The following is a 248,658-nucleotide window of genomic DNA, read 5'->3' as shown; positions in this document are numbered from 1 at the left end:
ATTTCAAACAAATTCTCAAGCAACGAAACTGTATTTTTTCAAGTTTGACAAAACATGTACTTACAGCGCTCCCAAATGTGAAACAACCATATTCCATTACTGAAAGAATAGTAGTTTTGTACAGTGTAATTAAATCAGAAGGATTAGCACCCCACCATGTACCTGTAATTATACGAAGAAAGTTTATTCTTTTTGAACAAACTTTTTGAATAAATTTAATATGAGCATTCCAGTTCAATTTAGAATCAAACCATATACCAAGATATTTATATTCATCAACTTGTTCAATTTCAATACCATTTAAATATAAATTAATCATAGAAGAAGGGGCCCAGATAGCCGTAGCGGTAAACGCGCAGCTATTCAGCAAGACCAAGCTGAGGGTCGTGGGTTCGAATCCCACCGGTCGAGAATCTTTTCGGGTTGGAAATTTTCTCGACCTCCCAGGGCATAGAGTATAATCGTACCTGCCACACGATATACACATGCAAAAATGGTCATTGGCATAGTAAGCTCTCAGTTAATAACTGTGGAAGTGCTCATAAGAACACTAAGCTGAGAAGCAGGCTCTGTCCCAGTGAGGACGTAACGCCAGAAAGAAGAAGAAGAAGAAGAAGTCGAATATTTTCTCGAAAATATTATATATTTTGTTTTTTGAACTGAAAAAGAAAATCCATTTTCATGAGCCCATAAACCAATATTGTTAAGGGCACATTGCATAAAGTGTCTTATAATTTCTCTATTTTTACCACTGATAGATAATACGTTATCATCAGCAAATTGTAATAGAAAACATCCATTAGGAATAATCGAAGCAATGTCACTTGTGAATAAATTATACAAGAAAGGGCTTAAACAAGATCCCTGTGGAAGACCAAAATAACTATGACGAATTATTTTGGATTTTCCATTATGATAAAAATTCATGATTTTGAAAGAAAATAAATTGCATACAAAATTTGAAATTAAATTAGGAATTTTCAAATTATGCATTTTATTGTATAATAAATCAATCAAAACAGAATCATAAGCTCCAGAAACATCCAGGAATGTTGACACAACATCCTGCTTTTTATTGAATGAAAGCTGAATTTGTGAAGCTAAAAGGGCAATACAATCACGAGTACCTCGACCTCTTCTAAATCCAAATTGAGAAGATGAAAAAATGTTATTGTCCTCAGCCCATAAGTCAAAGCGATTCAAAATCATACGTTCTAACAATTTCCGCAAACATGACAATAAACTAATGGGTCTTCTACTATCAGCGCCTGCAGGATCTCTACCAGGTTTGACAATATTGATAACTTTGATGAAACGCCATTCAAAAGGAATAATATTTTGACAAAATAAAGCATTATATATCGAAAGTAAATGAAGTTTTCCTTCATAAGATAGATTATTAAGAACAATAAATTTAATGTTGTCAATACCTGGAGCAGTATTTTTGGTTATTGATAAAGCCATGTCAAATTCAGCTAATGAAAATGGATTACAGAGTTCGGGATAGTAATTGATTGAATTAGTTTTGTAATTAATGGACGGAGGAACAAAATCAGGACAAATTTTCGAAGAAAAATCATCCATCCATTTTTCTGAATATTCTAAAATAGTAGGAGGAGAAGAGTTGTAATTTCTCAAATTACGTGCTACGGACCATAAAGTTGACAATGAAGTCTCTCTGTCCAAATTTTCAACAAAATTTTTCCAATAATTTCTCTTTTTTAGTAAGTCTGGTAAACTGTGCTTCAGCTTTGCAATATAAAAAGTAATCATTTCTGGAGCCTGATCTGCGAAATAGTTTAAAGGCTTCCGATTTGTTTCTTAAAGAAATGAAACACTCATTATCCCACCAGAACGAAGGTCGATTTTTTTTTAAGTTTTTGAAGTTGATTTATTATATTGAGATTTTTGTAAACAATCAATTAATAATTTTGAAAAAATGTTGTAATTAACAATTGGAATATCTGAATTGACAATATTGATCAATGAAATAGAAACAAGATCAGAAAATTTAACCCAATTAACATTTTTACAAAGATCAGGAGTAGAAGCTTCATAAAATATTTCAGTGTCTTCAGAAGTTTGCATTACAATCAAAATTGGTAAATGATCACTACCATTTGGCTGATCAATAGTTCTCCAAGATGATTGCATTGATAAATTATTTGAACATAAAGATAAATCAACGCAGGAATGATTATTAGGAGGCACAGCAATCCTAGTAATCGATCCATCATTAAGAATATTTAAATTCAAATCATCAATCAAATCCATAATTAAAGAACCTCTACTATCAGCTCTTTCACTACCCCAAGCAAAATTATGCGCATTGAAATCACCTAATATATAAAATGGTGGTGGAATTTCATTTAGAATACTTTTAATTTCTGATAAACTAAAACTTGTATTTGGAGGGATATAAAAACATATAATTGAAAACTCATGTATTTCCTTTCTAATAGTAACGGCAACATACTCTATTTGCGTTTGAAAGGATACATTTATATATATATATATTTAAATTCAATATTTTCGCGAATTCCAATTAAAACTCCGCCAAAAGATGTATCTCTATCTTTTCGAATAATATTATATTTAGGGATACGAAAAAATTTAGCTGTACCTAACCACGTTTCATTCAAACAAAATACATCTATATCGAAATTAGTCAATAAAACTTTCAATCTATCAATTTTTGGAATAATACTACGACAATTCCATTGTAAAATGTGTAATTTTTTGGAATTGAACGAAGCCATTAGGACGAAAATAGAGAAGAAATAAGGGGAACAAATGTATTCAATTTATCTAAAAGGGAAGCCAATAATGGTAAAATCAATTTGATTATTTTTTTTCCAAAAATCACTCAATCCCAAAAAATCAACAATTTCTTCCAAAATATTCAAAATTGATTGATTAGAACTTTCATTGTTTTTGTCACTGTCAATATTGTTCGAATTTTGATCATTTTTGTTAGTTGAATGGGTAGAATCAACTCTTTGAAATCCAGGAATATTATTAGAAGGACCAAGAGGAGGGAAATTCGTTCCAAATGAAGTAGATGGTGGAGGTTCAAAAAACAAATTATGGTTACTTAAAGATTTATTAGAAATTCTTTTCCTCTTACTAGGAGGTTTGTAAACAAAATTATTTAAATTTTGTGATGATTCAATTCCAACATCATCATTCAAAATATCATATAAATTGGAAGATGAAAAATTTTCAGTGGATTTTGTTATTTCAGCGTAGGACAATATATTTTTATTCCTAATTTTTTGATTGAATTTGGATTGATGGTCAATGTAAACAACACATTCTTTCAAAGAATTGTGTTTTTGTTTACAATAAAAACATAGATCCGAGGTTTTATTACACTCGGATGACTGATGAGCTTCTCCACATTTCGAACACTTCTGTTTGTTTGAACAAAAATTTGAAGTGTGTCCGAATAGAAGACATTTATCACAATGCATGAGCTTTGGATAATAAAGTCTCACGCGAAATTTTACATTATCAATCATAAAGTAATCCGGAAGAACTGAACCGGAGAACGTTATTTTAATACAATTTGAATGAAGGTATTTTGAATCATTTTCAACAAAAAGTAATTTCGATAAACGAACACAATCCAGAACCTTAACAGGAGAAATAGATTTGTTCTTGAAAACGCCTGAACCATGGATTTTGATATCTTCACAATCCGAAGATTCATCGTAAATAATTCCATTTATTTCGCAAGCATCCGAAGGAGCATAAACGCGATAGGAATCAAAAAATAATTTGGATTCAAGAAGAGCGTTAGCATCATCTCTTGATCCAAAAATTACTCGTAATTTGTCGAGCGACATTTTTATGATTTCTTTAACCGAAGTGTATAATTTATATAACTCAGAAGAGATCAATAGAACATTGATAGGTTTCTCTTTTTTACGAAAGTAAACTACGTAAGGTCCAGGAAAACTTGATGGATAAACCTTTATTCGAAAGGGTTTATTCGATGAAGAGGAATCATTAGAAAGAACGTTTTCTTTTGATCCCTCTCCATCATCAGTTTCCATAATAGAAACTCAACAATTAGAAATAATATGTAACAATTAAAAGAATAGAAAAATATAGAATAAAGTAAAAACAAATACTTAACAAACTTCAGGTGAACCAAACTGCAACCAATACCAAGGTGGCTTCAAGCTTAAAAACTGATCCAAAGCGAATAACGTCCTCTTGACAATATACTCCTTCCGCGCCACACAGGAAATCCTAACTTCTTCCGCACCACACAGGAATTATGTTCTCCAACGAAGAGTCCTTTCAGAGGCCACACAAATGCTTAAAATTCCAAAAAGGTCTCAACGCGCAGAACATTCAATAAACAACGTCCTCGAATAAGTACTCCTACCGCACCACACAGGGAATCGTCTACTTCCGCACCACACAGGCAAAACACTCCAAATCTTCTTCCGCGCCACACAGGAACACAAACGCAACACAAGATCCGTGAAGTTTTCTTCAAACTCGCCGTTCAGGCAATCTTGTTCTTCTTCCGCAACACACAGGAGTCGTATTTCCAAATTCTTGAAAAAATTTCTCTGAAAAGAGAAAAAATGTCAGATGGAAAAAACAACGTCTTACCCGTTCAAGGCCTGCTACAACAATGAAGCGCATAACTGATTAAAACACATTTTCGCATTTCATCAAAAGTGACAAAAATTGAATGAAAATCAATTCATGCACACAATGCAAGTAATGTCACGTGAGCACCTTTCAATCGGATTGAATATAAAGCATTGAAAAACGCATCGTTTTACTTTTCCCAATAAAAATTAATATTTAGTGCATAGAAAACTGTGGCCCTTTTTCCATGTTTGTCAGGAAAAATCGAAAGTACACAACAAAAGAAAACTAGCGATTTTCCCCAAGCCTGCCTTGATTGTTGTTGGCAAGCTGGAGTTATCTTGCAGTTCGAACAAACATTGTTCTATATTTCGTGTGTAGTATCGGTGCCTCCCTCCCAGGTCGTAGGTACTTCAACTATTTAAAGAAGAGCTTCTTTATACCGTACAAATCGCTCCCCGTCACTCCCCGCAAAGATACTTGCACAAACGCGCGGTTGAGACTAAGGAATCGATTGAAGAAGAATCTCCTTGCCTAAGTTTGCCTAAACGATAGTTGTTTGAAAAAGTTGAGAGCCAAAAAACGTATGAAAAAGAGCATTTTTGTTAGAATTTTGCCCTATGACAACCAAAAAAATGTGACTTTGCCCAAAATAGAATCTTCCACCCTAAATCATATTCCAAAACACTTGTAATGGCTAAACAAATTTCTGCCATGTTTTTTTTTCAAAACTGGACTAATGTGCGTCGGCCAACTATCGAATATTAGAATTGGGCGCTATTCTGTTGTGCGATGAAAATAATCAGAGTGTTACGTCTGTTTGTCTGTGCTAATTTGAGCTGAAACTGCATCTAGATTGTATGTGCAGCGCACATATATTTTTGCAATCAAGCTTCGCATTTGCACTTTATTAATTCTGCACACAAAAGTTACGACTCAGTAAGGGGCGGTCCATTTATTACGTAAGACAATTTTTGGGATTTTTCAACCCCCCCTCCCCCCATGGTAAGACTTTTTGTATGAAAATAAAAAATAAATTGTATGGCGTGTAAGAAATCTCATTTTTGCATTTTTTCACTTCAGGACGTTAGGCAGCGATGCAATCTTGCGTCCTGATGTGAAAAAAAGCTAATAAGCCTGCGTCTTGTCACCTTTATTAACAGAAGAGAGGATCGATGAAGAGAAATCGATCATGTGACTTACGCCCTTATTCTAGCACACGCTTGAAATGTCTCTGGTTGTAACTTTTTTACGTCGAATGTATTGTTGTGACCCTGAAAAGGGCGGTTTTGTTTGAAATTGTGCTGCAATTAAATTTAAGCGCGTTCTCCACGGATACGACGAGTCAGCTGGATGTCCTTCGATGCTGACACGCTTGGCGTGGATCGCGCACAGGTTGGTATCCTCAAACAAACCGATCAGTTAGGCCACTCGCTTCCTGCAGGACCATGACGGCCGAGCTCTGGAATCGCAGATTTGCCTCTACATTTACCCGGATACCACGACGAAGCAGAAGAAGTTCTTCATGGTGCAGAACTTCTTCGAGTATCAAAAGGAGATCATGTCAATAATCATGACTGGCGCAACATCGACAACAATCATAACATCGATATGAGCAAAGAAGAGAACATGGAGTTCGCGGACTTCATGGAGAAGTACCTCAACCTCAAACTGGCTTCGGAACCCACTAAAGCAATCAATCTTAGTGGATCATGCGTGGACCTAAAGTTCAACCGAAATATTTGTTTGGGGAGCAAGAGTTACTGCTCATGCTTCTTCTTCCATCGGCCGATTCTATCGGTGTTGAAGTGTTAACCGAACCAACCAAATAATAACACACTATGTCCATAATAGGTCAGAATTGACATGCAACAAATAGTATGAAAATTGATTGGATTTTTATAAGCAATCTTTCATAAGTTCGTGACGGAAATAGAAGAATCTAACGTTATCCAACGTCAACTTGGCGGTTGTATCTCGGAAACAACCTGTCATTTTTTCACATTTCAACTTTTTTTCTACAAAAACAAATGGTTTATCTTGCGTCCCAAAAAGCCCAAAAAGTTATGAAAAATATCGAACGACTGATTTTTGACAGGATTAAAAAGTTGAAATGCTGTTAAATTAGCGGCGAATGGCGTCCACACGGTACATACTTATTTTTTATCATCATTTGGGCAACTCATTAAGGCGCAAGAAAAAATGGCACACAAGTCAGAATTGAAAAAGCAGTTTTCTCCTTTTAAAACAACAAATTGATGAAAATAAAAACATAGCCTTTTTATTTGGCAAATAAAAGAGCTGTGTGTTTTTATTTTATTTTATTTTACTATTTAAAACGTGAAAACTGCTTTTTCAGTTTTGACTTATGCATCATTTTTACTTGGGCCTTAATATTAGGGATGGTACACAAATTATGTCACGCTGTCCTTGATTGATCTTTTATTGACAAGTGATACTGATTTCATCGTTAATTTTAATCAAGTAGCTGCTCCAGGATTTTCTTATCACGATATAATATTTTCTTCTTTGAATATTCGACGCACTGAGCCAAAGTCTGTTTCGTACTTCAGAGATTACTCTCGTTTGGATAGAGCTAGTTTAGAAAACACCTTAAATTGTACTGATTGGTCACTGTTTTACGCTATCAATGACTCTGATTTGGCATTAAATATTTTGAATCAATACGTTTCCCAGTTATATGATACTTTTATTCCTCTTCGCAGACATAAACCTAAGAGATGTAACCCGTGGTTCAATAATGCGATTTCATTGGCTATGATAGAGCGTGATATTGCTTATCGGTCTTGGGTCAGAAGTAAAAATCATCTTGATCATGAACAATATAAGAGAATTCGAAACCATGTTACGAACATGATTAAGGAAGCAAAATGCAATTATGTTACTAATGTTGTGGATTCTCATATCACCAACACAACTCTTTGGAAAAAAACTTAAGGATATCAATGTCACTACTGATACTTGTGCAATTCCGTTAGAAAATACCTGTGATGAGATTAATGAATATTTTTGCTCAAATTTCAATGTAGATCAAAATTTACCACCACTCGCAGTACCTAATGAACATGGTTTCAAATTTACATTAACCGACGAATATTCTGTTTCAAACGCAATCAATGCTATAAAATCTAATGCGTTGGGATTAGATGGAATTCCTCTTAAATTTGTTAAACTAATCTTACCTTTCATTATTACTCCTATAACTCATGGGGGCCCAGATAGCCGTTGCGGTAAACGCGCAGCTATTCAGCAAGACCAAGCTGAGGGTCGTGGGTTCGAATCCCACCAGTCGAGGATCTTTTCGGGTTGGAAATTTTCTCGACTTCCCAGGGCATAGAGTATCTTCGTACTTGCCACACAATATACGCATGCAAAAATGGTCATTGGCATAGTAAGCTCTCAGTTAATAACTGTGGAAGTGCTCATAAGAACGCTAAGCTGAGAAGCAGGCTTTGTCCCAGTGGGGACGTAACGCCAAAAAGAAGAAGAACTCATGTGTTTAACACTATTATCAAAAGTTGTAAATTTCCTACTGTTTGGAAGCTTTCAAAAGTAATTCCTATAAGAAAAAAAAACCAAGGAAGAGTGATATACATAACTTAGACCGATAAGTATATTGTGCGCTTTATCAAAAGCACTAGAAAAAATTTTGAAAAATCAAATTCAGGAATTTCTTACCGATTTTAGCCTTTTACACCCACTGCAATCTGGTTTCAGATCAGGACACAATACTTCTAGTGCTCTTTTGAAAGTACATGACGATATTCACAAAACTATTGATCAGAGGGGAAAAGCGCTTTTACTTCTCATTGATTTTTCGAAAGCTTTCGATAGGGCTTCACATAGGGTTTCACATTATCATTTATTAAGAAAGCTTTCAACTCAATTTTACTTCTCCAGAGATGCTGTGAACCTTATACGCTCGTATCTAACCGACCGTTTTCAGGTAGTTGATGTGGATGGAAAAATGTCTAGAAAAGCTGGCATAACATCTGGAGTCCCCCAAGGATCAGTTTTAGGTCCACTCTTGTTTTCATTGTTTATCAATGATTTACCTTCTATCTTGAGATATTGTAGCATACATATATTTGCTGATGATGTTCGAATCTATATTTGCTCTACCAATCTTTCTGAATTAGAATTAGCGCGTCTAATTAACTATGATCTTTCAAATATTATGGCTTGGTCGATTCTCAATCTTCTTCCTATAAATTTATCGAAAACAAAAATAATGTTTATTTCACGGTCACGCAGCGCACCTAGCATTTTACCTGAAATTAGAATTGGCAATGACATAATTAGTTATGTTAATAAAGCATCCAGCCTCGGTATTATTTTCCAAAACGACCTTGAGTGGGACTCACACATTGATTCCCAGTTTGGAAAATTTTTTGGAGGTTTGAGACACTTAAAACAAACAGGAAGCATGTTACCAACTCATGACAAGCTTCGACTCTTTAAGGCCTTACTTTTACCTCATTTTACATACGGTCTCGAGTTAACTCTCAACGCCTCAGCAAGAGCTATCGACAGATTACGGATAGCTTTAAACTGTTGCGTTCGTTGGGTCTTCAATCTATCGTTCTACTCCAGAGTCACACACCTGCAACCAGAGTTACTCGGATGCAGTTTTTATGAATTCTTCAAAATCAGAACAGTTATAGCTATTTTCAAAATAATTATCACTAAAACGCCACGTTTCTTATCAGACAAATTTCAACCATTTCAAAGTATTCGAGTAAATAATTTTGTAATACCGCAATATAACACCTCACATTATGGAGCATCGTTTTTTGTTCGTGGTATTGTATACTGGAATCAGCTATCGTCCGAAACAAAATCATGTTCTAATATATCAGAGTTCCGTAGGAAAAACACACAACACTTTTCAGGAAGGAATTAAAGTTAATGTTTAAGAATAGATGTAGTATAACCATAATGTTAATAACATAATAATTTGAAAGTTGAATTCCGATTGCTAAATTTTAAAAGAATTGTCCTTACTTAGCAAGTATTTGTAATAAATAAAAATAAAAAATTAACCCTCTAATACCCAACCCCGCCTTTAGACGGGGTACACTTTGGAATTTTGTGTATTTTTTCGTAGCTCGGAAATCAAAATGATTTTATTTTTGGCTTAATCCTTGACTCATAACACGCATATGAGAAAAGTTTTTTATGACTTTTGAAACTTTTTTGTATTTTTGAAAATTGTTTGAAAAATTGTATTCTTATATAACCTACAAATGCCTAGGGTTTATTTAACGTGTATTATTAAAAGTCGTGCCTTTTATATTTTTCTACTATTAATCTATAACAGAAGAAGGGCTTGGTGGTATTAAAATAATTCCAAACCTGTGTTTCCGTTAATTACACGGAAAATAAAAATATTTTCAGAAAAATATTTGAAATTTATTATTTTTAAAAGTACCGTGAAAACTTGAATTTTTATTGTTGTCAAAAATCAGTAACTAGAAGAGGCTTCAAGAAAAAATGAAAAAGGATAGGGATGTTCGAAAATAAAAATTATAAAAATCAAAAACCAAAATTCATAGATTAGCGAATAAAAATAAATCATTGCCCAAAACGTGTTTAGAACGATTTTAGATAACTAAAAATGATATTTAGATCGAAAATAAAAATTTGGGTATTAGAGGGTTAAATAAAATAAATTTCCACTTTTTCGACCCCCTCCCCCCCTTTGTCACACTTTTTGTATGAGTTCTCCGAAAATTTTGTAAGGCTTGTCCCGCTTGGCTCGACCCCATCCCCCCCTTGGAGCGTGACGTAATTTGTGCATGACCCCTTATATGTTCTTTATTATTATATTAATTTATGATGAAATAGGCATTCAAGTTTGGGTTCTTGTAAAGATTTTGGTTATATATTTACGACACCTTTGTAACAAAACCAGACACTTTACACAATACCTGTAACATGTTACAAAGTTGATTCTTATTTTGCGTTTACTTGTAGTTGGTATCACCACGCTCGCGTTGTGCGTAACAAGCGAGCTATTCTAATTATACGCATTGGAAGTAATAATGTGGCAAATTCAGGTAAATCATATAAGGTACCGCGGGGCAAGTGGGTAAATGGGGTAAGTGAAAACAATTGATATATTTCACTGAATATGTGAAATAACGTTTTGAATTCATGCGTAAACCTTTGAGGCCATTGAGAACATTACGATAGGTAAGATATTTCTGAGATTTTTCAGCCATTATTGCATAATAGAGTGAAAAATTGTTAGCCTGCCAACTATTACTCCGTAACAAGTTGGCAGCGTACAATCTTATTTTAATATTTTCAGTGGAAAAAAGTTGCGGAAAACAATTTTCTGTACCACTTCTTAGTTGTCCTCTGTGACAGTTTCAAACTGCAATAAAAAAAGTTTTAAAATTAATTCGACGTAGACCTAAAAATAACTAAATTTAAATACCGTAAATTTTCTTATCAGATGGGGCAAGTGAAAAGTTTATCATTAAAGATTGAATTTGTGTTTTCTCTTTAAGAAGCCATAAGTAACCATGGTTCGCAATTATCTTAGAAAAAACATAACGTGCTGATAGTTCAAGAAACACTATACTCAAGCGTTAAAAGCTATTAGAAATCATGGAAATTCTCTAAAAGATGTTACCAAACATTAAAATATCAATATGTCTACTTCGGGCAGCCAATTAAAAGGAAGACGTTGACTGAAAAGTTGCAATATTAGAGAACACACGGAAATCTCGTGGAATGTCTATGTAAAGCTAGTTCAAAACATAAAAATGGGATATAGGTCTATCCACATAAAAAAAGATTCTAAATACGTTATTGAGGGATTCCGTTTGATTTCTCCCGAAGGGTTATCCGACGTCATATCCGACTTTCTCAAAAACAAATAACGAGCGGTGGGAATTATACAGAGCAGAAATGCAATTGCTGTCCTATAATGTAAGAACTAACATTGGAAATGTTGCAGTTATAATGTTGTCGAATCATTTCAACTAACATAACTGAACAGAAGAAAATTCAAGTGAAAAGAATAACATTTTCTTTGTTTACATATTATTTATGTTATTGTTCATTGGGAAGCCTTAACAAATGTTAAAGCTTATAGAAATCGTGGATATAACTGTTTATTTTTGAATTGATTATTCAAAACAGTAAACTTTTCACTTGCCCCACTTTTGGGGCAAGTGAAAAGTAAAGAGACATATTTCAAAAACTTTTTCTGTATTTTAATAAAAATCAATTTCAGCATGCTGCTTATATTTGGTGGGAGTCAAGCTAAAAAAAATACACGACCTCATTTGTTTTAATTTAAAGTCTCTAGAATTTGAAGAATCTCAACTATGCGAATTCCATTACCCACTTGCCCCACGGTACCTTACATTTCTATAAACTTTTCATTAGGTACAGGAGAACTTTTGTAGAAAGGGGCTGTGAGATGCTTGTAATATTTGTACATATATGAAAAGAGATAGGTATAAAAGCTGGACATATTGTGGTAATAAAGGTTTTTATTATTTAACTAAGAAACACAATGGAACGAATTCATAGCAGCTATGGCTGGACATATTTTACCTTAACTAATCTTAGGCTTTTGGTAAGACTCACTTCTGCCAGTTTAAGTAACTAATACATTTGATTCTATGTGTTTAAGGCAGAATTATTGTCATGTTTTGAATACTCGAGTTCAACCCGTTTAATCTCAATCGCTAGAGTCACGTTTCGACTACTTACTGATACGTTGCAATATTGCTAGTTGATTGTCCTTTTTGGTGCGAGGTTTTCTCTGCCTGCCCTTCTTCTTTGGGGGCCCTTCGGAAGCTGTTTGCAACTGTGTCCCGACTGTCACCTCGGTTGGTTGCATTTTACGATAGATATTGAAAAATATGTTCTCCGGATTTGGAATCTCACTCTGGCTGCTCGAAAAATCTCTCAATAGGGTTTCGATATACTTTTCGTTCCGTAGGAAGCTGCTATCCACACCATGAGCTCTAGATATGTTCTCTACCGTATTGTACATCCACAAGATGACTATTTCCAGATGCGGTGGCGAAAGTTTCTGCAGTATTTCAGTCAGATCCAGCAGTGCTTCATAGAACAGCACTACGCAACGTTCGTAAACACATCGAAAACCAATTTTGCTTCGATAATTGATTTGCGGGTCTATGTCGGGAGTTACGGAGATCAATTTTCTGTGCAAGTCTGCCTCAGTAATTTTGTTGAACGCATAGATAACTAAATGGTTTATTAGCTTTATAGCGCACTCATTGTTGACTAGTTCAGTGATTTCGGTAGGTATTGTGCCAACAATATCCTGAGGCTGAGTTTCCAATGCAGGCGTCCGTACAAAGGAACTTTCTATGCATGGCATTTTAGAGCTTGGTGGAATAGTAGCATTCTGTTCACTGACCCACTGTTCGGTATATTCTCTTTTACTAGGAAAATCGGCACTGCAAATTGTATTTTCCTCGGTTTCTGGAAGACGCGCATCAGCATTTGAATTTGCTTCGAATGGAATGGTGGTGGATGTGTCATCGGATTTCTCGGATTTAACACATAAATCGATTACCTCGCAGCTTTTATCCATTTAAAACCTAAAAGTACAGAGCAAAGCGTTTAAATAATTTACTTTTCGATAAATTTAAAAGCAAACTACAGTCAACCCACAGTTTGATTCTTCATAGAATCGGAGCAGACAATTATCTAAGATTTTGGACGTTGTTGGGAAATGTCAAGGAAAATTTTTATTTTAGGAGAAATTTTCGAAACAAGTCCATGAGGTACCGTGATGCTACCATATTTTGCGCACACTCCTAATTTCGCTCACTGTCATTTTATTCATACTTGTTTATGCATATTGGACTATATAATTGCATATTATGCAGTCATTACTGAAGTAGAATTATTCAAAATAGTAGCTGGAAAAAAATTCTTTCGCAGAACATGTTTAAAATGTCAGTGAGCGAAATTAGGAACGCGCGCGAAATATGGGTACTTTACGGTATTTTGAAACAAAATTCAAAACTACATTAGACGAAATTTGGGTATGTTTAAAGTCATCCTTAACCCATTCTTTCCAACGACTTGAGTGCTTAAACAAATAATGTTACAATTAGGCTACATTTTTCAAAATTGTTAAAAAAAAGTTTAGTTAATTTTTAATAGTAGCTTGCTTTGAAAAACAATCAAGTTTTACTATTGAAACCATTAGTTGACTGTTGGATTGCATTGATGGATATGGAGTCATATCCTAGTAGCTATTGCATAGTATTCATCTAATTCAGTTTGTATCATGCTCTTCGAAAAAAATGGACCTCTGGAGAATGGGAAAAGAGGTTAATAATAAAAAAAGGATCTCTAAATTCCTTCGAAGATTTTTTTTTTCCATTGCTCAAAATTTTATTTTCTTCGAAGAAAATATGCGCTGTAATTCGTCTACTGGAGTATTAAGAAAGTTTAATCCACACGACTGTTTAAGGGAATTTCTAAAAAAAACATCGGACGGTATCCATAAAGAAATTTATGTAGGAATTATCGGAGTAATAACGGGAAAATTACTGTAGTGTAGACTGCTGAGGAATCTTAAATCTTTGAAGATTTCGTGTGGTTTGTTGAGAAATTCCTTGAGAAAGAGTACTGCAGTAGTGTTTGGATGAATTGCTGCAAAAAATCATAAAAAAAGAACTAAGAGAGCTTTACGAAGAATACCAGGTCGAATTTATTGAAGAATTCATAGAAGAGTTCTTAACAGATTTCCTCTAAAACCCCTTAAGGATTTTATGTAGCAATCTATGGTAGATAAATCTAGAAGGAATCTACATGAATAGGTGGAAAAATTCTTGGTATCGAAATCTCAGGAATAAACCATTGTGTATTTTCTCGGAGAAATTCTGGAAGACCTTCTAGAGTAACAACTAGAGAATTCAGTTGAAGGATTAGAGGAAAAATATCCGGAGAAAATCCTAGGATAGTCTTTGGAAAAAACAATGTAATCCCTGAGAAAATTACCGGAAGTAGTAGCGTTGGAGAGATCAAGGATTTCCTGAAGCAAATTCACGAGAAATTTCTCTGAACATCTTTTAAAAAATCGCTAGAAAAAAAAATCTGGGACAATTGGTAGATAGATCTCTAGAAGAATTTCTAAAAAACAAGAGTCCCAAATGAAATATCTGGTGAAATCAATAGGATAATCCTTGGAGCTTTTTTAAGGAATCTAAGCCTTTTTTTAATAACTTGTAGAATAGTCGCGTAATAGTTTCTGAAAGTTTCTTTAGAGCATTTAAATTTTGCCACAGGATTCATTGCAAGCAAAATAAGGAAAAAAAAAAACTTTAGAGACCACTTTGGTTGAAATGGAGACTTAAGAGACATTCCATCAAAAATAGAGACTCAGTTGTTTCGTTTGATATGTTGTGGGTCCCGCACTTTCAAAGATCCTCCGTTTTACGGTACCGTAATCATCGATCGGCATGACCCTCTTAATGTCTAACATGAGGTCTGCAAACAATATAAGCATGAAAAATGCGATTGTTACTAAAAAAAGGCGTTGTCGAAAACGATTCCGTTGTCAATACTTTAGTAAGTATGTTCAATTAAGCGAATTTAACAAATTACTTTAGAGAATGCAGAACTTCCTAAGGAAATTGCAGACCATCTGAATCTTTCAGCAAACAAATTCAAGTATACAGTTACGAGCAATGGGTGCCAGTACTTGTTTTTTTTTGCACAATTTGAATTTTTATGTGAATCATTTAATATCTTAAAAAAAAAAAAAAATGATCGATGTTACCCCGGAATACGGTACTCAAACTTATTGTAAATCTCAATGCCACATCAATCCATATCGATTGTGTAATTATTTCTTAGCGTGTAATGGCCTCCGGTTGGTCCTTAAAACAAGAATGATTAATATATTTATTGAACTTACCTTATCAGCGTTAGTTGAACACTATTTTAGTTACAGTTTCTCCAAGCACATCGAAAATTCGTCGCGCTAGTTACTATCGAGTGTTAAATTTGAATTATTAGGTATTAATTTAGCGGTGATAAAAAAAAACTAAAGCGACCACGAATGATCATGAGCGAGTGCGTGAAATTGTTTGATAAACAGTTTCGATCTGTCAAAACCGCCGGGGACACGACCATCACACTCTAGGGAAAAGTAACACATCAGCTGTTGCATTGCAACTAGAAATCCTTTATAAGATAAAGGATCACTAATTGGGTCCTAAAATTTTTAATGAAATCTTGTTTTTATGTAAGAACACGAAAGAGCATGTTACTGTAACAACTTTGACAATTTTTCCGGCTCAAATAATGGCTATATCATGTTTTAACTTTAATTTTTAAAATTTGGTCCATAAATGAACCTTGACACTTTTGATCATGTTTGACGTTCGCTTAGTCGACAAAAACACCACAGGGGTTTGAGTTCGACCACTGGGGTTGTTCCTATCTGACATTTCGTAAGGGGCACGGAAAACAAAATACACACAAAATTTGAGTTTAAGCCAAAGGATGTGACAAAATCTCAAAAAATGTTTTTTGGGCTCAAACCAACGGAAAACATTAGAAAATTGAGTAAACATGTGTTCTTGGCTTAAACTTAAGCGTTTGGCACTAAAATTGGGACAGGGCTTTAGGACCCTATTGCAACTAGAGTGCCTGTAAATAGCATTATTATATTTGTCCACTCTGGTTGCAACGATTCAATCTTATATGAAACAAGTGCACGGAGACGGAATTCAACTCAATTTTGGGTTGTTTCGACGCAATTCCGTAGTTGAGCCCAATAACTCAATTTTGGCTAAATTTCCAAGGTAGTTTGGCTTTAATTCCATTAGAAAAATATACTCAATTTTGGGTTGATTTAACGCAAAATTGGGTTCTTTCGACCCAACCGTAAGAAAAGTTGCATTTACCCAAATTTGGCTTATTGGGCCAAGGTAAACCCCCCCCCTCCCCCCCCCCCCCCTCCCCATGGACTTATCCACGGTCTTCTTTTGTCCTCGACTTTCTTTTTCTTTTCTGCTCTAAATGCGGGCAATGTTTACATTAAATGACATCCGGACCAACATCCGGACAACGAATGTTCGCCGGATGAACACGAAGTGGATGAATGCACAACGAAATCGTTCATTTTTTGTAAACATGGCCCGCAATAAAAGGTTTTCTTCCCGCTGGAAGTTGCAGCGTGACGTCATCGTAGATTAGTTCATTGGGTAGATGCAGCTCTCTCTATTTTTGACAACATTCGTGTGGGAGAAGAAGAAAACCGAGATATTTTGAGTCTAATAATCGATATACTTAATTTTGGGTAAAGTAAACTCAAAAATTAGGTAAAAATATTTCTCCGTGTGGACTTTTAAAGCTGATTCAATCAGTTATTCAATCGTTATTTTTGTGATGGCTAACCATGTCGAATAAGATTTTATTGGGTCGAGATTTGTGAAGAGACAAAATAGTTATTTGTTGAAAATTATTAAATAATGTATAAATTATATTTTAAAAATAATAAATAATTAATAAAATAATTTTTATTCATTCACAGGGGAAATTTACAGCCACTTGCTGTGTTAAACTGATTTTGAGTGGAAGGAACGTGTTCCAAGACTGACACCACAAAATGGATCACGTTCACGGTGTGTATTAGGGTAAGTTTACCAAAATCGGACAAGGGATTCGACAGAAATTTGCAACACACTGAGAAAAATCTACACGCCAAGGTCGTGTGTTTTACTTATAGATTTGCGCAATGAGGAAAACCACGACTTGAGTGTGGTAGCTATATGGATTTCGTCATTGACTTCACGGTTAATAACATGTGTATTAACATTAAGTTGTCATGAGAAACAAACATGAATGTTTAAATATTAAAACATGAAAACCAACTGATTTGCTTATTGAATTCGAAATGTAGTGGCTTTAGATAGTCATGTGTGATAAAACATGAATGTCATGAGACTGAAAGAAGAAATTTGATAGAAGAAATCTTGCTCCCCAAAATATGGATTCGAGGCTCCCCTGCTTGTCGCAAGCTCACTTGAATGTTTTTTTTATTCATACAAGTGAGTCAGCAACAAGCGGGGCGCCGCAAATCCATAATTTGGGAAGCCCCGGATTAGCATATTTCATTTTATTGGAAGCTGAAAGCTAGGAAAATCTGTTAGTGGAATCCGATTTTTCTCTAACACCATACATTACATCTGTGGCGGATACACCCCTGACTACGCCTGTGGAACGCGATCGGTAGAAGTAGAAGTCGAACGACAGAATGTTATGCTGGATAATCATAACATTCAGCCGTTGTAGAACAGTTCATCGCTTACACATTGCTTACACAGCAGAAAGTATGAGTCACGCCACTCAGTAGGTAGGCTAGCGTAAGGAAATGATTTTTGAATAAAGAAGATATATACGAACCACCGACTGGACAACATCATTCTATCCAAACTAATCCAGTCAATGCATGGCGATCCTAAGCCAGTATTAAGACCATAAATTAGTGTTTAGCACTAAGTGAAAGTATTCTACACTCAAGTGTAATGAAAAGTTTTGAAAAAAGAAGTGTTTGAGGCCGATATCACCGTAACAGTTGTGTACCAGAAAGAACATTACGCGTGACATTAATTGCAAATTAAATCGCATGGGAAAAACTTACTGAAACGATGGGTTGGTTTTCGGCTGACGAAATCGTCGCCCCAACCATCACCGCGTCAGCACCGAATGGTCACCACGTAGCACAAACCATTGCACTTTGCGTAATGGCTGGCGTAGCCGTGGGCTACATATTGGCAAAGAGTATTATCAGGTGCCACCGCCAGCAAACTGAGCGGGTTGCCGAACGTACGGCACGGCTGGCGACGCTCCCAGCTTAATAAGTGAAAACGAAAAACCAACGTAACAAGTGAAACATGAAAAAGACTAGTTTTCTGGTGCTCCGTTAATTTTATTTTTCGTGTCAAATGTCAAAAAACTAAAATTTTAAGAGATTTTTACGATTACGCGGTACACAGTGACTCGTTGCATCGAGAAACAGTAAAGTGCTCGTCAGAGAAAAACAATCGGCTTGATAAACCAATCGAAAAGAAGAAGTTCTCGTTTCGGAATAACCCCGCAAAGAGATGAACAATGGCAGAGAAACGGACGCTGCACGAGGAAACTGATATTGATTAGCTACGAGGAAGTCCAGGCCAAACAGCAAATAGGTGAGGCCGTATTTGGAGTTGCAGCAGCAGCATTGGCGAAAATCGAGCCACAAAGCACCCGGACGGGATGGCGCGAGACGCTGTTGTTTGAATATCGAGAACTCAACCAGACAATGGAAAATTATTAACAACAACAGAGCAGGGGGAGTAACCAAATAAACTGGTAAATTTAAAAAAAAAAAACATATTTACACAAAAAAAAATTATTTTAGGTAACAAGGATAACGAAATCAAAACAACCAAAAACATGAAAAACTAAGGAAAAAGAAGAAGATTAACGATAAACAAAAGAGAGAAAAACAGAAATGTGTGAGTAAACCAAAATTTTTTAAAAAATTGATATCTTTTGAATGGATAGATTTTTTATAATCCAAGATGCAATTTTAAGATTACATACTAGCTTGAAAAAATGTAATTTCGGACTAGAGAAAAAAAAATAGCAAGATTGAAGAATTACTAAAACTCAAAGATAGATTGAGAATCATAGTAAAAGATAAAAAAGTAAGAGTAAATCTATCAAAACAATATAGAGATCTGAGAGTGATCATAAATGATTGTATCAAATTATTAAAAAGTTCAAACAAAAAGGACCTATCCATTCAAAAGATTATTAGTGAAGAATCAGACTCAGAGGAGGACCACTCGGAATCATCAGACGGGGAAGAAACCTTACCCAAGATGGCTCCAAAACTAGATTTGGGCACTGCCCTAAAGCTGGTAGATAAATTCAACGGGGAAGCTGAAAAGCTTTCCAGTTTTTTTGAAACTCTGGACCTCCTTAAAGATTATAACGATGGAGTTCCAGAAATCGAAATTTTGAAATTTGTAAAAACTCGATTGACTGGTCCCGCGCACGGTGTAATAAACACGGCGGTGACCATGGCCGAAGCCAAAAGGCTTCTAAAAATTAAATTTTCTGTAAAATTTAGTCCGCAGGCCATTGAGTCAGAAATGGCCACGATCAAACAAAACAAGAAAACTTTAACGGACTACGGGAAGGAGATTGGTGAGCTAGCAGCAAAGCTTGCAGCTGCTCACGTCTCCAACGGAACATTCGCAGATGAGGCGGTGGCTGAGGCCATCGTACAACCCATCGCGATCCGAAACTTCATGCAGGGTTTGAAGGACTCTAGGACGCAATTTTTCCTCAAGGCAAGGAATCCAGGCACACTTACCAGAGCGATAAGTGATGCTCTGGAGGTGCACACCAATGAGGAGGAAACGGCTATGTGGATGCATGCCGGCCCCTCAGGGTTTTACAGAGGAAACTATCGGGGAAGAAGTTCTAATTTTCGGACAAGAAGAGGAAGCAGAGCAAGAGGTTTCGGTTATGGCAGAGGCCGAGGTAGAGGCTTCCACCAAAACCAGCAACCTCCCGGAAATAGACAACAACCCAACAATAATAACAACTATCCACAACAAAACCGTGGTAACAACAACAGAGGTAGACACGGACATGCCAATGTAGCTGTCCAAGAACCTCAACAGCGACCAAATCAACAACAGGAAGAAGATGTTGCGAATATTATCGAGCTTTTTCGTGAGTAATGTAGGGAAAAGGCTACCATCGATAACATTCAACATCAAAAATGAACAGGTACCATTTATTTTAGACAGTGGAGCAAGTTGTTCTATTATTTCAGCACATCTTGTTCCCCGTGAAACAGCAATTGACAAAAATGACAAAATTAAAATTAGAGGAATAAATGGTTCAACTTTGTCGTCAGGAAGTATTAATATTTGTCTTTGCTATGGACAAACAGTTTTTGGAATCAAGGCTTATGTTGTCAAGGGATTACCCCCTAGCATACCTGCCTTGCTTGGAAAAAATTTCTTGTACAAGTATGAAACAATATTAAACTTCAAGGAACAAACACTAATTGCATACGTAAACAATTGCAAAATTAAAATACCATTCAACACACCAAATATGTCATTTATATGTGTACCCGCTAGAACGGAGAGCACAGCATTTGTAGAGGTAAATGTAAACGAACCTCAGGTGTTATTAAGTGAGGAAGTCAAACCATACGTTTTTATAGCTAATTCAATTGTAAAACCTAACAATGGGAAGATCCCAGTAAAAATTTTAAATGTATCAAGAAAAACAGTTCTTTTGCATGAACTGCAACCAAAAATGGAAAAGCTTGATCAATATAATATAATTCAACTTGATGATGTCAAAACTGACTCGAATAGAGCTGAAAAATTGTTAAAGGAATTAAAAATTAATCATTTATCTCGTGAGGAAAAAGCCACGATTCGAAAAATTTGTCTGAAGTACAACGATAAATTTTGTCTATCAGACGATAAGCTATCGGTAACCAAAATTTTATCACCATCGATTGCCGTTAAGCAAAATACGCAACCAGTATACACAAAACCATATCGGTTGCCACAATCACAAAAAGAAGAAATTGCCAAACAAATTAAAAATATGACTGACAGTGGTATAATAGAGGAAGCCCGTTCCGAATGGAATAGCCCGGTGCTCCTCGTACCCAAAAAGTCATGCGATGACAAAAAAAAAATGGAGGACGGTAATTGATTACCGAAAGGTAAACAATTCCCTTCAAGATGATAGGTTTGAATTAGGAAATATCGAAGACATTATAGATTCTCTGGCAGGGGCCAAGTACTTCACGCACTTGGATCTCTCGCAGGGATACTATCAATGTGAGATAGATCCTAAAAGTAGACCTATAACAGCTTTTTCAACAGCCACTGGTCAATTTCAAATGACCAGGCTGCCAATGGGATTAAAAATTAGTCCCTCAACTTTTTCAAGATTAATGACAGTCGCGATGTCGGGACTGAATATGGAAAAATGTTTAGTTTATCTAGACGATATAATAGTTTTTGGCAAGACACTAGAAGAACACAATAAGAACCTTATTGCAATTTTTGAAAGACTTAGGGGAGTTAATCTTAAATTAAATCCCGCTAAGTGCAATTTTTTGCTGCAAGAGTTGCTTTATTTGGCCTGTACCTAAAACAGCCGATGAAGTTAAACGTTTTGTTGCTTTCGCCAACTACTATCGAAAGCACATAAAAGATTTTTCAAGGATTTGTATTCCATTGAATCAGTTGACAAGGAAAGGTGTAGTATTTAAATGGATACCAGAATGTCAACAAAGCTTCGAAATATTGAAAACCAATTTTGTTAACCCACCAATTTTGGATTACCCGGATTTTGAAAATTCTTTTAAATTGCAAACTGATGCGTCAGGGTATGCTTTGGGAGCAGTGCTGTCTAACCGAAAAAAACGGAAGACCAGTAGCATATGCATCCAGAGCACTGAACAAATCAGAATTAAATTATGGAACTATTGAAAAGGAACTATTGGCTGTAGTTTGGGCGATCAAGCATTCCAGACCATATCTGTATGGAAGAAAGTTTGATTTGGAAACAGACCACAGACCATTAGTCTATTTGTTTTCAATGAAGGAACCTTCTAGTAGGCTAACTAAATTCAGGTTAGCACTGGAAGAGTATGATTTTAGTATAACGTATATTCCAGGAAAAGACAACGTATTGGCAGACGCCTTATCTAGGATGACAAGCGACAATTTAAAAGAAATAAACAAGAAAGTTGACCAAGATGTTCTAGTGACCACGCGAAGTAAATCAGCAAAAGAGAATTCTGATGGGGATCCAAATAATGAAATGGCTGGCCAGCATTCATTATCAGGATTGTCAATCGAAGTAATCTTTAATGAAAACAAAGTAATACCTGAAGTAAGATTTGATGCTCCAAAACATCAAATTAAAATTAATCCAGCTAAGACTCTAATCCAGCTACGGCGGATAGTAGTAATGCTGAAAGAAATGTGCAAAATAAACAAAATAAACGAGCTCGTAATAAAGAATACTGATCCAGGAAAACAATTTTACAACATGATACATACCAACAACTTAAATAAGGGCATGCCACCATTGAGAATAATGGATCAGAAGATAAAGCACATTGAAAGTAAAATGGAGAAAGATCTCATAATAAATGATTTTCATTTACTGCCTACGGCAGGCCATGCAGGTATCGCGAAACACTAAAGAACATACAAAGGCGATATTTTTGGTCGACTATGAAAAAGGATATTTCCAATTTCATAAAGTCTTGCGAATCTTGCCAGAAAAATAAACACATAAAACCCAAAAATGTACCACAGATCGTAACAACAACGGCAAATAGTGCATTCAGCAAAATCTATTTAGATTTGGTTGGACCACTTGTGCCTAGTTATGAAGGTCATTCATACATACTAACAACACAGTGTGAATTGACAAAATTCATCACTGCGACACCAATATTAAACAAATCAACCAAAATTGTTGCTAAAGCTTTTGTAGAGAATGTTATATTAAATTATGGAGTTCCCGATGAAATTGCTACTGATCGAGGAACAGAATTTATGTCAGAGTTATTTACAAAAATTTGTGAACTTTTAAAAATTTCTAAATTAAATTCAACTGCTTATCACCATCAGTCGATAGGCGCATTGGAAAACTCGCATAAGAGTTTAGGAAATTTTTTGAGAATCTATGCAGCAGGAAATCCTGGAGAATGGTCATCATGGACCAAGTTTTATCAATTTGCGTATAATACCACAACTCATCTGGAGACTGAAAAAACTCCATTTGAGTTAGTGTTTGGAAAACATTGTAAACTGCCATCAAGTTTAAGCGATCCTCCTCCGATTCTGACACCCATTTACAATTTGGACGATTATTCAAAGTTACTAAAAATAAAAATTCAAGCAACACAACAAGCAGCACACAAATCATTAACTGAAGCAAAAACAAGAAGAACTCTAAAATTAAATACAAACACAAAAGAATTACACTATGTCACTGGACAGTTATTGTTAATAAAAAATGAAACAGGGAACAAGTTTAGTACAGTATATGAGGGACCGTACCCTGTAGTAGAAGACAGAGGACCGAATGTAGCGATTCGAATAAAAGATAAGGTAGATTTAATTCATAAAAGTAGGACAAAATCTTTTATAACAAATCCATCAATTTTATAACCAATATAATACAGTAAAATATTTTTAGGACGTGTGGCGGATGAGCTCGCTACCACTTACGTTTTTAATAATACCAAACAAATATCATTCCATTTTATATAAATGAGTATCTCTAATGTTAGTTCTGTAGAGTCTTGAGAAGACTGAGCTGGAGATATGAGATATCAAAGGCGATCTACAATGGATCACATTAGTTAAACACATTTACATTTCAAATTATTAGAATTAAAAATAAACTTGTATTTCAAACTAAATGTTTTACGTTTCAACCATTATAAACTAAATGTTTTAAATTTTCAACTATAAGATAAAAATTTAAAAATAAATAAATAGGGCGTGTGGCGGATACACCCCTGACTACGCCTGTGGAACGCGATCGGTAGAAGTGGAAGTCGAACGACAGAATGTTATGCTGGATAATCATAACATTCAGCCGTTGTAGAACGATGAACTACCAAATGCTTACACAGCAAAAAGTATGTGTCACGCCACTCAGTAGGTAGGCTAGCGTAAGGAAATGATTTTTGAATAAAGAAGATATATACGAACCACCGACTGGACAACATCATTCTATCCAAACTAATCCAGTCAATGCACATCCAAAGCTGGAAGTAATGCTTTTATTAATAGAAAATTAGAATGAACTCCTCATATTCACTCGGACATCTACACTAATAGAAGAAAAAAAGAATCCGCAAATTTTCCTCTATCACTTTCAGCTTCAGAATTTGCTTCTTCTCTTTGGAACATGATAATGACTGTCGTTCGACACGAGGTCCGACCGCAATTTAGTTCGCAATGGGTTGATCACTAATAATTTAGAAATTTGGAACACAGAAATCGACAGCAAGCTCATCGATTTCAAATCGACCTACTTGAATATGATGATCATGACACAAGATAACCATAAGTTAAACACACTGAATCCGTGTTGGGGGATCTCAACAAACATTAGTAGCTAAATAACAGTTTATTCAGCTGAAATATGATTGAGAGTATTTGGTTCAACTCTTATTCCGTGAAAATGTTTGTTGGGATGATCTATGCACCCATAGGTTGACGCACACGAATTTAAAATGGAAAGCTTTAGGAAGATTTGTTGAAAATTTTGCGTACTTTCATAAAATCGGGTCGAAAAGCATTCAAAAAGTTTATTAAGACCATATTGAAAAATCAACCTTTTTTTAAAAAATCATAACTTTTTTGTCCATGATTTCTCCATCTTGACCCACTGTGCAAAAGACTTCATTTTTTGTCTACTTTAACATAAAAAAAAAAAAATCAAAAATACGATTTTTGAGAAAATTGATTTTTAAGCTTTATTTTCGATATATAAAAAATTACAACATTATTTTTTACAGTGTATATTTTTTTCCAGATAGTCCCAACAATAACCTAAAACTTTGCGGAAGACTCCAAACTGATCGGACAAACCGTTTCTAAGTTACCGTCGTTGGGGGTGACAATGGGTCAAAAAGGGATATGTATAATTTATTTATTGAATAACTATCGCAATTGAACTCCAATAAACTTCAAATTTGGTGTGTATGTACTTTGATGGTACATTAACAACTGTTCAAAAAATTAAAGAAAAATATTTATTCACAGCGGCACCACAAGTGAATGAAAAATTACCCAATCTCACCCCATAGAGGGGGTGACATTGGGTCACTGTAATTAAAATAACTTGTTTTTGAAAAAATGATTTCAAAATCATTCACAGCTTAAATATATTGATGAAATACGATGCAAACAAGACGAAAAGATATCTAAGATGTTTCACAAGTATGATAAACCTACTTAAATGAACGATTATACCAAAAAGTTGAAGAGCTATGAGAATACCCAAGTATTATTGATAGCTGAATAACAGCTTACTCAGCTAAAATACTGTTTATAAAGCTTCTTTTCAGTCGAATAAACTGTTATTCAGCTATCAATGTTACCTGGGTAAATATGTAAACCCAACATTAATCGTTAAGTTGACATAAATTTTCTTGTTTTTTTTCCATCAAATTGTTTTCAAAGTCTCATCCCCATTGCCATAAAGCCTATTCAGGTTTCCCAAAGGTGTACTGAAACAGTGATTATTTTAAACCTTCGCAAATAGTTAAATTTCGGTGCGACATTCCATGATCAATACGTTTCAGCAGATGTTGACGTCATAATCCCCGGTATTTCAGCGATCCAACTCATTTGTACTTCCGTGAGATGTTTCTATAATATGAAAACACTAATGAAATATTGAATTTGAAATTGAAATGAAGAAAAAAATTATTTACTATAATTTTACGATGTTGCTGCGCACGAAAAACAGTTGCTGGTTTGAGAAGTTGTCAGGATGCGTTAAATTGTTATTCAATGCACGGAATACTCAAGTAGACTTGTTTGATGTTTCAGAGATGCTGTATTTAGAAAAAAATAAACAAATCTTAATGAAAAAAGAGAACACCCGACAACGTAAAATGTCAAAAAAGTGGACTTGTGATTTCATCTACTATCGTTCTTACTTGACCCAATCTCACCCCCATCTTAATGTTTTAGACACCGTACCGAAAAAAAAAATATTGTAAAATTTGTAAAAAAATCAAATAGATCCGGAAAAAACATGTGAAGTGTAATGAAAAGACTTTCAACTTTCTACTAATATAACTATTGACGTAAAAGTACATGCGTGATACTTTGCACAGGCGAAATTTAATGTTGTAAAATTTTATCTAGTTTCAACATAAAACTTTATCGATATAGTAAACAAAAACTACTATTCCTAAAAATGTATATTGTGATGAATTACGTGTAATTATATGTTCCCTAACATATGAATTACAAATTTTAATAATATCAGCGTTATTGGCTGAAATATTTCATATATCATATTTTTCCGTTTTGACCCAATCTCACCCCCTAGACCCATTGTCACCCCCATCGACGGTATATTATAATGACCGAAAATTGAAAATTATATCACAGACAAACAGTCGTAACACTTAGAACAAATCTCGATCCAAAGCATAGTCACGAGGTTATGTACGCCCAATGCTATAATTAGTGTGTTTAGCCGACGGGCCAACAGATGGCGGTAGTGTGTAAACGTCAAACGCGAACAAAAACGATGCGAGCGCTGCGGGTGGTGGATTGGCCACCTACCATATTTTTGAATCGACCGTTAAAAAGGTGATCGATGGACAATGATGAGAGTGTGACGTCTGTTTGTCTGTGATTATATCATAATTTTGTATTTAAATCGCTGTATCTTTAAAACGGTAAAAGTTAGCCTGATTTTTCCGTATACCTTTTTTGTTGTAAATTTTGCGTACTTTCATAAAATCGAGTTTAAAAATATTTAAAAAGTTTATTATGACCATTTTCAAAAATTCACCTAGTTTCAAAAAATCTTTAAAAAAGCTTTATTTTTGATATATAAAAAATTACAACATTATTTTTTACAGTGTATATTTTTTTCCTGATAGTCCCAACAATAACCTTAAACTTTGCGGAAGGCACCAAACTGATCGGACAAACCATTTCTAAGTTATAATTTTTGGAAAATCATTGAGGATTTTTTTCTTAGGACCTTCTCAAAAGTAAGGCTAGAGTCAAAATGGCGAGCCGATGATGCAAAAAGCATTTTTGGGCATAAAGAAAGCATGTGCAAAATTTCATCCAAATCAAAAAATATAAAAATGAAATTTGGGAAAAAAGTCGTCATTTTCTGTGGAACCGCTCAGTAGCATCCACTACAAAGCATTGTATTTTAATCCGTGACACCCACCGTACAATACAGTGTGGTCAAAAGTATGATGCTAAACTTCTCAAATCAAGAATGTTTCTAGTCAACTACAACTACTACAACTCTGGTTAAATCAACAGAAGAAATTTTCTTGTGTACTGATTGTTGACTATGTTTTGGTAGAGTTAACAGATTAATGTAGTCGGTTGAAAATCGTTGGTGCAGTTCTTAATTTTACCATGGATTCAGTAGTTTCTACAATAAAATTTATTTCAGTGTAGCTGATACAATAACTAGGTGTAATCTTGCAGCAACGAAAATGTGTGGGCCTCTGTTTCGCCATTTAATCCATGGCCCCATGTGTTGGTAAGATGAGGCGTTATTAAAAATCACGTTGGATTTTATCTAAAAAAAAAAAAATCCCAGGTCTCCTATCAATTGACGCCATTGCGAAGATCAGCTGTTCCGAAACGTCTCGTAAATGACTTATTAGGAATAAAATTCCTAATAACGAATCCGTGCATTGCACCGCAATCTCAACAGCTGAACAATTCGGTAAAATATTTAGAACACCGCAATCCCGTCGAAATTCAACGAATTCCGGTGATTTTATTTTTCTTTGTTTATTTGTTTATTATCAACAGACCTTATGGTAGTCACAATGATAAAACTTAATCTAGGTTTACATAAATCGTTTAAATGTCGTGACAATTAAATTGAAAACGGAAGCTACGCAGTTGAAAATTCTCAGCAGACCGGTGATTCCACAATTTGCACTGTAGTTTGTGCGGCGGAACTGAATCCTAAAAAGCGAATTATTTCGCAAATTTCAGATTCTCGCTTGAAACGGTAGATATCTCAGAAAAGCAGGACAATCTAAACGCGCCGACAATACACTAGAAATACACAGAGCACACGTAACGCTTCTTCGGCAGCTTAAAGTGTCCAATCCAACTAACTGGCAGCGATCTTCGTAGGGTTTTTTTTTGGTTTGTTTATTTTTCAAGGGGGAAATCTGCAAACAGATCCCCTGAGAAGGTAACTCAGGGAATGCGGGGATGACGCACCAACGACGACCCACTTAAACCAGCCTGTGCTTGAACAATTTTTTTAGAATTGCTCAAATGGTGAACAGTGCATCGACATGACCCTTGGACTCAGACTCTCCTCGGAACCACCTTACGGTATTTTTTCGGGGAGGGACCAGCATATATAGCACAACACGTGTAGCAGAAGTAGCCTAGGCAAACTGCTTCTCCTAGCCGACTCAAACAATGTTACAAGGGACCAGCCTCGGCAGGGCTAATCCTCTGCAGCCAATTCTGGGTCGGCGCGCCATAGGCGCTGCAATTCTAACATAATGTGAGTGACAGCCGTAGTTACTGCATTCCAGCACTCGACGTCCGCACACATTCTCTCTATTATATTGTCGGGAGTCGTGTCCCCACCGTATGTATTGAACATGCGACCTCTCACAACAATGAAACGGGTGCAATCGAACACGACATGCACCGCTGTTTCCTCCACACCAGCACAATTGGGGCACGCAGGAGATTCTGAGTGCCCGAACCTATGCAGGTACTGTCTATAGCAACCATGTCCTGACAGAAACTGCGCCAGGTGGAAGTTCACTTCACAATGGTTTCTGCTACACCAATATGACACATTCGGTACTAGCCGATGGGTCCATCTACCCTTAGTGGAGTTATCCCATTCCTGCTGCCAGCTTCTAAGCGTTTCCTCTTTTTTTCCTTCTAAGCAATGGGGGGATAATCTGCTCAACAGACTCTGGACCGAGGTCCGGGAGTGTGGGGTCGGGGACCATTTACTACATACAAGCAGTAAACAGGACTACACCCCCGACCCACTAAACCATTTCCATTGCCGCCAAACTGTTCGTCTCTCCGGGACCACCAAGAAGGCATTGCTTCGGAGAGGGGCTATTGCACATCGCATCCTCCAGGTTAGCTGCGTAGCCATGCAGCAACGAACATCGATGACACGCTTAGGGGGGTCCACCAAGGTAGCATGCTGGCGCATTGCCAGCTTCCCGGGTGGTCCTCACCTCCCGTTGTCCGCTGAGAGAGGGTAGGGTCGACCACTAAGCCCGCGCCCAGCTGCACCGCAGGTATCAAGAACTGATACTGCGGGCTTCGCAATTTGACCTACTGAAGGCTCAGGCCCTATCAGCTAGCACCAGCTGGGATTGCTGACGAAGGGGCCTCCACCTGCTTCGAACAACCAGAGGCTCGTGTCCACCCAGTAGGCCGGCGCCACGACAGCAGCGCTACCAGGATGTTCTCCCCGCGGCCACTTTATCGCTGTAAGGGTCGATTTCGACCGTAGGGCACCGGTATGACCTACGTAGCCGACCTTGGACCACCTGTTGATTAGCGTCTGCACTAGTCACTCCTCGAGTCCACACGCCACCTCCTTTGGAGTTCCGAGACGATGTGGGTGATAGCCGATGAAACGGCATTCCAGCCAAACTCGTCTGCACACATCCTCTGGACCAAATTGTCCGGAGTCGTGTCCCGACCGCATGTGGCAAACATGCGGTCACGCATTGTGCGGAATCGCGGGCACACGAACAAAACGTGTTCCGCCGTTTCCTCTAAACCTGCACAAACTGGACATTCGGGAGAACCCGCATGACCGAAACGGTGTAGATACTGTCTAAAGCATCCATGGCCCGAAAGGACCTGTGTTAGGTGGAATGTTAATTCCCCATGGCGCCTATTGACCCAGATATCTAACCTCGGAATCAACCTGTGAGTCCACACTCCCTTGGTGGAACTGTCCCACGCACGCTGCCATTTGACCATGGAGGCCACCCAGACAATCAAAATGTACGTATAACGAAATCACTTGGAGGCTTTGTATGTGCAACATTTCAATTATAAGATGTCGCGAAAAGGCCTTCTACGTACAAAAGTGGAGGCGATATGCGTGCATATATTATGTGATGAATAATAACATACAATGCGAGTGTATAAATATTCCACCGAACTAACCTGTGATCTTATGCGACTTAACTTATGATAACAAATGTCGATTTGACAGCTGCTACGGATTGATTCGACTTACTTTGTACGAATGTACGGGACGAAACAAAATGTACAAATGAACTCAGAAAAGAAGTGTTTTATGCGAGGAAGCTCATCAATCTGACGAGTTTATCAACGGTGTTTTGCGAGTTTTATGTAATTAGTATGAATAAACGAGTTGTAGCATGAACTTTCATGCGATTTCTGGTTGTCTGAGCAGTCTGGCAGTCCTGCGTATGCCTCTTGTGCCGCGCCTTTCGAATCACTCTATGTCTTCCATGATAAGGATACCAATAGGCATCATACCGGTGATGACACATAGTGCATTGTGTGACACGGTACGGTACGCGCTCGCAACCCTCAGGCACATTAGCCTATAAGTACTTTCTAGCTTGCTACGGTAGCTATCGGTACTCAAAGCCGTGCCCCATGCCGGGCCAGCATACCTCAGTATGGACGAGGCGACACTGGCCAGAAGCTTACGCTTACTGGCGTACACCGCAGAGCTATTGGACATCATCCGGGACAGTGCCACAATAGCTGTGGAGGCTCTCTTGCAGGCATAATCGACATGGCTACCGAAGGTAAGCTTGTCGTCGATCATCACCCCCAAGTGTTTGACGGAGCGCTTCGAAGTGATTGTGCAGTCGCCTACACTGATCACCGCTTGCTGCACCGACTTTCGGTTGATGACAACAACAGCCTCAGTTTTGTGGTGAACCAATTCCAGTTTCCTGGAGCTCATCCACTCCTCCACAATTGCGATCGAGTGGGCTGCAGTCAATTCCACTTCTTCGATCGATTCACCGTAGACCTCCAGCGTAATATCGTCGGCAAAGCCAACGATGACCACACCTGCCGGGAATTTTAATCTCAACACCTCGTCGTACATGACATTCCATAACACCGGACCCAGGATGGAACCTTGCGGGACTCCTGAGGTTATGTGAAAGCACTTCCGACCCACCTCTGTGTCATAGACTAATACCCGAATCTGGAAGTAACTTCCGAGAATCTTGTACAGGTACTCGGGTATCCCCAGACGCAGCACAGTGGTTCCATTTGTTCTACGAAGCGGTCATAAACCATTTTACTCAATATCCGATTGCAAATACATCAGAAATTGCCAAATTAATTATTTTTGACTGTTAAAACTCCATCGAGGTTGATATCGTTATTGATATCAATTCAAAAATTTTGATTAGGATGCGTATTAATATTGCGAATGCTCTGTTATATGAATTATTATATGTGCATAATACCGACTTTGGAATTATCTCTCTTTCCGTGTCCAAGATTGACAATAGTGTTTAATATTGTATTGATAAGTACCATGAAGTCTATACATTGCAAGCAATATATCAGGATTATTATTGTCCAACTTGAAAAGATTCCCTGCATAGAGTAAGCCTGTGAATGAATTATTTGTTAACATTTTGTTGCTTCCTAATATTTTTTGTAATTCTCACCGTTTTATTTTTTCAGTGCTGGATCAATAGATACTGGAATAGGCCTTTTCATGTGACAGGTCCGTCTATGCATTTGTTTACATCGGTGTAGGACCGGTGCATACACGAGGCTGTCATTTTCATAGAAGAACTGTCAAAGAGCTTCCCGATCAGCTGTTTTGGAACGTCATGTGAATAGGCTTATGTTGTTGAATATCTTGTTTTGATGTTCAAAATAAATACAAGTACGATTTCATATCGTTCCTTCCATACTTTGGAAGTCATAACATATATTAGAATGGCTGTTGTACCAATACTAATTTAATAGGATTTTATTGTCTCAGCGCTCTCACTAAAACTACTTACTTAATCAATATACAATGTTGCGAGTGCATTCATATCGAATTGAAGTATGAATAGTGAAAACTTCATTATTTTGTATACTCATTCCAGTAAGCTATGAATATACTGATGTGTAATAAATACTATGAATATTTTTCCCCTTGCCTTTCTTGGTAAAAACTAACAACTTTGAAGGCACGCTGCTAACTTATTTGCAAATATTTGCAGCTAGAATCTTCACAAGTACATTTTACTACTTAAACATGATCATTTGGTAGCAGAAATTTGATTAAATGTGATTAAGAACATATTAAAAAACGTAATTTAAATAAAGTGATGTAGTTACGAAGTGAGCATATTTCTATCCTCATTACTCATATCAATACTGACTCCTATATGTCAAATAACACTCTAAAACAGTGATTCCCAAAGTGGGCGAATTCGCCCCCCTGGGGGCGATTTTCAGGTCCAGGGGGGCGAAAATTTGTTAAGCTTAATTTTGTGGGCGAAAACGCTAGGAAGGGGGCGAAAGTGGGATCAAATAAAAAACAAGAATAGATTCAAACATTGAAAGAGACAAACATATTTTAATGATAGCATATACATCCGAGGACGAATTTATTTATCACAACTATTTCATCGATTCTTTTCCTCTAAATACGCTCGTTTTTGAATTATGATAGACAAATTTGACGATTGTCATTGTGATCTGAACGGTTTCTGCCAAAAAATAATATTGAATGCATATTGAAAGCAAAAACTATGTGAGAACTTTTGGTGATGTTTGAAATTAGTTAGAGGTCTTTAGAATAAGCCACCTTAAGTTTCTATTATTTCTCACGCATTTGTTAAACTACTCATTTTAATATTTTGTGGACACGCATACTAATCAGTGTTTATAGTACAAATCATTTTATAAATAAATTTATGCGACTTTGGTGAACAAAAATCGGATTTCAATGATAAAATTACCCAATAAAATCACCCAATTAAAAATAAGCCAGAACGACATAAAATTGGATCGAAGCTTAAAAAAAAAAACAATTAATTGAACGTTACATTCAATGAATGAAGAGTTGACTAAAATCTGGATTTACTGATATTTTTTTAATTTAAAATCTATATTAGACTATTTCCAGAACAGTCGAAAATGTACCCACAATTTCGTATATTTATTTCAACAACTTAAGAAACATTAAAAAAAAAAGAAAAATCAGAACGTGAGCTGAAACTTTTTTAATGATCGCACATTAGCCAGGATAATACATTCGTTGTTACAAAAACAATTGATGCATATGATAGATGACTCTTTTATGGATATACAAGTAGAAGACACACTTTTTGAGATATTTTTATTGAAGCATTAAGATTGACTGCTACACCCTTTAAATTTGATCAATTTTCGGTATACTTATGTTCAGATATTTATCCATACTTCAACATAAGTTTAACGTGTAATATAAAACGACACTGTTACTTCAATAGGGACTAACTGACATGAGCGATTTCCCTTCATCGATCCTCTCTTTCAGTAATAACTTCATTAAATTAGATAAATCTGTAATATTTCTTGTTAATGAAGCAAGATATAATGATTCTTCATCCTACAGCACATAGTATGCTACGAAAAGAGAATCAATTTTCTGCAATAACACAAAAAAGCAAAGTTGAAGAGAAATCGATGAATGCAGATAAGTCCATATAAAAAAATGCTGAAATGTTTAAATTTGATATCAGGGGGGCGATTCCAAAAAATATTGGTCTCAAGGGGGCGAAAGTCAAAAAAGTTTGGGAAACACTGCTCTAAAATGTATCTGAAGTGATAGATATACAACTGTACTAATGTTCTGTAAACTAAACTTATTGAAAACTCATTTGATTCTTGTTTGCGAAGGCAATAAACAAAGTGCTGAAATCGCTTAATTTTTAACGTATTTTTAAAACATGAAAAATACACTAAATCATTCATAGCCCTACTATGTATATTATACAAGAACGTCTATAATGTTTGTTTTATTACATTCTTGAGATCATAATTGATCCATGAAAAGGTAAAGGAATGACAACCAAGACATTTTATTTTTCGATTTTTGGCCTATGAGCGGTACCACTGTGCGCAGGAGCGCATCAGCAAAAGCCGCCCAACTGGCACTATTAAATGCGTTCCTCACATCCAGAGTCACTACCGCGCTTAGCGAATACCCCTCCTCTTACGCTGGAGTGCTATCTCAGCGGTTTTCTTAACAGTCAGAATAGCGTCTACGGTGGACCTCCCTTTCCGGAAGCCGAACTGGTTGCTTGAGAGACCATTTACACCCTCGGTGTACTTCGACAGTCTATTGAGGATGATCTTCTGGAGCACTTTCCCCACCGTGTCAATCAAGCATATTGGTCTATACGCCGACGGGTCACCGGGTGGTTTCCCCGCCTTTGGCAATAGTACCAGGCTCTGCCTCTTCCACGCATTTGGAAATAGTCCCTCGTCCAGGCATATCTGCATAGCAGATCTGAACATACCGGGAGCCTCCAAGATTGCGACTTTGAGGGCCAGGTTTGGAACTCCGTCCGGACCTGGTGCCTTCCCCATGCTTAGGGATTTTGCAATCCCTACAAGTTCCTCATCGGTTACTCTATCCTCATCGCCAGCCCCAATCCCCGGCTGTCCTACAAAAGGAGGCCATGGGCTAGGGTTGTGGCGCGGAAAGAGCCCCTCGATGATCCCCTCCAGCATTTGTGGAGATTGCTCCGTAGGAGCAATTGCACCTCTTGTCTTCGCCATAATGATCCTGTAGGCATCACCCCACGGGTTCGTCTGACAGAGTCCCTCGAAGCAGGCCTTTTTGCTTGCCCTTATCTCGGACTTCAGCGCGACTTTGGCAGCGGTGAACACCGCCCGTCGTTCTTCACGCTCCTGTTCGGTACGTACTCGCTGCATCCGTCTCCTGGCCCGTAGGCAGGCACGGCGCAGGTTCGCAATAGCTTGAGTCCACCAGTACGTCGGTGGTCTCCCATTCCTAGGGTGGACTTTTCTAGGCATGGTCGCATCGCATGCACGCGTAAGCACCGCTACCAGTTCGTCCCCGCTTAGGCCGAGTAGGTTACGCTCACGGCGGAGCGCTTCCCTAAGTACTTCATCATTGAAGTACGATATCTTCCACCTACGAGGGCTTGGCCTTGACCTAGCCGCTTCCTCAACCCGCTGCCTGCTGTTGTTGTAGTCGATACTGTAGCGAATTGCCAGGTGGTCGCTGTGAGTGTAGGCATTGTCTACCCTCCAGTTCGAACTACTCGTTAGGCCAGGACTACAAAAAGTAACGTCGATAATCGACTCCACTCCGTTACGGCTGAAGGTACTTTTGGTACCAACATTAGCCAGATCGACATCTAGCACGGCCAGTGCCTCTAGCAGGATTTGACCTCGCTGGTTCATGTTACGGCTTCCCCATTCCACGGCCCAGGCATTGAAGTCACCCGCTATTACTACTGGCCTTCGCCCTGTCAGCGCGGTCGTCATACAGTCCAGCATCTGCGTGAACCGCTCGGTCGACCAACTCGAAGGCGCATAGCAGCTACAGAAGAGGACCCCGTTTACCTTGGCGATCACGAAGCTCTCGTAGGTAGTAGACACCAACTGCTGGACAGGGTATTTACCCGTTGTCCATATCGCCGCCATTTTTCCGGATCCATCCACGACCCAGTTGCCGGCGGGTACTCGGTATGGGTCCAATATGATGGCGATGTCCGTCCCCCACTCAGCAACTGACTGATACAGCAGTTGCTGAGCTGCGTCACAGTGGTTCAGGTTCAGCTGCGTTACCTGCACTGTGACTTTTCGTTAATGGCTCGTTTGAAGGTCGGGCACCTTGAGCCTCCCGTTGGGTGATTGTTGTTCACGGACTTGCCGGAACAAATCAAGCACTTGGGAGGGTTCTTGCAGCCTAGTGCCTTATGACCTTCCTCACCACAACGCCTGCACAACTTGGTCCTATCAGGGCCTTTACAGCCCCAGGACTTGTGTCCAGGTTCCCTACTCCTAAAGCAGATCACCGGCTGCTCATGTATGTTCAGTGAACATACTGACCAACCAACCTTGATCTTACCTACCTTAGCGGACTTATTTGCGTCCGCCACAGGTAGGTGTACTAAGGCCACCTGAGTACCTGCCGGACCTTTCCGTAGCTGAACGGCGGCGGTGAGCACCTGAACTTCGCACTGTTGCCGCAGTGCCGTGACGAGCTCTTCCGCGTTGGTGATCTCGTCAAGGTTCATCACCTGGTATCCCTGCGCTCCTGAACCTGCTGAAGAACCTCCTGCTTCTTCTTCTTCCTTTTCACTACGGTTGTCCACGGGGCGTCCCTCCCCTGATCCGCCCTAACCTGTGGTGATTGAGGGCCTCTCAAAGATCGCAACCCCCTGTTCCCAGCACTCCGTGAGGGGCCGGCCTTTTCGGGCCCACTCTTCTCGGCTTTCCGGGACGCCTGGCTGGGGTCTGATTTTCCGGCACTTCTGCCGGTTTTCGGGGTCAATATCCGCCTGGCCTTGCGAGCGCCACCGGGTAGCTCCTCCCCTGACGGCTGCCTCGCGCGCTTCTGCGATTGCTTGTTGTAAGCATTCGCTTCCGCGCTTTTGGGGCTACCCGCGAAGACGAAGGGCTCCGTCTGGGTAGACTTCGGCACCTTCAATTCCACGGGCTCTGCGACAGCCACAGTCGCCATGGGTTCAGCATGGTTCTGCTTGGCCACCAACATTGACTTACGAAGTCTAAACAGGGCCTGCTTGAGGTCCTTGCTGATGTTAGACTTCGAGGACGCAAAGTCAATTATGGAGTCGAGCTGCTGTGCAGCCACTTCCATCGCATAGAGCCCATCTCTACTTTTATTGATGGCCCTCATCAACCACGCTCCATCCATAACTTCACCCGATGCGTTAGCCGGGGATGTAATATGGGTTCCAGCACTGGCACTACGTGCACTGCTGCTTCCTCCTGCTTCTACTCTCCTCAACGGAGATCTAGCTAGCCCACTTCTTGCGAAGGGGTTCGCTTCCCTACTACTGCTACTACCTGCACTACCACTACTAATCTGATTATTATTTGAATTTGTACTCATTTTGGATCCCACGAGTAGCACGGGAAAAGAGGTCCACCACGCCAGAGCCCTGCATTAACCTGGTAAGGGACAAAATACTGTGAGGGGTGCCCAAGTGCCCCACAGGCTCCGTTAATGGCCGAACATCTTTTTCACCCCTTCGACCATTCATTCCTCAGCACGGTTTTTCGCATCACACCTTGAATTGGGGTTACCCTGTTTGGTGGACTCTTACCACCGGAACCGGTCATCCGTAGTTCTATTCTATATGCCGGAAACTACACAGCACGTGTCGCGGACTCCTCTGGTACCCCTTTGGTTTAAGCATTGAACATCTTCCTTGATGATGAGCCCGATGGGTGTCATACTATAACCCCCTCGGCTATGCTCAGTGGAAGGGGATCTACAGGGTCGGAAGAACGGGAATCGGTACACACTCACTCAAACGTCACTCGAAGAATCCATCTCCACCGGGAACTGAAACTAAGAGCACATCCACTGACGTAACTAGGGTTGGGTAAACTCACTAACAACTACTTATGATTGTATGCAAGCTCAAAGGCCACACTACAAATAATATTCCAATCAGAACAAGAAGGGAGGGAGGCATGGAGATCCCTTTGTTGACCCGGAATCAAACGGAGAAAAAAAAGGGAACAATAGTGAGATTTTAAACACACTGAAATGACTTAAACGATCAAATTCACATGCAGTGCGCATCGTACCTTCGTGCTGTGCGTACACGAATTCTCTCTGCTCTTGGAAGTTTTCTTAAAAACTATCTAAAGCAATAAAACAGTACTTTTCAGTGCTACACAAACAGTACTTTTCAGTGCTAAAATTAAAAACGGTACTTTTCAGTGCTACTTAAACAGTACTTTTCAGTACTATTTTTTCTACTATTGATCCCTTTACGATCCTTGTTTGGACCCGTGCCTTCGATTTTTCGTTGGACCCGTTGGCGAAAGCTAGCGGTGGTAATCCTTCTTGGACACCATCTAGGGAAAAAACCTCTCGAAGGTCACGTCTTTCTCGTTTATTAACTAAACATGGTATCAACAACTAACAAAAGGAAAGGTGAATCTCTGAATTCACTACTTCCTTCCAAAAAAGTGGGTTTTAAAACTGTCACTACACGTGGCAAGAATGGAAGAAAGGACGCTTCCCCGGAATGCGAAGTTTCTTCCAAGGGTGAAATGAATAATTGTATTGAAATGAGCAATCAGTTCGATGCTCTAGACAAATTTTCCGAACACCAAATCGAAGCAGCCTCTAGCCCAGGCTCTTTGATTCAAGTGAGGAAGCAAAGAGTGCCGCCTATCGTGGTCAGTTGTTCCGAATTTGGGGGATTTAGGCAGGAGATCTTGAACTCCATTAGGGGAATCAAGGTTTCCTTCCAAATCGCAAAGAAAGGAGACTGTCGCGTTTTGCCGGAAACTCTTAAAGATCGCGAACTTCTTCTCAGATATCTTGAAGAGAAGAAGCACAATTTTTTTACTTATGACGACAAAACTGAACGTTTGTTCAAAGTCGTCTTGAAAGGTCTCTCAAGTGACTATAAGTCACCTGAAGAGATCAAAAATGGAATAAATGATTTACTTGGATTTTCCCCAGTCCAAGTAATCATTATGAAAAAGAGAACCCAATCTGGCATTGTTCGGAAAGGGCTTTCTCAAGAATATTATTTAGTTCACTTTAACAAAAAAGAACTAAATAATATTAAAGCTTTAGAAAAAGCTAAACTTATGTTCGATGTCCGTGTGACGTGGGAACATTTCCAGAAACCTGGAGGAAATTACCAGAACCCCACTCAGTGCCGTCGGTGCCAAAAGTGGGGTCATGGTACAAAAAATTGTCGCATGGATGCTAAATGCATGATTTGCGGAGGTTCTTCTCACGCTAAGGACGACTGTCCTGTGAAAGAAGATACCAGAAAATTTCAATGCGCCAATTGCAAGGGCCCTCACAAAGCTAACTTTTGGGAATGCATTTCACGCAAAAGAGTCGTTGAGGCTCGTGCCAAGCAGATGAAGGATAATATCCGTTACGATAACGGTCGTTTCCGGAATTTGCCTGGTAGAGTATCGAACAATGCTCATTTTTCAGTTAACGATCGCTTGATTAGGAATCATACCCACCAGGAAGATCATAATCATGCTCATTCACAAACAAATTTTAATCCGTCGGGTAGCCGTTCGAATCTTTCAATTTCGAATGTATCTACCCACGGTAAATCCTTTGCCGATATCGTAGCAGGTAATTTGAACTCTTCCCCTGTTCGTTCCATGAGTACCCATTCTACTTGTTTCAAATCAAATGGAAAAAACCCTACCGCCACAGGTAACTCCTACCCCGCTTCTTCGTCTACCGAAAATTCCAATGGGAAATCATCAGATGATTTGTCTGCCTCTGATTTTAATTTTCTAACTGAACAATTGAATCTTATGATTGATGCAATGTTCAAAGCCACCACTATGACTGAAGCAGTCCAAGTAGGTGTAAAATTTACAAATAAAATTGTTATTGGATTACGTTTTTCTAATGGATCCAAATAATAATTTAAATATTTTAAATTGGAATGCTCGTTCTCTGAATGGTAAAGAGGACGAGCTGTTTAATTTTCTTACAGCTAATAACGTGCATATAGCAGTTATTACCGAAACTTATTTAAAACCTGGATCCAAATTTAAAAAAGATCCTAACTTTTTTGTTTATCGTAATGATCGACTTGATGGGGCATGTGGGGGAGTTGCAATCATCATTCATAGGCGTATAAAACATCAACTGTTTTCGTCATTTGAAACTAAAGTTTTTGAAACTTTAGGTGTTTCTGTTGAAACACAGTTTGGTAAATATACTTTCATAGCTGCCTATTTGCCTTTTCAATGCTCTGGACAGCAAGTTAATTGGCTTCAAACTGACTTGCGAAAATTAACTCGCAATAAGTCAAAAAATTTTGTCATTGGTGACTTTAATGCCAAACATCGGTCATGGAATAATTCTCAAAGTAATTCCAACGGCAGAATTTTATTTGATGAGTGCTCTTCAGGATATTTTTCAATTCAATACCCTGATAGCCCTACATGTTTTTCCTCTTCTAGAAATCCATCTACGATTGACTTGGTCTTAACCGACTCTAGTCATCTTTGTAGCCAATTAGTTACTCATGCTGATTTTGATTCTGATCATGTCCCTGTTACATTTCAAATATCGCATGAAGCGATTCTCAATCCTATCAGCTCCACTTTCAATTATTTACGAGCCGACTGGAATATATATGAAACGTATGTTGACTCTAATCTTGATGTTAACATTTCTTTAGAAACTAAAATTGATATTGACAATGCTCTTGAAACTTTAACAAATTCCATTGTTGAAGCCAGAAACATTGCAATTCCAAAATGTGAAGTAAAATTTGAATCCGTGATTATAGACGATGATCTTAAACTCTTGATCCGTCTTAAAAACGTGAGGAGAAGGCAATTTCAACGCACTCGTGATCCTGCTATGAAAATTATATGGCAGGATTTGCAGAAAGAAATCAAGAAACGTTTTGCAGATTTAAGAAACAAAAATTTTGAAAATAAAATTTCTCAATTGGACCCCGGCTCTAAGCCCTTTTGGAAATTATCTAAAATCTTGAAAAAACCTCAGAAGCCTATACCGGCATTGAAAGAGGAAAACAAATTATTACTAACTAATTGCGAAAAAGCTCAAAAACTTGCTATGCAGTTTGAAAGTGCGCACAATTTTAATTTAGGACTTACTAGTCCAATTGAAAATGAAGTTACTCAGGAGTTCGAAAATATTCTCAATCAAGAGAACGTTTTCGAAAATGCCTGGGAGACTGATTTGGAAGAAGTGAGAACTATTATTAAAAAATTCAAAAATATGAAAGCTCCTGACGATATTGGAATTTTCTACATCCTCATCAAGAAACTTCCAGAAAGTAGCTTATCATTTTTAGTTGATATATTTAACAAATGTTTTCAATTAACATATTTTCCTGACAGATGGAAAAATGCTAAGGTTGTTCCAATTTTAAAACCAGACAAAAATCCTGCAGAAGCTTCTAGCTATCGTCCAATCAGTTTGCTTTCCTCCATCAGTAAACTTTTTGAAAAGGTTATTTTGAACAGAATGATGGCCCACATCAACGAGAATTCAATTTTTGCCAATGAACAGTTCGGATTCCGCCATGGACATTCGACCACTCATCAACTTTTACGTGTAACAAATTTGATCCGTTCCAACAAATCTGAAGGCTACTCTACTGGTCTTGCTCTTCTAGACATAGAAAAAGCATTCGACAGTGTTTGGCATGAAGGTTTGATTGTAAAATTGAAAAATTTTAATTTTCCAACATACATTGTTAGAATAGTTCAAAGTTATCTGTCAAATCGTACACTTCAGGTTATTTATCAGAACTCCAGATCTGAAAGACTTCCTGTAAGAGCTGGTGTTCCCCAAGGCAGCATTTTGGGACCAATATTATACAATATTTTCACATCTGACTTACCTGAGTTACCTCAGGGATGTCAAAAATCTTTGTTTGCGGATGACACAGGCCTCTCCGCCAAAGGACGAAGCCTGCGTGTCATCTGTAGTCGATTGCAAAAAAGTTTGGATATTTTTTCTTCATACTTGCAAAAATGGAAGATTTCTCCTAATGCTTCCAAAACTCAACTAATAATATTCCCACATAAACCAAAAGCTCTTTATTTGAAACCTTCAAGTAGACATGTTGTCACGATGAGAGGGGTTCCAATAAATTGGTCAGATGAAGTTAAGTATCTAGGACTCATGCTAGATAAGAATTTAACTTTCAAAAATCACATTGAGGGCATTCAAGCCAAATGTAACAAATATGTAAAATGTCTCTATCCCCTTATTAATAGAAAATCAAAACTTTGTCTTAAGAACAAGCTTTTGATATTCAAACAAATTTTCAGGCCAGCCATGTTGTATGCTGTACCAATATGGACTAGCTGTTGTAATACCAGGAAGAAAGCTCTGCAGAGAATTCAAAATAAAATTTTGAAAATGATTCTGAGGCTTCCTCCCTGGTATAGTACCAATGAGTTACATAGGATATCCAATGTTGAAACATTGGAACAAATGTCAAATAAAATAATCAATAATTTCAGGCAAAAATCGTTACAATCTTCTATTGCCACGATTAATGCGTTATATGTTTAGGTTAAGTTAGGTTAAGTATATTCAAAGCGTTTTTTTTTCTCTTATAAGCAGGTGAAATCAACTCACCTGTAAAAAATCTGAACTGCTACGGCAAATGAAATGTAATATGTTGTTAACAAAATGTTAATAAAATCTTAGATTTGTTTTACCAAATTAGGATGATAGTGTTGTCTAATAACACAGAACACCTAGATATAAGAAATAATGAATGTAATGTTTGGAATGATACTAATAAAGAAATTAAAAAAAAAAAAAAAATCAAATTCACATGCACAAAGTTATATTAGGCTAATTTTACAAATATCTTTTTGAGCTCATATCTATATTGTGACGTCACATTTGCTACTTGCGGTTAGGTCTAGGTTTGGCTTGGTGTTGTTGCGTGGTCTATCTTTGCATACCCAGACAATGGGTTGCTGTACTGGGTGCCTAGCTGAACAACTAGGGTAGCATCGGCGAATATTGCCCTCCGGGGTTGGTGGTAAAGCATCAGCCACGGATCGTGCGCAGTATAGCCGGAAAACTGCTAGATCTTGGCTTTAGGATGACAGCTTGGCCGGATATGGTTTAGAACCGTTGAACAATTCCGGCAATTGGAAGATCCAAAATGGCGCCTTCCTAGCGCGGTTTTGGCTTGCTCGCTTCTCAAGCTCGATCCTTTTGTTCAGTATTGTCCTGTTCCGTCCTTTGTCCTAGCGAGATGACGGCGCAGACAATGACTTGTCCAAAATACAAAAGAAAAAGGCCCTGGTATGGACCTACACACCATATTAGGATATTGTCACGTAATATATATGAACTCCCATGAAAAACCGTAATTTTGCATGTACATAACTAATATACAATAGTTTTCATAGATTTTAAGAAATTGTGCATGGATAATTTACCTTTTTCTCTGTGATCGTACGATTGTGATAGTAACACTTTTAGTATAGGCGATTATGTGTCACACTACCCTAGTTTTAAGCAGACAATAGATTTTAGATATTCTGCATGAAGTATTCACATTTAACATAACTAACCACTACTAACAATACTAATAATGATTTTTGATTACTTTTGGACACTAGACCTAATAAAAAGTACAAAACAGAAATGTTAAAAATCACTATATGTTCACTATCGCACTTTTGCGAACCTTGAGCTATTAACACGTCGCGTACTTGCTGCTCTCTAGCGTGTTCGGAACGGACTAAATTTTGTAGTGCTAGCATGCCGAGCATCTACCGTTTCTTCAAATTCATAAGAATCCGAACAAACCCGAGTTTGTCGGATATTTTTCATAATCGTGCCTTATGAGTTACGCCACTCCTTGCCTTGCCTATGGATAGTGCTAAGGAACTCGGGGCTGAGTGCACGCCGATGTTCAAACCGCTGTGAACAAATCTCTCGTGGCGAGAGTGTGTGATACCGCAGGGAGATATTGGAAGTGGGAGAGTGAGAGTTGAGCCCTTTCCCGTGAGCATAATATACAGGGCCGCATTCAGGTAAACAAAATCATTTCTTGTGATGGAGTCACAAGCCCAAATTTGGAACCATCGGTTACAATACCGGCTATGGTGTACACGGCCTCTTTAGATACCGGCCGGTATGCACTTGCTACTTTTAAGCAAATTATCCTGTACGTGCTTTCCAACCGCTTTAGGGCTCATTCATTTATTTTATAACGCTAAAATTGACCATTATGGACAACCACCCCCCCCCCCCTCTTGTACCGCTTTTTGTATGAACATCATTCAGTTTTTGTATGGGTCGATCCATTCTTAGGACACCCACCCACCCCCTCTAGCGTTATGAAATTTGTGAATGGGCCCTTAGGTTTCTGCTTCTGTTCTAAGCGCTTTTGACCAGATTGGTCCTCCATACCTTAGTATGTATAGCGCCACGCTTGCCACTAGCTTGCGTTTGCTGGCAATGAATTACCTGCTTTGCTCTTGTTCACAGTTGATCAGCAGGAGTTTTTTCATTTTATTTTGTATGGGGAAAGGCATCTTACTTCAAATATCTTGTGAATGAAAGCTTTAATTGAAAAATATTTGGTAGGCGTGATAGCCATCATCATCACGCACAACCGGTATTAAATATTTTTCGGAAATAGTTCCCAATTTTGAGAAATAATTCGTTAGATGTATTTCGCCATACAAATATTTTTCGGGTTACTTTTAGCGATTTTTCGTACATAGACACTAGTGCATGTGCGTTACGGTGTGGGTGTGGCGAGTAGCGAATCAGGGCATGCATGTAACCCATTTCTGCAAAGCTGTTAGACATCATCCTCGAAAGCGCCGCTATAGCCGTAGATGCCCTTTACAGGCATATTCAATGTTACTAGCGAAGCTGAGCTTGTCATCGATCACTACCCCAAGATGCCTAAGGGATCGCTTGGACTCTATGGTGCAATCACCTACTGAGATAAGCGCCCGTTGCTCGGACTTGCGGTTGTTGACCACCACCACCTCAGTCTTGTGACGGGCCAGTCCTAATTTCCTAGACTTCATCCATTCATCAACTACGGAAATAGAGTGCGCTGCTGTCAACTCTACTTCCTCCATCGATTCGCCATAGACCACTAGGGTGATATCGTCGGCGAAGCCAATAATCTTAACACCCGTCGGAAGGGACAGCCTCAATACGTCATCGTACATCGCATTCCATAACAGTGGACCCAGGATTGAACCTTGAGGTACTCCCGCGGTAATTCGAACGCTTTTCAGTCCCTCCTCTGTGTCATACAGTAGAATCCTACCATCAAAATAGCTTTCTAGAAGCTTACACAACTGCACCGGTATATTGAGGCGGGGAAGCGCGTGTGCTATTGCTTCCCAGCTTGCCCTGTTGAACGCATTCTTCACATCCAGAGTGACAACCGCGCAGTAACGGATGCTGCTCCTTTTATGCTCGATTGCCACCTCAGCTGCCTGAACGACCGACTGGATGGCGTCCAGAGTAGATTTACCTTTTCTGGATCTAAACTGGTTGTAGGACAGTCCGTCCGTGTTCTCTGTATACGGTACTAGCCTGTTGAGAATCAACCTCTCCAATAACTTGCCCGTCGTATCTAGTAGACAGATAGGTCTACACGCCGACTGGTCACCTGGTGGTTTCCCCGCCTTTGGTAGTAGCACCAATTTCTGTCGCTTCCATACATTCGGAAATATTCTTTGATCAATGCAGCGTTGCATCGTGGCTCTGAACATGTCTGGATCCGCTTTCACTGCCGGCAACATTCGGGATACCATCGGGTCCCGGTGCCCTGTTTGACGCGAATGATTTCACGACTTCTGCCAGCTCTTCATTCGTCACTCTCGCCACTTCTTCTGGATGGTGGCGGGACGAGTACCGTTTTGACTCATATTCCGAACACTTAAGGCCAACAGTGACTTCAAATGCATCTGATTGGCATAAATTGGCTGATATTTGTGTAAATTTTAATTTTTGTGCAAAGTCTAACTGTTAGCTGTTGGGTGTACCAATAATAATATTGATTTAATTAGTTTTAGTATTGTTTTAACGTAAGAGTATGGAGCAACATTTTGCTTCAAATGCCGAACACTGTGTTCATTCTGTCTCATATTCCGAACACCTTGATTCAAATTCCGAACAGCACGAATAAATCGTATTCAAATGAATAATTTCACAAATAAATTTATCTGAGCTTGTTCTACTGGTCTCAAACTAGAGAATCATCACTACTCCCGCCGTATAAATCATATTGGAGACGTTAAAATTGAATTGCAATTGACTGCCATTTCCTTTGTTATTTGGTGGCATATTTCAGCGAAACATTTCAACCAAATCGCCATACAAAAACCGAGTGTTCGGAATATGAGTCTGTTCGGAATTTGAGACAAAACGGTACATCGATTATCGATCGCAGCAACTCGGGCGACTTCTCTTGGGGCGCTATGGCACCTTTACTCTTAGCCATTACCACTCTGTAGGCGTCACCCCATGGACTAGAATTGACACTTTCGCATAGACTATTAAGGTGAAACAGTTTGGAATCAATTTCTAAGATTGCACTGAAACTTCAAAGGCACAAATCACGAGAAGGAAGCATCCAACAACGATGAACTTTTTATTTTGGCTTTTTGCACTAACAGAAAGCTTAAAATATGAAGATCAAAAACGTTTACCAACTATTTCTCCAGTTTTGTGCCTTTGAAAACGTGAGTAGGGGCACAAGTCGGCCATTGTGACGGCCATTTTTGGATTCCGAGATGTTTCACCTTAAAGCATGCCCGTTTTAGACTCTTGATTTCCTTTTTGAGAGCCAACTTTGCCTCTCTGAATGCTGCACCGCGTTCCTCTCTTTGTGCTTCTGTGCGTGCGCGTTGCATTCTTCGTCTATCCTGAAGGCAGATTGCTCGAAGATTTGCAATTTATTCGTCATTACCGTAACCGTAATTACCTTTTTCTCTTAGTACTAAAGCGCACTATTGTTTCTTCTATTAATTATTAACAAAAGATTTCTATTCAATGCAATACAAACAAAGAATCGCATTAACACACAATAGATTTTTGATTTTTCTTCCACCCACCGTACTATTAATTGTGATACTAGTCTATAAGAGTATTTCAATCCTAATATTAAGTTTTAACCTATATAATGAAACAAAAATTTAAGAAATTTACACCAATAATTTTACAACTCAGACAAACACTATAACTTTATGGAACACGTCGCGCACTTCTAATTCCTTGAAAAAACTCGGACAGAAAGACAGATTCTGATTTTGGCCAAGCCATCGAAGGTTAAAATTTTGAGAATCGGACCCGAATATTGCCCAAAATTTGATAAACGGGTCCTCCGTGGGTTACTTTTCATGCCGTTAAACATTGTTTCTTGCATGCAAGTTAATAGATTCAAACCGTTACAAACAAACAAGACGGAATGGGTGAGTGACGAACTGACAACATGAGCGGGTGAGTTCTTTAACAAGGACAGGGTCAAAATCAAGGGGCCCATATAGCCGTAGTGGTAAACGCGCAGCTATTCAGCAAGACCAAGCTGAGGGTCGTGAGTTCGAATCCCACTGGTCGAGGATCTTTTCGGGTTGGGAATTTTCTCGACTTTCCAGGGCATAGAGTATCTTCGTACCTGCCACACGATATACACATGCAAAAATGGTCATTGGCATAGTAAGCTCTCAGTTAATAACTGTGGAAGTGCTCATAACAACACTAAACTGAGATGCAGGCTCTGTCCCAGTGGGGACGTAATGCCGAAAAGAGGAAGGGTCAAACTCTAAACAACGGAGAACTTACAATTGAAGGATTAGGAATTGCTTGTGGTGGAGCTACAAGCCACATTATGGGACCAACGATTACAGATTGGAGGGTGGAGTCCCAAAATTCCGGAATTCTCCGAAATCGATTTTCAAATATTTCGAAAACTTCTATGTTTCTATGCGCTGAAATGCGCCCTACTTCTGAAGTAGGGTATTTTGCATAGATTCCGAGAAAAATCGAACTTTGGCGAAATGCATTTGCTAACAATTGGCCGAACATACAATAATGTGTGTGACAGCCTTTTTACTGCATTTCAGCACTCGGCACACATACCCTCTATTATTGTCAGCACGGTAAAAACTTAGAAACGGTTCTTCACTGAAACTTGTAGGCCGTGTTACTCCCAGCCTAGATGAGACCCCCGTCTACAAGCCTCAGGGTCGGCGCTACGCTGGTGACACTCCGCGTAAAAGAAAACGCTTACAGATTGACTCAAGTAAAGCTCCCTCTATTCGGTCTCTGTGTACGCTTTCACTTTATTCCTTGACGTCCTGCTTCCTGACTACTAATCTTTCTCTTGTCCGTCCTCAACACCGGACTGTAGGATTTGTCCATTTACACTTCCGCCTAGCCTTCACGGAACTTCACGGAATCTCCAAATAATTTGTTTCACGGAACCAAAAGCGCACCGAACTAGTCTCAATCACATTTGTCTCAAAACTGATCATTTTCTCTTCTTCAACACCCCTTCCACTTTTCACATCGTACAAGCTTTTTCTTCCACTCGAGCAAGCTTTTAGTCTCGTTCTCTTTTGTTTCCTTTTTTTTAACTTTAGAGACTCCGCAGGTACTGCGCTTTCGCATGGTTTGTTTATATTCTCCTATTCAACACGCTTATTGAAAATAAATCATTAAAGTTTGTCTCATTAAATTTTATTATTGTTAAATATGAATTCTAATTCTATACACCTAAATCTCGTTAATTCAATAGTACTAATCATTTCATTCATTCATAATAACATAATAATCTATACCCGATACCTACACGGACGACGCCTCCCACTTTCTTACAACTGCTCCTATCTTACTCTTTGCTCTTCTTCGGGGCCCGCGCACTGCAGCACCTCCCCACTCCTTTACCGACCACTGGAACAACTCCTGCTATCCGGGCCAAGGAGTGAACGACTCCTTTCTTCTCCTTTCTCCTCTTCTATGTTCGGCTGCAGCCTCTCGTGGACCTCCTGCCTGTCCCGTGCGCTCCCCGAGTATGTTGACGGAACCGAGGCTTCAGTTATCCGTGGAATTACTGGAAAGCCTGGGTTTCCACGCACACTCGGTTATCGTATTGGGCACAGGGATTTTTCGGACTCACTACTTAATTGCCGAGTAATGCAGGTAGGTTACGGTTTTAACAAACCAAACCGCGATGGCGATTGCAAATAAAAAACCGCGAAGTCCTGTGGCGTGGATTACAGCGTACAAGATGGCGAGTGTTAGACACTGCGCGATTGGGCTTGGTTTGGGGTTTACTTGGAACGACGGAATTTACCTGGAAGCCCAGAAATCCTTCACAGTTTCCTCTTCTCCTTCTAATTGTATTTCTTAGCTTAAACTAAATGATGGTAAATTACTGGACAATGCGTACCATTGGTACTTCGCGTGCCTGCAGGTATAAAATAGAACCCATTTGTGGTCCTTAGCCTCTTGTCCAGTAGCTCCTATCCCTACCTCCCCGTGGTGCCGCCTGGGATGCGAGTGAGTTACTTTAGGGAAGATCGGGTAGCCAACCCCGGTGGGACCTTGGTTGATGCTGACATGGAAGGGGGGCTCCTTTCTTTTGAGGGTGTAGCTTATCAGAGCGTCTGTTCTCCATGTTGGGGGCGGCTCAAAAAAGCGTCTGTTCTCCATGTTAGGAGCGGACGATGATCATCCTAGTGCAAGCGTGGGACTCTAAACATTGCTGTGCACGATGGTTCTCCGACGAGACAGGGGGTTGGTGCAGGCCTTACAAACCAGCCGTAATCAGTACAGGAAGCATACACTGTAAATTCGCACCGGAACAATCGGCATAGACCCAGGCATCGAAAACGGACTAACGATTGGAAACTCGGATCATGGAACTGTAAGTCTCTCAATTTCTTGGGAAATACCCACGTTCTTTCCGAATTATTGAGGGCCCGCAAGTTCGACATCGTAGCGCTGCAGGAGGTTTGCTGGGAAGGGTCGACGGTACATACGTATAGGGATGATTATACCATCTATCAGAGCTGCGGCAACAGACATGAGCTGGGCACAGCTTTTATCGTGATGAGCGAAATGCAGAGGCGGGTGATTGGGTGGTGGCCAATCGGCAACAGAATGTGCAAGTTGAGGATCAAAGGCCGTTTCTTCAATATCAGCATAATCAACGTGCACAGTGCTCACCTAGCAAGTGACGATGACGATAAGGACGCTTTCTACGCGCAGCTGGAACGTGAATACGACAGCTGCCCAAGCCATGATGTCAAAATCGTTATCGGAGATCTCAACGCTCAGGTTGGCCAGGAGGAGGAATTCAGACCGATTATAGGGAAGTTCAGCGCTCACCAGCTTACGAACGAAAACGGCCTTAGACTGATTGATTTCGCCGCCTCCAACAACATGGCCATACGTAGTAACGACTTCCAGCACAGTCTTCCGTATCGGTACACCTGGAGATCACCCCAACAGACTGAATCGCAAATCGACCACGTTTTGATTGCTGGAAGACACTTCTCGGACATTATCGACGTCAGAACCTATCGCGGCGCAAACATCTATTTGGACCACTACATTGTGGCGGTTAAAGTGCGCCAAAGACTTTTTGTTGTGACCAACATTCGGTACCGACGCCCTCCACGGTACAATCTAGATCGACTCAAGCTACCCGAAGTCGCAACTGACTATGCGCAAATCCTTGAAGCAGCGTTGCCGGAAGAGGGAGAGCTCACCAAAGCGGAAGGTGCCATTGGATTCGTGGAAGGAAATCAATGGAACGCTTGGTTCGACGAAGAGTGTCAGAAGGTTTTGGAAGAGAAGAATGCAGCGCGGGCGATTATGTTGTAGCAAGGCACCCGCAAAACGTGGAACGATACAAACAGAAGCGAAGACAGCAAACCCATCTATTCCGGGATAAAAAGCGCTGCCTGGAAGAGTTGGAGTGCGAAGAGATGGAGCAGCTGTTTCGTTCTCAAGAAACGCGTAAGTTCTACAAGAAACTCAATGCATCCCGCAAAGGCTTTGTGGCGCGAGCGGAAATGTGCCGGGATAAGAATGGAGGTATCTTGACGGACGAACGTAAGGTGATTGAAAGGTGGAAGCAGCACTACGATGAACATCATAATGGCGCAGAGGAGGAAGACCAAGGCAACAAGGCCAACTCCCACAATAGGTGTAGTTAAGGATGCTATCAAACAGCTCAAGAAAAACAAAGCAGCTGGAAAGGATGATATTTGAGCGAAACTTATTAAAATGAGCCCGGACAGGTTGGCCACTTGTCAGCACCGATTGATAGCCAGGATCTGGGATACAGAACAGCTACCGGAGGAGTGGAAGGAGGGAGTAATATACCCAATATACAAAAAGGGTGACAAGTTAGAATGTGAGAACTATCGAGCGATCACCATTCTTAACGCAGCCTATAAAGTACTTTCCCAGATCATCTTCCACCGTCTATCGCCACTGGCAAGCAGGTTTGTGGGAAGTTATCAAGCTGGTTTTGTGGATGGGCGATCGTCGACAGACTAAATATTTTTGTAGCGGCAGATCCTCCAAAAGTGTCGCGAATATCAAGTCCTTACACACCACCCATTCATCGATTTCAAAGCGACCTGTGATACCATCGACCGCGAAGAGCTATGGAAGATTATGGACGAGAATTGTTTTCCCGGGAAACTGACTAGACTGATCAAGGCAACGCTATCCATCGTTGCTGTGAATGTATCGGTGCTGTGTGAATGTATCGGGTACATAGTCCATTTTCACACGTTACGAAAATTTCATTTATAAAACAAGCGATCAGCTGTTCAAAAACGTCTCGTAAAATGGACTATTATCGGACCCATTTGAAACACGCAAAGGTCTTCGACAAGGCGATGGACATGGTCGGAAGAACGTTATAGGTGGTTTTTGAACAGTATACCAGACTGAAACATGAAGCAGACCAGGTAGGATTGAAGGTAAATGCGTCGAAGACGAAATATTTGCTAGCTGGAGGAACCGAGTGCGATAGAGCTCGCATTGGCAGACGCGTTATGATCGACGGGGATGAGTTCGAGGTGGTGGTCGAATTTGTCTACCTCGGATCATTGATAACGTCGGATAACAACTGCAGCAGAGAAATTCGAAGACGTATCATTGCCGGAAGTCGTGCTTACTACGGACTCCACAAGACCTTGCCGTCTGGTATATTTCACTTCCGTACCAAGTACAAGACGGACGCTGATAAAACCGGTATTACTTTACGGGCATGAGACGTGGACAATGCTTCAAGAGGACCTGCAATCGCTAGGAGTTTTTGAACCACGTGTGCGTAGGACGATCTTTGGCGGAGTATGTGAGAACGGCGTATGGAGGAAAAGAATGAACCACGAGCTTGCGCAACTCTACGGTGAACCCAGTATCCAGAAAGTCACCAAAGCTGGAAGCGTATGATGAGCGGAACACGGTGTGAGAATGCCGGACAACAATCCCGCAAAAATGGAGTTTCCCTCGAATCCGGCCGGTACAAGACGAAGAGGAGCGCAATGAGCTAGATGGTTTGACCACAGACAAACAGACGTAACACTTAGAACAAATCTCGATCAAAATCATAGTCACGAGGACATGTACGCCCAATGCTAAAATTGGTGCGTTTGGCCGACAGGCCAACAGATGGCGGTAGTGTGTAAACGTCAAACACGAACAAAAACGATGCGAGCGCTGCGGGTGGCGGATTGGCCACCTACCATATTTTTGAATCGACCGTTAAAAAGGTGGTCGATGGACAATGATGAGAGTGTGACGTCTGTTTGTCTGTGGTTTGACCAAGTGGAGCGGGATCTTGAACGTGTGGAACGATCGAGAAACTGGAGGTTAGCAGCCATGGATCGAGTTAGTTGGCGTAACATTGTGACACAGGTCATTGAAGGACGTAGTGCCATCAAAAGTAAAGTAAAGTAAGCCTAAACTTAATCTCTCACAGCACTTGCTCTTAATTCTCAGCTCAACGACTTTCTTCTCCAAAGATCACCAGGCTAATGAAGGGTCGTTCTGGTGATCATTGACCTCGAACCTTTGGCCGTTGACCCACGTCCTCGTTCATGACGTAATTCGTCTCATCATGGCCACCCATTTCGCCACCCCCATGGTCCGTCGTCCTGATATGGGTTGGCTGCGTTCGTGGTATCTTTCGGGACATCTTGCTCTAACCTATCTATAGACGTTCTCTTTTTACTACCTATATATATTATTTTCGACACTACACACGACAAATCTCATCAACACTAGACACTGACACTGGTTACATCACCGAAGTTGGATTTTTCTCAGAATCTATGCGAGATACCTAACTTTGGAAGTAGTACATTCGTTTCGCATCTGGATACGCTCTAATGCGCTTTACTTCTGAAGTGGGGTATCATGCATGGATACCGAGAAAAATCCATTTTCGGCGAGTTGCATTTTCCAATGATTGACGATATTAAACCCCTGGACTTCCATCCCTGCTGCCCTAGTAGGTCTTACCTCGTAACGCATCACGTAAAAGTGACCTATCTGCGTTATGCGACATAAAGCGTGGGTAAGTGACCCATATTTGAGGACTCAGTGTAAATACCAAAGGTATGTGAATGCGTAAAAGTTGACTCGATTACTTCTCCATTGTAGATTAGAATTATCGGCAAAAAATGGCATTGATTCATCAATTGGCCTAATACGACACGCGTTTATGATTATAAGGTTATCAAGAAATGCCGATTTCGAAGATCAAAGCTTATCAGAGTGTGCGGCTTTGATACTAACATCTGCGAAGAAAAATGCCTCGAATGTTCAAAGTATTCCGTGGAATAGATTATTAAATTAGGTTTGGTATTTGCTATGAACTTAACAACGTCAGGTTGCCATGGGGAGGATAGTTTTAAAGTTTTATGATATATCCTCCTAGAAATGGTTAGCAAGTATGTCACCACAGATACCCATATCTTTGTACAGTGTTCGTTCATAGGTTTCCTCTGTTCATCAGTAATAGTTGTCTGTTTGTTCAGAACTTCTGACCACTTATTCGAAAATGATGTCCTACTTTTAGCGTATGTTTGATGAAGTTAAGCATGAGATGGAAATGTGGTCTTATCGTTGAGAGGAAGTGAAAATCACGATTTGATTTTTTTTTTGTTGCATCGAAATGCTCATCCAAACCTTATCACCATTGATAACTTTCCTACATGCAGATGAACGCATGAGGGTAACGTTGTTTTCGCATTTTTGTTGAACAGTCATAGGATATATGGTTTTATAGCAGCAATTCTGTTATCTAAATGGCGTGTCGCGCTTTTCTTTAAAAGATACTGAAGGTCGGAAGAAGCTTCAGTCGACATTGAAGAATAGACTTGATCATTTAAAAAATTTCCGCTATAGATTTCACCTGCGCGTTGTAACATTCACGATGAAGAAAATTTTAATACTGTTAGTATATTTTGTGTGCATATGCTGTTTAGTTCGTGCCCAATCGGGGCAGCTCAAATGTGAGAAAGAGGGTTTCGCAATAGTTCAGTCCACGAATTGTGGTTCATATTACTACTGCTTCAAAAGTGCTAACAATGAATTTTACCCAATCGAATTCAAATGCCCCTCAGATGAAGAGTTTTCTTTGCTTATACTCAAGTGCATACCGAAAGAAGAGAATGAGTGTGGAAAGCTTCCAGAAACACCTGTTGGACCTGAAGATCCTACATTTTCGGAAGAATTTGTGTGCCCATCACAAGGACGTTTCCCAGACGTGGAATCACTTGATTGTAAATCCTACTATAGCTGCACTGCGGATCTGATCCCCACGCCAAACAAATGCCCATCAGTATCCATTTTCTCATGGACTCTTATGAAGTGTGTGATGCCGGAAACATTCACTTGTCCAAATGAGATCGTAACGACAACAGAAGTAATGACAACTGAAGCAGCGACAACTGAAACAGTGACGACTGAAATGGCGACAACTACAAGCAATCCGGAAAGCTTCGTGTGTGTTGCCGAGGGCCGTTTTCCTGATCCACAAACCGTTGATTGCAAAAGTTACTATCTTTGTGCGAAAACACCCAGTGGTAGTGTTGCGGCAACGCTTAATCAATGCCCTTCAACGGCTCTTTTTTCGCCCATATCTAGTAAGTGTGTTACGTCAGAAAACTACGTGTGTCCTCAAACCGTATCGCCAACAAGTACCATGGAACCATCTACGACTGAGGCAATCACGACTGATTTGTCTACTCATGAGCCAACAGCTGTTGAAACAACGGAGATTGTTGATTCGACCACATCATCTTTTGTAACAGACGAAATGGAGCAACCGAGCACTATTACTATCGATACAACTATCGAAACCGAGCAACCTAGTGAAGAAATAACACACTCAGTTTCCGTAACAGAAACTGAAGAGCGATCTACAACAGCATATGTTACTACCACTGAGACAACGACTGAGGTTGTCGTAACGACCGAGGAACCTTCTGTTGAGGAAACAACTCTTTCTTCAACGATTTCGGCAGAAACAACTAGCACTGCGGACATAACCAGTAGCGAAGAAACAACCCATTCAGTTTCCGTAACCGATACTGAACAAGAGCAATCCACAACAGCAAACACCATGAGCACTGAGGCAACGACTAAAATTATTGTGACTACCGAAGAACCTGTAGTTGAGGAAACAACTTCTACGGAATCTAATGTAGAAGAGTCCACTACTGATGGGATCACTACGAAAGATCCATCTGTAGAATCTTTTACTTGCACTGCACGTGGACGTTTTCCGAATCCGGCCGCGAGCGACTGTAATAGTTACTATCTATGTGCGGAAAATGCAGAAGGAATCCTTGAGGCAACTCTCAATAAATGTCCTTCAGTAACTGTATTTGATCCCTTAAAGGGAAAATGTGTACATTCAAATGAGTACCAGTGTATACAGGGTGAAGGTACAACTACGCATGCTACAGGGGAGCCCGGCACAAATGAAGTGACCACACAGGAACCTCCAACTTCTGAACCATTTGCATGCCCGAGCGCTGGCCGCTTTCCTGATCCCACTTCAACGGATTGCAAACGATACTACCTCTGCACCGGAACCGCTGAAGGAACCTACGAAGCAGTGTTAACCCAATGTCCGACAACCACCCTTTTCTCTGTGGAGAATAAACGATGTGTTTTATCTAGCCAGTATCAATGTCCTATCAATATACCTAGTACAGAACCAATTGACCTCACGACAACGGAGGCAGCTATTTCTACAACCGTACCATCAACAACTACGGAAAAATTTGTTTGTAGAGGCGTTGGACGCCATCCCGACACGAGTCAAACTGACTGCAGCAAGTACAAATACTGTCTACTAACAGCGACGAATGAGTTCCTGGAATACACCTTCTACTGCCCTGCAGGCACTTATTTTGATCCAACAGACCTCCGATGCTCGATGAGCTATAGCTGTCCACCTAAAGTAATCACAATTTTAGCAGAACCCACAACACCAAAGCCATTCACTTGTGCTACCGGTGGACGCTTCTCTGATTCATCATCCGCAGGTTGCGAAGCTTATGTAATGTGCTTGGTTACGGCTACGGGTGATATTCTGCAATACAACTTCAAATGCCCATCCGGATCCAGGTTCGATCCAAAACAAGCCAAATGCGTAACCAACTATAAATGCTTTTAGTAGGTAAATGAATAGCAAACAATCAGTATTAGGGAAATTCCGAATCATGAATCGAATATGCATTTGATGTGCGATGATGAAATAGTAGATCGAATATAATAACTTCTTATTTTAACTGTTTTTGTTTTTTAAATAAATAATAAGTATAAAAACTGAAAATACGTATGAACTTGATTATTTTTTGTAAGAAACAAAGAGAATGCCAGTGCCCTAACACTAGTGTGACGAGGTTAAGAGGTGTTAAGGGTCAACTTGGCGTACTGGCTACACGTTCGCTTCATAAGCGAATAGTCGTGGGTTTGATTTCTAGTGACCCTATACAAAAACTCTTCGTATGTTCGCTTGAAAATGATACGAGCTCACCTGTTTAACACCATTTATTTTATTTTATTTTTTTAATAAGGGGGGAATCGACAATCAGAACCATGAGAAGGTATCTCAGGGAATGTGAAGATGCCGCGCTACCGACGACCCACTAAAACAAGCCCATGCACTGTACTTGAGCATGTAACCAGTGTAAGGTCTAGTATTTATGAGATTTGTCGTGTGTAGTGTCGTAGATAATATGTATAACAAAAAGAAAACGCTTGTAGAAAGGTTTGAGTAAGATGTCCCGAAAGATCCCACGAACGCAGCCAATATTGCTCCACCCTATATCAGGACGACGGCAGATCCGCTAGTCATCACCAGGGCGGCGCTAAACCAGACGAATGGGCGGCCATGGGGGTGTCGAAATGGGTGGCCATGATGAGGTGGATGACGTCATCGATGGACATGGGTCAACGGCCAAAGGTTCGGGGTCAACGTTAGTGTTCCTAATACCGACCCCTTTTGACGAGTACCGGTAGTACCGGTAAAATACCGGTAGGGTCAGTGTTCCCTTAGTGGACAGTCCCCTATAGTCGCACTAGTGGCTTTTTACGGCCGTTTTGATATGAATCTTTTCAAAATATTTTTTGACATGAAGGTCAGGAGCTATTTATCTAAGTACCATTGATACACAGCTTGATTTTGTTCAAAAAATGATCGAAATAATTGATTTTGCTTAAAATTTGAGCTCCCTTGCGCCTATAGTTAACCTATTGTTCCTATAGTAGCACTACTGAGAGAAACTATTTTTTATTATACGAAATAATAAATGAATTAAGTACTTTTTTTACATCAAACGAAGGCTTTTGATCCACACTTTCAAGGACAAATATAAAAGCTTTGTAAAAATACGGTTTTGATTAGTATTTTGCCAACGCCGTGATGCTAGTGCTACTATAGGAACAGAAATTAGAAATAGTGCTACTATAGGCACATGTATTCCTATAGTAGCACAAGCGATAATAAATGCAAACATATGAATTTTCTCAGTTTTCATATTTTTCCCACAAAACCAAGATGATATAAAAATAATGACGCTAGCGTTATTTTTCGATTTTATACGAATATTTGTTCTTAGCTATGCGGCTATTGGTACATCGACCCTACTGGAAGATTTTTCTAGAATTTATATAATGCATACATTATTGCATTTTATGAATTATAACACTAACAAAATATGGTCTCAAAATAATAATGATCTTTCTATCTATCTTTATAATTCATGAAATGCTCAAAAATATGTGTTGAAATTCTTGTATTGTTTTCAAATCTGCCCTTTAACCATCCACCATTGATCGTTTTATAAGAGAGTTGCAGATGGGTTCATCTGGATGTTGCTCGGAAAGTTGCCCATGCATCGTGAAGTTTCATCAAGTATGTCACTTTGAACTTGGTAGACTCGTAATACACGTATTATTCCAAACAAATTCTATCGATCTTTGGGCCATAATTGGAGCAACTTGAATTGCTTCAATATCCTGAAATTTTTCTTTATATTTGTACCTTGATGTCTGAAAAGCACTATCTACTATAGATATGTTACTATCAGCAGCTTCACTTGTATTCGATAATTCGAAAATTCTGTTGGTAACCAACCATAACATCTGCTGAATCATTTCCGTTTGACCTTATATTTTTAAACGTTCTAAAACATTTTTTTAGCAGGAACAAAATGCAAACAATGAGTGCTTCTAACGTTTTAAGGGAGATAAACCATGCTTAGTTCTGAAAAGATTATAATTAAAATGAGCCATTATGTAATATGTTCAGCCTGACAAGTTCGCCATCTACGAACTTTACCAAACTTGCATACCATTTATTGTGAATCCAGCTTTTTACGCTTCGCCGCTATAAAATATGAATCACCCCCAGTTGACGGATCTTGGCAACATATTAGCTATCATTATAGCATCAATCATAGTATGCCAATGAAAAAAACTTGTAACCAAGGAACGTTAGTTTGTTGTTATCAACAATTTTAGTTTTCAAATCGATTACAAAATGCCTATAAAATGCTGTATTAATGGCTGTGGTGCAAAGCGGGGCAAGGATAAAGTGAGTTTTCATCGTTTTCCGGCTATACAAACTGCTCGTGATGCTATTCGGAGAGAATTGTGGGTTGAGGCTGCTGGAATGTGCGGAAAAAATGTCACAAGACAATATATCTGTGGACACCATTTTGAAACTATTATTCCACACATCGATGATGCCAATTATGTTATTGAGACTATTACATTGCAAGTGAGAATTTAGTTATTGTGTGAGGTTATTGTAAGTTCTCTAAGAAATAAACTATTCGAAAAATTGTTTTTAATGTTTTGATTTGTAGCTGTTTGAGAGTAAGCCCACCCAGTCTGGCTGCTCCACTGGTAATTTATTCGAACCTCTCTTCAGAAAATTTCTCCCCTCTCATAAGGTAAAACATGTCGCAATCCAAACATGGCTATCGCAAAGGCCGGCTTATGCCCCTATTCACTAAGCTAGGAAGCACAGTCCAGCACACTGCCAATGTTCGCATAGTCAACGTAAGCGCCAATATGACCAATCCAATCCAACTCTACTTATGACTGAACAATAAATTCGATGTTAGGAAGGCCAACAGTAGTTGTATGTATTAAAAAAAACTCTTTTCAAATCATAAATTCTATTGTAAAAGACCGGACTAGGTCATATTTTGGCCTTGTAAACGTAAGTCAAGTACTCTGTCAATTTCGATTTTTCCGATGCTATTTTAATACAGATATTTCATCAAACAGTTAGTTCCATTATTACAGTAAATAATGCAAATATTTTCCTATTCCGTACACTTGGGGTACGTTTTCCTTAAATCATAAAAAAAGACTTAGTTCAGGCTGTCTGAACACCGACCCAAATAATGTATAGATAGCAATTTAATAAGCATGTCAAACGAATCTTTATTGAACAATAATTGAAGGACACAAATTGAATAACGCGCTACAAACAACAACAATCATATTCAAAACAGCTTCTCCGTTATGACTATGGTTCAAAACAGATATTGGTAATCGATGGGATAATATTTCGTATTTTTGTCTCAGACTTCCAATTGACCTTTCAACCTCATTTCTCACTGATGCCAATGCTCTAGTACGTTCTATTGCAACAGAACTCATTTGATACCGCTTACTTGATGAATCTGGTACTTTGAGTACAGCACCCCGGTCATTTATGGCTTTCTTCACGGTGAACCCACGGTCAGCAAGAACAATGTCTCCTGGACTAAGTTTGTCTAAGAATCCACAGTTTTCGGTGATATACTTATCTGATGAACGACCAGAGTATGGTTTAGAAATGAACGATATTGTTTCGAAAGGTGTTATGCCAATCATTTCTTTAACAGTGTAGTGGTGCTTGTAATTACTGTACATTTTAATTATGGCATCTTTCATTCCAGGTTTTTCAGTAAAAATTTCAAAGCAATCCACTATAACTGATATATTGCTTGAAAATATTTCTTTGTACTTCTGTGGACAATTACTTTTCAAGATGTCAGGTGATGGCCATTTAACCAATCCTTTGAGCTGCTTATACAATGAGTAAAGTGTCGAATAGAAGTTTTTTGTTACTGTTGCCGGACATACATCAAAAACATATGCCAAGGTATTGAAACTCAAACCAAGCCTCAAATACATCAGAACCATAATGAAAGATTGTTGTTTGTTGAGCGATGTGGAAAATTGTCCTTAAAGCAGTCTAGATCGTATTTGAAAAGCTTCAAAAGTTTTTTTTGATCTTCAATTGTTTTTACTAAATCTTCAATTTGGCGATTCTTTTGATCTAACTCAGTTTCATATTTCAGAATAAGCGCGTCACGATCCGTACTGGTCGCGTCAGTTAAAATGTTCTCCAGCCAATCTTCATTCAAATGCATCTCATATTCGTCATTTGCACAGTAGTTTAAATTATCCTAAAAGTTGTAATTTTGGTTATTATTTCAATGTTCCATGATAAGTATATTAAAAAGATCCCTATAACAAGAAGACTGGGAGCTCTTCCATTTTCCTATATCCGTCGATCGTCACTGATGCCAGCGCCAATGTTTTGCTAAAGTGATAATTTTTCAGTCGGATAATTGGGGTTATTCTACGAGTGGCGTGAAGTGAGAATTGTCGGTCTCGTGTAGCGAGGTGACCATCCTCGACTCGAGTGAAGTGACTATCCATTTGGTCTCGTATAGCAGACCGACCATTCTCACCTCATACCACTGGTAGAATAGAACTGCTGATTTTTGTCAGAGCTCCCAGTCTTCTTGTTCTTCATTGTTGATGTAGATACTAAAATGATTGAAAGTTGTAGTATTTCAGGTCTGAGTATGACTCCCTGTCGAGAGGCAAAAGAGACAAGTACAAAACTATGCTCACATACCGTACTCATATTTCTATCCTCTGTGTCCAAAATGTCCTGAACTTCCTCATCTTCCAGTATTATGTCCATGGGTAAATCTTCTCTTATATCTTCAGTACTCGTATCGTCATTTGATTCTGTAACGTTACACCCAAACTTCATTTCCTTTAGTGAACCTGTATCATCACAACTTTCATCATGAAGGTGAGAATAAATGCCTAAGCGAAGAGTTGGAATCCAGTTTCCGGCACTTGTATCGTTAGAAGCTGCGGATTTATCTACGATTGTAGACCATTCATTAAAGGTCATTATTAGGTTTTTGACATCAAGTTATTGAGAAAACCTACCGGTTTCAAAATGGTGTCAACAGATATATTGTCTTGTGACATTTTTTCCGCACATTCCAGCAGCCTCAACCCACAATTCTCTCCGAATAGCATCACGAGCAGTTTGTATAGCCGGAAAACGATGAAAACTCACTTTATACTTGCCCTGCTTTGCACCACAGCCATTAATACAGCATTTTTAGGTATTTTGTAATCGATTTGAAAACTAAAATTGTTGATAACAACAAACCAACGTTCCTTGGTTACAAGTTTTTTTCATTGGCATACTATGATTGATGCTATAATGATAGCTATAATGTTGCCAAGATCCGTCAACTGGGGGTGATTCATATTTTATAGCGGCGAAGCGTAAAAAGCTGGATACATTCATTGATTCAAACGATAATTAGATTATTCATCAGTACTGAAAATACCGGCACTCAATGCTTTCCAGTACCGGTATTTCGGTACCAAAAATTGGTCGGTATTACCGATACTTTCGGTACCAAAAGGGTTTGTTCACAAATATCATAACGCCAAAAATGGCAATTTTTGACACCCACCCACCCCTTCGTAACGCTTTTTGTATCAAAATTTTGTATGGGCCGTAACATTACGAGGACACCCACCCACCTCCTTCAGCGTTATGAAATTTGTGAATGGGCCCAAAAAATCCTAGTCAACGTTCACCAGCAAGCCACTTCATAAGCCTGGTGATCGTTGAAGACGGCAGTAGTGCTATCCCAAAAGTTAAAGTTATAAAGATAGTTTGAAGAAAGGAGAAAGGAAGTGATAGTGAAACTGGACATCCAGGTAAATTTCCGGCCTCAAATAACCCCGAACCTATCCCGACCGTACCGCTTCTAATTTCCACCATTTTACATCCTCGTCATGTCCACATGACTCGTGATTTTTATTCAAATCGCCATTGAAGATTGCGATCTACGTTGAACCTACTCGCCAGTAGTGTGTCCCTGAAGACCTGTACCCCAGAACGACAACCGAGTGCGCTTGGAAACCCAGGCTTTCCAGTGAATCCACGGATCACTGAAGCCTCGAGTCCGTCTCCACACTCGAGGGGCGCACAAGACAGGCAGGAGGTCCACGAGAGGCTGCAGACGAAGGAGGAGAAAGGAGAAGGAAGGAGTCAACCGCCCCCTGGCCCGGATAGCGGAAGTAGTTCTAGCGAAGCTGAGCTTGTCGTCGATCATTTGGGTTTATTCTACGAGTGGCATGAGGTGACAATTGTCGGTGTCGTATAGCAAGGTAACAATTCTCGACTCGACTGAAGTGACTCTCCATTTGATTTGCATGGTGACTCACTTCACTCACTTCACTTCACAATTCTCACCTCACGCCACTCGTAAAATAAAGCCATTTGCCCCAAGATGCCTTAGGGATCGGTTAGAATCTATCTATCACCTACCGAGATGAGCGCCCTTTACTCGGACCTGCGATTGCTGACCACCACCACTTCAGTCTTGTGACGGGCCAGTCCTAGCTTCCAAGACTTCATCCATTCCTCAACTAACGAGATAGAGTGCGCTGCTGTCAACTCTACTTCCTCCATCGAATCGCCACACTGAAACAAATGTTATAGTAATTATAATCATGACAATGTTGTTAACGCAACTATTTCGAAATATTTTTATTTTGAATGAAATTATGTCACTAATAACAACAATGTTTTTGAAATTACTATGCTGCTGAACTGTGATGCCGTGTAGTTTTAACCATGTTAGTGTTGTTAAAAGCTATTCCTTATATAGTTACATTGACTACTACTTCAGTAATGGCTAACGAAAAATGTTCTCGATTTTACCATGTCCATGGTAAAAATAAGAACCTCAAGTGAGTTATTTTTAGCGTGCGCTTACATTTCGATCTCACTTATTTACTTTAGGACGCCATTTGCCGTGCACCGGTCAAGTTGTTTTGTTTGTTTATTTTTTAATATGTTATTGATGTTAATTAAAATATAAAATTAAGCAGGAAAGTGATAATAACAAGCTTAAAGTTATCGTTGATAAAATTCTTGAAGATACGGAGTTAATTGATGGTATGTATGATTGTAATTGGAGATGTAAATCAGATATTATTTCTTCGATTTTACAGCCCGTGATGAAAATCCAGCGCTCCGCGAATTGATAGTTGACCAGTGGTACCTTGCGGTCATCGACGAAGCGGCGCTAGCGGACATTTTTTCAGTTTTGAAATGCACGGGTCATAAGCACGCCCTGCGAGCAAAACTGCAACACTGGTAGGAAAGTGCTCTATACAAGCCGGAACAAACGAGTAGCTGCTCCCATTCCCCAGGCTTTTCGACGAGTTCAATACGAGGTCCAACACATCCTCTTCTATCGACATCGGTCACATTAAGTCTCCTAGAGGACATTCTTGAAAGAAATGAGAAGGGGAAGATTGTGACTCAGTTCTACGGTTCTACCGAATGCAACAACAGTTGGATGCTTAACATAGAAAACATTTGGCACACACAGTAGTGGTTCATTATATCGCAAATGAAACCTACTTCCGAATACCAGACATGGCTCGGTTCGCGTAATGTATTACAGAGAAACTTTCACCAGAGCTCCCAGTAATTTCTCGAATTGTAAATAACGGTAAATTCTAATTTTATATTAATCTAATTAATTCACAGGAAGTGTACTTCAACCCACGGGACGCAACGATCGATAACAGGAAAATCTTTAAAGAAAAAGCTATGATACTGCCGAAGGAAGGTAATGACAATCACTAAAGGTATGATACAGTAGAGTGAAAGTGGTTATATTATCGAATTTCTAAATGATTATAGGTTAAGGAACTATCTTGCAGTTTTTATTTTGATAAAGGGCTGGTAGCGACTGAGTGTCTTAAAAATAGGAACTTTCTAAACCTCTTGCCTGATAAAAGAGACCAAAGAGGAATCAAGCACACAAAGAAGTGGAATCATCTCAAGCATTTTTCTAAGGAATTTCTCCTATAAATTTATTTCAGAAAACTCAACAATACGGTTACTCGGAAATTCCATCAGTAATGCCTCCAAAGATTGATTTAGATATTTCCTTCGGGTCCTTTGAGGTTTATCTGGTGATTCTTCCATCAATTTCCTTGTAACATTCTCCAAGACTAACCATACAGAACATCTTCAAAAATCCAACCACAGAGATGCATTCCGAAATTTCTTACGAGTATCTTCGAATCCTCCAGGGTTTGTTTAAGATTGGACTAGAAATTTCTTTAAGGATACCTTCAGGAATTAATCCAGAGATTCCTACTAAGAGTCTCCAGTATTTTTTATTTCAAATAATTCGTTCAAAAACATTTCCAAAATTCTAAGTCTTTGAAAAAAAAAACAAAATAATTCCTTAGAAAATTACTGGAGGTAAGTTGGAGTGCTCAAGGATTTGATGGAGCAAATTATTAAAAACTTCCCATAAGCATCTTTTTAAAAACCACTGGAAGCATTTCTAGAAGGTAGAGGAATCTCTAAAACAATTTCTAGAGATCCCTGAAAAAAATCTTAAAGAATCAGTTAACAGCATAACAGTCTTTAAAGGTTTTTTTGGAGCCTGTAGGATTTTGTACCAGAATTCATTGTAAGCTATTGTTGCTAAAACAATAAGCTGAAGTAAAAGTAAAGTGCCAAGAATATGATTTGCTCCTATGTGTACACTAGCCATAAAACAGTATTTTTTATTGTATTGCAATATTGAAAATGGGTGTTGCATTAAATATTTCTCTTCTTCTTTCTGGCATTACGTCCCCACAGGGGCAGAGCCTGCTTCTCAGCTTAGTGTTCTTATGAGCACTTCCACAGTTATTAACTGAGAGCTTACTGTGCCAATGACCATTTTTGCATGTGTATATCGTGTGGCAGGTACGAAGATACTCTATGCCCTAGGAAGTCGAGAAAATTTCCAACCCGAAAAGATCCTCGACCGGTGGGATTCGAACCCATGACCCTCAGCTTGGTCTTGCTGAATAGCTGCGCGTTTACCGCTACGGCTATCTGGGCCCCGCATTAAATATGTATGTACATTGATAATGTACCACTTTTTACGTCCACTACTGTACCTTATCATTTGAGATTGTGTGATAATAATTTAAATATATATTATGTATTTCAGAAATCAAAAGGCAAAGTTCCATTAAAACATGGCTCCGAAATAACAAGCATCCAGCAGAAAAAGTCACGAACCTCTGGTGAGAATCATTTTTACTACGCATGCGGGAAATTGTGGAGGAGACAGACGTGAATAAGGCTCACGTAGTGGCTGAGTGGCCAAGACTAACTGATGAAGACGGCTACTATATAACGTATGGAATTTTGTACTATCGTTAGTTGAGCTCACTGCTTTGGTTTTGTTATCTAAATTCATTTACTCAATGTCCTAGAAAAAACAAATAGAATATCATCATTTTCATTATAGAAAGCTTTTTGCTGAACCACTCAAACACAAATATCATGTTTTGCTTCACTATGTTCGAAACATTAGAAAAATAGGGCCTCCACGATGCATGTGGAGCTTCCGCTTTGAGGCATTCCATCTGATTTTCAAAAGATATTGTGGAAATATAACCTCCAGAAGAAACATTTGCTTCACGTTATGTACAAAGGCAAAAATGATATTTATTCATGCTTTGCGATGCTAGATACAAATTTCATCCTTTGCGATGCTAGATACAAATTTCATCCTTTGCGATGCTAGATACAAAGGAACTATTAACATTAAATTTATAAGCAGTTTCGACAGTGACGCACAAAGGCACTGAGTACAAGGCTGGTCTGTTCTTGACAGGTTCCGTGCACAATATGAGACAAGTTAAATTGTATGAAATTAAAGATATATTAGTTACTAACGACACAGTAAACGGTGCCTGTCACCAGTAGAGCGTAGAAGAATATTCTCATCATTTTGCGTCATTTAAAGTTAGCAAACCTTTGGAAGTGTATTGTACACTGCACGTGGATACGTTTGATGGGCCACCAATTATTGTATATAACGTTAAAGGAAACAATTATATAAGACTGAAGAAATATTTTGTATGAGTAGTTAAGACAATCTGTTTCAAACCATGTTAAAGACAAAATTTCGAACGAAAATAAATTTTTTTGTAATGTTATAACTTTATTTATTCAGATCAAGGTATACGCATTATACATTCAGATTTGAGTTTTTGCAGAATACCAATAAATAATTCATATCCACTATATATTTTGCATAAATTATCAAATCTGAATGCATTATGCGTGAACCTTGAAGTCAAATACAATAATTTCAGGTATTAAAGCATGTAGTCAATTTTACTACACGGGTATCTTAATTTTAAATGCAATCTGTTGTTCAAATTTTAACTTCGATTTGTATTTATGATTACCATGTTCTCAAAGTTGAATTTACTACACAAACATTGTTACTGCAAATGCAAGAGATGGTTGAAAAAATAACTTTATTTGGTCATCAACCTAACTATGAAACATGGTAATTTTGACAGTTTACCTCATGAGCCGTCGCCATGGTAAAAAAAACACACATTGGGCCGTATGAATAAAATGTAGTAAAGTTGAGTTTACTACATTCTCGGTAGTAAACGCTATATGTGGAACACTAGTGGAACATGTTTGTGTCATTTTCCTTTCTACAGCTTTCGAACATACTACAAACAACGCATTGCTATGAATAAAGGTAGCATTTACTACAAAGCTACTGGTAGTTAGCTTCATAGGTTGCTACACATGCTTTGAGATTGCGGAATTGAATGGAGTAATTTACTTTTGAGTAAAAATCATAGGAAAACGATATGAGTTTTGATATTTCGGAAGGTATTTTGAGTTTTGCTTAGGAATTCTGAGGTTACGAAAACATTCGTCCCACCAATTCTGAGATTCCGGTAAGATTACCGGCAGTAGCAATTAGTAATAACCGTGTGAATTATGGCATCACGATAATTATCTTATTTTCTAGGCATTTTAGGATGTCGGTAGGAATTCAGATATTTATAACGTAATTCTGAATTTTGCGAGTGAATTCTGACATCTCAGATTCTCAGATTTCCTTTGGAATTCCGGAATTCCTGTAGGAACTTTAGGATTTCGATAGGGATGTCGGTTTTTTATGATAATTCTGGAAGTTTAAATATAATTCTAGGAATATTGCGGAAATATTAGAAATCTGGTAAAAACTCTAGAATTGAGTTGGGAATTGGATTCCGGATGTTAATCTCTTAGAATTCTGTGGGTATCTTTGAGACGGTATTTATGTAAGAATCTATGAGATTGCGGTGGGATTCCTGCGAATTATTGTGTGAATATTTGTAATTCTGAAAATCAATCTTTGTAATTATTGTAAAAACCTTTAAAATTCCGTTGATCTCTAGTTCCGTTGAAATTTCAAAGCAAAGCTTTAATATAAACCTTTTGAATGTCGGTATATATATTATAGATTTCAATGGGATTTTTTGTGAAATCGATAAGAATTTTAATAATTTCAACGGGAACCCTGGTGTTTTAGGAGAAATCCTCATTGAATTCTAACGACTACCAATGGAATCACTACAATTCTCATAAAAATCTCTACATTCTAAGTTCTAGAAATTCCAAGGATACTATCAGAAACCCCACCTATATAACGAGAATATCACAGAAACACTTAGAACTTCCAGAATTCAACATGCTGTTAAGAAACCGAACGGGGAGCATCAAAATTCTACCGCAATTTCACCAGAATCTCAGTACTGGTGCTAGAAAATATGTGGTTCCTAATTTGATAGTTGTAGCCTCAAGATCATAGATGTTAAGCTACAATCAAAAAATATCATCAATCACTGGCGTTAGCGAAGACTGAAAACCACTCAGAAAATTCTTTGATGTACCATAAAATCATAGACATAAAGAGAATATCAGATTAATCGCAAAATTACACTACAAATCTTGTCAAATTACAGCACCCTCATGATTTTGTGCAAATTGTCGCGTAATCGATTAGATTCCATGCATTTCCTTCATATGCATGATTATATTAACTTTAAGCGTCACTCTGAATAGATTGTTCCTTACGTGCAAAATCACCCTGCACTCTGAATTGAAATTTCTTACCGTGCAGCTTCAGTCACTGCTCATGTTCGAAAGTAGTAGGTTCTACATGTTCGAAAAGTTTTTTATTCATACCAAAAGTGTAGTAAACTTTGTGGATTTTGTTTTTGAGTAGATGCTACATGTAGTAAAGTTCAAAGTTTTTTATTCATATCACCCATTGTGTTTGAAATGAACGCAATGGGTAGTCTGCACAAAAAAAGTGGTGCTGTGCATTTAATTCAAACCATCAACATGGTATTTTTTACTACAACGCTGTTTTCAGTGCATAGACCACTAGGGTACTGTTGTCTGCGATGTCAACAATCTTAACACCCGTCAAATGGGGCAGCCTAGATATGTCATCGTACAGCGCATTCCATAACATCGGGCTGCTCCCGCGGTAATCTGAACGCTTTTCTGCCTCTCCTCTGTGTCAAACAGTAGAGAAGTAGGTAGAAGCTTAAACAACTGCACCAGTACCTTGAGGCGATGAAGTGCGTGAGACATCGCTTCCCAGCTTGCGCTGTTGAACGCATTCTTCACATCCAGAGTGACAACCGCGCAGTAACGGATGCCACTCTTTTTATGCTCGATTGTCACCTTAGTTGTCTGAATGAGCGACTCGATAGCGTCCAGAGTAGATTTACCTCTCCTGAATCTAAACTGGTTGTTGGACAGGTGTGATTACTTTCGTCATTACGTCACATCCAAACACTTTTGTAGTTAGTTTTCGACTGTCCCGTTTATTCATTTTCAACTTAAAATCTAGCTTCTTTCTACAATCCTACAAACTTAGTATATAAGGATGGGAGGAGCCTGGATTATTCGTTCGTTGTCTTTTGGTGATCGATGTATAAAACGGAATCGAACTGCAACATGTGCATAAACAGTAGAAGCATTAGCCGTAGAACGCTAATGTCGCGACTGTTCGTGTGACCAACATCTAGTTTGCCACGCTCTGACAGCTTGAGTACCTGGTCTATAAGTGTCAAATCAATTTTTTCGACCAAAATAAAACATTCTCTACAACATGGCACTAAACAAGCAATCAAAAACTTCAACAGTAAGTAATAATTAATTAAGTATATTTTATGATTACAGCGCCACTAGCGTTCTACTACTTATAATTCTATTGCATAAACTGTCGTTCTCACAACGAGCTAGTCTGGTGGTCTGTAAGTTGACCTTCATACCATGCTGAGTTGCTTTGGGTACGATGCACTCAGTATGGTGTGTTAATTTAGGCACTAAATGTGCATGGGAAACAGATGTGGCAAAATATGTTGAACTCGGAATATGGAATGTGGGAGCGCGATTGTCCGACATTTCTCCGAAAACCATTTCCCCGAATGCAATTTCCTCGAATGATGTTTTCCCGAATGAACTATTTCCCCGAAAATTATTTTCCCGAATGTACAATTTCCCCGAAAAAATCGTAATGTAAATGACATACTGAAAGCTATCCATGTTCCTGCTACCAAAAAGTATTTAACGTGTTAGCTGATGTAAGATAAGACAAAAATTGATTATTTTGTTATAAAAATCCATGTATTTAAAGTTACAGATGTTCAAAATAATGTGCCACGAGCATTTGGCTCAAAACAACTTAGATCAATTTGTGTGATACCCTGATGAAAAGCGAGCACATGATAGGCAGTTTCATTTGAAGCGGTATCTTTGGAGTATAGATATTTGGCTTATGAACATGTGGACTGTAAGGAAGTAATGAAGAAGAAATCCTAGTAATTTTTTTTATTATATTCTAAGCAGGCGTAGAAAATTACGAGATAGAAACCAAGTTACAAACATACTGTCAGTTATTGGATTAATCTTGGCTTGAAAAGACGCTTATAATTTACTACTATGGCACAGTCGGTAGAATACAGGTGAGAAATTTGAAGTTATCTAGCAATGAATGATGCTTTCGATTAGCAAAAGCAATAATCATATGGAATTACTAATATAGTTGTCTCCGACGGACATGGGCGGAGATGACAATTATGAATGGATTTCTGATGGAAATAGGCAGAAATCCATAGAAAAAGGTCTCTGATGGACAAAGGCAGAGAACCTAAAGCTAGATTCTGACGGAAATGGGCAGATATCTAGAATAAAACTGGCCTCTGATGAGACAGAATCTAATTCTGTGTAAAAAATAAATAGAAATTTTGCTTTGTGCAATAAAAGAAAAAGTCCAGAATAGAATAAAATACTGAGAGGGAATAAAAGTATTTCGAGTATCATGAGTTTCAATTCCCGGTGTATCAATGGAACTAACAAACTTTTCCATGTTTGTTGATTATGCATGACTGTAAGATAATGGTGGCGAAAAATAAACACAGCTTGGCGAGTAAAAACAAACAAACCCAACTTGGCTTGGTGGCCGTGCTGTAATGGTCGTCAGTCTCTAAACCGCATCTTGTCATGGAGCGTGGTTTCAATCTCTGCTTCAGCTTTCAAAACTTTTAGTGAGAAATGTTCCCAAACGATGTCGATGTGTAGCTGGAACGGCTTAAATGGAGTCTGGGGTTTAAAAATAAAATATGATTTACAATCTTCTACCTAAAACATGCAAGTTTGTTTGTAGTGGATGATCATCAATTGCTGATGGAGTTCTTCTGCAAGTAGGTGAAAACAGAGATTGTAAATTGTTGTTCCCTAGAAGGCTACAATGTAAAAATTCTGCTCCACAAAGCCATATAGGAATAATTTCTGTAGATCAGATTCCGCATATACAAAAAAAAGTTTTGAATATTAACAGAAGCGTAATTTGACCAATCGTGCAATGTTGCGACGTGTTATCTTGATTTTAATGTCAATTTGTTCTATGCGTATGCATCGTATCGTATGAACGAAATAAAATCTGACTTGCCGCATTACTATTTAAACACAAATAATACAATTTTACACGTTATGCACTGAATGAGGTTGACGCAACTTGGGCAGTATCAGTTGGAAACAGTAGTCTCCGCCATATTGACTGCTAGACGACTCTACAATCTGTGTTAAAATAGAAATTGGTATGAAAATAATTCAAACTACAGTGCTGATATAACTGCAATTTGTGTGATTTTTGCAGCCTTATATCATTCGACAGAAGCCACATTTTGGTGACACATTTTCTCGTTGCTGTTTGCACAGCTGATGATTTGATACAGCACTGTTTGATGTTCTACGTTTCTCTTGAAGGAACTATCAGGTATCAGGTATCAGAAGGCCGGCTCCAGAGGCACGTTCCCCGCCGTTTGGGAGATTTGTGCCATCGCCATATTTGAGCCTATTTCATCATCTACCCGATGGGAAAGGAAAGGGAAGAGAAAGATGGGAGGAAATAGGAGTGGGGTCCCTTGAAGAGGGAAAATCGCATAAGCGAATTAAGAGCATGTAGCTCCATACCACAATGGGTTCGAACAGCGCCCTAAAAAATTTGGGGTGGGTAATGTCTATTACATTACCGCGGGGTTGACGTAGAACTACGATGATTAATAATTTGATTTGTCAAGTGTATGAATTTGAAAGTGTACTAGTTTTGTGTTGTTATTGATCGGATGAAGTTTTCAGAAGTTAACTCTTTTTGGACTCATTTTGGTATTCCTGAAAAGAACCATTTGTCGTTCTGTGGTTCCGAGAACCAGTGTTTGGTGTTCCAGGAATAATGCCAGATGATTGAATTTGTTTGTTTGGTCGTTGCTTCCTTGTGTTGCTTGGTTGGGTGATCGGTTTCTGGCTCCAGCTGTAGTTCGCCATACTCCTCCAGTAGATTAGATGTTTGATAGCTCGGGTGCTTCGATCGTGATAATCGATTGAATCGGTCCAGTGCTTTGGTCTGTAGCAATATCCATTGCATGAGCATTTAGGCTCTGTACATTGATACTCATCAATATGCAGGCTTGGCCGCTATGATCCAGTATTTCACGCAGTTCGTCTCAAAGCGTCACTAATCGATGATTGCCTAAGCGCTGCAGCTCATTCCTCAAGTCAACCCTCTTGGGAGAATTGCTGCCTTTGGCGTGATGGAACTTAAAAAGTAAGAGGTTGTTTCCGAGATACGACCGCCAAAGTGACGTTGGATAACATTAGCATCTTCTATTTCCTGGCTTGAGACCGTCACGAACTTATGAAAGATTTCTGAGAGAACAGCACCAATTTTCGACCCAACACTAACTTTCGACCGATTTTCGATACGGTTTTGGCCTACTTTGTATGAAAATCCGAAAATTGGCACAGAATTCTTGTAGGTCGAAAATAAGTGCTCTTCTAATCAATTTTCACACTATTTGTTGCATGCCATTGTTGACCTATTATGAACATTTTGTGTTATTATTTGGTTGGTTCGATTAACTCTTCAACCGGTCGATGGAAGAAGAAGCATGAGCGATAACTTTTGCTCAACAAACAAATATTCCGCTTGAAGGTCCACGCATGATCCACTAAGATTGATTGCTTAAGTGGGTTCCGAAGCCTTTCGATACTCGTCGTATCCGTGGCGAACGTGCTGAAATTGCATTGAAGCACAATTTCAAACAACTGCCCTTTTCAGGGCCAAAATTGATTAAATAATTTATTTAGTTATCAATTAATGTTTCGGATGATTAGTTTTCAACGGAGATAAATGGCAAACAAAGTTTAACATAGGTTCCCGTCGTTCTGGTCGGGCGGCGGTAGCATTTTCGCAGTCTTTTCTGTGTGCGTATTTCCATTCGATCGACAATGTCTTACCAAATCGAAACGTCAACAAAGCTGTTGCTTATTAGTTTTAGCTCTGTGTTCGACGAGTTGATACTGATCGCTCTAGTATCATTTAGGTAGCGACGGCGACAACGGCATTATGCGATCATCTCTAAATGCGAAACAAACCGGGAGGGATTCTTCATTCAAGTGCCGTTCGCAATTTATCCGACTCATGCACACACTGTCGAGGATCGCCTCGCGCGCGCAATGGGAAATTTATTTCCCATTTATGGTTGCGTGCAAATGACTGACCAAAATCTGAATCAATCACAACCAATCATCAGTAATGTCGCTCTTCACGGTGGAAAATTCTCACAACTCTTTTAAAATGAAATTGTCGTCCTGAAAAGGACGGTTGGTGGTAGTCACCGTCGATCAAACTGGGTTTTCATTCCATTGTTAGACAGAAACACACCAAAAGATCACCGAAAACGATTAAATTAAAATGCGGTCGGTAATTTTGTGCTTTCTTGTCCATCCTTGTATTCGATGGTTTGCTCACTCCTCCGACGGTAATTATCAAGGTTTCTGGACGCATTCTCCACGAGTTCGATGGGCTAGCTGGATGCCAAGGGCCATGATGAGCGATTACACGGAACCCGCAGCTTTTAGCTTGGGAATAAACAGCAGCAGCAGCGACGAACGTGTAAATTTTATTCCGATATGAGTCCTTCTCCGGTTGCTGGTCAACGATTGATTGATGCGCGCGTGAAGTCGAGTTTGGTTGGCTTCGACTGAACACGAGATAATAAAGAGAAGTAAGAAGAAGACCGAAAGGGGCGTTTCCCTTTGAATGACGAAAGTGGCTAAGATATCGCGCAATGATGTCTGTGTCAGGAATACACAAGAAAAATGTGCTTTTCTATGAAAAATAAGACATGCTTCGATATTTCCCAATTTTTCAATAGTTTAGTCATGATAATCAATAGTTTTCATTGTTGGAGTAGATTCGAAAGATTTCCAATCGATTGGTGCAAGAATCTTGAAAATCTATCCGGGCGTTAGTAAGTTATTAACAGTCAAAATCTAACCACTTTTCGTGACGCGAGCGATTTTTCGTTTTTCGAAATTGTACCCCAGTATGTAGCCGTAAGACGTTATCCAACGTCAAAAAAATGGAAGAGTTTGTCAAAAATAGCCCTTGCAGTGAAGTAACCCGCGACAAACCAACATATACCAATTGCTCATCCTGGCTTTTGTCATAGTCGTACACGACCTCGGGGAAAGTTCCACCTTGCGACTTACAGTGCTGTTCTGAATAATAGCAGCGCATGTCGATTTTCATACAAAATGCTCAACTTTGACATGCTGTAGTTTTGTTCCATTTCAAGCAATCGAGTTGAAATTTTCTCCACAGAACTACAAATATGCCTAATTTTGTAAACACAAAATTTCAAACTTTTCTAAGCCCCTGCCGGAAAGTGAGATACTAGGTGAAAATGTTCGAAAAAATAGCAGTTTTAAAAATTTGAATTTCGGCTTGACATTATAGTTTAAAATTGTATATCACTTACCATTGGAACAATCTCCTCCTACTTATCAAACCTACACCTAAACCGAAAATGTTTAAAATATTTTTAGAAGAAAAATTTTAAAATGAAAAACTGCTATTTTTTCGAAAAATTTCACCTAGTGTCTCACTTTTCGGCAGGAACTCAGAAAAAACTGAAATTTTGTGTTTACAAAATTGATCATATTTGTAGTTCTGTGGAGAAAATTTCAGCTCGATTGCTTGAAAGGGAACAAAACTACTGCATGTCAAAGTTGAGCATTTTGTATGGAAATCGACATGCGCTGCTATTATTCAGAACAGCACTGTATGAACAGTAAAAGCACAGGCACTAACCATCGGGAACTGAATGCTTTTGCATTTGATTATGCCGCACAGTTTGAAAGTAAAATAAAAATTCTCTATACAGGAGTAAAATTGGAGTTTCAAACCCAAGAGCCTTACGTTGGCATGAAATATTTTGAACTCTTATAACTGTTTTCTGGTTCAACGAAATTCCTTGAATGGCACCTCAATTGAAAGACAAGACATCAAAGGGTCATGTCGTTTACTTACTGAATCCCACATAACTGTCCAAATAGTTTAATAACTGTTTTAGAAGAGAACGTTGATTTCAAGCAAATTTATAAATAAATTTATAAATAGGGGTGCTAGAGAAATTTTGACGTCATTTGCTTTCCATTTTCCGCTTGGATCGCATCTCAGCAGGCGACATATCGTCTTGCTCTGACCGGGCGTGCTTCTCAGGCACAGACATCAATAGCGAAGGACCTCTCCGTTTGTCTTGCTTCGCTCAAATCAAACTGTCGAGCGAGCGAGAGAAGATGCCGTCCGAAGCCAAAGTCATCACCGCTGCCGCCGCCAAGAAGAAGAAGAAGAAGAAGAAGAAGAGGAAGCAGTCCTCAGGAAAATTTGCGGTCGAACTGTGAACACGGTCGGGCGGGCAAGTCATTCTCGCTTTGTGCGTCACCGCTTGTTTGCGTTCACCCAGCCATCGTCATCGCTGCCATCATCAGATTTCGACTTAAGCCCGGTGATACTACCTGTTACTGTTGTGCGTCATCCACGCCACGAATCTTTCGGTTCGTCGTATAAGCAAATAACTTGCTCAAATTTATACATTTGAGTTGAGGATTCCCCGTTTGACCATGACAATCAACTGATAACATCCCGCAGTGTTATTTATCTGTAAGAACATCAAAGCTAACAAAGCCATCGGCCCTTTTCAGGGCCATCAAATTAGTGGAAAAGAGTTAAAAAAGAAATATTTCCGACTTTATATATGACTTCTAATATTCCTAAATCAATTTCACAGCTTCATACAAAATTTCATTTGTCATGAATAATTTATGACTCAACCATTTTGAGACTGTAATCGCGGACGCTGCTGCAGTGCCGTCGGGGTGAGTGCTCTACATTCCACAACAATTGTAAAATAGAGTGGCATTTCCAACAGCGTCTTTGATGTTCCATATTTTGTGGGAACACTTTGATTAGCAAAATTATCACATGTAACAAAATTGCGACATTTTAAGAATGCATTTGAATAGACATTTTCATTGAACAATAGGGTCCTAAAGCCCTGTCCCGATTTTAGTGCCAAACGCTGAGGTTTAAGCCAAAAACACATGTTTACTCAATTTTCTAATGTTTTCCGTTGGTTTAAGTCGAAAAAAAAACATTTTTTTAGATTTTGTCACACCCCTTGGCTTAAACTCAAATTTTGGGTGTTTTTTGTTTTCCGTGTCCCTTCCGAAATGTCAGATAGGAACAACCCCAGTGTTGAAACTAAAACCCCTGTGGTGTTTTTGTCGACTAAGCGCACGTCAAACATGATCTCAAGTGTCAAGGTTAATTTATGGACCCAATTTTTAAATTAAAGTTTACATATGATATAGCCGTTATTTGAGCGGGAAAAAAGGCTAAAGCATTTGAAGTAACATGCTCTTTTGGGTTGTTAAATAAAAACAAGATTTTATTAAAAATTTTAGGACCCTATTGTAATAATTTTGGCACCCATGGATCATAAATTTACCGTCATAATAAAGAAAACTATTGAATATCATGCGTGATTTTAATTTATTGTAAGCTATTAAAATAATGTTGATATTTTTACTGTTCATACGAAAGCGCATGTGAATTTTCCAAGATATGTAAATCCCTAACCAAGACATCAACTTCATGTACCTTATCCTAGATTGGTCAATCAGAAGAAGGCGAAGAATACGAAAGGGAGGAGCATCGTCTGCAATTCAAATTATGTAAAATATGCTATCTTCGACAGCTTCGGTTCATTTAAGGGACGAATGTCCTTCGGATTAAAATCCCTCTGTAACAACAACAGGATTCGGTTCATTTCATTTACACTTTCGAGCTAGTAAGAACTTCTCGTGGTAAACACAGTATAGCTAGTAATATTTCTCAATGTGCTTACCACAAACTTGCTATAATCTCTTAATTCATCTCGTAGCATCATACAATATCTGATTTATCACGAATAATCGACAATACGATAATTTGAGGATGTTTCCGAGGACGCTGCTGCAGTGCCGTCGGGATGCAATAACAGCATAATGCTCATCTTGTACGTCCCTTGCCAAGACATCAATTTCATATAGCCTATTTCTCAGATTAACGCAATAGACAACATGTAGAAAAATCAATTCAGATCAATAGTTGCTCATTACAATTGGTCAAGAAACAATTTATTGATTTTAATGTCGCAATTTTAATACGTTTTCCAATTTCCGTTCTCGAGAATTTTGGAAGCGGGGGCCGTGATGCTCTGGATGGATTGTCCTCCATGACTGGTCCTGGCTGGAAATATTCGTGGGGAGAAACTCGACCCTTTGCTGCAGGAATTTCATTAACAACTCTTTGGTAAAGCAGAAATTTTCCGAGGAAAATTCTGATAAAAGTGAACTTTTTCAAAACAACTCTTATTGATTGGAATATTTATCAACAACTCTTTGTTAAGTAAAATCATCCTTAATAACTCTTTGCTCCATCGCCAAACCAAACCATTTCATTGAATTCATCATGTACAAGAATATGAATGGTAAGGAGAGGCAGATGGTGTATATTTCGCTGGCGTTACTTTCCAACAGGTCGCCGGTTGGCGCTGACTACTAATCCGTCCACTGAATGATTTTCAGTTGTTGCTTTCGCTTCGTTGCTCTCTGGTCCCGTTCGCTACTCGCACACTGCTGTGGCTTTCACGCGCTCTTCTTTGCTGCTCCGCTGCTTGATCCGTTCGTTATGCCGTTCGATTTGTGAATGAGCTGGGAGCAGAACAACCAGTGGTTTTATTTGCTCGAGCTCCATTCACCGATGGCGAGTGGTGGGGTTCTCGCTTGGTTGTTTCGTCACTCCGTTCACTACTCGCACGCGATTGGTTATTGCTTTCGCGCTATTTTCGTTGATGGTGTAATTCTTCGCTGAGAAAAAAAAACTGCAACTTTTTTGATTTTTCATGCAAATTGACCGACTTTGATAAACTATATCTCAGTTATTTATGGACCGATTTGAATGAAATTTTCACAAAATATCAGACATAACTTAAATTTTAACATATGTTTTTGAGTGATTTTTCCAATCACACGTTGAAAAGCAGTTACGGTTTGACGATTTTTTATGATTGACATAACTAAACATATTGAAGGAATAGCTTCATGGTATCTTCAGCAAAGTTGTAGATTTTGACGAGATGAATAAGTTTGCTGAAGACAGTTTTCGTGTAAGGCTATCAAATTTTAAGATAAAAAGTTTTGAATTTTTCGTCGAAAATTACAGTTTAGTCAAACCGTTATTACTTATAAACTTGTGATTGGAAAAATTATTCAAAAATATATGTTAAAATTCAAGTTACATCTGATGTTCTGTGAAAGTTTCATTCGAAAATTTTTCCATAAATAACTGAGATCTAACTTACCAAAGTTGGTCATTTTGTATGGAAAATCGAAAAAGTTGCAAATGCATGCGAATAAGTTGGGGCCTTCCTTAGCCGAGTGGTTAGTGTCCGCGGCTACAAAGCAAAGCCATGCTGAAGGTGTCTTGGTTCGATTCCGGTCGGTCCAGGATCTTTTCTTAATGGAAATTTTCTTGACTTCCCTTGGCATAGAGTATAATCGTGCCTGTCACACGATATACGAATGCAAAAATGGAAACTTTGGCAAAGAAAGCTCTCAGTTAATAACTGTGGAAGTGTCATAAGAACACTAAGCTGAGAAGCAGGCTCTGTCCCAGTGAGGACGTTATGCCAAGAAGAAGAAGATGTGAATAAGTTCTCTGTTTATTCGACAAACCAGCTAAATATTTCATGGGTGCACAACAGCAACAGGGTAGCGGATCACAGGGATTTAGTTGAAATCTGGAAACGTAGCTCAATTTTGAAATCTTGAGCGATTTCACAAACCAGATTCTGGATTAACAGCTCAGCAGGCTTCTAGCAGCGAGGTACTTCTCGCTAAGCAAGTTCGGAGGAGCTCTTACCAGCTCGAAAGCGGAAATGGAATGAAACTGAATCCAACGAAGGCAGCATGTTTTATAACCTTGGAATAGCAGATGATGCTCCTCCCTTTTGTGCTCTTCGCTTTCTGATCGACCAATCTGGGAAATGGGTATGTGTCAATAATGTGTTGGGCTTGGAATTACTTGAAAATTGCGGCGAATACTAATACGTGAGAAATTGGTCGAACATGAATTGTTGGAATGATTGGCATTCCCTAAATATTCAATACGAGCTATTGATAATTAATAGTTTTCTTTATTATGACGGTAAATTTCTGATCCATGGGTGCCAAAATTATTACAATTGTTCAATGAGAATGTCTTATCAAAAGCATTCTAAATATGTCGCAATTTTGTCACATGGGATAATTTTCCTAATCAAAGTGTTCCCATAAAATATGGAACATAAAAGGCGCTGTTGGAAAAGCCACTCTATTTTGCAATCGTTGTGAAATGTTGAGCACTCATCCCGACGGCACTGCAGCAGCGTCCGCGAGTACAATCTCAAATGGTTGAGTCATAAATTATTCGTGACAAATGAAATTTTGTATGAAGCCGTGAAATTGATTTAGGAATATTAGAAGTTATAAATAAAATCGGAAATATTTCTCTTTTAACTCTTTTCCACAAATTTGATGGCTCTGAAAAGAACCGATGGCTTTGTTAGCTTCGATGTTGTTACGGATAACTAACACTGCTCGGACCAGCAAAACTCAGGGGGCTTCTGGTATTTGCTCCTAACGGGATTGCTTCTTGACCACCAATGATGATTTCATCACGAGTCGAAATTTTGAAGCGCGGGTCAACAGCTTCTCGGACGATGCACAAAGCGAGAATGACTCGCCCGACCGTGTTCACAGTTCGACCGCAATTTCTACTGTGGACTGCTTCCTCTTCTTCTTCTAGGCGGCGGCAACGGTGATGGCTTTAGCTTCGGACGGCATCTTCTCTCGCTCGCTCGACAGTTTGATTTGAGCGAAGCAAGACAAACGGGGGCGTCCTTCGCTATCGATGTCTGTGCCTGAAAAGCACGTCCGGTCAGAGCAAGCCGATCTGTCGCCTGCTGAGATGCGAGCCAATCGGAGAGTGAAAAGCAAATGACGTCAAATTTTCTCTAGCCACCCCTATTTATAGATTTGCTTGAAATCAACGTTCTCTTTTAAAACAGTTATTTAACTATTTGGACAGGTATGTGGGATTCAGTAAGTAAACGACATGAAGCTTTGATGTCTTGGCTTTCGATTGAGGTGCTAATCAAGAAATTTCGTTAAGCCAGCGCAAAGTTATAAACGTTTAAAATATTTCATGCCAACGTAACGCTCTTGGTTTTGAAATTCCAATTTCACTCCTGTATAGAGAAGAAAGACGTACTTCTACGTCAAAAGGGCACTGCAAAACGCATGAGCGTAAAGAGAGCCTATAGCTCATTACCACAGAAGGTCCTGAAGATTCAGGTTTCTGAAATCAGTTTCACTTAATAAGTGTTTACCAAGTAATTGGAATCGCAATTACGCGAGTACTTGACAGTTACATATCAGGTGATTAGAAGTTCCATAATCGGAATCACAATTATCACACACAAATGTATCAACCCACTGAATATTTGCCATGTGATAGTTGAGTCGGCAGTGGCCAGTCAAGGTTGTAACCAAGCGACTGCAATTCTGCTTTGACAGATTTGTTGAATACTTAGCCACCTTTGGGATGGCTCAGCAATGTACAGACGTTCACTCGTCTATCGAAGGGAGTTGTGAGGAACATTTCCTATAAGCAAAGTGACAAGCAATTTTGAGATCACTCGAAGCAAGGACAATTGTGTCCCGATTCACCGGAAGTGGAAACATCCAAATCACTAGGATTTCCAATGGACGGAGAAAATCCATGGAATTTGGTCACAACCAATTCCCAGTTTGTGGAGTATAACAAATGCAAAGTCTGCGAATTTACATTCTTATGTTCATATAGAGATGTAGGCTATTTCCTACAATAAGTAATCCAAGATTTGAACTATTTAAGCATTCCATCAGACTGGAGCTTCTAAAATTGATATCTGAGCTGCTCCAGATGATGTGATGAATATCAGCATCACTGCCCACAATCAACAGAAGGCCTTTTCATGGGCAGTGAACGACAACTCGTTTGAAATCATCCATTGGGGATGGTTCATCATGTGGTAAATACACCACAAAACGAAAAACGTATTTCCTATTGAGGTCACATACAGAAATATCAATTGTGACAGCGCATACATCTCTGGTTGTTAACTCAGAAATTAGTGTAGCGATGTCAGCGCTATTTACGAGCACGCATGCACGAGGCATGTCACGCGAGTATGCCATTTCATGTTTCTGAAAGTATCAAAAACTTGGTCCACTAGGTTACCCAGATAAAAGTTCACAAAAGTAAGGTTTTTGAACTAGGGAAAGTGTACCAGTTATGGTCATAGTGGTTCCTTATTTGGCCATATGTGTAATTTCAAAAACTTTTTCATTTTTAATATTTTTGAATGTTTTAACATCATGATACATCCTTTATCTTACTCCTTATATACACAAAAATTTTCAAAATGTGAATAAATTCAAGTTATCATGTATGGCGAAATAGGGAACCACTATGGCCATAACTGGTACACCTACCCTAGCGCCAATTGAGCTGTAGCATTTACATGAGTCTACAAAGATTAATCGTTGCTGACATTTTATGCAGGATTTAGATTTTGTTCGGAAAAACAATTCAAAAAAAAAAAATCTCCCAAAGACTTATTATGAATAGTTCCAAGAAAAAAAATGCAAGGCTTCTTCTAATGCTTACTAAAATTTAGCTATCATTTATCTATAAACACATATAAAAATCATCTGCAAATTACACTTTACACTTTGATTCAAATAACACGGATACTCAAGTAACCACCAGCATTGAATCATCACTATAATTATACTGAGAATTAACATATCTAATGTGAAATAGTCTCTTATCGACGATTGTTAAGCCATGACACATTGACACACCATATGCATGCTTCAAGGCTTTATGTAAAATGAACTCATGTTGGATGATTTGGGTTTAGTAGTTAAATACAAATCCAAATATGTACGAAAGAATACAAAACAAATTTAAATCCGAAATTCATTTTGTTACGTGAGCAAGTTCATACAAATGATTATGCTATTTCTCCCTGAATGTCATTTCCTCGAATCGAATCCCTTGAAAAGTGTAGCTGTTCAAATAGGTGCTATAATAGTTTTCAGTGGCAAGATGGTGAACTAGAAATAACGATAGGCAAACAAAAGAAGGAGGTGTTTAGTCATTCTCGATTATAACACAGGTTGCCAAAAATGCTGAGCACGATTTGTCTCAAAAAACGAAATTCATTATTAAGCCCGACGTTTCGACGCAGGTATGACGTCTACTTCAGGGGAAAATGATGTATTCGTTTTGTTTAAAGATATAGTCCGAAACGGCAACACTGATGATATTGCTGTTACTTTCACACGTTACGACACCGCCTCCTGTCAAATTTTCATTCATAAAAGCTGTGATGTTAAAGTCACCAAAATAGCTTTGGTGAGCGAATTTGACGGATAGCGCCGACAATTTTTGTCGCATAGGATTCATCGAATGTAGCGCGGTTGTTGCACCATGGCCAGATTCATTTCCCGAGCGCGTGCACGAAAAGAAATAACAATTGTGATTTAAAAAAAAAACAGTAGCGGAAAATCAGCTGATGATCATTGTCGTTCTACTATTATCAAACATTTTAATAAAAATAAAATGCTTTTAGAAGTGCGCAGCAATGCTAAATCGGTCTGATGTATTCTGCGCAGTTCATATGTATTTTCCACACGTTCTCCTATAATTGTTTTTAATCCACTTCGATACCGTCAATCCGCCCCCAAACTGGATGGCGTACACTCAGCTTAAGGTGATTATAAAACGAAGCAAAACAAGGGCACAAGACTGGAGAATCTGACAACAGTTTGCGTTGAAAACCAATCAATCTGCTTGCTTGCTGGTGGTGACTAATGGGATAAATTTTCAACGGTGAGAGCTGTTTGGTTCTCAAGTCTTGTGCTTTTGAAAATTTGAGGTGTGGCTTTGTTCTATAATCACCTTAACGCAATTTATAATTAAGTATTGAGTTGTAAATATTAGTATATATTAGTTGTGTTGCTAGAGGACATCTTGAAAATTCACTGAGATTCTTTCAGAAACCCTTCTGAAATTATTATATGTAGTTATTTCTTTGATCGCTCTGATTTTTCCAATAACCTCCTTGGGACTTCCTATTGGACTATCCCAGAAACCCATCTTGGGTTATTATGGAAATCCTTTCAGGATTCTGCTGTAAAATTCTGGAATTCTGCCGAAAATGATTTAATGATTGCTTTCCAGTGCACAATGGTCGGAAAACAGTGAAGTTTGGTCAAAACTATTTTTATCGCCCTAATCGATGAAATATGTAATCTGAATATGTTATTTGGCGTTATTGTTGTTTCAGAAGGGGATATTCACAAATTACGTAACTCCAAAAAAAAAAGATTTTTTTTAAATTAAAATTGTTATCAAACTGGGCTTGAAGCACAAATTTTGTTATATTTGATCAAGTTTGATCAAAATGTATATGAATAGTGGTTAAATATATTTTAAATAAACTTTGTATGAAAAATATCGTCAAAATATATGTAAAATATTGAATTATTCAAATAGCTCTAACTTGCAAATCAGCAAATTTCTGCAAAAAATTTAAGGGTTTTTTGTAAGATCTAAGGATGCTTTTTGATGTGCAATATTCGAAATGGCGGCGACATGACGCGACAAAAGTTGTATTTCATGTTCAAATTCATCAAAATTACTAAAGTGTAAAATTGAATACTATTAAAACTTCAACCAAATATTTTTTTTATCCTCATGCTCGATAAAAGTGTTGAACCATAAGCTTTCAGATAGTGGATAACTTTGGGGAAATATTGCATTTTTAAATTATAAATTTTGTGCTTTATTTTATTGTTATATTTTTCATTTTTTTGACTTCGACCGGTTTGCCGTCATAAAAGTCATAGAAATTTAAATTTTAGTTCAATTTCAATTAGAGACCATAATAATATAACACATGAGGTATATTTTAAAATTAAAAAAATCATAAAAATCTCATAAAAGTGTTTGGTAGTTTTGGCCGCCCCTTTATATGGAGCCCGACCATTGTGCAGTGTAATGGAATCTATTTTAAAAATCTGGGTTCGGGGATTCTCACAAAATTTCTCGGGATTTCTTCTGGAAATCCAATCGAAATTATTATTTAAATTCTGATATTTTCCTCGTAATTCTTCAGTATTTCTTCCGTGAAACTCTTTGAAAGTTCTTCAAAATCCCTTTGAGATTCTTTCCGAAAAATGTCTTAGATTATACCTATTATTCTAGAATACTCTCGGAAAGACGCCTGAGACTATAATCAAAAAAATCTATTATTTCACTTCACTTTCTTCCGTGCAAATTCTTGGGATTCTTTCGGAAATTCCTCTGGAATTCTTTTGTAAATCCCAATGGAATTCTCCCAGAAATCCCTGTGGAATACTTCCGAAAATCCTGCTAAGAATCTTCCAGATGACGGGGATTTTTTTAAATATTTATTTATGGAAATCATCCGAAAATTCCTCTGTAATTGTTTGTAAATCCTCCTTATATTCTTACAGAAATCCTTCTTATATTCTTACAGATTTATTGCTATTGATTTTATTGTTTCTGCCTGAGATAATTTTGTATATCCAGAATTATTCCGAAAATTCCTTCGTGATTCTTTAGAATTTTTTTCTAAGATATTTTGAGAAAAAAAAAAACTCTGTGATTCTTCTGGAAATTCATAAGGAAGTGTTTTTGATTTTTTTCGTGATTTATCATTGATTTTCCTTGAAAATTTTCTTAAATCCTTGGCAGAATTTTCTGAAAATCCCTCTTGACTTCAAATGGAAATCCTCCAAGAAAACTACCGGACAGTCACTGGGACTTTAAAAAAATACCTATGAGATTCTTTGATTACTGATTTCTTTTTCTGAGCATCTTTTGGAAGTGACTTTTAAATGGTTCTGGAAATTCAATTTGAAATTATTCCGTAAATCTTTCTGGAGCTCTTCTGGACATCGTAATTATTCTGGAAAATATTCATGAAATCGTCTGGATGTCTGTGACTTTTCATTGAATCTTCAGGGGTTCTTGCGAAATAACTTCTGGGATTCTTTTGGATATCACTGTAAAAAACATTCAAAATCCATTCGAAATTCTCCTGAGATTGTTTCAGGAATTCACGAGAATCCTTAAAATAATTCCTTTAGAAATCTCCCTGATAATATTTTAGTGATTTCTCTGTGGTTCTTCTGTAAATCGACCTGGGATTCTTCCGGAAATCCTCCTTTAATTCCAAAGCAATTTCCAGAAGAATTTTCAGAAGGATATTTTTAAGAATCCTGTATATTTTTCCCTAAGAATCTCAATGTATTTAAACAAAATACCAGGACAATTTACGGTTCAATCCCACAAAAACTTCCGGTGGAATTCTTGAATGCTTATCATTCAAGCAGAATTCCAGTCGTATTTCCGGATGAATTTCGGCAGGTTTTACGGAAGAATCCCAGCAGAATTTCTTGAAAAATTCCAGTAAAATTTCTGGAAGAATCTTTGAAAGATGTTTTGAAGTCCTCCAGTAGGATAACAGAAAGAAATCTGGGGGTATTGTAGAAGAATTTCCGAAAGAATCCTAGAGAGATAGTCGAAATAATAACAGTTTTCTTGAAAAATTCAGGAAACTCCCAGAGTCTAGAGGTAGAAGAATTTCTGCAAGAATCCTTAACAGAAGGATTCGAAGGATCCTCAGAAAGATTTTCGAAAGTATCCCAGAAGGCTTCCCGAAAGAATGCTAGAAAGATATCTGGAAGATTTCCTACAGGATTTTTGGAAGAGTCCCAGACAAATTTCAAGAATATGGACGTAAAAATCTCAGTGGCATTTCTAGAATAATTTCAGAAAGATTTTCGGAAGCATCCTCGAAAGTATTCTAAAGGGATTCCGAAAGCATCTCAGGTGATTTCCGGAAGAATACCAGAGGTATTCTCATAATAATCCCAGAAGTATTTCCGGAAAAAGGCCAGAGTTATTTTCGGAGGAATTCTCGACGAATTTGTAGTAGAGTCGTAGTACATTTTTTGGCAAAATCCTCTAAAAATATCCAGAAGAATTGCATCAGGGTTTTTGTTAGAATCTTCCATTGAATTTCCGAAAGAATCTTCGAGAATTTCGATTCGAATTTGATTTCCATTATTTGAATCACAAAGGATATCCGAAAGAATCTCAGATATAGTACCGGAATGCTAACGATTTTTTTAGATGAGTTCAAAAGCGATATCTGTAAGTATTCTGTGATTTCCAGAAGAACTTAGAGAAAAATCAGAAATAATCTTTAGATTTCCAGAACAATCCCAGAGAGGTTTTAAAGGATTCATAAGTGATTTAAGGAAGAATCCCAGGAGGGAAATTCCATAGAATTCTGGAGTAATTTCTGGACCAATGTCTTTTTATATGCTGTATCAATATTTACAAGTAATTATAATAAACAAGTATTTATGGAACAATAACAATTTTAATTTATCGCCATAATTGAACGACAATTTTAATTAGAATGTGCATCCACCACATCATCCCTCTCAGAAGGATTATGATTCTATTTTTTTTTTTTGCGGTGATTCAGAATTGTAATCACATACTAGTTTAATTGTATGTGGTGTCATTCAATATTTAAAATAAGATTCGTTAAGCCGAACATGTTGATCCTTCGACATGAACCAACGAGCATTGCTTGAAATAATGAGATTTTTTCGATTACTTTGATTACTGATTTCTTTTTCTGAGGATCTTCTAAAAGTTACTTTCAAATGATTCCGAAAATCCCGTTTGAAATTATTCCATGAATCTTTCTGCAGTTCATCTGGACATCGGAATTATTCTGGAAAATATTCATGAAATTTTCTGGATGTCTGTGAATATCCTTTAAATCTTTCAGGGATTCTAGCGAAATAACTTCTGTGATTCTTTTGAATATCACTGTAATTTGGATTTAGAATTCTCATGGGATTATTTCAGATATTAACGATAATCCTTCATACAGAAGTGATGTTTCTGTGAATCGCCTTGGAATTCTTCTGGAAATCCTTCTATAATCCCAAAACAATTCTCAGAAATTTTTTCAGAAGGATATTTTTAAGAATCTCAATGGAATTTCTGAAAAATACCAGAACGATTTACGGTTGAATCTCACGAAAACTTCCGGTGGAATTCTTGAATGATATCCGGAAGAATGACAGTCGTATTTTTGGATGAATCTTAGCAGGTTTTACAGCACAATCCCAGCAAAATTTATTGAAAAATTTAGAATAGAAAGATATCCGAAAAAAAACTCCAACAGGATTTTTGTAAGAGTCCCAGGAGTATTTCAAAGATATTGGCGTAAAAATCTCAGTGGAATTTCTTGAAGAATTTCAGAAAGATTTCCGAAAGCATCTCAAGTCATTTTTGGAAGAATACCAGAGGCATTCTCATAAGAATACCAGAAGTATTTCCGGATAAAAATCTAGAGTTATTTTCGGAGGAATTCTCGAAGAATTTCTAGTAGAGTCGTACATTTTTTGATAAAATCCTCTTTAAATATCCAAATGGATTGCATCAGGATTTATGGTAAAATCTTCCATAGTATTTCGAAAACAATTTTCAAAAATTTCAAAGAATTTAATTTCCTGGATTTCAAAGGAGATAAACGCAAAATCACATACAGAGTTCTGCAAAAAAAATCCAAAAAGATGTCCAGAATAATCGCAATGGGATATCCGAAAGAATCTCAGAAGTAATACCGGAATGGTAACGTTTTTTTTGGATGAATCCCAAAGCGATATCTGGAAGAAAATTCAGAAATAATCTCAAGATTTTCAGCAGAACAATCCCAGAGAGGATTTGAAGGATTCATGAATGATTTAAGGAAGAATCCCGGGAGACGCTCCCAAAGAATTCTAGAGTACTTTCTGGAACATTTTTTTTCATATGATTTATATATAAAAATAATTTGATTCAAATATATTTCTTGTGTAGCATTAAGTTTAACTACAGACATAGCTCGTAACATCAATAATAAATTAAATTTATAAATCTTTTAAACACATCCAAATTAAGTAACAGTTCAAAGAGTAAAATACCATTCTCATGAGTTTTTGAGAATCATATGGTCGGTGTTTAGACAGACCAGACTAGATGAATTTTGGAGCTCTAAGGATACGTAAAGAACTCCATCAATTTTAAATCTTCCATGTTATTTTGATACCAATGTATCATCAAATAGATAAGTTCCATTATTACAGTAAATATCTATAATATTTTGATGTTTCACATGTTTGGGGTACATTTTTCTTACTCGATTGAAAAAAAAACACTTGGTTCAGTCTGTCTGAACACCGACCATATCTATGTTTGCTATTTGATATTTAAATACTTGAATTGGGTCCTAAAGCCCTGTCCCAATTTTAGTGCCAAACGCTTAAGTTTAGGCCAAAAACACATGTTTACTCCATTTTTTAATGTTTTCCGTTGGTTTAAGCCCAAAAAATTTTTTATTAGATTTTGTCACATCCTTTGGCTTAAACTCAAATTTTGAGTGTATTTTGTTTTCCGTGTCCCTTACGAAATGTCAGATAGGAACAACCCCAGTGGTCGAACTAAAACCCCTGTGGTGTTTTTGTCGACTAAGCGAACGTCAAACATGATCAAAAGTGTCAAGGTTCATTTATGGACCAAATTTTTAAATTAAAGTTTAAACATGATATAGCCATTATTTGAGCGGGAAAAATTGCTCAAGTAATTACAGTAACATGCTTTTTCGTGTAATTAAATAAAAACAAGATTTCATTACAAATTTTAGGACCCAATTGTGCTGTATCAATATTTACAGGTAATTATAATAAATAAGTATGTATAGAACAATAACAATTTTAATTTATCCCCATAATTGAACGACAATATTAATTAGAATGAGCCTCCCCCACATCATCCCTCTCAGGAGAATTTTGATTCCCAATATTTTTTTTTGCGGTGGTTCAGAATTGAAAATATCAAAAGTCTATTGTAATCACATCCTTTTTATTCAATTGCATGTGGTGTTATTCGATATTTAAAATAAGATTCGTTAAGCCGAACATGTTGATCCTTCCACAAGAACCAACAACAAGCATTGCTTATGTTAAGAGATTTTATCGTAATGCACAACCAGCCTAAACGTTCTTCTCCTTTTGTATATGTACTAATTATAATTTCAAATTTTTTTAATTAAATTAGTTGTGTTGTCTACTATTGTACACGGCAATATGTTTCAAAATAAGTGGAGCTGCTTTTAAAACAAACTTTAACATCGATCAACCAAACCATAGAATATCCAATAGCGAAAAAATAATAATAATAACCGATCATTGCAAATCGAGCCGAACTGGCGCTCTTTCCGTGCGCACGCGCTCTTTCCGTGCGCACGCGATCTGTCCGTGCGCACGCGCTTTCTGCAGAGCTGTCAAACAGACTTTTGTGCCTTCCTTCTTTCGCTCTCCTTCAACTCAACAACTCAGCACGATCCACCTCGCGGTGGATTGGTGAGCTGTCTGGTTGTTGCAGATGAACACTTATCGTGTAGCGTGACATCATCATTGACAGTAAGCGTGCAACTCACCAGACAAACGATAGGTGTAATTAACAACTGCGCTAAAATGAGCGATTAGCTGTTCAAAAACGTCTCGTAAAATGGACTATAGAAGTCGGGCTCAGAATGAGTACCGTAAAACGGGATATCTTTGATAATGCGGGTAACTTTGATAGGGCGTTACCCACCACATACTAAACGAAATAACATAATTTCTGTTAATCGGTTAAGCAAAACGAATGCAAAACTAAAGAATATTAGTATCACACTCCATGTAAGTGCTATTTTTTTTTGAATCAAGAACATTTGATTGTAGTACAGCACTGTTTGATGTTCTACGTTTCTCTTGAAGGAACTATGTAAAACAATTAAGAAATAAAAGAATCTTCTGTGATTCTGTGGTGTTATTTCTGCATCTGAAAATATAACTTCATTTTGGTGGCCAAAACAACCAAAATCTTACGCGTTGTTTGAATTTACATAGATATAAAAAAGTCTGTAAATGATTTTTTTTAACATCGTGTAAATTTACGTATTATCTTCGTGTGTTTTAGAATAGGCGCAAAATAACATGAAATTTTTAAACCGTGTATATTCTTAGTGGTCAGTGTTAACCAAGTAAGCAGACTAGTTCGTCAGAGACTATGACACATGCCTTTTATTAAAATTAAAATCATTGTCAATGCTACAAATTTTGCTTCAGGTTGAGTTACGGTCATACCAATTGCCGTTCAAAGTGAGAAAGGTTAATTGGAAGACAAAATCGTAGGTTGTGCAAATCTAAAAAAAAAAAAACACACACAGAATCGATTATAGTATAATTTATAAATTTATTATCTTGAATAAATTTATTCCATATATTATTCAAAACAAGAGCAACCAAATACTTTTACAAGAATAGAAAGAGAAACAAGAGCAATACAAATACTTGTGAAAGGATAGAAAAAGGGAGTAATGTAAGGAAGTAATGAAGAGTATTCAAGTTATCTATTCAAGCAACTACGCATTCTAAGCAGGCGTAGAAAATTACGAGATAGAAACCAAGTTACAAACATACTGTCAGTTATTGGATTAATCTTGGCTTGAAAAGACGCTTATAATTTACTACATGGACGAATGAACATTCGGCTTAGTTCTGCCTTCTTGGAATAATAGGCTGTTCTTTATATTTATACTGTTCCAATATTTAGTAACACTTAGCTGATAATCTTAAATTTCCCTTCTTTTAATAATAGACTGTTCTTTCACATTGTTTCGCATTATTACACAAAGATGCCTTATTTGGCCAAACGTCTTCGTGCCATATGTTCACTAGGTTAAACGTAATTTCATTACACTTAGTGACTAGCTACAGTGAAACCATTGATCTTTATAATCTACATAATTAAACCTTCAGTCTTTCTTCTAGTCTTTCTTTTCCCCCTGACAATCAATATTAGTTTTCCAGATAAAAATCTTTTTTATGTCTTGAATAGAAACAATTCTCCCGAACGTCAATTTTTACAAATCGTTCCTAAATGGGTCATCTAGTCGAAAACGTTAAATACAGAGAATATGTTAGTATTGAATACTAAAAATGCTAATAATCACTAATTAAACAGAAAAAATCGAACTGCCTTGATTGTTGTTGGCAAGCTGGAGTTATCTTCCAGTTCAAAATAACATTGTCTTATATTTCGTGTGTAGTATCGGTGCCTCCCTCCCAGACCCAAACTATCGCACATCGTTTGGAAATGTTTGGAATTTGTGATATAAGAAGGTAAATTATTCACAATATGTTGCATAGAGCATAAATAATGATCATACATATTCTAAAAATTTTAATACAACTTGTTTCTGCAAGCTATATTCATGATTATTAGACTATTTTAAAATTTATTTCAATATAAAAACACGTTGAAAAAATTTAAAACAAAAATTCCTCTCCAAAAATATTTCATTGTACATTTGGCCCCATAATCCCCTAAATTTCCATTTTTTTTATAACGTTATCAGTGAAACATTGTTGAATGGACTAGAAATGATGGATTTCATGGGAAATAATCTCCACAATAAAATAGTTTTACTCAAAACAACATAAAAATCAAAAATTTTCAAGGAATTGGGGCAAAACGGGCACCACAGCTTATCCCAGAGTGGCCCCACATGCATGAAACCATCACCAATCGATTCCTGAGAAAATTTCCTTTCGAATGAGCTATAAAACTTATTTTTTATCTCTCTATTGTGGAATTTATCAATTTTTTCCACCTTTGGGTTCGGAATTCCCCAATGTGCGTTGGTTTGTTTATATGTTGATCACTGACCCAGTTCCTAAAAACGAAAACGACATTAGTGACTCATTCATTCTGTCTAAGTTTTCATGCAGTGTAGGTCTCATTAGGGTCACGTCTTTTGATTCTGCAAACTGTTTTCACCCAGTCAAACTTTATTTCATTATTCTGCCTTTGCCCGTTCAGCTAGATGTCATTAAGATGAATTATGTTCGAACAAACAACACTAAGTGTCACATTTATTCATCTCTTGAATGTTCTTTCGAAATATTTTATATACTTTTATTACGATTCTTAGCATAATAAAATTTGAATACCGAACTTAACTTTTTTACCATATTTTTAAAAGCTGACCTGCCAGTAAAAACTGTCATCGATTTTCACTCCAAATATCTCATCTTTCGTTTTTTGCTTCAAATCAGAGATGCCACATACACAGATTTATCTGTAATTACACAGATTTTTTCCTGATCTGACATACAGATATCTGTGATCACAGATCACAGATTTTTGAGATTAGAAAGATTTTTAAGATTTTTGGACTTAACACGAATTATGGGCACGATAAAAAAGCAAAACCCATGCTTCTGTTTATTTTCCTCAAACACTTATAAAACTATTTCAAAATTACTGAAACAATCAGTTATCATCTTGTTTTGGTTTTAATGGTTACGTTCTGAGTTAAAAAAAAAATCTTACATTAATTATCATTAACATTCTTAAAACAGAGTGGATATGTTTGCAAAAGCTCTTTTAAACCTAATTTGTTGAAACTTGAATTTTTACGCAACACAGATTTTTACCAAGATTTTTGGAGGTTGACTAAAGATAAAAAAGATTTTTTCAACCTAAAACACAGATGAAAGTTGGAAAAAATGTGGCAACACTGCTTCAAATCATTCATGAGAGAATCATCGAATGAGCTATAAAACTTATTTTTTATCTCTCTATTGTGGAATTTATCAATTTTTTCCACCTTTGGGTTCGGAATTCCCCAATGTGCGTTGGTTTGTTTATATGTTGATCACTGACCCAGTTCCTAAAAACGAAAACGACATTAGTGACTCATTCATTCTGTCTAAGTTTTCATGCAGTGTAGGTCTCATTAGGGTCACGTCTTTTGATTCTGCAAACTGTTTTCACCCAGTCAAACTTTATTTCATTATTCTGCCTTTGCCCGTTCAGCTAGATGTCATTAAGATGAATTATGTTCGAACAAACAACACTAAGTGTCACATTTATTCATCTCTTGAATGTTCTTTCGAAATATTTTATATACTTTTATTACGATTCTTAGCATAATAAAATTTGAATACCGAACTTAACTTTTTTACCATATTTTTAAAAGCTGACCTGCCAGTAAAAACTGTCATCGATTTTCACTCCAAATATCTCATCTTTCGTTTTTTGCTTCAAATCAGAGATGCCACATACACAGATTTATCTGTAATTACACAGATTTTTTCCTGATCTGACATACAGATATCTGTGATCACAGATCACAGATTTTTGAGATTAGAAAGATTTTTAAGATTTTTGGACTTAACACGAATTATGGGCACGATAAAAAAGCAAAACCCATGCTTCTGTTTATTTTCCTCAAACACTTATAAAACTATTTCAAAATTACTGAAACAATCAGTTATCATCTTGTTTTGGTTTTAATGGTTACGTTCTGAGTTAAAAAAAAATCTTGCATTAATTATCATTAACATTCTTAAAACAGAGTGGATATGTTTGCAAAAGCTCTTTTAAACCTAATTTGTTGAAACTTGAATTTTTACGCAACACAGATTTTTACCAAGATTTTTGGAGGTTGACTAAAGATAAAAAAGATTTTTTCAACCTAAAACACAGATGAAAGTTGGAAAAAATGTGGCAACACTGCTTCAAATCATTCATGAGAGAATCATTCGTTTGCAGCGATTATCAAGCTTGCTGAATATAGTATAAGGCAGCGTCCATTTATTAAGTAACCCCTAAATTGGAAATTTGTGACCCCCTCCCCCCATCCGTAACGCTTTTTGTATGAAAAATTTCAAATTTTTGTGTTAGCCGTAACGTTTGAGCCTACTCCTCCCTCCCCTAGAGCGTTACGTAATTTATGGATGCTACCTTCACCGATATTTTTTTACATAAATAAAAAATGTATTTGGAAAAAGATTTCGGGGAAACGGTACATTCGGGGAACAGTTCATTCGGGAAAATGGTTTTCGGGAGAAAATCCTTCGGGAAGAAATCATTCGGGGAAATGGTTTTCGAGGAAATGTCGGACAATCGGGAGCGCTGCTGTGATTGATTCATCATACAGGCCGTCCGCACCTTCCGTATGATCAACCTCTCCAACAACCCATTGTATCTAGTAGATAGATAGGTCTAGCGGACTTTGGGGCAAGTGTGCCATAGGGGCAAGTGTGCCACCCCTGCTTTTTATAAAAACTACAATATATATTTTTTCTTTGAGCTTAACAATATGTTCCCTTATAGTTCATAATACAATGATTAAAATATGATGAAAATTGCTCTATTTTTCACGTATTTACATCGACTTGTGCAAAAACAACCAAATTTGAGTGGATTTTTATAAGATTTCGTTGTTTCTAAATAGCATGGTGAAAGGTAAATTATTAACAGATTTTTCTAACGTACTGTACATCGTGGAACTATTTAAATGTGTAAGTTATTGTGGCATTTGAACCAAAAAAGTATTTCGTTTTACATACGAAATCCAGTTCGGATGAAATGTATACTTATTGGGGCAAGAGTGCCACCTATTTAGTAAACAAAAATTGTTGGAGTGAAATTTATAAAAATGTAAACATCATCAACGAAATCATAATAATAAACCAAAATGAGGTACCAGTAGTAGTTTCTGAAGTATAGTAGGGGAATAACTGACATTTTTGACCCCCAAAATGTTTTTTTCTCAAAATATTCAATAATAACATATTTTTCGGCTTCTTAAGTACCGTTTTACATATCTTCATCAATATTTTACCGTTAGTTAATGCTGCTCTAGTTTAATATTAAACATATTTATCGTAATATAAGGGCAATACATATATTGTATTGAATGGAGACAAAAATAACCATTTTAGTTATTCGAATTGAGTAATAGGGAGTTACGCATGTTTTGAACCTTGTTATAAAGCATCCCCTTATTACGGTAAACTTTAAATTATTTGTTAAATTATCGATTAGCGTCTGCTTTGTAAGTAATATTAATGGAAAATAAATAAAATTTTATTACAAGTAGAATTACATGCGATGTTTATTCGGTGGCCGTCTTGCCCCATATGGGTGGCACACTTGCCCCATAGTGTCGAAAAATTGGTTATTTTGGATGGTATTTGAGAAGCTCCAAAACTAATACTTTTTGAAATTATTTTCTTTTTAAATAGCACAGTGGTTATGCAAAGATGTGAAACTAACATCATGAGGCTAAATTGGTGGATTTTATAAGCTTTAGACATAGTTAGAGAACAATTTGCTTAAGGTGGCACACTTGCCCCAAATTCCGCTATACGCCAACGGGGCACCTGGTTCTTGATCTATGCAGCGTTGCATCGCGGTTCTGAACATGTACGGTTCCGCATTGACTGCTGCTCTTACGGCAACATTCGGGATACCATCGGGTCCCAAGGCCCAATTTGACGCGAGTGTTTTCACGACTTCTGCCAGATCTTCATTCACCACCCTCGCCACTTCTTCTCCTGCCCTCCACTTCATCTGCTGCATACGGCGCTGGGGGCCATGGGCTTGTGGGGTAATGCGGGAAGAGTACCGTAATCCGGGGTAACATTGATCATTTTTTTTGAATATTTCTTGAACATTTGATTTGAAAATGCATGTGTTGCAAATTTTATATTTTTAATACAAGTACTGCCACCCATTGCTCGTGTTCATGTACTGTATTTTGTTTTCTGAAAGTTTAAAGCATGTTTAAAAAAATGTTTTAAGTGAGTTTTTGATTTAGCTGATATGGGGTAACATTGATCACACCATGAAAACATCGTTCGGTAATATTGAAAATATCATTACTTACTAAAATCATGGTCCCTGAAGCCGAATATGAATATCAAACTCTTATAAGTCATTTACTTATTGAATTATTTTAAAATTAAAAACACCTTGAATTGTGGAATACGCCTAAATGTATGCAATTTCCTAAGGAAATTCTTCACGCTTTTTAATAATTTGTGAATTATGTTTTATTGAACATATTTATGAAAATTTTGACAACGGAGTCGTTTTTGGCGATATCATTTTTAGTAACAACCGCATTTCTCTTGCTCATACCATTTACAGAACTCATGTGAGACATGATTCTTTTATGGTGTCATCTATAATCAAGAAAATTATTGTTCACAAAAGTTGAAAAATTTACTCATGAACACTGAAATGTTTTACGTTTCGGATGTAATTACTGAAACCGTTGTTGTAGCTTAACGCTCGAGATTGAACTAAACTCCTTTATTCAAGTATACCTTCAGATAGCCCAAAAGGCACTCATAATGTAATAGACACTCAGATCACATATATAATTAGGAATCGGCATTTAGGTCGAATTCGCAGATATAACAGTTCTTTTCCCTTAAGATTATTCTACAAGCTATACACAGAAAATTCATAGTTTAAAAGATAATTCATGTTTTAAGTTCGACAGAAAATAATTCAAATAGACTAAAAACAAAACAATAAATAATTCATGCATTTTCTTAATCGAGCTCAACTATATATGAAATCTTCATTAATTTTTTGCTTTTTTGTCCTAGTTGATCTCCGGAGCTTAGGGAGAATTACTGCTGGATCGATCATTGGTTTTGAATTCGGTTCACTAGTTTGAAGCAAAGCTGATGTTGTCGGAGTATCTTCTTCCGCCACCGTTACCACCCGGCTCCTCTTATTTGAGGTAACTGGGACCATTACGTTCATGGTGGGCGATTTAATCCTCGGTATCTTCAGTTGGTGATGCGCGTTTGAAGTTACGTTTCCAATTGCCACCTGGAAAACATTGATGGAAAGTCGTCTTACGAATTTTGCCTCTATCCATTTTTCTACACGATTCACATGATTGTTCTTCAACCACACTTTATCTCCAGACATTAAACTGTCAAATGGATCTTTCTTAACTAATGTCTGCGTTGAAGTTGTTAGTGTTCCTTGGTGGTTTTTGTAACTAGAGGGACTTTCTACAAGCTGTCTTGAATAATGCTTTTTAGGATTGATAAGATCTATCAACATCTTTGGTTTATAACTGTAGATTTTTTCGGATGGAAAAAATCCATCTTTCGTCACACAAGTGTTTCGGTAGTTAATTAAAAAGTAGTCAATCTGATCCTCTGTATTCCAGCTTCGCACCTCTGGTTCAATCAAAAACTTTTTGAAGACCTCCTTAACAAGCCTCACCATCCGCTCTGCTTGACCATTGCTAGATGGGTTGTAAGGTGGACTTTTTAACACTTTTATACCTTGCTTCTCAAGGAACGATACAAATAAGGTGGAATTGAAAGGTGGACCGCCGTCGGTAACTACCACGTCCGGTAATCCAAAACAAGAAAACATTTTTGTGAATCTCCTAATAATTCTTGATGCGTCTGTTCCATTCCTCATCCATTCAATCTCCAGCCATTTCGAATGGCTATCCACTATGAGAAGGAACACTTTTTGTTCAAAATTAAAAAAATCTGCGTGTAATCTGCTAAATGGTCTCGTCGTTGGTATCCACTCTGTGGTTGAGCTAGGCTTTGGTACTACAGACATTTTTGTACAGGTATCACAATCTCTCACAAAGTTCTCTATATCCTTATTAACTCCAGGCCAGTAGACTGTTCGTCTCGCAAGTTGCTTCATTTTAATTACACCGGAATGGTTAACATGTAAAATATTAAGTATTTGTTTTCTCAATTTGAACGGAATCACTACACGATCCTGAAACATTACACATCCTTCTACTATTTCAAGATCGTGCTGGTTCGTATGAATATTCAAAAATGTCTTTTCAATCTTTTCTGGCCAACCATTTTGTAGAAAGGACATTATTTTGAGCAAAAAGTCATCATTTGTTGTTTCGCTGGCAATTTTTGAAAAATTCATGGGTAATTCATGGGTGAGGTTGAGACTCTTGACGTATTCGACGTCGCACTCCACGGAGACATTCTGCTGCAAAGGAAAACGCGAACAAAAATCAGCGTTTCCCATTTTTGCGGATGGTCGATACACTATCTCAAAATCATATATCGATAGCTCTAACACGTATCTCTGTAGCCGAGTAACATTAATAGAATTTCCTCCTGCTTTGCCAAATATTCCTACCAATGGTTTGTGATCAGTGTAGACTATAAATTTCTGGCCATAGACAAACTTATGAAATTTTTTTTATGCTACATACCAGTGCTAAAGCCTCTAAGTGTAAAATTGGGTACTTCTTTTGAGCTTCGTTTAAGGAAAAGGATGTAAAACATATTGGTTTCTCTACTCCATCGATCACATGTGCAAGAACTCCTCCCAAGCCATAATTACAAGCATCGGAAACCACAACTAAAGGTTTCTTTGGGTCAAAATATTCTAAAAGATCGGCATTAATTAGTTAATGTTTGCTATTCTCAAAAGCTCTTTGACAAGCATTAGTCCACAAAAAATTTACATTTTTTCGCAAAAGATTGTACAACTCACTCAGCTTTGTTGACAAATGAGGTACAAATTTTCCATAGTAATTTACTAGACCCAAATAGGCTTTTAGTTCTGTAGCATTGGATGGAACTTTAGCCGCTCTTATTGTTTCTAATTTATCTGGGCTAGGTAGCAACCCTTTGTCTGTAACTATATGACCCAAATAAGGGAGATTGGAGACAAAAAATTTACACTTTTCCCAGTTTACTTTAACATTTGCTGTTGATAATCTTTCCAAAACTATTTGCAACTTTTTTTTACATTCTTCCAGATCTTTTCCAGCTATCAATACATCATCTAAATAGACTGTTACATTTTCAATCCCCAACAATATTTGCTCCATTATTTGCTGAAAAATTGCAGCGCTAGAAGATGCTCCCTGAGGCAAACGGTTGTACGTATAAAGCCCTTTTATGGTATTGATAACCATGAATTTTCTAGATTTTTTTGAAAGTGATAATTGTGTGTAGGCACCTTCAAGGTCTAAGGCACAAAATACCTTACATCCAGACAAGCGGGCAAAGAGATCTTGTGCAACTGGCAATGGGTATGTGTTCGGTATAATCAGTTTATTTAGTGAAACTTTACAGTCTACCACTAACCTGATCTGATTATTTTTCTTAATCAAAACTATTACAGGTGATGCCCATTCACTGGTTTTGATAGGGGTGATTACATTTACATTTTCTAGTTTATCTAAATATTCGCAAACTCTTTCTCGTAATCTATATGGCACTTCATATGCACGTTTAAATATTGGTTGATCGTCTTTTAGTACCAGCTCAGCCTCATAACCAACAATCGGGGATGAAAAATCTTTCTTAAAAACATCAGTAAATTTGTTTGCAATAAAACATGAAACTTGGTCGTTGGTTGTAATATTGTATACATTATTTGGTTTTTGAAACGTATATCTCCAATCTGGCAAGAAAACATCTAACCACTCTCGACCTAATAAGGGAGTAAAACGATGTTGACAGCCAGATTCACTATTATCAATGACAACCAGGGATACATATTCTGTTCTGTTTTGAAAACTAACAAGAACTTTAGTTTCTCCAAAAACTTTAAGGTCTCCTCCATCTACAACGACAAGTTTTCTGTTACTCTTGCGAAGAGGTGTATTAAACAGTTCAATGAAAGTTCTAATTCCCATGACAGAGACAGCAGACCCACAATCAATTTCCATTAGCACTGATTTTTCCTCAATAGTAACTTGTACCAGGCAAGGTTCACTCACTTTGTTAATAGACGTCACATTCATACACATATATTCACCTGAGGAATCATCACCAGATTCGTCACTCATCTGCATCTTCAATCGATTCATCGCTTGTTTCAGGCTATACTCAACACCTGCAGATGGAACAACAACGCTCTGTACCTTGCTTGCATTGTGTACTCTTGTATTTGAGCCTCCAGTGTTACGGCATTGGCGCTTAATATGACCTTTCATACCGCAACCATTACAATAATAATTGGCGTATTGGTCATTCCTTCTTCCATCTTCACCTGACTCTTCTTTGAAAGCTCGTGCTTCTGCTGCGGCTTCGGTCTCTTCGATTGTAATAATTATTGTGCCTATTTTGATCAAAGGTCGCCCTTCGACCAAGTCGCTGCCTAACAGAAGCTACTTGCTGACTTTCAGAGTTGATAGCAGCCGCACGTGTATTAGCGAGTTCATAATTTGTTATAATACGTTCTGCATCCGCTAGCGTAAGTTTTTCCTCTTTTAGAAGTTGCTTTTGTAAATTTTTATCGTAGACGCCTACCAAAATTCGATCTCTAATTGCTTTATCTTTATATGTGCCAAAATCACACAAAGATGCTTGCAGTTCAAGGTCAAGAATGAAACTTTCAGTGGTTTCATCTGCTCTTTGAACCCGCGTGTTGAATTTGAAGCACTGAATCACATCCGAATCTACTTTATCGTAACGTGATTTCAGCTTCTGAATTATTTCAGTATAAGTTAATTCTTTTACTTTCTTACCTGGAAACAAAAGTTTGATTTCCGAGTAAATTGCCGGACCGCTTAGGGTACAAAAGGTAGATCTTTTTCTATTGTCATCAATTTGATTAAATTCGAAAAATTCTTCAAAACGTTCGGCATATTCTGTAAAGGAATTACCAACAACATATGGTTCAATGACACCGACCAGGTTTGTAGTAGTCATATTTACAAGACGGATGGATACGAATGAGGTATCAAAATAAAAGTCAATCAATAGAAGTACGGTAGCAATACGACGACTCACCGATTGTTTGTTGTTTTACCTCTCACACTAATTCAGCTGAGGCAAATCAGCTCTCTCACCGGTGTATGTGTGTAGTGGTTGTGGTTGTAGATAATCTCCTACTTGTTGTTGAGTTGACTCTGTTGTTGGTTGTTTCGCTCGCTCTCTCGGCTGCTCGTGGACACTCTCACTACACTGATGAAGCGCTCTATCTCTGGATATGATCTTTGGTAATCACTCAATTTTATTTCCTATTTTTACATCACTCATTACGGGAAATCATGCTCCTCCGTATACTCACATCTACTGTTGGAACTCACTAAATGGAACTGCTCGAATTATTTTTCACTATCAGCGCTCTTGCCTATAGCTCAGCCGATCACACGTTACGCATATAGCATGCTATGTATTTAGGTACAATAAGGTAATATAACCACAGACAAACAGACGTAACACTTAGAACAAATCTCGATCAAAATCATAGTCACGAGGACATGTACGCCCAATGCTAAAATCAGCGTGTTTGGCCGGCGGGCCAACAGATGGCGGTAGTGTGTAAACGTCAAACACGAACAAAAACGAAGCGAGCGCTGCGGGTGGCGGATTGGCCACCTAACATATTTTTGAATCGACCGTTAAAAAGGTGGTCGATGGACAATGATGAGAGTGTGACGTCTGTTTGTCTGTGATATAACTTTCACTTGTTGAATTTAATTATTGTATTCAATTGAAACACATTTAGATCAATTTGTCACCCTCAGTTATTGAACTTAAGTGAGGTCAATGATCTTCTATTATTCTATCGTGGGAATAGCCTTTTGTCACAATTATAATAATTGCCTCTTCAAAATGGCTTTTCACTTCACGTTTTCTTAGCAGAAGCTTTTTTTTTTATTTTTGTTCACCACTGAAATGTTAATTTAAGTGGAATTATGCTATTTGCACAGCGTTCGATTCACCGCATAAATATTTCACTTTTTAGGTAATATGTTTTTTTATATCACACGCGACGTAGAAAAAAAAATCCTTCACCTCGTCGACAGTTGAAATGTTTTACGTTTCGGATGTAATTACTGAAACCGTTGTTGTAGCTTAACGCTCGAGATTGAACTAAACTCCTTTATTCAAGTATACCTTCAGATAGCCCAAAAGGCACTCATAATGTAATAGACACTCAGATCACATATATAATTAGGAATAGGCATTTAGGTCGAATTCACAGATATAACAAACACAACTTTATTTTCGCAAAAACCTTATTGTTTATTAGCTCATGATTAGAAGAAAGAGAATCGCCATTCATGCATTGAAAATATTTCATCAACAAATGTTGATTCGAGCTTTTTACGAAGAGGGTCATTGCGATCAATTTTACCCCGCTGATCTATGTTATCCCGGATTACGGTACCATAAAACGGGGTAACTTTGATAATGCGGGTAACTTTGATAGTGCGAGACCCCCAACATAGTAAACGAAATATCGAAGTTTCTGCCAATCAGTTAAGGAAAATGAATACAAAAGTAAAAAGTATTAGTATGACACTTCATGTCAAAGCTATTTTCGTTGAAATCGAGTGCATTTGAGGATTTTTATGCAAATATTAAAAATTTACAAGATTTTAGCATTTTTGAAACGCTTACAAACAATCTGTTTTACGACCACTATTTGATAAAGTCATAATGAGTTCGTCACTTACCCATGACAGCCTAGTTATAGTAGAACATGAATTCGGTCTCAAATCTCTTAGCGAAAACCATTTTTACAAACTGGGACCATTTTTGTAATCTAAATCAGAAATTTCCATATAGCGTTAAACGCCTAGAGGTATGCAACGCCCTATAAATGTTCCGTGATTCATTCAATCTTGTTCGATTTATACTCTATTATCAATGTTACCTCAAAACAGAAAACCGACTTTCGATTATATGAAAAATTATCTATCCATTCAGAATAAATCTTTTGGCAATCTATCAAGTGCAATCGATAGCAAGGATGTCAGTACTTGTTTAAAAAATATAAATTGTAAATCTTTGAAACAGCATGCAAAAATATTGAAGTTTTCTTCGAAAAAACTATCAAAGTTACCCCGTTTTACGGTACATTGATTATCGATCGCAGCAGCTTTTCTCGGCATGGAAGTATCACACGCTCGTGATATCACAGCAACTATCTCTTCACCGTTTAGGTCCAGAGTGTTCGCGTCTCAGCACGCTGTTTTCCAACCTTGGACACTGGTCGAGTTATATCGCACTAGCCCCCGCCCGATACTATTGCGAATGAATTGATGATCACTATGAGTATAACCGTCATAAACGCGCCAGTACATGGTACCTAGGATCATAGAACGTAACATCTATAATCGAATCTGACACTGTATCCACATTTGCCAGCTCTACATCTAATACGGTCCGAGATTCCAATAAAAGTTTGCCTATTTGGTTGGTGCTGTGGCTACCCCACTCAAGTTCTCATGCATTAAAGTCAGCAGCTATCACTACTGGCTGCCAACTAGCCAGTTCCGCTATCATCCTGTCGACCATGTGGGAAAACGCCTCAATCGACCACCTTGGGGGCGCGTAACAACTACAATAAAACACGCCGTTAATTTTTGCTATCGCAAAACCTTCGTTTCAGATGAAGACAACTTATTGGGTTGGGTATCGTCCTGTCATCCCTATAGCTGCTAGCTGTTGAGACCAATCCGCCACCCAGTTCCCGTTGTTGGCTGGTATGCAATATGGGTCCGATAGTAACACCACGTCGGTCTTCGTTTCCGAGACTGACCAAAGTAGCTGCTGGGCTGCATCACAGTGATTTAAATTTAACTGTGTTACTTCTGTTTTGGCTGCTTTGATACTACGCTTGTGACCGGGCGTTTGCGTCCACCCGTTAAGTGTCCGTTGTCTGCTCTGTTGACACATAGGCACTTAGCGACCTGCTTACAATCGCTTGCCATATGGCTTTCGGTGCGGCATATTCTGCACAGCTTACTTCTGTCGGGGCCATTGCTTTTACACGACTTATGGCCCTTGAAGCAAACTTCAGGAGGCTGTTGTATGCTCAACCGGCTAACCAATCAGCCTACCTTGAGTATGCCCAAGTTTTTCGCTTGGCTGGCCTTGGCAACTTGCAGCCTTATCGTCGCCACCTGGGTGTCTTGCGGACTCTTTCTAAGGTGGATGGCCTTACTGGCTACGTCCATGTCACACTGCTCTTTGATGTCAGCCATACGATTTGTAACGCTGCATGAGATATCTTCTGATATCTGATACGATTTGTTTTCGAAGAACAAAAAACATTCAAAAGCCGATCATATTTTTATTGATATATTTTACTTCAATTCGATTTGATTACACACATACGTTTACATTATTTTTCTGTATATTGTATCATTTTTTCTTCTCTAAATTCGTAAAATACTCAAAATAGCGTGTCCGCACGGTCCATAAAAAATCATTTCCTGCGCGTCATCCGCCGTCTGTCTGTCTGCCAAATCGAGAGGCTCCTTTTCTCTTCATCGCGTCTTTCTGCTCAATGGTGTTGTTCATCGAAGTACGGTCTGTTACAACACGAGAACACTTTTCGACGAACCTAAACATAATAAATTAGTATTTTTTTTACATGAACTGCTAACGGAGTTGCTCCACAGTTGAGAACTCATATCTAATGATAAATACTTTACAAAGTTGGTGCAATAATTTCGCTTTATTGATTGTGGGGTTTGCATCCCAGTTATAATTTTGGTTCAATGGACAAAATCAAATAAGTCTCAAGGACCCATGCATGTAAAAGTAAGCGGTTGATTCTGTTGATTGCATTTTATCGTTTTTTTGCATACAAATGTACGTTTCAGACTGTTTGGCAGTTGTTGGATTGGTTTTAAGTATCAATTTACTTTGCGGGAGAGATAGCACCCACGGTGAAGTATTAATATGTTTAAATATCTGTAGTCATTGCAATAAAGATGGATTCATTAATCACATATTTGCCACGCGGTATTTTTTTTGTGTTTGTCGGGTGGAGAAATCGTTCGAATTTGATGATGGACGTTTACTTTAAAGCGTTTGACAAAGAGAACTATGTCTTGCAGTGTATCACTTTTGCGCCTTTTGATCAAAATATTAAGCATTTTTTGCTTCTTATTATTCGTTATTAAATCATTGATTGCGTAGCTTTTGAATTGGGACGATAATGTGTTTTTTTTTTTCATTTAAGAAAAAGCATGATGTCGTTATGTTTTACACTTATTTTATTCTTCTCATGTTTATGATATTTAGTTTTTAGTTTTAGTGATCACTAGTTAATACAACTAATTTAGCTTTTTTGATGTATGAATATTGCAATAAATATACGCTCGCATGCATCGAACTAAGATGGTTGGTTTGAAATAACAATGCGATTTATCAGATTTTTTACGCTCCAACACTAGCTAACGCTTCCTTTTTTCTTTTCCGTTTTGTATTGACTGCTCTAAAATATTCTACATTTTATAATACGAAAGACAGTAAAATAAATTTACAAATAAAATTTGAAGAGAAGGGTATAAAAGAGTGAGAGAGATTGATTGCGTCGTGTATCGTTCCATGATTTTCCTTCCAATGAATTTTGCTTCTTTTCGATGGAATATTACTAATAGTAGCAGTAGTAGTAGATATATACGAAGAGTAACCTAATATGCTAAAATTTCGAGTGCGAGTGAACCCGAACCGATGAGATACCGCTGAATGTTGTTTCCTTTTTAGTATTCCCACTGTGTGGCCGTATCGAACCCAGTGTCGACCAGCTTGAATGTGCCGTTCTTGGTCGCTCCCAGGTACCGGCCGTCCTTCGATCGCAAGCAAATGCGCGTGGGTTCTCGCAGCTCAATGTAGAATCCATCTACTGGAGTATCTGAGTCGGCTGCGATGCCTTCGCCATCGATTCTCCAGTATTTGCCATTTTGTCCTGCAATTTGTAGTAAAAGAGATATTAATGTGATAATGAATTAAGGTGAAACTCCTTCAAGTCCACAAATTCCAATACAGATAAAGTGTATCAACACATATATACGAGTATAATACAGGACTTGTAGTAGTATAGAGCATTCGAATCAATGAGAATATATATCAAGGTGTGGAAAAGACATTTAGTGTGCGTGACATCCGTGTGCGGTGCAAAATGTTTCACAACTACAAGCCAATGAGCTTCCATAAGAATCCATGTAAATTAGTGACGTAGTTATTTTTGTTTACCTTTTTTTCTCCTTACTAATACATAACCATTGCTTCTTCTTCCACACCTTGGTATATATTCTCATTGCATTCGAACATAGTTGCCAATATGTTTTCTATACGTCGTATACGAAAGTATTAACGAACATTTATAAAAATTTCTTAAAAAAGAAAATATTATATCTTTGCACAATAGATCGGTCATTACTCACGTCAACAATATTATAAACATGATGAACGAACAAAAACTCTTATAAAAAGCCCTTTAAATGTAGGGCACTCCACACTAGACTGGCCCTTAAACAAAAAAGTTGTAAAACTTAATGGGGCACCCCCTAGATATGAGCCTTACACAGAAAAAAATATTTAATTTTCAATGTGATGTAAACTGAAGTCTACTGTATAAATAAATCAAATTCGTGTGTTGTTACAGCATCATGTAAATTTAAATGAATATACATTCAATTTTCAACTAAAAATGGTTGAATATTACATGATCGTGTAAATTTAAAGTGAATTAGATTGAAAAATAATGGATTGGTCGTTGAAATTTAGGTTTATTTTGATGCTCCAGATATGTGCATGAAAATAAACTTAAATTTACAACATATTTTTAGCTGTGTTAGGGTAAGAAAAACGCTCTCTCAAAATTTCAACTCAATTGGTTGCTCCACCAGCTGGCACAATCGTTATGAAGATTGTATGGGATATTCGTCTCTAATATATTGAAAATTGACCCTATGTCACTGTTTCGTTCCGTATACTAATTGTTCGCGTTCAAAAAAGCTCAGAGTGACAAATTCACTAGTTGATACCCTAATGAACATAATTGCAGAAGGTTGTATCTGGATTTAATCTCATTTTCATTACTTTTTCAGCTGTTGAAAGTTAGGCTTAGATCAGCACTCCCGTACAGTCACTTATATGCATGCGACATGTGCCTCAGCTCGCCCAGCGTCATAGGTGGCTATGATGCGCTTAGTGGTTACCTCCAAGCTATGTCGAAAAAATGCAAGCAGTATTGCATGATATACTTCAGATGGTTAAAACACCAACTTTATTAATTTTGATCGTGGTACAATCTTCTACAATATTCTTCGCTATTATATCAAGTAGTGTTTTTGAAATTCTGGGTCCAATTGAACGCGATCATCAATTTTCCTGAACCAAACAGCAGATGATGTGCTGTTGCTCATATGTTTGAGCTGAAAATCCCATATTAACTTCAATTCAAATGCGCCAGCTCATGGAACAACCAAATGAGCTGAATTTTTCAGAAAGGCTTCCTCCAACCCCAAGAAATAATCCTGGGGGTGCCCCGTGGAATCATACAACTTTATTTTTCTCCCATACTGAGCTGGGCCAGTCTACTCCACACTCCTTCAAACGAACAGTTATATTTCAAGGGTTTTTGAACGCCTATGCTTTAATATCTCATTTATTAAAGCCAGTTTGCATAAAATAGCTTCTCTCGCAACCTAGTGTTTTATAAATAGCGTTATTCTCTCGATTTGTACATATTGATAATGGTAAGCTAATCCCTGACCATATTCATTAAAACTCAACTTGCACGGAGTTGCAACCAGTGCTGAAAAAGATCGCATCACGAAGCAGCTCACGAGTGAATACCAACGCATAACAAACATCACAGACTCGCGAGCTGGCTTGGTGTGAGTAAGTCCGCACCCGCCTGCTCGGGAGAACATGTCAAAAGAAGCAGTGCTGGGAATGGTAAAAGTAGTAGGTTTGAGTTTCGAGAAACTCACGTTGCTCTTCCCAATACAGTAGTTTAAAAAGCGTTAATCTCATCATGTAGAATATGTTGGGTGTATGAATTTTCTAAATCAGTTGTGTCATTGAAGGCTCTAATTGCGGGAAATGCAGCGTAAAATAGAACATTTTGCTACAGTAATTTTGGGTTGCCCTTAGCAACGAGTATTAGTGCTATTTTCGATGCATTCTGCCTACAGCAGCGATGGGCGTGAATTTCACTGGCTTCGCTGACAGTGATTTGCTTTGCTTGGCTACTGTAGAGTGAATTTTAAGATTTTTCTCAACCATGAAAAGAAGTAGCTACAAGCTCGGGAACGTTTACTCGCGAGTAACCGAGCAAGTTGTGATTTATTATGGTTCTGACAGACAAATTAAACTACTAGTTTGTAGTCAAAAACCCTTGGAAACCATAAATCTTGGAGGGGAAGTAGCTTTTTTTCCCCAAAAACACAATTTCACTCTGAACAGCTCCGAACTCGTTCGCGAATCACTTCTAGCTTCGGTTACTTGGGAGCACGACGGATGCGAGTAAACCAGCGCAGCGCTCTGACGCTCGGGAGCGTTTGGTTTTGGGTTTGTTCCAGTTCAGCAGAAATGTTCGCCACTTTCCATCACTGATTTCTCATATACTAGACTCGTACACTACACTAAAGACGGCCTATAGTTGCGGTAGTGTCATTTTCACTGATTTTATTGCATTAACCGCAGAACTGACACTGCCAATCGATGTATTGACTTGTTGATACACGAAATAGTTGTAAACAGCATTCAAATTGCTTTGAAACTGATAAAATATCACTAAAATTGCTAAAACTTTTCTTACTTTTACCAATAGTGTTCCTATAGTGTAGGATCCCATAAGAAAACAACGGATATCGCAACAATAGGAACACAAATTAACAATATACCGCAACTAAAGGAACAACGAACCAGTAGTGGAGGTATTATTTTTCACTGATCGGCATGATTAATGCGATGAAATAATTTTTCTCATTAGGTCAATGGTCGTTATCTCCCGTTACAATATTAATATGTACATTACTTGCGGTTCTTCAATTTAAACGGTTATATGAAGTACAATCGTGCTTTATTGGTACATCTACCATATATAATGAATGAATGAGATGTTTAAAACGATATGAATGAACGAATAATAAAAAAAAATTGATGCACGTGACGTTTTGTCCAATCTGCGCATTCAATAGAGCTTTGTTCTTACCTTTGAAGTAGACCACTCCCTTAGGCGCACGTTCGACCAGAATAGTTTCGTAAATAGCTTTATTGCACTCTAGCTTATTGCTTCCCGGGGCACGATAACCGACAAAGCCTTGCTCGCACTTCAACACCAGGATGGGGCGGTTAATGAGATAAAAGTAGAATTTGGTTGTGTCCTCGACCGCTTCAGCGGTTGCAAACAAATGACCGGATCGTTTCGTAGCCAGCAGTTTACCGTTGTTGGCACGGAACGATACAGAACCCTCTCCATGCCAAACCAACTCGAACAGGGCATCGGCTGAACGGCGGTTTCCAGTGGCCTGAATACCTCCGCCAGTAGAGAGACACCAGTAACGATCCTGAAAATATCGAAATGTAAACCATGTTAAATTTGAACCATACCCAAGTGATCATACCGAGCTTACCTGAGTGGTTCTCAGAGCCCAACGGTGAGCAGACCAATCGTACTCCAGCTGGAAAGTTTCGTTATCGCCTATCTCGTCCTGGTTGGCAGTGACATCCACGCCTTGCTTGACCGAAACGTACTTGTTGTTCAACGCAGCGACAAAGGAAGCTTGTGGAAGTGAATCTTCCAACGAGAACAGCTCATCACGAGTGACGGTCTGCGAGCGTGACTTGAGGACGGCCTTCGACCCGATCGGGGACAAATACAGCCCATGGCGGTCACGCAGAGCCAAATGGCCACTGTGGTACTCAGCGCTGAACAAGCAATCGTCCGTGCATTTGGTTTCAAGCTTTCCGTTGGAGTTGAGGTACCTTAGAAGAAAATAACACAAGATTTTTTCTTAATCAAATTCAGAAAACGAAATTTATCGAGAAGATCATGATTTAGAGCAGTGATTCCCGAAGTGGGTGCCTCGAGACTTGTTCATTTTATCAAATTGCACAGTATATGTAATGTTTAGTTTTTCGGTAGTTGTTGAAACTTTCACTCGGCTGGTTAGCCGCAAACAATAAATCATAATGAAAAAGTATATATCGAATTACGAGCTCATGTTCCGTAACCGGTCGTTTAAGACCCAATGGGAGTAACGCATTATGTATATCTCGTCCAATACGTCTTTGGCGAGTAGTGTTTTGTCTTACAATACCTAATAAATAATGCGCTCTCGCCTAGACATTGCATTCACAAAATCAAATTCTGAGTATCCTCCCAAAATTTGAGCACATTTGGATGAAAACTGAGACTGCACAAGCCCTTCAAAGTTTGTATAGGGATTCCTTTGGGAAACGCAAGCAATTTATTCAATCGGTGATAGTGTTTGCCCATGTGCTCTTGAGGATTGGAACTATGCTGACACTGTTAGATACTTTTGTCAGCTACAACTTTGCCGAAGACCGCTTTCAAATTGCACGTCTCAGTAATTAGTTATTGAATGGTAACCAATCGGATATTCTTCAACAGAGCTCAGTTATCTTCAGAACAGGCAACATTGCTACATCTGGCGTGAAAGTTAGCACTATGTTATAGTGCATATATCCAGTGATGCCTGCAGAGCAGCCCAATTATGGTTTAGGGGCAAAATGTCGAAAGGGGCAAAACGTCGAAAGGGACAAAACGTCGAAGAGACAACACGTTGAAAGCGAAGGTTTTTGGATAGCTTGCGTTGTTAAGAAATAAAATGATTGCGATGTGGACGGCGTTGGAAACAGCAAAATTTTAAATTTTTATCATGATAAGCATAGAACAAATCTTCAGAAAAATGTCACTCTTCAACTATTTCTGACGAGGAAAACAGCACCTTGTGAAGCTAATTGTTGCGTACACCCTACGCGAGAACTCACACAGTCCAACAACTCGTTAACCGCAGACCCGTAATCGATTACTTTGCCCGAAGATGTAAAGGTTGCTGCGATCGTTGACAGCTGAGTGGGAGCCTGTCATATCGATACGAGACAAGAGGAGTGTAGATGTCATAGCAATAGCATGCGTGATGTGCTCTGGATTGAATTTATTGAAATCGCTAATAATTGTGAATTAATAGTAAATTTGAACTCGCTATCCATCAGTTAATCCCAGTAAATTTGTAGAAACTAGAATAACGGATAGGTGAGATATTCCAATTCGTATAAACCTTAAACACGAGTCACTATTGTCTGATTTTAGGTTAGCCTTGATCGTAGATTTGTACGGCCAATACGTGTATCTAATAGTGCTGATAACGCTTAAAACGGTACTGAGTTTATTAATCTATTACTTGAATACTTATAACCTAATATCGACTATTTGCTGTAGCCATTGAATTGAAATTGGAAGCACATAAATTGAAATAGATCCAAACCCGTAGATAGCTACAGGAATCTTACAAACGTAAGTAACATAAAATTTGTACAACTAAGCAATGCTTATAATCAAGGATGGAAAAAAAATCAGCTCTAACGACAAACAACACGGTATTTGAACGGTCCCAGAGGGCCATCGCTTTTGCAGCAACATGATTTCAACACCTCACCACGCGCGCTAATCATAGATATATCGAGTATCCGATAAATTGTTTGTCGTAGGACAAAGGGTTTGTCGGATATTGTAACAAGTTGCGATTAATGCGAATCAATTCAAAATTCACGGATAAACTTTCTCACATTCCATGCACGATTGACTTTAGGATCAATAATGGTATGCTAGAAGTCATATCGCAGAGTGAAAGCGTGAAAATCTTCCAAAATTTATGAATTCGGTTTGCGAACAATTGATCGTTAGCACACATGCCAAGCGATTCATTTTTCGCGGAGCGAAGTTTGTTGTGATGGCTTGACGACAAAGGGTTTATCGTTGTTGCTATGATCGCATGATGAAGAACAACCACGATGCATCATTTGTTTTATCATGATTACTAGATTTCCATCCTTGCTTATAATTGAATTAATTACAGGAGAATTTTAATCTCCGAAGAATAAATACGGGATTAAAATCACAGAATCGAGTTTCCTTACACAGCTCAAGCAACACTTTAAAATTCTCGTTTGCGGGTGAACTGGATCCACAATGCAGCGATCATCTCAAGGACACGATGAGAGCAGCTTGGAGCAGAGCTGCCTGATGTGTGGGCAACCAGACACCAGCCAAATGGTTAGCTGTGACGAGTGCCATAGGTGGTACCATTTTGCTTGTGTAGGCGTTACTGAAGCTATTGCGGATTACGACTGGAGCTGCCAAAGATGCCATGACGCCAGAATCTCTCGTCCAGTCGGAACCACGCCCTTAGCCCCGCCAACAAGCCATGTTACACCACCAACCGTCACTGGAATGCTGCCAGCAGTAACGTCAGTGACCCAAAACACATCAGGAGAATCAAGTGTACACTACTCGGCACAGATCAGTGCTCTAACAATGCATCAACCTCTTTTGCAGCCGTCGTCTTCAAATAGTGTATACGATTCAACGCGTACTTATACAAGCTATATATCGATACCGTTGACGGACCCGGTAATCACAACTGCCCCGTCGACAATACCTGCATATGCTACATCAATTCCCTATGCCCAACCAGTACACCCTACATCTTCTACTTCGGTATCAGCAGAAGCCGCTCGCCAGAGTCTTGTATCGCAGCTACCCGCCGAACTGCGCCTTCGCTTCCTAGAAGAAGAGCAAGCACTCGAAATGAAGCATCTTGTGGAGCGGTATCAGTTACTAATGGATCGTAATCCCGTTTCGGCAACAAACAATATTTCGTCAGTTCCTTATCATGAGAACACGACGAATTCGGCAGCGCAGTGTCATTTATTTTCGGCTCATCAACCACGGATGACAACTGTAGGCGTACCACCCACTTCAATACTTCCGAACCCGCAGTACCACTCTTCTCCGGTGCAGAATCCTGGATGCTCGCATAGACCATTGCGCGGCGACATTTGTTTCGCTACCCAGCCTTCACCGGTACACAACCGCCCGAACCAAGATTTCCCACACGCTATTCCATTGCAAGCGTCAGGAGTCGGAAATGAGTCTGTGGTGCTCAACAGGAGTCAAATCGCTGCTCGTCAAGCCGTGTCTAAGGACCTGCCAGAGTATAACGGCGACCCGGAACAATGGCCACTATTTTTTGGTACCTTTGAGAGTGCAACTCGTATATGTGGGTACACTCCGGAAGAAAACATGATGCGGTTGCAGAAATGCTTGAAAGGGAAGGCTCTCGAAGCAGTACGTTGTCAGCTCCTGCATCCAGCAAACCTCGAAAGCGTAATGGCCACCCTCAAAATGCTCTTTGGTCGACCGGAAATCATTGTTCATTCTCTCATTCAGAAAATTCATGCTCTACCCGCACCAAAATCCGACAGATTGAGCACATTGATTGATTTTGCTATAGCCGTGAGGAATATGGTAGCGACTGTTCAAAACTGCAATCTGGATGAACATTTGTGCAATATCTCTCTTCTACAAAGCCTTGTAGATCGCCTTCCTCCTATGATCCGGTTGAATTGGGCGACTCATCGTCAGGGATTGTTCCGCGTTACTCTAACGGAGTTCAGCACGTGGCTTTACACGCTCGCTGAAGCAGCCAGCACGGTTACCATACCACAAATTCAAGTGGAACCTGAGAAATCACGACGAGTACGGAAGGATGACGCATTCTTAAACGCGCATAGTGAGACCGTAATAAAACCAAGCAACTACGAAGCAAATACGATCGCCAGTTCGAGTAAATGCATCATCTGTCTGAGGAGCATGCGAAAACGTTGAAGAATGTAAGCATTTCCTGATACTGGATCATCCTTCCCGATGGAATTTACTCAGAGAGTACAAACTGTGTCGTTGCTGTCTCGCAAAACACCAGGGACCATGTAGAGTTACTAAGGTGTGTGGTAAACATGGATGCACTTTCAAGCATCACAGACTGCTGCATAATGACTCTAAAGATAAACGACCAGCAACGACTAGTGCAATCTCGGCCGTGAGTAGTCCTGAAGCTAGCAACACTATAGGCAACCAGAATGATGCTAGACATACTTGCAATACACATCGCGGTGACAACAAAACCGTACTGTTTCAGTACATCCCAGTCACACTCCGTAATCAAGATGTAAAGATTCGAACTTACGCTTTCTTAGATCTCGGATCATCGGTAACGCTGCTGGAAGAGAGTCTTGCTTCGAAATTGCAACTAAAAGGACAAAGCCATCCATTATGCCTTCGTTGAACTGGCGACGCTTGTCGCTATGAAGATTCTGCAACAATAGTTGCTTTGGATATTTCCGGGTCATTCGACGAAGAAAGGACACACCGGCTCAGTGAAGTTTATACAGTTAAAGAGCTGAAGCTACCCAGTCAGACGTTATCGTTTGAAGAGCTGCCGAAGAAACATGATCATCTACGAGGATTGCCAATAGATTCGTACTCAAACGTTCAACCACGAATTTTGATTGGTATGTACAACGCTCGAATTGTAAACCCCATGGAAAGTCGAGAAGGAGAGGAACACGATCCCATAGCAGCCAGGACGAGATTAGGATGGATGGTATTTGGAACGTGTTCCGCAGGTGGCCAAGCAACATCCACAACTATTCCGCATAGCTTTCACGTGTGTCATCACATCACAGAAGCGGATGTGGAACTCAATTCCGTAGTTAAAGATTATTTCGCGCTAGAAGGCCTTGGCGTATCTAAGCCTGAAAGGCTGCTACTATCAAAAGAAGACGAATATGCTGCTGAGAAAATGCGTTCAGTGACAAAATTCGAAAATGGTAGATACTGTGCCGGATTGCTATGGAAGTATGACAACATCAGACTTCCCGACAACAAGTCTATGGCACTACGACGCCACAACTACTTGATGAAAAGAATGCAACGGGACCCTAAACTGAGTGAAACGTTGAAAGCAAAGATGGAGGAATACGTGTTGAAAGGCTACGTTCGAAAACTTTCCCCGGAAGAATTAAGGAAACCTATGGACCGCATTTGGTATTTACCAATGTTTCCCGTGTATAATCCCAATAAACCGAACAAAATCAGAATTGTTTGGGATGCGGCTGCGACCATAAGGGAAACCTCTCTTAACTCTGTTTTAATGAAGGGCCCAGATCAGTTAACACCGTTGCCCTTCGTGTTATACAGATTTCGTGAAAAACGAATAGCTATATCAGGGGATATCGCGGAGATGTTTCTTCGCGTTCAAATGAATGAAGATGATCAACAGTGCCAGCGAATTCTGTGGTGTGAGGCAGATGGAACGGTCGGAGAGTATGTTGTGACGGTCATGACCTTTGGCGCCAAATGCTCACCGAGCTGCGCTCAATTTATCGTTAGAGAAAACGCCGCAAGGTTCAGAACAGAATATCCAGAAGCAGTAGAGGTTATTGAGAAAGGCCATTATGTTGACGACATGCTAGCGAGCGTGGACACTGAAGAGGAGGCTATACAACTCGCCAAAAATGTTCACCACATACCGTTTTGTCTCAAATTCCGAACAGACTCATATTCCGAACACTTGGTTTTTGTATGGCGATTTGGTTGAAATGTTTCGCTGAAATATATCATCAAATTACCACGAAATGGCAGTCATTTGCAATTCAATTTAAACATATTCCAATCTATTTAAGACCTCAGGAGTAGTGATGATTCTCTAGTTCGAGGTCAGTAGAACTAGCTCAGATAAATTTATTTGCGAAATTATTCATTTGAATACAATTTATTCGTGCTGTTCGGAATTTGAATCAAGGTGTTCGGAATATGAGACAGAATGCACACAGTGTTCGGCATTTGAATCAAAATGTTGTTCCATACTTCTGCGTTAAAACAATACTAAATAAGATAAAATAAACATTATTAACGGCACACTCAACAGCTAACAGTTAGGCTTTGCGAAGAAATTAAAATTTTCACAAATATCGACTAATTTGTGCCCCTCAGATGCCTTAAGTGTTCGGAATATGAGTCAAAACGGTACACTAGCAAGGGGGATTTACAATGAGAAATTGGATCTCAAACTCAAGGCTCGTCATTCAGGCACTAGGCAGTACGGAAATGACGGAGAAAAGCATTGATGGAAACAACGATACTGTATTAGAAAAGATTTTGGGTTTGTGGTGGGACACCGAGACGGACACGTTTCGCTACAAACTATCGACGGAGCGAAATCAGCAACTGCTTACTGGCCAGAAGCATCCTACGAAACGTGACATTTTGCGTGTGATGATGTCAGTGTATGACCCTCTTGGACTGTTATCGAACTATATGGTACTGTTGAAGCTACTCTTTCAAGAAATCTGGCGGGAAGGCGTTTCGTGGGACGATGAAATCGGCGAGAGACAGGTGGAAAAATGGAACAACTGGCTGCTGCTACTTCCTGAGGCCGAGTCTATTCAAATTCCTCGATGTTATCACTTGTCGGCTTCGAAAGGGACACAACGAACTGTGGAACTACATACGTTTGCAGATGCCAGCGAATTAGGATATGCCGCGGTTTGCTATTTTCGATTCACTGAAGGTGAACAAATCTCTTGCTCGCTAGTAGGTGCAAAAAGTCGAGTGGCACCCCTCAAATTTGTGTCAATTCCCCGACTTGAGCTCCAGGCAGCGGTAATTGGTTCAAGACTAGCGAAAAGCATCGAACTTGGTCACTCCATTAAGATCTCGCGGCGATACTTTTGGACTGATGCCCGTGACGTTATGTGCTGGCTAAAGTCAGACCACCGAAAGTATTCGCAGTTCGTCGCATTTCGAGTTGGCGAAATATTGGATGAAACAGACCTGTCTGAATGGCAGTGGTTGTCTGGGAAATTCAACGTTGCTGACGAAGCAACAAAATGGAACGATCAAATTAGATTCGATGCGAGTTCACGATGGTTTTCCGGACCTCCGTTCTTGAAGCCAAAAGAAGACTGGCCAATCACGTCAAGAAACCGTGGAAGAGATAAGAACGCATTTATTGCATCATAGCATTCAAGAAGGTGGTGATATCCTGAGAGCCGAGGACTATTCCAGTTGGATCCATCTCCGTAGAATCTCAGCTTTGGTTCTACGATTCTCTGCAAATATCAAGCACAAAAGGAACGCTGAACCAGCTCTGCTAGGACCACTAACCACCGAAGAATTACAAGCGGCTGAGACATACCTCTACAAACGCACTCAAAAGGAATGTTATGGCCACGAAATAGCAGTATTATCAGAAGATCAGAAGAAACCAGCTTTGCCGAAAACAAGCGCGTTGTATAAATTAAGTCCATCTCTTGACACCGTTGGGGTAATGCGTATACACAGTCGGATTGATGTGTCTGATTTCGCCGGTGTGAATACGCAATTTCCCATCGTATTGCCTCGTAGTCATCCTCTAACTAAGTTAGTACTGCAAGATATACATGAAAAATATCATCATCAATGCAACATTGTGAACAGTAGACCTCTGACACATGTTCCTGTCGACGATGAGTCGTCTTCAGCATTAACGCCTAATCACTTTCTGGTCGGCTCTTCTAATGGCTCGAAGCCACTCGTACCGTATCAAGACTGCGCGACGGTGATGAGACAGTCCTGGAAAACATCCGAAATACTTGCCAACTACTTCTGGAAGCGATGGGTACACGACTATACTCCAGAAATTGCTCGTCGTTCGAAGTGGTACAGCCCAAGTAAGCCAATTGCTGTTGGAGACATTGTTGTAATTGTGGATTCTACTTTTCCGAGAAATTGTTGGCCAAAAGGACGAGTAATATCCGTGAAAACCTCATTAGATGGACAAGTTCGGTCGGCCGTAATTCAGACCGCAGGTGGAGTTTATGAGAGGCCTGCGACCAAACTAGCAGTGTTGGACATACGTACAAACATGAGTAGCATGGACCAACGCCCAAGTACTGGGGGGGAGTGTTGCGTACACCCTACGCGAGAACTCACACAGTCCAACAACTCGTTAAGGTGATTATAGAACGAAGCCAAACTTTGAATTTTCAATTGCACAAGACTGGAGAATCTGGCAAAAGTACACGTTGAAAATCAATCAAATTGCTCGATTCCTGGTGGTGACCAATGGGATAAATTTTCAACGTGGAGCGCTGTTTGGTTTTCAAATCTTGTGCTCTTGAAAATTTGAGATGTGGCTTCGTTCTATAATCACCTTAACCGCAGACCCGTAATCGATTACTTTGCCCGAAGATGTAAAGGTTGCTGCGATCGTTGACAGCTGAGTGGGAGCCTGTCATATCGATACGAGACAAGAGGAGTGTAGATGTCATAGCAATAGCATGCGTGATGTGCTCTGGATTGAATTTATTGAAATCGCTAATAATTGTGAATTAATAGTAAATTTGAACTCGCTATCCATCAGTTAATCCCAGTAAATTTGTAGAAACTAGAATAACGGATAGGTGAGATATTCCAATTCGTATAAACCTTAAACACGAGTCACTATTGTCTGATTTTAGGTTAGCTTTGATCGTAGATTTGTACGGCCAATACGTGTATCTAATAGTGCTGATAACGCTTAAAACGGTACTGAGTTTATTAATCTATTACTTGAATACTTATAACCTAATATCGACTATTTACTGTAGCCATTGAATTGAAATTGGAAGCACATAAATTGAAATAGATCCAAACCCGTAGATAGCTACAGGAATCTTACAAACGTAAGTAACATAAAATTTGTACAACTAAGCAATACTTATAATTGAATTAATTACAGGAGAATTTTAATCTCCGAAGAATAAATACGGGATTAAAATCACGGAATCGAGTTTCCTTACACAGCTCAAGCAACACTAATAGAAATTGAAGTTTTAGATATGCAGAACTGATCAAACCAGTCAACCTTGATGTTGGAGAATATAGGTTCGTGGTTTGAGTTACAACTTCAGCAACGTGTTATTGCGTGATAGTTACAAGAGTGTTTGCAGTTTGCGTTATTATCAAATAAATTAACTTAAAATAGTTTGTATAGGGTGGTATGATTTTATTGAACTGGATAATTTCAATGACTCAATTTATTTTGCATGTTTAACTATTTCAATGTGATGTGAAATGATTACTAATCACTAGCACATGATTTTTTACACTTAGTGATTTTTTTTAAGTCATTCATTTTTTTCTCTAATAATCACAATTAGATCGTTGATTGATTTCAGAAACAGATTTAGGATTACATATATAAAAATCAAGATCCTCAGCAACTTTCCAATCTGCAGTATCGAATTGAGTTCTAAATATTGATTTTTTTTTGTAGAAAACTTTTGTAGTTAAGTAGTACTTAATGGTACGAACCAAGTATTACACGGTGTCTCTGGTAGAAAACATTAATATAAAAAAATCAGTATCGCTGAAACACCCACCAAATGAAAGCTTAGGCTTTCCCCTTTCATTTGAGACCGGTTTGGAAATGTTCTATCGGGGGGTCCTGAACATTTTTTTTTTTTTTTTATTTTAGTAAGAGATACGTACCATAGGTGATCTTCTTCCACCAATAGTATGATACAATGAATCGCTTGTACCATATGATGAAAACTCAATCGAACCGTAGAAGGCCATGACAATTATTTCTAGACAAACATTTGAAAAGGGCTAGAGATCCCTTTTTAGCTCTCCCATACAAACTAACACCACTATCAGAAGGATTAGTGTTAGTTCTTCCTGATACTAGTATTGGTGAACGTGATCGAGTTGAATTGGGCTCAACAGCATCTTACAAAGCCATTGTTCACCAATGTCGATGTGCCCTTTTTAAATGTTTGTCCAGATTTCCATAAAACAAGCTTGTTTTGGCAGTGTTGCTGTTCAGTTGATTATAAATTCAGTAAATAGTAAAATTCTATATTTTTTATCAAAATTTATTTATTTAAACAAAACTAAAATGGTTGTAAATAGTAATTAAAATTTTAAATAAAAAAAATGTTAGAGATTTAAAAGATTTTCAATAAATAACCCTTATTTAGATTCAGTTCTATGCTACCGTCTTAAAATTCGAATATATTTTCAAAAGATATTGCTTTTTACGATAAGTAATAAACAATGCGTTTGAGAAAACATTTACTCATGGATCATTACATTACAAATGGTTTCACAGATTGCACAAACAACTAAATTGGCATCAATAGTAGGGAAATCGGCGCTGCATTACTTAAGTTGTCGCGTTCCAAGGTGGTATAGTGAAAAATTGGTGATTGTGTCGCGTGATAAGTTTATAAATTCATTGTTTTGGGTCAACATTTTGGTTTGCTGATTAGAGGTATGCCTGTTAATAATTACTATAAATATATCCCAATTTCACACCTATTAATAAATATATATTTACGTTTCACTCTGTCAGGAGACCTGAAACATGAAACCAAAAAGCCACGAATACAATCGTTCGAAGATTTGCGTATTGTGTTTAAAGAATATGTGTCTGCAACCGTTATCAGCAATAGTGGTTGATATAATTGAACAGCACATTTTTAACGACATCAGGATTAAAGTCTGCTATTGTCCAACAAAAATATGTCGAGCTTGCACGTTTATTTGTTCAGTAACCAATTTAAACTTTTGAATATAGCACTGTATAAATATAAATACAATTTAAAATCTACCATTCGAAGCATGTAATGATGTGAGAACAACAATCTCACCAAAACTAAAGGCAAAACGTGGTAGACACAGTAATGCAAAAAGTAAGTGCCAATTGAATTGGTTGGTTGTCGAATCTACACGGTTTACCACCCAATGTGCAACATAAAAAAACCCATTTGTTCGCTGATGACTTGATTTTGATTTAAAAAAAAATGTGATTTGAGCACCAGATGAACGTTGCAGTTGAGCAGCTGTCTAAGGAGTTTGGATATTGCAATCGCCCCAAACATCGCCTTTAAAATCAGCAGACTTAACCAATCAGTTCAGGTGTTTTTAGAGGTATCACATCTGCACTTTGATTTGAACGATAGTGCAGAAACTGAATTAAAACCTGTAATATACTGCAATAACGTTCAGGGGTTAGTTGATTATGTGACGTCCAAACAGGAGGGTTGGCCTTGGCAGTTCAATCTGCAAGCGATGGAGAAGGGTCTTTTAAGGTTACTCTCTCGATTATCGAGCATAATTCCGACGTCATCGGAACTCAAGGCCGTTGTAAGGATACTGGCGTAAAAATAATGTTGCTGCTTGCTGTTGCTTCTGGCGTTTCAGATAAATATGGCAATATTGAGAAAATTTGGAAGACACTGTTGCTTTTGAATAATTTTAGGTGCTTCATTGCTGGAGATTTTAAAATCGTCAATCTGTTTTGCGTAATAATGGGAGATAGTTCAACATTTCCTTGCCCATACTGTACCACACAAAAAAATATCTATCCAATGTAGCTGCTCATCCACGAATACTTGGTTACATACGCGTCCGCGAAATGGAAAAGTCTCGACTCGGATCATAAACTGGAGGAGCAGTTCTGCAATAGTATTTACTATCCACTGCCCGATAGATCACCCGACGAACAAATTGCCTGCCACCTTCCTTGCATATTTCACTAGGTGTTGTCAATCCAATTGACAAAAAAGTATAATACATTGATCCAAATAATGTCGAGGAATGGGTAAGCATCAGCAGTTTTATTGTTTGATTATTTTATTACAGGTGAGGATCATCAGTTGCCTAAGCCACAGCAAAAGTGGATTCACCAGCTGAAACTGTCAGAAGCTTTTGAAAAATCGGCATGTTTTGGAAGTAAAATGGGATCCAAGTTTGCTAGCAATTGGAATTTATCGTACTGTTCTGTAAATTATCAATTTTCAATGAAAAAATGTATTTCAGGCGCTTGATCAATTTGATCAGGTACATAAAAGTTTTTTTTCAAAGGAGTCTGGATGATGATTTTGCAGAAAAGCTTGAGAACTTTTCAAAAACGTGGATTGTTCACCCAATAGCTGGAAGTTCCACATTGGCGCTATCATAACCCGGAGTTTTGTAAAAGTAAGTGGTTTGAGGAAATACGGGAAACAAGCCAGTGAAACCGTACATTTCGATCTTCAAGTTGCATGGAATCATGTTAAGGTTCCGGAGAACTCCGAAGCATGTGATCGACAGCATCTTTGAGCTGTAGTAATGTACAATAGTGCGCATTTGTAGGCCGTATTAACCGTATTTACTTTATCGATATGTCGTGTTTGTAATTGGTTTAAATAGAATGGTATACTGGTAAATCCTTTTTATTAATTGGTTAACTATTCGTAATAAATTTTCTCATGGCTACCTAGATAAGCATGAAGAAAATGACTATGTGAACCATAATTTAGAAATCAGTACTGAAAAAAACAGCATTGTACTGTTTTGAAAAAAAATGTTCAGGACCCCCCGATAGAACATTTCCAAACAGGTCTCAAATGAAAGGGAAAAGCCTAAGCTTTCATTTGATGGGTGTTTTAGCGATACTGATTTTTTTATATTAATGTTGTTCTACCAGAGACACCGTGATTAATTGAAAGGTAAATGAAAACCAAATTAAGCAGGATACCCTTTAAATCCAACTATAGTTATTTGAAAATTTAATATCAGTACATGTTCTTCGCCTTCGTTTTGCAATATTTGACTTAAAAAAGAACTTTGATGAGAGACTGCGATAATGTTTTGTAACTTTAAAATTAAAAATAAATGTTTTCAAAAACTCTGACAAGTTTTGGCAATTTTCAATTTGATTTTTTTACTATCCCTTTCAAGACCAACGAAAAATAATGGTATAACAGTTATAACATTGAAGAAATATATGTTTTACCGCATTGACTATTCAAAACATTATTTGAAGCAAATTGGAAATATTTCACGTTACATTTTCATCTATTTTTCTCATTTTCCTTCAATCAATATCGAATAGATCGAGGTTTTATCAGACATTCGCATTTTTTCTTTCTGTTCGACGTTTTGTCCCTTCGACATTCTATTTTTTTTTTGACGTTTTGGCATTCGGGACACGTCGTTTTGGCATTCGACATTTCGGTATTCGACACTTTGGCATTCGACGTTTTGTCCCTTCCACATTTTGTCCTTTCGACATTTTGGCATTCCACGTTTTGTCCCTTCGACGTTTCGTCCTTTCGACGTTTTGGCATTTGACGTTTTGGTATTCGACATTTTGTCTCTCGACGTTTTGTCATCCCAACCCCCAATTATTATAGTAAAAGATTTTTAACTCATACAAAAGTCAACAACTAATTACTAATTAACATGCTTGCGTTTTCCATAGTAATTCCTATACAAACTTTGAATGGTTTGTGTAGTCTCAGTTTTCGTCGTAATGAGCTCAAATTTTGGCAGGGCACTCAGAATTTGATTTTGAATCGAATGGGCAGTGTGGATCAAAATCGATTGTTTGAACCACCTGAATAGAAAGCGTTGCGTTTGGATGGGTATCTAATTATTCCGAAAAAAGTGCGCTTTGCGAAAGAGGAATACGTGATTATTTAATTGAAATCGAATTCAGGTTAACATCTGCGTCCTTGCGCCCTCTCGTGGCGTAAGGGTTATGTGCCCTATCTAGCGAACAGAGAGTCGTGAATTCAATTCTCACCGGGAAGACGTGTAACTTTTTTTTTTGCAAATTTCACTTCAATTTGTCCATTTAATCCAATATATATGTATGTAGGTCTTCGGAACTTTCAACCAATAAAACTGGATTACGCGATCGAAACGAATCCACTTTATTCTCACTGTCAACAGTTGACTCGCAGCTAGGCAATTCAACAGCTACTGCACTAGTTCAAATTCTATTTACTACACAGAACCAATCGATGCACACTTCATTAAGCATGTTCAATTTTTATTCCCACATGTATATATACACTACCCACAATAACTATGGAATCGCGTATTGCAACACTCATACTGAATATTGCAGCACCTTGAAAATTTTAGCATCACCTAACATAAATATTATCTCGTGATTCTGAAGTGGTAGATCAATGTATTTTTGAGGTTATCTTAAAAAATACGTCTTTGAGCCCCTGCGATTTTTTTATATTTGTTGAAAAAACTTTTATCACTGGATTTTGGGTGATGCTGAACTTAAAAGTGCTGCAATACTCAGTATTGCAACGATTCCATACTTATGGTGGGTAGTGTACTTTGCAATATATAATGCTAAGTTTTCCGGTTTTTCATCTATATTTGTATGTACTTCTGTGTATAATCATGATGAAGATTATTTATTTTATCTTTCAAGCATATTGAAAATAAAAATATGTTTTTTTCAAAAACAAGATTTATTGTAAAGAATTTGAAAATCTGACAAAATATTTGTTGATTTTTTTTAGTAGATATTAAGCATTGGGCAGCCAGAGTTTCAATTGTTGACATCCAGTTTTCCATAAACAGGTTTACGACATTACTAATTTTGGTATTTTGATTGAACGCATTTTATTAAGTTTTTATAATGCAAACTATTCAATAAACAAATATAGAAAATTTGAAGTTCATAAATATATGGTGCTAACGACAAAACCATAAATCGCCGAAGAAGTAAGTATTCGTCTGCCTGGTTTCTTGAAACCTTCAGAGCTTCAGAAAAAAAAACAGAGCTCTTCTTCGAGCGTAGCCATTAATTTCGTCAGGGAGGGGCAAGCTACCACCAAAAACCATTCACGAATTATACACATTTTTTATGTTCTCAGAGGTATTTATAGAGAAATGATAGTAAAATCTGAAGTAATCATTGGAAAAAGTCCCTAAATAAATCTTTGAAATTATTCCTAATGCATCTTTGGAAGAATTCCTGTTTGAATATTTGGACGAATCCAAAGAAAAGTGATTACACTTACTCTACGGAAATCCCCAGGGTTAATTCCTGGACGAATCAATGCGTTTTGAATACAATTTATGTAGAAAATCAAGTTATCACTTGTGGTGCTTGTAGATAAGTCATAAAGTTATTATCCGAATGCTCTATTTGATTATTTGGTGTACTTTATAAGATGTCCTCAAGAGAACTACAAGATTAAATCCAAGCAAAAATACTACCGTGTGGACCTTTAGTTTTAAGTTTGATTTGTAACGTTTTTTGAAAAAATAAAGAGGTTTTGTGCCTGTTTGAGGAAGATTTCCAATGGAAATCACTTAAAGGGGTTTTCCCTCTTTCAAAATTTTAGTAACAAATAAATAAATCCAAGCAAAAACTCCTTCTAAGAATTTCCAGTTAAAATTTCCGCAGGAATCGCCATTGGATCTTCTAATGGATCTTCTAATACTTGGTGTAATTCCTAGAATAATCCGTAAAGGAATGCTTTGAAGAATCCCTTTTGAAATTTCTTGAGGCATCCCTGCCTAGTGGAATAAATGATCGACTTCATAAAAACTTCCTGGAATAATTCTTGTAGGAATGATTAGAAAATTTTCGCAGTTTTTGTTGAAATTCATTAGTCTAAAGTTGGATTTCATTTAGGATTTTCCGAGAAAATGTCAGGAAAACGGGATTTTTGGAGACATACTTGAATAAGTTTATGAATCCGAAGGGTGTTTCAAGAGTGCCGCACTCACCAAGGACGAAAAGCCATGTAAAAAACATAATAATAATGATCCCAAGAGAGATATCGGGAGCAATTTCTAAAAGAATATCTCTAAGAATAACTAAATAATAACAAAAATTGGACAAATTCTACTAGGAAATTGAAAAAATCTAGTTATTCATAAAAAGTTCTAGAGAAAATGCATGAACAAATCTACAACAAAATATGCAGAAGAACTCTCGAAGATTCCATCTTAGACAAATATTTGGATGAATCCCATTGAATTTTCCAGTAACTTCTTTGCTAGAAGCATTGAAACAATCATCCTTGTGTTTTGGATAAATATCCAACAAGATTCCAAAAATACATTCCTAAAAAATACTTCGAAGCTGATAACTCGTTGCAGAAATTCTATGTACTTAACGTGTCGGTGTTTTTTAAAGCGTATTTTTCAAAGAATTCCTGAAAGTAATCATTTTAAGATAACTCTGCATTAACCTTCTTAGTCTACCAAAAACTTGAGTTTCACAATTGGTTTTGGTAGACTCCTCTAAAATTATGCTATACATATTTTAGCTATTACTCGATATATCAAGCGTGTGCTAGAATAAGGGCGTAAGTCGCATGATCGATTTCTCTTCATCGATTCTCTCTTCTGTGAATAAAGGTGACAAGATGCGGGTTTGTTAGCATTTTTTCACTGCAGGACGCTAGGCAGCGTTGCATGCAATGAACGTTATCCACGTTAAGGGCCTTTGTGATGTATATAAAAGCTAACAAGAAATGTGATAATTTTACCAATTTTATTATTCATTTATGATAAGATATTGATCAAAACTTCTTTGAAGAATAGCGTTCAATTCAAATAATCAAATAACATATCAGGGGTCAACAAAATGGTGGGAAATAGATCATTAGCAAATTTTATGGTAGGGTAAGGAGGGACAAGATGGATCATCTAAGAAGAGGACCCCCTTTTTCTTCCCATACACATCGAATTGACCTTTTTCTTCTTGGAACCTTCTACACACTAATAAGATATGATAATAGATGAGTGAAAAGTCAAAAAATTTGATTGACTATTTGAAAAACTGTTCAAGGAAATCCTCCAAGATTTTCTACAGGAAATTCATTGAATAATTCTTTAATTACTTGTCAATTCTTTGTATCCATAAATTCCTATAGAATTGTGCAATGTTTCTTTTAATTGTTGCTATGGGAAGCTTAGGGAAGGGACCTGGTGCGTGATTAGAACACATGGCTCTCAGGTCTCGGACGCGGGAAAGGAAATAATAAATAAGAAAAGCGAAGATTGTTTTGCTGTTATGCAATGCAAATGTGACGAATCATCAGACAGCCCTATTAGAAATTCACCTTGACATTTTAGTGAAATTCTTGAATAAATCTCACGAAAAGTGATTAAATTTGTGATAAATCTCTGAAAAAAATAATCTTGAAGCGATTTTTGAAGGAACATGCTATAAATAACTGAAACAGTGGGATTACCCGAATTTGTGAGGTCGTGTGGTACCCTTTACATTTTTGTGGGAATAACAAAGCGCATTAAGACAACGTAAAACATCCGATTTTTTTTTAATTAATTATGAAAAAATATGAATTTTTGTACAATTTTTTTGTGAATGGTTTCCGGACTCCATGACCATCTGTTGAAAGCCAAGAACAATTGGTTTGAAAATATGCTTTTTAAAACAACAGTATTATAATGTCAAAGTGTGGGACCTAGGCTGGCGAAGCAATCGTAGAACTCGAAGTTTTTTTTTCTGACGTTACTACTCAAGGCGAAGTAGGTCCGTCAGTGATATGTGTATGCGTCGTTGATGATTGTTGCTAATTCATCTCACGATTTGATAAGAAATCATTGGTTTTGCACTGACACAGCTGAAAAAGTATCAATATACTTTATGCACGTCAGCGCGTACAGTGATACTTTTCCAAGTCAATATAAACTTTCAAGACTGAGTTTTATCACTTTGAAATTGCAAGCTCAAAGTCATCATGGCTGCCAAAACAAATGACGGGCTACTTATAGCTGGTACGCTGATCATAAGTACTGTGCAAAAGGATAGGACAAGAAACGGTCAAGGGATGATTCTGCTACCGAAATTGGGTCCTAAAATGTTTAATGAAATCTTGTTTTCATTTAATGACACGAAAGAGCATGTTACTGAAACTATTTTAGCATTTTACCCCGCTCAAACAACGGCTACATCATATTTAAACTTTAATTTAAAAATTGGGTCCATAAATGAACCTTGACACTTTTGATCATGTTTGACGTTCGCTTAATCGACAAAAACACCACAGGGCTTTTAGTTTTAACACTGGGGTTTTTCCTATCTGACATTTCGGAAGGGACACGGAAAGCAAAATCCACCCAAAATTTGAGTTTAAGACAAGGAGTGTGACAAAATCTAAAAAAAATGTTTCTTGGACTTAGGGCCGATTTCTTCACCTTCGCTTAAGCCGTAAACAACGTTTACCCATACGATTAAACCAGGTTTAAGGCCTAAGCGGTGGTGAAGAAACCACTTATTAAACAAAAGAATAACATTAAAAATTTGAGTAAACATCCCCAGTAACCATTGGCCCGCTAATTCGCCTTTTTGGTCTTATAGAGCTATTATACGGCTAATAAAGGGCCTGTCAGCTGTATAATGGCACTATATTAGCACGCAGGGCGAATTAAAGTGCCAATTGGGATGTGTTTTTGGCCTAAACTTAAGCGTTTGGCATTAACATTGGGACAGGCCTTTAGGACCCTATTACTTGAGCTGTAAATTACTGCTCAGAAGTAAAGCTGATTTCATAACGTCGGTAGCGCCTGCCGTACAAATCAAAATGGAGCTGTCACTTTTCCGTACGGAAAAAATGTGCCGCTCAATTATTCCGCAAGTAAAAGTGACAGTTCACCTCTACTAGATCAGCTGTCAAAATTACTTTGGTAAAAAAGGGACATTTTACTTGAGTGCTTTACGTTTTAGGTGCATAACACGCATTAGCCAGGTACAGCTCATGCTTCTTAGCTCAACGTTCAATGTGCAATTCTTCCCTTCTTATTTAGGGTTTTCTTTAACATTTAACTCATTACTCTTTTGTATAGCGTAGATGCTAACACGAAGATACTATACGCCATTGGAATATTACATGGCAATTCATCATCTTTATGACAGCTTCGGGTGAGCAAATTTTACACAATAGTACCAGCAGTATAGGATTGTGTAATTTGGTTGTATCTCATATTGATCATTAATTAAGGCTGGAAACGAGGAGTGGCTCATTAATACGTTTTAAACTGCGCAGACCTATTAGACATGATATAATATATCATGCAGTGTTTTATATCACACCGCCCTGTTAAACAAAACATGTTCCAAATACGAAAATATAAATCTACATATTTGCTCTCGTAATCAGTGGTGTTCATGAGTCCGGCCAAGGAGAAAGTCAGGGATGGTTCCATCCATATTCTACTTACTTGTTGTTGCATGTGTGCAGTGCGTATCGTCCCTCTTCATCGGTGCGGAACTCCAGTGTGAAAAGCGTATCTTCGCCCCACGGAATGTTGGCGTCAACATGAATTTCGTCTTGCGATTCCGACAGATGAGCGAACCGTTTGCGTCCAACGGCGCGCAGATTTACCTAGCGAGCGGGGGGAAAAGAAAGTGTATCATGGCATTAATTTTGATGATGTCCGAGACCATGTTACGAGTGCTCCCGGTTGCCCAATGGAAACGGTACAAACTATAGACGAAAATCAACCAACCATTGGGTGCCACATTTTAAAATCACTACTTTCGTGGTTTAGAAAATAACGTATAAAAATATAAATGTCACAGCTGAGATGATTTATGGAAAACGGCCATCAATAGTGTTGAGATCGAAGAAGAAGGAAATGTTACTATGTAACACAAAATGAAGTACACTGGAACCTCCATTTATTAACTTCTATTTACGCATTTACCGATCCGTCACGTAAATAGAAGTTTCGGTGTAGCGGTGTTGAAAAAATGATACATTTTCGCGGAACGTAATCGGCTTACCACCATGCCCACTTCTGATCAACACTTACCTGCGGCCTAGCAGCAAGGTGCACACTCCAGAACTCCTCCCTGCCAGGGGCTTTGGCGGTGCATGTTAGCTTTTCAGGTGTGCCTCCAAGGAAGTAGCCACGTTGTTCGTTTTTCAGCGCCCATCGCCCGGAGTTGTCGTCGGCAATGCTGATTTGGAACCGACTGCCAGCATCGCGTTCCTCCGATTCGCAGAGCACGTTGCCGAAGGAGTCCACCGAGAGGTACCGGCCCAAGTGAGACTTCAGATAGATAATACCTACACATATGGTGGGAATAAACGGAAGAAGACAGAAGCTTATCATAATGTTATGTCCCAAGCAGAAAATGTTGTGTGGTGGTCAATTGTGCTCTACTCTTCAAGTGGTTTGTTTTAGTAGTAAGTAACTAGCAAATATTCTACCATATATTATCACAAAACACCATTCAAATTGCTGGTGACTTAAAAACAAGGTAATCCGCTAAATACATCATATTGTTTTTCTCAATTAGGAACTATCACTATCAATCTTGCAAGATTTTTAGTCCATGAATGATATTTAAGCCCACAGTACTGACGAAATTTGGTCAGCCTTTTTTTGCGGCAAGCTCTCATATAGAACTAGTTGAGTTGGAATCACATATTCTTGGACATACATATAGTTGGGTTAATTTTGACGACAAAGAAAGTTGAAGTAATTTTCCCGTCTTGATTTCGGAGGAAATCGGCAATAGACCGAATCTGTGTGTAGAGAAAGAAGGAAATGTTCTTTAGCTACAGTCCACGATCTATAATTTCGATGACATGCAGGATGAGTTCACGCTTAACTTTTGTTACGCAGTCACGGTGGCCCGACAGACCGTTATTATGTAAAAAAATTGTCCATCAAATCTGAGTACAGGGATCGATTCCTGAGGTCATTCTGCACCTCTGGGATTATTTTTTAAAAATTCCTAGGAGGAATCTTAAGAAAACTTGATTTGAAGTTTTTGACTTGAAAATTTAATATAATCCATATTAAAATATCATAAAAGCACTGAAAAAACCTACAAAATCGCTCATAAAAGTTGGCCAAACTGTTCTCAACTAGTATATAATTATTACCGTTGTTTCAATTAGAAATATTTACAACTGACGTAACTTACCAGAGTGGCTTAGTATGTTTTACAAGTCTTAAACCAGTAAGCTTAGTTTAATTAGTTTAATAGAATAAAATCACTCAATGCTGAATATATTTTTTTTACAACTTCTTTTTAGACTTTCACACTGAGTGACCAGTCCACTAAAGTTTGCCGTATTTATTTTGCTTAATATAATTTGTTTCTTTGTACATCTAGTACTACTCTTGATGTTTACGTCTAGTTTTCCACCGAGTATTGCCCTCAGCATTTAACGTAAACCTTATTCTGTTCTACATTTTCAGCCACAACAATAATTTAACTACACGGAAAAAATGATTGTCACATGTCACAAGTATTCGAAGATTATCAACGTATTTATCAACTTCAAACAAATCCCCAAAAACTACTTAACTATCAACATCACTATGACTTCCATTTTCTATACCTGCTACCATATACTTTGTTTCAATAGAATTCATCGCCAATCTGTTTTGATTTTTAGGTCAGGTTCGACTCAGTAACAAAAATCTAGCTGTGGCATCCAAAGGACATGTTTTTTTTGAATCAGCTGGTCACTATTGCGTTTTGTCGCATATACCGTTTTGATTCATATTACGGACAGCTTCAAATTCCGGACACTCTACTTTGTATGGGAAACATTTCACACGAAATGTTTCAATTTCTGCCGTTCAAAAGTTCTCAATTTCGAGGCTCGTTTTAGTAAGCTTTTTCCATAAATATCTTTGAAAATTTATAATGCTTAACTACCTTAGATGTCTCTTTAGTGGCTTGAAGATTTCAATTGATGATTTGACTGTTCCATTAATGATTATCATGAGCTGTACGGAATTCGAATCAAAGTGTCCGGAATATGAGGCAAAAATGAGGAAGCGTCCGGAATAAAAATCATTAAAAGGCCACACATTTTGATTTATTTAAAATTATTCGAGTTGCGGAAGCGTATTCTTTACCCATCATTCGAAAGTTAAGGGCTTCCGACGCTCGATAACTGTAAGGAATCATACAGAATGATTTATTTTGTTTGCTTTATGCTGGATGATACTTCATTGAGGCCTTAAGTGTCCGTGATATGAATCAAAACGGTACTTCTTGATGACTTTTTTGGAATCGATTGCAATGCAGTATTTCACTATTTGAAAGAGGAACATCTAGGATAAGCTTGTAATGTCATTCACTCTAACCAAACGTTTATGGTTGCATGTAGAGAAATGAACAGGTTCAGTTGTGTTGGTACTGAGGCAGTGCTTGATGGGGATGTAGATGAAGTTGTTAAAGAGCCATAGAACACCTGTGACGTGTGATAATGATTTTGTTGTTGTAAAAACATGTGTTCTGGCTTCAAATATCTCTTTTGTGGATTACGTAACCAGCCTTGGGACCCGCAACTTGCAAAGGGAAACGACATTGCTACACTTTTGCTTGATAAAGGCTTCATAGATCCATTCTTTCGTTAATAACTTCGCACAAAACACCTTGCGACCCTTTATCTTACAACACTGAAAAGCGTTTCGAAAGGTAAATCAGTTTTCAATATAAATGCAAAGAGAGCAACGATGAATGCAAGCATGCCTAAATGAAACATCATTGTAAATTTGTCCTGTATATAATGCTGATTCTTGGCTTTTAACCACATTTATTTAAAAACAGGAGCGAAGAATATTAAGCGAATAAAATAGGCAAACTTCAGTAAGCTGGTCATTTAGTGCGAATGCCGAAAACAAAAGTTGAATCAATCAGGTGGAGGTCACTGGCCCCGTGGAAGACATCCGCGTAAGTTCATTCTGATTCTAAGATCCTTGTTTTCGAAATAACAACATTGTTAATCGTAGGTTTATTTGTTTTACCTTTCAATCGGTTTTACATACAAAACAACAATAAATTAAACTTAGGCCAGTAAACTATAAAAAAACATACTTAAGCCACTTCGGTAAGACTTAACTTGTTAAGTTGTAAATATTTCTAGTTATAACAAAGTTAACAATTGTATGCTAGTTGAGAACAGTTTGGCCATCATTTTAGTGATTTTGTAGGTTTTGTTTGCGTAATTTTGATATGGTTTATATCGAATTTTTAATCAAAAACTTCAAATCAAGATTTCTCGAGATTCCTCCTAGAGATTTTTTTTAAATTAGCCAAGAGGTGCGGAATGGCCTCAGGAATCGATCCCTGTACTCAGATTTGATGGACAAATTTTTACATAATAACGGTTTGTCGGGGCACCGTGGTAGTAGATTGTCTTTTTACGCATTTTTGCGTTAGAGTAGATCTTTGATGATGTGTAGATCTACCATTACGCAAATTTTCTAAAACAAAAAAGCCATTTTCGGGCGTCGTGACAGACTTTTATATCTAATGCGTTAGTTAAGCGTGTATGGAAGCCTCGATAAGGATTACGAAGAGTTTCCAAAACAAGACGCAAATACACATATCAGGAAGGAGTACCTTTTCCGACCGCTCATTGGAACAGAAAGCCTTCATACAAGTTACAAACGATAATAGCCTATGGCTTGTGATCACTTGTGATCACCGCTATGTTAAAGACGACCTCCTGGCTAATGGACGACATTTCTCAGATAAATGCTCGTCATGTGCAATGATCAAGAAAGAAATTTGCTGACTGATAGAACAGAAATTGCAACCAGGCAGAAGGAGCACTTTCAGCAGTTATTGATTAGTAGGTTTCCGGGAAGAACGAGATTTCGGTCAAGGTTGTCAAGCATGGAAGTTAGTAGCTTTACCAATCGAGCCATCGAGTACTTTTGAATGTTTAGAAAGACGAAGGAATGCTCACCGTTTGGTTTGATGGCCTCTTATACGTCCAATCAACAAGAATGAACACGTTGACCTTCCCTCTCAAACAAACAACAACGAGAATGAGCACAGACTGGAGCGAAAGAAATCAAAGGGTTTAGCATCCGGCCTATAACAAACTGCCCCATCCTCAACAAGCTGAGGCCGCTCAAGAACCATAGACCAACTGAGACTCGTCGACCAAATACTCACCTTGCGAATAATCTTAGATAAGATTCTGAAGTATAACTTAGAATTATCTATCTTATTATTATCAATTTCAAAGCAGCGTAAGAACGCGCAAAAATTGGTCGACAAAAAAAGTATTTCTCAGTCAAAATTTATAATACAAAAACTTTTTTACTTGCTTCTGGTAGGTTAATTCATATATTTTAAGGAAATAATGTTCGTTTATTATTTTGGTTTGCTAAATACGAACTGTCATGCCTTCAGATTAACCCCTTGTATAAAATTTTGCATAGTGGTCTCATCGACCTTACTCGCCGCCGAACGCCAGTTTGATTTGAACAGCTGCTTGTAGTCCATGGATTTATTAGTTTTTTTTGAAATTCCATCTGACCAAGGCCCAATACCATTCGATAGGACGAAGTTCTGGGCTGTTGGGAGGGTTGTGGTCTTTGGGTACTAAAACCACGTTGTTCGCATCGTACCACTGGATTGCCTTTTCCCATAGTGGCAGCTCACAATGTTTGGTAAGAACAGCACAGGTCTATTATGTTGCTTCAGGAATGGTAGCAGCCGCTTTTAATGGCATTCCTAGACGTAGATCTTTTGATTGATGGTTCTGCTGGTGACGAAAATGTCACATTTCAACCACACGTGCATATGTCATGCCAGACGAGGTATTGTTTCGTAAAAATTTTGATAGTTTGATGGTTTTGAACATTTCGGCCAGTTTCTTTTTTTCTTATGGGGTATAAAATTCTTGTCCTGGAAGCTACCTGTAATCCGCTTTCACATAAGGTTCTTACAAGAACGTCGGATTCTCTTGCCGCGCGAGCAAAATTTTGACACGCTGCTCCTCTTACTTGGACGTCATTTTGAAAACTGGAGAGCAAAAAGCGAAAATTCATTATATCAACCATTGTATATACACTAGAGTGATGCAAATTTCGAAATTTTTGCTCCCTATGCTTAAACGATTTAAATTATGGTAAAAAGCATCCTCCCAAAATTTGAAATGATTTGGAAGAAGTTTGACTGTGCTCAAGCCATTTGAAATTTATATGGAGATTACTATGGAAAACGCCAACCTTTTGTGATCAGCCCTCTATCTCTTCATCACTAAGTTTTATGTAAAAGTGAACACACTCTTCTCATATGAAATTCTTCCAGCTACAACTTTGCCGAAGATCACATTTTGATTGGACGTCAGGAAAAATTGTTATTCATCATCATAAAGTGGGTTTGCCTTCAGTAAGCTTCACCAACTATTCGGCAGGCAACAGTGGTGCTCCTGGCGGGAATAATAGATCAAAGTAATCCAGGCTACTATGTTCTACAGCAAAAAAGCAGTGTTGCTCTGAAAGTAATTGAATGATCATCTCAGCATGGTTTAGACTTTGGAATCAAGAATAACAAATTATCCTTACGTCCCAACAAAATGTGGTCTTCGGCAACGTTGTAGCTGGAAAGATTTTACATCGTTCGCTTTTCCATATATTATTATGGCGAGCAAATAGAGGGCTGAACACAAAAGGTTTGGCTTTTCCATAGTAATTTCCATATAAATTTCAAATGGCGTGTGCACAACCAAATTTCTTCCAAATCACTTCAAATTTTGGGAGAATGATTTTCATCATAATTGATACCGTTTAAGCATAGGGGAGCAAAAACTTCAAAATTTGTATCAGTCTAATATACACTCAACTTTCAAATGCAGTATTTCAGGTTGCGGTTTTAATGCATTTGAAATAGAAATACATTAATTTGAAGTTGACCAATTTTTGCGCGTTCCAGTCTTTATGTACGACGTTGCCCAATACATTAGTAGCTGGATAAATGATCATCCAGTAGAAATACCCTTGAAAGTGATTTGTTCAACTTTTATTCCGAAAAAATGAAGATGGATGATTCGAAATCAAGTGCTCGAATTGCAAACAAGGTTCCCCGTTTGTTCCGTTCTACGGATAGAACCAAGGAGATGCGTAAAGGTTGCTCTCGGGGAGTACAGACAGGAGATTCGGCGAGCAGAGGAACGGCGCTATCATCATAGGTCGCATAAGCTCCTTGGCTTTGCGGTTGATGTCGACTTCAAGATTTCAAAACATGTGTGAGCATGTGATTTTGGTAACTTTTTAGTGTCATCAGACATATTTGCCTAAACTTCGAGATAATATCTACATTTGTCAAGACTCACATATATTTCCGAGACTTAATATAAGGATTGAACTCTACACTGAGAACAGCGTTGCGGTTGAAATTACTATATCAGAGGGTTAAATTAAATACACAACGCCACTTGATTTGTGCAGACTAAATTCGCATTTATTTAGAATATTTTGTGCATTCAATTTTACCATGGCACCATTTGTATAGTAAAAATTACTATATCATGGTTAAAAACTTGCAGCAGACCAGAATCGAACCGAGGATCTGGCGATTGCCAAGCGCGAACGCTAGTCGCTCGGCTATCGACGCGGTTGGATTGAGAGGGAACAAAACGCAAATAAAAAGCGTTCATGACTGCTCAATCGTGGTTGGAATAGTAAATTCAAAAACACGTTCATGGTTCTCATTACTGCAACGCTTGTGTCAGTGTACCTACTACTAGCTAGAAAAGCATTCTGAATATCTATCTATATTTATCTACCTATCTATATAATCTATATAAATGAAAATGGAATGGTGTTTGTATGTCACGAATTTGTATGAAAACGTATCGACGGTTTTTAATGATTATTCGGGAAGCATGAAAATCGAGTGAAAAGAAAACTGGGAGGCTTCATAGTATCATAATTCGGCCGGCCTACTTGGTGGTAACACAACGTTTGCCGAGCCAACCCGTAGGCTACGGGGCTGACACACAAAATTCAAATTGCTCGTATTTGGGCATAACTCAATATTTTTTTAATAAAATTTTGAGCATTGCTGTACTATTAGTTATAGTTTTATGAGTATTGGGTAAGTATAGATTCGAAGTATTGTTGACAAAGTTATTCCAGAACATCTATAGGGTAAGGTAAAAATCACATAAATTTCCTTTTAGAACTCATTTATTATTTGTAAACGAAATGTTTTCATACAAAAAGTGAACATATCCGTTATTTGTAACCAGCTACATAAATTCATGAAACGTTTCATAGCATGTAATAACTACATTAAGTGATTTATAGCATATGTAAAGCCTTAACAGATGTCTAAACTACATGTAACCGGATATTGGAGGCTATCCAAATCGTTCTAGAGCTGGTTCTAATGATCTACTGACTTTTCTACAGTCTATATTAATACAATTCTTGTAATACACTTTTGCTTTAATCCATAGAGCTTTATGATGGCCTAAACAGTTATGATTTTTTTGTAAGTTTTCATCGTATTAGGCTTATTTTATCACGTCAATCGGCCAACTAACGTCAAACTTCCCTGCTTTGAATTATACCGACTCGTAAGAGTTGTTATGCAATTGATCTCAGTTGCATAATAACTTATTACGCAAATCTTTTAGCTTGCGCAATTACACAAGGCTTTTGACGACTTGAATCAACACACAACAATTTTCGAAAATTTAAAAAAACGGCGATCACATCTAAATTTCTCAAATGGCTACGAAATTGATAAAAATATTGCACGCAGCTGAACTCGATGTTTACAGAACTCCTCGTAATTATTCAGCTAAAAGCATCATTGGATAAATGAACTACTAACCCTTAAAAATATGATAGTGCTGCCAAACACAGAACACTAATGAAATTAATATTATTAACTCATTACGCGTGGTAAAGATGGATAAATTATGGGTAAGATTATGACAAAAATCCACGATTCAAACCCTGGACTGTTGTTTCATACTGTTCCACAATACCAGTTGTTGTAGAAGCGAACAGTTTCAACACAAAATAAATCGCACTCGCTCTGCACGCGTGTTTAGTATACATGAGATGGATGAATATGGGTAGAGTTTCCATTCCCGGAAACATTTCCAGAAAATCAATTTCCCGGGATTCCCGTTTCCCGGGAATTGATTTTCTGTTTCCCGGGATTCCCATATTTCTCGGGATTTCCATATTTCCCGGGTTGGTCTATAAAAATATAATTTACTATCTATTTTCAAAAAAAAAAAAAAAAACATCGCATAATTTATGTTTTATATCATTGTAACCAATGAACTTGTTACATCACTAGTTATATTTCAATGCTATTTGAATGATTTTTTTGTTTTGTTTTTCGTAATGAAATAGTTGTTCATAAAATAGATATCGTTTTGACAAAAAAAAATATATATGCTATATAAAATAAAGGAATTTTCGAAGGACCTTTTCTATGAATTGAGTTGGCTTATAAAGGTTATAAAGGTTTCAAGAATATAACAGTCACAATTTTTAATATAAGACTGGATTTTTTATATACTTCATACGATTTATCAAGAATAAACTCCACGTTGGCTATTGCTTAATACTTTAAACTTTCTTGTTTTGAAGCCTAGCGTTTGAAAGGAACCTACCATTTTTTTAGAGAAACATGAACAAATTACTCACAAAGAAGAGAAAGAACCAACAAATTCACTGGTATAAAATACATATAGGGTCGATGTACCATGTACAAGCTGAATTTTGAAGCCGTATATCTAAGGACAAATATTCGTATAACATCGAAAATTAACGCCACTGGCATTATTTTTACGTCATCTGAAAGCATTTTATCTCGGTTTTGTGAAAAAAAGAACATAAAATACAAAAACTCGACTTTTTGTATTTAATAGTTTCTCTTAGTAGAGCTACTATTGGAACAATAAGTTTGCTATAGATGCAAGGATGCTTACATTATAAGCAAAATTTTATTTCGACCATTTTATTAAACAAAATCGAGTTGTGTAACAATGGTACTTAGATAAATAGTTTCTGACCTTCATGTCAAAAAAATATTTTGCAATGATTTATAGCAAACCGGCCGTAAAAAGCCACTAGTGCGACTATAGGGGACTGTCTACTAAAGGAACATCGACCCTACAAGAAATACGAATAATTTGAAAAAAAATCCACTAAATTTGCTTCATTTTGGATATGGGTTATGAAAGGGGTCCGCGTGGTCTGTAGGGATTTGAATTCTAAACTTGTAACCAACTCAGTTATTGGGTCACCAAGTGGCTCGGCAGCTTAGTTGGTAAAGCGCTCGTCTAGCATACAAGAGTCCTGGGTTCAAATCCCAGCCGAGCACGTGGATTTTTTTCATAATTTCACCCATAATTTGTCCATCTTTACCACGCGTAATGAGTTAATTAATTTATTTTCACGTTTTTGAGAATTTCCCGGGATCCCGGGAAATGGTAATTTTATTTCCCGTTTCCCGGGTTACCAAATCCCGGGCAATTTGGAAACTCTAGATATGGGTTATGAAAAGCGTCTGCGTGATCTGTGGGGATTTGAATTCGAAACTTGTAACCTTCTGAGTTATTGGGTCACCAAGTGGCTCGGTAGGTTAGTTGGTAAAGCGCTCGTCTATCATACAAGAGTGCTGGGTTAGAATCCAAGCCGAGTACGTTGATTGTTTTTCATAATCTCACCCATAATTTATCCATCATTACCACGCGAAATGAGTCAAGTAATTTGATAACCGTGTGGATTGGATTACCGAAAATCTCAATACATGTTTCACTGTAAATGTAATGTTTAAGATATGATGGAAAAAAATAACCAGAATTAATAAAAATAAATTTGTATGTCAAATTTCTTTATTACATAATAAATGGTGGTTTCTTGTGCTATGAAATTTGCTTGCGTTTGTGGTACATTATTGAGAAAGACATGATTGCTTTCATTTAAAGTTTGACTGTCGAATTATCAATGAATTAATGCTTTGTGGAGTAGACAAACTCAGCAAGAGCGAAAATCTACTATAATAAAGACAATAATAACTAACCGAGAGCACGACGTTCGGTATAAGTACAATAGGCATACGGTCGTAAGGTATAAGTGTGATAGGCAAGATGGACATTTGGCATAATATATATTTGGCATAATGGACGATAGACAGATTTTCCAAAATGAAAATTGAAATCATTGATGTGAAAAGTGAGCTGACATTTTTTATTCTAGTGAAGGACTTCAGAAATCAAAATAGTATCCTTTGAGATGCGGTTGCCCAGCAGTCGTCCCATGCTCCCATCTGGAGAGCATGTTGCACAAAGTATTGTTTTGTGTAACAAGACTCGGAGATGGCGGTAGTGTGAGACGTCAAATACGAAGAAAAACGATGCGCGGGCCTCTGGTTGTGATGTTTGAAACATATCGAATTTAAAATAATCGTTAAATAAGTAGTCGATGGAATATATTAATGTTTAATGCATTGAGCTGGATTTTAGAATTAAAACAATGATCATGATTACAATCTTCTCTCATAACTAGCGATATTGGGTTCATTCTTAAATTTCATAACGCCGAAATAGTCATTTGTGATAAATCAATCAACCCACTCCTCGTAACGCCGTAACGTAGGGGCCTTCCTTAGCCGAGTGATTAGAGTCCGCGGCTACAAAGCAAAGCCATGCTGAAGATGTCTGGGTTCGAATCCCGGTCGGTCCAGGATCTTTTCGTAATTGAAATTTCTTTGACTTCCCTGGGCATAGAGTATCATCGTACCTGCCACAGGATATACGAATGCGAAAAAGCCAACTTTGGCAAAAAAGCTTTCAGTTAATAACTGTGGAAGTGCTGATAAAAACACTAAGCTGAGAAGCAGGCTCTGTCCCAGTGAGGACGTTAATGCCAAGAAGAAGAAGACTCCTCGTAACACTTTCTGCATGAATTTTGCACTATTTTTTATGAGCTCCTACATCTTGAGGACACCCAGATACTACAAACAGCGTAAAAGAATTTGTAAATGGACCTGAACAATTTTCGATCTAAGACGAGTTTCGAATGGCATTCACGCAATTTGTTTTATGCTAAACGTCCATTATGCCTAACGTCCATTATGCCTAACATCCTCATGCCTAATGGAGTACACTCATAATAATAATAGCTTTGTAGGAAATCTTTCATGTTCAGAAGCTTTGATGAACACCGTGGTTTGTCATTTTCAATTATCTGAAGTCATTAGGCATCTGGCAATACTGAGACTATCGGGGTTTCGATGATGTGTTGAGTTGAGATATCAAAACTTTGATTACATCATAGAGATAGACTGATGAGTTCACCGCAATGCGGCGTTGATTGTCCGAGTCGTTGCCGCGATGGCCCGTGGGAAACCAGAGAAAGTAGTGGTCGTGAGTTTGGTGAAGAAAGAAATCAAACTGCTGGAAGCTTTTTGCCTTCTCGCGACTATTGGGACCACCAAGCCGCAGGAAAGCCATTTCAATTAAAAATTCGAACCGCAGTCATTATTCAAATAAAAAGTGAACCGACAGGTGAGATGATTGTTTTTACTTCGACAGGCGATGACTGATCTAACTGTTGCTGGGAACTAAATGGACATCGATCAAAAAGGGGTTTTATGGGAGAATGGAAACAAATGTAAGTAATCACAATCAAAAACACAAAACAACATACAACAGTAAACTAAAATCACTATGAATAAAATCACGCCCGAAAGCAAACAGAAAACATGAGTAAGGATTACCTTTATCGTCTGTTTTTGGATTGGCACCTGGCTGCCAGCGTTCTACAACGAATGGGATAGATGAGAAGAGACATAGTGGATGAATGGTTTGAGAAGAGTGAAGTCTGTATGCATGAATGGAGTAAGTTGTGTTTATGATATGAGAAAATTTAAACTTATGAGATAACTAGAAAGAATGGTTTAAAACATGCAGTAATATAATTCGATTTGAATTCCTTAAGTACGGTCGGTTTACCAATAGCCGATCAGGTAAGAACAATGATTTGCATGAAATCGAATAATAAAGCCAGCTATTTATTTTGATTTCGTAGGAAATATATGAAAACTACGAAATATCATACTTTTGTGTTTGATACTGCTTGACTTACTATAGGAAAACATGCGCCTATAGTATTCCCAATTCCTAGCAGAATTCTGTTCCTATAGTAGCACTAGCTTCACGGCGCAGGCAAAAAGCAAATCAAAAGTATATTTCTACACAGGTTTTGACGAGTACCCCCGCTAATTGGAATGATCTCTTAGGCAAATCATCAGGGTTCGTTTTCAGTTTGAACTTCTAGTTACCCTACGCACAATGAACACACGAGTTTCTGGTTATTCCATTGAACAGTGGTCCAGAAAGCAGTTTTACGCGGTAAGATGCATTTTGTGCTTAAGAATGAAACATTGGACGACAACGATCTTCTACAAAGTTATTTGTATTAGTAAGGCCCTTTGTTTGGTATTACACGCACCCGCCCACCTCCGCGTAACGATATTTGTATGAATTTTTTACAAATTTTGTTTGAGTTGTAACATTCTAAGTACACTCACCCCTTCCCTTCAAGTTATAAAATTTGTGAATGCAGATTATTATTTTTGTAACTATTAGGCTAGGGCCTTCGTAAAGCATTATCCAGAAAAAAATGTGGAACCGGAAAAACAAATAATCATTCTACTCCGGCAATGCGAAAAACGAACCTGCTTGCTTGGGCTTTACGAACCGCTCACAATAACGGTGCAAGTGCTCATAAGAACAAAAAGAACTAAATTGAAAAGTAGGCTCTGTTTCAGTGGAGACGTAACGTCGCAAAGAAAAAGAACCATTAGTCACCAGAATAAACAAATTTCTGTCCAAAAATGCTTATTAGGATCCGTCCATTAATTACGTAAGACAATTTTCGCGGTTTTTCGATCCCCTACCACCCGAAAAGATTTTTTGTATGAAAACTAAAAAACAAGTCCCAAGCCCAAGCAAGTCGGTTCGTGTTGTGCGAGTGCAAACAGATATTCGTGTTCAGTCGAGGATGGATTGTCAACTGGTGAGCCCGTTTCATGCTTATGATCACACATTTTATCGTGGCAACGCTACGTTGTGTAATTTTCTAATAATCTATGGATGGTTCGTCACTACAAGTGTCCACAAATTCCGTTATTTCTGTTTCATATAATATTAATCTACATATACTTTTATCTTTTGTCATTACTAAAAATACCCTATGAACAGTTTGACATTTTGAATGTCGACGTACTTCACCGCGAGACAAAAATGGAAAACTAGTTTTAAGTAAGTTGTATTTTTCCTCCCTATTCATGGTTTGCATCACCGACCAAAGGTGACTCCCAGATCTTTTTCCTCCCTCATTTGTCAACACTCTTCCCATGATGATTATGGAGATGCAGAGGTATTCTCGGTTCCTAGCAGCAACAATTATTACACAATAACACTCCTTCCTCATCCCAACTGACTGTAAGGACTGTAAGACGTTATTGATCAATAATATGAGAGATGTTAAACATGCACTTCAAAAGTAAGCGAAAAGTCCCCTCCCTTATTCATTTGGATCGAAGCGCAATTCTTACCAGCTTCGATCAATCACGGAGTAGCTATGCTTTGTTAAGCTATGCTATGCATAACAGTCCGTGTCATATCGCATTCGGAGAACACTATGAATGTTGATTTTCACTCTTTCGCATGATAAGTGACGAGGGAGTGTTCAAGTGCATTTCCACAATCTCACAGACTAAAACGGTATCGCACCATTCCAATTATTTAGGTTTTGCATAAGATTGGTAATGTTTTTCTTATTTTCTTGTAATGCAACCTTAAACAACTTAAATCATAATCTATTTTTCCAAATCTCAGCCGATTTCTATGATATTTGAAGTGCAAATTTCTTACTTGAATACAGTGGCGTAGCATTTAGGGCCCCTCCAAATTAAGATGAGCGTCGTCTAAATGTAAGGCGCTAATGTTGAATCGACTGCTGACTTAAACGATGACCAAATAGCTGTTGTAGAATTGTGACTAAAGTTATGGAACTTATGTTAATATGTTGGCGTAGTCGATAAATGGCAAAAATGTCAATTAATGAGCATACAGTCCTAGTTTTATCAATTCTTGATCGAAAAATGTTTACTGCAATTAACTTTGGGACAACCAGTGAATTGCCATTGAAGTGAAAATATTAGCTAGCGAAGTAGCTCTGGAAAGGCAATGATTCATATACAGTTTTAATTGAGTATTCAAGGAAAATTTGGACATTTCCAACATTTTATGTATTAATCGAAATTCTTGATGAAATAAATGCCTTAACAATAAATGAATTTGCTCAAAGTTTTCTTCAATTAATTTACAAAAACTTCGTAAGGATAACCAAAGATTCCGCTTGAATTCCTTCAAAGATTCTTTCAGAATTTTTTCATGGAAATCATAAGTACTCCAGGGATGTATCCAATGGTTTTAACATTGATTTCTCAAAATATCCCATTAACAAGATCTGTAAGATTTAAAAGAGTATTTTCTCAAAGGTTTTCCTAGAATTACCTTCAAAATTATCTTTCAGATTTCAACAAGGGAATTCATTCAGGAATTACTCCAGAGATTGTTCCTAACATTCTTTCAGGAACTATTCTAGGAGTTCTTAACAGCATTTACAGCCGTTGTATGCTGCTTACCGGCACAGGGCTTACAAGCGCTGTAGTACAGCGTTATATACCCATATACGACTTGTTTCAGTGCCAGAAGGTCACAGTGCCTAAAAGCACTAGAAAATATTATATAAAACCTGTTGGCACTGAAAATCCGTAAGCGGCCCATATACCGCTTATAACAGTGGTTAATGTTTACCTGCACAGAAAAAAAATCCGTTCTCGTATCCGTGAACAGCACGCGTGAACTCGTCAATAACAAAAATACACCGTGAACTAGATCATGTATACGAGACCAATCATGGTAGTTCACGGTGTATTTTTGACAGTTCACGTTTTCCAGAACGCTTTTTTGAGCGTGTGGGTAGTATTAGTTGGTGTGGAATCTTAGATGAACTTTTGAAGAAGCTTGTTAGATTTTACTTCAAAAATACACGAGAAATTGTTTCGAAGAAATACAGGAGTAGGGTAGATGTGGAGGTACTAAGAACGGTTGAATTTCATTTAACCGCCATAATTCAAGAAGCGCAATTAATGTACATGTTATTGTTGTAACGGGAAGTAACGACCATTGACTTAATGAGAAAAATGATTTCATCGCAGTAATCCACGACATGTCAGTGAAAAATAATACCTCCACTATTGGTACACTGTTCCTTTAGTTGCGGTATATTTTTAATTTGTGTTCCTATAGTTGTGGTATCCGTTGTTTTCTTATGGGATCCTCCACATAGGAACACTTTACCAGTGTTGCTCAGACTCATTTCCCCGAAAATAACATTTTCCGAACTACGAAGCAACGAACTACTACAATCATGCTCTATCCTCCTAAGATAGAAAAGCAGATGGTTAAGCTTGAGTACTGCACACAAAATCAATCAATTTTGATCCAAGAGAGCCACAATTTAAGTTTCGGTGAAATGAAATGAGTGAGTGAGTGAGTTCGAATCATTTCACCGTAACTTGAATTGCGGCCCACCGAGATCGAAACTGTCGGATCCCATGTGCAACACTCAAGCCCAACCACCTCCCCCTCCATCTCAGGAATACAACGCACAGTTATAACAGTTCATGGCTTCACAATTCGAATTTCGGGTAAATGAGTCTGGTCAACACTGCACTTTACCGCAACTATTGGTACAAGTAAGAAAAGTTTTAGCAAATTTAGTGATATTTCATCAGTTCTAATGCAATTTGAACGCTCTTTTCAGCTATTCCATATATCAACAAGCCAATACGTCGATTGGCAGTGTCGGTGCTGTAGCTAAAGTGATAAAATCAGTGAAAACGGCACTACCGCAACTATAAGAACACCCACAACTAAGGGAACACTTACCCTAATTTCGCATGAAATGCTAGAGAAATCTTAAGAAAAATTTCTGAAGGAGCATCATGAGGAATCGCATGTAAAATTTGAAGATGCATTCCTGGAAAAGTATTAAATATATTTCCTGGGACAACCCTTGGAGGATTTTTTTTGGAGCAATTGGTAAATGCGGATGAATCCTTAAAGGAATGCATAAACAACTTCTTGAAAGGCAAATTAGAGAAACTGGCGTAAGAACTCGTAGATCTTCCTTTAAAAATCCCCAAATATTTATTTTATGAATTGTAGTATGAGTTTTTATTTTTCTTAAAAGAATTCCTGTAGGAAACGTTGGAATATCCCATTTAAATATAAATAGGGAAATGCAAAACGTTGTTATTGTTGCTTATGGATTTCCTGCAGCAAATTACGAAGAAATTCCTCTAGCATTCCCTTGAAACACCGCTGGAAGATTTTTTAGGAGACTTGGTGCTGGAATCAATAGAGAAATTTCTGAAGGAGATCCCAGAAGTGGAAAGATCTTTATAGATATCGCTAGGAGAATTCCTGAAGTTTTCTCTCGAGAAATCTGAAAATAAATTCCAGAAGAACCTGCGAAAAAATGCGTAGTGGTCTCTGAAGGTTTCTCTGCAAGCAAAAAAAAGAAAAATTTGACTTTAGAGACCATTTTTCTTATAGTAGAGACTTTGTAGAACTTTCATTGAAAATAGAGACTTGAATTTAAACAGAGACTACGCCTTTTAAAAGAGATCTGCTATCAGCCTTGAATGTGTACAAACCATGCCCGAAGATGGTAACGGATCTGTTTTTTTAAATTATAATTGAAATGAAAATCAACTTGTTTGAGAATATGGTCTGTATCAACCATCCGTATCAGTTCCAAATACAATTATGGGCAACGCACATTAAGGTAGATCCGTCTGAATAACAAAATTAAACCGAATGTTTCTTATTTTTCTGACGTTACGTCTCAACTGGGACAGAGCCTGCTCATTGGATTAGTTTTCTTATGGGTACTGCCACAGTTATTAATTAAGAGATTTATTTGCCAATTGACCATTATTGTATGCATATATTGTGTGTTTTATATTTGCTAAAGAATTAAATTCGAAAGTTGACTAAGGGAGACTTTTCGATTGATATCTTGCTTTTGTCATCTGCAAATGCATACGTCATTTTATCCTCCCAATCAGTGAGTTTTATGAACGATTATATGGATGAATTGACGTAAACTATCCTATAACATTTCCCCGAAAACTATTACCACGAAAACCATCACACTGAAAGTCAATACCCTAAATGGTCAAGTACCCCGAAATCCATTATCCTGAATACCATTTCCCCGAATGGACCATAACCCCTAATTTTCTTGCCATGGAAAATTCAAATCGATGATCCGACAAATGAACACTATATACACTATTCTTTAAGGGCTGTCAACTTCAATTTTGCTCAAGACAATTGAGTTTGTCGATTATATTTTTGACGGCTATCGCTCAAACTTTAAATCAAATGGTAGAACTCGAAAGAACAGTCTGTAATTCAAAGAAAGGAAAATCATTTATTAAAAATTTTACACTGGCATTAAACAACCTCGAAAGAACAGCCGATAATTGAAATAATCAAAAAACAAACAATTAATTCGCGAGCGTCAGTGAAGAATTTCTTGAAGTGCACTGACTTTCGGGGAAGTGTCGCATTCTTCTGCTTCTTCTTGGCATTACGTCCTCACTAGGACAGAGCCTGCTTCTCAGCACAGTGTTCTTATGAGCACCTCCACGGTTGTTAACTGAGAACTTTCTTTACCGAACTTGCCATTTTCACATTGGTATATCGCGTGGCAGGTATGATTTTACTCTATGCCCAGGGAAGTTAAGGAGATTTCCATCACGAAAAGATCCTGGACCGACCGGGAATCGAACCCAGACACCTTCAGCATGGCTGTGCTTTTTAGTCGCGGACTCTAACCACTCGGCTAAGGAAGGCCCCAAGTGTCGCATTAAGGAAACTGGTTTTAGGGGTAATTTACCATTCGGGGTAATGTGTCATTAGGGGTAACGTTACATTCGGTTTTCACGGTACTGGTTTTCGGGGAATGGTTTTCTGGATTCGGGAAAGTGTTATAGGGCCAACGTAGACATCAGGTCATTGTCATAGCAACCTGGTTTATACGCTAAACTATCCAAATTCGGGTTTCGGGTGCAAACCAAGTGTTTCTTCGGATAAGTTGATGTATGTGCTCATATCAATCTGTTTTCCTCTTATAGTTCAAATATTTCAGAACAAATAAGCGCTGATCGCATGTCTAACATACACTGGTTTAGGTAAAAGATGCATATAAAAGAAAAAAAAACATTTTGGTCATATTTTACGCTTACGTCTAGTATGCGAATAGGAGCAGTATTATATTTTAATAATAAGCCATCTATTTCAGTTATGGCTGTTATGCTAAAAAACTAATACTGGCCTCATTTATGGAAAACGTTCACGGCTTAAATGGGCTAATTGATCTTAAATAGCAAATGTCTTGCAAATTGAAACCCCAACGATCAGCCCAATCGCTTAGAGTGAATTCAATCTAATTTATTTCCATTTAATCTCACCATCTTGGCCGTGGTTTGACAGCTCCTCTCAGGACTGCATGAAGTGCCGGTTAGACCTCACAGAGCCATTTTCCAACGTTCCGTTGGTTTGAAGCACTGTTGTTCGGGTGCGTTTTCAAGACGAGTGAGAGTTACTTAAAACTTGTGCCTTTTTGCACTAGAGGAGTATTTGCACGTCTCCACAGAGAGAGAGAGAGACGCGATAATATCAGGAAATCATAATTTCACCACACCAAACAACAAGAGCTGCAGTTTTTTTTTTGCTTCAAACTAATCAAGCAGAAGACATAAATAAACGAGCGCATAATAAGTGTAGCACAGCAAAAGTAAGTGGAATGTGGAAATGCTTCAGCGTCGATAGGTGCCGTCGTCATCGCCGTTGAACAAGAGCCAATTTATTAGAAGCGTGTCAAGAAATAAAACAAATTGATCGAGTGCTAGATAAGTGCACGATTTATTTCTTCTTGTGGCACGAGGAGATGCATCTACATATAATTGAAGCGCATTTTGAAATGTACTAATGCGTTAAACTGTCTTTCCGCCATGAGACAGACAAGTGAATTGGAGTGCATTTTGCATGGTTAGATAGCATAATCGTTGGGGAGCTAAATTGTCCTAATTGGCTGCTTGATTTCTCTATTATGGCCTTGTTCGCAGATGACCGTCACAACAATGCCTAATAAGTATGCAAGATAAGAAATTCCTTCTCATTCCGTACCCTAATCGTATATTTTTTGTATTGTATGTGATTAGGAATTGCAAAGTTTCCAGAATTATAATCCTTATGTGTAGATCATATGAAAGGGAAAATTGTAGTTTATTTTATGAATAGAAACAATCCAAAAAACATGGGTACAAAAAATATGCAAACAAATTGCGTTCAAAAAACTTTCTAAAAAAATACTCAAAACAGGGTTAATTGTAATACGTCTAAAAATAGCGGCTTGTCGCAAATCTAAGTGATAACGTCAAATTTTGATAACTTTTTTCGCACGATCAGATAAATTTCGCTATATTTAAGGTAATCTAAGATTATGTTGTTTATATATGTCTCGAACTATTGCCCCACTATGGGCAAAATTGGTTTCCAAGAATTTATGCAAAAATTAATACACCACAAAGCATTCTATGGTAAGCCTAGAAACGCCCTTACATAAAAAATGGAAAATGTTGCATTTCTATTTTTTAAAGACAGACACGTTAATGCTTTCAGTGGACGATTTGCCCTCTGAAGGAAGCACCACACTAGACAACGGACTAGCATGCAACGCTCAGTGGCACAGTGGAAATACATTCCAAACGAAGTTTTCCGGACTGAAGCGGGAATCAAACCCACAATCCTTGACTCGATGCGGTTAAATGCTTGGTAACACTAATCGCACTACTACGAAGCCGACATTCTACATGAAATGGAAGTTTGACCGAAAATTGCAACTTTCACGTCTAAAAACAACTAATAGCTAAATCAAATCTCAATCATTTTCTATAATATTTGAAGGGAAAGACGCTTACTTGAATATCGTTCTAACCACCATGCCATTTACAACATTTGTTTAGAATTGAGCTAGAAATCTTCAAAAGAAACTCTTTTCCCTATTTAGTGTTTCTTCACATCAACCAATATTGTTCCGATGACCAATCTTACCACATTTTACGGTATTTAAGTACTAGTGCGATTAGGAAACCTTCGATTGAAAGCATTTCTCTTACCGCGCGCGGAAAGGTAACGGTTCGATAATTTGTCTAAAGACAGTCTTCATCCCATGCTATTTGGCAATCTACTGGCTATGCCGTTCATCGGTGGGCTACAAATTTATCTACATTTTTAACATACACACATTTACCTTGACCGCTAGGTAGCCCCCTTAGCACAAAAAAAGACTGTAATTATTGTTTGATGCCTTCCTTTTTTCGGGCTTTCAATGCCTGCCCCGTGGCGCATTGTCCATCTTCCTTCTACCCTCTGTCCCTTTTGCTGGACGCTAATGTAAAAGAGGAAATCTAATCAATAGAGATTAAAATCGAATGCAAGTTTTCTCATCAAGCTGTGCGCGGCGCGTACATTTTTTTGCTGGTCGTTCATCACCATGGAACCAAACGCTTAAATGTTAAGATTAGCCAGTGGTTCCCACAGCAGCGAAAGCAAAGCATACGATGGTCGCCATTCGTTTAGTCGAGTTTCATACTTGATAGAAAAAAAAAGTTTAACTTAAAAAAATCGTGGTACCGTAAAACGGGGTAACTTTGATAATGCGGGTAACTTTGATAGTTCGAGATCCACAACATACTGAACGAAATAACAAAGTTTCAATTAATCAGTTAAGCAAAACGAATGCAAAAATTAAGACTATTAGTATGACACTTCATGTCAAAGCTATTATCATTGGAATCAAGTACATTTAGGGATTTATATGCAAATATTTAAAATTTATGAGATTTTAGCATGTTTGAAACGCTCACAAACAATCGGTTCTAAGATCACTATTAGAAGTAGTTTTGAATAGTTGGTCATTTATCGTTGACAGCCTAGTTATCATAGAACTTGAGTACGGTCTCAAATCTTTTAGCGAAAAGCATTTTCACAAACTGGGACCATTTTTGTAAACTTAGTCAAAAATTTCCATATAGCGTTAAACGCCTAGAGGTATGCAACTCCCTATAAATGTTCCGTAATGCATTCAATTTTGTTCGATTTATACTCCATTATAAAAGTTACCCCAAAACAGAAAACCGATTTTCGACTATTTGAAAAATGATATATCCATTCAAAATAAATCTTTTGGGAATCTATCAACTGTAAACGATAATAAGGATACCAGTACTTGTTTTAAAAATATGAAATATAATTCTTTGAAACAGCATGCATAAATATTCAAGTTTTCTTCGAAAAAACTATCAAAGTTACCCCGTTTTACGGTACAATAAATTCTCATCTATACGCAGGTAAGGGCTAATCAAAATAAAAAAAAAAGAAAATCCAATCTCCTACATTTTTTTCTTCTTATTACGTCCTCACTGGGACAGAGCCTGCTTCTCAGACTAGTGTTCTTTATGGGCACTTCCACAGTTATTAACTGAGAGCTTCCTTTGCCAAAGTTGTCTTTTTCGCATTCGTATATCGTGTGACAGGTGCGATGAAACGCTATGCTCAGGGAAGTCAAGGAAATTTTCATTACGAAAAGATCCTGGACTGACCGAGAATCGAACCCAGACACCTTCAGCATGGCTTTGCTTTACAGCCGCGGACTCTATCTACTCGGCTCAGAATGCCCCAATCTTCACATCTATCTTACAATGTATACTTACGTAAAATAGTGATCTATGAAATTTACAGCTTTTTCGGCGGTGACTTTGATTTGAAGAATTTGTTTTCACTTTAAAGCTAAGTAGGTCTTCTCAACCGCGTACTGCGACCAATGAAATTTGATTTTCTTGACCATTTCTGGGAAGAAATTTTCCACGTATCGATATAGGCGATTACTTTTCTTGTCAGTAGCAAAACAGCCTTAAACTAGTAAATCCGGACTTCATTACATTACCCATATTCGCATAGTCGACGTAAGCGGCAATATGACCAAAATACATTTATTCGTTGCTATGGATTCTTTACCTAATAACACAACAATAATAAAATGGATTGACATAAGCACATACAACAATTTATCCGAATAAACACACGGTTTGTCTAGTGCTTGCTCGGATAAAGTATAGCGTATAAACCAGGTTGCTATGAAAGAGACCAGGTGTTTACGTCAATTTATCAATATAATCGTTCATCAAACTTACTGATCAGACGGATAAAATGATGTACGTGTTTTTAGATGCCAAATGTGTGAAATAAGTCCAAAAAATTCCAAATTCAACTTTTGATTTCCAATCTTTAGCAAATGCACAGATTGTTTGGCCGAAATTGTTAGCAGATGCAACAATGCATCCAAGAGAAAAAAATTCCAATTTTCTCCAGAGTAATTGCAATATAAACCTACATCGTATTTGATGTGGCCCAAATACGATGTAGGTTTATATTGCAATTACTCTGGAGAAAATTGGAATTTTTTTTCAATCACCACTGAAAAATAGGAAAATTTCACAGAACTCTGTCTTATCATAAGGATAATGAGAAAGATATGGGAGCTTGCATGTACACTAAAAAACGAGAGCCGAAACACGACCTAGATATTCGTAAAGCCGAGCCGCACTTAATTTAGGTTTTCCATAACTTGCTGCATTTTCATGAATGTTTGTTTATAAAATACCGTGAATTATTCAGTCTACAAATCATCTGAAGGACCATTATGAGATATTTAGATAAATTGGTAAAATACTTAATTGGCTCATCGGCAAATAGGTCGAAATAAAGATTATTTTTTATTGAAAATGTTACTGAAGTAACTCAATAATTGTAAATGCTTGTTTTGAGAAAACATAGTACAGTTTTGAAGCAAAACATTTCGAAATATATCATAAAATGTTATAAAAAGGTCACAATACAAATTTTTAGTTGTTTGTGGATGTTATATTATTTTGTTAACTCAACGTGAAGTTTAATATGAACTTTACGCTGTTCGTTCTATGAAGTCAGTTTGATGATCACCTAAAATCAATGCATACTGTAAAGTTTGTGATTTTCAAAGTTCATATATGTTCTTTTCCCGGGGCCCAGATAGCCGTAGCGGTAAACGCGCAGCTATTCAGCAAGACCAAGCTGAGGTTCGTGGGTTCGAATCCCACCGGTCGAGAATCTTTTCGGGTTGGAAATTTTCTCGACCTCCCAGGGCATAGAGTATAATCGTACCTGCCACACGATATACGCATGCAAAAATGGTTATAAGAACTGTGGAAGTGCTCATAAGAACACTAAGCTGAGAAGCAGGCTCTGTCCCAGTGAGGACGTAACGCCAGAAAGAAGAAGAAGATATGTTCTTTTCTCTAGAAATTTGAGCTTGAGCTTGAGCTTGAGCTTGATTGGCCGCCCGTGGATGCACTCCAGTATCGCCAGATCAGCTGCACTTACACAAGGAACCAACCGAATGACTGCTTGGGACTAACAGGCATCCTCAGTGTATAAGTGCTGGTGATATTCTATTTTTAGGCAACAATGGCACCTGCCACGTCAGAATGCAGACCAATGAGGGGAAGGGGGAGGAATTGATGATGCATTGAACTGACTCCCACGTAGACCGTATATTCCACTGCATCCACGTCAGTTCATGCGGGAGTGTATGGATTGGGGGAAAGGCATGGCAGAGAGGTTTGCTTTTGTGGTTAGCAGACTGCCTATGTATCAGGCGTAAGAAAGGCGTGCGCGTGGAAGTAGGAAGCGTTAGGGAAACGGTTTCTTGTCCGTCTCTGGTTCTAGCGTTTGCTATGAACGAATAGTTTGAGTGTGATATATTTAGAATGGAAGATAGAAGCAAGTGAGAGATATACAACTACAAAGTACGAGGAAAGGGACGGGCCTGGGATTGAACCCATGACCTTCTGCATATGAAGCAGAAGCGGTAGCCATCAGACCACCAACCCCGTCATTTCTCTAGAAATTTTGATAAGCATCAACAACTTTCTCAATGGTAAGATTAGCGTAAGTTAGAATTTGTATATAAGTATCCAAGTAACTAACCACCAAGCACTTTACGCTCCAAGTTAGCAATATTGTGCTAGTGCTGGGCTAATAAGTTGTTAAATTTTTTTATAATAGCTCTCTATGGCTGATTTATTAAACATTTTCTAATGTAATCATGTTTATTTAGCGATGATAGGAAAATACGTTCACGATGATAAATAAGTGTCCAGGCTGTTTACAATCCTGGAAACGATTTGTACAGGATTCTGGATGGAATTATCAAATTATTCTATGCAAAATACTAGCAAAATCTAGGCCAGTACTGTTATCTACAGTTCGATTGAAGTTTTTCATGCGTGAGTTGTCAATCACGCCATTCAGCAGTCAAAAAATCATGAATGAGTTTCCTCATCTGTCTGAAAGGCTTTATGATTGCATCATTTTTTAACGACTTGAGTGAATTTTAAGGAAAAGTCAAGCATGACATTTTCAAGGCATATGTCTAATGAATTTGCTCTCACGAGAGAGCTCATTGATTGAGCTTTGAGTGTAAGTCTGACAGCATTGATCTACAGTATATTTAAAAAAAAAATACACAGAATTCTGAACTGGATTCTCTTGTAATTTGGAACACAGGAAATGCTGGACAGGGTTCCTCATGATTTTTGGTCATGTCCAATCCATTGTAGTACCAAACGCTTAAGTTTAGGCCAAACAAAAGTTTACCAGATTTTGAGATTTTGTCACACCTCTTGGTTTAAACTTAAATTTTGGGTATGTTTTGTTTTCATTGTCCCTTCCGAAATGTCAAATAGGAACAACACCAGTGTTAAAACTAAAACCCCTGTGGCATTTTTGTCGACAAAGTGAACGTTAAACCTGATCAAAGTGTCAAGGTTCATATTTAGAACAATTTTAAAAATTGAAGTTTAAATATGTTGTAGCCGTTATTTGAGCTGGAAAAATTGTAAAAGTAGTTACAAGAACATGCTCTTTCGTATTATTAAATAAAAAGAAAAATTCATTAAAAAACTTAGGACTCAATTCTGGGCACAATTCTGATGGACGGCATCGACATTATCGCCATCAGGATCTATCGTGGCGCTAACATCGACTCTGACCACTATTTGGTGATGGTTAAGGTGAAGTTGAATCGAAGCCAAAGTTCAAAGTGTACGGTTCCGACGGCCGTCCCGGTATGACCTAAAGCGGCTCAAGCAATCGGATGGCGCACCACCTCGAAGCTGCATTACCGGAAGAGGGTGAGCTGGATGAAGCCCCTCTTGAGGACTGCTGGAGAACAGAGAAAGCAGCCATCAACAATGCAGTTGAGAGCAACGTCGGGTACGTAGGACCGAGTCGACATTGGTTCGACGATGTAGGCAGATTCTGGAGGAGAAGAATGCAGCGCGGGCGGTCATGCTGCAGCAAGAGACCCGGCAGAACGTGGAACGTTATAGACCGAAACGGCAACAGCCGAAAAATGCCGCCTGGAGGAGATGGAACAGCTGTGCCGGTCTCAAGAAACACGTAAGTTCTATCAACGCTCTATCAAAGCTCAACGCATCCTGCAACGGCATCGTGCCGCGAGCCGAGATGTGCAGGGATACGGATGGGAGCATTTTGACGGACGAGCGTGAGGTGATCGAAAGGCGGAAGCAGCATTTCGAAGAACACCTGAATGACGCTGAGTGCACAGGCAATGAAGAAAGGGACAACGGAGGAAATGCCTGCACCGGCTGATAGGCACAATCTGGGAAACAGAACAGCTACCGGAAGATTGGAAGTAAGAGGTTCGTCTACCTTGGACGGCTGACAATAACGTTAGCCGTGAAATACGGAGGCGCATTATCAGTGGAAGTCGGGCCTACTATGGTCTCCAGAAGAAGTTGCGGTCAAAAAAGATTCACGCCCGCATCAAATGTACAATGTACAAAACGCTCAAAAGGCCGGTAGTCCTCCACGGACATGAAACGTGGACGATGCTCTAGGAGGACCTGCAAGCACTTGGAGTCTTCGAACGTCGGGTGCTTAGGACGATCTTTGACGGTGTGCAAGAAAACGGTGTGTGGCGGCGAAGAATGAACCATGAGCTCACCCAACTCTACGACGAACCCCGTATCCAGAAGGTGGCCAAAGCTGGAAGGATACGATGGACAGGGTATGTTGCAAGAATGCCGGACAGCAACCCTGCAAAGATGGTGTTCGCTTCGGATCCGGTTGGTACACTTCGTGGAGTGCAGCGAGCTAGGTGGGCGGATCAAGTGCGTATCGTGTTGGTGAGCGTGGGGCAGAACCGAGGATGGAGAGATGCGGCCTCGGCCACGAACCGAGTATTGTGGCGTGAAATTGTTGATTCAGTGTTATCTGTCTAGATGTTAACTAAATAAATGAAAATGAATACAGTACTGACCCGATTTTGTCAGCTCGCGATTTGTCTACCCCCGATTTTGTCAGCTTTTTGACCCAATTTTGTCAGCCTGTTTTAAATTTGTCAAAAAATTGTTATCGTCATGTTTTACCACGTTAACAAAATTGTTGATTATGTTTGATGTCATGCACGCATGGGCGTAGCCAGAGGGGGCAATGGCAATACCTTTTATTAAGTGTTAAAAATCGATATTACCAATATAAGGGAGGGGGGAGCCCCTGATAAGAAAAACAGGCTACGCCCATGTCCATCGCCCTCTTAAAAGTCCATGTAACCGTGTAACACGTCAAAATTTGAAAAACAGGAACAAAATAAAATGACCCGATTTTGTCAGGTTCCCCATTTTGTCAGCCTAAAATTCATCGAGGGGCTGACAAAATCGGGTCTTTACTGTAATTCAATTAATCCTAACAATAATATACTATCAATCAATATTAATATTTGGGATTGGAAATAATGGACTTTGACTTCATCTATTGTTGAAATCGTTTTTAATTTTTATTTAGTAACAAAAATGCCAATTAATGAAGAGTAATATACCAATACGGCCACTTCAGGGCTGATAGCGACTAAGTGTCTAAAAAAATTTTCTAACAGGAAAGAGGTCTATATTCCTGAAAAATGAGACTGAACAGGAACCACACTGCCCATAACTGCATATTTGTAACATTCGACAAAAGTAGGCATTGAGTAAATGGAATACCAAGTGTGCATTTTATGGCAGTATGGGGGGAAACTAAAATTTCTAAAAATTACCAGTAATCCAGAAGTGCTTTTTTGAGGCTGATATTTTGTACAACTCATATTGCATACTAGGTGAATAGTCAGAAAATAATTCTGATAGAAATTTCATTGCTATTACATTACGAGGTTCATTTATAATCTCAATGTGACTGTTATGCGGTTAAAATTACCAATGTGACAAAACAACCTGGTATTTTTTTCGAATTTTCTAAAACAATCTCACAGATTTCAGTAAGTTGATCGAAAGTATTCAGCATTTGATGACCCTCCCCGGTATTAACTCAAATTTGTCAAAAATGTCGAATGTGACAGTTATACAGTTATGGACAGCCCAGTTCGATAAGGATTTCTCAAGTAATCTGAACAGACAATTCTCAAAGCATCATTCGAAAAGTTTCTGTGGGATTTAATGATTATCTTCAGAAGTTCTATCAAAATTTAACTAAGTTATTTAATTAAGTTTGCTTCAACTATTAATTCGATGATTTTTTTAGTACATTTTTTTCCAATGATTCCATGAAGATGTTAAGATAATTTATCAGATTTTATTGAAGGGATTTTTTTTTTAAATCCTTAACGAAAGCGTAAAGATAACACTGGTGAAATACATGATAAATTCCTATAAGAGAGAAGTCTTTCAAAGATTTCCGAATCTCTTCTGGACTCTTGAGAAAGTCTTGGATGAGTCTTTAAAGAAACTAAGAATGAAATAATTAAAAAAATTACGCAACAAAAATGCAGGAATAATTGGTGTAGGATTTTGTGATTAAGCAAAATAAATTTTTAAATTGCAGAATCCAAGAAGAAATCACTGCAAACATAATTATAGAAATCCTCTTTTACAGAGAAATTTATAAGATTCCTTGGTATGATTTATTGTGAAATTCTTGGAAAAATCCTTATAGATTTTGTGGAATAGTCCCTGGAAGAATTTATCAGTGGGAAGAAGAATAATCAGTGGGTTAATTACACTGCGAAACACGTTTTTGTCTGAAGCACCAAAATACCGCTACAGTCGAAGCTCGTTATAACGACAACTTTTATAGCGACAAAAGCTCTCTATAGCGACATTTTTCGGTCCCTTGAAAAATATTTCAATGTTATAGCTATTCTCTATAGTGACATTTCCCTATAACGACGGTCCCTTGCGATGTCGTTATAACAAGCTTCGACTGTATTTACTTAATTATGGGTTGCGGAATCCATTGCCGTTTTCAGAAATATCATAGCACGTCTAGTTTTTGAGATATTGGCTGTTGAGAATGCTAAATTTGACTGTATCAGCCAACTTGCATGCAAGTTTCCCAGCTTGTAAGGCAATTTTTTTGTTTAATTTACCACATAATCCAAACTTTATGTATATAACAATACTTATCAACAATGTTCATGATACTATCGATGTTAAAAAGTTATTTTTTGGTGTTTTAGAAAAGTATTGTATTTTGACATATAAGAGAAACGAAGAGTTTTGTAAGGAGATTGCAAGCATGTTGAAAAAATTGATTTATTCTAAATTTTATCGTGCAATTTCAACCAAATTATATCTGAAATAAAAGTTGAAGTTCTATTTTGTATGCTTGTTGGATTAAGTCACAAAGAAGTTTGATAAATCATACTTCAAATTTCATACAAACATCAATTAAACCAGTGCTTTATACAACTTTGGTGACCTGTAGCGACATTTAGTGTAGGGACATTTCTGAGAACGGCATCAGATTCACCGACCCCAAATTTACTAGAGACACATAATTTAATCCTTGAGACACGCAAAAATGTCATTTTTGTTACGCTGTGTTATTAAGGGATTGGTTTTGAAAACGGCTGGATGTATTTCTGAAAATTTGTCATGCTAGGTTTTCAAAGAATTCTTGTATGATTTATCGAAATAATTTTAACTACTTTTTTAGAATAAACCTTCAAATTTCTTGTGAAAAATGAGCTCGGCTAAACGAATATCGACCAATGTCTAGATCACTGCGCTATGGTCCCGAAAGCAGTTTGACGCAGACAAATGCACTTTGAGCTTTAGAATGAAACATTAGACGAAATCGGTCTTCTTCAAAGTAGTTTGTGTTAGTTGTTGAAATTTATATTATACATGCTTCAGCAAAGTTGTAGACCATTAAATTTCAAGCAACTTTGCAAAAAAAAGTTATTTTGTAGCTCTCAAATGGATCGATTTAGAGCTTTTTTCCCTATGGTGACACAGGGTGGTCTAGAGAAAAATGGTTTCTGGCTCCAGCGTTTTCAATTCCAATATCTCATCAAAGTAGTCTGTAGAACAATTTTGAAGCTTTGGAAAATGTATAATTTAATTAGTAAAAAATCTCGCTATTCCATTCAATTAGAAAGTTATTGTTGAATTGAATTGAATTACTTTTTATTGAAGGGATTTTCTGTTATTGTTGTTTTTCTTGCGAAAACACGCCTATCCTGATTGCGAATATCTCTGATTGGGGCAAACATAAAAAACATCTTTTAAAGACAAAATAAATTGTATATTATATCAAAAAAATACAGATGTGTAATTTTTGTAACTTTAATAAAAGGCCTTGAAAACAATTTTTTTCATAATTTTTGATCTTAAAAAGATATCAACAAAGGCAGAGTGCATCAAGAAAGCTCGAGCTGTCACTGTGAGTGTCGACACAAACTCTGATTCATGAATTATTTATGTTTAACATTTTTTTTTCAGAACACCCCTTATATACCTTTATTTTTGTAATTAAAAAAACTTTGAATGGTTCGACACTACAAGTGTAGACTTGCGAAAGGTTCACTTTATTTAACAAACTTTGGATGGTTCGCCACTGTAAGTGTCGGCATAAGAATAAGAGTGTTCTATGATGTCCCAACCAATTGAGTCTTTTGTTTCTTTTCAAATGAGTAAAATGTAATAACACATGCTTTCGTACTGACAGTTGTCGGAATGTTACATTTAGGTATTTGTTCAACAAACTTTGAATGGTTCGTCGCCTCAAGTGTCTGCATAATTTTCCTCTACATAGAAATTATATGAACAATTATATTTACGTATAAGCATGTATATATCTCACTAATCATTGTTTATCATGGTCTAATCGCTTATCAAAGTGAATCCTTTGACCCAACGATCCTCCCCATTAACAAACATCCCTCCCAGTAACCTTTGTGGAGATGCAGAGGCAAACACGGTCTCCAAATAGCAAAGGTTACACACTAACATTCCTTCCCTCAATCCCACCTGACTGCAAGGACGTGGCCGGCGCCGTTATGGACCTTGTATAAATAGAGGCATTGAATTATGCACACTGAAGAAGATTATGGCCAATCCCAGCTGAACTTCTAGTTGATTCTTTGTGCATTTTCACTGACTTCGGTCAATCACGGAATAGCAACCATTGATATGTGTAGTCAGTCTAAGCTAAGCTAAGCTAAGCTTAAAAAGATATCAACAAAGGCAATAAAACTATTTCGAAAATTTATCAGCGTTATCTACTAAAAACAGATTTTCTGTAGCTCATAATATGACCGATTTAGAGCAAAGTGGTCAAACGAAAATATGTTATTACTAGTGGTCCCGGCAAACTTCGTCTTGCCATCAAGTAGGCTGTTGAAAACCGCTATGAATCGTCCCATACAAAATGACAGTTCCGTTCAGTCCCGTTTTTCCTACTTTCCCGGTGAACATCATGGAACTTTTATACACACAAACACGTCGGAACCCTTGACGAACAAAATGGAAAAAGAATCATCCAAATCCATTGCCCCGTTCGTGAGCCATTTCGTGACATACAAACACCATTCCATTTTTATTTATATAGATTAACTCTAGTTTTTCTAATATCAACTTCTCAGCCAAAGTAGTCTACGTACGACTTTTAGAACTCAATGAAACGCAAATTTTTATGCCAAAAAGTTGTTGATATATTGTTTAGTTCGAATGTTTTTGAATTTTGTCAGAGAAAAATATTTCTTTTTCGAGGCATTTTATTAGAGTTACAAAAATAACACATGCCGTCAAAAGATCTTTTTAATTTTTGCCTCAGTCAAAGATATTCACAATCCAAGTAGGCGGTTTTATGCAACTCCCAAACGGAAATAGATAACGAGTTCCTCTACTCACCAAATTACACATTTTTCAAAGCTCTAAAAGTGTTCGATGAGATATGAGAATTGAAAACGCTGGAGCCAGAGGGACAGTTTTCTTTGGATCAATCTATGTCACCATAGAGAAAAAACTCTAAATCGATCGATTTGTGAGCTACAAAAAACTTTTTTGGCAAAGATGCTTGCAATTAAATGGTCTACAACTTTGCTAAAACATGTATACTATAATTTCAATAAATGAAGAAAGTTAACATTTAGCGTGACATAATTTGTGTACAATCTCTGATTATTAGAATATTCAAGAATGCAATAAAGATGTGAAACTGAAACTGAAACCAATACCAGAATAGTTGGAGTAAGGTGGTCCATTTTTATATGGAAATAATTAATTGGTAAAAAGTTTACACCCCTTAAATTTGTTCATTTGGACGTTTGCTGCAGTCTCTTTTCTATTGATTGGAGAATCTTCAAATCAATAATGGAACAAATCCATCAACTACAGCTAAGTAGAACCATTTTTCCCTTATATTTGGTCGACTATCTTTATACAAAATTTAGGCACGTCTAGATCCCCCCCTTAGAGTTGACAGATTCCGCTCAACTGCTTCTGGGCTTTAAAATGAACAAATGTGTAGGGTGTAACTTAACATTTTCGTAGTTCGATCATATAGGGCCCTCCTCACTTGAAGGGTATCCCGCGGATTGCAAACCGCTGACGAAGATGATAGATTCAGTTTCACAGTCGCTACAATTCGAAAGGGGGTCATATACTAGCGGTGGCATGAGATCTTCCACCTAGATGCTATGTAGCTGTTTAGCAGTTCCGCTTTATGTTAGGTAACTATACCAACGAAGAAGGTTGAGCGGAGCATGGCAAACTGATAAAAAAAACTTATATTACGGCACAGCGCTCTTCTTTTTCTGCACAGCTTGCGCGAAACTAGATTTGCTCTATGGGTAACAGAACCAAGCAGCTGCGGCCAACTGCGATCAATGAACTTGCGGAATTAGCAACATTCGATATCTTTTAAATTTCACACATTTCTGAATTGACAAAACTCGAACGGTCAGCCATTAGACACGATCCTACTTACTTTCTCCAGTGTTGGATGGTTCGAGGGTCCATAGTTGTTTCTTCTTTAGACTAGCTCCGTTAGCGTTCAGTTTGTAGCCGAAAGTTTCAGCCGTCATGTACTTGTATTGGCCATTGATTAAACCGATGGTCCACCAGCCCTTCTGCTGGTTCTGTGATAGGATATCACCATTTGTGTTGATTTCGTAGCTTGAGCCATTCATATTTCTGAGGCTAGTGTAGGGCTCCTCCTCTGGTAAAGTTTTTTTGCGGCGTAGACTTCTTCTGATATATGTAGCTTTGTTAGGGTCTCGCTACTCCAGAAATTCTCTTGGCTGCAAAAAACATAAGCATAGAAAGAGAAAATGGATTATTACAACATTTCTTCGCACGTCTTTTTTTCTGTTTATGTGGGGCATATGATGGGATTGGAAAACATGGCGAGCAAGACCAGGAGAGAGAAGCAAAAACTTGTTGGCCTTGCCGAGTGTATGTGGAGATCGCAAGGGTGCGTAAGGTGTAATAGTACTTTTATGGAAATTCACGTGGAAACTAATATTTTTTAAATTCTCAATGGAGCGAACGTTCATAGAAAAAAATACGGAAGGGAGCAGGGCATCCATGGTCTCTGACTTTGATGCTCTCACAGAGAAAAAAAAAACCACTGAACATAGTTCTAAAATACAGAGCAAGCACAACTTATTACGTTCATTTTTTACTTAACAGAGAAACAGTTTGTTCAATATCGTATTCAATCATTTTTACAGTTGCGTTGATCCCAAAGTATATAGAATTGGTCTGTAGTCGTATCATGGCTCGATAGGGCTAGCTCAGCGTAAAAATTAAAAAGCAATTTCAAGCATGCAAGGAATAAAAACTAATACACTTCCGATCGTTTAATTCTTCGTTCGATTGTTTAATGTTCCTGTGTCCATATTAACGGCTGGGCTGCTAGGGTTTGCCATCATGACAATGCCAACGTCTAATCGACTATTCATCACCTAATCGCACCCAAAGGATGTAACCTGCTATGCACATGGAATACCTAATGTTTGCAGGTCGTGTTCGCGCTTCTATCAGCCGGTGAGGTAGCCGGACGAGAATTGATAGCTCCGAAAGAAATATCGATCGACTTGAAATGAATGTCCGTTGAAATTAATGTATACTTCTATTGTGTTTACTTTTCTTCAATAAAAATTAAAAAAAGAACATCTTTGGCGATTAAAAATATATGGTCTTATTTTCTGTAAGACTTTATATTTTATAATATGTTATTCTGATGGATATTGATCAACATTTTAAGCATCACTTGCTGTATTTTGTACATTTTTAGAAACAAATCACAATTTCAACTTGCGCTATTTAGGATTGCTTAAATCTGGACCAATAATTAAGTGATGAATTGCTCAAATATTGGATGTAATTATTTATTTTAATACCTACTGGACAAAGTATACCATTCATTTCCCCATACACTCTTGTGAAATAGTTTGGGTTCGCCCCCTGATTAAAATACAAAGGTTTTTTGTCCATATCTTCTAATTTGAACACTCTTTGGCTCATTCGGAAGGCTTCAATCTATTTTAATATGTTTTTCTGTTCGGAACATAAACCACTGCGATCAATATTTGATCTATTGTAGTATATTCCGTGTCCTTTGTTTAGTGCATGTTACTTTGTCACTATCGAGAAATGATGAAGCATTCGGTTTTTTTACAGTAATAATTCCTAACTTAAAAAAAAAACACGGACACGTTAATGCTTCCAGTGGACGGTTATGTCCTATGAAGGAAGCACCTCACTAGCATGCAACGCCCAGTGGCACAGTCAAAATACGTTCCTGACGAAAAGTTTTCCGGACTGAAGTGGGAATCGAACCCACACCCCTTGACTCGGTGCGGCTAACGGCTTGTAACACTGACCGCACCACAGTGGTGCGATCTAATACAAAGGTTGGCCAAAACCTCAAACTCTCTTTCAAATGGCTTAAATTATATGTTTGATATATTTTATGCCATATCCAAGCAGTATGGTTGTTTGTTCACAAATATTTCTTGTTTTGGACTGATAATTAGGGTATACAGTATTGTAAAATACATTTGCAACATACTCAATTTTCCATGCAAAATTATCAACTTGGACAGGCTAGATTTTAACTGAGATCCGACTTCTCTATACGTCAAGTATTATTTGGGTTTCAACATATATTTTTGAGTGATTTTTCTAATCACGACTTCACAAGTAATAACAATTAAACTAAAGTGTTTTTTTGGAGAAAAAAATATTGAAAAAATATATGAAAGCTTTAAACAAAAACTATCATGATCATCTCGTCTGAATCTACAACTTTGCTTAAAATATGATGAAGCTATTTCTTTTATGTTATAAAATTGTTCAACAAAATGAATTTGTCAAAAAGTTCATAGTGAATAAACTTGCATTGCTTTTGAACTCGTGATTCAAAAAACTCTTAAAGTCAAGTAATTTCTGAAGAACTGTAATAATTTCATGCACATCGGTCAACAAATATCTTAGATATAACCTTGTCTCAATGCAAGTGTTATCCATTTCTCATACTTGTTTTGGCAGAAAAAGCATGTGCATGTAGGTAATAAGCCGAGATGATTTATGTTATTGTATTTAACGTATTTATTTAGTTACAATTCAAAGTTCACCTTAAATTATTCTGACATTTATGGAACCCAGAAGAGAAATTCTTCTAAAATACCACAAATACTGCATTTTTTATAAAACATGGGAAAAATCCTCATGCAGTTCATGTTTTTCTTCAAGCTAATGAAATAAAGCTTTAAATTTTTAACTAAGTGTGGAGTTTAGATAATCACCGGGAATATAATCACCCTCCACGCGATGCTTATGCAACTTACCCAGGTAAGTGTCGGTTCGCAAGTGAGGCAGCATGAATGCATCTTGTGGGCAAGTGACAGTAGTGATTCAATCAGAGATGCCAACCAGCTTGCTGTGATCAATTCTATTGCCACTCTCCAACGTAGTGGATTCTATGTCTCACACTAAGATCTTTCGTCGTATGCGTTTTTTTTTTCAAGAGCATGAACTTCGATAGCATTTATAGCATGATGAAATCTTACCACTCGTTTATTATCATTATATATAAATCACAAGATAATTCTTAGGGAGCGTCCATAAAATACGAAACATTGTTAGTAAAAAGGATTTTAGGAAGTATGGCGGTTCACGTGATGTAAATAAATAACATTTACTTGTTCAGATCGTTTCACAAATAACACCACATGATATATTCATGGCTACTACGATTGGTCTATCGCAAGTTTTCGCAAAATAAATTGTAACCCACTTGAAAACTCTTGTTTTAAGCTTTCGAATAAACCTATTCTCATCGCGGGCAATCGCGGGCTACAAATGTCTTAGGTTACTTTTTTTTAAACTAATATGTGTTTGAAGAATTTTTTGACTTAATTCAAATCAAAATCATGTTCACGGCCCACCCAACGAGCTGTATAAAATTAAAAATACAATGAATATGCTTCAAACTTTGGATTTGAACCACAGAAGTGTTAAAGAATTCGGGAAAAATATTACCGTTCGGAGTAAACAACTTCTATTTTTGAGGTTTTGGCCGCCTTCGGACCATTGCACAGTGGCGAGCTTTCATACAAAGGTCGGAAAAAAAACCTCAAATACGTCCAAATTAGGGGCCCAGATAGCCGTAGCGGTAAACGCGCAGCTATTCAGCAAGACTAAGCTGAGGGTCGTGGGTTCGAATCCCACCGGTCGAGGATCTTTTCGGGTTGGAAATTTTCTCGACTTCCCAGGGCATAGGGTATCTTCGTACCTGCCACACGAAATACGCATGCAAAAATGGTCATTGGCATAGTAAGCTCTCAGTTAATAACTGTGGAAGTGCTCATTAGAACACTAAGCTGAGAAGCAGGCTCTGTCCCAGTGGGGACGTAACGCCAGAAAGAAGAAGAAGAAGACGTCCAAAATCGCTTGAAAATGACCTATATCATCCCGTTGTAAATAATTGTCAAATTGAGAATTCGATTTTCTGGTGAAATTTGTCCACATTATTTTCTTCATCCAATCGAATAAAAAGGCTATTTTTACAAAAAACTGGGTTGTTATGCAGAAATTTGTTCATAAACCAGAACTAGAGATACATATTTAAGTTCCTTTTAGTAAATTCATTAAAGTTTTAAACGGGTTATGCCACATTATACTGATTTGAATGATGAAATAGATAAATTATAATGAAAATGTAATTTTCACCTCTAGGGGCAAAGAGGGGCAAGAAAAACTGTTGCACCTCAGAAAGTACGCATGATTTGCTGCTTCATGGTGAGTGATTCATTTTACCGAAACACTTCACAAAAAACGGACGAAGCTTTAAAAACTTATCAAAATTTCGAGATTTCAATGAACATTTTTTGCTACAACTAACAACTTAATGTGTTAAAAATTATATAATTATAGTCAAATCAAAGGCTTAAGCCTACGCTTTTAAAAGAAACCTATTGAGCTTAAATCGGTTTTGATTTCGTTGAGATACAGTTGTTTGAAGTCTGATGGAGTAACCATAGTTGATGAATTTAAGCAGTCCAATATTACTGACTTTCCCGCACGATGCTGCCAAAAATCTAATTGAAAGGTTCTGCTATTTATTCCCTCGAAAGGTGTGGTGAGTGCACTCTCCACAGGCAAGCCCCTTTGTCAGTCAAAATCGGATAAAGCCAGGAAATTAAACCAATATTGTGTATCTCTTTCACTACTGGACTGCGAAGTGCGGCTTCATAAATGCGAAAATGCGAATAAAAGTGCGAGATTGCATCGAATCATGTTGGTGGTTCTTCTTTGGACTGCGATGAATAACCCAGCTGAAGACACAGACTCGATTTGATCGCAATCGCGCACTTTTATTAGCGTTCCCGCACTTGTAAAAACTTCTGCGATAGTCCAGTGGTGAACAAAATGCGCAATATTGTCTATGCATCAGAATCCCAGCCCATACTTCTTCAAACTAGACAACTAAATAAATAAAAGATTGAAAAACAAATTGCCAAATTCGACTCATTTTTTTTCCTTGTCTCAAGATCATATTCGGCAACTGGGAAAACGGAGCTTGTCACTTTCAACAAGGTTTAAAATGTAACAGTCTCTTCGTTTGTAGCAGTCAGGACTAGGGTTCACTGGTAGATCTTTATCCCATAACGCACCACGAAAAAGTGATCTACCCGCGTTATATAAGTAAAAATCCTACTCTTAGTTATGAGAGTTACGTACCATTTTGTGGTACATATTTTTTAAATATTTTAAGAAATGTCTTCCGTTAAATATTTGATATTATTTCTTTGTACTGTAGCATGAAAAAATCTATTCTAAATCAAATCTATTTCTCTGCTCGATGGCGTAGATGCTCACCGTGAAGATGCACTTTCTAGACTTTCTTCCCAAGAAAGAGAGCAAGCAAACCAAAGAAGTTAGCCAACAGTGCGGTAAATCCGCATTACCAGCCATGGGGATAAGGAGAGCAACATTTTGTAACGGTCATCTTAATGGCCATGTAAATAAAGCCGTTTTTGTCTTGCTGTTGGACAAACATAAATCCGCACTGCATGCCGTGAGCGAAAGATCAAACAGTGTTCTCCACCTGGATCGTGGCAATGATTGCAAATGCTGTTCGCATTAACGTTCACATGTGCGAATTACGGCGGCTACCTACATTATATTAAAGGGTGCGTTTGCTGATGACTTTGCATAAGAAGAAAGTTGAAAGTTTGATTTGAACAAAGCACTATTGTGTTCGAGTGCGCAGTGGAAGAAAATTTGCAGATGGAATGGATCGCGAATCGTTTGCACCTTAGTTAGCAAGATAATACACAAAAAACGAGCAAGTAACAGCTGTGTTCCAGCCAGTAGGCAACTCATCATACTTTACATGTCTCGAAAAGGTATGTACATGCCCAAGCCTATCCATGCGAAAACGATGCCGCTACTTTTGTGAGAATCGATGTGCCGTTTTACGACGAACTACATAATTTTATCTGCCTGTTAGCTTCTTCTACCGTATATGCTGGTTCACAATCGTCAATCAGGCCTTCGAGTGGCTCTCGGCTAATTTGGTGATCATCGCAATCAATTTCCGATCACCTTGACTGACCGTTTGATCTCTAGCTGGTTGCAGTGCCATATACAATAGCTCGCTGATACCTGCTAGTTAATGGCTATTCGTCAACAATGGGAAACTAAATGGCTGATTGAATCTGTCTCTAATAACAGCAGCTGCCGTACGTAAAATTATTTTCCAAAACTAAATGATTGAGCTGGAAATAAATATGATGGTTATCGCATATTCTTAATTTTGATAAAAAAAAATCTTGCTGAATAACTTCCTGTAATTATTACCATTAACTAAACGATCGTACGGATCTTCCTTAGCCGAGTGGATAGAGTCCGCGGCTACAAAGCAAAGCCATGCTGAAAATGTCTGGGTTCGATTCCCGGTCGGTCCAAGATATTTTCGTAATGGAAATTTTCTGGGCTTCCCTAGGCATGAGTATCATCGTACCTGCCACACGATATCGTCCCCTTAATGCTACAACTAGATAACTCGAAAATCAAAATTTTGAGATGTGCAACTTTGTAAATATGACCGTTTAACAAGGTGATGGTTATTCGCAGAGAATATGATTGGAGAATAAACTTCAAGTTATGTATATTACATCACACGCTTATGAGCTGTAGATATTTTTCAGATCTAATTGAGAATAATTTTTTGACATATTGAAGTCCAAAATTTTAAATTTCGAGTTATCTAGTTGTAGCATCAAGGGGACGATATGCGAATGCAAAAATGACAACTTTGGCAAAGAAAGCTCTCAGTTAATATGAGTTGAAATGCTCATTGAACACTAAGCTGAGAAGCAGGCTCTGTCCTAGTAAGGACGCAATGCCAAGAAGAAGAAGAAGAACTTAACGTTCGTAATAGGTTTATTTGGAAAGCTGATAATTGTTCTTGAATGAACTAGCTATAAAAAAGAAATCAACATGTGTGTTTCAATGCTCATTGTACCAACTTTTGTGATGTGCATAGGGGAATCCCTTCAAAACCTTATCTCGGGGAAACCTTCAAAAATCGACTGAACTGCGTAGTATATCATACCTTTAAAGCATTTATTATTAGCTGATGGAATTCGAAATTATCTTCTAAATTCTTAACAACAATTGATTTAAAGATGCTAGTTCTTTGGGGGTAAAGTGAACCACTCGAGGCTACTACCGGATTATATTCCAGATGCCGAGAGTTATATACAAATGCAGACATGGGCAGCCATCGTTTCATCGATTGCGGAATATCTATGAGATTTATATTACCCCCATTACATGTTCATTTTACCGCATGTTTGAAGCATTGACTCTATGGACAGAAATTTTCAATATTATAATAATGATGATAAAATTCAATTTTCAGCTTACATGATGCAAACAACCTTCTCCAATTTTGAAAAATTTAGAAAAAATCTGACAGCTTTATAAGTAAGAAAACATGGACATTGCTCATTGCTCAACTCCCCTAAACAAATTCTCTCTACTAACGGAAATTTTGATACTACTAAAAGCAACGAAACAGTACTTTTAAATGCTACTTTATATGCCCGTCGATCTCTTATTTAAGGCGAAGATTAACTAAAGCCATACAGCCAGTTCAAACTGAAAACTTGATCGATTGTTTATTCGCTGGTGGTGACCAATCGATCAAATTTTCAGCTTGAACCGTTGTCTGTTTCGTTAGACGTGTGCTCTTAAAAGTTTAAGATTTGACTTCGATTCATCTTCACCTTACCTTAGATTTTTCGTTGGACCCGTTGACGGAAGTGGTAATTCTTCTTGGAAACCGTCTAGAAAAAACACTTTATTCTTAATGTGGTTGCTACTAGGGGAAGACGGGGTAAGACCGCCCGCCAAAGCATTTTAATTCATATGTCGAATAAATCTTTTTTCGACGCAGCATGTCGTTTTTGTAAGCCATGGGCATGATCAAAAAAATACCACAGGTGTTGTATTTGTAAAAAAAAAAATATTTATTTCTTGAAGCTTGAAAAAGTGATGTCTAATCGCGATTATTTTGAGCGACGGGGTTAAACCGCCCACCCACGGGGTAAAAGCGACCACCACGATTTTTGTACACAATTTTGCAAAAAAAAAATATATATCAGTTCCCAGTGATTCTAAAAAGTATAATGTTTTATGAATTCTACATTTAGGGTTAATCAACTCAAAAAAAACTCAGATATATACCCAAGAAACAATTGGTAGCTTTTAAGATACTTACGTGTTTAATACAAGCTGCATAGCAGCAACCATTGCTGAACAAATTTTTAGTTGAATCATTAATTGAATAAAATTAATTTCCACTTATAAAAAAGCTGTTATTCCACTTGCAGTTTGTGTTTTGAAAAGAGCTGAATAAACCTCCGAAAATGCAATTATGGTAGCTTTTGTTCTACAACACATAAGAAGTTTAACAATTGACTGATTAAAAGCTTCTATAGGTTGTAGCCATTATTTTAGTAGAATATTGAACATTTGATTAACAACAAATCGTACAAAAGTTTCAGTGTCTAATACTTAAAATGTTGACCAGCATGATTAGTAAAACTTATAAACAATGTGAATAACAGTATATGAGTATGCTCTTATTCAAGCAAAACATATTATGTCTTTTTATGTTATTTTCAAATGTTTCAAATGTTTTTCAAATCAAATCCAAGACGTATATGCGATGGATGGATTAACGTAATGGACGTAATGGCGACGTAATGGATCAACGAGGGTAAAGTTCGAATCACATTGGATTAAAAATATCAAAATTAAAATTTTCCAAACGTAGTGATCATCATCTGCGACGTTATTGATATCGGAAAAAGTTACTAATCATAACATTTTTAATGATAATCGAAGTATAAATAATGATTTAACAATAGTTACATGAAAGTGGTTACCCAACTTACAGTCAAGTGTCACAAATAAACATACATAGTTAATTATTGTTGAATAATGGTGACAGCTGAAAAAATGCCCTACAAAGAGCTGAGAAGATGGTATTTAGATCCAAATTTAAGTCAATGTTCAACATTTTTCATTGGAATGAATAATAGTAGAATCAACACTTATTAAACTTCTCCAAAGAATCTCTGCCGACTTGTCAAGATTGTTTTACTAATGAGTTGAACAAGTCATTTTTCCTTCTATTAAAGAGCCAATACTCCACCAAACAAATATAATGGTGTAAACAAATGTACAGGAGACGAAGTAACGTTTTGGTTGCTTCGCACTTCAGCTGTTTCCATGTTTAACATGAACATGATTAAAAGCTGAATAGGTATTTTATAACATCCTAATACAACATAGATATATTATCCGAGCAGGTCATCCAAAGGAGTCCAAAATAACGATTACTAAACACATTGTTCAGCAACAAAGAAGCCTTGCAAAAGAGGTCACACCATAGCCAAATTTTTGAAAAATGGACAAAATATCTAAAAATTGCGTTGTATTCTTAGGAATTGTATTGCAATATTCAACTTACTAATATTATTATTATTTATCTTTATTTGAGTGACTTTTCGCCCTTGGCGAATTCGCCACTAACTTACTAATATATAAAAACATGTTGGATACAATTATAACTGATGCTTCCTCAATACAATATTCAATTATGTTTAGAAAATATTTTGAATCAGTCTTCTGACATAGGATTATTGATTGAAATATATTTTATATTTGTATAATGTTTATTAGATGGAAAAAGTACGACAAATAATTAAAATATTAACCTAGTAGAAATATTATACATTTATTAAATGAATTTTGGTATAGTAGATGAACAATTCAATTAAAGTTTTAACAAGTTAAAACTTATTATGAAATTTGATTAATCATTTCAGACTGTTTTTAATTTGTGAATAAACTTTATTTTTGACCAGCATTGAAATAAATTTTCTCACTGTGCGCTATAAATAGCCGACTGAGTTCAGCTCGCATCAATCGCATCAATACTGAACAGCATAGCAGAAGTAATGCGCTTATTCAGTTGTTGATCAGCATAGCACGTGTTGATTAGTTATTGTTGAATAGAAGCTCAAGCATGATCAATAATCAGCTACAAGAGGTTTATATTGGGCACTGGAAGGCTGATATATGAATTCAAGGATGGCGCAGATGGCAAGGTATACCGCTGACGATGGGAAGGTCTCGAGTTTGAATCCACTATTCAGGTAATTATTAAAAGTGTGGTTATTAATTCATGGTAAAGGTATACAACTGCATTTGATGTATACAGTGTTAGCTATTTTTAGTCATTTATTTGTTTCAATCAATTGATCATTTACCAACGCTAGTTTAACAAACTACATTATTGCAGTTTAACTCAGCATCATGTTTAACAACATTTTAATTATTTCCAAGTGAACCTTTTTTTCAGGCGTTGTTCACACAAATTTGGAGAAGTTATAAAGCGTGTCGTTGTATATTGACTTTATTCTACAACTTCAAAATCGCTTTATAAGCATTCATCTCAGCTTTTATTTCAACTGCCACAACAGGTGCAGCAATGTTGCCTGTTCAGAAGTTAAATGAGCACTGCTGAACAATTTGTGGCTGGATATAAATCAATAACTAATTCCTGAGGCGACCGATTTCAAAACGGTCTTCAGCAAAGTTGTAGCTGATGAATGTGTCTCACAGTATCAACGTAGTTCTAATTCCCAAGAACACGTGGGCAAACACTATGACCGATTGAATGAACTGCTTGCTTTTCCCATAGTAATTCCCATATAAACTTCAAAGGTCTTGTGCAGTCTCAGTTTTCATCCAAATGAGCTCAGATTTTGGGAAAACACTCAGAATTTGATCTAGGATCGAATGAGCGGTGTGGAGCAAAAACGATTTTTTGAACCACTCTAATATTCATATTTCACTTCTGTTAAAGCATGGATGGGTAATTTGTTCTGTTTTTACGAAAAAAAATCCTTTCCGAAATCCTTAAGTGAGTATCTGTTAAATTTAGATGAAATTCAATATCGACGAGCAAAAACTTTGTTTTTAATATTTGTTATGAAAATTTTTTATGTAAATATCACCCTAAGTGGCTCGGAATGTAAAAAATCTTGTGTTTATGGAAAGTGTTTGATGAACTTTTAAGAAAACCGCCATTTTCATGCCAAACTGAAGGTGGTCCGTCTTACCCCGGCGGGCGCTCTTACCCCGTCTTCCCCTACGCATAAAATTAATAATCTCTGGATTCGCTTACTTCCTTAAAGAAAAATAGGCTTTGAAACTATCACCAAACGTTTCAAAAATTAAAGGAACGCAACAACCTCCTCATCGCCTAACGTCCTGGTCTTGAACGGTTAGATTCATACGAAAGTCACTTATTTATTGGATTTAATAAAAATTTAATTTGAAAATGCAAATGTTACAAGTTTTATAGTTTTAAAACAAGTACTGGCGCCCATCGCTATATGCGATTTTGTTTGTTTCCTGAAAGTTTCAAACATGTTCAAAAATGTCGTATATGATTTTTTTGTTTATCTGATGTGGGGTAACATGGATAACCCATGAAAATACTGATCGGTAATATTAAAAATGTAGGGGAACTGTGGGTAAAATGAACAGGTTTGTATTTTACGGTAAGCATGCTATTAATCTATGCAAAACATAGCCACGGTGCCCGACAGACCGTTATTATAAAAAAAAATCCATAAAATCTGAGTACAGAGTTCGATTGCTAAGGTTATTCTGCATCTCTGTGCCAATTTTTGAAAAAAAAATCTTTAGTAGAAATGTTGTTTTGAAGTTTTTTACTTGAAAGTTCAATATAGTCCTTATTAAAATGACATAATCACAAAAAACTACAAAAATGATCTAAAAAGTTTGCAAAACTGTTTTCAACTAGTATATAATTGTTATCGTTATTATAATTAGATATATTTAAAACTGAATCAACTTACCGGAACGGCTTAAGTATGTTTTCTTCTTTTTTCTGGCATTACGTCCCCACTGGGACAGAGCCTGCTTCTCAGCTTAGTGTTCTTATGAGCACTTCTATAGTTATTAACTGAGAGCTTACTGTGCCGATTGACCATTTTTTGCATGCGTTTATCGTGTGGCTGGCACGAAGATACTCTATGCCCTGGGAAGTCGAGAAAATTTCCAACCCGAAAAGATCCTCGACCGGTGGGATTCGAACCCACCCCTCAGCTTGGTCTTGCTGAATATTATGTTATAAATGGCTTAAATCAGTAAGCTTAAAATTGAATCTAAGAAATCAATTTCAATATGATATTGATGTTATGTTCGCTAAACGTGAATCATTTAACTCTGAATATTATCTATCTACAGCTTATTTTTCGACTTTTACATTTAGTGACCAGCCCACTAAAGTCTGCCGTATTTATTTTGCTTAATACAATATGCTTCTTTGTTCATCTGGTACTACTCTTGATGTCCACGTCTAGTTTTCCACCGAGTATTGCCCTCAGCATTTTACGTACAAATTATCCTGTTTACATTCTCAGCCACAACAGGATTTTAACTACACGGCAAACGGAAGCGGACAAGGAAAGATTAACAAAGTCTTTGCCAACTTCAAACAAATCCCCAATAAGTACTACTTAACTATCAACATCACTAGAACTTCCGTTCTCTAAACCTGCAACCATTTACTTCGTTTTAAAATAATTCATCGTCAATCTGTTTATTGATTTCTAGGTCACGTTCGACTTAGTAACGAAAATCTTTCTGTGGCAGGTAGCATCATAGACTTAAAAAGACGATTTTAATATCTTAACATGAAAAGGGAAAGCCGATTAAGCTAACAAATACAATCAAGTGTAAGAGTTGTATACTAGGTGCCAACTTTTTTTGTAAAATTATATGGAATGAAAAGGAGATGAGTTCTGAATTTACTGTTCAATATTGCGTCTTGTCGCATATACTTCCTGATGACTTTATTGAAATCGATCGCAATGCAATAGAGCTGGATTTCACTACTTTAAGGAGGGACAACTAGGATGAACTGGTAATGCTATTTACTCTACCCAAACGCATATGGTTGCATGTAGAGAAACAGGCAGGTTCAGTTGTGTTGGTGCTGATGAGCAACTTGATGGAGATGTTGTTAAAGTTGTTGAAAAGCTGATTCTTGGCTCTCTAGCCACATTTATTTAAGAACATGAGCGAAGACTATTAAGCGAATAAAACAGGCAAACTTCAGTGAGCTGGTCATTTAGTGCGAATGCCGGAATAAAAAGTGGCATCAACCAGGTGGAGGTGAGCGGCCCCGTGGAAGACATCCGCGTACGTTCATTTTAATATTGACGTGAGCGTCCAGAGCAACCAAATCATTCCAGATTTGAAACAAACGTTTGATACTTGCTCTAATCGATTATTTAATAAAGTAATCACATGGCTTCTCTTCTAAATATTTTCATGCTACATTTATTTTTAGATCCTTGTATTTTTTGTTTCGAAATAACAACATTTTTAATTGTCAATTTATTGGTTTTATACAATACAATTTTATACAATACAATATTTATAGAAATATTGAAGATTTAAATTATAAGAATGCCGCAAAAAACGCCTAAAGTAGGCAATGTCCAAAGGAATTTGGCTAAAATATTAACGTCCCATAAAAGCGATAGAGCATAAGAGAGTTATTAATAATGTTTCATTAAACATTACTTTTGCTTATAACCTGAGAGAGAGGAGACAGCTGGCTTAGATTGCGAGCTCCCAAAAGTCAAGGGAACGTGTCACCAACTGTCACTGGAAAACCAACCATTCGAAGGGCATGGCGTGAAAACTATCGAAATTCGAGTAAACGTAATTCAAATTTATAGGTGTTCTTTCGATGATTTCACATTTCAAAGAGATGATTACCTAAATATGTTTGTGTGTTGGCAAACTGCTATTGATTTTTTTATATACATATCCTTTTTCATAGTGAACAGTAAGAAAAGAATATGATTTTGGCCAAAATAAGTTCATCTGACCGTTGTGCACAACCCGAGAATTAAAGAAAGAAGTCAAAGAAGGCAAGAAAACATGCCAACTGTCAGTGAGCTGTCTCCTGTCTCTCAGCTTATAACAGTGCAGTACTCAAGCTTTTGGGAAGTTTTTCACTATAGATCGTAAGACAATGTCCTTGGCTAGTATTTCATACAAAAAACGCAACGGAGGAGGTTGATGTAGCTCAGTTATTGATTAAAGAGAAAGTAAATAAAGAGAGCCTCTTATTGTTAGATAGGCTTTTTTGAAATGTCTTTTCAAGGATTCTCAAGATAAAACTTCAAGAATTGAGAATAACATAAGCGTTTAATGTTTGAAACTAATCTAATAAAATGTTCTTCTTCTTCATCTTCTTGGCATAACATCCTCACTGGGACAAAGCCTGCTTCTCGGCTTAGTGTTTAATGAGATTTTCCACAGTTATTAACTGAGAGCTTTCTTTGCCAAAATAGCCATTTTCGCATTTGTATATAGTGTGGCAGATACGATGATACCTTTGATGATACTCTGTGCCCAGGGAACTCAAGGAAATTTACATTATGAAAAGATCCTGGACTGACAGGGAATCGAACCCAGACACCTCCAGCATGGCATTGCTTTGTAGCTGTGGACTTTAACCACTTGGCTAAGGAAGGCTCCCTAAAAAGTCACGTATGTTCAACTTAACAAAACTCATTTTAATAAAAATAGGGCATCTGTAATAACCATTATTTTTTTATTTTTATGGAAAAGGTTTTCCTCAAAAGTATCAGGCGCTCATTAAAAAAAATGACAATTCCAACACCGTTATCGACCCAGCCATGGGGACATATTTTCCATAAATTAAACAATTTGTCACCTGCGCGCAGCTCATTGCGCGTGCCAGCAGATCAGATCTCGTTCGATTCGACGATGTTGTAGCTTTCATCGGCCGCGTGCTTTTATGTACATACATATTTCGCTTCTCAAGAGGTAAAACTAGTAAAAAATCAAGAAATGAAGTTGACAGCTTATTTTCCTTGTATATTCTCTGGCTTTTTGTGATATTGAATATCTTCTTCTTCTTCTTCTTCTTCTTCTTCTTCTTCTTCTTCTTCAACAAAAATACTTATTTATAATCGATTCAGCAAAATTTATATTTCCGGTCCTTTTTTGCATTTCAAATTAGAATTTTTAAACGATTTGAGTGCAATTTGTACTTTTGGACAACATTTGTATGGATTGTGGCCACTGTGGACGTCGTCATCGACATTGGCGTCGTGCTGCGAAATTGAAGAATTTAACTCCAACATCATCGCGGTTTTCGGGGGAAGAAGATGACACAACAATGAAGAACGGCTCAAAACGCGAAAAAGAAAGTTTCCAAAATATGGGCTACGTAAAAAGTGAAGCCAAAAGCGGCCTCTTCAAGTGCACTCTCGATCAGATTTCACTTATTGATTAATTCGATTAGGCTGCGGCTTCGATTGTGTATGCGCCTAATCTCATTAACCTTGATCTCGTGCGCGCTGAAGCAACTTCATCCATCCACGCGATTTTTGGATTCTGTGCTCTCAGGCAGCAAGTGTTATGTCGGACAACATGAGGCAATGAAATCATTTGGTAGCCGGCACGGTTAATAGGGTGTTTCATAATTATTATTTTTTAATTCCTTTATTAGTAGCGTTCTTATATCTTATATCTTGATGTTCTGTGTTAGGCAACACATTTATCCTAATTAGACACAACTAAATTAAGCTATATTTAATATTTTGTTTACAACATATTGCATTTAATTTGCCATAGCTTTTTAGAATTATTACAGGTAAATCGATTAAAACTCGATTAATAAATTTAGTCAAACTTCATTTGCAACGATTTTTGTATAACACTTGAAGTTTAAAATACATCACTGGTCAATAAGAAAAACGAAAAAGGTTGGATCTGTTTTGAGTTTGGATAAAGGTTTCAAATAGGTTCTAGTATTAACTGTTATACTTATGTTAATGCATGTAAGAGACTTAAACAGCTCGGGTGTTCCAAAATTTATGCTCATGTGTTTACTTTACTTGAACATTCACTTTTGAAAATAATGAAAGTTACTACGGACGTAATTCACATTATGACTGAATGATACATGATATAAGTGACGAAATGATGTAAAAATGTGTTCTTAAAGATGTGATTTTACATGATGAAGGACATGAAAACGATGCCACTATGATTGACATTTCCCGAATCAGACACCATCGTATTTGAAATATGACACAAATTCACGTCATTTGGCTCGCTTCTTTTATGTGCATCCAAAAGACGTAAAATCACATGATTTTTTCGGAGTGTGTTGTTTTGACGGATTTTAAAGACAGTTTCCGGAAGTTCGCTTTACGTTACTAATTAGAATTTTCGAATCATAATGAACCAAACGCACTTGAACCACCCTCACGGTGAGCCTCCGTCGGACGGCTCATAACGCTGTCCAATTATTTAATTACTCATCTCTCATTTCATCTCTTTAATTTGCACGTTTTTCATCAATTCACTCCCATTCGAGAGAAGCTCGCCATCCAGACAAATCGGACAGGCCAGTAAGCGCAAGTCTTTCGGCACCGATTACACCCCTCCCGATCAGAAATCGGTGTTGAATAAGAATATGAGCAACCAACATATACAAAAAAAACTAGGTAAACGGGATATCGAATTATCTGCGGTTTTTCGCTGTTTCTATGCAAAGTAGGTTTATGCATTCGCTGCACCCGATTGTTTACATACAGCAACGTATCGAGTGGAATGGAGATAATCTTGCCAATGCGGTTGCAAGAGAATCCGATCAGCTGACTGGCCGTACCTATGCAGAGACGATAATCAAACCGCAGAATGATTAGATGCGCAACTGGTTTTTCTAGATCATTAAATTGTGAATAGACGGTGTAATGTGGAGCACATGATGTTAATTTGCTGATATTGTGGTTTTAACAAGTTTATGCTTCTCTTTGTCCTGTCATTTTGTAAAGTAATAAATAAAATGTTAGCAACACTCGGTTGGGTATCTTCTAACGCAGTGTTTCCCAAACTTTTTCAACTTTCGCCCCCTTGAAACCAATATGTTTTGGAATCGCCCCCCTAAAACAAATATACATGCAAAACATGTCCTTGAATTGCATTTCCATGGAATGATTACTTATACAATAAACATTTTGTTCAATTAAAAAAATATCATTAATTTATTGAATTTGTTTTTGATACATGTTTGATACTGAAATAATTTTCAGAAACTGTGAATAATAAATTTTTAATGTTTTTGGAATGTTTTTATCCAATTAAAACTCATGAAAAAATATATGAAACTCCAAAATGTTTTCAACTTATTTTTTCACAGCAATGAATGAAACAGGTATTTTATCAAACACTAAGGAAAGCTCAGATTTGTTTGTGTTGAATCTCAAGGTTCAAACTCGACGTAAATCTAGTATTTCCTCAAATCTATTTTGAAACACAGTACATTACGATTTCGGTATTGAACGGTTTTTTTCATTGAAACCTGAATTTTGTCTGCAAAATTTACTGAAATTAGTTCAATAAATGATTTAAACCAGAAGAACTGGCAAATGCATGCAACCGAAATTCCAAAATAAAAACTATAGATTTTTTTCGTCTAAACTGGATGCCAATAATATAAATGCTTTCAACAAAATTCCTAATAATAAATATTGAATATTTTGATCATTTTTTTTTAAATACTTAGATACGTGTATTGTACCTCCAAAACATGTTATCTGTGTATTCAATATTTTCTGTGACCTAATTTTGATCTTGAGAAAATCTCAAATACCAATTATTCACAAAACTCCCTTGGTACGAAAAACCTATAATGTTTAACACAAACATTTTGTTTTTGACATTGATGATTGTCCATCATAATTTTAAAATGACCATACTTGGAGGTATAAACGATTAAATAGTTCTGGAAATAGTTAGGCTTTAAATTGACTATTATTCAGATGCATTAATATTAGATTCTTTCAAGTTATTTCTGTGTTCTTCTAACGTTCTGAGTAATTATTTGTAATAGCTCTCATGTTAGTATTTTCGCCCCCTACTTGGATTTTTCGCCCCCCATATTCCGTTTTACAAATTGTCGCCCCCTTGGACCTGAAAATCGCCCCCTGGGGGGCGAATTCGCCCACTTTGGGAATCACTGTTCTAACGTATCTAAAGGTGAGCAGATACAACTTCTAACACAATTTCAAGTTGTTTTTTCACCTATTTTTTAAAGCTAATGATTACCAAAAAACCCTATTTAACTCATTTCGAAGTCTTCCTTAGCTCAGTTGGTAAACTCCCACCTACTAAACAACATTATAGTATACGTATCAATATTCAGAAGGACGCTTCCAGAGGCACGTTCTCCACCAATTGGAATATTTGCTTCTTCTTCTTGACACAACGTCCTCACTGGAACAGAGCCTGCTACTCAGCTTAGTGTTCTTATGAGCATTTCCACAGTTATTAACTAAGAGCTTTCTTTGCCAAAGTTGCCATTTTCGCATTCGTATATCGTGTGACAGGTACGATGATGCTCTATGCCCAGGGAAGTCAAGGAAATTTCCATTACGAAAAGATCCTGAACCAACTGGGAAACGACACCTTCAGCATGGCTTTGCTTTGTAGCCACGGACGATAACCACTCAGCTTGGGAAGGTCTAGCTATGGAAGATTTGCGCCATCACCATGTAATGGGGTACCGTAAAACGGGGTAACTTTGATAGTTTTTTCGAAGGAAACTTCAATATTTCAAAGAATTACATTTTATATTTTTAAAACACGTACTGACATCCTAGCTATCGATTGTACTTGATAGATTGCCAAAAGATTTATTCTGAATGGATATATTATTTTGCGTATAATCGAAAGTCGGTTTTCTGTTTTGTTGAATTACGGAACATTTATAGGGCGTTGCATACTTCTAGGCGTTTAACGCTATATGGAAATTTCTGACTTAGATTACAAAAATGGTCCCAAATCTTATAATTTTTAATATTCACATATAAATCCTCAAATGCACTTGATTCCAACGAAAATAGCTTTGACATGAAGCGTCATACTAACACTCTTTACTTTTGCATTCGTTCTGCTTAACTGATTAAGGCCGCACGGGACGTCGTAATAATCACCCTATCCATTTGAAGAAGCAAATCCCAAGAACAACTCCATATATCGATGCGAAAAATGTATCACTAGATTCTATATATGTAGTGCACAACCCATTAAATTTTCAACTTCATCGGTTCACTAAAACTCGAGATTTGCTTCCACAAAGTTTTGATGATAATTGTTAGAGTGAGACAGAGGGAAAATAACACGGTCTCCCGTGTCACCTTAAAAGAAACTTCGTTATTGCGTTTGATATGTTGTGGGTCTCACACTATCAAAGTTACCCGCATTATCAAAGTTACCCCGTTTTACGGTATATTACATCATCTTACTATGAAAAGAGGGAAAAATGAGTAAATATAGCAACATATTGTATTCTCAAAAACAAATAAAATATAGCTGGATTTTGAAGTTCAACCACTTCAAGGTAACAATATATCGTCAAACAATTGGCACTGTTCTTCATCATAAACTTACCTGTGAAGGTCTATAATTAGATTTTTTATGGAGATCAATGGGCTACGTCCAATAATTTTTCTTTGTAGAACTAAGTTTTTCCATAGAAAACCCCATATAAACTTTGAAGGGCTGGCACTAAGTTACAATTTCTCTAATCAGTTTCTTGATGTTCATGAATACGAATTTGCTTGAAAAAGTATTGCAGATTCAGATGAATATTGAATAACTCTGAAAAGTTTGGCATCACCACGAATCAGGAATATTCAGCGGTCTTCAGCAAAGCTGTTCAGCAGACCAAAAACATCCGGAAAATAAATAGTTTGTTCGCAATTTTGCTGCTATGTGGCTCTAGTGAACATGAAAAATTGAGCATTTTAAGCAAGATCTATCTTGTGAAATAGATAGACATCTCAAGTCTTCGGCAAAGCTGTTCAAAAAGTCCGTAAGGGAAACAATATGATTGAAAATTTTGCCACTGGGCGGCGCTAGTGAGCATACAAAAATTACCATCTATCTCAGGATCCAGATAAGATAGAATGCTCGAGCCTTCGACAAAGTTGTTCTGAAGGACATCCCAAAAGCAAATAGTTTGTTTAGAAATTTTGCTACTAGATGGTGCTAGTGAGCATGGGAAATTGGGCCTCTTTTACTACTTTTATCTTGTGATCCAAATGAGACAAAAAGATCAATTCTGCGGCGAAGTTGTTCAGAAAGTGAAGGACACCCGTAAGGCAAAATTTGGATCTTAATTTCGCCGCTAGCTTGCACTTGTCAGCATATTAAATTAATCATATAAAAAATTGTAACTTGTGAATCAGATGAGTTAAAAAGTTTGAGCACAGACAAAAAGGCGTAACACTTGGAACCAATTCCATTAAGGTGAAACTCCGTTGAATTCACAAATTTATGTATACAAGTAATTGTACACAAAAAATTTTCTCATATTTGCTGATAATCGTGAAAATATGATAAATAATACATCGTTGCCAGTAATAATTGCATCAATTTGAGTATTTTTTACTCCAATTGAATAAGCTGGTTGATGTCGTACGTTACCGCCGTCAAAAAATTAATCTATGGTCATCTATTGGCTATTTGTAACTTATTCTTGAAGCTTGACACATTGTTTTCATTATTCTGGCATTAGCTTGCTGTAAAAATATTGGCCCAAAGTCACCCTTATGGACCAATGTCACCCGGCACGACGGTACCTTCAACCTTCCTGACTAGTAGAGATGGTCGGGTTTCACATTTTTCAAACCCGAACCCGACCCGTACCCGACTTATTTTATTCCTTCAAACCCGAACCCGACCCAAACCCGAGACAAAAATTAAAAAGCAATCCCGTACCCGACCCGAACCCGAAATTTTTTCGCTGTTCAAACCCGAACCCGACCTGAAACCCGAAATTTTTTTCTAAAAAATAAAACTGAATAGAACACGGGTTCGAAAAGATAATAAATTCATCGTTTCTGATGCATAAGAAAGTTATCAGGTTGTTACTTTGTGAACAATTCTCACCAAACCCGACTTTTTTCAAGCCCGAACCCGACCCGTACCCGATAATTTTTTAGCCTTCAAACCCGACCCGAGCCCGAAAAAATAAAAATTTTCAAACCCGAACCCATCGCCTTCGAGTTCGGGTCGGGTTTCGGGTTTGAAAACCCGAGACCTGACCATCTCTACAAACTAGCAGATGATTTGAAATTAGAAAATGAAAAGTGAAAAGTTGCGCTCGGGTGATTATTTTAAGTTCAGTTTTGTCAAGTTTATTGAACAATTTTTCATATCTTCCTTACCATCCTTACCATAAAAATAGTGTTCTGTGAAATTTTCAGCAATCTAGGTGATGATTTAAAGGTGGCCCAAAGACGATGTAGCTTTATATGGAAATTACTATGGAGGAATTAGGATAAATGTTCCACACACCTTAGTACTGTAATGTTAGTACAACTTATAATGTTGCTGAAGAAACAAATCCATTTTAAGCTAATTTTGTTTGGGATTCTTGTAGATGTTTGCAGGCCTATAATCCCATATGAAGCTAAATAAATAATAGAACCCTAATTTTGTGGTTAGAATGGTAAGGAAGATATGCGAGATTGGATTTTCAAACATTTTGAAATTTTGAACTGCCTTAATAATGTTCCGTTAGACGGTTGACTGTACCTATATCTCATGATTTTGAAAATATAGAATATCCAAAGTGTTGTTTAGAAAGACTTTCACATTTGGAAGTGGAAGTGATTAAGGTTCGAATCATATGATACTCAAGTGTTTCAGGTCAGACCAATTGTATATTCTGGTGTTTTAGATCTGATTCATATTCTTGAGATTCAGGTATGATTGACTTTATGTGCGAGCAATTCAGCAATTCGTATACACATTCATCAAGTCAGAACCACTTCATATCCAAGTGATTCAGGACTGATGGGCTTTCTATTCAAGTGATTCATGTCTGATTCACTTCATACTCATGTGTTCCAGGTTTGATTCACTTCATATTCAAGTGATGGAGGTTTGGTTTGCTCCATGTCCAAGTGATTCACGTCAGATTCACTTCATGTTCAAGTGCTACAGGATTAATCAACTTCATATCCATGTGATTCATATCTGATTCACTTCATATTCACGTGTTTCAAGTTTATGTTCAATTGATTCAGGTCTGATTTACTTCACATTCAAATGATTTCGGACTGATTCACTTTATATTTAATTGCTTTAAGTAGGTTATTTAGTTTTGTTTCTCTGCAATTTTCCAGTTATTCAGGTAGGATTCACTTTATTTTCCAGCAGTTTAGAACTGATTTACTTCATTATCAAGTGATTCATATCTGATTTACTTTATATTGAAGTATTTTTTGCACGATTCTTGATTCAGGTCTGATTTATTTCATTTTCAAGTAGTAAAGTTTTGTTTCAATCTTTGTTCAAATGAATTGGGTCTGATGCCCTTATTTTTCAAATGTTTTAGGTTGTAATACCTATAATTGTAGAATACGTGGTTGAAGCAAGCGCATGAATATCCGAATAATTAAAATTCCAAACATTTGACTTACCTGAGTTACCTCAGGGATGTCAAAAATCCTTGTTTGTGGATGACACAGGCCTCTCTGCCAAAGGACGAAGTCTGCGTGTCATCTGTAGTCGATTGCAAAAAAGTTTGGATATTTTTTCTTCATACTTGCAGAAATGGAAGATTTCTCCTAATGCTTCCAAAACTCAACTTATAATATTCCAACATAAACCAAAAGCTCTTTATTTGAAACCTTCAAGTAGACATGTTGTCACGATGAGAGGGGTTCCAATAAATTGGTCAGATGAAGTTAAGTATCTAGGGCTCATGCTAGATAAGAATTTAATTTTCAAAAATCACATTGAGGGCATTCAAGCCAAATGTAGCAAATGTGTAAAAGGTCTTTATCCCCTTATTAATAGAAAATCAAAACTTTGTCTTAAGAACAAGCTTTTGATATTCAAACAAATTTTTAGGCCAGCCATGTTGTATGCTGTACCAATATGGGCTAGCTGTTGTATTATGTATCCGGTAGAAATCAAGACCAACATTTATTTATAATTATTGTTTTCTCGGTCCCCGTGCGTCGCAGCTAATATGTGAATAGTGCGCTGTGTTCATAAAAATCGTTAGAATGCAGCGCCACACTAAAAAACTGATTTCAAAATGCGGCGAGTTGAGGCACGTCGCGAGTCTCGCTGGCGCGATCCGGTTTGGTGGCGGTGCGACAATAATACCAGGAAGAAAGCTCTGCAGAGAATTCAAAATAAAATTTTGAAAATGATTCTGAGGCTTCCTTCCTGGTATAGTACCAATGAGTTACATAGAATATCCAATGTTGAAACATTGGAACAAATGTCAAATAAAAGAATTAATAAATTCAGGCAAAAATTGTTACAATCTTCTATTGCCACGATTAATGCGTTATATGTTTAGGTTCAGTTAGGTTAAGTATATTCAAAACGTTTTTTTTTTCTCTTATAAGCAGGTGAAATCAACTCACCTGTAAAAATTCTGAACTGCTACGGCAAATGAAATGTAATATGTTGCTAACAAAATATTAATATAATCTTATATTTGTGTTACCAAATTAGGATGATAGTGTTATCTAATAACACCTAGATATAAGAAATAATGAATGTAATGTTTGAAATGATACTAATAAAAAAAATCCAAACATAAAAACCAATCAGTGAGAGTTGCGCACCCGATCCATAAACAATGTTGGCTTGTCAATTCGCGTTCCAGTGTAGATTTTCGAGCACAAATTGTTGAATATAAGTGATTTATTGCTCGCAAAAGTGCGGGAAAAAATCAAAGTATTTCCAGTAGCGCATCAGATTTTTGAACTACTACGGCGAGTAGAAATACAATTAAAAGTTATAATAAATCTTCGAGCTACTAATTAAAATTTAGTTTTGGGACAGGCCCATAAAAGTCAACAAATAACAACAGGTGCGGAAAGTATTTACCAAGCTGTGTTTCAGCAACTCCACCATATGCTTCTCCCAGGCAAGCATTACGTAAAACAAGAAAGTTTGGAATTTTTTTGACTTTGAATCTAGCTTCCAAATAAGTATCAGTAATAACTGCTATATGTAAATTATTGAGCATTAGAAAATTAAACAGCTCGTCGTCTTTACCATTCAAAGAACGAGCAACAATTCAAAATATTCAATATTTCAATATTGGATCCATTAGAGAAATGTATTGCAATAACAATTTCGTTGTACATTTCACACCAACTTGGACTTGCTTCAGCCATAGTGGTGGTTTTAAACATTGCATCAATAATTTGATTTAATTGTTATGTTAAAAAATCAAAATCAAAAGGAGACATGACATATAAGCATGTACATGTTGATTTTCTGTAGTTATTTCTTTTTGAATAAAAAAAAAAAAATAGAACGGTTACCCAGTGGAGAGAACTTTAAGAGACAGAATGGAAATGACCTGTGGGGACATAAGCATGGGTATTTCCATTAGAATTGAAATAAAAATTGAACGGCGTGTTTATTGAGCGAAAAAAGGATTTGAAAAATATGAAACACTTGTGACCATTTTTCTGTTATGAAAAGTGAAATGTTGTTAGTGATAGGGTATTTAATCAGTTACTAAAGGAACACAAATTTTGGTTTACTGGTCAGTCATACACAGTCATTCAGATTCAGTAGCTTATTTCTGTCTTCGAGAAACCTCATAAATCGTTTCAATTGCATTACCAAACTTGACGAGGAGCTCTAGGCGGAACCTTTAGTTTGGATTTCTTTCCGTCTTCACCTAGATCTTATGGCATGGTAGTATTTTACAGCACTTTTTCAACGTTGACGAAAGAATAGAGTAAAACTCCACGAAGCGTGTGGCTCGGTGAATAATACACACAAATAAGTAAAAATAATCACATTCCCTCACCCGAAGCGACTCAAGCGGTTGGACTCAGTTCAATGATCTTTTGCGTTTCGAATGACGCTAGAGAGTTGCTTTGCTGCATAATGCACCACCTCAGTCGTCTAGAGTGTTTGTTCGACCGAATGAGAGAGAGTATTAAGAGTTATCCAATAAGCAAAGCACGCATTACGCAGCCAGCACAGCAGAAGAGTTTTCCGTACTTACTCATCAGCTGCGGAGAAGGCACTAATTTAAAACTCAACCAAACATTTCGAGCCATGCTTAATGAAGAAAATGCATTTAACGAAAGCACTCCACCATTATTGACCTATCAATTCTTATGGATATGGATAGAGGAGTCGATGAATGAGTAAGGGACGATGGGGTACTATGCACCCCCTTAAGAAAAAACTTAATTTAAACTGTGAATTTCATCGAACACGTTATTTCAATTGATATTAGTGAGAAGTCACATTGATATGCTCGCAATTACTGAAAACAGTCATTGGATTAAGCCAATCATATCTAACCATTTAAATTTTCCACGATTTTCAAAACAGCAGGACATAACGTGCCTCCAGTTCCAAACGGATTTTTGTGGCAAATTTCAGCTATTTTCTAAATTATTATACATGCGGCAGATGCTATGCAGATCAATGTTTCGTCTGAGTTAGAGTTTTTGCGGCATAATTTGAATGTCTAACCACTCGGCTAAGGAACGCTGAAAAGGGTTTATAAACCTTGAAATCGATAGAGTAATTGTATGAAATTAAATAAAATACTGTTATCTTGGAGATACTACGGCGCATTTTACACCGAAGGCGCATTTTACACCTAGTTCTCCTAGCAACCAGCAGGCGCTCTACAATTTCCCCACACCCCCTTTGGCGAGATTCACTTTCTCGAGCTCAATTTGCACCCGCAGACTGTGATCAAGATTTCCAAAGAAATTCGCATTTGGCTTTTCCAATACACATGCGCCTCGAATTTGCCCCCATACGGTACAATGTGTGGATGGACGATAAAAGAATTAAATTTGACTCTTTTTCCCACTCTTTTCGGTCTAGATAATAGGATAATGATCGCTTGATTAGAAAGAAAATCTCCACTAATGAAACGCGGCTGGAACAAAGCGATTGGCAAGTGTAAATGCGTTTCCAACAGCCGACTGACCACGCTGAGGGAAGAAGAAACAAGAGTTCGCAAATTGTGAGCGGACGCTTACCTAACAGCATTTAAATCTCTTGATAAACTTAAACCATGGGTTTGCTGGTGCATTGATTAGAGAGGAACATCGACATGGTCAACGGGGTAATAATTTCATTCAAGAGATCCGGAAGATCTACATGGGGTTTCCCATCGAGTTATATCATAAGTTTTGTGATGGCTACTGATGGTGGTTTGGCGTGTGGGTGGAAAGACCATTGAAGTTTGATCACTTTATTGCCATTGAGTGTTGATATATTTTTGGCTTCGTTACGTGTCAAACTTTGATGGATCACACGCCATCAATTGATGTGTTTAACCCCGTCTGAGTGAAAGCAAATAAAAAACTAAAAATCTCTTGTAACCAGTGCATTTTTTGCATGTTTTACCATAACATTGTAAAATTTTGAAGTCCTAGAACATTGGAGTCTACGAGGACTTATCGTATTTTTGACGTTCTAAAATTTTGCCATAGGCACGAAAGTTCTAGGACGTCAAATAAAAAAAAGTGTATGGCAGCGCCACTTATGCGGAAAATTTTCAACTAACTTTTATCATTAAATTAAAAAACAAATAAATTCATGATAGTTTTCCGAAAACTCTAACCCGGAAAAATGCACTCCTAAAGCGCTAGAGGTTCTGTTGCTGCCCTAGTGTGCAGTATCCATGTGATGTCTAGAGTTTATGAGATTTGTCATGTGTAGTTTGTGAAAAAAGCATTTCTCGCATAACTTATGATCTGTCCTAAAACCCATTGGTAATCGAGTGTGTAGCTCGGTGTTTTCAAGCAAATTAATGAAACGAGATAAAAACTACCACCATTAGTAGCTAGATGAGGATCTTTTCTTCATCGTGGCAATGTTAAATTATATGTAAATCAATTCGTTTAGTAAGTAACAACAAGCTACGTACTGGGGTACCACTGGGTTTTAGGGTGAGATCATAATTCAAGCGAGATTTCTCGCTGGGTTTTTCGACACGACCTAAGTAACAATGAGGGATTCTCTTCTCTCTCGCTCTCTTTGACAGTACTTCTTCTTTGGAACTAGAAGTGTTTTGTAGCGATGGATAAGGTATTCGACAGTATGGTTTTCACTATGGTAAGCGGTAAAGCCGATTTATTCAATTTAAACGAAAGACAGAACTGATTATGTTATTATCAAGGTCACCAAGGTCATCAAGGGTTATGTCACTATCAAGGATGATGCAGAGAAACAGAAAGATAGCTATTAGAAAGACAGTTACAAAAGTGAGAAAAAGACTTGCCTGGTTTTGAACTCACGACCTCGTGATTGGAAAGCAAAAGTGATAAACTCAGGCAAATGGAATAAGCAAAAGCATAAGCATAAGCATTGATGAACGTTAAATTCGTAGTTGCTTCTCCGTGATTGACCAGAATAATCGAAGTTGCACAAGGAACCAACAGATGTAGCTTGGGAGTAGCTTTCCATCTTCAATGTACACTTTCGAGAACCCCAAACATTATAATGTTAATAACGGCGCCGGCCACGTCCTTACGGTCATCGGGGGAAAGGAAGGACAATGAGTGTGACATCCATTGTTACTAGAGACCGAGATGCATCTCCATGGTTGTCACAGGAAATTGTTTTGAGATGGATACAAATGTAAGGGATATTTATATTACTCGAAATAAATGATAACAAAAGTATAAGCACAGGACTGACAGTAGGGATTTTTTTGAAGATTTGGTCTCTATTTTAATGCAATTTTTTTAAAATGTCACTCTTTTTTCAAAGAGTCTCTGAAGTATCTATTTCAATCAAAAGAGTGCATGCCTTGAATCCTGTTGCAAAATTGTACAGGCTCCAAAGAAACCTTCGTTACAGATTCCCCGAAGAAAAGTTTCAGGAATTATCATTTATTAAGAATACTTTTATGGTGACAGGGTATAGATTTCTGTACGAATTTTCCCAGCAAATTTTCCACCAATTTTTCAAAGGATGCTTAAAAGAATTTCCCCATAATTTGTTTCAGGAAATCTGAGAACTCCAAGGCTACAGTGGGATTCCGTTTTTGGCAACATAATCGAAATTTTCAGTTGCCAAAAACAGAACCGTGCCAAAATCGGAACCAATTTTTTTCTTTCAATTTCAAGAATATTATTTGGACGTTATCACATCATCATTATGGATCCAAATGATGGCCAAACTTCCAAATTGTCCATTTCAAAGCGGGTTTCCGTAGGAGAGGGCTATGCCATACATTTATATACCTGTCATCTTAATTGTGCCAGACGCTCCACACACTTTTGATTGCTGAAGTACCTTCAATGATGCTACAATACAAGCTTTATGTATACTATGTGTATACATAGGCCACGTAAAACAATAATCGCATAAATTACCTTTATTCTAAAACTGGACAATTCCATAAAATAGAGAAAGAATACAGAAATACAATACTTTTCATAAAAAAACGTATTTACAAAACGTTCTAGGTGTTAGAAAAAACATAATGATTTTTCTAATTCAATGAACATAACAGTTTGTCTTTTAAGTTCAAGCTTCAAGTTTTACAACGACGGGGATGGTGGTCTAATGGCTATCGCTCTTGCTGCCTAATTTGACAATATTCGATCAATTGAAAATGGATCTTCAAAAATATGTTCTTTGCATAATATGGTATCTTAAATAAAATGATCTACTACAATCAAAAGGATACACATAAACAGGTGAAATCAATCGGAATATACAAACACTATAATAAATATTTATCGAAACAGAGTATTGACCAAGCATTCATTTGGATTTTCCACAAAAATATGGATGGAAAATTTCCCTAGACATGATTGAAAATGGTATAGAACAGTGATGCTCAACATGCGGCCCACAAGTCGCTTGAGCACCTCAAGATCCTCAACTGTAGCCCATAATTTCGTAGAATACACAAATAAGCTTCTCATCACCTCAATAAGAGGTCTCGTAAGAGACCCGATGATGCTTTTACATATGCTATGTATGTAATTCCACAATAAAAAGAACAGTGAGCTGAAGAGGTGAGACGAAATTTATGATAGAAACTCATAGACTTTCTGTTGCTCTTGTGTTGATGATTGTGCTTTGTTCAAAAGAGCTTTTACAAATTCGAAGAAGAATGTTTATCACCTACCAACAGGCTCAAATGGGCTGGTCATACAGCGTGAATACCTGAGAAAAGATATTAGAACTCTAGTTGAGTTACTCATAGAGATTAATGACTTCATGAAACGTTGCAAACACACGACCTTTTAGAAGTAAATAGGCGCGTGCGGTTATATTAGCAGTTGGTGCAATTAAGAACAATATCAACGAAAATTGGGCACTGGAATGCGAGAGGCGTGATGCTGTCTTGCTTTTCAAATGACTTATATAAAAGACACACAGATATTTACAAAAGTTTACATATTTTAATGGTTTTAAAAAAATGTTGCCAAACGAGGATCCATTTTGTTGCCAAAATCGGGGGATGCCAAAAACGGAGCATGCCAAAAACGGAATCCCACTGTACTACCTCCAGTAATTTTCTCAGGTATTTTTTTCCCTCAAACTATCCTAGAATTTCCTCCAGATATTTTTTCACTAATCCTTCAACCGGATTCGGCGGTTATTACTCTAGGGGTTTTCACACTAGTTAGTAATACAATTTTTCCAGTAAATCCTCCGATTTCTCTTTAACAAATTTGTATATAGATTCTGTCCAAAGTTTTTCGAAAAATGTATTTAGAAAATCCTGCGAAATACTATCCTGAAATTAGATTTATTTTTTTTATACCATCTTAGCAAATTTTCTACGAAATCTTTTTAAACTTCCTCAAGAGTCCAGGAGTTATTTCAGAGATCCTTCTTCATTAAGGGTGACTTAACAACTTACACAAGTTTTATCAGAGGTAACTTTAGTATTTTCTTTAAAAATACCTCCCGAATTACTTTTCCAGAGAAAAAAATCCGTGATATTTCCCTGGAAGAATTCCTGTAAAAAAACTTGCAGGACTTGCTTGAGAAAATTTCAAAGAATTACTGGAGAAATTTCTGTAGAAATCTTAATAAGAATCTATGAAACAATTTCTGAAGGTATCTTTGGAGAAATCCTTATATAAATTCTTAAAGATAATTTTAAAAGAAACCCCTAGAAATTTATGGAGAAGTTGATTGAATTTTAGCAGATGTTTTGACCGGGAATCTTAGATGATGTCCCAGGAAAATCGATGGATGAATAACTGGATACAATCTTGAAGGAATTAGTACTTTCATGACATTTTTTTTAGACTAAATTTTTGAAGGATTCTAGTTGATATCTGAAATAATCTTTGGAGAAATTCATTTCTGTCATTCTCTTTTGGAAAATTCTGGCTGAATTCTGGATGTATCTTAAACAAAATTCTTGGAGAAATTCCCTAGGAATATCCGTGAAGAAATTTATTGTGAAATACTTACTAAGTAATATCTGAAAATTTGGGCCAACACCTAAATAAATTTTTGATGAAATTCATAGAGAAAGTCAGGAATAAACACGTACAGTGAAAATGTCACCAGAAATTCTGAAAAAATAGTCTTAGATCTCACAGAAATGTCTGCTCTGATGCTATGAAAAATCAATCTCTTATATCCTGGCTCTATTAGGTTTCGTTTTTTTTTTGTCTGGCAACAGTTCTCTAATTTCCTATTTTCAAGGCACTCAGTCACTACCAGCCCTGTAGAGACGAAAAGCTTTCTTAGTCTTTCTTGTGGTAACGACTGGCATGACAATGAGGAGGTTACAAAAGAAGCAAAGGGGTCAGTGTGATTTTTTTTTTGAGGAGATCTTTTTTTAAGTTTTTCCTCCAATGTTTCATTCTTACAAATTGTATGGGAAGCAAACAAAAACAAGCCAGTCTTCTAACAATTATTTTATTTTTCTTTCTGTTTAGCGGAAACATCATCTGATAATATCGTTAAAACGCTTGGAAACTGTAGACTTTCCTCAACTCAACTCAACGCTGACCAAGATGTCACTTACACCCCTATGCGTTTGAATACCTTATATAGAGAAACTTTCAATTTGCAATCAAGGATTAAAAATTTTCTTTGCTTCACTGTGCACAACATATTTGCCAACGTTTGTCCTACCCATGGTTTCGAACGTGAACGCGCCTTTGGGCTCAATGCATGCTTATTGACATTCAAACTTTAAAGGAGCGTTGCGAATAACAAATCAAGCTGTCCAAAACTGGAAGACAAGGGATGCTTGACCAAAATTGTAATTTGTCCACACTTAGTTTAAATATGATACAAAATACATTAATACTTTCATATTATGATTATATTCGATCATGATTGCGTGATCCAAACTATTTTGATATATTCAAAATAATTACTAATTAGGCTCAGTTTTAAGGCGATACATCATTTTTTGACGATTTTCAATCATCTCTACAGTCTTCGCAAACATTATTCTCCATAATAGCTTTCTTTTCTTCGAATACACCATCTTGATTGAACCATGATTTCTCAATTTTGCGACCATGTCCGGTGTTGGGTGCTGTACGGTACTGGGGGACCTTCACCTATGCTGGATCCAAACTCAAAAGATATTTAAGCTTTTTTCTTTGTAGTAACCACCTGGATAGAGCATGTGGTGGAGTTGCTATCATCACTCATGGGCGTTTAAACATCAACTTGTTCGTTATTTTAAACCAAAGTTTTTGGAACTTTGGGTATTACTGTTGAGAAATAGCTTGATAAATATACTATCATAGCTACCTATTAGCTTTCTTAATGCACTAGGAAATAAGTTAATTTGCTTAAAACTGACTAGCAAAAATCTACTCGCAATAAGTCAAAATTCTACGATTGAATTGATCTTAACCGACTCTAGTCACGTATGTAGTCAACTGATTACTTACGCTGATTTTGATTCTGATCGTGTCCACTAAAACATTTCATTTTTATTTTTTTGAAAATCACTCATCCTTAAAGTTGGCTAAAGCTAAGTATGCTGTTTCGCTCAAGAAAAGTTAAGAAATTCCTGACTATATGGGTTCTAGAAATTTCCTACAGAGAGTCCCCTTTAAAATGGCATTTCTTCTGAACTGCGTATTGCGATCAGAAAAATGTGATTTTCTGGACCATTTCTGGAAAAAAAATTTCCACGCATTGAGATAGGCGATTCCTTTTCTTGTCAGTAGCAAACCTGCCTTAAGGCCGAATTTTGAATACAGGTTTTTTTTACTGTTAGCTTCGGGAGTAAAGAGGGCCATTATAATATTGACAACATCATAAAGTAGCTGTTGCATCCATTTGAAACTTCAAATTTAGCAAGAAGCCATACCTGTTATTCACCATCTGCTCAGTGTTACCGCCTTTACCGAATTTCACCTAGGTCATGTGTTTTGTTTTCCGTAACATTTCGGAATGCCCAGTCATCGATTCAATACTAGGCCACAAACGTTTACTTTCGTGGTGGTCTAAAACCATCACAATAAGCATCGCAATCAACACGAAACAAAACATACCTTTTCTCAAGGGGCTAATTGGCTTGTTACCTCGGCATGAGAGATATTGGTGGTGCTCAGAGAAAGTAAACTCGCATTCCGGCCTGCACAAGCATCTTTTGAAGTACCAAACGCCAGACAAATCACACTCTCCAAAGTTTACAATCAAAAGAGGCCCAACGTTCGAAAAAGCAAAAAACAAATTAGCGATTTTGTGCCACGAGTTGGTGATGATTGAACGTGTTATTTTATTCGTCAGCAATAAATGCACATCGGCTTTGGCGGGCATGGGAAAACAGTCCTCAATATTACGCAGCACCGTGTGGAATGATTCGGGCTGTTTGCACTATGATCACTTTCTGGAAGAGGACGGAATTCCATTAGTTCGCGGTGTAGTATTTCGAAAATAAAAATGACTGAAATTTCCGATTTAGTAATGGTACAGGTAATTTCCGTTCGCAAAAATAAAAACTCCATTAGGGCACAATTAGGGGGGCTTGGTACGATAGATAAGCCTCAATCATCTGTAGCGATTTCTATTTTGTCTTGCCATAATGGATATCATGCTAGGCTTCCAGCAAATTGAGCTTTTCTCAATCTATTTATAGCTTATGCATTCATTATTTAATTACACTAGCTAACAGTGTTTTTTCGCAACAAATACAATAGACTTGAAGAAACTCACAATATTTCGTACTTCCACTTGCCTTACCATTAATCTTATAGAATGAATATCGCTTTGAATAAGAGAGCGTACTTTTTATGTTTATGAAAAATGCAATGATTTTTGTTTACAAAATCACAAATTTTAATTTAAACAAATCCTGTTTTTGTTGGGATCCAGATGCTATTCTTGGCTCGTGTCATTCACTTTGGGAGAGCTTTTTCTAATCCCACTTAAGCTTAAATTTGATCGCCATATGCGATTATATTGAAATGCTTCTCATTAGGAAGTTTTAGACGATTTGGCCGAGAAATACCTCCCATGTCAAAGTGAATCATGGAAGTACGCAAAGTAAATCATGTTTCATTACCCTTGTAGTTATTCTTTTGCTCCGTTTAAATCTCAAAACAGTAGAACAAAAATGGTTTAAAATCCGTTTAATGCATGGAAATGGAAATATGATGTACAAGTTATTCTAAACTTAACTTAAAATTTGACTGTTCATAGTGTTATGAGATTTTGGTTGTGAAAATTCAATTTACTTAGGAAATATAGCTTGAAAACATTTTTGCATTAATTTTCAAAGTCAGAATTAAAATTTACAATTGCTTAACAAAACAATGCAATTCTAATGGTAATATGAGATTTAGTAAACATGTGAATTCCTTTTTTTTCAAAAACCATGCCTAAAATACAAATTCAGGAGGGTATATCATGCTCAGAGGTGAAACCTGTAGCTGTAGAATAAGAAAAAGACTTCCTGCTATACTGCCCATTTTTGCAAGGTCGACGTAAGCGCCATAGAAAATTACTACATTCGAACTACAATATTCAGCGTATGTATGCAAATGTTCACTTTTAACACAATTATGATTTGAATTCTTTCCGAGAAACACTATACAATTTTTTCACATATGAAAATAACTACTCATTTGGATTTTCACATCCACCAGGCGGGGACGGACCTGGTGTAGTGGTTAGAACACACGCCTCTCACGCCGAGGTCCTGGGATCGAATCCCATCCCCGAGATAGTCACCAAAAAATTTTAGTGACGACTTCCTTCGGAAGGGAAGTAAAGCCGTTGGTCCCGAGATGAACTAGCCTAGGGCTAAAAATCTCGTTAATAAAGATAGAAAAAAAAAAAACATCCACCAGGCGAAACGATATATCGACGTGCAATTTGTTTTTTTTTTTTTCTCTCACGAAATGCTAATCGATCAATTATAAATCTGGCGCAGCGTTAGTTATAATTGTAAAAATATTAGTCAAATCCATTGAAAATTTGTTCTTGCACCAGCTGATTTGCAAACTCGTCAACCGAATCGAAATTATACGCGGAGAGGAGAAAAATCGTGGCAGTTGGTTCGAAACACGTCTGTTTGCACGGGCGGCTTGCTGCGATCTCCTTCAAAGTAAGTAGGTAGTTTGTCTTTTCACATATTTTTTTTTATAAAATTCTAGTGCATTTCTGCATGTCAAACTCATTTATCACTACAGCACAGATAAACTATTTTACTTCTATTGACCACCTAAAAAATTGAATAGAATTCAATCAGATTCCCGTGTATATTCCAAGAATGACTGTTTTGTGGTTACAATTGATAATGTGATATACGCAACTTGGTATTTTTCGGAATTTCCGCTAAAACATAATTTTACTGTCTACTAATCATGTATTGAAAAAAGGTTCCATGCCGAGGATAAACATCATCTCCCTAATGAAAACCAGAAAGGCGATACTTTAACTGAAGTTTTACTTATTCTTTCGCCGTTCTCGTTTTCAGACAGAAATGCATTCTGCTTTGTGTCAGGAACGACCTCATTATTAATTCCAAACAGCTGAATGTGTCTGGCAGGGAATTGCCAATGAAAAAAAAAATCTAAAAACGAAAAGACAAATTCAAGCCCAAGTCAAAGTGCATTCTGAATGCGTGATCGTGCTGTGTTGTTTGCTTCTGCAATGGAAAAAAAACGAGACCTCGTGTGCTGCCCATATGCAACAATCACATCCGTAGTGACTCTGAATTCATGTCATGTTCTTATTGCTAGACTGAAAGGCTTACGAACGGCAGTAAAGGAAGTTTCTATCGCCTTCAATACGGAAGTTATCGCCCTCGTCCGACCAACGTTCCACCCTTTTCTATGAACGATTATCGATTCAAAAATTGAATAACAGAATACACAAATCCGATCATCGGTTAGTCATCACTATATTAAAACGCTTCAAACTGTTGGACGCAGGACTACTTAAACAAATTGTCAAAAACTTACTGTCAAGGCGCACATAACTAAGCTGAATGATAATGAAAATAAGTTTATGCATGAATTTTGAATGTTCTCCTTCATCGTAGTTTACACCCTCTGTATTTTTGTGCACTTTGATATCGCTTCTTTGAAAACATCAAACATGTGTTTAGAGCTAGCTTTTAGGGTCATGCTCCTTTTTCCGTGTTCTTCTTGTGCTCTTTATTGATGAAGCTGTTCATGCAATATTCTTTCCCTAGTAACACAACTTGTTTTATAAATGTATAAAATACTTGATTCATTTGAATATGGGTAACCTTATTTTGTATACTTATATCACCGAAACAGCGCAAAAATGGCGACTTAAAAAACATCTTTCATGTCATAGAAGATTTTTCCCAATACATATTTAGAACATGCAATCATGTGTTAAAGATGTATTGCATAGCATCACTTATACTAACTAGTTATATTAAAGCTAAGAAGATGTATTGTTTTACAAACAACATCTATTTTTGTTTTGACAGCATCAGTTCAAAACAAAATCGAAATAATGAAAGCGAAAGTTTTTTTTCCTCTTTACGAATTGCTCATGGTCAAAATATTTTAATAACCGATGATTATTAACCACTCTTCTATTGATTTTAAATAGTGTACAAAAAACAATGTGGTGCTCTAGATTTATTGTGAAGTGTACAATTTTATAAATTGTAAATTCATGCACTTCACATGAAATGGAAGAACATAACAAAATATCCTAAAAATATGTATGCCTTCATAAAATTTTTCAGCGGATCAATTCCCAATGCCAGAAACATAATATGGCGTCTTCCTCATGAAACCTGCAGTGCCATTAAAAAATGTTCGGATGTTTATCGTTTAAATATTCTAAACTTTCTACGAAAATTTGCCTACTATGTAATATCCGCACCGAACTTCCCTGGATAACACACTACTTGTGGAAAATCACAATGTGTTTAGTGCGCTCACTTTTGGACTCACATTTGGACAGCATAAATCAAACGACTTTATATACTTTGTCGTGGAAGTTTTTTTGACCGTCAATGTTGCCCCCGGCAAATTTTTATTATGCATTCGTGGCATCTGAAGCGCTTTTATTGTTCGTTTGATCAACGTATTTAAGTCACCATAACATGCATAAATCTCAAACCATCAAGTAGGCTCAAACAAGTGTTTATAATGCACTACTGACGTTTTACATAACATCTCATTTTGTATCCAATGGTTGCGAGTTCGAAACGGGATTAAACTTTTTTAATTTTCATCAATTTTTTGTGGCATTGTATTTTCGATTGCAAAAGCGTGGAAAAGTCGTGAGTAATGCATAAATAGCTTTGATAGGTGTACAACGATTTCTAAAGTTGATACCAGCTGAATATTGTCGTTTTGTCACCTTTTCAATTTGGATCTAAAACTTTCATCAACATACGGGAGAGGGTTCAAATGGCCCGGGTCAATGTGAAAAACTTGCATGATGTTGATGCATCTTCATCAAGTTTAAATATCGTCAAAAAATAGTTGAAAATACATTTTAAAAGCATGCACTTCGATAACGTTAACATGTGAGGATAGAATCCTAATAAAGTTATATTATCGTTCACAGAGCTGCAATAATACGAAGACAATTTGTTTTATTTCTATTTTATGATCTTACATGACAAGTTTTAGAATACTTTATTATAGCTCTTATATAACACAAGATGTTATATATTACACAAATAAAGCTTCAATATAACAAAATCTATTATATGCTGTGAAACAGATGTATTTGGGTTGTCGTTTCTTTGAAATAGTTTTATGTAAAGATGTACCTATCGTAAATAAAACATCAATAAATTTTAATCATATAATTCATATATTTCTCATCGATATATTTATGATGTCATTATTAACTAAGCCATCACATTGCAGTTTGAACCAGCCTTATCAGAATTTAATGTAATAGCTGCAACATATTATTATTAAATTTGTAGAGTAATGTGGGGTAAAAGATTGACGTTAGTGCTGTAATCATTTGTTACAGAAAAACACAAATAACTCACAGTAAACCTTCAACATATTGGCTAAAATAAGGCTGAATTAACTTGTGCCAAAATATTAACCCATATTTAGTTATAATAGTTCAAAATGAATTGTCTTAAACGAATTTTTGCCCCAACGGTGAGACACGAGTTCGAATCTAGTGTGGGGCAAAAGTTTGCCGGCCAAAGCACAATATATCGATACTTTTATGGCAGGCATACTTTTTAACAGACATAAACTTATGTTTAAAGAAAATTGCATATTAAATATACATGAAAAACATGCCCAAAACAGGGTTAATTGTAATTCATCCAAAAAAAGGAGTTTTTTTTTGAAAAACTATGTTAAAACGTGAAATATTGGTGACTTTTTCCACATTATTAGGCACATTTCACTAAATTCAAAAATAATGTGTGGATTTAGGGCCATTTTCATTTTTTTCCGCGATATAACCGCACTATGGGCCAAACTTGGTTTCCAAGCATTTATGCAAAAACTAATACACCTCAAATCATCTAAAAACCATTACATAAAAAAGTGAATAAAATTATTGTTTTGTTGCATGTAATGAAAGTTCGATCTAAAAATACAATATTCACATCTAAAAACAACAAAGAGCCATAAATTTTCAAAATCTCATTCAATTTCTATAATATTTTGAGTAAAAGTCGCTTACTTAAATAGCATTTGAACCATCTTAAAAATAGACTCTTACCCCACTCGAACTTTTGCTCGACTTTACCCTATACTTCTAATGGTGAGAAAGAAAATAAAGGTTTGAATGTTGACTGACTTACCAATTGATAAACGCCGAATGTACAATCTGTTGAAGAAACAAGAAAAATAAGTTAGAAAAAAACATTGATTTACACAAAGAATAAAGCACTCATTTTTTATCACGATGTGCAACATATTTTTTTATGAAATTAAACCCTTGAAAGGAGGTATGTGTTACTTCGGAATATTCATATAGGGATTGAATTATATAGGGATTAGGAATTAGGGTACATTTTGAAACATGCAAAACGAGCTTGTCATGAGATAGACAAAAAAACAAAAATACTTTTTTTGGTGTTCAATGTTTTAAATTGGAGTTTATTCCTGTTAACCCTGTATATATAGTTGTAAATGTAACGTAAAGCTTCCAAACAAAACTTTTTTATAATTTCTAGATTTTTCGAAAATTTTCAATGCTTAGTTAAAATTTGTTGATTTCTTTTAATTCTGTAGAAAACTTTGCAATCTTCATAGAGTGTTCCACAAAAGAGCTTTAATATATGAGATATTTGTTACAAAATAAACTAGGGTCGTTGTGCATTACAGATTAAGGAAGCATCTTGGTAAATTAGAAGTAATCTTTCTTACATCGATTTTTCATTCAATTTCTCGGTGTTACCGAGATTTGACCCGTCTATCTAAAAGGTAGGACAAGTGCGACTCTATTTTTATGGCTCACAGAGATAGGGTAAGTCTTCCCTTAGTTGTGGGTGTTCCTATAGTTGCGGTACTGCTGTTTTCACTGATTTCATTGCATTAGCTACAGAACCGACACTGCCAATCGACGTATTGGCTTGTTGATACACGGAATAGTTGAAAAGAGCGTTCAAATTGCTTTAAAACTGATGAAATTACACTAAAATTGCTAAAACTTGTCCCACTTGTACCGATAGTTGCGGTAAAGTGTTCCTATAGTGGAGGTTCCCATAAGAAAACAACAGATACCGCAACTATAGGAACACAAATTAAAAATATACCGCAACTAAAGGAACAGTGTACCAATAGTGGAGGTATTATTTTTCACTGACATGCCGTGGATTACTGTGATGAAATTATTTTTCTCATTAAGTAAATGGTCGTTACTTCCCGTTATAACATTAACATGTACATTAATTGCGCTTCTTGAATTTAGACGATTAAATGCTTTGCGTTCTTAAAGAACGATAATAATCCTGTTTGACGCAAACAAACACAAAATGTTTTGACGTGTTTTCAATGTGGTTTATGATTGAAATACATTGATGACCCGATTTTGTCAGCCCCTTTTTCAAAACATTTTTCAGCTCTCCTTCAAAAAGAGAACAAGTTATCAGAATACTTTCTTCACTGAGTTACGCATATTCATAGTAACTTCAACTGAGTTGAATAAGATTTGGAGAAAATGTGATAATAAAATCGTGAGCGTAAAAAGTTTTCCGTTAAAAGGTGCTGACAAAATCGGGTCAGTACTGTATTTCTGTCACTATTAGCGTGAGCAGGCGATTTTTAACAAAAAGTTCAAACATGAGATCTCACATGAGATTGATTATCATGATGTCTTCCAACATTGTCTCCATGCAAAATTGGACAAAAATAAAGCCATCCTTAGGGGAATTCGTAAATGAATCTTAGGATAAATTTTAGGAATTTATATACATTCTTGGATGCATTCAATTGAGATATTCGAGAGGAAAGTGGGTTGGATGAGTAATGTAGGCGAGAATTATGAAAAAGAATGAAAAAGAATCATCAGGAATCTCAAGAGATATCCGCAGGGTATCTAAAGACGAGTGTTGACTGAATTACTGGAATAAATCTTCAATTTAATCATAGAAAAAAAGGCAACATCCTTAAAATAATGCCTGGAGCAGTTTTGAGTGTGAATAGTATCTTTTGAGAAATTTCTAAAGGAATACTTTGTTCCATAATTGAAAAAAACCGTGAGAAATGCTTAAAATAGTTTATAGAGCAAAAATTTGTAAAATGTATCGATAATCCATTAAGAAATTCTCATCGATAATCCATTAAGAAATTCTCATAGTCCAAACCCGTTAACTGAGCCCATAAAGTGTTACGGTAAGTATATGATAAATCTTTCCCTCAATATTTGTATCGAAAGATTTCGATGCAGCAGTTTTCAAAAGAAATTGATCGTCGCGTTTAATTGAAAGGCAATGTCAAAGTATGTCCATAAAATTTCATGGGTGTTCTCACATGCCCCTGAAATTGCTATCGATTCCCACAAGATCTTTCACCATCGCTTCAAATATGAGCAAAACCCTCCACTCCCGGGCAAGTGCAAATGCATTTTCTAAAAATAGGATGATTTGTAACGTATCGGGAATCGCAAACTGGATTCCCGACAAGAAAGAGCGCCCATGAGCAAAATGACGCAAAAAAAACTCGTCAAATGTTGGGTGCTGCTGGTTCCTATACTACTGGTGTGACGTGGTTGGGCGACATATTTTTCGAATTTTATTACATCGTTTCAGCGATGATGATCACGATTCTATCTCTCGGGACGTCACGGTGACACCAAATAAGTAAGAAGTATACTCGTTGCAAACCATATTTATTGAATAGGATTTTAATTAAGTCAAAGTCGAATTAGATGACATTGACATTAGCTATTCGAGCCAATTTATTAACCACGAGTCACAATGAATTAGGATAGGGCTAATTAACGTAACGTAATAAATGGAATACAGTCAGGTCTCCTAATTGAACGCTGCCACCTTACGCCTAACACAATTTCTGAGCTGTCGCCCATTCGATACAGGTGAAATTCGTTCATAGGGGCTGTCCATTAATTATGTAAGGGTTTTAGGGGGGGGAGGGGGGTTTTGAGATTTCTTACGCGCCATACAATTTAATTATAATTTCCATACAAAAAATCTTACCATGGGGGGAGGGGGGGTTGAAAAATCCCGAAAATTGTCTTACGTAATTAATGGATCGCCCCATATTAGGTATGTTTCAGAAACAAACCAAGAATCATCTTCATCCCATTTAAAAAGGTTGAGATAATGCGGTGGAAAGAAAGTTGGGGGCAACGTCTTATAGGAAACCTGACTGTAATATCTCGATCAGAAGAACTACAGTGAAACCTCCATGAGTCGATATTGAAGGGACCATCGACTCATGGAAATATCGAGTCATGGAACAGCAATCCCTTGGAAAGCTGCTTCTAGGGACCATCATAGTAACCATGAAATTTTGTTTTTAGTATGGTTCCATGAGTCGATATCGAGTCATGGAGCATCGACTCATGGAGGTATCACTGTATTATTAAATCATGATCGTTAACATGAGCATGATCATAGATTACCGTACAATCAAAGTTGCTCAGAAATTCGAAGAGTGGGACTTGGGATTAGCTAACCATTCTCAATTTGCACAAATCGAGAGCTCAAAATTTAAGGTGAAGATGAATCGAAGCCAAACCTCAAATTTTCAAAAGCACAAATCTGGAGAACCGAATACCTGTTTGATTGTTCACCACCAGCTAGTGACCAATCGATTAAGTTTTCAGCTTAAGGGGGCATGATCCGTCATTGCTTTCGGAATTTTCATAAGCAGTTTTTTTAGTTCCAAATCAAGAAAATTTACAGGAAAATATGTTCACTGTATTCTATTCTCCAACTGAAACACAGTGAACACATTTTCATCGAATAATTTTTAGTTTTGAACAGAAAAACTGCTTTTGAAGTTTCGATGATGATGATGATTACGATGACGGAGCGTTGAGCGTTAAATAGATGTTTGGTTTTCCAGATCCGTGCTCTTGAAAGTTTGAAGTTTGGCTTCGATTCATCTTCACCTTAAAAGTCAATAACGGCACCAGCCACGTCCTTACAGTCATCGGGGAGGGGAAGGAATGTTAGTTAGACAGAGAACCATCTCGAGTATACTCTGCATCTTCACAGTTGTTATGGAAAGGATTTTGGGATATAGTAAGGATCTGAAAAGCAGCCCCCTCAAGAGCGATAAAAAGATCAAGCACTACTCTAAAAACAGCGTTATTAGGTCTTTACAATAAGTGTTTGAGAACAATTTTCGACTAGTTTTTTGTATTCCGGTTACTACTAGCGGTCTTCTTCAGTTTTAGCAGCAACATATCCAAAAAGATTTAGTGGATGTGAGCTACTGCCCAGTTGTTCTAACTTAGAACTTCTAAGCCTCTAGAGCGTATAAAAAACGCGAGACTAAATTTTGAATTTTAAGGAGTAATTGTCAAAAACGTTGAGTTTTAGTACATAAACGTTGTACAGTCAACTCTCCGTAACTCAATATTGAAGGGACCATCCAGTTAGGGAGAGATTTTTGCACGGGAGTGTAGAGAGTTAGATTCCAACAACTTTTAATATTAAGCAGAAAATGGAAACTCGCAAAACGGCGGCTACTTTTCTGAAGTCCAAAGATCCGAGTATGAGTCATATGTTTTGGACAGCTCATCAAATGCATGGAATGAGGGTTGAACGCTTGATTTTGCCGTGGCAAGACACGCCGCTAAGCTTAGCACGAATACAAACCTACTCCTCAAGTAGCATGAGTATGGCATGACTCAAAAAAAATCTTCAGCGTGCAGCAGTTACCGTTTTGCTTCGAAATCCGGACACTTAAGCACTTTGGAGCATTAAACAGTGGTTTCGTTTATACATTTGGAGTCTAATGAATATTTTTTTCTGTTTATTATCGAAATAAATATGATTTTCGCCTGTTAGTTGAGTAAAAAAAGCTTAAAATTTGGAATAAATCACTAAAAATATAGAAAAAGGAAGATGCGTTATGCTTCGAAATCCGGACACTCTTTGGAGAGTGTTTCGAAATCCGGACACTTTTGCTTCGAATTCCGGACACTTGGATATTATCATTAAATAACATTTTTGAAAAAATACATGTAAATAAAGCATGTTAAATGTTATTTTTCTTTGGAAGTAATATTCCTATTTGTTTTGCTTTATATTAAATATCTACAAAATTACACAAACCATTTAATCAGTGTGTAACAGCAGGTCTTGATCCTTTTAATTTTTTCGTAGACTCTTACGTTCGTTATTTTTAATTTTAATTGCTAAGTAATTGTTTATTGGTTACCAAAATTCACAGTTGTGTTGAAGTACCAATGGTGTGTGATAAATTAATATACCCGTCGTTGGGAATTTAATATGCATCAGCAATCTATTTTCGGTAGTTTAATCTCCAAATGAAATCTAAACTCTATGCAGAACATAGAAGAATGCAATTTAAAAAAAAGGCGGGTTTCAACAATTCCTTTACCTGGTATTTGCACTGTTGATGTTTTTGTAGGTCCCAAATAAGTGATGCTACAATAATCGATGGTTCCTATTCTCAGCAGATAAATAAAACCATTGAATATGCAATGAGGTAATCCGTTGAGTATGTTCACTTTTAATAACCAATGAGTGGTTGTGGTTTGACATTTAAATAATTAACTTAAAATAGTATGTAGTTAACTTACTCAAATATGTTGCTTTTTCGTTGTACGCACAATTGACTTATTGTGAGCGAAGGTACTGGAGCACATATACCGTGTTGATTCTAAGTGTGCGGATGATTTGAATCCCGGATACCGACCTTGAATCACCCAAAAAATATTGTTTCGACACTTTTTATGCTTGGAGAATGTAGAAGACATCGTAATTATGGATTCTAGGTAAACAAATAGAATTTGGATCAAAAACACCTTGAAAAAGACCAGTTTCCGGCTTTCAAAGCGACCGGCAATTCGATGCAGCACGGTATCGTACTATTTCATTGCACAATTTGATTTCTCTGTCCATGTGGGATCGAAAATCGGAGTATCACTTTGTAGTTCAATACGTTTTTAAGATAAATATTTACTTCACAATTTCTTCAATAAAACAATCAAGACTAGAACTGGTTCCATTGTAGAACAACTATGCTTTAAAAACTGAGTTTCTCATCTAATTGTCAGAACATTTGTTGAATCATATAAAACAGGTATATGTTTATTCTCATATATATATTGTTATAACACATTATCATATCATTATCATCATATAAATGTGTTTTGAAGTCATTCACAGTTCATCTTCACATTGGGAAAAAAACACATTAAAAATCAATTTAAGACTAACAACAATTTCTATTCGTTAACCATGTATGGAACTTAGCTATATAGTTCAATTACGTGAGTTTGATTAGCTTTTCTTCAAGATTAAGCACTTTCACGTCATTTGAAACCACCAGGCACTAGGGAACATATCAGATTTCTATAATAAACATATCAAGAGTTAACGGTAGTGTCCAAATTTTGTTTATTACTACTTACCAGAAGTTTTAAACATGAGCGTCCGGCATTTGAAACATATCAGAATTTTGCTTCGAAATCCGGACACCTGCAATTTGTATTAAAAACACGCAATTTATCCATTTTCAAAACAATTCCACTACATGTCTCACTTACTCGAATACAATATCAACCGTTTAGAACATAAAACAACGTGTATAAGCTTTTAAACTTTGAAGGAAGAATAAATTCAACTGAATCTTAACCAACTGGCTAAGCAGTGCAAAAACAAGTACGTTCGATGACAAGCGATTATGTTTTTCATGTTTTTCCGGTAATTTTCGCCACCTACTACGATGCCAATACATTTGAAATGTTCAATTTTAATGTATTATTTGATTGGAATGCTAACATTTACATTTGATGTTATTTTCAACAGCAGAAAATGCTGAAATTGATCAGAGTGTCCGGCTTTCGAAGCGTCCGGGAATTCGATGCAAAACGGTATAAGAAAATTACTGGAGCGAAAACAAAATATATCACTTCAATTTAGCTTCACTCGATACTGCTGCATGTTTACTTGTTCCGCGTGGTACTTTTGTCTCTTTCCATGCTTCTTCTATTTTTCCCAGTAGTTCGGGCCTCCAGAACAACATCGCTAGGCTCGAGAGGGACTGCCATTCGGATTTCAAATTGCATCTATGGAATGGGGGAGTGTTTGTCGGTTCTACACACGACACCAGACCAGAGGCTTCGAGACCTTACAGAGGAAAATAACAAATGTCACTTGAATAATCGCCTCTTATGCTATTTGATGTCTGTTCCCTGGAGGGAATTGATGTTAATATTGTGTAAATGGGTGAACGCGTAGCTGTTTCAATTAAAATATCTTTATTAGGTTAGCGAGCAACTTAACAAACTTGATTTTAAACTAATGGGTGACGGGGTTTGAGGTCTTCCTTAACTTAATAGTATCATGGACAACTTTAGGTTTAGACCAGTGATGCATTTAAACGCGGTCAGTTCGCGTTCCAGTTCATTTTTTGGAACGGAGTGATCAAGTAGGCTTGCTCATTGTGCAGTTCAAAAATTTGAACTCTAGTGGGCCAAAATTTGAACGCAGATTGTTCTCACAGATTTCACCGCATCTTACCGGGCCAAATTTGTTTATATGGTGATCTAAGCAAGACATACTATATTTGTTTATGATTGAATTGATTTTATTATTGTTTCAAGAAATGTGTTCCAAGTGAATACCCAAATCTATGCTTTAATTACCATTGTGGTGCATTGCGATCTGAATTGGGCGTTCGAGAGCAGCGGTAGGCTCCGGCTCGCGAATTCACTGTCTACTACGTTCTCGTGCAAAATTTGAACTTACTCCGTTCAGTTTTGGCTCGCGTTCAGTTCAAAATGCATCACTGGTTTAGATTAGTTCAAAATAATAACACAATCGCCAAAGAACGTGAATCAGATGAATTCAATTGAAGTTACAAATTTTCGTTTAAGCAAAATTTATTTTTGTTATAAAAGTTTTATGTAAATAAAAATTACTAAAAAACAAATGTCTGCATCTTATTTTGACTTTCAACTGAACAATTGATTCACATGATTGATGCAATGTTCAAAACCACCAAGTTGGTGTAAAATTTACTCATAAAATTGTTATTGAATTACAATGTAATGGATCCAAATATTTTTTAAATTGGAATGCTCGTTCTTTGTATGGTAAAGAGGACGATCTGTTTAATTTTATATAGCATACATAAAGCAGTTATTACTGAAGCTTATTAGAAACCTGGATCCAAACTCAAAAGAGATCCTAACTTTTTTGTTTATCGTAATGATCGACTTGACAGGGCATGTGGGGGAATTGCAATCATCCTTCACAGGCGTATAAAACATCAACTTTTTTCGTCATTTGAAACCAAACTTGAAGCAAGAGGCATTACAACACCAAAATGTGAAGTAAAATTCGATTCCGTGATTATAGACTATGATCTTAAACTCTCAATCCGTCCTAAAAAAAACGTGAAGAGAAGGCAATTTCAACGCACTCGCGATCCTGATAAAAATGATATGGCAGAATCTGCAAAAAGTAATTGAAAAACGATTTTCTCGTTTAGGAAACACAAAATTTTAAAATGAAATTTCTCAATTGGACCCTGCTCTAAACCCTTTTTGGAAATTATCTAAAATAAAAAAAAAAAACTCAAAAGCCAATTCCGGCATTGAAAGAGGAAAACAAATTATTACTTACTAATAGGGTAACGACTGTTTATTTCGTTCTTAAACGCTAACAGTTGGCGCCAGCGGCAAAAGGAACTGGCAACAACCTATCGAACATTCAGTTTCTTTCACTGGCCGCTGAGCGACGACACTGTTGTTTGTATTCCACCCACTGATCGCGCTACGTTGGATTCTCAAATTTCTCAAACTTTCAACACAAGCGCATGGAAGAATGGTAGTCGGAGGACTGTCAAAACGTATGGAAAATAATGAAAAACGTAAACTACTTGCAATTAGGAACCTGGATCAAAATAGTAGTGATAAGAAATCAAGTGTAAAGTAAATACATAACTATTTGTGTTTAGTTAATCTTCCGTGATGCTTTCTTTGCTTCAGGATTTCATTTTTACTACCACTGAAAAAGAGCCATCTATTGGCTTTTCAGTTTTGAATATCGCCCTATTGCGAAAAAGCTCAAAAACTTGCTAAGCAATTTGAAGGGGGGAAAATGTTTTAATTTAGGACTTACTAGTCCAATTGAAATTCAAGTTACTCAGGACTTCGAAAATATTCTCAATCAAGAGAACGTTTTCGGAAAAGCCTGGGAGACTGATTTGGAAGAAGTGAGAACTATAATTAAAAAATTCAAAAATATGAAATCTCCTGGCGATGATGGAATTTTCTACATCCTCATCAAGAAACTTCCAGAAAGTAGCTTAACATTTTAGTTGATATATTTAACAAATGTTTTCAATTAGCATATTTTCCTGACAAATTGAAAAATGCTAAGGTTGTTCCAATTTTAAAACCAGATAAAAATCCTGCAGAAGCTTCTAGCTATCGTCCAATCAGTTTGCTTTCCTCCATCAGTAAACTTTTTGAAAAGGTTATTTTGAACAGAATGATGGCCCACATCAACGAAAATTCAATTTTTGCCAATGAACAGTTCGGATTCCGCCATGGACATTCGACCACTCATCAACTTTTACGTGTAACAAATTTGATCCGTTCCAACAAATCTGAAGGCTATTCTACTGGTCTTGCTCTTCAAGACATAGAAAAAGCATTCAACAGCGTTTGGCATGAAAGGCTTGCTTGTAAAATTAAAAAAACTCTAATTTTCCAACATGCATTGTTAAAATAATTCAAAGTTACATATCTGTCAAATCGTACACTTCAGGTTAATTATCAGAACTCCAGATCTGAAAGACTTTCTGTAAGAGTCAGTGTTCCTCAAGGCAGCATATTGGGACCAATATTATACACAATTTTCACATCTAACTTACCTGAGTTACCTCAGGGATGTCAAAAATCCTTGTTTGCGGATGACACAGGCCTCTCCGCCAAAGGACGAAGTCTACGTGTCATCTGTGGTCGATTGCTAAAAAGTTTGGATATTTTTTCTTCATACTTGCAAAAATGGAAGATTTTTCCTAATGCTTCCAAAACTCAACTTATAATATTGTTACATAAACCAAAAGCTTTTCATTTGAAACCTTCAAGTAGACATGTTGTTACGATGAGAGGGGTTCCAATAAATTGGTCGGATGAAGTTAAGTATCTTGAGCTCATGCTAGATAAAAAAAAAAATTTTCAAACACATTGAGGGTATTCAATCCAAATGTAACAAATATATAAAATACGAGTATACCCCATTAGGCATAAAGACGTTAGGCATAAGGACGTTACGCATAAGTATGTTAGGCATAATGGACGTTAGGCATAAAGACATCAGGCATAATGGATGTTAGGCATAAAATACGTTAGGCATAATGGACGTTAGACATAACATAACCTGCGTGTGTGTCATTCAAAACTCTTCTCATATCGAAAATTGTTCGGGTCCATTTACACATTCCATTACGTTGATGGGGGTGGGTGGGAGTCCTTAAGATGTAACAGCTCATAAAAAATAGCACAAAATTCATACAAAAAGCGTTACGAGGGGGTAGGTTAATTGGTTGATTATAAATTACTAATTCCGGTGTAATGAAATTTGACAATATGGAAGAAGGTAGTTATCATGGTCAATGTTATCATTCTTAAGTCCAGTTCAATCCATTTATATTTGCGATATGCAAGTGTTATTTATTTCTAGAGATGTATAGTTTGGGGAGTATATGACATTTTTGTTATATTTTTCTTACATAATTGCGTTAATTCTAAAGAAGGGAAATCTTCCATGTAATTATTAGTACATATAATGCACATGATTAAATTAAAGACAACAATCTAGATTCAAGTCAAAAATTCATGTTGTGATAGGTGACATTATCTTCAGCATTAAGGTTCTAGTTGTGTGACTCACCGCGAGTGACGTGAGACGACTAATGCTAATCAAATGGGAGCGAGTCGACAATTGTCACCTCACACGCCGCGCAGAATAAGCACAAATGTGGTGAAAACAGTTCCTTTGCCTCTACTGGAATTTTTGATGATTTTAAAACAATTTTGATCAGCCACATATGAAAGCATTGCCAAAAGCACCTTGAAAATATTTGAAATTCGTCTAGTTTAAAAAGTAAAATTAGATTTCAAAATCAATTTAGCAGTCAAGCTCAAATTTAACATAGCATAATATGCAGCATTCAGCATGACGTGCATTTTTTGATGGAAATATTTACATCTACAGTTCCAATAACTATTAGAACACCAAGAATCCACAAAACAACATATTATTGGAAAAAGGTGCCTTTCTTACAGTCATTAAATTGACCGTTTAAATATTAAGAATAGCCTATGATTCAAAGAAGGGAAAATGTATGATGAAAGTATTAAGAGCGATAGTGACATAAATTTTTGAATAAGTATTTCTCGAAAGAACAGTTTAATTATAAAAGAAGAAAAAATTTCTGTTTAAAACATTAGCACCACTAGCTCCAATAATTGTATCGACAGTCTAACTATAAAGAACTGCCTTCAATTTAAAGAAGGGATAATCTATGATGAAAATTTTGCCAATAATATGTGTACAACCAAACTCAAAAGACGAGCAGCAATTACAGCGTCGTTCATATTTTTGGCATAACACCTCAACCCAAGCTCTTAGCTTAGTGTTCTAGAAGCACTTCCACAGTTATTACCCACATGATTGCTTTGCCAAAATGATTATTTTGCATTCTCATTTGTGCACGATACATAAGCACGTTTATACTTCGTGGCCAAGGATCCTGGATCGACTTGAAACTGAACTAAAATACCTTCAGCATGGCTTTACTCTATGGTAACAGAAGTTACCACAAAGCTTATAAAGGCAATTGACAGCATTTTAATGCTAATCATTTAATCAAGTTTTGTTCTAGAAATTGACTTCAAAGGATTCACAACTATGGGACGACTGCAAGGCAGTCGTATTTCAAATGACTCACTTTTGATATTTGAAGCCCTTCACAATTATCAAAAAAAAGTCAGCTCACTTTTTACACAAACAATTTCATTTTTTAATTTTGTAAATTATGCCTATCGTCCATTATGCCTAATGTCCATTATGCCAAACATCCATTGTTCCAAACGTCCATTATGCCTATCTTATTTATGCCTATCGTACTTATGCCTAACGTATTTATGCCTAACGTCATGCACCCATAAAATACAGTCATTTTATATATATGTTACATATGGCTGCATGCATCAGGCAGCGTCCATTTATTACGTAACGCTAAAATTGCAAATTTTTGACCCCCTTCCCCCGTCCATAACGCTTTTTTAATGAAAAATTTGAAATTTTTTTGTATGAACCGTACAGCTTGAGCCTACTCCCCCCCCCCCCTCCCCCTAGAGCGTTACGTACCAATATGGAATAGCTGTTGTAACACCAGAAAAAAACTCTGCAGAGAATTCAAAATAAATTTTTGAAAATGATTCTGAAGCTTCCTCCCTGGTATAGTACCAATGCGTTACATAGAATATCTTATGTTGAAACATTGTCAAATGAAATGTCAAATAAAATAATGAATATGGTTAGACAAAAATCGTTGCAATCTTCTATTGCTACAATCAATGCGTTATATATTGCAAACGTGTCTTGAATTATCACTTAAATATTCCCGGCAGCTGGGAATGGTTGCCTGATTTGTGTGCATTCCATCCGGCAGGACCTTGCCCTTTATGGCAATCCTTACCGGCAGCGGCAAACGGATACTGCGCACTGCATCCCTCTTCTATGTAGAAGTGCCAAACACCCTCTTAAATTGTTGATGACTAGCAAGGGTACGTAAGGTAGACGACGGTGACTGAACCCTGTCTGGGGGTGTGTTTTTGTTGAGTTTTGCCCAAAAATGTTGTCACACGTGCAAAATGAACAATTTTGTTCACAGAAAGCAACAAAACATTCAACATGGGCTTTAACTCAATAAAATGGAGCATCCGTGTCGAGTCAGCAATCAACAGGAGAGATAGTGACAGTGAACCGTGACTGTCTGTGTACCGACATCAAGAACATCGTTTTCATTTCCTCGCCGTACAAGTTGATAAGAGTGCGACAACATAGGATTGTACTCTATGGCGTTAACCCTTTGTCTGTGTTGTGGGGTCAATATGAACCCCAAGTCCGGTGCGGAGTCCAATATTGGGATCCACAAATATTGTTATCCTCTGTGTTGATTCGTTCAAAAAGAATGGAACTTATGTTCATAACTCCCACCACGTTGAACACGTTGATGGTAAACCTATTTACCAGCATCACTATCGTAATGACTTAAAAGCTAGCCACAATCCTAGTCTAAAAATATAAAGTATCGTTAGTAAATTGAAGATAATTGGGAAGAATTCTCGGAAACATTCTTACATAATAGGATTTTTTTTCCCAAGTAGCTCTGTAAATCAATGAAACGTATGCATATTTCAGATGTCACCCGACGACTATACAATAATAATCCTGTCACACAGAGTGACAACTGTTGAAGAACTCGAGTGACAGAGTCGTGTCGAGCGAAATTTTCGGTCGACATTGACTCCAGTCGAGTGGTTTTTAATCGACTTATAAAATAGACTCCTTATTGTGGTTTTCATATAATTGAACTTTTTCTAAAATCTGATGATAAATTTTAGAGCTATTTCTCCGATGATAAAACATCATACATTTCGAATCACTGTTGCATTCTACCAGGGCACAAACGTGCTCGTGTGAAGGCAAAGCTTAGGATAGTCTCCGGAATAGTCGGCTAAGCGGGAGAAAACAAATGTGTCATTTTGTATGAGAGAATTCATGCCATTTTTCAACAGCCTACTTGATGGGTAAAACATAGTTTACTGGAATCACTAGATTTCTAACAAATTTCTTTGAAAAAAATCTTTAAATGATTACTTCAGTTTTTGGTGACATTATTTAAATAAATTACTGAAACTGCCACTGGTTTATAATATTTTTGGATTTCTAAAATTAATTAAGGTATTGTCAAAATTGATCAACTTAGCCGAGAAGATCTGTTTCAGTGTTTCATTATGGTGGTAGGTCATCTGGCATAATGTCGTTTAGCATAATGGTCGTTTTGCATAATGAGTTTGAAATCAAGGATTTCTTTAGATGACATTCGTTTTTCCGATTCTATTGACTTGTTTTGGAGTCAATTGATACAAAATGACACTTTATTGAACAATCATGTGCTCTTGAATAAACTAAAGCATATTAGGAATGTTATTGCCAATAGTGTTTTATTACTAGAAATTACCCTTCTTTCAAATAATAATTCTTTTTTCGAGTTTAGCTATTGGAAGAAATTTTTGCACTGTAGATTGTTATTTACCCTTCTTTCAAACATTGGATGTTCTTTCTAAATATGATGTAACCATCATAATAGGTATAAACATTGTTGAACTAAAATTTGAATATATTGCATACATAGGTTGTTCTGGTGAGCTATATTTTTTAGATATTGTTTGCTTACAACTGATGGCAATCGATCACATTGATCTGCACAAGTTATCAGCGAAAAGAAAAATCGACTACTGTTGTTACTTCTATTGTTTTAATCATAAATTTGGCCTCCTTTTAATAATAGGATGTTCCTAATATTTATACTGTTATAAGATAAAAATTAGTAAAGTTAAATTATAACCATTTTCATATTTTGCTGTTCTATCAATTCTTGCAAACCGTACTTTTAGAATGATCATTACTTTAGAACCTGCTAATATCTCTACTTATTATAACAACAAACATCTCTTGATGATCGATCTTGATGATTTCGAGTTATGCTAGAAACATATTATTTCAATCACAATTTTTTTATTGTTTCCATAATTGACGGTGTATTTGACGTAGACTTCCAAAATTAAAATTATTATTGAGTCGTTCAAAAGTTTTGCCACCATTTTTTTAGATGTGTTGTTCTTTTGAGTTATGCTGTGAGGAGACTTTTTTGCGTTTGAGTCTTACACATTTAAACGACAAATTATCTGCTCTCGTTTATAGGCTATTTTTGCATTAAGCTGCAATAATAGATCTTTGAATAAGAGCTTTCAATATTTTGCGAATAAATTTTCCCTTGTTTTTTTTTTCATTTTACCAAGTAATTTTCATCAAGTGTTACGTCCCAACTGGGACCAAGCTTGACACTCAGCGAAATGTTCTATGAACGTTCCCTTTATTATGAGCTGCACATTTTCTTTACCAATTTACTATTTTAAAATATGTATATCACAACAATCTCAAAGATATTCTATGTTCTGCGATGTAGAGAAAATTATTATTTCAAAAAGATCTTCCACTAGACCCGTTACGAGTCTCATTTAGTTATGTTTTTTAATGTCACAACAATTTTTGACATCCATGGCTTGGAAAATCTTGAACGAACACCACGCTTGTTGACTGCCCCTACTCGCATAACAGTCCCATATGAATTTTCATCACTTTTGAGTTTACTTCATGAATCATGTTTATTGTTAGTGTACTTCCTGGTATCATACTCAAAATTGTTTGTTTGTATGGACAAAATGCGAAAAAAATACCAAATCATGTGCGTCCCATATTAAAAGTACCCGCATAACAGTCCCACTAGTAGATTACGGTGAAATTCAAGCAAACTTATTCCTGTTATAATTGTTGTTATATTGCATCAATGTTTTCATCCCATAAGAAAAAGGAATATTAAAAATGAAAGTGTTTTAAACCATTTTTATTCCATGAAATTATTGTTCTTGTTTGACATGACTTGATTCTTTCGCAGAATGTTTTTGGTGCGATAAATGATAGAAACATCTAGATGTTAATTCTTGCGAGAGGCTAAACAAAAAATAAAAAATAAATAGTTTCCATCCAAGGCAAACCTTAAGCTGTCATTACTCTCGTCCTCTAGCCAATTTGAACGAAATCTCTGGTAGATTCATCTTTCCACGATATGGAGGGGGAGGCTTTTTGGGCCAACATGGGAATACGCGCATCACGACTGGTATCGTCGACATGTCAAACTGTATGTTAGCGATATCTAATGATGAGAAATAAGAAGTCAACATTATGCATATCTAAGAAATGTCCAACAGCTGTTTCGAAATCAGACTAACCAAAATATGCTCGCTGGGGTACCTATTTTTCAAATCTAACATAAAGCTGCTACTGGTGAATCCAGAATACCTTCCTTATTGGCCGGCCGCAACGCCTTCTGCAAACCCAGGAATGTCTTCAGCACTGTCACTATCACCACCGTATAGTTTAATATTTTGTAGTAACTATTGAAATTAAAAGTTGAGAGTACTAATGGTAGCCAAAGAAAAAGTGCCTTGTAACCTGTAGTAAACTTGACAAAATATGTGTCAAGGTGCGCGGTAACATAGTAAGCGAGCTCCTAATAATGGGATTGGTATGCGGGTATATTTGGATTAGTTGAGAAAGTACTCGGATAACGTGTCCCACTTGCTAGTATCTTGGATTTGTACTTTGAAAATAACCGCATTAACAATATTCTAGTTCTTGAAGGTTTTCTTATACTGTATTGATAATATGTTGAATAATATCATCAGATTTTTCTGCTCCCAGCAGCGGCGTTACGAAAACTTTTTCAATTATGTTTGGATGCGTTTTTCTCGACATGATGATTTTCCTAATGGGACTGTATTGCGAGTATGGGCAGTTGAGAGCCTACCAAAAAAAATTGCTAACGAGCCCATAGCAAGGTGTTGGTACTCATACCACGCACAATGCAACAAACAATAATTTAAATGTTGCATAAGAATCACCCAGGAACACAAAAAATCATACAACTAGCGCGAACAAGTGTGTATTGGTTTGGTTCAAACAAGTATATTGAGAGTCACGTTAAATCCTGTCACTTGCAACGAAATGTACATTGCACAAAAACCAAAACCTCCAACGAATGGATCCCGACTACACGACCATTCAGTCGTCTGCATGCTGATAGGTAGTTGATAATAATTCTAAATGGTTAGAATTATAGCTCATGCCACATGGAACAAACAGCAAAAAGGTAATAAGGAAATTATCTGCATTATTTGTTAGAGTTGAATTCCCAAATGTTGTAGTTACTGCCGGAGGTCCTCCTTTCAATTCAACTTCATTCATTTAATTTCTGGAAAACCAAGGTATCAAAGTGCTTAAGAGCCCACCTTATAATCCAAGCAGAAAGGATGGTAAGACTGATTGAGGAAGCGTTTAAAAAGTATTAACTTGTCCCGCAAATACAATCTTTGGACACAGAGGAAAGAATGTACAGCCATCAAGTAGACTGCTGAAAAACGCCATGAAACGTCCCGTTCAAAAAGACAGTTCCGTTCACTCTCGTTTTTTCGACTATCCCGGTGAATATCTTAAGCTTCTTACTTCATATACTTAAACTGGGTTTAAGGCCTAAGCGATGGTGAAGAAATCGCTTATTATACACATGAACACGTCGGAGCACTTAACGAACTGTTTAGTGAAAGAATTTTCAAAATCTGATAGCTCGTTCGCATGCCATTTCGTGACATACAAACACCATTCCATTTTTATTTATACAAGAAGATAGATAGAAGATAGAAGATTATGTCTGTCGATGGTGGCAACATTCACGTTTGTTCAACCAACAAACAAATTGGGCGGATTTCAACAAAAAAGTTCGTTAGTCTTTAGATTACAAACTTGTTTGCTGGATTTTTTTGTGACACAGACAGAAGGTTAAAGGGCTCCGCACCGATGTGGTGTATATTGATTTTCATCTAGTCCAGTCAATGTTAGTTTCTGAACGCAGAAAAAAAATGTTTCTATTGTAGACGCAAACGCATAACTGTATAGTTGCCACACTTCGTGCTCCTTTTCCATCATCACCCATCAAACATATAGTGGCCCCAGTCCCAGTCATATATCAAGTTTCGCTTACTTGACTTTCTTTCTTTTCTCTCCAGACTGCACGCACTGATTGCAGGTGATTATTATCGATCGTAAACGAATCTACTCGGAGGCTCTGAGGTCTGAACGAGAGATATTCGTTGAGGCGCACACACGCGATCACCGGCTTTCCACAGTAGCGAACACTCGACTCTTTTAGAGAGTGCACACACAAATTGCGAAGAAAAACTTGACTAGTTTTCAGCAATATCGCCACTCGTCTCTACAGGGTAGAAGCACCGGTTTTGGCTAGCCTAAGAAACATGATTTTAAAAAAAATATTTATTGAGCAAATACGTCATATGAAAGCTTTCAATCCATATTAAGCAATAAAAGTATCAGAAATGAGCAGAAGTCATCTTTTCGTATTGAAAATCACGTTGTTTTATATAGGCCATCAGAACAAGTTTCAGTTACACTTTCAACTTCGTTTCCTATATTGGTAAATCACATTGATTTCTTATGAGAGTGACCAAATTAGAAATAGTCAGGCCAAATTAGGTTTAAGGCAGTTGAACTTGAAAGGGAAATGAATAATTTGTATATTTTTTATAAATTCATACGATTGAGTTCATTGAAGAAATGTGGTAAAATGAATCTTGCTGATTTACTTTAAAGAAGCAGTGTAAATCCCTCACGGACACAACTGGCACTACGGCCAAAACCGATGCGTCTACCCTACCTATTCCTTATACATCGAGGGGGATGCAAAGTTTCTTCTTCCACTTTTGTTTTCTTCCACCACTGCAGGTTACACACTTTTGCACATCAGTTATGCTACCGATGCTCGAAGCTGGTTTTTGCTGCACTTGTTTTCACGACGATGTATGAAACGATTGCTAATTGTTTGATTGATGATCAAAAGCCCTGCTAACGGATTTCGTTTCGGGGCCGGAACATAGTATAAGCTTTGTCTCGTCAAACAAACTGTAAGGGAACAAGCAGTTACACGGAAACTATGGCACAAACCCGACCACACCTTTTCAAACACAGATTGTGAATGGAGTGCGGAATTTCACGAGTCACGAGCCCTCCTTTGGCGGTGATGATGTCAGTGGTGGTGCTCGTTGCTAGATGTTGTCAGGACGAAATGGTTCCAGGGGGTGGAGAGCGTAATTGATAATCCTTGTTGCTCTGCCAGGAACAGACATTCGGCGACCGTCGCAGCTTTGTGTTAGAACGATTCGCAAAAAAATCCCTTTGCTTTTCAAGTGTGGAAAAGCCCAAAGCAATAATTTGAAAAGATAAGTCAAATTTCAGTAGGAGCGGTTGATATATTACTTTTTCAAACTACAATTTTGTGTCTGACTCGATTGAGTTGTCTCTTCTTCTTCTTCTTTCTGGCGTTACGTCCCCACTGGGACAGAGCCTGCTTCTCAGCTTAGTGTTCTTATGAGCACTTCCACAGTTATTAACTGAGAGCTTACTATGCCAATGACCATTTTTGCATGTGTATATCATGTGGCAGGTACGATGATACTCTATGCCCTGGGAAGTCGAGAAAATTTCCAACCCGAAAAGATCCTCGACCGGTGGGATTCGAACCCACGATCCTCAGCTTGGTCTTGCTGAATAGCTGCGCGTTTACCACTACGGCTATCTGGGCCCCTTGTTGTCTCAGAGAAGTCAAAAATCTTTGTTAGTGGATGCCACAGGACTGCGTGTCAAAGAAGCTTGCACGGAGAAAACAAAAAAAAACATATATAAGTATTTTTTAACTTATTTTTGAGTTATTTTTCTCTCTTTCTTTTGTTGTCAGAGAGCGAAGAGCAAAACAACCCTAAAACCGAACCTTAGTGCGTTACCTCAAATTTGAGTAAGTGGCACAGTACTGGAAGTTGAGTTATTTGATCTGCCGGTTGAGTAAAAAGAACTTAGCCAGTAGGTATTTTATTGCATGGCTGCAAATGAAAACAACTTCTACCCCATCAACTCAAAATTAGATTAACGCACGAGCCCCCCAAATTGAGTGGAATGAACTCACTTTTGTGTACTTCATTTTCTCCGTGTGGATATTATTTCTTCATACTTGCAAAAATAGAATATTTCCCCTAATGCTTACGAAAACTATCATTGTATTCACCTAACATAAACTAAACGTTCTTTATTGGACACATTCAAGTAGATATGTTGTCACGCTGAGAGGGATTTCAATAAATTGGTCAGATGAAGATAAGTATCTAGGGTCCATGCTAGATAAAAATTAAACTCCCAAAAATTACATTGAGCCGAATGTAACCAATTTATAAAATATCTTTATTCACTTATTAACAGAAAATCAAAACTTTATCTTGAGAACAAGCTTTTGATCTTCAAATAAATTATCAGGCCAGCCATGTTGTATGCTTTGCCAATATGGATTAACTGTTGTGATACCAGAAAGAGAGCTCTGCAGACGATTCAAAATAAAATTTTGAAAAGTATTCTGAAGCTCCCTTCCTGGTATAGTACTAATGAGTTACATAGAATATGCAATGTTGAAACAATGGAACAAATGATTAATAAAACTATAATAAAAAAATAAAAAAAAAATAGACAAAAATCGTTGCAATCATCTTCTTCTTCTTGGCATTACGTCCTCACTGGGACAGAGCCTGCTTCTCAGCAGTACTTCCACAGTTATTAACTGAGAGCATTACCAAAGTTGCCATTTTCGCATTCGTACATCGTGTGGCAGGTACGATGATACTCTATGCCAAGGGAAGTCAAGGAAATTTCCATTACGAAAAGATTCTCGAACGAGGGGAATTGAACCCAGACAGCTTCAGCATGGCTTTGCTTTGTAGCCGCGGACTCTAACCACTCGGCTAAGGAAGGCCGGCATTAATCTTCTATCGCCACGATTAATGTATTACATATTTAGGTTAGGTTTAGTTAATTGAAAGCGTTTTTTTTTCTCTTATAAGAAGGTGAAATCAACTCACCTGTAAAAAATTCTGAACTACTACGGCAAATGAAATGTAATATGTTGATAAAAAATACTTGTTGAAACTCGGTAAAACCGAGTTATCGGCAAATGTTGACCGAATCGCAGTAACGCTCGTCAAGATTTTGGTAAAAATTTTGGTATACCGACATCTCGGTAAGATAAATACCGAGATTCTTATTGAAAGTTAGGTAGGTTCTCAAAAAAACGAGTTGCCGAGAACGGTAAAATAATATGAGTGTTTGTCGTGTTACAAACAATGTCTAATTTATGACACTGTTATAGTATTAAGGCGTCTGTGTCAGTAATAGAGGCAACAGTAATGGGTTGAGGAATTGGAATCGTCATAAAATTATAGAAGCTCGTTTTTCATACCTGAATACGTAATTCGAAAGCTTTTCTATTCTATTTCACGTAAAAATAACCTTAGAATGATAAAATCATTGAATCTCAAAAAAAACATTGGAACATGTCCCAATAATAGTGATATTTGGTAAATGCGGTTCCTATAATAGTGGTTTACATTGACTGCCCATAACTGCAAAACAGTCACATTCGACATTTTTGACGATTTCGAGTTAATGCCGTGGAACATCATCAAATCATCAATACTTTCGACTAACTTAATAAAATCTGTGAGATTGTTCTAGAAAATTCGAAAAAAATACCAAGTTGTTTTGTCACATTGCTTAATATAACCGCATAACAGTCACATTGAGATTATACATGGGTCTCGTAATGTTGTGACAAAGAAATTTCTATCAGAATTATTTTCTGACTATTCACCCAATATGTGAGATGAGCTGTACAAAATTTTAACTTCATATAAGCATTGTTGAATTCTTGGTAATTTTTTGAAATTTTGGGGCCTTCCCATACCGACGAGAAATTCATACTTGGTACTCCATTTACTCAGTGCCTACTTTTGTCGAATGTTACAAATATGCAGTTATGGGCAGTTGATTTCCCATATGACTCGTACCACTATTATTGGTGCAAAGGAACAAAAAAGTTATCTCTACTGTTTAGATTCTAATACTTTTGATCTTCGTAGTGCTCATCAAGATATAAGTATCCATAAAAAAGTTAAAAATTGGAACTCGAAAAGTTACGCTGGTATTCGGGGAAACGAGGTTCGAGTAGCACAACCCAATAAATTACAAAGCCTGCTTTGAAACAAAAATGATGACTTCTCGCGTAACTTTTCAAAAGGACCTGTCGAACATTGAGAAGCTTTTTTTGTTTAATTTCGCTTTAATCAATATTTGAACCACTTTAACCTCTTCTGTTGCGTTTTTTGTATGCAACGCTAGCCAAGGACATTGACTTTCGATTCACGATGAAAAACTTCCTAAATGCTTCAGTATTGCATTGTTATATCGAAAGAGACGCATTGTTACATAGGCCCTTTAGTAAAGTTCAACTAGACTACTTGCTCTATTTTTCCTTCTCGCAGACATTTAATAATATTCTGGCTATCATAGTCCACAGTTTCCATAATTATTAGGTTTGGCGATTCAAGAATAATTATTTCTCTCAACACTTCTTTAAATTGCATAAAATTATTTTCAGCCAATAATCTAATCTCCTTTAGCAACAGAATCCGAAGATCCGAAACGTTTTTTACAACTTTGCCGAAACCATCATCCGTTAAACACTAAATAGAAATGAAGAAATAGTTCGACTGTATAAATCTCGGTTTTTAAATGTCAACCGAGAATCAACAAATTATCCGGTTGCTTAGCAATGAAGAACGATTTACTTCTACCCGGCATTTATTTGCTGAGATCTAATTTATTTTGTTTTCCGACTTCTCGCTTTTGCAAATCTCGGTTAAAATTAGCCGAGATACGACATTCTAAATTTAGTGTGCAGGGTGTCCCAGAAAGTATGGGCACGACTTTGATAATGAGAATAATAGTAAATTTCCGAACATAGAAATATTTGTATTTTTTGTATTTTTATACGGTTGTGATTGTGATAATTTTGTCTGATCGGGAGCATCGCCCAGGCCGTTACTGGTTTGAATCCTTCACAAACTGAATATTTCTTTTTAGCTTTCATTTCCAGCTGTCACCCTGTCAAGCTTAAAAACACCAGCCGTTATAACCGGTCAAGTCAAAACAGAAAAAATCGTACTTTTCATGCCATACATGGTTTTAGCTGTTTTATCTTTCTAGAATTCTTCACTTTTTTGTGTTAGCTTATGTTTTCTTTGGATTGTTTACTACTACTGCTGCGCTTTATGTCGTTATTTTTTAGATAACTCTGAATCAACAATGGTAACAAAACTCGATTTTACTGTAAGATTTAGTAGAACTCGATCGAAAAAATCAAAACCGGAAAGAGAAACATAAGAAGATATGACAGATATCTTGATATGTTGTGATCAGATAAACTCATCGTAATAGGCTGTTTTCCATCACGATCTGTCAATCTGTCATGAAGCGGCGTACTTTCCTGCAAAGAAATAAGCAGTATGGTAATAGTTATTAAGCAACTGAAACCAGTGCTGTAATGATCCATTACGCAACTGTTTTGAGTTGCGTAATGAATTATGAAACAACAATTTTTCAGAAATTGTGAATATATTCCGATATAATTTCTGATACCCTCAAGTGATCTTCTGCAAAATTGCAAAAAATGTTGTACGTTACTCGTTGCAGATCTCGATTTTTACAGCACTCGTCGTAATTATTCAACTCGGCAAGCTACTATTTTAAGGTATACTTGCGCATGGTTATGAAATTCTGTATGTAGTATGGGAAATGCATTGAAACGTGAGTACTTGAGTTCACTAAATGATCCAGAATATTGTCCTACTTAACATAATTTAGTTACATGATCAAGATGACTTTGTAATGCTATAAAGCACTTGAGCCTAGTAAAACAAGTCAATTGCGAGAAATCATTATGATATGTAAGTGTAGCTTATCATTAACAGCATGTGAACACGATTAACCGTATTAGAACACCTTTTTTATCTATTTAAAATTAGTACTTATAATGGTTACGTAACGAAAAGAGCGTAATTCAACGTTTTGACGATTTTTTGATTCAAAACTTCGTCCAGAACATACAAACAACTAATCAAACCAATTTTGAACCTCGTTTTGAGGGTATATTTCTTCTGATAACCATGATAAATGAAAATCCGTATAAATATCACTGTTTTCCTTTGCATTTGTGGATCTATACCTTCAAAAAGGCGTAACTTCAAAACGGTTCCTACCTTTAAAAAAAATGCCCTTACATGCAGCTTTGCTATAGAAAACGACTGTTGAGCTCAGATTTGATGGTGATTTGTTGCTGATAATAACGATTTGGGCAGCACCTTAAATAACTTTTTACATTAAAAGCTTTAATTTTAGAAAATCAATTCTTATCTTGACAGCACATAACATACATTTTTGTTTTGTTGAAAACTACCAGTTTTTGTTTCATTCAAATCTTTTTTCGTGATAAGTTCATGTATAATTATAATAAATCTTTGATTAAAACTTTATTTGGCTTTTTACGAGAATACTTGAAACAATGGTTACATTCGAAAAAAAAAACACGTGTTTCTCTTCACATAAGACAATATCATAAAAGTTGACCTCTTCAGGTATTTTGAGTAGAAATAAAAATTAAACATTTTAGATTTATGTAACTTGAATTCCTATTTTGTTGGATAGGCAAATTAAGTTTTGGATTCATACATTTTTTAATGTAAATATAAGGATTTGGTTTTGATCATTAGGGGCCTTCCTTAGCGGAGCGGTTAGAGTCCACGGCTACAAAGCAGAACCATGCTGAAGGTGTCTAGGTTCGATTCCCGGTCGATCCAATTTCTTTTCGTAAAGGAGATTTCCTTGACTTCCCTGGGTATAGAGCATCATCGTACCTGCCACACGATATACGAATGCGAAAATGGCAACTAAGGCAAAGAAAGCTCTCAGTTAATAACTGTGGAAATGCTGAGTAGCCGGCTCTGCCCCAGTGGGGACGTTAATGCCAAGAAGAAGAAGTTTTTGATCATTTTCAAATCAACCACGGCTGGAATCGTATTTTGTGTTTCAATACAAACTTCATGAATTTCAATAATAATATCGATGTTCACAAATATAAATATATTTTTAGATATTTTGATACGCACTTTCTTACCCGTCACAAATTTTGTAAAACAAAGTTGGTCAGTAATAACGCGATTTGTGCAAAACTGATAAGATATGCTTCTGGGCAAAGTTACGTCATTAACCCCTCTACCGACAGTTTCATTTTCTTATCACAAAAAATATTCAAACAGCGATAACTTTTTTTTGTTTTTCGATATATTTGCACCATTTTTCTACAAGCCTTCAAAAAACTCTTCTCTTGTTAAAATCTGTATCAATATTGATTATTGAACATGTGGTTTTGAAGATATTCAAATGCTCCTTGGGGGACCAACATTCCCCATATAAAGTTTTTTTTGACCGTCATTTTGGGTTTGGGAATTTTTCCAAGAAACTAAAATGCGGGCTATACAATGTCAGGTTAGAAGGAGGTCTAACCTCTGACAAAATCATTGGTATATTTTTTTACAACTTACTATCATTGAAGTATTGTTTCGAACAGTCAATGATCGATTATGAGAAAAATTCTGTAGGCTGAGATATTTACGTGAATTATGGCAAAACGTTGGTCCCCCAAGAAATTTCTGAATACCTCCGGATCCAGATGACCAATTATTAACATTTATACAAATTCTTAAAATAATGTCAAAAACAAAAAAGTTAACGCTGTTTGAATATTTTTTTGTGGTAAAAAAAAATGAAACTGCCGGTAGAGGGGTTAATGTATTAATGACGTAACTGATTAGTAAAATTATTCACTCAAAATTTGCTAGCTACTCTTGTTGGGTGAAATTATCAATAGTGTGAAAATCAGATTTCCATCTGCACAAGGCTTGAATTGACAGTATGGTGAAGTCGTTCCCATACTTTCTGGGATACCTTATAATATCAGGTCCAATTATAAATTGGATCATCATTCGAGGATCACAAATGTTTAAATACTTTTGCTCAAAAACTAAGTGCAATAATCCCGACAGAACTACAGATTTTTAGGTTCATCATTCAGAGTCGGTTTCGATAAAATGCGATTAAATTCCGAATTATTCTGACCACCATAAACGTTTGCCGTCTTCCCCGAAAACATAATTTTCCAAATTAATCACTCTACCATGTGACGAAATTCAAGATTATTCGCACCACCGAACTTATGTTACAACTGCGCCGAAAACATTCATAAAATATTTCCAGAAACATTTATTGCAAAGAATCATACTGACGATTATATAGGGTAGGTGATCAATCAGTGGCAGGGTGTTATTTATAATGATTTCATCGAATTAGACACATTGAATTGAAACACGAAATAGTTGAACACATAGTTTAAATGGATTCAAAATCGATGAATTGCCAATAAAACTTTCTCACTTGTACCAATAGTTGCGGTAAAGTGTTCCTATAATGGAGGAATCCATGAAAAACATCAAATACCGCAACTATGGGAACACAAATTGAAAATATACCACAACGAAAGGAGCAGTGTATCAAAAGTAGAGGTCGTTACTTTCCGTTACAACAATAAACTTTCATTTCTTTTTTTGAATTTGATTTAATAAAGTAGAATCGTGCTTAGTACCTCCACTATCGGAACATTTACCTTACTGATATTTGAAAACGGTGTATTTCAGCGATGTGTGCCGGCCATATTTATAGCGTTAATTTTCAAAATTATATACCGTCAAGCTACCATTCACCGTGCATTTAAGAAAAATTTGCACTTCAAAAAATTATACAGCGTGCAATTATATAATAATTTAGGGAAAAATCTAAAGTAGTGATCCATAACAAAAAATTACTCAAAAATTATGTTTGAAAATGTAATATTAAGGTCGCCTCGTACCGTTCTATGTCACCATTTACCGTGCACACTAGTGCACCATTCACCGTGCGTATAGTTTTCGTCATGATTTAATTTTGTATCTCGAAGAAACGTTGTTGATGGTGCAACTATGTTGCTAGTAGTGTGCGCACTCATTCAAATTCAGTATTCAAATCATCATTAACAATAAAAACCATAAAAAAAATAAAATTGTCTAAATCATTATTTTTTCATTAAAACCGTTATAGGAGGTTTGACTGTATTGTCCAAACCATTCCATATTCACTCAAAAACTAAATATGAAGTAGTTTAATGACAACATAACAATAAGTCTAATATTACCGAATAGTTTCATGCCTTTTACACTAATGCACGGTAATAGGAACCGTATATATTGAAAAGGGTCCATTCACCGTGCATTTGGGTTTCGACTGGAACAAAATAAAAAATTCTAATTTGCATAGAATCTTATTGCTCATACGATGAAATACATCTTACTAATAGTATCCACAGTGAAAACTTGTTGAAATTTTAAAAAAATTCATACTCTATCGTTAAAATGAAAAAATGTGATTTTTGGCGTTTCAACTAAGAGTGTTGAAAAATATCATTATCAAACAGAATTCACAAGATTTTGACTACATAAACTAGGTTTTTCAAAATGCTTTGTGACAAAAACTACTTCATTTCATCAGTTTTATCTTATTCTGCTGACAAAAGAATAATTTGTGAAAATTGTATGAATATTCTGTAGGAATTTGTATATGTGTACGGTGAATGGAGGCCGCACGGTGACTGGTGACTTAACGGTATCACATTGTCACGAGGTACATTTTCAAGAACAGGTCAATAAGAAACGTGGACTCCTCAAGGATTCGAATTCTTGATTTTCACTATGTATTCCAAATCATAATAAAGTACGACGGGCATCAAGGTCTAAATCTACACACTTAGATTTTTTCACGAGCTCTGCTGTGCGAATCTCGCTTTTTCAATTTTAACCGAGACTCAGCTAACCAATTGTCCGGTTGCTTAGCAACGAAGCACGTTTTACTGATACTCGGCTTTTATTTCCTGAGATCTCTGGAAATTTGTTTGCCTACTACTCGGCTGTGCGAATTTCGGTTAAAATAAGTTACTCATAAATCACCTTTTTCATTGTAAAATTTGCCTCCTAATAATACTATGCAACTAAAAATAAACACAATCTGTTTGAAAAATTTGTGGACAAAATATGATATTAGTGCATTTCCAAATTGAAAAATTAGGGCATATCAGTCTCTATTATGAACTGTCAACTCATATACTGCTCGTAAACGCATGTCAGCCCCATGTTTGAAGGATTCAAAAAAGACAATAATGAGTTCATGGGTAACGAGTACTATGTGCAAGTACTATGTGAGTACTATGTGCAAGTTTATATTTTTTACATATCAATAGCATCAAAATGAGTAATCTTTTGTGGTTATGCTTAATCAATGTTTCCCAATTTTTTTCAACGCCAATATTTTTCTGAAATCGTCCTCTAGTAACACAAATAATTTGGATCAATATCTCATAAAAAGGGGCCGACCACTAAATACGTAAGACAGTTTTAGCAATTTCTCTACCCCTTTCTGAAAAACATGAAATATTTGACTGTATTTTTTTGATAAGAATCTTTTTTTTCATTGATATCAAACTCTAACAAAGGATGTATGTTTATAAACTCAATATCTGCCTTTTTATCTTTCAGAACTTGTACATTAAAAATAAGAGTTCTATTTTAGGACAATCCATTTTTAATCCCCAGCATTCTGGAGCAGACGCATACTGTAACGAAGCAAACGACAACATAAAGACTACCACTAGCGGAGAGCAGAACTTAAAGAGAGCGATGAGCATAGCATACCGTATAATGTTGACTACCCAGCTGTGTTTAGCTGACTCCCGCAAAATAGTCCTACAGTAATAACGTTGACTAGGTATTGGCCCTATGTGAGCAGCGAACACCTACCAATATCAGCCCATCCAGGATTCCAACAAAAGAGGAACCATTCTAGAAGAAAGCAGATATGATGGTGAGTAAGCTAGCTACCCGAGCAGGAGCGAATAACTCGTATTTAACTTTGCATACTATATTTTGATATTATGGTATAATATACCTTAATTAGGTATTGCTCAGCAAACCAGGTATTGTCCACACCTTAATTTCGGATGATTATGGTATTGAAAATATGTTTTAAAGCAATTATAAAAACCTCATTGAGGTATTGTATAGCTATAATAAAGGACAACTTGAGGTATTGAACTACACAGTTAAAAATAATGAAGATTACACGTCATGTAAACTTCATTTATGCGATGTAAACATGACGTCCTGTAAATGTAAGTCTGGAATCATGTAAATATGTGTTGTATATCACGTAATCACACAGGATCCTGTTGGATTACAATACATATAATTGAAGTTTACATGACATATCATGTAAATATCCATGATATACCACACTCCAATTATGTGCATCATATGTCTCAGAAATTTACACGTTTCGTTCGAACTGTGTATGATTGAACAATTTAATTTCTACAGACTCCCTCCCTTACTCGATATTTCCTATCTTTATATCGAGTTAGAAAATTATAGTAAAAGCTGGTTTTCATGGCTACGTCAATGGTCCTTCGGGTAACATTTGCATTGATTTTGTTATTTATAACTCGAAACCCCCCTAACTCGATGATCCCTTAAATATTGAATTATGGAGAGTTGACTGAATATGAAAATTCATTATGTATTATTGAGGTATTGCAATACCTGACCTAATGCTCAATTTAGGTTTTGGTGAGATATTGTTTGAGGTGTTTTACCTCTTTTATACCTTATACCATGTGGTAAGTATTTGAAAACATCTAGTATTTATGCAATACCTTAGTTTGGTATTCTGCAATAATTATCTTCTGCTCGGGATAGGCAACCGTCATCACAATGAAAGCTCAGCAGAGAGTTCCAGGATAACGGCATCTATGAATCACGAAACTGGCCCAGACAAGGACTGTCCATGAATCATAAAACAATCCAGGACAAAACCAACAAACGAATTTGGAAAGCACTTTTGTATGCATAATGTCGGTCGAATAGCGATAACAAACCATAAACGGCGAAGCAAATTAAGATAGTCAGTCATGTTCGCAGCCTAGGGACATAATTGCACTCATCATCACCAAATAAGGCCTTCTCGCTACAATAGAACGTCAATACCCTGTAGGGCCACAAAGTCTTCTTCTAATGCAGTTTCTGTTCCTTTTAGCACTTACCGGTTTCGTTTGTCTACGGGTTCTTTTTTGCACTTCTGTGTATCCGCTGTGCTCTTCGCCACTTAAATCAGTAGTCGCTGTTTGACTCAAATCCTCTTTCACAGATGTGGAACGATGTCGATCACTAATTTTCCAGTGGCTCGTTTCGCTTTGTGCAGTGATTCGAGCAAAAATTCCGTTTTTTTATTATCGCTCTCGAACAGTATTTTCTTCTTTTAACTCGACACACAAAATATGCAATGTATTATCTTGTAGGAATGGCGATTCGGGCTCAAAACTACTTTCGGGCTCACTTTTGCATAAACTTTATAATGGTTTTTTTTTTAAATTTCCCCTTTCTGCCTTTCTTCTTCACACTGGTGGATGGCTTTTTCAAAACTATCAGAAGCACGTTATCAATTATATTTTGATGACTTGGTTTCTTGACAAGAAAGCGCAGGTTATTTTCCTTCTGAAATTTTCTGTTTAACGGATCGAAAAACGATAATTTTTTGATACTTCACACGACAATTACAACTTCACTAAGTACTTCTCAACAAAGAATCGACAAAGGACCGATACTACCGACTCACGATACTTCGGGGAAAACGATGTGCTCAACTTCACGGACAGAGTTGGAATGAAGCTAGTCCAGAAAAAATGTTGTAACGCCGCTACGGCAAAAATAATATTGTTTGATGTTTAAAATTTGTCGATATATTTAACATGGTTCATCGTCCAGAGCAACTGGAGAAATGAGAGAAAGAGATTATGAATAGTGAGCTTCCCAGATGGTAGGCGAAGGTAAAGACTGAGAGTCCGGTTGTGTTCAGGAGAGTTGTGAGCAATGTTATGCTCTAATCATAGTAAGCTTTGACAAGTGAGAGAAGAGAAATACTCACTGATCGTGCCCGGAAAAGATGGTGGAGCTATGAATGTATGGTGCAATCAAATTAATACAGCCATCCGTTGATCAAGTTCAAGAGTAGAGAAGGAAAAACTGTGAAGACATATCACCGGCGTCACAAGAAATCGTATTGCCTTCCTAGCGGGCAACAAGGTCGTGGTAATTCGTTTTGGCTTTAGATGCAGTTAATTATTACGGTAGTTTGCAAACCCTCGCAGTATCAATTCTGAGGGCGATTGCAATACATTAAGAGTTTTGATAGCACATGTGCAGATGAATGGATTATTGGGTATAGAGGTACATCTATAGCATTTACTAATAGCAATAGTAGAAAGATATTTCATATAAATAAATTATAGGCACCCTATTTTGAATGAAATAATATGCATATAAAATTGAACATTAAAGCTTAGTGAGAAAATAATAGACATAATTTTCTTTAAAATTCAATCATTCAACCATTAAATCATCTTCTTCAGGGCATTAACGTCCTCACTGGGACAGAGCCTGCTTCTCAGCTTAGTGTTCTTATGAGCACTTCCACCAAAGACACATTAAAGACCTCCATGTCCCTTGCAGTTGCCCAAAATTTTATGGCTCATAAGGTAATCTAGAATGCCGTGAAAAGTGTACTGCGATTTGTCAAACTTGGGCACCTTTAGCACTACCGAGGGACTAAATGCAGTACTAGAAGTGGTACCCAATCTAAGCCCGAGTGGGACGGACCTGCTTCCACAGATATTAACTGAGAGTTTTCTTTGCCAAAGTAACCATTTTCGCATTCGTATATCGTGTGGCAGGTACGATGATACTCTATGCCCATTACGAAAAGATCCTGGACTGACCGGGCATCAAACCCAGACACCTTCAGCATGGCTTTGCTTAGTAGCCGAGGACTCTAACCACTCGGCTAAGGAAGGCCCAATTAAATCATCAAATCATTAAATTATTCAATCGTTCAATCATTGAATCATTGAATCATTGAATCATTAAATCATTGAATCATTGAATCATTGAATCATTGAATCATTGAATCATTGAATCATTGAATCATTGAATCATTGAATCATTGAATCATTGAATCATTGAATCATTGAATCATTGAATCATTGAATCATTGAATCATTGAATCATTGAATCATTGAATCATTGAATCATTGAATCATTGAATCATTGAATCATTGAATCATTGAATCATTGAATCATTGAATCATTGAATCATTGAATCATTGAATCATTGAATCATTGAATCATTGAATCATTGAATCATTGAATCATTGAATCATTGAATCATTGAATCATTGAATCATTGAATCATTGAATCATTGAATCATTGAATCATTGAATCATTGAATCATTGAATCATTGAATCATTGAATCATTGAATCATTGAATCATTGAATCATTGAATCATTGAATCATTGAATCATTGAATCATTGAATCATTGAATCATTGAATCATTGAATCATTGAATCATTGAATCATTGAATCATTGAATCATTGAATCATTGAATCATTGAATCATTGAATCATTGAATCATTGAATCATTGAATCATTGAATCATTGAATCATTGAATCATTGAATCATTGAATCATTGAATCATTGAATCATTGAATCATTGAATCATTGAATCATTGAATCATTGAATCATTGAATCATTGAATCATTGAATCATTGAATCATTGAATCATTGAATCATTGAATCATTGAATCATTGAATCATTGAATCATTGAATCATTGAATCATTGAATCATTGAATCATTGAATCATTGAATCATTGAATCATTGAATCATTGAATCATTGAATCATTGAATCATTGAATCATTGAATCATTGAAGCATAGAAGCATTGAAGCATTGAATCATTGAATCATTGAATCATTGAATCATTGAATCATTGAATCATTGAATCATTGAATCATTGCATTATTGAATAATTGAATCATTGATTCGTTCACATCGCGGACTTCCAACCAGAAACTTGCTGAGCAGCCGCACTAAAACTTTTTTGCTGAAAATACCATCTCAGCCAAATCTTTTTGAATTCCGTGTAAAATCGATGCCCGGACACCTTTCAGTTATTCAGTGCACACAATAATTCGATAAATCAAAAGTGCATGAATGATAAAATTTCCACTATGAATGATTGCAGTGCATAGTTGCAAACCATCTGCCAGCTTAATCACACCCAAAACAAAGAAAGTTCGATATCCGCATTAGATCACGGTAATTACGATCGGTTTTTTGAGATTTATCATTATCAACATCGGCGCAGTCACTGAACGTCCAACAACCGCAATGTTCGTGGTCGAGTATGGCGCATCAACAGTTGCGCATTCGAGTTAGCGCCTTAGTGTGCTGTATATTAACGATTTCGGTCATAAATATTCAGCAGTGAAAAGTGAGTAAAATCTGGAACAGCCGATCAATGTGCTATTAGATGGGAAAAGCTTAGCAATAATTAAATTGAATTATACTTTTTTTTACAAACGCTTTATGAGTTATCGTCAGTTGATAATCGAAATACATTTCATGTACAACACACTACAGCAATGTACAACTAAGATGAATAAAAGTCCAATAACCACTGCGTGTTGGAGTTTTTGAAACATAGCTTTATTTGGATTGTGAGAGTTGAAAAATTTACAAACAATTTGTCTTACCGTAAAACGGGGTGACTTTGATAGTTTTTTTTTAAAGAAAAAACTCATAATCTCTGTATTCTATTTTGGGGTCGTCCATAAACCACGTGGTCATTTAAGGAGGTGGGGTTTTGACCAAACACCACGGTATATACTAATTTTAATTTTTTTGTGGACAAGTAACCAAAAGAGGGGAAGGGGCATCTGAAAATAAAAAAAGCACATGGTTTATGGACAGCCCCTTCAAAAAATTTCATTTTATATTTCGAGAACAAATTCTGGTATATTTCACTCATTCATTGCAGTTGAAGGATTGTCTAACGATTCATTTTAAATGCTCCTCAAACTTTCCATGTATGGGGTCGTCCATTAGGGTTGTCAACTTTGTACAACAGCTTGATTTATATGCTACAATACTACAATAAAGATGTCTATTAGACCATTTCACAAAAATTGAAATTTCAGGGATTCAACCAGTCACTCCCTGGTCCTACTTGCAATACTAAAACAAACTACCAGCCAAATTTTCATCCAATTTGGAGAAGATTAGGAGGCGCAAAAGGTCGAATTTGTGTTGTTTTGGTTCTTTTTTACATTCAAAAAATTCTAACGAGAATTTGGAAAACTGATATCAAAATAAATACCATCAGTTGAACGTATTATTAATACTTTCTTATTTTTGAGAACAGTGTATGCCAATTGGAGATGGTTTCGACCCAATAAAATTGATTTCTGTTCATTGAAGTACCTGTAAAACATACATTCCTCTACAGTTTTTGTTCTACGAGATTCCTAACCCCATGCCTAATCATAAAAATTCAACCGTAGTATCATTCCTTTGCCTTTTCTGAACATTATTATAGTACATCATGTTCGTATCTTAATTACAGATAAATTGTAAAAAATCGACAGAAATACGACATTCCTCATTTCCCGGCATTTAGAGCTGCTGCCGAATGGTGCAATTGTTGACATGTTACAAAATTGAACATAGTAGCTTTGCTTTTTCAATGATGGATGATTATTGAAGCAAACAGCTAACAAATATCATCAATACAATGGTTCAAACAACATTCGCATTTGATGCTTAGCAGTTATATATGTGATATAGCCCTGATGTCAAGCTTCTCGACTTCCGATCTTGAGGATCGGAGTTCAATTATGGTTATTTTTTCATGCGAAACCAGTGTTTTTATATGCACCATAGAAAAAGGGCTAAAGGGGCAAATCACTACTTGAGCATTCCTCTTCATTCACTTAGGGGCCGGAGATTTTTGTGAGTCCTATTAATTAAGACAGCCACAAGATGCACTTTCAAACAAAGAACCATGATGACATTTTTTGGCCTCAGTTCATTTGGTCCATGGCAAAACACAACACTCAAATTATACTCCTGTAATCAAACTACGATCCTCAAGATCGGAAGTCGAGAAGCTAAACATCATGGCTATATCACATTTGTAACTGCTTAGCATCTGAGAGAGACTCGCGAAAAGGAAAAATATCAACGTCATATGCAGCCCAGATTCCCCTCTCACGAAACGTCAAATGCAGCCCACCGTTTTAATGGCTGAAAAAGTGAAAAGTATTGTGTTCAAAGTAAACTGTTATTAAAACCCTCAGTCGGTGGAGTAGTTTTTTCCAAAATTGCTGATAAATCTTAGCAGAAGATTAATTATTTCTAATGTCTGCTACGTTTGCTGGCATGAAATTTCACTCAAACGGCTATTTATGATTCGATGTGATGCAAACTCAATCATTTTTTGCTGAGAGGTTCATGTGAGGATTTGAACAGCATGCGCATAATTGGTATAAACACAAAGTGGAATAAGAAAAAAAAACTCAGCAATCACAGAAAAAGAAGACCGTCTTCGCGAGTCTCGTCTCAGCTTAGCATCAAATGCGAATGTTGTTTGAACTACGACTGCATTGATGACCATTGGCGTAGCTAGGATTTCTTTCTGGAGGGGCCCTAGCAAACTCTTGGTTTACAGAAGTAATGTCGGTCGCAATAATCACGATTTTCACAAACTTCGTGATTTGCTTAGATTTGTATTGATTATATTTGTTTGTGATTTTGTCTCATATCGCTGCACAATGATTCAATTTTCACTACGGAAAATAATAATTTCTTGTTTAATCCATAATTTTCCATAATTTTTCCAGGTATCGAAGATTTCTCCATGAATGGTTTCCGTACTTTTCCAATTCATTTTCCAAGAATTCCATTACCTGTTTTCACTGAGTTATTCCTGGGATTCCCACTGGAAATCATTTTTGGGATTAATAGTTATTATTGGACAGATTTTTTTCCTGAAGTTTATTTATGTTTTCTGATTTTACCACAAAATTTCTCGAAGCATCTGTATCGAATTGCTTAAAAGAATCTCTTGTAGAATTCAGAATATAAATCTTTTTTTCATGAAGGTCCTCTACGTACTTATTGCACATAGATTCTAATTGTTAGTTTAAAACATCATTCAGTTGTTCATTAATGATTAAATAATCATCAAAACCGTATTCAAGATCATCAAGTAAGGATTCTTTCCACGAATTCTCCACCAACGGTTTTTCCAACTATGCCTTTGAGATTCTTTCTTAAGTCTCTCTTCATATTCCTTAAACAAATCTTCCAGCAAATCTCTTTGCAATTCTGCAAAGATTGCTTGAAAAAATCATAGCAAAAATATCCAGGATTGATTTATCCAGGTTACTCTAAGGATTCCTCCTAATATTTTACAAGAATTTTTTAAACAATAAAATAAGATTCAACTGGGAAAATATTTTTTGAGATACCTCAGAGAAGTTATCCACAGAACTATCTGCTTTTTTACACGGAAAATTTTTCTAAGTGTTTCATTAAATTAATCAAAAAATCAATTCAAACTTCTCGCATTCCTTCAAAATTTTCATTCGAAAATTTCTTCAAAAATAACTAAGAAAATTTTCAATATTAAAACATCCATATAAAGTTTCTAGTGAAATGTACGTATTCTATCATAAATTCTTCCGCGAAAAATTAAAAAAAAACTAGTGATTTGTATAGAGATTATGTAGGAGAATTTTATTAGTGTTTCTCTGGAATGTCGTCCTACGATTCTCCAAAAAAATCACCAGAGGTCCATCCAAGTATTTTCTAGGGATTTTGCTACTTTAAACTGCATTAACGAATCCTCTGGGGATTTTTAGAAGACAGTTTTCAACACATTTACTAAAGAGTTTAGCAAATACATTCTCGAAAAATATTTTTAGTAATTCCACCAAGTATTCTTTCAGGTTTAACAAATCACTCCATATTTTCTTCCAGGGATTCTTCCAGAAATAATATCAAGGAATCTATCGATTCCCCATATTTAGTTCAAAAACTACTCCAACTATACATAATTTCTATAGGGATTTCTTCACAAATTACTCTACGAATCACTTTCAATATTCGATTTGGAAAGCCATTTTTTTGATTAATAATTTCAGCTTAAATTAAATCTGGAAAAAAACACTAAATTACTGTCGGAAATTCAAGGTTCAACGTAGAATTTCTGAATCTTTTTAACGAAATTCTTAACGGTGTACTTCACAGAAAAGCTTAGTTGGTTTTTATCAGATTTTATACATTTTTTTGTTTATATTTACCAGTTTTTTTTTTTTAAATCCAAACCAATTAACGTTAAAAAGGATGGAATTTTTACTGAAAGTATTTGTACCTATTTCATGATATTATGGCTAACACATTGATGTAAAAACCGTTTCTTCCTACTTGCAGAAATTCCGAACAAACTTTTTTGGAGGAAACTAACTATTGTGGTACAACTGCAAAAGTTTGACGTTAGTATACTGTCAAAGATGTCTTATGGTAAAATTCGTAATGTAAGATTTTACCTAATATATATTTTGGAGAAATTTTTTGTATTATGTACTTTGAAAATTTGTTGAGGAATTCCTGATGGACTTTCAGAAATCAGTAACCATACGTATAAGAATTCTGCAATTTTTTACAATTTCTTGATTTTTTTCTTTAGATTCTTTAAAAAGTTGCTTTTTAGAGTATAAAAAAAAATTGTTGGTCGAAGTATTTCAAGAAAGCGTCATGTGGAGGGGAGAGTGACGACAAAATTTCGAAGCAGGTAGAAACAGCAGATGCATTACGGCACAATTAAAGATAAATGATTATTTATATTCTTCCTTCTAGAAATGGATACATACAAGATAGATAAAACCTCTCTAATGAGTTGAAAAAAGCTTCATCAGAATCTTTTGAAAAATTGTCCTTGAAATCTAGCAGGATTTTTTTCTTCGATTTCTGGATTCCCCAGAATTCTTGCAGAAAGCCTCTTGGAATTCCGTATAAGAAATGCACATGAATTCAATTCCAGAAAATTTATGATTGGCACAATTGATATAACTTTTTGTAAAGACATGTTTTTGGGAAGATCTTTACAAATTTCTTAAATTTCTTAAGGTGAAGGTATAACGAAACCATAGCTCAAGTTTTCAAGAGAAATCTAGAGAACTAGACGATGCTTTGAGATGCAAACTTGATCGATTGGTCATCACCAATATATGACCAATCGATCAAGTGTTCAGCTTGAACGGTTCCAGATATTTTGCTAAATGTTGGTCAGCAGATTCCTTTACCGCTATGCTAATTTTGGAAGCAAAAGTATGCCTGGGGTTTTCCAACAAATTTCCTCTGAAGATTCGAAGGCAAAAGACATTCCAAAAATACTTTTCGTATATAATTCCTTTATAATCCGGTTATTTGAAGTAGAATTTACAGGAAAGAAACATAGTACAATTTGTGGTGTATTTTAAAAATTTATGAAGGACTTTTGATAAACTTCGCGATATAATTTTCAATATATGGTTTTGGATGGTTCTGGAGGGGGCCTGGCCCCCCTGCCCCCCCCCTGTTCCTACGCCAATGTTGATGACATTTGCTAGCTGTTTGCTTCAATCATCATCCATCATTAAGGCTAAATAGCCCGTCATTCGTTTTGGCAACAATGATGACTTATCAGCTTGCATTTCAAAATGATAAAACTCAGTCTTTATAGTTTATATTCATTTGAAAAAGTATCACTGTATGCGCTTACATGCATAAAGTATACTGATACTTTTTCAGCTGTGTCAGTGCAAAACCAACTGATTTTCTTTGATTCGAAATCGTGTGATGAATTAGCAACAATCATCAACGACGCGTACAAATTTCAATGACGGCCTACTTCGCCTTTAAAAAGCAAAGCTACTATGTTCAATTTTGTAACATGTCAGCAATTGCGCCATTCTGCAACAGCTCTAAATGCCGGGAAATGAGGAATGTCATATTTCCGACGATTTTTTTTACAATTTATCTGTAATTCAGATACGAAAATAATATACTACAATAATGTTCAGAAAAGGCAAAGGAATGATACTACGGTTGAATTTTTATGATTAGGCATGGAGTTAGGAATCTCTTAGAACAAAAACTATAGAGGAATGTATGTTTTACAGATACTTCACTGCCCATAAAGACATAACTGTCCCATATGGAATTAGTAGGCATTGAGAAAACAGCGCTCAAAGTTTGAAGTTTGCATTTTCATACAAATGTTTATAATTTTCTAGTAAAGTTTTGAATGCAATATTCATTTAGCTTCACCCCACAGAATACTCAATTTGCTAATATTGATCAGTAAAAAACATAAAGTTGAAAATATTTCCAATTTTGCAGTTGCTATTGGAGTACTTACCTTACCAGCCAGGCTAAGGCCTGGGTGGCATCTGCTGTACGTAGGAGACGTCTCCATTCGACACGGTCCATGGCTGCCCGTTGCCAGCCACGCATTCTGCGAAGGGTCCGCAGATCGTCCTCAACTTGATCGACCCATTTTGCTCGCTGCGTACCACGTCGTCTTGTGCCGGTCGGATTGCTTTCGAGAACCATTTTTACCGGGTTGGTATCCGACATTCTGGTGACATGCCCGGCCCATCGCAGCCTCCCAATTTTTGCGAGGTGGACAATGGTTGGTTCTCCCAGCAGCTGGTGCAATTCATGGTTCATCCGCCTTCTCCACGTTCCGTCTTCCATCTGCACTCCGCTGTAGATGGTCCGCAACACCTTCCGTTCGAAAACACCAAGGGCGCGTTGATCCTCTGCACGTAGAGTCCATGTTTCGTGCCCATAGAGGAGTACCGGTCTAATCAGCGTCTTGTAGATGGTCAACTTCGTGCGATGGCGAACTTTGCTCGATCGGAGCGTTCTGCGGAGTCCAAAGTAGGCACGATTTCCAGCAACGATGCGTCTCTGGATTTCTCTGCTGGTGTTGTTGTCGGCGATCACCAGTGAGCCCAAGTACACGAATTCTTCGACAACCTCAATTTCATCACCGTCCATATGAACTCGAGGTGGAGGACGTGCAGTGTCTTCTCTTGAGCCCCTCGCTATCATGTACTTCGTCTTTGACACATTGATGTTCAGTCCGATTCGCCTAGCTTCAGCCCTTAGTCGGATGTACGTGTCCGCCATCGTCTCAAAGTTGCGCACCCTCAAAGTTGCACACCCTCTAAAGCAATTTTGAACAGTAAACACGAAAGGCCATCACCTTGCCGTAACCCTCTGAGAGATTCGAAGGGACTCGAGAGTGTCCCAGATACTCGGACTACGCACATCACTCGCTCCATCGTCGCCTTGATCAATCTTATCAGTTTGTCCGGGAAACCGTGCTATTGGGATTCAAAGTTCATATAGAGACTGTTATGCCTTTATTTTTCAATATGGGACTGCACCAACTTCACATTTTTCCACAACATTTTCAAACAAAGTGTATAAATTTTCATAAGCCTAATGAAGTGCATATTAAAACATGAATGTTGCGATGAAAAAAGGTGATGGTTCGCAAATAAATATGGGACAGTTATGCTTTTATGGGCAGTTCGATGAACAGAAATCAATTTAATTGGGTCGAAATTATCTCCAATTGACATACACTGCACTATGGTCCAGGAATCAGTTTTACGCGGAAAGATGCATTTTGAGCTTTAGAATGAAACATTAGACAAAAACGGTCTTCTACAAAGTTGTTTGTATTAGTTAAGCCCTTTGTTTGGTGTTATTGAAAATTAGGGTGGACCACATTTTCATAGAAATTGTGTGACTAACTTTCTTATTTGTAGAAATTATATTTTACATGCTTCAGCAAAGTTGTAGACCATTCAATTTCAAGCAACTTTGCCAAAAAAGTTTTTTTGTATCTCTTAAATTGACCGATTTAGAGCTTTTTTCCTATGGTGACATAGGGTGGTCCGAACAAAACTGTTTTTTTGGCTCTAGAGTATTCAATTCAAATTTCTCATCAAAGTAGTCTATGAAACACTTTTAAAGCTTTGAAAAATGCGTAATTTGGTGAGTGAAGAAACTCGCTATCTCCTTCCGTTTATGAGTTATTGTTGTTTTTCTCTCAAAAACATGCCTACTTTGATTGTGAATATCTCTGATTGGGGCAAACATAAAAAATATCTTTTGACGGCGTTCGAAAGACAAAATCGAAATATTATAACAAAAAATTACAGATGTGTTATTTTTGTAACTTTAATAAAACGACTTGAAAGTCAAATATTTTTTATCACAAAAATTTAAATAACTTTTGAACTAAAATAGATATCAGCAATATTTTTGCATGAAAATTTGCGTTTTGTTAAGTTCTAAAAGTCGTTCATAGACGGCTTTGACGAGAAAATAATATTAAAAATACAAGAGTCGAAAAACTTATTTTTGTTGGACCACCCTGCGATGATTAGGAAAAAATGCTCTAGATTGGTCAAATTTTGAGCTACAGAAAAACTTGTTTTGGCAAAGTTGATCAAAATTTCAAGTTCTACCGCTTTGCCTAAGAGCATATACCAGTATTTTTGCAAATAAAAAAGTTGAATATATGATATGTGTGATATTGTGGACCACCCTAGTTTCAAATGACACAGTATGAAAGCTTACATTTTGAGAAACAATTTTGTAGACGATCATTTTTGTCTAAAATTTCATTTTCATGCTCAAAATGCAAAATAATAAAGAAATACATACAATGAAAATCTTCAAAACAGTTTTAAAGCCCTATCTTTCTTATTTCAGATTTCTCGTCAAAGCGGTCTATGAACAACTTTTAGAATTTAACAAAACGCAAATTTTCATGCAAAAATATTGATGATATCTATTTTAGTTCAAAAGTTATTAAAGTTTTTCTGCTTAAAATCCTTTGTTTTTCAAGGCATTTTATTAGAGTTACAAAAATAACACATCTGTAATTTTTTGATATAATATACAATTTTATTTTGCCTTTTGAATGCCGTCAAAAGATATTTTTTATGTTTGCCCCAATCAGAGATATTCACAATCAAAGTAGGCATGTTTTTGAGAGAAAAACAACAATAACTCCCAAACAGATGAAGATAGCGAGTTTCTTCACTCGCCAAATTACGCATTTTTCAAAGCTTTAAAAGTGTTTCATAGACTACTTTGATGAGAAATTTGAATTGAAAACTCTAGAGCCAGAAAACCAGTTTTGTTCGGACCACCCTATGTCACTGCAGGAAAAAAGCTCTAAATCGGTCAAAAAACTTTTTTGGCAAAGTTGCTTGAAATTGAATGGTCTATAACTTTGCTGAAGCATGTAAAATATAATTTCTACAAATAAGAAAGTTAGTTACACAATTTCTATGAAAATGTGGTCCACCCTAATTTTCAATAACACCAAACAAAGGGCTTAACTAATACAAACAACTTTGTAGAAGACCGTTTTTGTCTAATGTTTCATTCTAAAGCTCAAAATGCATCTTTCCGCGTAAAACTGATTCCTGGACCACTGTGCACTGTTCTCAAAAATTAGAAAGTACTAATAATACGTTCAACTGATGGTATTAATTTTGATTTCAGTTTTGGGTGTCAGTTCTTGTTTTAAAAATATAAAAAATGCGACATTTGCATTTTCAAATGGAAAAATTAGGAAATATCCCAAAAAAGGATCAATGTTACTCCGTATTACGGTACACAGATTTTTCGCCTAACACCAGCGATCAATATTACCCTAGCCGAACTTCTGTGGGCTCTCGACGAAGGGCGAGGTGTCTTAACTGGTGCTGAATTAATAGGGTATCTCTTGCTTCAACATCTCCCTTTATCCCGTGAAGATGAATCTTTTTGATTTGTTCAACAAAATCTGGCAATGTGGTAAACTTCCCGCCAGCTGGCGTAACGCTATCATTGTTCCCTGGGAGGGAGGCACCGATATTACACACGAAATATGACACAAAGTTATTTCGAACTGCAAGAAAACCCCAGCTTGCCAACGACAATCAAGGCAGACTTGATGAAAATGGCTAGTTTTCTTTTGTTGTGTTCCTTCGATCGTCCTGGACAAACATGGAAAAACGGCCAAAGTTTTCTATGCATTTCATTTTCGTTTTTATTGGAAAAAGTAAAATGATGCGTATTTGAATACTTTATATTCAATCAGAATAAAAGGTGCTATTGTGACATTACTTTTGAATAAGCATGAATAGCTTTTCAATAGATTTTTTGTCCCATTTGGTAAAATTCAAAAATATGTTTTAATCAATTACGCGCTTTTATCATGTTTGTCCATTGTTTTAGATCTGGGCTCACAGTGACAGTTCGTGACAGCATAATCTCGGCTCACTGTGACGTAGATAAATTTTGTATTGGTTTCTCCCTCCCAGATTGTTCCTATCCCCAAACCAAACTGCCAAGGCCTGCTGCGTTCTGCCCAATTTCATTCACTAGTTGCTTGGCGAAGCTACTAGAGCGAATGATCAACCGTCGTCTGATTACCGAGCTGGAGGGCAAAAATCGTCTTGACAATCGGCAGCGCGCTTTCCGTGCAGTACGTGGCACCGACACACACTTTGCCGAGCTACCAAGCTGAACACTGCTTAATCGCGTCTTTGGACCTGTCGAAAGCGTACGATACAACCTGGAGACACAACATACGTATGTTAAATATGCTACAGAGCTTCTTTTCGGAACGAACATTCCAGGTATTTGTCGGCGGACAGACACCTGTGTCCCACGTTTTGCCTTATCTGCAACAAAATCGTATTTTTTTAAATTTCAGCCCGAATGCGCGTCGAGAGCTAACCAACGAGATCATGATCGACCGCGTCCCCGTTCCGAAGACCAACCGTTTGAGAATTCTGGGTGTAACTCTAGACCGAACGTTAACGTTTAAGTTGTGTAAAAAAAATCGTGTGAATCTCGCCTACGGATACTGCAGAAGATCGGTGCCAAACTTCCTCGTGGAAATCGGTCAACCTTATTGCAAGATGGCTCAGCGTTGGTTACTGCGAAGCTGACCTACGGAATAGGACTAGTGAGTCGAGTAGGACCAGCAAACCTACAGATTCTAGCTCCGGCTTACAACAAAATCGTTCGATATGCATCCGGAGCTTTCGTGACTTGTCCTATTAATTCGGTCATGGCTGAAACGGGTACGCTACCGTTTCAGTACCTTGCAGCACAGTCCACAGCGTGAACGGCTATCCGTATTAGGTCGAAAAACCGAAACAATAGCACCCACCCGCTGATTCGTCGAGCTTCGAATCGTCTGGAGGAACTTACGGGAACCGCGCTCCCAATTGTTCAACCAATCGTGAGTCAGAGCGATCGTGTATGGTATGTACGAAAACCATCCGTTATTTGGAATGTCAAGACTCTTCATTCCAGCTGGTTACCCACCGGAGAGATTTCGCCCAGTCGTAGAGCAGCTGCTGTCGACTCGCTTACAGCGTTCGAAAATCGTCTACACTGACGGTTTCAAACTAGACGACACGATAGGGTCGGCTTTTTCTACAACTGGTTTGACAGGGAAATACAGTCTCCCAAAAGAGTGCCCTATGCCATAAAGATGGCAGCCTCGATGCCAAACATCAGGCATGAGATGGTGAACTTAACAGACTGCCAGCTGCTTGCTCACCCTTGAGGCGGGAAAATCAAAACACCCATGGATCCAAGCACCGATCCGATTCTGCTGGATTCCCGGACATGCCGGAATCAACGGAACATCGAAGCCTATCGATTAGCGAATTATGCCAGAAGGCAGCTGCCTATAGAAATCCATATCCCAGGAGAGGATGTGTTGCGAATGGTGAAATACGTCAACATTGGCATGACACAAGAGATGCAAAATTAAGGGAAATCAAAAACGACACACGCAGATGGAAGGGCCAAGAAAGTGCCGCCGATCAACGTGTACTCACGCGACTCCGGATCGGTCACACACACACTTTTCTAATGAAAAAGGAAGCTTACAAGATGCTTTAAGTAACTAAGAGGATAAAACTTCGCATTTACTAAAATTTCTGCATGAAACCAACCTAAACAAGAAGCTTTGAAAATGTAAAAATGGTTGAAGGTAATTTTCTTTTTCTAAGACATGAATGCACCCTTCTGGTGTAAAATGTCTCAAATAAACAAAACAAACAACAAACCATAAAATATAAAGTGAAGAATAAACGTAAAACCGAATTTAGTACTATACCATTCAATTCCGCTAGAGCAGTGATTCCCAAAGTGGGCAAATTCGCCCCCCTGGGGGCGATTTTCAGGTCCAGAGGGGTGAAAATTTGTAAAACCGAATTTGGGGGGCAAAAATAATGGTATGGGAGCAATAGGGCGATATTCAAAACTCAAAAGGCAATAGATGGCTCTTTTTCAGTGGTAGTAAAAACGAAATCCTGAAGCAAAGAAAGCACCACGGAAGATGAACTAAACACAAAAAGTTATGTATTCACTATACACTTGATTTCTAATCACTACTTTTTTGATGCAGTTTCCTAATTGCAAGCAATTTACGATTTTAATTATTTTCCATACGTTTTGACAGTTCTCCGACTACCATTCTTCCATGCGCTTGTGTTGAAAGTTTGAGAAATTTGAGAATCCAGCGTAGCGCGATCAGTGGGTGACATACAAACAACAGTGTCGTCGCTCGGCGGCCGGTAAGAGAAACTGAATGTTCGAAAGGTTGTTGTCTGTAATTTTTGCTGCTGGCGCCAACTGTTAGCGTTTGAGAACAAAATAAACAGTCATTACCCTATTGAGATACAAAAATAAATTCAACGATAATAAATCTTCGAGCTGTTTAGTAGAATACCTATAAGTAGGGACAATGGAAATTCGCGATTTCGCGGAAGCCGCGAATTCCGCGAATTCCGCGAAATCCAGGAAATCTCGCAAAATGCCGCAAAATTAATCAAATTTCAAGAATTTATGTGAAAATCACAGTGAATTTATGTTTTTTTTTGCTCATGAAAAAGTATTTATTCATCTAACGCGAAATTCCGTAACAAACATTAACCTTTAAGTTAAAAGTTAAGTTTAAACTTGAACGTCTTTCTGGCTTGCTACTTTCGTTTTAAATTTCGCATTACCAATCTAATATTAAACTTATCATCTTAATTTGTAAAATAAAAGCTATATTCAATTAAATTACACGAAATCTACACGTATAAAGGCTCTTTTCACTGCAAATGTGTATTTTTGTTTAAAATACGCGCAAAAGTATGGGACCGCGACAAAGCCGCTAAAGTTTGAATTTATTGCTTTAGTCACTCGCGAAATTTCAAGAATTTTGCCGCGAATTTGCATTGTCCCTACCTATAAGTAACTATTTCATCTGTTCTTGTATGTACCTCTAAACGCGCTCGTTTTTTAACTATCATAGACAAAACATGACGATTGTCATTGAGATTTGAATGGTTTTTGGCAAAGATCAAATTCAATGTAGTTAGAAAGAAGAAAATATGTGAGAACTTTTGACGATACTTGAAATTTATTTCGAAGTCCAAAATAAAGTTTGATGACTTTTTGTTAGGGGATCTTTAGAGAAAGACAGCTTAAGGTGGAGATGAATCTAAGCCAAAGTTCAAACTTTCAAGAGCACGGATCTGGAGAAACAAACATCCGTTTGAGCTGCAAACGAAATCGATTGGTCACTAGCTCGACATTCGTTTTGGCAACAATGATGACTTTTCAGCTTGCATTTCAAAGTGATAAAATTCAGTCTTGATAGTTTATATTGACTTAAAAAAGTATCACTGTACGCGCTAACATGCATTAAGTATGCTGATACTTTTTTAGCTGTGTCAGTGTAAAACCAACTGATTTTCTTTGATTCGAAATCGTGAGATTAATTAGCAACTATCATCAACGACGCGTACAAATTTCAATAATGGCCTACTTCGCCTTAAGTTTTTATAATAATTTTTCACGCATTTTTTGTACTATTCACGAATACTAATCAGTATTTTTAGCACAATTCATTTCATAAATAAATTTATGTGAATTTTGTGGAAAAAAATCTCGTTCAAATGATAAAATCAATGTGTCATCTGTAGTCGATTACAAAAAAGTTTGGATATTTTTTCTTCATACTTGCAGAAATGGAAGATTTCTCCTAATGCTTCCAAAACTCAACTAATAATATTCTTACATAAACCAAAAGCTCTTTATTTGAAACCTTCAAGTAGACATGTTGTCACGATGAAAGGGGTTCCAATAAATTGGTCAGATGAAGTTAAGTATCTAGGGCTCATGCTAGATAAGAATTTAACTTTTAAAAATCACATTGAGGGCATTCAAGCCAAATGTAACAAATATGTAAAATGTCTCTATCCCCTTATTAATAGAAAATCAAAACTTTGTCTTAAGAACAAACTTTTGATATTCAAACAAATTTTCAGGCCAGCCATGTTGTATGCTGTACCAACATGGACTAGCTGTTGTAATACCAGGAAGAAAGCTCTGCAGAGAATCTATATAAATAAAAATGGAGTGGTGTTTGTATGTCACGAAATGACTTGAGAACGGGACAACCGATTTACACAATTCTTTCACTGTTGTTTTCTTGAAGGGTTCCGTCGTGTTCATGCGACGAAAAAGTTTAGAGAAGTTTTCGGGAAATTTGGTAAAAC

The 248,658-nt window shown here is 37.1% G+C and overlaps 2 protein-coding genes and 3 long non-coding RNA genes across 11 annotated transcripts; 3 read left to right on the top strand and 2 right to left on the bottom strand.

Annotated features, from left to right (window-relative positions):
* Nucleotides 1-12,120: 12,120 nt before the first annotated feature.
* On the bottom strand, nucleotides 12,121-15,762 carry LOC5564682. Its single transcript, XR_002501149.1, has 2 exons — nucleotides 15,557-15,762; nucleotides 12,121-13,223 (listed from the first exon to the last, which is right to left on the bottom strand). It is a non-coding gene; the product is annotated as an uncharacterized LOC5564682 (long non-coding RNA).
* A 38,768-nt stretch (nucleotides 15,763-54,530) lies between these two features.
* LOC5578661 (location of vulva defective 1) lies at nucleotides 54,531-56,978 on the top strand. Its single transcript, XM_001663951.2, has one exon. It carries the CDS (start codon nucleotides 54,611-54,613, stop codon nucleotides 56,861-56,863), a length of 2,253 nt encoding a protein of 750 aa, XP_001664001.2. The 5' UTR covers nucleotides 54,531-54,610; the 3' UTR covers nucleotides 56,864-56,978.
* Nucleotides 56,979-63,584: 6,606 nt separating this feature from the next.
* On the top strand, nucleotides 63,585-66,920 carry LOC110677714. 2 transcript variants are annotated; one of them, XR_002501148.1, is made up of 4 exons: nucleotides 63,585-63,982; nucleotides 64,039-64,519; nucleotides 64,583-64,664; nucleotides 66,054-66,920. It is a non-coding gene; the product is annotated as an uncharacterized LOC110677714 (long non-coding RNA). The 2 variants fall into 2 exon arrangements; XR_002501147.1 differs by lacking the exon at nucleotides 66,054-66,920 and having other exon boundaries at nucleotides 63,591-63,982; nucleotides 64,583-64,747.
* Nucleotides 66,921-104,955: 38,035 nt separating this feature from the next.
* On the bottom strand, nucleotides 104,956-231,838 carry LOC5578659 (protein singed). Of its 6 annotated transcripts, none has more exons than XM_021848839.1 (10): nucleotides 219,717-220,046; nucleotides 219,027-219,288; nucleotides 201,257-201,282; nucleotides 162,806-163,118; nucleotides 142,045-142,086; nucleotides 130,338-130,594; nucleotides 129,744-129,907; nucleotides 110,269-110,620; nucleotides 109,848-110,202; nucleotides 104,956-106,589 (listed from the first exon to the last, which is right to left on the bottom strand). In XM_021848839.1, the coding sequence occupies exons 4-10, from the start codon at nucleotides 163,005-163,007 to the stop codon at nucleotides 106,384-106,386; spliced, it is 1,578 nt and encodes a 525-aa protein (XP_021704531.1). In that variant the 5' UTR covers nucleotides 163,008-163,118; nucleotides 201,257-201,282; nucleotides 219,027-219,288; nucleotides 219,717-220,046; the 3' UTR covers nucleotides 104,956-106,383. The 6 variants fall into 6 exon arrangements, with proteins under 6 accessions (XP_021704531.1, XP_021704538.1, XP_021704527.1 ...); XM_021848846.1 differs by having other exon boundaries at nucleotides 219,027-219,257; XM_021848835.1 differs by lacking the exons at nucleotides 219,027-219,288; nucleotides 219,717-220,046 and adding an exon at nucleotides 231,168-231,838.
* Nucleotides 119,231-119,492, top strand: LOC110677713. The gene is made up of 2 exons (XR_002501146.1): nucleotides 119,231-119,288; nucleotides 119,351-119,492. It is a non-coding gene; the product is annotated as an uncharacterized LOC110677713 (long non-coding RNA).
* Nucleotides 231,839-248,658: the final 16,820 nt, after the last annotated feature.

The sequence above is a fragment of the Aedes aegypti genome, chromosome 1 (genome assembly GCF_002204515.2).
Source record: "Aedes aegypti strain LVP_AGWG chromosome 1, AaegL5.0 Primary Assembly, whole genome shotgun sequence".
Lineage (NCBI taxonomy): Eukaryota > Metazoa > Arthropoda > Insecta > Diptera > Culicidae > Aedes > Aedes aegypti.
The sequence above is the reverse complement of the archived record's forward strand: the minus strand, read 5'-3'. Positions and strand labels throughout refer to the sequence as shown.

What these genes read in the sequence shown, in the direction of transcription:
- LOC5578661 (XM_001663951.2), top strand. Translation starts at nt 54,611, where the DNA reads ATGAAGAAAATTTTAATACTGTTAGTATATTTTGTGTGCATATGCTGT.
- LOC5578659 (XM_021848835.1), bottom strand. Translation starts at nt 163,007, where the DNA reads ATGAATGGCTCAAGCTACGAAATCAACACAAATGGTGATATCCTATCA. An exon ending in ACCTTGCTGCTAGGCCGCAG is followed by an intron (nt 129,908 to 130,337) that starts GTAAGTGTTGAT and finishes CCCGCTCGCTAG; the next exon opens with GTAAATCTGCGCGCCGTTGG. An exon ending in GGGAGTGGTCTACTTCAAAG is followed by an intron (nt 106,590 to 109,847) that starts GTAAGAACAAAG and finishes TACAAATTGCAG; the next exon opens with GACAAAATGGCAAATACTGG.